The sequence below is a fragment of the Nerophis ophidion genome, linkage group LG22, assembly GCF_033978795.1.
Source record: "Nerophis ophidion isolate RoL-2023_Sa linkage group LG22, RoL_Noph_v1.0, whole genome shotgun sequence".
Classification (NCBI taxonomy): domain Eukaryota; kingdom Metazoa; phylum Chordata; class Actinopteri; order Syngnathiformes; family Syngnathidae; genus Nerophis; species Nerophis ophidion.
In genome coordinates this window covers 17,777,746-18,066,103 of record NC_084632.1, presented here as the reverse complement: position 1 = coordinate 18,066,103, position 288,358 = coordinate 17,777,746, and the positions used below count along the sequence as shown (strand labels likewise).

Genomic DNA, 288,358 nt, shown 5'->3' with positions numbered 1-288,358 from the left:
ATTTATATCCTAGCCTTGTCTAGCGTCTTTAGTTAACATTTTGTTTCTTTGTTTTACTTCGTGTTTTGAAGTAAGTTATCCTAGTTTCGTCTAGCGTTTTCTGTTCAATTGTTGATTGTTTGATATAGTTATTTATTCATGGTGTGTTTTGTATTTCCACCATCGCTTTTTGTTTTGGCTACGTTCCACTTCCACCTTAATAAAGGAAGAATTTAACTATATCATACTACGTCTCTGCATCCTTGGGATCCACTCTCCAATTTTCGTAACAGAAAAGTTCCGGAACCCGCAGAGACCGACCCCTGGAAAAGGGCTTTTCAAGGCCAGGCCCAACGCATCAGTCAGCAGGGGGACCAGCTAGACCACCTGGGCCGGGGCCTACAGAGTCTGTCGGAGCGGCAAGACGCCATGTTGGAGCGAATGAACGAACTACTAGCCGCCGTCGTTCCCACTTCGACCACCAGACAAGACCCGGCACCCGCTCAGCCCATGCCACCCGCTACAACCACCAATATGCGGCTATCCCGTCCTGAACGTTTTTTCGGAGATGGGGATGACGTAAGACACTTCCTGACACAATGCGTACTACACTTTGAGCTTAACTCTTCCGCTTTCACTTCTGAGCGAGTTTAAGTTGCTTTTGTCATCACTCACCTGTCTGGCCAGGCGGGCACCTGGGCTACTGCTGAGTGGAGCCGTCAGACCACCACCATTTCCTCATACGCAAGCTTCTCCAAAACTTTGAAACAAATATTCCAACAACGGCTCCCAGGCAGAGAAGCAGCGAGATCCCTCTTCCGGCTGCAGCAGGGTTCACGACGGGTCGCGGAGTACGCGATCGAGTTCCGAATTTTGGCCGCCGATTGTGACTGGGGTCCTTCGGCGCTGTTAGACGCTTTCTTCATGGGGCTTGCGGACGAAATTCGGCATTCATTAATCCCGATGAAACGTCCACCAGAGGTCGCCGTTCTCCTCCATTGGCCGCAGGCAGAATGCAACTAAAAGGTACTTTGTATTGGTCTAACCAACAAATAGACATTTCTGCTCTTATTGACTCTGGGGCAGATGACAATTTTTTGGACTTTGAATTTATGAAACGTCATTTGATTCCTGTTATAAAATTGCATGAACCCAAAGAGGTGTATTCTCTCGATGGGCGCCTGTTAGCCAGTATTACCCACCAGACCCACCCACTCGACTAGCACTTGTCTGGTAATCATAGTGAAAAAATTATTTTTTATATTGTGCCTTCACGGTCCGCGCCCGTCATTTTGGGAATAACCTGGCTACAGAAACACAATCCGCACATAGACTGGTCTCGTGCTGCTATTATTAATTGGAGTGTTACTTGCCACACACATTGCCTCCGTTCTGCCACAGGTTCTCACACACCGCCACCTATCGCTATCATAGAGAAAATAGACCTGACAAACGTGCCTAAGAACTATCATGACTTGAGAGCGGTGTTTAGATAGGATAGTGCACTTTCACTTCCCCCCAACCGACCATACGATTGTGGCATGGATTTGCTAGCCGGTGCGGCGCTACCATCAACCCGCTTATACCAAGTATCGAACACTGAACGTAAAGCGTTGGAGGAGTACATCAATACGTCTATTGCCGCGGGTCTCATTCGTCCTTCGACCTCACCTGTTGCCGCGGGGTTTTTCTTTGTCGAAAAGAAGGATAAGTCCCTACGGCCGTGCATTGACTACCGCGCCCTTAATCAAATTACAATCAAGAATAAATACCCTCTTCCACTTCTTGATTCGGCCCTTACTCCCTTACAGACTGCTAGATTTTTTACTAAACTTGATTTCCGTAGCGCTTACCATCTCGTTCGCATCCGAGAGGGGGATGAATGGAAGACCGCATTCAACACTCCACTCGGACATTTTGAGTATCTTGTCATGCCTTTTGGACTCACTAATGCTCCCGGCGTGTTTCAGGGTCTTATTAATTACATTTTTCGGGACATGACAGGTCAGTTTCTTTTCGTTTACCTGGACGATATATTAATTCATTCATCTACTTTTGACGAACATGTGCAGCAGGTGCGGTTGGTTCTTCAAAGATTACTTGAGAATAAATTGTTCGTCAAAGCGGAAAAATGCGAGTTCCACTCTTCCTCCATTCCCTTCCTAGGGTTTATCATTGAGGAGGGTAGACTCAAACCTGATCCCGCTAAAATAAATGCAGTTGTTGACTGGCCCATTCCGGTGTCCAGGAAGCATCTTCAGAGATTTTTAGGATTTTCAAATTTTTATCGGCGATTTATTCGAAACATTAGTCGCGTCGCGGAGCCACTTACGAGGCTTACGTCTACTAAGGTTCCATTTGAGTGGACACCCGAAGCCAATTCCGCGTTCTTGAGGTTAAAGGGATTGTTTACCTCGGCTCCCGTTCTCTGTTACCCTGACCGTTCTCTCCAGTTTTTTGTTGAAGTAGAAGCTTCTGATTCAGGTGTAGGGGCCGTACTCTCCCAGCAATCTGTCCTCGACCAGAAGGTGCATCCCTGTGCTTTCTTTTCTCGTCGCCTATCCCCTGCTGAGAGGAACTATGACATTGGCAACAGAGAGCTTCTGGCGGTCATCCTGGCTCTTCAAGAGTGAAGACACTGGCTGGAGGGGGCGGAGCTTCCATTCATGATCTACACGGACCACAAGAACTTGGCCTACTTAAGGACCGCACAAAGACTGAACCCACGCCAAGCCAGGTGGTCACTATTCCTGAACCGTTTTAATTTTGTCATCACTTTCCGACCTGGTTCTCAGAATGGGAAACCTGACGCCTTGTCCCGTCTATACTCTTCGTCATCTGAGAACTCCTCACCTCAACCTATCATCCCACAGAGACACATCATCGGGGGACTTCAGTGGAACATCGAGCAGCAAGTCCTAGAGGCCCTAAGGTCGGACACATCACCTCGGGGCTGTCCACAAGGTCGACTATTTGTGGTTCCTCGGCTCCGCCCCAGCGTTCTGGATTGGGCACATGGGTCCAAGATTGCTTGCCACCCAGGTATTCGTCGCACTGGCTTCGTCCTCTCCCAGCGCTTTTGGTGGCCATCCATTTTTGGCGGACACTAAGGCTTTTGTGGCAGCATGTCGGATCTGCGCCCGGAACAAAGCATCCCACCAGGCCCCGGCAGGACTATTACATCCATTACCCATCCCTTCCCGCCCATGGTCTCACATTGCTGTGGACTTTGTCACAGGACTGCCTCCCTCTGAAGGTAACGACACCATTTTGACCATTGTGGACCGGTTCTCAAAGATGGCCCATTTTGTGGGTCTCCCCAAGCTACCTTCAGCCCTCGAAACAGCCCAACTATTAGTACTTCATGCTTTCCGGCTGCACGGCATCCCCTCTGATGTGGTATCTGACAGAGGGCCACAGTTTTCCTCGGCCGTCTGGAAGGCCTTCTGTGAATCACTGGGGGCCTCTCCTAGCCTATCCTGCGGCTACCACCCACAGAGCAATGGTCAGACTGAACGGACCAACCAAGACCTGGAGGCGGCAATCCGGTGTACCTGTCATCAACAACCCTCAACTTGGTCTGAGACTCTTCCATGGATTGAATACGCTCACAATTCCCTCATCAGTTCTGCCACAGGCTTGTCGCCATTTCACGTCACCTACGGTTTCCAACCACCTCTTTTTCCTTCTAACCAGTCTAAGGCCGACGTTCCATCCGTTACGGCACACCTGCGTCGAGCTCACCAGGCTTGGCGCAACACCAGGGCAGCACTACAGAAGACATCAGCCAGGAACCAACTTTTAGCCAACCGACATCGCACTCCAGCCCCAAACTACCAGCTGGGACAGGAGGTCTGGCTATCATCTCGGGACTTACCACTTGCCACCGACTCTAGGAAACTGGCTCCCAGGTTCGTTGGACCATATCAAATTGTCAAGATTATTAACCGTGTTGCAGTCAAGCTCCGCCTCCCAAGGTCTCTCAAGTGCCATCCAGTGTTTCACGTTTCCCGCATCAAGCCTGTCTCATCCAGCCCGCTCAGTCCTTCCGAGATACCACCCCCTCCACCCAGGTTGATCGAGGGTCACCCAGCTTTCACAGTTAACACCATCTTGGATGTGAAAAGAAGAGGTAGAGGTTTCCAATACCTAGTAGACTGGGAGGGGTACGGTCCAGAGGAACGGTCATGGATTTCAAAGTCTCTTATTTTAGATAAAGATTTGATTAAGGATTTTTATATTCGATTTCCAGACAAGCCAGGTAGGCCGCCAGGTGGCGTCCGTTGAGGGGAGGGGTACTGTGGTAAACTGAATTTTTCATGTTTTTCTGTGTTTGTTTGCACATCATGTTTTACTCTCGCTCTCTCCCACAGTCTGGAGTGCAGCTGACGCTGGGCAATCGTGCACACCTGAAAGCTGATTAGGTGGTCTATTTAGTCTGGGTGCTGACGGCCTGTCAGTGCCGGAACTTTGTATTCCACTGCAAGTTCTATCGGATGTGTCTTGGCCTCCTACAAACTTACAGTCTTTCTAGTCTGTCTTGTGCTCCTCTCAGGTTTGCTTATTTATATCCTAGCCTTGTCTAGCGTCTTTAGTTAACATTTTGTTTCTTTGTTTTACTTCGTGTTTTGAAGTAAGTTATCCTAGTTTCGTCTAGCGTTTTCTGTTCAATTGTTGATTGTTTGAAATAGTTATTTATTCATGGTGTGTTTTGTATTTCCACCATCGCTTTTTGTTTTGGCTACGTTCCACTTCCATCTAATAAAGGAAGAATTTAACTATATCATACTACGTCTCTGCATCCTTGGGATCCACTCTCCAATTTTCGTAACAGAAAGTATTGTACTTATTAAACACCAGTTGTTTGATTGTGACATGCATCCTATTTGTAGTTTTCACTACCATATGTGGAGGTGTTGAAATTACCATGTAAAAACATTAATACTAATCAGTATTATGTAGTAGTATTTAGCATTTTGAAAAGCCGATCTTTACTTTTAAGTGCCTTCTGTCAGGCATACTTTAAGGTGGGTAGCAACGTGTTACATTTTTTGCTCCGTTACATTTGATTCAGTAACTCTGTCTTTAAATTGTAATTTTCGGAGTAATTTTAATGCAACATGTTTTTTACTTTTACTGAAGTATTTTTGTAAAGAAGAAACTCTATTTTTCCTCCAGTACACTGAGTTTCATTTCATTCGCTATATCTACGGTATATAAAAATATTTATTTCTAATATATTGATTACTCCTTGCAAAGACGAATGCTCTTTTGGTATGCACATCTCTTTTTTTGGTTCTCACCTTACATATCTGTGATGCGAAAAGTAACATCCTCCTGATGTTGATGCTGGGTCTGTTGTTTTGTAGATACCCAATAAGACTTCCATGGGGTAAGTATTCCATTACCAAGCTCATATCGAGCCGACCTGTGAAAATATTTTGCTCTCTTATACTTTGAAGGTGCAAATAAGTGCTATACTTGGTTACAGTATTGGCAAAGGACTAGAAAATACTGAGCAATTCAAAGAAATCTGTGTTGAATAACTTGCTACATTTGTATTACCCGTGCTGTAGCAGACCCCTCTGTACTTGACCACATAGTCGCAGTTCAACATGCTTAGGGTTCTGATCTCCTTGCGAAAGTCTTCCAGGGTTGAATGCTTATTGGGCTGCAGCTTCTTGACAGCAACCATCTCACCTGTGTCATCTCCCAGTGGGTCGTAACGACACAGCTCAACACTCCCAAAGTTTCCCTGGTGTAACACAGTCACAGTCAGATTTATAAGATGCCGGTTATGAAATAAATGAAACCAATAACTTCATGTTCGGTTTTTGGAATAATGTTCAAAAACATGAGATGACGTCGCACATTACTTCTGACACAAACTGAAAAGCTCTGTTTTGCGTTATGGCCCACTATACAAATTGGATGTTAGTCATATGCATCTATCGAGCCACACCTAAACTCGTCGTTAGGACAGCTACGGCTTGCACAGGTGTCTCCTCCATTTGTAATAAATCACAAATTGGGTTTTATCTGTGCTATTTATTATAGAGGTGTCCCAATACATCTTTTTCATTTTGGATACGATACCGATATTGTAGCCTTGAGTATTGTCTTATTGCGACATTAATAACAGAACATGACCTAAAGATTTTATTTGTTTTGATAAATGTTAGAAAACAGGGCTTCAAATATTTCGGTACCACACGATTCAATTTTAATTTTGGGGGGTAAAGATTTGTTTTAGAATTGATTCACGGCGGCATAGCTCGGTTGGTAGAGCGGCCGTTCCAGCAATTTGAGGGTTGCGGGTTCGATTCCCGCTTCCGCCATCCTAGTCACTGCCGTTGTGTCCTTGGGCAAGACACTTTACCCACCTGCTCCCAGTGCCACCCACACTGGTTTAAATGTAACTTAGGTAATGGGTTTCACTATGTAAAGCGCTTTGAGTCACTAGAGAAAAGCGCTATATAAATATAAATCACTTCACGATTAAAAATCATTTATTTTTTAATAACATTGAGTGCCAGTTCTATGATTAACTACATTAGAATAAAGAACAGCTCTAATACATTTCTATATTACTTAAAACTTTGTTTAATAAAATGCTACCCAAACACTTGATACAGTAAATACAAATAAGGCAACAAGAGAACTATCCAACACTTCTCTTTTCGAAAGTAAATCTGTACAGCAGATATGGGCCTCTTTATCAACAACATGATTTTCTTGAGTGGCTGGACAGAACAGGGAAGAAACAAGATTTTAGATTTTTTAAAATCTATTAAGCATCGTTACAGAAAAATAATTGCAATTCATTCGAAAAATTTTTTTTTTTTTTTTTGGGCACCCCTACTAAAAAAGGCTTGATAAAGTGAAATTACTCAATCAGCGAACTATGGTCGCTATTCAAAATACTGACCTATTTAACGCCAACCAACTGGAATGGATTTATGCAGTCTTTTAATTTGAGTGAAGTGGTAATCGTGGTATTTTATCTTAAGTTAAACTCATGAAGTAAGTTGAACGATGTGCATACGCTTGTTACTGGAGTTTTGCAGGACTGCTTGTTTCGGAGATTCTAGATGCAAGCCAATATTTGTAACTTACTGATATCAGACCGATATCCGTATCAGATTGTGACAAACCCAGTTTATAACATTGCTGTTGTAAGATACATTTTAAGTTAGAATTAAAAAAAAAAAAGCATTGTCTTGCTTAAATTATTCTTCCTCCATTTTCCCGAAAAAAAACAGTGGAGTCATGCCTACCTTTCCCAGTATTGAAATGAAACGTAGATGCCGCTCCTCAAATAATGTCTGGTTGTGCAGGGATGAGCTAGAAGTTTGACACACCGGACTCAATTTGACAGGCTCAGTGGCGTGAAGTATGACATAGTCTGTCGTGAAACCGGAAACACCATCACATTATGGGTTGTTCATAAATTTGTGCCATGGGATGGCAAGGTGTGTTAAGTAGGTTGACTTCAACAGACTAAGACTATGCATCAATACCTGACGTGATGAGACCGTTGAGGTCACGGATGAGACTGCGACATGAAGGTCTGAAGGCTGCTTTGTAATTCATACACTGGCTGATCAGCTCAGCCAGTTCTGTCCATTGAGACGGCGCCAGCTGCTGGAAGTCCTTATAAAACAGCTGCTTCTACAGAAAGTACATTTTTGCTTTTAGATTGTGGAAATTTGTGTGTTCCGTTATCTGCTTTAAGCAAAGCTACTTTGTTAGTCCTGGGCTCTGGCGCCACCCGGTGTATGTTGTTTAAAATTGTGCTCATCAATTTTTTACAGCCATCCATCCATCCATATTTTCTACCGGTTGTCCCTTTTGGGGTCGCAGGGGGTGCTGGAGCCATCTCAACCATTATAATTATTGATTGGGCTGTATCATAAGCATACCTGTTGAAGGTCCCAGTCATGCAGCGGAGCATTGCCGCCGTTAAAGATTTCCCACACAGTGGCACCAAAGCTCCACTTATCACACTCCAGGGTCAGGTTGTCTGGGGCCTCCAGTACCTCGGGTGCCACCCAGGGAATTCTGTCCAGGATTACTCAATACCACAAAAACGTGCTTGTGTAACTATGCATTGATAGCAAAATTAGAATGTGCTGACATTGTGTCATCTTTACCATCTCTGCTTATCATTGCAACGCTGATACCAGGGTCGCTAAGCTTAATGAAAGGAGAGCTGCTGTCTCCTTCTCTGGCCAGTAGCAGGTTTTTTGCACAGATATTTCCATGTACAATGTTCTTCTCTTCCTGAAAGATTGTTTCTTTCAGAAACATTTGTCATCATGATCTACATCGCAAAATATTTTCCCACCAGGAAGTTGAGAGCACATGCAAGCTGTTTGGCCACATCAAGTTTCCAGCTCACAGACACGACTCTCCCCCTCTTTAGGTAAAGGTCAAGGGCCCCATACTTCACAAACTCTTGGACCATTATGTCTGGAAAGAGCAGTGAAGTTTGCACTCTTGAGTAAGCAGAGAGTCATCTGAGGGGAAGCTTGCAGAACAAGAATGCATGCATTTTTGCAGATGTGTAGGACTAAAGCAGACCAACCCAAGGCTAACCATTAATGTAACATCTTTCTTAAAGGCCTACTGAAATGAGATGTTCTTATTTAAACGGGGATACCAGGTCCATTCTATGAGTCATACTTGATCATTTCGCGATATTGCCATATTTTTGCTGAAAGGATTTAGAGAACATCCATGATAAAGTTTGCAACTTTTGGTCGCTAATAAAAAAGCCTTGCCTTTACCGGAAGTAGCAAACGATGATGTCACTGGTGGGAGGGCTCCTCACATCCTCACATTGTTTATAATGGGAGCCTCCAACAGCAAGAGCTATTCGGACGGAGAAAACGACAATCACCCCATTAATTTGAGTGAGGATGAAAGATTCGTGTCTGAGGATATTGATAGCAAAGGACTAGAAAAAAAAAAGGCAATTGCATTGGGAGCGATTCAGATGTTTTTAGACACATTTACTAGGATAATTCTGGGAAATCCCTTATCTTTCTATTGTGTTGCTAGTGTTTTTGTGAGTTAAATAGTACCTGATAGTCGGAGGGGTGTGTTGACGCCAGTGTCTGAGGGAAGTCACGGCAGCTGCATGGACCGCGCAAGCTCCGCAGATCTCCGGTTAGAGGTGACCTTTTACCACAAATTTCTCACCAAAACCTGCTGGTTGACAAGTGGTCGGGATCCATGTTCGCTTGACCGCTCTGATCCTTAGTAAAGCTTCACATCCGGGAATTTTAAACCAAGAAACACCATGTGTTTGTGTGGCTAAAGGCTAAAGCTTTCCACCTCCATCTTTCTACTTTGACATACCCATTATTAATTGAACAAATTGCAAAAGATTCCGCAACACAGATGTCCAGAATACTGTGTAATTGCGCGATGAAAAGAGACGACTTTTAGCCGGAAGTGGTGCTGCGCTAATCATCATTCAGCGACGTTTTCAACAAGAAACTGCGGGAAATTTAAATTGTAATTTAGTAAACTAAAAAAGGCCATATTGTCATGTGTTGCAATGTTAATATTTCATCATTGATATATAAACTATCAGACTGGGTGGTAGGTAGTAGTGGGTTTCAGTAGGCCTTTAATATCATACAATCTTCAAAAATGTGGGTTCTCATGTGCAAAAGAAAAACCTGCCTTACTTTTTGTTCCATGGACACTGATGCCATAAACCAAGAGCAGGTGCTTGTGAGAGATTTGACTCATCATGCTGGCTGCTTCAAAAAATGACTGTGTGACATAAAATACAAGTTTATAATGAAAAAATAATAACATGTTGCAATATTTGGATGAGATTAAACTCACTTCCCAGCAGTTCTTGTGAACACCATGAAGTTCTTTCAATAAAACATCCGTCACATGTTTCTCCCCGTCACGAATGTCTGTTTTGGAGCCTTTAAAAACTCGAGTAAAGGATCCCTGTCCAAGGCTTTCACCCTTACAGGAGGAATAAGGAATTGTTGTGAAAATTATTATTTTTTCGTTATTTTATTACTGCAGAAGAGCACTGGTGAAAGAGGTCATTACCATTGATGTGGGAAAATAATGTATAAAATATATATATATATATATATATATATATATATATATATATATATATATATATATATATATATATGTATGTATGTATATACAGTATATGTATATGTATGTATTGATTGTGCTGTATCATAAGCATACCTGTTGAAGGTCCCAGTCATGCAGCGGAGCATTGCCACTGTTAAAGATTTCCCACTCAGTGGCACTAATAACAAATAGCCTACCACACATTGAACATAGACTATTCCTAAAAAAAAAATATATCAAAAGTAGAATGTATATATATGTAAATATATATATTTGTATATATGTATATATGTATACAAATGTATATATACATACATATATACATATATACAGTATATATACATATATATATGTATATACAGTATATATACACATATATATATATATATATATATACACATTCCACTTTAAAAAAAACTTTTTTAGGAATAGTCTATGTTCAATGTGTGGTAGGCTATTTGTTATTAGCTTGCTAATAAGTTCTGCATTTTTAAGCCTTGATATTTGCAATAAATGCCATTTGGGGTTGGTTTTCACATATTTTCATACATACTAAACACGGAGGGCATCCCTAAATATGTATTTACTGTTCATGTTGCTTTCTTATTTTGTGTTATGTATTTAACTTTTTATAAACTTGTTGATGCAATGCAGTATTGGTTGGTTATCACAATGTGTCAATCAGTTGTTGTCAGTTTTTGATCTTTTATGACCACTTTGTTACAACAGATTAGATTACAAGCCAACACTTTAAGATTAAAATTAATGTAGGAATGACTATCAAAATATGTTTTGATCATGAACAATTCACATTAGAGTAAAACATTTGATCACTAACCTCATTCTTTTCTACTTTTAGTAGCACATGCTAGTTCATAACTTACCCATTTTAGGTCTTCGTACTTGATCATGTGGAACTGGATATGACAAAAAAAATTTCTCTCAGGTGTTTGGGACCCTTGAGCCTCTACAGAGATGCTGTTGCGTATGACGATGAGGTTCGTAAACTCTATGGAGGAATTTGGAAACTTTGTTCTCAAGTTTTCTTTTCTGCTTTTGATATGTAGCATACAGTGATACCTCAATTTACATACTCAATCCGTTCCATAACCAAGCTCTTGACTCAAAACACTTGTATCTCACATTTTTAATCAGTGCTTGGCCCCCAAGACTACCACAATTTTAACATGTAACAGTTCAGTTCAGTTTTAGTTTATTTCGAACATGCATACGATGCAATGTAAAGCATCACACATTTCCAGTTGTTTCATTACAGCACGTCCGAAAGGAGTAGGAAGAAGCAGAGCTGATTTAATCCTACCCTTTTTCATACAATAGCAATGTTATCCAATGTCCTTGTTCTCTGTAACAGAACAATGAACAAATAAATAATAGATAAATAATATACCATAGTAACAAAAAAAAATGTTAAGTACATAAATAATCTTTGTCTCAATAAAAAAAAGGGTTCAAGATGTTCATCATAATTCTTGTTCTGTGTACTTTGTGAACACTTTTATATTGAACAGTCTCTTAAAGGCCTACTGAAATGCCCATCCATCCAACCATTTTCTACCGCTTATTCCCTTTTGGGGTTGCGGGGGGCGCTGGCGCCTATCTCAGCTACAATCGGGCGGAAGGAGGGGTACACCCTGGACAAGTCGCCATCTCATCGCAGGGCCAACACAGATAGACAGACAACATTCACACTCACATTCACACACTAGGGCCAATTTAGTGTTGCCAATCAACCTATCCCCAGGTGCATGTCTTTGGAGGTGGGAGGAAGCCGGAGTACCCGGTGGGAACCCACGCATTCACGGGGAGAACATGCAAACTCCACACAGAAAGCTCCCGAGCCTGGGATTGATCTCAGGACTGCAGGACCTTCGTATTGTGAGGCAGACACACTAACCCCTCTTCCACCGTGAAGCCCCCTACTGAAATGCAATTTTCTTATTCAAACGGGGATAGCAGGTCCATTCTATGTGTCACACTTGATCATTTCGCGATATTGCCATATTTTTGCTGAAAGGATTTAATAGAGAACATCGACGATAAAGTTCGCAACTTTTGGTGCTGATAAAAAAGCCTTGCCTTTACCGGAAGTAGCAGACGATATGCGCGTGACGTCAGGGGTTGTGGAGCTCCTCACATCTGAACATTATTTACAATCATGGCCACCAGTAGCAAGAGCGATTCGGACCGAGAAAGCGACGATTTCCCCATTAAATTGAGCGAGGATGAAAGATTCGTGGATGAGGAAAGTGAGAGTGAAGGACTAGAAAAAAAAAGACTAGAGTGCAGTGGGACCGATTCAGATAGGGAAGATGCTGTGAGAGGCGCCATGGCAGCCGTGGGGGTGGCAGGACCACTCGGCCAGGCCCAACCGCAACAAGGGATAGAGCCATACCGCTTTGAACCCGACGCTGACGGTGACTGTAAGGAGGACGCTGCTGATATTGATGCTGGAGTAGCACACGACATAGATCGCCTTCAGAATTCAGAATGGTAAAATGATCGCTGCGTAATACACTGTACTTTGTGTATGTGGGCCAATCCAACCGGGTTCGCTTGACATCTCTGTTCCATAGTTAAGCTTGACTGTCATCTTTCGGGATTGTAAACAATGTGTTCGTGTTGCTAAAGCCGGCTGCAATTCACCGCTTCCCACTTACAGCTCTCTTCTTTGATGTATCCATTGTTCATTGAACAAATTGCAAAAGATTAACCTACACAGATGTCCAAAATACTGTGGAATTTTGCGATGAAAACAGACTACTTAATAGCTGGGCACGATGCTGGCACAAAATGTCCTCTACAATCCGTGACGTCACGCACAGGCGTCATCATACCGAGACGTTTTCAGCAGGATTTTTCGGCGCGAAATTTAAAATTGCACTTTAGTAAACTAACCCGTATTGGCATGTGTTGCAATGTTAATATTTCATCATTGATATATAAACTATCAGACTGCATGGTCGGTAGTAGTGGGTTTCAGTAGGCCTTTAAACTAAGTCATATTGGTGCTTTGTTTGATTTCTTTATTTAATCCATTCCATAATTTAATTCCACTTACAGATATGCTAAAGGTTTTATGTGTTGTACGAGCATACAAATGTTTTAAATTAGATTTTCCTCTAATGTTATATTTCTCCTCTTTTGTTGAACTGTTGTACAGTCTTGGGTAGCTGGTTATAGTTTGCTTTATACATCATTTTAGTTGTTTGTAAATGCACCAAATTGTTGGATTTCAATAATTGTGATGTAATGAATAAAGGGTTTGTATGTTCTCTATATCCAACAGTATGTATTATTCTACACAATCCTTTTTAGAACAGTTAGTGAAAGAAGCTCACATTTGTAGTTGGTTCCCCATATTTCTACACAGTAACTCAGATATGCTAACAGATATGTGAGCAGTAAAGAATATAAAGTGATTTTTGGTCTAGAACAGGGGTGCCCACACTTTTTCTGCAGGCGAGCTACTTTTCAATTGACCAACTCGAGGGGATCTACCTCATTTATATATATCATTTATATTTATTTATTTATGAAAGAGACCTTTTTGTAAACAAGTTAAATGTGTTTAATGATAATACAAGCATGTGTAACACATATAGATGTCTTTCTTTCACAAAGAAAAGAATATAAGTTGGTGTATTACCTGATTCTGATGACTTGCATTGATTGGAACCAGACAGTAATGATGATAACGCCCACATTTTCAAATGGAGGAGAAAAAAAGTTGTCCTTTCTGTACAATACCACATGAAAGTGGTTGGTTTTTGGCATCTAATTCATCCAGCTTCCATACACTTTACAAGAAAAACATTGGCGGCAAATTCCGTAGCTTGCTTGATTGACATTCACGGCACCCGAGGTTCTTGTGAGATGACGCTGGCTGCTGCCAGTTCATTATTATGAAAAAATGACAGAGAGGAAGGCGAGAAACACTTTTTATTTCAACAGACTTTTGCGCCGTCCCTTCCGTCAAAACTCTAAAGGCCGACTGCACATTTCCTATCTTTACAATAAAAGCCCTGCTTCAGGCTGCCTGCGCTAACAAAATAAGAGTCTCGGAAAGCTGGCGTGCACAAGTGATGTGCACGCCAGCTTTCTGAGGGATCGCTTGTGCACGCCAGTTTTCCGAGACTCTGTATTCAGTTAGCGCAGGCAGCATGAAGCAGGGCTTTTATTGTGAAGATAGGAAATGTGCAGTCGGCCTTTAGAGTTTTGACGGAAGGTACGGCGCGAGAGTCTGTTGAAATAAAAAGTGTTTCTCGCCTTCCTCTCGGTCATATTTTCACAATAATGATCTTGCAGCAGCCAGCGTCATCTCACAAGACCCTCCGGTACCGTGAATGTCATTTAAGTGACGTCTTGGTGAAGATTGATGATCACTAATTTTTAGGTCTATTTTTTTTTAAAAGCCTGGCTGGAGATCGACTGACACACCCCCCGCGGTCGACTGGTAGCTCGCGATCGACGTAATGGGCACCCCTGGTCTAGAACATCTGTTTTTGTCAAACCATCTTTTTAATTTGTTCATTTCTTCTGTCATTATATGTATTATCTTCTGTCTTCTCTCCTGAACAAAATGCTGTTGTGTCATCTGCAAATAATACTAACTTTAGGTCCTTAGTAACTTTATAAATGTAATTTAGGTCCTTTGTAACTTTATAAATGTAATTTATGTAGAGATTGAAAAATGTTGGTCTGAGTATTGATCCCCTAGGTGCGCCACAAAATATTTTCAGCTCTATGGAAGTGTGTTCGCCTATCTTCATATATTGCTTTCTGTTGGATAAGTAGCTTCTTACCCAGTTCAAGACCAACCCTCTAATGCCATACGGTTCTAATTTGTTTGTTAAGATGCTGTGATTATGTGTGTCAAATGCTTTTGTTAAATTGATAAACACAGCAGCAACACATTTTTTACTATATATTGCATTTGTGATCTCTTCCGTTATTTTGATTAATGCCATTGATGTTGAAATGTTGGCTCAGTATCCGTATTGGTTGTCTGTGAGTGTTTCATTTTTTATTTATGAATTTGTGTAATCTGTTGTTAAACAGTTTTTCAAAGATTTTAGAAAATTGTGGAAGTACAGAAACAGGTCTGTAGTTTGTAAACTGGTGTTTGTCTCCAGTCTTTATAAATCGGTACGATTTTTGATTTTTTAATTTTATTTGGGAATTTGCCTGTTTGAAAGGGACAAGCGGTAAAAATGGATGGATGGAAATGATAGGTTGATGATATTAGTCAAAGTTTCTGAAATCTCTTCAATAACCTTTTTTATCATATCAATTTCGTTGCTATAAGTTGAGGTCTTGGATTTACCTTTTTTTTTCACAATATTGAATATTTCCTCTTTTGTCACTCCTTCTAGGAACATAGAGTTTGGGTTTCTATTAATGGTTTCTATCAATAACATGCATTTTAAAAAGAACAACAACTTTTAGATATATTTTTTTGAAAAACAAACCAATAGTACTACACACAACTAGAGTAGTCTAACCAATGTGATAACAATTCAAGGCATTTGCCTTTTCCATTACACTAAAGAGGACTTCAAAATACTTTTTCGTTCGATTTGATTGGCGTCTTCCCGTCGTATTATGTCCAACATGTTCAATGAGCCTGATTACCGAAGAGTTGGTTGGTCAATAAAGCTGGGATAACAGCAAGTTAGCAATGTGACGTCATAAAAGTCTTTTGAACGACTCTTTTAAGTGAACGATGAGAATTGATTTCCAGTTAATAGTTGTGTAGATGGCGAAACATTTTAAAACATTTTATTTAAAAAAAGTAGTTCTTAAAGTAGTTTTAAACATACATAAATGTCATTCCTATTCATACAGTACATACAGTATTTTCCTGTATTGTTACATTTTAGTATTCTGTAACTTGCATAGCTATTATTGTTCCAGAAAGTTTTTTTAGGTAAGGGAAAATAAGAAATAGTTATTTAATTATCCAAGCATGGCGAAATGACAACAAGGCAAATTTGATACTGATTTCCACCTATGTAATTAATCTTGATGAAATATAATTTTTAATTATTCTATTACAAATATCATTATGGCTACAAGGGACATAGTTTTCTTGATACGTAACAAAATGTAAAAACGAGCCAGTCTTTTAAGCGGCTCTTTGACAGGAATGCTCTTTAAGATCCAGCTCCCTTCATCAATCCCATCCCTACCAAGTAGTGGTGCTGAAAATAGGAATATTTCTAGGTATGCTATCTCCCACTATCAGTGTAGTTGAGAAGAGTGGATGACTTTCAGGAGATGTGCTGAGAGGGTTACTATCACATGAGGCTGGGCAGCAGCAAGACCGAAGACCGCGTCGGTTATTAGCGCGTCTGAGTGAAGGACTGCCCTGGACACCTGTAGCAGCTTCAGACGTGTGCAGGAAGCCGAGCTGTGGGTGGAGACGCAACCTTCAACATGAGGACGATGTTGGCGTAAAGGCTGTGAAAGCTGGACCGCTGCTAAATATTTGGTTTCCAATGGCTGTAAAACTAAGTTATTCCGATTTCGATCAGTAAGGTCATGCCAGCAAATAAGACTGAATGTTTTTGAGCTGAACTATCAACATTCACTGTGGCATTTGCTACGCCACCTAGTGCTGGGTAGGTTTATAAATCAAATTATAATTGCAATTTAAAATCAGAGAGATCTCGCATATCGCAAAATACTCATAAATTGAGGCATCACTGTATTTAGAAATCATTTGAAAACCTTCACCATGACATGGAAGTAACAGCATACCTTTAGGTCGCGGTGGACAGCAATGGACGAGTTTGGCTGGAATATTATCCAGCAGCAGTTTGTGTTGTTGGTAAAAACTGGTGAGCTCTCTCAAACTGGAAAAGGACTGCTGAACACCAGGAAGACGGTAACAGTCGTTCCTAATGATGAGACAGTCTTTATAATCGAGTCCAAGGGATGTCTGAAGACACAAAAAGTCCACATAGTCACAATATTGTGGTTGGTAGGTAGGAAAGGAAGATTGTCATAGAAGGAAAATTTACCTGAATACAGACTGTGAGGAAGAAATTATCAAAGATGTTGGGACTCTGCCGGAGTAAGAATGTTCCACCTTTACCTCCGGATTTTTTCAACTTGTCGACTGCAAACTCTGATCTAATCAAATATATACTGTATAGTCATTCAAAGTTTCTGTTGGAGTTGTCAAAATCATTATTTTTCAAAATAACTCACGTGATTGGACCATGGCAATGATTTTTGATACCTTCCAGAATACTTTCGGGGGCTGCGTCCTGGCAGAAGTAGTGGCTGGAATCTGTGGTCAGTCTGAAGTAACCATCAACAAGTGACACAAATGATAGCGCTTCTCTCAGACTTTGAAAGTTGGCTTCCTTTGGAGCAAAATCAAACATGAAAACAAAGGTTTGGTTTATTTCGAAATAGAGGGTAGAACTGCAAGGCTAATGTTTTACCAGGCATCGGTCGTCATGACGACAAATGGTCACCATCCTGCTGTCGTGGGGAACCTGCTCATGGGATATTCTCTTGATGCTAATGGAAACAATGTCCTGAAAATCACAGAAGGCTTGCCACACCTAGAAAAAAAAAAAAATTATTTCTTATCAGTTAAGTGTTCAATTATATTCAATATTTCAAATGATCATTAAAGACACAAATAAGAAAAATAAACATTTCTTAATGTTGGTCTCACCAGGAAACCATCAGGCTGAGAACCTCCACTGGTTTGAATGCCAGTGTCCCCGCTGACCCTCACGTGAGTGAAAGTTCCATTGGAATGGGAAGAACCAGCGCTCACACAGTAGACTTCATTCCCTAAGGTTGGAACGATGCCAGCCAGTTCGACCAGGTATTTCAGTTTCAAGCTGCACTCGTCCACTGAGCAGTTTCCAAGTTTCTTGAGAAAACGCTTGAGGGTGTTTTTTATTCGATAGCGGTCCAAGCGGTTCCGTTTCTGAATGTCGTGGCGGTGTGACTTAGGAAGGCAGGATTTGTAGCTAAAGAGAAAAAGTATATAGAATAAGAACGTGAATCTTACAACAACTAACGACTCACTGTGATTCTGAATTTTGGGGTCATATGCGATGTGGTGATGACTTGTGCAGGGTGTAACCTGCCTTCTGCACAAAAGCAGCTGGGACAGGCTCCAGGACCCCCGTGAGCCCGATAGGGACAAGCGGTAGAAAATGCATGAATGGATGGATTCAATTCAGAATTGATTCTCGATTCAACACAATTTTCTATTCAAACTAATTCTTGCAATATTTGGTTTACATACAGTATTCTAATAAAACTTTTTCAAAACAGATTATAGGTTACAAAAGCTCCTCTTGACTGCTGACATATGATATATATCTGCAGTGAGTAAGCAACAAAATGGCCTAAAAACTTTGAAAATCTCAAATAGATTGCCATTCAAATGTGATTTGATTTTTTTCTGTAACCTCTAATACACAATTTAAAAGTGCTTTTTTTCCAATGAAAGCTAATTGGCCCTGCACTCTTCAGCATCTACATGCTGCCGCTGGGTGACGTCATACGCAAATACGGTATTAGCTTTCACTGCTATGCTGATGACACCCAACTCTACATGCCCCTAAAGCTGACCAACACGCCGGACTGTAGTCAGTTGGAAGCGTGTCTTAATGAAATTAAACAATGGATGTCCGCTAACTTTTTGCAACTCAACGCCAAAAAAACGGAAATGCTGATTATCGGTCCTGCTAGACACCGAACTCTATTTAATAATACAACTCTAACATTTGACGACCAAACAATTAAACAAGGCGACACGGTAAAGAATCTGGGTATTATCTTCGACCCAACTCTCTCCTTTGAGGCACACATTAAAAGCGTTACTAAAACGGCCTTCTTTCATCTCCGTAATATCGCTAAAATTCGCTCCATTCTGTCCACTAAAGACGCTGAGATCATTATCCATGCGTTTGTTACGTCTCGTCTCGATTACTGTAACGTATTATTTTCGGGTCTCCCCATGTCTAGCATTAAAAGATTACAGTTGGTACAAAATGCGGCTGCTAGACTTTTGACAAGAACAAGAAAGTTTGATCATATTACGCCTGTACTGGCTCACCTGCACTGGCTTCCTGTGCACTTAAGATGTGACTTTAAGGTTTTACTAATTACGTATAAAATACTACAGGGTCTAGCTCCAGCCTATCTTGCCGATTGTATTGTACCATATGTCCCGGCAAGAAATCTGCGTTCAAAAGACTCCGGCTTATTAGTGATTCCTAGAGCCCAAAAAAAGTCTGCGGGCTATAGAGCGTTTTCCGTTCGGGCTCCAGTACTCTGGAATGCCCTCCCGGTAACAGTTCGAGATGCTACCTCAGTAGAAGCACTTAAGTCTCACCTTAAAACTCATCTGTATACTCTAGCCTTTAAATAGACCTCCTTTTTAGACCAGTTGACCTGCCGCTTCTTTTCTTTTTTCTCCTATGTCCCCCCCTCCCTTGTGGAGGGGGTCCGGTCCAATGACCATGGATGAAGTACTGGCTGTCCAGAGTCGAGACCCAGGATGGACCGCTCTTCGGGACCCAGGATGGACCGCTCGCCTGTGTATCGGTTGGGGACATCTCTACGCTGCTGATCCGCCTCCGCTTGGGATGGTTTCCTGTGGACGGGACTCCCGCTGCTGTCTTGGATCCACTTGAACTGAACTCTCGCGACTGTGTTGGAGCCGCTATGGATTGAACTTTCACAGTTTCATGTTAGACCCGCTCGACATCCATTGCTTTCGGTCCCCTAGAGGGGTTTGGGGGGTTGCCCACATCTGAGGTCCTCTCCAAGGTTTCTCATAGTCAGCATTGTCACTGGCGTCCCACTGGATGTGAATTCTCCCTGCCCACTGGGTGTGAGTTTTCCTTGCCCTTTTGTGGGTTCTTCCGAGGATGTTGTAGTCGTAATGATTTGTGCAGTCCTTTGAGACATTTGTGATTTGGGGCTATATAAATAAATATTGATTGATTAAAGAAAATAATTTTTATTGCTTAGAAAATGTAGTCAAGTCACAAGCTATTTTACATCAAATGTAGCTAAGCTAAGCTAAAATAAAATGACAAAGATAGCCTAAGTACATCAAAGCTGTTTTTATCAAACTTATTTCCAACACCTGGCAAAAATTATGGAATCATCAATCTTGGAGGACGTTCATTCAGTTGTTTAATGTTGTAGAAAAAAGCAGATAAGAGACATGACACAATTATATAGTTATTTCAAGTGTCAACTTTTTGGCTTTGAGAACCACTGAAAGACACCAAGACAAACATTTGTGGTGGTCGGCAAACAGTTTAATTTTTAGACAAGAAGCAGACTGAAAATTATGAAATTACTTAATTATTAGTAGAATTAGGGAATCATAAAAACAAACAAAAAACACTCCAACACATAACTAGTACTTCGTTGCACCACCTCTAGCTTTTATAATAGCTTGCAATCTCTGAGATGTGAATTTAACGAGTGACAAACAGTACTCTGCATTAATCTTGCTCCAACTTTCTGTAATTGGTGTTGTCCGATCAGCTTTACAGGTTGGAGTCTTGTCATCATACTTGCCAACCTTGAGACCTCCGATTTTGGGAGGTGGGGGGCGTGGTTGGGAGAGGGGCGGGACTTGGTTAAGAGGTGAGTATATTTACCCTTAGATTCATAGATTCACCAAGTCAAGTATTACATACGTATATATATATATATATATATATATATATATATATATATAGATAGATAGATAGATAGATCTATCTATATATATATATAGGTAGATATATCTATATATATATATATATATGTATGTATGTATGTATGTATGTATGTATGTATATATATATATGTATGTATGTATATATATATGTATATATAATAAGACTTGAATTTCAGTGTTCATTTATTTACACACACATAACACTCATCTACTCATTGTTGAGTTGAGGGTTGAATATTCCATCCTTGTTTTTCTAACCATATGCATGTACACTAGATGGCAGTATTGTCCTGTTTAAGAGTGTCACAACACATTGCTGTTGACAGACGAACTGCTTTAGGTAGACGAATTCGGACTGTTGTTGTTGTTGTGTGTTGTTTTACCGCGCTGGGAGGACGATAATGAAACTGCCTAACAATAAACCCACATAAGAAACCAAGAACTCGCCCTCGATCATTCTACAGTTATAACGTCATTGGGCAGACACACTCTTTGTACATGTCACTCAGGTCCGCATTGAGCTGGAGGAGGCGTGGCCTCCAGCTTCGCCTGAATTTCGGGAGATTTTCGGGAGAAAATTTGTCCCGGGAAGTTTTCGGGAGAGGCGCTTAATTTCGGAAGTCTCACGGAAAATCCGGGAGGGCTGGCAAGTATGCTTGTCATTGACCATTTTCTTCAATTTCCACCACACATTTTAAATTGCAGTGATATCCGGACTATTTGCAGGCCTAGACATTGACCTTAATTGAACCTTTCTTTAACCAAGAAAAAAGTCCCATTGAGATTAAAAGCCTCTTTTTCAAGGGAGTCCTGGCCAAAAGGCAGCAAAGTTACACATAAAATTACATTCACATTACACATTAAAATGACAGGATGGACATCAAGTAAAACAGTTACAGATAACTGAGGTTCCTTCAAATGCTCTGTTTAGTTTTAAAAGCATTTAAGGATAACAATTCTGTCAGTTTCCAGACTCTTTGTAACATGTTCCAAGCGCAAGAAGCTGCATGGACAAAAGCTTTTTTCCCTAGCTCAGTGAAAGCAAAAGGGACAGAGAGCAACAGCTGATCTTTGGATTTCAGTGCATAAGAGTTGGTACTTCTCTGTGTAATCAATGTACAAATGTAATCGGGCAACCGCCCCAGAAGAGCATTGTAAATAAATGTGTGCCAATGACACTCTCTCCGAGTGGACAGAGAAGGCCATCCCACCCAGGAGTACAAGTCACAGTGGTGTGTCATCGCTCTACAGTTTGTGAGGATTCTCAAAGAATCATGGTAAACAGGGTCGACCATCTGAAGACAGGAATGAATAGCATTCATATAAAAAAGATCACCATAATCTAGCACAGATAAAAATGTTGCAGAGACAAGATTCTATTTTACACCAAAAGAAAAACATCTCTCTTATTACGGAAGAAAAACCCCAATTTAAGTTTTAGTTCCTTCACCAACCGATAGGAGGCCACGGGGAAGACCCAGGACACGTTGGGAAGACTATGTCTCCCGGCTGGCCTGGGATCGCCTCGGGATCCCCCGGGAAGAGCTAGACGAAGTGGCTGGGGAGAGGGAAGTCTGGGTTTCCCTGCTTAGGCTGTTGCCCCCGAGAACCGACCTCGGATAAGCGGAAGATGATGGATGATGGATGGATGGTTCCTTCACCGATTGATAAATAAAAGGTTTGAAGGTGAGAGAGTCATCAATTAAAACAATAAGGTATTTATATTCACCCCTTCTATGACATTTCCTTCAAGAGTGGACACTACCGGGGGAGTTTGAGGCATCTTCCTATGTTAGGAAAACAGCATAAGTTTTGTCTTGTCAGCATTGAGAACCAGTTTTAAGTCAATAAGTGAATTCTGCACAGCGACAAAAGCTTTCTGCAGGGAATTAACAGCCTGTTCAACAGATGATCCAGAACAATAAATAATTATATCGTCAGCATAAAAATGCATATTAGCATCAGAGAAATGTTGTTTGTGATCATTTATGTATAAAATGAAAAAGAGAGGCCTCAATACAGATCCCTGTGGCACCCCTTTATGAGCAGGGACAAATTCTGAACAAATGCCCTTGTATTTAGTACACTGGGTCCTGTTTTCGAAATAATTTGAAAACCAAGCGACCATATGTTCTGACAGTCCAATGATAAACAGCCTGTGTTTTAAAATAGTGTGGACTACTGCGCCAAACACTTTGGAGAGATCAATAATAAGTAAGGCACAGTACTGCTTTTTTATCAAGCGCTACAATGATTTCATTTACCACCTTCATTGTAGCAGTGATGGTGCTGTGCTGTTTCCTGAATCCTGATTGATATTAACAAATAATTTTATTTGGAGAGCAACTCTTTCAACTGATCCCTAACAAGAGATTCCAGAATTTTTGATTAGACACAAAATTTGATATTGGCTTGTATATAATTAGAAAGAACTGCTGGATCACCTCATTTTGACAAAGGGAGAAAAAAAAGTTGATTTCCAAACTGATGGAATGTCTTTGTTTTTAACTGACTGATTAAAAAGAATTAAAAGTGGCTCAGCTAAAAATCCACTGCCAGGTCTAAAGTCTTTGGGGATTTATGCACTTCAAGACAAGTAAATGTAAAAGGATCTCCAGAAAACATGGGAGAGTCTCTACAAGGATTCCCTATGGTTGTCCCTTTTAAGTATAATAGAGCAGTGGTTCTCAAATAGGGGTACGCGTACCCCTGGGGGTACTTGAAGGTATACCAAGGGGTACGTGAGATTTTTCAAAAATAGCAACAATTCAAAAATCCTTTATAAATATATTTATTGAATAATACTTCAACAAAATATGAATGGAAGTTCATAAACTGTGAAAAGAAATGCAACAATGCAATATTCAGTGTTAATGGCTAGATTGTTTGGTGACATGTTCCATAAATATTGATGTTAAAGATGTATTTTTTTGTGAAGAAATCTTCAGAATTAAGTTCATGAATCCAGATGGATCTCTGTTACAATCCCCAAAGAGGGCACTTTAAGTTCATGATTACTTATAAATGATAAATGGGTTGTACTTGTATAGCGCTTTTCTACCTTCGAGGTACTCAAAGCGCTTTGACACTACTTCCACATTTACCCATTCACACACACATTCACACACTGATGGAGGGAGCTGCCATGCAAGGCGCTAACCAGCACCCATCAGGAGCAAGGGTGAAGTGTCTTGCTCAGGACACAACGGACGTGACGAGGTTGGTTCCAGGTGGGATCTGAACCAGTGACCCCTGGGTTGCGCACGGCCACTCTACCACTGCGCCACGCCGTCCTTCTATGTGTGGACATTTTTATTTATAATTGAATCACTTGTTTATTTTTCAAGAAGTTTTTAGTTATTTTTATATATTTTTTTCCAAATAGTTCAAGAAAGACCACTTCAAGTGAGCAATATTTTGCACTGTTATACAATTTAATAAATCAGAAACTGATGATATAGTGCTGTATTTTACTTCTCTATCTCTTTTTTTTCTACCAAAAATTCTTAGCTCTGATTAGGGGGTACTTGAATTAAAAAAATGTTCACAGGGGGTACATCACTAAAGAGAACCAGACGATAAAAAATGCTGGTCTAAACAATTTGAGACTTCAGTTCGATTATAAACTGGCACTGCTTCTTGAAATACAAATGTGGGAAAAGTTGCTGTTTTTTTATTCACAAACAGAGATTTGATCACTTTCCAAAATTTCTGTTAGTTGTTGAGGTTCTCAGTGGTGACCGACAAATAAATATTCTTATTTGGCCTTTTTGATAAGGGAAGTACATTGATTTCAAAGCTGTCTAAAATATGACCAATCAGTGGCAGAGTTACTTTGTCTTGCCTTATTCCATGCCTTAATATGCTCATTAATGATATCTGCCTGTTCCGGAGAAAACCAGGGTTTTTCTCGTCCCTTCACTCTGTTTTTTTAAAAGGTGCATGTTTATTGATAATTTGCATGAAAATGTCTTTGAAAATTCCTTTGAAAAATATCCAAGCTAGCTCTACATAGATTTACACACTATATTGCCAAAAGTATTTGGTCACCCATCCAAATGATGAGAATCAGGTGTCCTAATGCAGTCCTTTGAGACATTTGTGATTTGGGGCTATATAAATAAATATTGATTGATTGATTGATAATCACAGGTGTATAAAATGAAGCACTTGAGCATAAAGACTGTTTCTACAAACATTTGTGAAAGAATGATCTGTTCTCAGGAGCTCAGTGATTTTCAGCGTGAAACTGTCATAGGATGCCACCTCTTAAAAAAAAATCTAGTAATGAAATTTCCTTGCTCCTAAATATTCTAAAGTCCAAATGTAGGTTATATTATAAGAAAATTGAAAAGTTTGAGAACAACAGCAAGTCAGCCACCATGTGGTAGGCCACGTAAACTGCCATGCAGTGGTATAAAGCACGTCACCACTGGATTCTAGAGCAGTGGAGATGAATCACATTTTTCCATCTGGGGATCTGATGGACGAATCTGGGTTTGATGGTTGCCAGGAGCATGGTACATTTTGGACTGCATTGTGCCAAGTCTGAAATTTGGTGTAGGAGGAATTATGGTGTGTGGTTGTTTTTCAGGAGTTGGACTTGGCCCCTTAGTTCTAGTGAAAGGAACTTTGAATGCTCCAGGATAGCAAAACATTTTAGACGATTCCATGCTCCCAACCTTGTGGGAACAGTTTGGAGCAGGTCCTTCCTCTTCCAACATGACTGAACCAGTGTACAAAGCAAGGTCCATAGAGACATGGATGACAGAGTCTGGTGTGGATGAACTTGACTGGCTTGCACAGAGTCCTGACCTGAACCCGATAGAACACCTTTGGAATTAATTAGAACGGAGACTGAGAGCCGACATCATATTGACCCCTATGGGATTGCACTTCAAGTTCATATGTGAGTCAAGGCAGGTGGCAAAATACTTTTGGCAATATAGCATATGTTCCCAGCCCACCTTATACAAATCATGATGAAAAGCTTGTTTTTTGACATTTTTAAGATTCCTTCTACAAAAAATATGCGGTTTTCACTTTGGAATCCTAGTATTTCTACATGCAGCAATAATACAATGATCACTGAAGTTATTATAGAATATACCCAAGGAAGATAACTTTTGAGGAACATTAGTTAAAATCAAATCAATGAAAGTATATTTATCTGGAATTTTGGGATTAGGCCTGGTCGGAAAGTTGACCAACTGGGTGAGAGTAACAGAATCAAAAAAAACTTTTTAAATAAATCAAAAACTGCATTTAACCAGTCCCAGTTAAAATCTCCTGATTTAAGTAATTCAGTGTAATTTAACTTATCTAAAAGCCGTTTGAATGACTCTCGCACCTCCCTTGAAGCAGATGGAGGCCTGTAACACCCAACCACAGTAATATGTAATGATTTTACTATTTCCACATACAGAGCCAAAAATTACATTTGTTTACTGATTTAGCTGAGATAGGCTCCATTGCCCCCCGCAATCCCAAAGGGAATAAGCGGTAGAAAATGGATGGATGGATGATTGGGAAAGAACAATTGAAACATTAAACCTGGATTTTACATAAATAGCTACACCCCCACTTTTTTTTGACCTATCGGTGAGGTAAACATTATACCCATTAATATTAATGTCTTTATTTGTAATCTACTTAGTAAGCCAAGTTCCCAAAATCAAAATGTCTGCCCACGTTAAATCCACCCAAATTCTGACCATGTCCATCTTTAGTAGTTATCATTCAGATGAAATGAAATACAGTAATTTAAAATCAGAGGGTGTCTGGTAACACTGAAGCTCAGATCCAGGATTTGGTTACACATTTCCGGGCAAAAGTACAAGTAAAGCAATCAATAACCTCTGCTTAGCAATAGTTTTACTTTTAATTGTTTGGCATGCTGAAGTCCCTCCATTTTATGGATCGGAGAGATACTTATATAAAGTAAATAAACATTAGAGTTTTGTTAGGTCTCTGGGCAGAGCTGGAGACAGATTTATGTCATTTTCCAATGTATTGGATGTTGCCCTGGATATAGAGAAGCTATAGGGCAGTGGTTCTCAACCTTTTTTGTGAACATTTTTTTAATTCAAGTATCCCCTAATCAGAGCAAAGCATTTTTGGTTGAAAAAAAAAGAGATAAAGAAGTAAAATACAGCACTATATCATCAGTTTCTGATTTATTAAATTGTATAACAGTGCAAAATATTGCTCACTTGAAGTGGTCTTTCTTGAACTATTTGGAAAAAAAGATATAAAAATAACCAAAAACTTGTTGAAAAATAAACAAGTGACTCAATTATAAATAAAGATTTCTACACATAGAAGTAATCATCAACTTAAAGTGCCCTCTTGGGGAATTGTAATAGAGATCCATCTGGATTCATGAACTTAAATCTAAACATTTCTTCACAAAAAAAATTAATCTTTACCATCAATATTTATGGAACATGTCCACAAAAAAAATTTAGCCATCAACACTAAATATTGCATTGTTGCATTTCTTTTCACAGTTTATGAACTTACATTCATATTTTGTTGAAGTATTATTCAATAAATATATTTATAAAGGATTTTTGAATTGTTGCTATTTTTGAAAAATCTCACGTACCCCTTGGCATACCTTCAAGTACCCCCAGGGGTACGCGTACCCCTATTTGAGAACCGCTGCTATAGGGCTTGTGCCAAAACTTTTCACATTTAGGTGATTGTTGTTCAAGTGTCCATAGCTCTTGTAATGGGTGCAGCAAAGCCAAAAAGAGGAGAATAGTTCCTGAATGAGGCATACTGAGTCCAATTTATCACAAGAAAGGAATATCAGAGTTTGTTTTTTTTGGTCCCTGCATTAGACAATGACGTTGCGTGACGTCACGTGTAAAAAGGAACTGAGGCCCGACAAGGCAACATAAAGAAGAAAATACGACAAACAAGAAAGACCAGCCTTGGTCTCAGGCAAAAGGAAAAACTATTCCCGGCACCAGTCTTCCTTACTTCCCTGTCCAGGCAGCATGCGGCGGTCTCTACCAGGTATGACGTGAAGAATGTGAAGTCTAACAACAGGCGACGGCAGACAGACCAGGACCAGGAACAGGAACAGGAACGCCACAACAGCCGTCGGCACCGGACTTCCCGGTCCAGGCAGATAAGTCGATGCCACCCAAAAGATACAACGTGAGCAGGAGCGCAGGACAGTAAGCCACGACGCCGGACAGTTTAGGATCTAGGAGTCTTGGATGCTACACCAGCGACTGCCTTAAGCTTCCCGGCCCAGGCAGATCGACCTGACGACCTCCAACAGAAACGCAGAAGCAGACTTTGTCAGAGCAGTAGGCAACAACGCCATACAGGTCACCAGTATTCAGGAGTCGATGGACAGGCCCCAGACGCCAGCCGCATGCTGTAGAAGCCCCGGTGAGCTTCATTCCTGTTACGTCACGTCCTGTTTCCTGTTTGGAGTTAGCGCCTGTCTGATGGATGCAAGGATGTCTTTAACGATCACTTCGTGCAAAACCAGCACATCTTTTCTGTACGTTTTTAGCTTCACTGTGTCACTGTGCCGTGACACTTTGTAGTTTGTGTCGATTGGTGCTGCGAACTAGCACACCGAAGCCGGCTAGCATTAGAAGCCTGAGACACAGAGGTGTGATTTTCTTCTGTTGCTGGATGCTTCGGCATATAGACCACCAGAATACCTCCACCAAGGAAAAGCCTGACATCGGAGGAGTTCGAGGAGATGAAGCTCACACTCCACTCCCTGTGCAGCGATGTGACTTCTGTCAGAATGCAGCAGGAACAGCTTCTGGGGCTACTGGAGGAGGTGAAACAGCTAACCGAGCGGTATAGCTCGGTTGGTAGAGTCGTCGTGCCAGCAACTTGAGGGTTGCAGGTTCGATTCCCGCTTCCGCCATCCTAGTCACTGCCGTTGTGTCCTTGGGCAAGACACTTTACCCATGTGCTCCCAGTGCCACCCACACTGGTTTAAATGTAACTTAGATATTGGGTTTCACTATGTAAAGCGCTTTGAGGCACTAGAGAAAAGTGCTATATAAATACAATTCACTTCACTACTCCTCCAGAACGTGGAAAAAGACCGGCGCATTGTTGACCTGGAGCGGCGAGTGGACGAGCTGGAGCAATACACACGCATGAATGATGTGGTCATCACCAGCATCAAGATCAAGCCGTGCTCCTACGCGCGTGCAGTGTCCATGGACAGCGGGGAGCCCAGCGAACAGGAGACACAGTTGGTGGAGCAGCAGGTAACTTCCTATCTCCAGAGCAGGGTGATTAGAGATGGACCTGGAGTACATCAAGGCTTGTCACCCAATGCCCATGAGGAACCAGAGACCACCAGCTTCACAAACAGGAGAAAGAAAATGGCACTATTGAAGCAAGGACGCAAACTGAAAGGTACAGATATTTTCATGAATGAACACTTGACGAAGAAAAATGCTGACATCGCAAGGATTGCACGACAACTTAAAAGGCAAAGAAAGATTCAACAAACCTGGGTAACGAACTGTAAGATCTTCATCAAACTAAATGGGACGTCAGAGGAAGCAAAAGTCTTGGTGGTGAGGAAAATATAAGATCTTGATAAGTATTGACATTGATGCAGTACTTGGTATCAATGTAGCTTTGTGACTTTTACATCATCTCAATGCTACCCACACCAGGAACACAGACCACACCAAGTATTGATATGGACATGTTACAGAAGATCCTACAACATCAACAAAACTGGAAATGTATGAGTATCAAGAGCACACCACAACAAAGACTGATATGGCGATAGACCCTGATAATAATTTTTTCTCTGCGATTGTAAAAAACTGTAATTGTTTTACTCGTGAACAATATGAAAACAGTGTAAAATCAGAAGATAGTCTGTCAATAATACATTTCAATAGTCCAAGCATGTACACTAACTTTGAGGCTATCAAGAACTACTTGAAAGAATTTAGTCATCCATTTACCATTATTGCAATTACTTAAACCTGGTTCAACGATGCTAAAGGTATTGATTTTAATCTGAATAAATATGATTTAAGATACATAAACAGAATAAATAAAATAGGAGGAGGGGTCGCATTGTACATTCATACATCTGTTACATTTAGAGTTTTTGAATGTTTAACAGCTCCTAAATGACAAAAATACAAATATCTTCATGAGTTGTGTATACCGGACACTTGGTTCAAGCATAGAAACTTTCAATGAGTGGATGGTTAAACGTTTTTCCTCTGTGAACCATCAAACCATATTAATCCATGGTGATTTTAACTATGATTTGTTAAACTCAAGAAGGCAAAAACATGTTGACTTCATTGACACGATATACAGCTTGTCTCTATATCCAACCATAACCAAGCCAAGCAGAATAACAACACTTAGTGCCACAATCATCGACAACATTTTTACTAACATTATGGGTAATCAAATCACCAGTGATATCACTGACCATTTACCTGTTTTTACTTTGTATGACTCATCTCAAGAAAACCAAAGACACTGGCAAAAATCTCTAAACGAATAACAACTGAAGAAACAATCTGTGCCCTACACAATAGTTAAGCAGATCAGGATTGGACTTCAGTATATAGAGAACCAAATGTGGACAGTGCTTATTGTAATCTTTTAGACAGCTTTACTTCCCTGCATAATAAATATTGCACTGTGAAATAATATTTTATAAAAGGAAAAAATAAAAACAGCCCTGGGATCAGAAAAGGAATAATTAATGCCTGTAAAAAGAAAAACAATCTCTACAAACTTTTCAGCAAAATAAAAACAAAAGAAGTCAAATAACGATACAAGAAGTACAAAAGTAAATTAACTGATATTATTAGAACAAGTAAACGGTTATATTATTAAAAAAAACGATATGAAAACGTTGCGGAATGATGACGCGTATGATGACGTGTGTTTGTGACGTTATTGTTTGGAGGGGACATATTAGCCCAGCACCACTTACGGCTAAAAGTCGTCTCTTTTCATCGCATAGTTACACAGTAATTTGGACATCTGTGTTGCTGAATCTTTTGCAGTTTGTTCAATTAATAATGGAGACTATAAAGAACAATGCTGTTGGTGGAAATCGGTGTATTTCAGCTGTCTTTAGCACCGAGACACAGCCGGTGTTTCTTTGTTTGTTGTGAAGCTTTAACACAGAGCGGTCAAGCGAACATGTTTCTCTACGTCAACCAGCATGTTGTGATATATATCTTACCGGAGACATCAGTGGATTATGCGTCCTCCTGCAGTAGCTGTCAAAAAGGCAACTGTGAGCTCGGCTTCTCTCTGAGACACTGGCGTGTTCACCGCAGCCATCTGACTTTGAGGTATGTCTTTACAATCTCACTAAAACACTATTAAAACAATAAGCAGATAAGGGATCTTCCAGAATTATCCTAGTAAATGTGTCTAATTACATCTGAAACGCTCACACTGCCACCGCCCGGAGCCGTCGCTTTTTAATTAATTAATTATTTATTTTTTCTAGTCCTTCACTATCAATATCCTCATCCACAAATCTATCATCCTCGCTCAAATTAATGGGGAAATTGTCGCTTTCTCGGTCCAAATTGCTCTTACTGCTGGTGGCTCACATTATAAACAATGTGAGGATGTGAGGAGCCCTCACACCGGTGACGTCACGCACACATACTTCTGGTAAAGGCAAAGCTTTTTTATTAGCGACCAAAAGTTGTAAACTTTATCGTCTATGTTCTCTACTAAATCCTTTCAGCTAAAATATGGCAACATCGCAAAATTATCAAGTATGGACCTCCATTCCCCGTTTAAATAAGAAAATCTCATTTCAGTAGGCCTTTAAATATGTTGGAACTTCTCAATAAATGACATGAACTTGTTTAAATACGTCCAGGGTTTAGACATCTGTGAAATCTCTGCCTTTGTTTCCAACTGCGCGCTACTGCTGCATTAGATTATTTGTGGGCATCTTTTTAAACACATCAATATTGGTAAATTACGTAATACAGGAGAAAAGTTTTTAAAGTTTAAAATGCTTTAAAAAATGTAGCTTTTGTGCACAAAAATGCTTTACTTGTGCATGAAAGTAGCTTTAGCACTGAAAAGCTATTTGATGTAGAAAACAGCGATGCTGTAACTATTCTATCGAGAACTGTAGTTGAACTACTAACAATATCGCGCAGCACTGTGTTTATGCTCCCATAGAAACAATTACATCTGTTATTCAAATAATAATGTCGCATCATTCAAGGTACAAGGACAAAACCGGGGATTGAATCTGAAACTTTCCAGTTGTGAAACTGTTGCAAGCTGCCTTCAAACATATGAAATGATACCAGTGTCTATATAAATACCTGACTGTCTTGCAGAGATCCCTTACACTCTGATGCTGCTCCTTTGCAATCCTCCACAAGTCCAGTACTGCAAGGCCCAGGCATTCTTCTTGAGCACTCAGAGGCGGAGCAACTCCTGCCTCACCGCTGATAAAGTCACTTCGTACCTATACCACCAAAGAAATCAGTCGTAGAAATGAACATGACTGTGAATATTCTCATTAATTCAGGCAATTTTATTCTAATCGCGACCGGACTGTTTAGTGCAGGGTCGTCCCAATACCAATATTTTGGTACTGGTGCCAAAATGTATTTCGATACTTTTCGAAATGAAGGGGACCACAAACATGATTTTTTTTTTTGGCTTAATTTTAACAAAATAATCTTACAATACGTTAAACATATGGTTCTTATTGCGCCCAAAGAACAATTTTAGAAGATTGAAATGAAAATTAAAAGACATTAAACACATTGGGCTTTTCTTTACAATATGATTTATAGTCTGCCATAATCTGGGATTACGTTAGAATAAATCTAAAGCTTTGTTGACATTATGCTTTTTGATCTACAGTTGCCACTCTAAAGCCGGGCTTTAAAAGACAAATACAATCATTAGTAAATACTAAAACAATACTTTGGCTGAAACGACACAGATAAAAACAAGAAGCAAGTAAAACACACATTAAGGTTTAAATGCAAATTGTATCAATTTGTTACAAAATGTAGTTATTTCACTTACATTAGTTTACGCTACTTATGCAGTTTTAACACCCCTAATATTTGGCATGAAGCTTAGCAGCTATGTGCCTGTCAATGTAACTGTATGTGCACAACAGAGGAGCTAATTAATTATCTGACTGCTTGGTAATTAATCAATTAGCTACGTTTAAAGCAAAGGTGGTTATACTTCAATCATTCCACCTTTGCGAGGCATGTTTTGAAGCAGTGCTTGCAGCTTGGCGCTCCCATGTTTAAAACATCATCTTTATCGGTAGTTTTGAATTCCAAACACCTCTATGTTGCACTTCACGCACCCTCTTTATTAACCAGTAGAATTTACTTTATTTGCCTTTTTCCCACAGCATGCGGATGAAAACAAATACCAGTATTTTTTAAAAGGCAGTATAGTATCGTTTTTTTTCAATCCATTAGTACCGCTGTACTTAATCAGTGCCGGTATACTGTACAACCTTAGTTTAGTGTACATTTTTTGCCCGCATTTTGTTCAAGCAGGCTTTATCAGTTTACAAACCCCGTTTCCACATGAGTTGGGAAATTGTGTTGGATGTAAATATAAACGGAATACAATGATTTGCAAATCCTTTTCAACCCATATTCAATTGAATGCACTACAAAGACAACATATTTGATGTTCAAACTCATAAACTTTTTTTTTTTTTTCGCAAATAATAATTAACTTGGAATTTCATGGCTGCAACACTTGCCAAAGTAGTTGGGAAAGGGCATGTTCACCACTGTGTTACATCACCTTTTCTTATAGCAACACTCAATAAACGTTTGGGAACTGAGGAAACTAATTGTTGAAGCTTTGAAAATTTAATTATTCCCCATTTTTGTTTTATGTAAGGCTACAGTCGTTCAACAGTCCGGAGTCTCTGCTGTCGTATTTTACCTTTCATAATGCGCCACACCTTTTCGATGGGAGACATGTCTGGACTGCAGGCGGACCAGGAAAGCACCCACACTCTTTTTTTTACGAAGCCACGATGTTGTAAGACGCGCTGAATGTGGCTTGGCATTGTCTTGCTGAAATAAGCAGGGGTGTCCATGAAAAAGACGGCGCTTGGATGGCAGCATATGTTGTTCCAAAACCTGTATGTACCTTTCAGCATTTATGGTGCCTTCACAGATGTGTAAGTTACCCATGCCTTGGGCACTAATGCACCCCCATACCATCACAGATGCTGGCTTTTGAACTTTGCGTCGATAACAGTCTGGTTGGTTCGCTTGCCCTTTGGTCCGGATGACACGATGTCTAATATTTCCAAAAACAACTTGAAATGTGGACTCGTCAGACCACAGAACATTTTTCCACTTTGCATCAGTCCATCTTAGATGATCTCAGGCCCAGAGAAGCCGGCGGCGTTCCTTGGTGTTGTTGATAAATGGCTTTCGCTTTGCATAGTAAAGCTTTAACTTGCACTTACAGATGTAGCGACAAACTGTATTTGGTGACAGTGGTTTTCTGAAGTGATCCTGAACCCATGTGGTGATATCATGTAGAGATTGATGTTGGTTTTTGATACAGTGCCGTCTGAGGGATCGAAGGTCACGGTCATTTGATGTTGGTTTCCGGCCATGCAGCTTATGTGGAGTGATTTCTCCAGATTCTCTGAACCTTTTGATGATATTATGGACCGTAGATGTTGAAATCCCTAAATTTCTTGCAATTGCACTTTGAGAAACATTCTTAAACTGTTGGACTATTTTCCCACGCAGTTGTGGACAAAGTGTACCTCGCTCCATCCTTTCTTGTGATAGACTGAGCATTTTCTGGGAAGCTGTTTTTATACCCAATCATGGCACCCACCTGTTCCCAATTAGCCTGCACACATGTGGGATGTTCCAAATAAGTGTTTGATGAGCATTCCTCAACTTTATCAGTATTTATTGCCACCTTTTGCAACTTCTTTGTCACGTGTTGCTGGCATCAAATTCTAAAGTTAATGATTATTTGCAAAAAAAAAAGTTTATTTGTTTGAACATCAAATATGTTGTCTTTGTAGCATATTCAACTGAATATGGGTTGAAAATAATTTGCAAGTCATTGTATTCCGTTTTTATTTACATCTAACACAATTTCCCAACCCAGATGGAAAGGGGGTTGTACAATTAAAGACCAGCTGTGACATTTCTGAGAGGATGCCGTTTGATCCAAAAGAGATGCCCCAGCGTGACAATGTTTTTGTTTGGGAATGTTTGGGGCCACCATAACCAACACCATCCTGTCTAACTAGAGCTGCCCTATTAAGTTTTAGAGCAGGAACTGACAAAGACTGCTTGGATGAGCCGTTTGGAATTTGCTCTGTCCTGTGACATTTTTTGCCCTATCTCTTCAACTGATATCTCCATATATGTTAAAGTTTTACCCAGAGATCTTAGCGCAAGTCTGCCATTGTAGTCCGCGCTGTAATCGATAAGATCCATCTTTTTCTCTATTTTCTTGTTGTGTCGTACATGCACATTCATCCTCCTCTGTTGCAATTTTTTTATACAAATTAGCGTATAGTTCAAACTTGTATCTGTTAGTAGACTAACGTTTAAAACTACAACAAAAATGGTGGGAAGAAGAAACAATCGAAGTGGAGCCGCGCGAATAAGACCGCCCACAAAACAGCGCACCCTGAAGAGACGGTCAGAAAGCAGCTTGAAGGTGGATTGTAAAACATCCATCCATCCATCCATCATCTTCCGCTTATCCGAGGTCGGGTCGCGGGGGCAACAGCCTAAGCAGGGAAACCCAGACTTCCCTCTCCCCAGCCACTTCGTCTAGCTCTTCCCGGGGGATCCCGAGGCGTTCCCAGGCCAGCCGGGAGACATAGTCTTCCCAACGTGTCCTAGGTCTTCCCCGTGGCCTCCTACCGGTTGGACGTGCCCTATGTAAAACATAATCTATGCAAAATTTTTACCAAAGAACCACCATTACTTATGTAAACCACAAGGAAGTGTTTTAAATGTAGAAAAAAAATCATAGTATGACCCATTTAAGCGCAAAAATAGGATAAACATAGTGAAACTGCATTTTCTTTCATTTGCACTTAAATTGTAATGACAGCTTGATTAGGAAACATATTCAGTGTTAATTTGGTTTATTTTAGCACAACGTAATTGGAGGCATATTTATTTTTTGTCAGTTATTTATGAGTCCCTTCTTATGCAGTTGGTTAATTCTTTTTTTCTAATAAGTCTGACCAAAGCCTAAGGTTTATGTGATAAATAAATGATAGTATTTGTGATTAACACATGGTTTCATTACATTTAATTAGGTTGTAAGCTACAAGTAGGTGAGATATGATTATTGAAAACAAATAAAAAGAAAGATTACTAATTCAGTGGTATTATTGGAGTGGGCTCTGGGTCCCTATGTAGTAGGAAAATTGGGCCTCAGATTTAAAAAACCCTGTTCTAAAGTAATCCAAACAGTCCAGTTGCGATTAAATAAAGATTAAAAAAGAACAATATATGCAAATATATTCAAAACATTAAAGCACAAGGATATCAGGATAAAATGTGATTCAACTTGAAAGTAGCAATACATTATAAACTGGATTCATAGTACGACACTTATTTTTACACACTAAAGGAATGTCAACAATGTAATTGGAAATTTAAACCACAGCTAAGCATATTTGTGCATATACTTGTAAATAACACTTTTGCTTTACCTGGGCAAAGAGATAGTCAATGACTGAGTAGTCAAGTACAGGACTGATTTTGTCTCTGGTCAGAGTGTAGCGGTACGACATTCTTGGTCCCTGTCCGTACCAGTTTCCAAAGAAATACCTATGTACATATTAGAAACAAAGTCATTGAGATATCGACATGCAGATTTTTGTTTTTTCTCCACAGGTATTTACTTCATGAGAGCTCCAACTTGTCCAAGAGGACCATTATTAAGGTAATAAAACATATTTCTTTAGTGGTACATTGTCAGAAAACAATGGTTATTATTATGACATTTACAGTAGTGTATGTTGTCGCCGACTGATTGTTGGTTATTTGCTAATTTAACAGGCACCTGACTCTGAAGTGAACCTGTACGTTTTCTTCCATTTTGAACATGTGCGATGGAGGATACCAGAATGAGAGGTCACCAGACGCCAAACCAAAAAGACTTTGGTAAACTGGTAAAATTCCTGGATAGATCAAACATAAGATTATAGGGAAAAAATACAAAAAGTTCCTGCAGCAAGCTTTTGAGAGAATACATATTTGAACTTCTTACCACATTTTTTGGCTGCTTGGATGCAGACATTTTCAGCAGAGACTCGGCCACCTGTTATGTTTATTGTTAATGCATCCTTTGTGGGAGGAAAGAAGTAGATATGTACTTGCAAACTGGGACCAGTGCTTGAACTGGACCTCTGGCTTCCTCCACGATCTCTGAATATCAATGGAGTAAACTCCTCCTCACTGAGATCCATGGATGCTTCTAAGGATTTAAATAATTCAACATTGTTCATTTTACTTAGTGCAGTTTTAACCAGTTTTCACCATTTAGTAGAGATTAACCTATTTAGTTTTTTATGTGAATACGGGATTTTTCATAACTTCTGTTACTTAGCTTTGTTCCAGTTCATGTACAGAGACATCCAGGATAAAAAAACAATACTCCCCACCCGATCAGATGAAGCTTAAAAGGTGTAAACTGCCCCAAAACAGGTGTGCTAAGCTTGTGTCATTGTATTCAATGAGACCTAAGGTAGGGCTCGGCAACCCAAAACGTTGAAAGAGCCATATTCGACCAAAAATACAAAAACAAATCCGTCTGGAGCCGCCAAAAAATTAAAAGCCATATTACATATAGATAGTGTGTCATGAGATATAAATTGAATTATGAAGACTTAAAGGAAACTAAATGAGCTCAAATATACCTACAAATGAGGCATAATGATGCAATATGTACATACAGCTAGCCTAAATAACATGTTTGCATCGATTAGCTTGCAGTCATGCAGTGACCAAATATGTCGGATTAGCACGCCACTTAAGTCAATAACATCAACAAAACTCACCTTTGTGCATTCATGCACAACGGTAAAAATGAGACAGAAAAAGAAGTGGCATAAAACACGTCTTAGAAAGTCGGAAAAAGTTAGACATGTAAAAAAACTACAGTAAGTTCAAGGATCGCTAAAATTTGTAGGACAAAACGGCGCTTGCCAAATACTCGAATGGGTGAAACATGTTTAATATAAACAGTGTGCTTTATAACAATCAGCGAGATTTGTGCCATGTTTGTCCTCCTACAGAAACCATATTTAAAAAAAATAGATAAAAATTCCCTTCACCTTTTTCCATTTTTCATATATTTTTGAAAAAGCTCCAGAGAGCCACTAGGGCGGCGCCAAAGAGCCACATGCCGCTCCAGAGCCGCGGTTTGCCGACCCCTGAGCTAAGGGTATAATTGCTGCCAAAGGTCCATCAACAAAGTATTGAGCAAGTGCTGTGAATACTTATGAACTTGTGTTTTGCAAAATTAAAAATAACACACAACTTTTCACATAATTATTATGGGGTATTGTCTGTAAAATCTTGAGGACAAAAAAATATTTATTTTTTGGAATAAAGTCATATTATAAGAAAATGTGTAAAAATGTATGCGCTGTGAACATTTTCCGGATACACTGCATGTCAGCAGTAAAGTTGCATCTCCTAAATGCAAACCAACCTGATGGCTAAACTGATTAGTGCTCTCGTTTACAAGCCATCCCCGTAATCTGTCATATCTCATTCAGTGTATAGCGATGGGATGGTGTCTGTATGTGTTCTACATGATATTGTTCACAAAAGAAGGAAATAATTGTGGTAGTTTAACATTGTATTATATTCATAGCAGACACACAGTAATTTCAGACTAAACGAATGTCGCTGTATCTGCTTCATTGTGCGTCTCCAGAAAAGAGGGGATCTCCCACTGCAAGGCATACCTACCTTTTATTGTTCACGATACACTTAAAGTAGTCTGAACAAGTTTTGTAGATTTGCTTTTACTTTCAACCAAATTCGACACAAATTTATTAGCGACAAAGAAACCTGTGGAACCTGTATTTTTAATCTCTGCGCACATTCTTCGCACTTGAGGAAAACGGTTTCATGTTAAAAGCTTTGCTTCATCTGTATAAAAGTATGGTTCCAAAATCAGTTAGTGATTCAAACAGTTGTAACATTGCAAGTATTTGCATAAATCATGTTTTGATCGTCTATGACCCAGATTATACTCTATGTTTTAGCATAAATTGATTCACTTACGTGCAGAAGTCGACCTCTGATCTTCCTGGAAAAGAGAAGCTACAGGCTGCTGCGGTTTCCCTCTTCGGTGTACAAGTTCTTTGCAGTTTCCTGTCACTGTAAAAAAAAAAAAAAAAAAAGACATGGCCTGAACGACAAACATGGTGGTTGCATTCAGACTTTTCACATTTGTATTCTTAGGCTGTAGTTCTTTCCGTTTTCTTTGTTAAAATATTGGCATATGATTTACTATACAAGGCTTTTAAAGGGTCATAGACCAGCTACTCCTGACCTAAGATTAAAAGTCGCATTCAAAAGCCATAGTTAAAGTTATAGTTGAAGTGGAGTGAATTATATTTATATAGCGCTTTTCTCCAGTGACTCAAAGCGCTTTACATAGTGAAACCCATTATCTAAATTACATTTAAACCAGTGTGGGCGGGCACTGAGAGCAGGTGGGTAAAGTGTCTTGCCCATGGACACAAAGACAGTGACTAGGATGGCAGAAGCGGAGATCGAACCCGCAACCCTCAAGTTGCTGGCACAGCCGCTGTACAAACCAAGCCACGCCGCCCCAAAGTACCCATGATTTTCACACACACTAAGTGTGGCGAAATTATTCTCTGCATTTGACTCATCACCCTTGATCACCTCCTGGGAGGTGAGGTGAGGGGAGCAGTGAGCAGCAGCAGTTGGCGCGCCCGGGAATCATTTTTGGTGCTACAACCCCCAATTCCAACCCTTGATGCTGAGATTCAAGCAGGGAGGTAATAGGTCCCATTTTTATAGTCTTTGGTGTGACTTGGCCAGGGTTTGAACTCACAAGGATTCTTGCTTTGACTTCAATAACATTCAGAATTTTGACCAACAACTATTTGGTTTTTACAGACAAAGAAGATCCCTGAAGGTCTTATTGGTTACAATTCTGTACAGTGCATCTATTTGAATCAACTTCTGGTTGCGGGGGATTCAGGTTATAACATGCTGGAAGTTACAATATCCTGACAGAGTACTGCATTTTAGGTATGTTCCCATTAATTGCACAAAAATTAATGAATATATCTGTTGTCGAGGCAGGTTGGATGGATGTGAGTGTGTATGAATGTGCGTTATACACCTTATATACACTGTGTACAGCCCATACAAACATGAACAAATGCTGAGTAGGCAGCTGAAAGGTTGTTACGTAGGTAATGGGGTTCTACAGGCATTAGCAGGTCAGCTCAATGTAAAAGCTAATGAAACCGTACGTGCACGTACTCATTTACTAAGAGCTAATAGGCTGAATTGGGAGTGGTGCTTCAAATAGCAGCATGTGAAACCAATGGCAAAAAGCAAAATGACAATAACACACCTTTTCTGAATCTCTGTTTGTGTTTCAGACATTCCTATTTCTTGACTACAAAAAATGATGGCCGTTAGCGTAGAAAATTACATAAGTGAGCTGCACCGTTTTATAAGACGTAGGGTTCAAAGCGTAGGAATAAAGGAGCGGCGTATAGTCTGGAAAATACGATAAGCAGTTTATTGAGGTTTGCTAAAGGGTCACACAACATACCGAGTGCATGGTGGTCTTTGTAGGTGTCTGACTAAGAGTATCTTTACTACTGGAACTCTTGTAACTCCACATGCAAGCGAATTACATCAGTAACCCCGACAATAGAAGCCATGTGTTAGAGTGTTTCAAAAGTGATCAAATAAGTGCACGTACTCATTTACTAAGAGCTAATAGGCTGAATTGGGAGTGGTGCTTCAAATAGCAGCATGTGAAACCAATGGCAAAATTGAAACCAATGGCAAAAAGCAAAATGACAATAACACACCTTTTCTGAATCTCTGTTTGTGTTTCAGACATTCCTATTTCTTGACTACAAAAAATTATGGCCGTTAGCGTAGAAAATTACATAAGTGAGCTGCACCGTTTTATAAGACGTAGGGTTCAAAGCGTAGGAAGAAAGTAGCGGCGTATAGTCTGGAAAATACGATAAGCAGTTTATTGAGGTTTGCTAAAGGGTCACACAACATACAGAGTGCATGGTGGTCTTTGTAGGTGTCTGACTAAGAGTATCTTTACTACTGGAACTCTTGTAACTCCACATGCAAGCGAATTACATCAGTAACCCCGACAATAGAAGCCATGTGTTAGGGTGTTTCAAAAGTGATCAAATAAGTGCTTTTAGAAAAGTATTGAAAATAAAAATAAACTAAGAAATCCCATGTACACAGTCTTTGCTTAATACTTTGTAAATACACTTTTGGCAGAAATGACAGCCTCAAGTCTTATTGAACACAATGCCACAAGCTAGGCACACCTATCTTTGAACAGTTTCACCCATTCCTTTTAGCAGCAACTCTCACACTCCATCAGGTTGGATGGGAAGTGCACAGCCATTTTCAGATCTCTCCAGAGATGTTCAATCGGGTTCAAGTCTGGGTTCTGACTGGTTAACACAAGGACATTTACAGAGTTGTCCTAAACCATTCCTTTGATATCTTGGCAGTGTGCTTAGGGGTGGTGTCCTGCTGAAAGATAAACAGTTGCCACAGTCTAAATTCAAGATCAATCAATCCATCAATGTTTACTTATATAGCCCTAAATCACTAGTGTCTCAAAGGGCTGCACAAACCACTACGACATCCTCGGTAGGCCCACATAAGGGCAAGGAAAACTCACACCCAGTGGGACATCGGTGACAATAATGACCCAGTGGGACGTCGGTGACAATGATGACTATGAGAACCTTGGAGAGGAGGAAAGCAATGGATGTCGAGCGGGTCCAACATGATACTGTGAAAGTTCAATCCATAATGGATCCAACACAGTCGTGAGAGTCCAGTCCAAAGCGGATCCAACACAGCAGCGAGAGTCCCGTTCACAGCGGAGCCAGCAGGAAACCATCCCAAGCGGTGGCGGATCAGCAGCGCAGAGATGTCCCCAGCCGATACACAGGCAAGCAGTACATGGCCACCGGATCGGACAGGACCCCCTCCACAAGGGAGAGTGGGACATAGAAGAAAAAGAAAAGAAACGGCAGATCAACTGGTCTAAAAAGGGAGGGAATCACTAATAAGCCGGAGTCCTTTGAACGCAGATTTCTTGCCGGGACATATGGTACAATACAATCGGCAAGATAGGATGGAGCTAGACCGTGTAGTATTTTATACGTAAGTAGTAAAACCTTAAAGTCACATCTTAAGTTCACAGGAAGCCAGTGCAGAGTGCTCTGGGGCAGGTTTTCATCCAGCATGTCTCTCTACATCGCTGCAATCATCTTCCTTCTAACCTGACTAGTCTCCCATTTCCTGCTGCAAACATCCCCACAGCATGATGCTGCCACCCCCATGCTTTACTGTAGGGTGGCATTGGCCTGGTAATAAGCAGTCCATGGTATCCTCCAAACGTGATGCCTGGCATTTATGCCAAAGAGTTCAATCTCTGTTTAATCAGACCAGATAATTTTGGATTCTTTGATCACTGAATGCAAATGACGAGACTCAGGGGACAGGGTGTGAGAACAAGGCCTAAGCCAGTCATGCCTTTAGACTTAGACAAACTTTAATGATCCACAAAGGAAATTGTTCCACACAGTAGCTCAGTTACAAATGATGGAAAAGATGGAAAGGACAATGCAGGTATAAAATAGACCAAAAGCAATATAAAATATAACATATATACGTAATATTTACATAATATATGTACAGTATAGGATATATACTGATATATTATATGTTTATATCATATATACCAGCGGCCCCCAACCACCGGGCCGCAGAATAATTTTTTATTAAAAAAAAATATATATATATATATTTTTTTGTTTTTATTAAATCAACATAAAAAACACAATATACACTTACAATTAGTGCACCAACCACAAAAACCTCCCTTTTCATGACAAAAACGTCCCTTTTTCATGACAAAGAAGAAAAAAATACATATATAAAAAAAGGACCCCCCCACCCGGGCCGCGGGACAAATTATTAAGCGTTGACCGGTCTGCGGAGACAAAAATGTTGGGAACCACTGCTCTAACCCATGGGTGTCAAACTCTGGCCCGCCGTGTAATTTATACATGCGATTAATCGAAAAGTTCACCGCTGATTCTTATCGATTGAGGTGGCTGCTACCGACGCAGTTGAGTCGCTCGCTTGTCAAACCGGATATCCGTGAGCATTCGTTTATCACTAAGAACCCCATTACCTGCTAAAATGGAACGATTAAACAATATATAGATTTATATTCCTAAAATACTATGTCGATCTGTGCTCGGCCATTTGGCCTTCGGGAAGATAGGTATCGATCCAGCATCGTTTTAACAGGCAATAGATCGATTTTATCAATATTAGAAAAAAAAAAACCATTGGATTTAAGAATGGCAGACTATATATGAAGTTTAGCACTTTTAAGGGCTGTGGGGCACAACTCTTCTCAGCCCTACTCTGGCACACTTGCCAACCCTCCCGAATTTTCCGGGGGACTCCCGAATTTCAGTGCCCCTCCCGAAAATCTCCCGGGACAACCATTCTCACGAATTTCTGCCGATTTCCAGCCGGACCTGAGTAAGGACAGCCTGTCGTCACGTCTGCTTTTCCTCCTTATAAACACCTTGCCTCCCCAGTCACGTTATAACAGCTACGGCTTTTGGAGCTCAGTGAGCAACTGCACTCACAACAAGAAAGAGACTATTATATATGTCTCCGTTATCCATATGTTTATCTACAACCCATAAAGTAGGCAGGCACGAAGCTATTTCTCAGCGTGTGTTTATTCCAGCCGGCACGTTAATACACTGACAAACAACATCCAGAATCCCAACATGCATTGCTTCAAAACTACGGCTAGTATTAATGTCCAAAAACATAACAGAGACGAAGCAGATGAACGAAGAAGAGACAGTCATGGCGACGACAAGTAAGAAGAAGTTCGCTTGCAAGTGTCCTGCAAATTAAATTTCACCAGATGCTGCCTATACCTATGCTCCTTCAAAGGCTGTGCTACTGGCTGCAAAGCATCCATCCATCCATTTTCTACCACTTATTCCCTTCGGGGTCAAGGGGGGACGCCGGAGCCTATTCTTAGCTACAATCGGGTGGAAGGCGGCGTACACCCTGGACAAGTCGCCACCTCATCGCATTGCACTTCAAATACAACAATGAGTAGAGAAGTGTTATGTGTGTGTATGTGTAAATAAATGAACACTGAAATTCAAGTATTTATTTTATATATATATATATATATAGAGCGTTTTCCGTTCGGGCTCCATCCATCCATCCCATCCATTTTCTACCGCTTATTCCCTTTCGGGGTCGCGGGGGGCGCCAGTACTCTGGAATGCCCTCCCGGTAACAGTTTGAGATGCTACCTCAGTAGAAGCATTTAAGTCTCACCTTAAAACTCATCTGTATACTTTAGCCTTTAAATAGACCTCCTTTTTAGACCAGTTGATCTGCCGCTTCTTTTATTTCTCCTATGTCCCCCCCTCCCTTGTGGGGGGGGGTCCGGTCCGATGACCATGGATGAAGTACTGGCTGTCCAGAGTCGAGACCCAGGATAGACCGCTCGTCGGGACCCAGGATGGACCGCTCGCCTTTATCGGTTGGGGACATCTCTACGCTGCTGATCCGCCCTCCGTTTGAGATGGTCTCCTGTGGACGAGACTCTCGCTGCTGTCTTGGATCCGCTTGAACTGAACTCTCGCGGCTGTGTTGGAGCCACTATGGATTGAACTTTCACAGTATCATGTTAGACCCGCTCGACATCCATTGCTTTCGGTCCCCTAGAGGGGGTTGGGGGGTTGCCCACATCTGAGGTCCTCTCCAAGGTTTCTCATAGTCAGCATTGTCACTGGCGTCCCACTGGATGTGAATTCTCCCTGCCCACTGGGTGTGAGTTTTCCTTGCCCTTTTGTTGGTTCTTCCGAGGATGTTGTAGTCGTAATGATTTGTGCAGTCCTTTGAGACATTTGTGATTTGGGGCTATATAAATAAACATTGATTGATTGATTGATATCCATCCATATGCGGTATAGCTCGGTTGGTAGAGTGGCCGTGCCAGCAACTTGGGGGTTGCAGGTTCGATTCCCACTTCCGCCACCCTAGTCACTGCCGTTGTGTCCTTGAGCAAGACACTTTACCCACCTGCTCCCAGTCCCACAAACACTGGTTTAAATGTAGCTTAGATATTGGGTTTCACTATGTAAAGCGCTTTGAGTCACTAGAGAAAAGCGCTATATAAATATAGATCACTTCACTTCACATCCATCCATTTTCTACCGCTTATTCCCTTTTGGGGTCGCGGGGGGCGCTGGCGCCTATCTCAGCTACAATCGGGCGGAAGGCGGGGTACACCCTGGACAAGTCAATATATATATGAAATACTTGAATTTCAGTGAATTCTAGCTATAAATATAAAACATAGTACAACCCGACCCTGCCCACCTCAACATCCGAATTCTGAGGTCTCAAGGTTGGCAAGTATGTACTCTTGCCATTTCAGGCATAAGCCTTTAAACGCCCTTCGCTGCCTGGCCTCAAGAAGGTGTGCGATGCAAAACCAGGCGTGGGCAAAACCTGTGGTTTTAGTTCACAGTGACCTTCTACTAGTTGAGTTGCATAACATGGCTATGAGCCCCACCTGCCCAAGCTATTTACCAATAGTTGGGGCAATGGTTGAGGGGCTCAAGGGCGTGTCCACACACCAGTGGGCCTGCACACCTTCCTTCCCTCTAGAACCCACTGCAGCTCCGAGATCCCCTGAAGTTTAGGATGGCACTGTGGGGGACCCAGTTGATGTGTGTGGCCACGAGGATGCACTTCAGAGGTCTCGGCGGTGAGAAGGCCATATACCAAAAGAAGGAGAGACCTACACACTCTGCTCCTTCTTTCACTCGTGTCAGTGGCTGTTGTTGAAAGCAGAAAGTAGCATCATGCACTCTTTCTACAACTGTAACACACACACACACACACACCTACTGGTTATCATTTGGAACGGGGACCACGATTTTGATCATCTCTTGTGGGGACCACCCCTTTCCACAGGTTGTGGAGACCCATCCATCCATCCATCCATCATCTTCCGCTTATCCGAGGTCGGGTCGCGGGGGCAGCAGCCTAAGCAGGGAAGCCCAGACTTCCCTCTCCCCAGCTACTTCGTCTAGCTCTTCCCGGGGGATCCCGAGGTGTTCCCAGGCCAGCCGGGAGACATAGTCTTCCCAACGTGTCCTGGGTCTTCGTGGCCTCCAACCGGCTGGACATGCCCTAAACACCTCCCTAGGGAGGCGTTCGGGTGGCATCCTGACCAGATGCCCGAACCACCTCAACTGGCTCCTCTCGATGTGGAGGAGCAGCGGCTTTACTTTGAGTTCCTCCCGGATGGCAGAGCTTCTCACCCTATCTCTAAGGGAGAGCCCCGCCACCCGGCGGAGGAAACTCATTTCGGCCGCTTGTACCCGTGATCTTATCCTTTCGGTCATGACCCAAAGCTCATGACCATAGGTGAGGATGGGAACGTAGATCGACCGGTAAATTGAGAGCTTTGCCTTCCGGCTCAGCTCCTTCTTCACCACAACGGATCGATACAACGTCCGCATTACTGAAGACGCCGCACCGATCCGCCTGTCGATCTCACGATCCACTCTTCCCCCACTCGTGAACAAGACTCCTAGGTACTTGAACTCCTCCACTTGGGGCAGGGTCTCCTCCCCAACCGGGAGATGGCACTCCACCCTTTTCCGGGCGAGAACCATGGACTCGGACTTGGAGGTGCTGATTCTCATTCCGGTCGCTTCACACTCGGCTGCGAACCGATCCAGTGAGACCTGAAGATCCCGGCCAGATGAAGCCATCAGGACCACATCATCTGGTTGTGGAGACATAAAAAAATAGGTAAAATGGCCACTGCCCAGTTAGGTCATGCACGTCTTTAAATCTCTGGATTGATGAAGTAATGTGCTGATCATACTTACTGGGGACCCTGGGGAAAAACAGTTAATATGGTTCATGGGAACCAAATCTAAATGATTTTGCATAATTCACACAAAATTGTACCTGACAACTGAGGACCATTAAAAAAAAAAAAAAAAAAGTTCTAATTAAATATGTCATGATCCTCAGAATACAATATTACAGCTTTCCTCTTATAGGAAATTTCACCACTTAAAATTACCAGCTACAGCCCGGTGAGGGGGCTGTTATGCAAATGTCTCACACTCAAACTAACCAGTAAACATGTTTTATCGGCCAAAGCTTAAAAAAATCACTTAGGAATCTTCAGAATGGATCCGACTATCATTTAAAAAGGTTTTTTGTCCCAATACCGTCAGAGGTCCCCGAAAGGTGACTGTGTAAACAGAGAGAAGTCCCCATTAAGTAAGTATTGCCAGAACACACACACACACACACACACACACACACACACACACACACACACACACACACACACACACACACATCCAATGACCGTGGAAATCTTCTTTAGGCAGCCATCTGCATAAATCTCACTGAAATGACACCAAACAAAGGTCTTACCATCATCACCTTGCCCAATGCAGAGTCACTAAATATGACTTTGATCCAGTTATCCTTAGTCCATGATAGCTTTTCCTTAGCTCATCGTAACCTTTTTTTTTTTTTTTTTACTATTTAAGTATCGATGGCTTTCATTTAGCTTTTCTGGATTGAAATCCCATTTCCATTAGACGGTTTCTAAAAATCTAGTGAGAGACTATCATTAATCATATGTGCAGATTAATACGAAAATATCGAAACCGCCGATACCTGATCTTTACTTGTTTAATATCAATTCTCGCTTCAAAGACATACACCTGGAGATTGGTTGATTGGCAACACTAAATTGGCCCGAGTGTGTGAATGTGAGTGTCAATGTTGTTTATCTATAGGACAAAAATACAACAAAATACAAAACTTAGTTCTTTAGCACGTTTTAAGTTCACGCCAACAGATATTGTCTGACCATGTTTTTTTTTTTTAAATTTAATTTTACTTGGCGAAATGCTCTTTTAACATGGTTATGAATTATTCACTACAAACAGAGTTGGGAAAAGGGGAGGAGTGGTAGCACTTTTTGTCAATCGAGTTTTAAACTATAGGACGATTAATAGTAAATCAACTGAAATTGTTGGAGTCTTTGAATGTTTAACTGTAGAAATTGAAGTAGAAAAATCCCAAAAAATAAATGTAAGTTGGATCATGTCTAGAAACAGTCAATAAAAAAATAGCTTATTTTTTTAATAAGTCAAACAAGCTCCATATTGTGTGTGGTGATTTTAATATAAATCTTTTGAACCCCTTGGACAGTACCGAAACAACAGATTTTATAACAGTAGACTTTGCCACACTAATAGATAACATTTTCAACAATCAGCTGGAGAATCAAATAACAGCAGGATTACTACTCAATGACATAAGTCATCATCTACCTGTATTCAGCAATTTTCACAATTTCTTTAAAAAGAAATGAAGAAAAAGACAGATCAATATGTCAGACACTAAACACCAGAACACTATGGCAACATTCAAGTCTGAGTTATTTGCTGATGACTGGGGGGAGGTTTATACCTCCACAAACCCAGGGATGAGGCATATGAAACTTTCCTTAACATGTTCTTAAAACTGTACAATAAGCACTGTCCAATTCGAAAACATTACATTAAAGACAGCACTGGTAAGGAGAAACCGTGGATCACAAGGGGGATACTGAAGTCCTGCAAAAAGAATAAAATATCTGTACAGGAAACGTTTAAAGCACAGAACCAAAGAAATCGAACACAAATATAAAACGTATAAAAATAAATTAATACAAATAATAAAGTAAGGCAAAAGACCACATTTTTGTAACCTATTAGCACAACATAAAATAGCATACAGGCTACGTGGAAAGTTTTAAATGGTATCATTAAAAACAACATGACAAATAAGGAACATCCAAACTATTTCATAGAAAATAATCAAACCATAAATAACCCTAAAGGAATAATGGATGCATTCAACACCTTCTTTGTGAATGTTGGACCCAATTTAGCAAATGGAAATGAACAACCAAAAAACATTGTCAAATTTAATGAACATTATTCAAAACATCCTAGAATCGTTTTTCATTTCTACTGTTCATGAACGTGAAATCACAGAAGTTGTAAATTCTTTGAAAAACAAGAAGTCAACAGACTGCTGTGACTTATAGACATTTCTCTGGTCAAATAAATTGTTGATTATATAGCTGTTCCCTTCACTTATATATGTAATATTTATTTTATACAAGGTGTCTTTCCAATGAAAATGAAAATGGCAAAAGTCATTCCCATCTTTAAAAGTGGAGATGAGCATCAGTGTACCAACTCTAGGCCTATTTATTTACTCTCACAATTTTATTGATAAGCACCACTTGCAGAGTGAAAAACAATACGGTTTTCAATGAAACAGGTCCACTTCCATGGCAGTGATGTAATTAGTTGAGGAGGTAACCGATGATTAGAAAGAGTTCACTGTTGGTGTTTTTATTGACCTGAGCAAGACCTTTGACACAATATTGATCACACATTACCTTTGAACAAAATGCTGAGGTATAGTGTTGGAGGTTTTGCTCATGATTGGATGAAAAGTTACCTTGGTTTGACTATTTGCTCAAACAAATAGTCAAACAGTTTAAAAACAACGTTTCTCAAAGTGCAATTGCAAGAAATTTAGGGATTTCAACATCTACGGTCCATAATATCATCAAAAGGTTCAGAGAATCTGGAGAAAATCACTCCACGTAAGCGGCATGGCCGGAAACCAACATTGAATGACCGTGACCGTCGATGCCTCAGACGGCACTGTATCAAAAACCAACATCAATCTCTAAAGGATATCACCACATGGGCTCAGGAACACTTCAGAAAACCACTGTCACTAAATACATCTAAGATGGACTGATGCAAAGTGGAAAAGTGTTCTGTGGTCTGACGAGTCCACATTTCAAATTGTTTTTGGAAATATTTGACATCGTGTCATCTGGACCAAAGGGGAAGCAAACCATCCAGACTGTTATTGACTCAATGTTCAAAAGTCAGCATCTGTGATGGTATGGGGGTGCAATAGTGCCCAAGGCATGGTTGACTTACACGTCTGTGAAGGCACCATTACTGCTGAAAGGTAGATACAGGTTTTGGAACAACATATGCTGCCATCTAAGCGCCGTCTTTTTCATGGACGCCCCTGCTTATTTCAGCAAGACAATGCCAAGCCGCATTCAGCACGTGTTACAACAGCATGGCTTTGTAAAAAAAGAGTCCGGGTACTTTCCTGTCCCGCCTGCAGTCCAGACGTGTCTCCCATCGAAAATGGGAGGCGCATTATGACGCGTAAAATACCACAGCGGAGACCCCGGACTGTTGAACGACTGAAGCTCTACATAAAACAAGAATGGGAAAGAATTCCACTTTCAAAGCTTCAACAATTAAATTCCTCAGTTCCCAAACATCTATTGAGTGTTGTTAAAAGAAAAGGTGATGTAACACAGTGGTGAACATGCCCTTTCCCAACTACTTCGGCACATGTTGCAGCCATGACATTTTAAGTTAATTATTATTTGCAAAAAAAAATTAAAGTTTATGAGTTTGAACATCAAATATCTTGTGTTTGTAGTGCATTCAAATGAATATGGGTTGAAAAGGATTTGCAAATCATTGTATTCTGTTTATATTTACATCTAACACAATTTCCCAACTCATATGGAAACAGGGTTTGTATTTGTTTGATCTAAAAATGAAACCGTCCGACTACCACATATTTTACACAATTTAACATGATTTATGTTAGTGTTTCTTAAAGCCACAAAGTTCCCATTTCAAATGACTATAGTTGTGTGTCATGTTTGGATCTGCTCCTGATTTTCATAATTGTTGCCGGGGGTTGTATGCTTTCCTGTATAACTTAGCATAATGAGATGAGGTAAGCAAAGGTAAATACCAAAGTGTCCCTTCCATTCTTCAATAAAACATGAATATTCCCACCCTAATACATGTGTTTTAGTCGTTACAGTCTTCCCATTAGGCTCAAACTGTAAATCTTTGACTGAATCACATAACTGTTGAGTGAGTTGATCACCTCAGACTGCAAGAGGGTTGCTCTTCAGACTATCACCACATTCCTAATGACAAAGTCAAACAGGACCAGCATAAGAGTGGTGAGCGTTTACAATTAGTTTCATTCAACTATCAACAGTTGTGCAATGAAAGCCATTAATTTAAATGTCATCTTTTGTATTCGCAGGTCTGTAGGATTAAGGATTAGTTCTTCACTTTTCATAAGCACACACGGTGAGTACCTGGAACTCATTAGGTTTATCTTATATTTTTAGGAATGTACAGTAACTAGACTACATAATTAGTAGTTTTAATGTTTGTTTTTTTTGGCTGATTAACTACAACATAATTAGTCTTTAGAATGGTAGAAAAACGCATTGAAAGAAATTTAAATTGTTATCCTTGTATCATGTTTACCTGGGATGTAATGTAGACTTAAGAGAAGGTAATACATGTATAAACTGTTGCATAAAGTAAAACTTGACCTTATCCTAATGAGTAATTATTTTGAAAGGATTGAGAGTAACAATATAAATGGCAGTTTTGTAATGTCTTGAAAGATGACATGCTGTGACCATCATTGATGTCTTTTGATTTTTTTTTCTTTTTCACTTTAAATTCATATGCTCTAAACACGGTTAACACAGGTTCATTAAGATGATAAAAAAACGACGGAATCATTCACTTTCATTGTATTGTTGTTATCAAATAATCCTTAGTCCCATTTATTCACCTTAAAGGGAACCTAGTAAAGTTAAAGTTAAAGTGCCAATGATTGTCACACACACACAATGTGTGGCGAAATTATTCCCTGCATTTGACCCATCACCCTTGATCACCCCCTGGGAGGTGAGGGGAGCAGTGAGCAGCAGCGGTGGCCGCGCCCGGGAATCATTTTTCGTTATTTAACCCCCAATTCCAACCCTTGATGCTGAGTGCCAAGCAGGGAAGTAATGGGTCCCATTTTTATAGTCTTTGGTAGGACTCGGCCGGGGTTTGAACTCACGACCTACCGATCTCAGGGCGGACACTCTAACCCATGGGTGTCAAACTCTGGCCCGCGGGCAAAATTTGGCCCGGCGTGTAATTTCATTTGGCCCTTGAGGCAATGATAAATTAACATTAGAGCTGGCCCGCCGGTATTATACAGTGGCTGTGCCGCTGTATCACTGCAATCAATGCTAATTCTCATACTTGCCAAACCTCCCGATTATTCCAGGAGAATCCCGAATTTCAGTGCCCCCGCCCCGAAAATCTCCCGGGGCAACCATTCTCCCGAATTTCCACCCGGACAACAATATTGGGGGCGTGCCTTAAAGGTACTGCTTTGAGCATCCTCTACAACCTGTCGTCACGTCCGCTTTTCCTCCATACAAACAGCGTGCCGGCCCAGTCACGTAATATATGCGGCTTCTACACACACACAAGTGAATGCAAGGCACACTTGGTCAACCACCATACAGGTCACACTGAGGGCGGCCGTATAAACAACTTTACATCACACTGTGAACCCACACGAAACAAGAATGACAAACACATTTCGGGAGAACATCCGCACCGTAACACAAAATAAACAGAACAAATACCCAGAACCCCTTGCAGCACTAACTCTTCCGGCACGCTACAATATACACCCCCCGCTACCAACAAAACTTGATTTTGCATGTCACTATAAAGTTATATGAGCCTTGCTTGTTCAATATTCAATGCAAAACTTGTTTGGGTCCCTATTAAAAGGTTAAGTTGTTCAACTTTGGCCCGCGGCTTTGTTCAGTTTAGAATTTTGGCCCACTCTGTATTTGAGTTTGACACCCCTGCTCTAACCGATGAGGATTTTCGTCTTTTCTGACTTATACATGTTGTCACAATGTCGGGTATTGTGTTAAACAATGCCAAAGCGTCAAATTATAAGGTTCGTGCATGTTGGTGTGAATTTCCACGCAGTTTTGGATGTCTTTTTTTCGCTGATAACCTGGGCTACGTTGTGATGTTACCGCAACGTACTAATTTGACCATTACGTAAAGCTTTCAGCCAGGGTGCTTCAGGCTATGAGTAAACACAAAAAATATCAAATAAAGTTTTATTTATATCTAATAAGGTCATGCACATGATAATATTGTCGTGCGACATGCAGTGACATTTTTAATTGATTTGCAAGTGTTCTGGTGTACCTTATTTTGTGACCGGATGAATCTATATAAACTTTTTTAAGTTTATTTTTGATTGTGTCTGGAAATAATCAAAAAAAAAATACGGTGATGACTCCAAAATATATACTTAGAAAGGTTACATTTTCAAAAGGTACTTTATGTTACTTTTGGAGAGAGTGGGGCGTGGTTTCATTTGCATTCTGGAAACACTTTCAGAAATGAGCGTCTTACAGGCAGACTCAAAAGACGGGTTATAAAAGTGACTTTGGAGCAAAATTATTGCAAACTTTATGCCAAAGCATATGCAATACATATCATCTTGACCATCGTTGGGCTGCTAAAAAATATTGGTTTCTCACCTTTGGTCCCTATGGCAGTGGTTCTCAACCTTTTTTCAGTGATGTACCCCCTGTGAACATTTTTTTTAATTCAAGTACCCCTTAATCAGAGCAAAGCATTTTTGGTTGAGAAAAAAAGATAAAGAAGTAAAATACAGCACTATGTCATCTGTTTCTGATTCATTAAATTGTATAACAGTGCAAAATATTGCTCATTTTTAGTGGTCTTTCTTGTACTATTTGGAAAAAAAGATATAAAAATAACTAAAAACTGGTTGATAAATAAACAAGTGATTCAATTATAAATAAAGATTTCTACACATAGAAGTAATCATCAACTTAAAGTGCCCTCTTTGGGGATTGTAATAGAGATCCATCTGGATTCATGAACTTAATTCTAAACATTTCGTCACAAAATAAGAAATCCTTATCATCAATATTTATGGAACATGTCCACAAAAATCTATCTGTCAACACTGAATATTGCATTGTTGCATTTTTTCACAGTTTATGAACTTTAATTCATATTTTGTTGAAGTATCACTCAATAAATATATTTCTAACGGATTTTTGCATTGTCGCTATTTTTAGAATATTTTTAAAAAATCTCACGTACCCTTTGGCATACCTTCAAGTACCCCCAGGGGTACGCGTACCCCTATTTGAGAACCACTGCCCTATGTACTGCAGTGGTATTTAATAGTAATACACTTTTCCACCACTTGTGGCAGTAAAGACGATCCCAATGCGGAAGAAGTCTGGAGCTAAAGTCATGAGAAGTTTCTCAGGCGCAAAAATTATAACTAAAAAGGTGAAGTTGTATGTTCAGTTGCACTTTAATTGTATTGACAATTTATTTAAGACACATTTTTACTGTGTATTTAGTTTATTTATTTTAGTACAACATATTTGTTCATACATCTTTGTCATTCATACATATATTTTTGTCATCTAAAGCCTAGGGTTTATGTTAGTAACAAATCATATTTGATGTCAAACACGTGGTTTTACATCATTGGACAAGATTGTTAACCTGTTAAAGTGTAAATATGGTAGATAGAATATTTGAATATGATTAAAATAAATATAAGATGAGTAATTCAATGCTAATATTTGAGTAGGTCCTGGAGCCCTGGGGCTCAAAAGTCTAAAAGGTTAAGAACCTTTGACCTTGACCACAAGTGAGTGTTATGAGTAGATAAAAAATAATTTAAGTATATTTTTTATAAAATTAAAAACATTTTATTTGTATCTGATATGAAATACATGCACCTATCATTCTCTAGGAAAACTTATGTTAAAGTACCTTCTCTTTTATCTGTTTTTGGGCTTGGATATGAAATCCTCCAAATTGGCAGCTACATCCATCCATTTTCCTTTTCAGGGTTGCGGGGGGTGCTGGACAATTTTTCATTATTTCAGCAGAACATTAAAAACATTGTTCTTGCATCTAACCTATTGTTAAAAACAAAACTCTGGCTTCCTCTCTGGAAGTGGCAACATGCACTTGCTAACCCATGTACGCTTCCCTCCGTCATGGTGACTCACAGTGTGGTAATCCAGAGTACTCCAGCGCCTCTTAGTGGGATTTTTTCTGAATTTATAGTCCGATTATCAGGAATAATGATATCACACATACATTAAATATATTACATAGGCTGTAGATTCTACAGAGCAGAAAATAATGAAGTCATAAATGAACAGCCAGTCAGCCATGCCCTCAACTCAGCCTTAACTAAGTGCTGCCTGCTAAGGGCACTCAGATAAGCACACTAAATCAGAGAGGAAATACTCGCCACTGCCTATCCTGGTTTCTACTCTTAAATTCCAGAAAAAATTCCAGAGAAAACTATACTTGTCACTTCTTGTTCCGGTTTCTACTCTGAATTCCACCTGTGTAATCAAGACTTAAACTGCTAAGTTTGTTTAGTTCTCCTATATAAATTTTCCCGTTCATGCTGAAGTGTTTTGTTTTTTTAACGTGTTTAAAGTTATGCACTTTTCTCTTACTATTCGTATTCTCCCACTTGGCGTAAATTTGACAAAGGTGCTTAAGTTGTGAGTGAAGGCTAGGTTAAAGGCCTACTGAAATGAGATGTTCTTATTCAAACGGGGATAGCAGGTCCATTCTATGTGTCATACTTGATCATTTTGCGATTTTGCCACATTTTTGCTGAAAGGATTTAGTAGAGAACATTGACGATAAAGTTCGCAACTTTTGGTCGCTAATAGAAAAGCCCTGCCTTTGCCGGAAGTATGTGCGCGTGACGTCACGAGTTTTAGGGCTCCACACATATTCACATTGTTTATAATGGGAGCCACCAGCAGTAAGAGCAATTGGGACCGAGATAGCGACAATTTCCCCATTAGTTTGAGCGAGGATAGTGAAGGACTAGAATGAAGAAAAAAAAAGGCAACGGCTTTGGGCGGCGGCAGTGTGAGCGTTTCACATGTAATAGACACATTTACTAGAATAGTTCTGGAAGATCCCTTATCTGCTTATTGTTTTAATAGTGTTTTAGTGAGATTTTAAAGCTTGTAAAGACATACCTCGAGGTCGGATGGCTGCGCTGAACACGCAGTGTCTCAGAGAGAAGCCGAGGAGCCAAGCTCACAGCTGCCTTTTAAACAGCTACTGCAGGACGACGAATAATCCACTGATGTCTCCGGTAAGATGTATATCACAATTTCCCCATCCAAAAACATGCTGGTTGACGTAGAGAAAACATGTTCGCTTGACCCTTCTGCTTCACAACAAACAAAGAAACACCGGCTGTGTCTCGGTGCTAAAGACAGCTGCAATCCACCGCTCTCCACCAACAGCATTGTTCTTTATAGTCTCCATTATTAAATGAACAAATTGCAAAAGATTAAGCAACACAGATGTCCAAAATACTGTGTAATTATGCGGTTAAAGCAGACGACTTTTAGCCGCGAGTGGTGCAGCGCTATTTCCTGACAGTCCGTGACGTCACGCCTACGCGTCATCATTCCGCGACGTTTTCAACAAGAAACTCGCGGGGAATTTTAAATTGCAATTTAGTAAACTAGGGCTTCACGGTGGCAGAGGGGTTAGTGCGTCTGCCTCACAATACGAAGTTCCTGCAGTCCTGGGTTCAAATCCAGGCTCGGGATCTTTCTGTGTGGAGTTTGCATGTTCTCCCCGTGAATGCGTGGGTTCCCTCCGGGTGCTCCGGCTTCCTCCCACTTCCAAAGACATGCACCTGGGGATAGGTTGATTGGCAACACTAAATTGGCCCTAGTGTGTGAATGTGAGTGTGAATGTTGTCTGTCTATCTGTGTTAGCCCTGCGATGAGGTGGCGACTTGTCCAGGGTGTACCCTGCCTTCCGCCCGATTGTAGCTGAGATAGGCGCCAGCGCCCCCCGTGACCCCGAAAGGGAATAAGCGGTAGAAAATGGATGGAATTTAGTAAACTAAAAAGGCCGTATTGGCATGTGTTGCATTGTTAATATTTCATCATTGATATATAAACCATCAGACTGCGTGGTCGGTAGTAGTGGGTTTCAGTAGGCCTTTAATACTAGTGTGGCAGGTTTTTCCATGACGCCTTTTTTGCTGTGTGGAACATGGAGTTTTACTAACGCTTGTAATTGTCGTTGAAAGATTACTATTTAAATTTAAAAAGGGCGATCCAATCCAGGCTGCGCTAGATGCTGTATAATGTGTCGTTATGGTGACGTATGCACGTTACAACAGCTTCTTCTTTCTGGTTTCATGTACATGATAATCTGTAGCTGTACTTATTATTATAAACACTCTGATGTTATTGTGATGTTAAGATATCTTTTTGGTTTGTAAAGACGTGGCATGTAAGAGCTTGCATTGACTGCTGTTTGTTTGTGTGTGTGTGTGTGTGTGTGTGTGTGTGTGTGTGTGCGTGTGTGTGTGTGTGTGCGTGTGTGTGTGTGTGTGTCTGTGTGTGTGTGTGTTGAAGAATTGACAGTTGACAGATTGTCATTAGCTGTAATAAATTAATTGATTAAGTTTGATCAAATGTTTCCGTTGCTACGTTATTTACGAACTGTTCAGCGAAACAATTGTCGATGAGCACATTGTGTCCTTATTATAGCGTTTCATAGACAATATAGTACTGTATTAATGTTTTCTGTTAAATAGTCGCATACTTCAATGTTGACCTCACGATAGGGCTAGGCGATATGGCCTTTTATTAATATGTTAATATTTTCGGGCCATGTCACGATACATATCTCGATATTTTGCCTTAGCCTTGAATTAACAATGCATTTAATCACAGCAGTATGATGATTCTATGTGTCTACATTAAAACATTCTTCTTCATACTGCATTAATATATGCTCATGTTAAACTTTCATGCAGAGAGGGAAATCACAACTAAGTCAATTTACCAAAACTGTATTTATTAAACAGTTATTAAGCAGTGGCACAAACATTCATGTCATTTCCAAAACAGAAAGTGCTAGATTGTCAGAGACATTTTAAAACAAGCTACGGGTGCACTTTTGTGCACGATGTCACTTAGATGACATATCAAAACAACACTAAATCAAAGTGCACTTTTTGTACAGAACGCCACTACAATAGTTTAAAACAAATAAAGTGCACTTTTGTGCATGATGTCACACAAGATATTCCAATAACTGCCAAATAAAAATGAGCTACATATTAGGAAATCAAATAGTGTATGTCCTTCGCTATGTGGTAGTTTACTGCAGACGTTACCTCCTTCTGTTGTTGACTACTTTTTTCATACGGTGTTGATCTGGAATCGGTTGCTTGATCCTTTTGTTGGTGTGGCACCGAACGGAGATGTTGACATGCGGAGTTTCAAGCATTCCTCATTCTCTCGCGGGTGACTTTTCAAAAGCTACAAATTAGCAGTGCTGCTACTTTTTTTAGCAACGCTTTTACTGCATACTTGACATATTACGGTTGTCTGTTCGACATCTTCCCGTTTGAAGCCAACCCACCGCCAGACGATGGATCCCATGCTGTTTTTCTTGGGAATTAATTCTTCCTTAATTTGTTAACAGATTCGCACCTTCTTTCTCTTGTATTACCACTCGCACAGCTCCGCCAGCACCTCAGCTAACGTTATCCATTGTCGATACCTCTCTGCTCTGCGAGGGTCTATGACGTTGCACACGCGACAGAAAGTGACGTATGTAAGAAGGTGCACTTGTTTTATGTCTCTGTGAGAAGGAGAAACTAGAAAGAGTGAGAAGAACCTGTAGTGTAATGCCCGCAGCTAAAAGCAACTGCGTGAGAACGTATACTCGAATATCACAATATAGTCATTTTTTATATCGCACAGAGACAAACCCGTGATATATCGAGTATATCGATCAGCCCTTACCTCACAATCAGGCCGAAATGTATTAAAGGGAAAATGCACTTTTTTTTTTTTCTTCCTATCTTCAAAATCATTATGAGAGACAAGAACACACAATTGCTGCTGGAAGTCGGAAGTGCGTTGCTATGGGAACGGAAATCAATGCGCTATGGAAACAAGTTCCAGTAACAAATAAAATTACCCCCAAAAAATTGTGAATATTTTACATATTAACGATGTATGTTATAAATGTGTCTGTTACTACTTTATATGTATACTTCCAGTGTGTATATAAAACATTGATGGAGTGTTTTTAAGTGGTTTCACAGGGTTTAAAAGGCTACAATGGTGACTCCCATTAGCCGCATCTTGGATGTGTGTTTTTTTTCTTTAGAATCCTAAAAAAAAAAAAGACGTGTTCTTTTAAATGGGTTAAATGATAAATGGGTTGTACTTGTATAGCGCTTTTCTACCTTCAAGGTACTCAAAGCGCTTTGACACTATTTCCACATTTACCCATTCACACACACATTCACACACTGATGGAGGGAGCTGCCATGCAAGGTGCCAACCAGCACCCATCAGGAGCAAGGGTGAAGTGTCTTACTCAGGACACAACGGACGTGACGAGGTTGGTACTAGCTGGGGATTGAACCAGGGACCCTCGGGTTGCGCACGGCCACTCTTCCACTGCGCCACGCCGTCCTTTTCTATCGTAGGATTGTGAATGAGAGGCAAAATTCCAAAATAAGTGCAGTTCCCCTTTAAGACCACAGGTTTTTTTCTATTTAGTAAATGTTTTTGTTGTATTTTGTTTTCCATCCATCCATCGATTTCCTACCGCTTGACCCTTTCGTGGTCGTGGGGGGTGATGGAGCCTATCTCAGCTGCATTTTCAAGCGGAAGGCGGTGTACACCCTGGACAAGTTTCCACCTCATAGCTGGGCCAACACAGATATACAGGCAACATTCACACTCACACCATCCATCCATCCATTTTCTACCGCTTATTCCCTTTCGGGGTCGCGGGGGCGCTGGCGCCTATCTCAGCTACAATCGGGCGGAAGGCGGTGTACACCCTGGACAAGTCGCCACCTCATCGCAGGGCCAACACACTCACATTCACACACTAGGGCCAATTTAGTGTCGCCAATCAACCTATCCCCAGGTGCATGTCTTTGGAGGTGGGAGGAAGCCGGAGTAGCCGGAGGGTAGAACATGCAAACTCCACACAGAAAGATCAAACTCAGGAACTTTGTATTGTGCACCCTGTGTCACCGTGCTGCCCGCATTTTGTTTTGGGTCTGTTTAAATACATATTAAATATGTATTGCGAGTAGGGGTGTAACGGTACGTGTATTTGTATCGAATCGGTTCGGCACGTGGGCGTATCGAACGAGTTCGGAAGCAGAAGTCTTCAAAAGCCCATCCATTTTCTACCGCTTATTCCCTTTCGGGGTCGCGGGGGGCGCTGGCGCCTATCTCAGCTACAATCGGGCGGAAGGCGGGGTACACCCTGGACAAGTCGCCACCTCATCGCAGGGCCAACACAGATAGACAGACAACATTCACACTCACACACTAGGGCCAATTTAGTGTTGCCAATCAACCTATCCCCAGGTGCATGTCTTTGGAAGTGGGAGGAAGCCGGAGTACCCGGAGGGAACCCACGCATTCACGGGGAGAACATGCAAACTCCACACAGAAAGATCCCGAGCCTGGATTTGAACCCAGGACTGCAGGACCTTCGTATTGTGAGGCAGACGCACTAACCCCTCTGCCACCAATAAGCGGTAGAAAATGGATGGAAGTCTTCAAAAGCTGCTCTGCTTTCTGCCTCTGTCTCTGCCTCATTGTCCCGCCCACACAACCATCTGATTGGTTACACACAAAGCCAATCAGCAGTGCGTATTCAGAGCGATGTAACAGCCAATCAGCAGTGCGTATTCAGACTTTTTTTTTTTTTTTTTTAAAGGTTTATTTATAAATTTCAACAATTACAAACAGTAAGACAAACAACAATATACAACATTATAAAACATTATGAAAACAGTACAAAACAGCGCCAGGGGGTTGTAAGTTCAAAATAATAAAAAAAGAATACAAACATATATATATAAATAATAAACAAAATGCAAAGCCGTAGGCTTATTCAGATTCATCAAACAACTTAAATTTGGAACACAGCATCATAGTTTTCACAGCTTTTTTGTTGTTAGAGGTAGAGAGCGTTTTAATGTAAAGTTCCAGATCTTTTTTAAAGGCACAAAAGATAGGACGGGTATTAAGAAACTTACATTTATGAATATAAAACTTAGCCAATAAAATAATGAGGTTGCAAAGGTAGAATTCCTTTTCAAATGTTTGTTCATACAGTGTAAAACCAAAAAATCACATCTTTAAAGTAAAGCACAAATTTGTCATAAATATTGTCCAGGATGAAGCGACAGATGCCCTGCCATAGTGATCGAGTGTTTTCACAAGTCCAAAACAAGTGGTTAACAGTCTCTGGGTGCATGTTACAAAAGGTGCAGGTAACATCAATGTCCTTTTTGTATCTAACCATCACAGTCTTTACAGGGTAATAGCGGTGGATGATTTTAAATGATATCTCTTTGACTTTGTTGGTAAGTAAATACCTGTTAGGAAGGGACCACGTTTTGGTCCAACAGATGTCATTTACAACATTATTCCATAAGGAAATTACATAGGAGACAGACACACAATCATTTTGGAATAAGCTGCGGATTTTTCTGTTATTTTTTTGATCAAAGCAAAGTTTCCCCACGGGAGTGTCAAGTGGATCATTCAGAATTTTTACAGCAGAAAGAGGAGGTGTGTAAGCCCTGTACAGACTTCAGAGCGATGTAGTCAATGCTTTAGCGTCGAGCAGAGATATTTGTTTAGCAGGGGAGGAGCGGACTCAAATTATACTAAACACTTCCAAGTCACAACTATTACAAACATCACTATGAACCCGTTGACCTTCTAGAAACTTAAACTGCAGCTCAGCAGCTCAGCTCGCTCACAGTATAGGCTTGAGATGAAGGCTAATTAGCTTTTAGCGTAACGTTAGCTCATTTTGCTGTGTGTGTGTGTATGTTGTCTGTCTATCTGTGTTGGCCCTGCGATGAGGTGGCGACTTGTCCAGGGTGTACCCCGCCTTCCGCCCGATTGTAGCTGAGATAGGCGCCAGCGCCCCCCGCGACCCCGAAAGGGAATAAGCGGTAGAAAATGGATGGATGGATGGATGGATGTGTGTATGTGTGTGTGTGTGTGTGTGTGTGTGTGTGTGTGTGTGTGTGTGTGTGTGTGTGTGTGCGTGCGTGCGTGCGTGCGTGCGTGTGTGTGTGTGTTAGGAGCAGCAAAGCCCTGTCTGTCTGTTATTTCATTGAATTCTATTGTGTTTAGGGATGAATAGTCTCTCCTATTGCAATTGTACTATTTTTCAGCTATAGTTACATGAATCATTAGTAATGTAGCAGCCCAGTTTTGAATAGCAGTTTCCCTGCTATCACATGTTGATAAAAATACAACATTTACATAATAAAAGTCAACTACAGGCTTCCCAAACGCTGTAATAAATTACGCATGATGAGTTGACATGAAGAGTTTCAATGGAAACTGTTTAATGTTGCACTTTTTATATGTAGAAGAAAGGTTTTGTCATTTTATTTAATCAAAGCAACAACTTGAGGCAGTTTAATGTGGATTAACGTGGGCAGAATTATTATAGTGTTCCCAATGTTAATAGGATAAAGCCATTGTTTACAAATTTGGTAAATAAATAACCAAAAAATGTATATTTTGTTGTTTTCTTATTGTACCGAAAATGAACCGAACCGTGACCTCTAAACCGAGGTACGTACCAAACCGAAATTTTTGTGTACCGTCACACCCCTAATTGCGAGAATGAGATGTTTTAAGTGTTCTTTCTTAATCCATAGTCATGTTTAAAGACGCTAGTATTTTCCAATGTAGTGCGTCTCATCGTGATCTCCTTGCTTTTATCTTATGTCCACTGGTAAACTCTTTGTTTTGTCTCAAGGGCTCCTGTTGATCGGCGCACAGAGCTGTTTTGGCAAGTTGTTATCTGATTTGAAGGCCTTAGCTGGGTTCCTTTTTGGGCGAGAGGGGAAGTTTCGCCCCACAAAAACCGAATCCTTTTGTTTGGATTTAGACCTCTTCTTGCTGAGGCTATTGTCACATTGTAAGGGCTGCTCTCCTGAAGCTTTAGTTAGACTTGGTAGTGTACCATTCTGTCTCTGGGGTCCTTTTTACTCAACATATATGTCATCCAAAAGATCTTGGGATCAACCAGTGTGTTTTTTCCCCTGAGAGGAAGACTGGTCGCGCGCAGCCATTTGGGGGCTCCGTGAGGATTGGACGTTTCTTGCACTCTTTTGGACAGACTCACAAGGCCGAAACAGAAATCAAGGTAAGCAGAGCCTTTTGTAAAATCTGCATTAGGAGTCTGTCCTGCAGTCTTTAAGTCAAACATTGTTTTGGACCACATGGACAGAATTGTAGTATTATAGGAATTTTGAGTGTATTTTTGACCTTACCCGCCTCTTCATAATAGTGGTAAATAGCGGTCTAGACTACCGTGACGGGCTGCTTCACTGACCAGTAAGCAAATAGGCTACCCTGGGTCGTCGGTCTTAGCCTAAAAGAGCAACGGGTTGGAGTCAGTTCGTATGATACGATAAATTCTGCGGTTGGAGGCCATTTGTGAAAGTACAATAAAGATTATTTGGTTCCCTATGGCACTAAAGCAGTGGTTCTTAACCTGGGTTCGATCGAACCCTAGGGGTTCGGTGAGTCGGCCTCAGGGGTTCGGTGGAGCCTCTGCCGCGGAGGTCACCTTCATTGTCCATTTTTTATGGTGACTTTACATACTCTGGACTTAGACCAGTGGTTCTTGACCTGGCTTCGATCGAACCCTAGGGCATCGGTTCTCAAATGGGGGTACGCGTACCCCTGGGGGTACTTGAAGGTATGCCAAAGGGTACGTGAGATTTTTCAAAAATATTCCAAAAATAGCAACAATTCAAAAATCCTTTATAAATATATATATTGAATAATACTTCAAGAAAATATGAGTGGAAGTTCATAAACTGTGAAAAGAAATGCCACAATGCAATATTCAGTGTTGACAGGTAGATTTTTTGTGGACATAATCCATAAATATTGATGTTAAAGATTTTTTTTTTTTTTGTGAAGAAATGTTTAGAATGAAGTTGATGAATCCAGATGGATCTCTATTACAATCCCCAAAGAGGGCACTTTAAGTTGATGATTACTTCTATGTGTAGAAATCTTTATTTATAATTGAATCACTTGTTTATTTTTCAACAAGTTTTTAGTTATTTTTATATATTTTTTTCCAAATAGTTCAAGAAAGACCACTACAAATGAGCAATATTTTGCACTGTTATACAATTTAATAAATCAGAAACTGATGACACAGTACTGTATTTTACTTCTTTATCTCTTTTCTTCAACCAAAATGCTTTGCTCTGATCAGGGGGTACTTGAATTAAAAACATGTTCACAGGGGGTACATCACTGAAAAAAGATTGAGAACCACTGCCCTAGGGGTTTGGTGGGTCGGCCTCAGGCATTCGGCGGAGCCTCTACCGCGGAGGTCAAGACACACCCGACTGATCGTGTAATAAAAACTTCTCCCTATAGAGTATTATGGATACCCCCAAACAACGTTCCCTCTAATTTTCCATCTGATTTGCAGGTGTTTAATTTGTTGTGAGTTCATGCACCGTGTTGGTTTTGTTCTTTGAACAAAGTGATGTTCATGCACGGTTCATTTTGTGCCCCAGTAAAAAAAACATATAACTTTGACTTGGGGCAGCACGGTGGGGGAGGGGTTAGTGGGTCTTGCTTCACAATACGAAGGTCCCGAGTAGTCCTGGGTTCAATCCCGGGCTCGGAATTTGCATGATCTCCCCGTGACTGCGTGGGTTCCGTTCGGGTAATCCGGCTTCCTCCCACTTTCAAAGACATGCACCTGGGGATAGGTTGATTGGCAACACTAAATTGGCCCTAGTGTGTGAATGTGAGTGTGAATGTTGTCTTTCTATCTGTGTTGGCCCTGTGATGAGGTGGCGACTTGTCCAGGGTGTACCCTGCCTTCCGCCCGTTTGTAGCTGAGATAGGGTCCAGCTCACCCCGCAACCCCAAAGGAAATAAGCGGTGGAATATGGATGGATAGAACTTTGACTTGAATTTGAAAAAATATATATATATATTTTTTTTTCACTAAAGAAGGTTTTGGTGAGTGCGCATATGAAACTGGTGGGGTTCGGTACCTCCAACAAGGTTAAGAACCACTGCATTAAAGTGACACAATGGACGGGGGGAAAAATGTGATGACTGGTTACCATTTAATGATCAATTAAATGTGTTGTTGGCGACGATGGAATTAGCAGGTAGAGATAAAAAGGAAAATAGAAATGTTCTAAAGAAATGACCCGCGCCCTCAGCGAGGAGTCCGAAGGGTTAAAGGCCTACTGAAACCCACTACTACCGACGACACAGTCTGATAGTTTATATATCAATGATGAAATATTAACAATGCAACACATGCCAATACGGCCGGGTTAGTTTACTAAATTGCAATTTCAAATTTCCCGCAAAGTATCCTGTTGAAAACGCCGCGGAATGATGACGCGTATGATGACGCGTGCGCGTGACTTCACGGATTGTAGCGGACATTTTCTTGCAGCACCGATCACAGCTAAAAGTCGTCTGCTTTAATTGCAGAATTACACAGTATTCTGGACATCTGCGCTGCTGAATCTTTTGCAATTTGTTCAATTAATGATGGAGATGTCAAAGAAGAAAGCTGTTGGTGGAAAGCGGTGTATTGCGGCCGGCTGTAGCAACACAAACATAGCCGGTGTTTCTTTGTTTACATTCCCTAAAGATGACGGTGAAGCTTTACCATGGAACAGAGCGGTCAAGGGAACATGGTTCCCTACCACATGTCAACCGGCAGGTTTCAGTGAGAAAATGGTGGTAATATGTCGGCTCTTACCGTAGACATGAGCAGATAGCTTGCGTCTTTTCTCGTGCACCTGTCAAAGAAGCAGCTGTGGACTCTCTTACCTCCTCCGACCGGCCTCCTCCGAACGTGGGATGCTTCCATCGCGGAGGAGGGGGGAAAAAAGATCAGCCTGGCCCCAACGGCTGCCTTAGCCTCGTCGAGAAACGTGGCTTCCCTCAGAGACACTGGCGGTCACCACACCCCTCCGACTTTTAGGTACCATATAATCTCACTAAAACACTAGTAACACAATAAGCAGATGAGGGATTTTCCAGAATTATCCTAATAAATGTGTCTAATAACATCTGAATTGCTCCCACTGCCCTCGCCTTTTTTTTCTCTCTACCCCTTCACTCTAACTTTCCTCATCCACAAATCTTTCATCTTCGCTCAAATTAAAGGGGAAATCGTCGCTTTCTCGGTCCGAATCGCTCTCGCTGCTGGTGGCCATGATTGTAAACAATGTTCAGATGTGAGAAGCCCTACAACCCGTGACATCACGCGTACATCGTCTGTTACTTCCGGTACAGGCAAAGATTTTTTTATTAGCGACCAAAAGTTGCGAACTTTATCGTCGATGTTCTCTACTATATCCTTTCATCAAAAATATGGCAATATCGCGAAATGATCAAGTATGACACATAGAATGGACCTGCTATACCCGTTTAAATAAGTAAATCTCTTTTCAGTAGGCCTTTAAAGGGGAGTTAACAAAACTCCCCTTGTGAAGTTGTGAACTCAAACGTTTGGTGATTGAGAAAAGTAAGTGGAAGATATGGAGAAGTGAAGTGCAGGGAATGAACCTTGGTACGCCTCGCTCCTGGAATGTGTGCACTTGTGAATGTGTTATATGTTGATAGAATCTTCCAGCCAATGTAGTCTTTAACATAAGAACTCACCCTGACAATACACACTCTAGTACAGTAGGTGGCAGTCTGCACCTAATAATGCTGGTTGCGATCCACCGTAAAACGAAGAAGAAGAATAGTCATTGACATCATCACTGATATAGAGCACCTGGGAAGGACAGGAGGGAAGAATGTCCAGTCAGTCAAGCAAAAAAACTTAATCCAAATGTAATTGTGTGCTTAATCATGGTTAATCCAAATGTAATAGTGTGTTTAATCATGGTTAATCCAAATGTAATAGTGTGCTTAATCATGGTTGGTCCAAATGTAATTGTGTGCTTAATCATGGTTAATCCAAATGTAATAGTGTGCTAAATCATGGTTAATCCAAATGTAATTGTGTGCTTAATCATGGTTAATCCAAATGTAATAGTGTGCTTAATCATGGTTAATCCAAATGTAATAGTGTGCTTAATCACGGTTGGTCCAAATGTAATTGTGTGCTTAATCATGGTTAATCCAAATGTAATAGTGTGCTTAATCATGGTTAGTCCAAATGTAATTGTGTGCTTAATCATGGTTAATCCAAATGTAATAGTGTGCTTAATCATGGTTAGTCCAAATGTAATTGTGTGCTTAATCATGGTTGGTCCAAATGTAATTGTGTGCTTAATCATGGTTAATCCAAATGTAATAGTGTGCTTAATCATGGTTAGTCCAAATGTAATTGTGTGCTTAATCATGGTTAATCCAAATGTAATAGTGTGCTTAATCATGGTTAGTCCAAATGTAATTGTGTGCTTAATCATGGTTAATCCAAATGTAATAGTGTGCTTAATCATGGTTAATCCAAATGTAATAGTGTGCTTAATCATGGTTAATCCAAATGTAATAGTGTGCTAAATCATGGTTAATCCAAATGTAATTGTGTGCTTAATCATGGTTAATCCAAATGTAATAGTGTGCTTAATCATGGTTAATCCAAATGTAATAGTGTGCTTAATCACGGTTGGTCCAAATGTAATTGTGTGCTTAATCATGGTTAATCCAAATGTAATAGTGTGCTTAATCATGGTTAGTCCAAATGTAATTGTGTGCTTAATCATGGTTAATCCAAATGTAATAGTGTGCTTAATCATGGTTAGTCCAAATGTAATTGTGTGCTTAATCATGGTTAATCCAAATGTAATAGTGTGCTTAATCATGGTTAATCCAAATGTAATAGTGTGCTTAATCATGGTTAGTCCAAATGTAATTGTGTGCTTAATCATGGTTAATCCAAATGTAATTGTGTGCTTAATCATGGTTAATCCAAATGTAATAGTGTGCTTAATCATGGTTGGTCCAAATGTAATTGTGTGCTTAATCATGGTTAATCCAAATGTAATAGTGTGCTTAATCATGGTTAGTCCAAATGTAATTGTGTGCTTACTCATGGTTAGTCCAAATGTAATAGTGTGCTTAATCATGGTTAGTCCAAATGAAATTGTGTGCTTAATCATGGTTAATCCAAATGTAATAGTGTGCTTAATCATGGTTAGTCCAAATGTAATTGTGTGCTTAATCATGGTTAATCCAAATGTAATAGTGTGCTTAATCATGGTTAATCCAAATGTAATAGTGTGCTTAATCATGGTTAGTCCAAATGTAATTGTGTGCTTAATCATGGTTAATCCAAATGTAATAGTGTGCTTAATCATGGTTGGTCCAAATGTAATTGTGTGCTTAATCATGGTTAATCCAAATGTAATTGTGTGCTTAATCATGGTTGGTCCAAATGTAATTGCGTGCTTAATCATGGTTAATCCAAATGTAGTAGTATGCTTAATCATGATTAATCAGAATGTATGAGTGTGATTAATCATGGTTAATCCAAATGTCATAGTGTGCTTAATCATGGTTAATCCAAATGAAATAATGCGCTTAATCATGGTTAATCCAAATGTAATAGTGTGCTTAATCATGGTTAATCTAAATTTAATAGTGTGCTTAACCATGGTTAATCCAAATGTAATAATGTGCTTAATCATGGTTAATCCAAATTTAATATGGTGTTTAATTATGGTTAATCCAAATTTATTAGTGTTCCTAATCATGGTTAATCCAAAAGTAATAGTGTGAGTAATCATGGTTAATGTAATTTTAATAGTGTGCTTAATCATGGTTAATCCAAATGTAATAATGTGCCTAATCATGGTTAATCAAAATGTAATAGTGTGCTTAATCATGGTTAATCCAAATGTCATAGTGTGCTTTATCATGGTTATTCCAAATTTGATAGTGTGCTTAATCATGGTTAATCGAAATGTAATAGTGTGCTTAATAATGGTTAATCCAAATGTAATAATGTGCTTAATCATGGTTAATCCAAATTTAATATGGTGTTTAATTATGGTTAATCCAAATTTATTAGTGTTCCTAATCATGGTTAATCCAAAAGTAATAGTGTGAGTAATCATGGTTAATGTAATTTTAATAGTGTGCTTAATCATGGTTAATCCAAATGTAATAATGTGCCTAATCATGGTTAATCAAAATGTAATAGTGTGCTTAATCATGGTTAATCCAAATGTCATAGTGTGCTTTATCATGGTTATTCCAAATTTAATAGGGTGCTTAATTATGGTTAATCCAAATTTATTAGCGTTCCTAATCATGGTTAATCCAAAAGTAATAGTGTGAGTAATAATGGTTAATGTAATTTTAATAGTGTGCTTAATCATGGTTCGTCTAAATTTAATAGAGTGCTTAATCATGGTTAATCCGAATTTATTAGTGTGCTTAATCATGGTTAATCCAAATGTAATAGTGTGATTAACAATGGTTAATCCAAATGTAATAGTGTGCTTAATCATGGTTAATCCGAATGTAATAGTGTGCTTAATCATGGTTAATCCAAATGTAATAGTGTACTTAATCATGGTTAATCCAAATGTAATAGTGTGCTTAATCATGGTTAATCCAAATGTAATTGTGTGCTTAATCATGGTTAATCCAAATGTAATTGTGTGCTTAATCATGGTTAATCCAAATGTAGTAGTGTGCTTAATCATGGTTAATCCAAATGTAATAGTGTGTTTAATAATTGTTAATCCAAATGTACGTGTGCTTAATCGTGAATAATCCAAATTTAAAAGTGTTGTTAATTGGAATTAATAAAGAATTTAAATGTGATTAATCCGATTAAAATACTTCATTTGACAGTCCTAGTTTGTATACATCATGTCATGACAGGTGAGGCTGTGGAGATACAGTACAACTGTGAAAAGTGAAAAGATAAGAGATGAGACAATGAGTTTTCTTTCTGTCAAATAGAATGATGACAACACAATCAACCAGCGATCCATCCTCACAAAGCTTTGTCACAGCGGACTATGTGGTCTTTGCTGCAATGCCCATGATCTCCATGGCCATAGGACTCTATCAGGCCCTGAAGAAGCAGCCAGACAGTGCAAACACTGACGACTTCTTCACCGGCGGTCGCAGTTTGCCAGCGGTGCCCGTCGGACTCTCCCTCTGCGCCAGCTTTATGTCGGCCGTCCAGGTTTTGGGAGTTCCATCAGAAGCTTTTCGCTTTGGCTTCAAATTCCTCTACATGTGCCTCGGCCAGAGCATCAACTCTCTGCTGACAGCCTACCTGTTCCTGCCCGTTTTCTTCCGCCTTCGTATAAAAAGCACCAATCAGGTAATAATCAACTTTCCTCATAATCAAACTTAAGCGCCATGTTTTCCGGACTTTAACTTTTTCCAACGATTTGATCCCTGCAGCTTATAAAATGGTGCAGCTAATTAATTAATTCTTCTTCACTAACAGCCATAGTTCGAGTTCGCTTACTTCACGTGCTACAGGTAGAAAATGTAGTTCTTGTTTCATGCCTTCAACCGGAAGCAAAACCGTCCATAGCGTTTCTGCTTGAAAGGCGTATTTATTCATCATACCAAGCAACATTTGTAAGTTTTACAATATAACTACAAACCCCGTTTCCATATGAGTTGGGAAATTGTGTTGGATGTAAATGTAAACGGAATACAATGATTTGTAAATCCTTTTCAACCCATATTCAATTGAATGCACTACAAAGACAAGATATTTGATGTTCTAACTCATAAACTTTATTTTTTTTTTGCAAATAATAATTAACTTAGAATTTTATGGCTGCAACACGTGCTAAAGTAGTTGGGAAAGGGCATGTTCAGCAGTGTGTTACATCAACTTTTCTTTTAACAACACTCAATAAACGTTTGGGAACTGAGGAAACTAATTGTTGAAGCTTTGAAAGTGGAATTCTTTCCCATTCTTGTTTTATGTAGAGCTTCAGTCATTCAACAGTCCGGGGTCTCCGCTGTCATATTTCACGCTTCATAATGCACCACACATTTTCGATGGGAGACAGGTCTGGACTGCAGACAGGCCAGGAAAGTATCCGCACTCTTTTTGAATGAAACCACGCTGTTGTAACACGTGCTGAATGTGGCTTGGCATTGTCTTGCTGAAATAAGCAGGGGCGTCCATGAAAAAGACGGCGCTTAGATTGCAGCATATGTTGTTCCAAAACCTGTATGTATCTTTCAGCATTAAGGGTTATCAGTTTGAACATCAAATATGTTGTCTTTGTAGCATATTCAACTGAATATGGGTTGAAAATGATTTGCAAATCATTGTATTTAGTTTATATTTACATCTAACACAATTTCCCAACTCATATGGAAACAGGGTTTGTAAAACAATTCATACTTACTAAACCGTCCCGTTTGTGGTGTTTGCAGGAGTGTTTTCATGCGTATTTGTATGTGCTATTGTAATGTAATCAAGCTAGTTTTGTTAGCATTAGCAAACATCCGAAAACGTTTACCAGTTTCTGTGTTAGTATTATTAACTTACAATGGCATTCTTTTTGTATTGTTTCAGTTTTGTAAATTCACGAAAATGTCACCGTGGAGTTATTTTAGTCTGTTTCGCTGATTGGAGAGCTAGCTTCCGCAGCTAGAGGGTCCATGACGATGACTTCTGTTTTGTTTGATCAGCTGATTTACTGCCCTGTGACAGGCACCGTTTGTAAACAATTAAGGTATGTAAATAAATATTTACATAGTGTTTCCTACCGGTTTGAAGTCCTACTGAAATGAGATTTTCTTATTCAAACGGGGATAGCAGGTCCATTCTATGTGTCATACTTGATCATTTCGCGATATTGCTATATTTTTGCTGAAAGGATTTAGTAGAGAACATCGACGATAAAGTTTGCAACTTTTGGTCGCTAATAAAAAAGCCTTGCCTGTACCGGAAGTAGCAGACGGTGTGCGCGTGTCGTCACCGGTGTAAGGTTTCCTCACATCCTCACATTGTTTATAATGTGAGCCACCAGTAGCAAGAGCAATTCGGACAGAGAAAGCGACGATTTCCCCATGAATTTGAGCGAGGATGAAAGATTCGTGGATGAGGAAAATTAGAGTGAAGCACAAAAAAAAAAAGGCGTCGGCAGTGGGAGCGTTTTCCAGATGTAATTAGACACATTTATTAGGATAATTCTGGAAAATCCCTTATCTGCTTATTGTGTTAATAGTATTTTAGTGAGATTATAAAGTCGGATGGCTGCGGTGAACGCCAGTGTCTCTGAGAGAAGCCGAGGAGCCAAGATCACAGCTTCCTTTTTGAACTGCAGGATGAGGTCGCGTAATCCACTCAAGTCTCTGGTAAGAGCCGACTTACTATCACAATTTTCCCATCCAAAAACTTGCTGGTTGATGTAGAGAAACATGTTCGCTTGACCGCTCTGTGTTTAAGCTTCACAACAAACAAAGAAACACCTGCTGTCTTTCGGTTGCTAAAGGCAGCTGCAATACACAGCTTTCCACCGACAGCATTCTTATTTGACGTCTCCATTATTAATTGAACAAATTGCAAACGATTCAGCGACACAGATGTCCACAAAACTGTGTAATTATGCGATGAAAATAGATTACTTTTAGCTGTGTGTGGTGATGGGCTAATATGTCCCCTCCAACCAATAAGGTCACAAACACGCATCATCATTCCGCGACGTTTTCAACAGGAAACTCCCGGGAAATTTATAATTGCAATTTAGTAAACTGAACTGGCCGTATTGGCATGTGTTGCAATGTTAATATTTCATCATTGATATATAAACTATCAGACTGCGTGGTCGGTAGTAGTGGGTTTCAGTAGGCCTTTAAATCTGCAGCTTATTTTCCGGTGCGGCTAGTATACGGAAAAAAAAAAAATTCTTCAAAAATTTGGTGGGTGCGGCCTAAATACCGGTGTGATCCATAGCTCGGAAAATACAGCACATTTGTTCTTATGGTGGATAATCAGTTCAAAAATGGCCGTATGATAATTGAATATTCCGCATGAGAAGTAATGTTAATTAACTCAATAACTTGACCAAATCGTTGAAAGGTCCCGAGTGGTGATCAAAGGTAGTAAATATAAGAGGTGAAGAATGATACGTTAGGAATGTGTGTGTAGATTTTTATGCCGTCTACTAAGTGCAGGTGTCTGCTTGTCACAGTATCTGAAGATTAGGTTTGGAAGAGGGATGCAGCTGCTCGGCAGTGTCCAGTTTCTCGTGGCCACAGTAAGACACTTTGTTTTACTCTTTGATGTGAAATCAGTAGTATGCTACTTTTTTGTTCTTTTCAACTGTGTCATATTTGGACATTTCATTTATTGATGTAAGTAAATTGTTATACCGGGCAGGCTGTTAGAACAAATATGAATTCATTAACATAAACACATTAAAGGGGTTGTTTGCAATATTTACACAGATGCCTAGGGCAGTGTTTTTCAACCTCTTATGAGCCAAGGCCCATTTATTGTCATTGAAAAAAAAACACCATCAGTAGAAAACATTTAAAAAATGAAACTCAGCAGCTGATATTGACAGTAAAAAGTTGTTCTCGCAATTGTTGGATATGAATTTAAATCATAACCAACCATGCATCACTATAGCTCTTGTCTCAAAGTAGGTGTACTGCAGAGGTGGGTAGTAACGCGCTACATTTACTCCGTTATATCTACTTGAGTAACTTCTGGGATAAATTGTACGTCTAAGAGTAGTTTTAATGCAACATACTTTACTTTTACTTGAGTATATTTATAGAGAACAAACGCTACTTTTACTCCGCTCCATTTATCTACGTTCAGCTCGCTACTCTGTTAATGCACGCTTTGTTTGTTTTGGTTTGTCAGACAGACCTTCAAAGTAGGATCTATCACATGACTCCGTTTCACCAATCAAATGCAGTCCCTGGTGACATTTGACTCCGTTTCACCAATCAGACGGTCACATGATTAACTGCACATTTAAAAAAAAAATTTTTTTATAAACCTTTATTTATAAATTTAAACATTTACCAACAGTCAATCAATCAATCAATGTTTATTTGTAGAGCCCTAAATCACAAATGTCTCAAAGGACTGTACAAACCACTACGACATCCTCGGAAGAACCCACATAAGGGCAAGGAAAACTCACACCCAGTGGGACGCCAGTGACAATGATGACTATGAGAAACCTTGGAGAGGACCTCAAATGTGGGCAACACCCACCCTCTAGGGGACCGAAAGCAATGGATGTCGAGCGGGTCTAACATGATACTGTGAAAGTTCAATCCATAGTGGCTCCAACACAGCCGCGAGAGTTCAGTTCAAAGTGGATCCAAGACAGAGGCGAGAGTCCCATCCACAGGAAACTATCCCAAGCGGAGGCGGATCAGCAGCGTAGAGATGTCCCCAACCGATACACAGGCGAGCGATCCATCCTGGGTCCCGACGAGTGGTCCATCCTGGTTCTCGACTCTGGACAGTCAGTACTTCATCCATGGTCATCGGACCGGACCCCCTCCACAAGGGAGGTAGGGACAGAGGAGAAAAAGAAAAGAAGCGGCAGATCAAGCGGCAGATCAAAAGGAGGTCTATTTAAAGGCTAGAGTATACAAATGAGTTTTAAGGTGAGACTTAAATGCTTCTACTGAGGTGGCATCTCGAACTGTTACCGGGAGGGCATTCCAGAGTACTGGAGCCCGAACGGAAAACGCTCTATAGCCCGCAGACTTTTTTTGGGCTTTAGGAATCACTAATAAGCCAGAGTCTTTTGAACGCAGATTTCTTGCCGGGACATATGGTACAATACAATCGGCAAGATAGGATGGAGCTAGACAGTGTAGGATTTTATACGTAAGTAGTAAAACCTTAAAGTCATATCTTAAGTGCACAGGAAGCCAGTGCAGGTGAGCCAGTATAGGCGTGTTGTGATCAAACTTTTTTGTTCTTGTCAAAAGTCTAGCAGCCACATTTTGTACCAACTGTAATCGTTTAATGCTAGACATGGGGAGACCCGAAAATAATACGTTACAGTAATCGAGACGATACGTAACAAACAGTTGAAAATAATAATCAAAGTAAGTACAAAAACAGTATAAAAAACGTACAAAACAGCGCCAGGGTGTTGTAAATTCAAAGTAACTAAAATAGAATACAAAATATATATATATGTAAAATAAACAAAATGCAAAGCCATAGGCTCACTCAGTGACGTGGTGTCAGGGGAGGCAAGTGAGGCAGTGCCTCACCTGCCACCAGGTGGCTTGAACATAAGATGTTCCAAAACAAAGTAATAAAATAAAATAAGTTTTTATATTTCTCTTTTGGTTTATGCTTTCTATGTGATTTTGGTGTGGTTCCTGGTGTGATACCTCCAAACCATTGTCGTCGTCCCCGACATTTACAAAGCAATTATCTACCTGCTGCCACTTACAGAAATGGAAGAGTATTACACGGTTACTCTGCCGAGCTCTAGACAGCACAGACACTCAACAACGGCACATTTGCGGATTATAATTAGTGGTTTGCAAAAAAGTATTTTAACCCAATTAGGAGAAATTACATAATCTCCCACGGCACACCAAAATATATCTTACAGTGCACTTGTGTGCCGCGGCACAGTGGTTGAAAAACACTGGCCTAGAAGGCTCCCCTTCCTATGTATTTTAAGCGTAAATATTCCGTACTCTTATGACTTCTAGACGCAATGACATAACTACACATGTACGTAACACGTGAACGCGCGGGTGTCATTAGCTAATAATAGCGATTTGGATGGTTACTGTGCGCTGTCGTTATCTATCATAACAACAACATGACTGCGAATTAGATGTTGCTTCTCTTGGACTGTTTTTTGTATGTTTGCACTCGCTCCCTGTGTGTACTTGCTAATGAGACAAATCTTTTTTATTACCTGACTTATTAATAAAAACAATTTAAAAACAATTGTGTTCTGTCGAACCACTAATGGTAACATAAACTAGCTGGTGGCAGGGACGGCTCCAGGATTTTTTCTCCCTGGGCACTAAGGGGGGGCTTGACTGATTCGTGGGGCGGGGGCTAAGAAAATAAGGTATTTTCATGACTTCAGTTCTCAATTTTTTCAATAAAATCAGCTATGATACACAGCACAAGCATGTTCGATATAAAATAAGTTATTATTGAATTTGACCAAAGAACATTTTAACAAAATAATTAAACCGAACACAAGCAACGATGGCAAAAATGCGACAGCTAATAATCAGACATTACATCCAAAATGCCAAAGCAAGGGTCTTTAGTTATATGCATGAATAATGAAAACAGACAACAATTCATTGTCACAACATAATAACGAAATAAATTGTTAATAGTGAAATTAATATTAGGCCTACAGGCCATAAAGTTATTTGCCGCTACAAGAAGTACAAACAACTCAGTTTACAAATGATTGCTCTGAAGGACCGGGCCAAAAAAATTTGCATTCACGCTGTGATCGGGCAGCCAAAAGATGGAATCGGGCATTTGATAGGCGTTTGGAAAGCTGGACCCGCTTGTGTAATTGGCCATAGAAAATGGACTCAACGCAGTGATAGGCTTAGAGATGATGGAATCGCAGAAATTATATATATATATACATATGTACATGTATGTATGTATGTATGTATATGTACATATATGTATGTATGTATGTATATGTATATATGTATGTATATATATATGTACATATACGTATGTATGTATGTATATGTATATATGTGTGCATATGTATACATATATATATATGTGTGTGTGTGCATATGTATACATATATATATGTGTGTGTGTGTGTGTTTTTATATATATATATATATATATATATATATACACACACCCCGTTTTCATATGAGTTGGAAAGTTGTGTTAGATGTAAATACAAACGAAATACAATGATTTGAAAATCCTTTTCAACCCATATTCAGTTGAATATGCTACAAAGACAACATATTTGATGTTCAAACTGATAAACTTTTTTTTTTTGCAAATAATCATTAACTTTAGAATTTGATGCCAGGAACACGTGACAAACAAGTAGGGAAAGGTGGCAATAAATACTGATAAAGTTGAGGAATGCTCATCAAACACTTATTTGGAACATCCCACAGGTGTGCAGGCTAATTGGGAACAGGTAGGTGTCATGATTGGGTATAAAAACACCCCTTTGTCCACAACTGCTTGAGCAAATAGTCAAACAGTTTAAGAACAACGTTTCTCAAAGTGCAATTGCAAGAAATTTAGGGATTTCAACATCTACGGTCCATAATATCATCAAAAGGTTCTGGAAAATCTAAAAAAAATTAAGATTTGTCTTTTTTAGAAATAGAGCTTGGTCCAATTTGTTATATATTCTAAAAAAGTGCAGATTGGATTGTAACCTATTTAAAACATGTCATCAAAATTCTAAAATGAATCTTAATCAGGAAAAATGACTAATGATGTTCCATGAATTCTTTTTTTAATTTTTTCAAAAAGATTCGAATCAGCTAATTTTTCTTTTCTTTTTTTTCGGTTGAATTTTGAATTTTAAAGAGTCGAAATTGAAGATAAACTATGTTTCAAAATTAAATTTTCAATTTTTTCGTGGTTTCTCCTCTTTTAAATCGTTCAATTAAGTGTTTTTTTTCATCATTTATTCTCTACAAAAAACCTTCCGTAAAAGGAAAACAAAAGTATGATGGAATGATAGACAGAAATACCCATTTTTTTTATATATATATAGATTTATTTATTAAAGGTAAATTGAGAAAATTGGCTATTACTGGCAATTTATTTAAGTGTGTATCAATCAAACTGGTAGCCCTTCGCATTAATCAGTACCCAAGAAGTAGCTCTTGGTTTCAAAAAGGTTGGTGACCCCTGATGTAAATAATCATGAAATTAAAGAAAACCCGTTGAAATTAGGTGTGTCCAAACTTTTGGCCTGTACTGCACTAATACCATGAGTACATTTGCTGAAACCTTACAACAAAGCTGTTAACCGTTTTTTTATTACAATTATATCATAAATATTTGTGGATTATTACACACTAAATTGCCATTACTGCAAACCGTTACATTGTAATACCAAATTGTTTAATGTTAATTTATTTCAATACACATACAGCGGTTAGCAGCGGTGGGTAGAGTAACCAGATATTGTACTCAAGTAAGAGTACTGTTGCTTTAGAGTAATATTACTCAAGTAAAAGTAAAGAGTAGTCACCCAAATATTTACTTGAGTGAAAGTAAAAGGTATGTTGTGAAAAAACTACTCAAGTACTCAGTAACTGATGAGTAACCTGTTCGTTTAATGGTGACGGCAACAAGTAATGCACAAAAACATAAAAATAGCAATGAACAAATTCAGAGCCAGGAATATCTCTTAAGCAACTAAAACAATAATATACATTAAATAATATATATTTGGTTTGACACTGTATTGAAAAACAATTTGAAAATGAATTTTACCTTTGCAACCTCATTATACTATTGGCTAGTTTTATATTTATAAATATAAGTTTCTCAATACCCAACCTGTTTTTGTTCCTTTAAAAAACATTTAGAACTCTACATTAAAACACTCTACCTCTAACAACCAAAAATCTGTGAAAACGATGATGCTGTGTTCCAAATATGAGTTATTTACTGAGATTGAGTGAGCCTATGAATGAATGAATGAATGAAATAAGTTTATTTCGGTCATATAATCAATCAAATCATTCAACCATTTTGTGTGATCAGTTTTACAGTATATGTTATATGTATACAATTATGCACATTTACACACGAAAGAAAAGAAAAAGAATGACAAAAAAAGGAATAGGCTGAAGCCAAAGCTTATATTTGCCTATCCTATACCTTCACTGAAGCTTAGATTGCCTGGAACATCAACGTTAAAAAAAAAATAAAAAAATCAATGGGATGAAAGTAATTGTTTTATAATTTATAATTTTCAATTATTTCACCTTTCAATGTTTTCTTAAACCTTACCAAAGAAGTGCATGTCTTCAGCTCATCACTGAGCTTGTTCCACCATTTTACTCCTAAAACTGTAATACATTTGTATTTTATATTTGTTCTTGTTTTACCTATTTCAAAAATCGATATCCCCCGTAAATTTTGTTTTTTACTCTTAAATGAAATAGCCTGAGAATACAAGCTGGAAGGCTGTTGTTCTTTACTCGAAACATAATTTCCATTGATTTTAAAAACACAATGTCTGAAAATTTTAATACATTTGAACTCATAAATAATGGATTGGTATGTTCATAGTAGCAGGCTTTGTGTATTATTCTAATGACCCTTTTTTGAAGTTTTATTATTGGGTCTATGTTTGTTTTATAAACATTTCCCCAAATTACAACACAATACGTTAAATATGGAAAAATAAAAGAATAATAAAACATATGCAGGCCTGTCTTATTCAGCATGTGTCTTACTTTATAAAGAATAGCAATAGATTTGGATATTTTTCCCTTAATATATTGAATATGCGGTTTCCAACACAGTTTATGATTAATTATAATTCCCAAGAATTTATTGCTTTGCACTTTGTTTATTATATATATATATATGTATATATATATATATATATATATATATATATATTGCATTCTATTTTAGTTACTTTGAATTTACAACCCCCTGGTGCTGTTTTGTAAGGTATTTATACAGTTTTGTACTGTTTTTGTACTTACTTTGATCATTATTTTCAACTGCTTGTATATGTTGAAATTTATAAATAAAGGTTTATTAAAAAAAAAAGTCTGCAGTTAATCATGTGACCACCTGGCTCTGTTTGATTGGTGAAACGGGGTTTAACGTCACCAGTGACTGTATTTGATTGGTGAAACGCAGGCATGTGATAGATCCTACATTGAAGGTCTGTCTGACAAAACAAAACAAACAAAGCGTGCATTAACAGATCGATAAAAATCAGTAGCGAGTAGCGAGTTGAATGTAGATAAATGGAGCGGAGTAAAAGTAGTGTTTCTTCTCTATTAATATACTCAAGTAAAAATAAAAGTACGTTACATTTAAAATACTCTTAGAAGTACAATTTATCCCAAGAGTTACTGAAGTAGATGTGACGTAGTAAATGTAGCGCGTTACTACCCACCTCTGGCGGTTACTTTGTGATAGAATAATCTTGTCTTTTGGGTGATATAGGACAGCTATATCTAGCATTGTCAGTGGGTTTGACACCTTCAAGTTTTTTTTATCTGGTTCCTGTCCCCAGGTGCTTTACACAGGCGTTGTCATCTATGCACCAGCACTGATCCTCAAACAAGGGAGGTTACGTGACTTAACATGACCATACACAAATTTTACAGGCTGTGTGAAGCATTTTTTTTTACTTCAATGCATATTCACTTCCAGCTACTGGACTCAATTTGTGGCTGTCTATTTTCTCGACTGGAATCATCTGCACCCTGTACACAACACTGGTAAAAATCAAGAAAACGTGTCCGCTAACGTAAGCTAGATTTACCAGCAACTGTGTTAATTTTTCCTCTCCTATGTCTGCAATAGGGGGGCATAAAAGCTGTGATCTGGACCGATGTGTTCCAGATCATTGTCATGCTTTCAGGCTTTGTGGCCATTTTCGTCCACGGCACACTTCTTGTTGGTGGTCCCGGAGTGGTACTGGAAATTGCCAACAACGGATCGCGGCTTAATTTTAACGAGTAAGTAGAGACACTCCCATCAGTGAAGATGAAACAGACTGATAGGATAGTGTTTTACATCCAGTTTAGAATGATCTTTGATGTTATCTCGGAATTATTCGAACAGTTTTGACTTCGATCCACGACGACGTTACACCTTCTGGAGCTTGTCTGTGGGGGGTGCACTTGTTTGGCTGTCCATGTATGGAGTGAACCAAGCTCAAGTGCAGCGTTACATCTCCTGTCGAACGGAGAAAGACGCCCAGTGGTGAGTTGACGAGATTCCTGTTTTTTTTAAAGTACCACACAAGTCATTTGGCCTGGTAAGTAGTTATTTCCAGCACAGGTGTCAAACTCCAGGCCCAAAGGCCACATTCGGCCCACAAAACGCTAGAATTTACTTGTTCTTACTATATGTATTCGATTTTTATTTTTTTTTGACAGAAAAAAATACATGCACTGCATGCAATCGCATAATTCTTAAACTGAAGTACTATTTAAAAATGCAACAAAGATATAATCATACATTCCACAAAATGTATTACAATTTAAACAAATATTTAAACATTTAACTTATTGTGCAATTTGATGGAAAACATGACAATTGATTATACGGTAAAAAAAAAAAATCGGCAGCTGAGTCGTCAGAATTTACCATTAAGAAAACAGTGATGCTGTAAAAAAAAAAAAAGAAAACGCTGCATTTTATGGTAACATTCTGACAATATAAGTCTCGTTTTTTACCGCAAATGGTACAATATTTTTTTTTTTACAGCGTGCATAAAAAAATATATAATAAAACGCATAAGCAATAGTTTAAGAATGCAGCTCCTCATACATTTATATTTAAGTACTGTTCGATTACATATGGCCCTCTGAGGGCCACCATAATTGCGATGAGGCCCTCAATGAAAACGAGTTTGACACCCCTGATTTACAGTACTTTGAAAATGATGTAAGTCCGTCACTTCTTAAATAAAATAAATAGGGCTTTGAAAAATTATTTAACTCACAAATATATACAAACTCCGTTTCCATATGAGTTGGGAAATTGTGTTAGATGTAAATAGAAACGGAATACAATGATTTGCAAATAATTTTCAACCCACATTCAATTGAATATGCTACAAAGACAACATATTTGATGTTCAAACTGATAAACTTTTTTTTTTTTTTGCAAATAATCATTAATTTTAGAATTTGATGCCAGCAACATGTGACAAAGAAGTTGGAAAAGTTGAGAAATGCTCATCAAACACTTATTTGGAACATCCAACAGGTGTGCAGGCTAATTGGGAACAGGTGGCTGCCATGATTGGGTATAAAAACAGCTTCCCAAAAAATGCTCAAGTGTTTCACAAGAATGGATGGGGCAAGGTACACCCCTTTGTCCACAACTGCTCGAGCAAATGGTCAAACAGTTTAAGCTGGAGAAATCACTCCACGTAAGCGGCATGGCTGGAAACCAACGTTGAAAGACCGTGACCGTCCATCCCTCAGACAGCACTGTATCAAAAACCGACATCAATCTCTAAAGGATATCACCACATGGCCTCAGGAACACTTCAGAAATCCACTGTCACTAAATACAGTTGGTCGCTGCACCTGTAAGTGCAAGTTAAAGCTCTACTATGCAAAGCGAAAGCCATTCATCAACAACATCCAGAAACGCCGGCAGCTTCTCTGGGCCCGAGATCATCTAAGATGGACTGATGCAAAGTGGAAAAGTGTTCTGTGGTCTGACAAGTCCACATTTCAAATTGTTTTTGGAAGCAAACCATCCAGACTGTTATCGACGCAAAGTTCAAAAGCCAGCATCTGTGATGGTATAGGGGTGCATTAGTGCCTAAGGCATGGGTAACTTACACATCTGTGAAGGCACCATTAATGCTGAAACGTACATACAGGCTTTGGAACAACATATGCTGCCATCTAAGCGCCGTCTTTTTCAGGGACGCCCCTGCTTATTTCAGCAAGACAATGCCAAGCCACATTCAGCACGTGTTACAACAGCGTGGCTTCGTAAAAAAAAGAGTGCGGGTACTTTCCTTGCCCGCCTGCAGTCCAGACCTGTCTCCCATCGAAAATGTGTGGCGCAATATGAAGCATAAAATACGACAGCGGAGACCCCGGACTGTTGAACGACTGAAGCTCTACATAAAACAAGAATGGGAAAGAATTCCACGTTCAAAGCTTCAACAATTAGTTTCCTCAGTTCCCAAATGTTTATTGAGTGTTGTTAAAAGAAAAGGTGATGTAACATAGTGGTGAACATGTCCTTTCCCAACTACTATGGCACGTACTGCAGCCATGAAATTGTAAGTTAATTATTATTTGCAAAAAAATAAAAAATAAAGCTCATGAGTTTGAACATCAAATATCTTGTCTTTGTAGTGCATTCAACTCAATATGGGTTGAAAATGATTTGCAAATCATTGTATTCTGTTCATATTTACATCCAACACAATTTCCCAACTCATATGGAAACGGGGTTTGTATACAGTATGAGTGTGTGTGTGTGTGTGTGTGTGTGTGTGTGTGTGTGTGTGTGTGTGTGTGTGTGTGTGTGTGTGTGTGTGTGTGTGTGTGCGTGTGCGTCCGTGTGCATGTGTGTGCGTGTGTGTGTATACAGTCGCGATCAAAAGTTTACATACACCTGCAAAGAACATAATGTCATGGCTGTCTTGAGTTACCAATAATTTCTACAACTCTTATTTTTTTGTGATAGAGTGATTGGAGCACATACTTGTTGGTCACAAAAAACATTCATGGAGTTTGGTTGTTTTATGAATTTAATATCTATTCACCTGACATCACATGGACAAAGATAAGACCTTCCGGAAGAAAGTTCTGCGGTCAAATAAAACAAAAAATTAGCTGTTTGGCCACAATACCCAGCAATATGTTTGGAGGAGAAAAGGTGAGGCCTTTAATCCCAAGCACACCATTGCTGCCGTCAAGCATGGTGGTGGTAGTATTATGCTCTGGGCCTGTTTTGCTGCCAATGGAACTGGTGGATTAAATAGGACAATGAAAAAGGAGGATTACCTCCAAATTCTTCAGGACAATCTAAAATAATAAGCCCGAAAGTTGAGTCTTGGGCGCAGTTGGGTGTTCCAACAGGACAATGACCCCAAACACATGTCAAAAGTGGTAATGGAATGGCTAAATCAGGCTAGAATTAAGGTTTTGGAATGGCCTTCCCAAAGTCCTGACTTAAACGTGTGGACAATGCTGAAGAAACAAGTCCATGTCAGAAAAACAACACATTTAGCTGAACTGCACCAATTATGGCATGAGGTGTGGTCAAAAATTCAACCAGAAGCTTGCCAAAAGCTTGTGGATGGCTACCAAAAGCGCCTTATTGCAGTGAAACTTGCCAAGGGACATGTAACCAAATATTAACATTGCTGTATGTATACTTTTGACCCAGCAGATTTGGTCACATTTTCAGTATACTCATAATAAATTCTTTAAAAAAAAAAAAACTTCATGAATGTTTTTTGTGACCAACAAGTATGTGCTCCGATCACTCTATCACAAAAAGACAAGAGTTGTAGAAAGTATTGGAAACTCAAGACAGCCATGACTTTATGTTCTTTACAAGTGTATGAAAACTTTTGATTGCGACTGTATGTATGTTTATGTGTATGTGTGTGTATATATATATGTATATGTACATGTATATATATATATATATATATATATATATATATATATATATATTTTTTTTTTTTTTGTTTTGTTTTGTTTTGTTTTTTATTTACATTATATACTTAGGTAAATTTCACTACAAAATACATCTTGACGGGATTTTACAAAATGTTACCAAGTATTGAGCAAAAAAATGACGTGCATACAAGTGAAAAATAACACAAAGGTGGTGTATGACATTCTGACACTACAATTGCATTAATTGCATTAATCTGATTTTTCTAAAATAATAATTTCACGGCAATACAAATAAAACAAAAGATTAGAATACAAAAATGGATACATGTTTTGCATCCCTTTCACTTAGTATGTGTAAATACATAGTGTAAACACAAAAGTGCAAATATTATGATGACACTTTTTATGATGGGAAAATGTGCAAATATGACTCTTTGGAAAGGGCAATTATTGCTCTGGGGTCGGAACAAGACCAAGATGTTAGCGTTTCAAACAGTTCATCAGTGTCATGAATCCCTCAGGTTGGTATGGGCTTGGACATGGTGTGTAGTGTATAACATCTGAGGAAGTCTCTTCTCCTGATAGTTGGTAACCACTGATGCCGGCCGGTAGCGCGTTACTTAGTAACGCGTTTGTCAAATATGACGTCTTTTTTCATTGATAACAAATCTAACGCGTTACTATTTCCAAACCAGTAGTCAGATTAAAGTTTATTTAATCCAAGTCACTGTGCGTTACTATTTTTAATTTTTTTAATTTTCCCTTGTAAAAAGAAATTGTATTTCTTCTTGCCGTCTTGGAAAATGACCTCACGTAAGCGACAAGCCACGATTTTAGTAGAGATGTCCGATAATAGCGAGTGATATCTCCAGATTCTCTGAAACTTTTGATAATATTATGGACCGTAGATGTTGAAATCCCAAAATTTCTTGCAATTGCACTTTGAGAAACGTTGTTCTTAAACTGTTTGACCATTTTCTATCGCAGTTGTGGACAAAGAGGTGTACCTCGCCCCATTCTTTCTTGTGAAAGACTGAGCATTTTTTGGGAAGCTGTTTTTATACCCAATTATGGCACCCACCTGTTCCCAATTAGCCTGCACACCTGTGGGATGTTCCAAATAAGTGTTTGATGAGCATTCCTCAACTTTATCAGTATTTACTACCACCTTTCCCAACTTCTTTATCACGTGTTGCTGGCATCAAATTCTAAAGTTAATGATTATTTGCAAAAAAAATTGTTTATCAGTTTGAATATCAAATATGTTGTCTTTGTAGCATATTCAATTGAATATGGGTTGAAAATGATTTGCAAATCATTGTATTCCGTTTATATTTACATTTAAAACAATTTCCCAACTCATATGGAAATGGGGTTTGCAGATTCCCTGGGAGGAAGAACTGGTGTGACGCAACAGGGTCCACGTTAATGAATTCATGGTAAGACGAAAAGGATGTTCTGTGAGGCAAGTCCACGTTGATCATAGCGAGGATCTTGTTTATTATGGCAAGAAACGAGGGCGAGTCAACTGTGCTTAAGGGCAGCATTTCCTTGACAACATACTGCCCGACCAACTTCTTTAACTCCAAATAATGACTGTATTTCCAACTTCCTCATGCTAAAAACTAGAGATGTCCGATAATATCGGCAGCCCGATAGTATCGGACATCTCTCGTTTTGGCCGATAAATGCTTTAAAATGTAATATCGGAAATTATCGGTATCGTTTTCAAAAAATAAAATGTAGAACTTTTTAAAACGCTGCTGTACGGAGTGGTACACGTATGTAGGGAGAAGTACAGAGCGCCAATAAACCTTAAAGCCACTGCCTTTGCGTGCCGGTCCAATCACATAATACCTATGGCTTTTCACACACACAAATGAATGTAACGCATACTTGGTCAACAGCCATACAGGTCACACTGAGGGTGGCCATATAAACAACTTTAACACTGTTACAAATATGCGCCACAGTGTGAACCCACACCAAACAAGAATCACAAACACATTTCGGGAGAAGATCCGCACCGTAACACAACATAAACACAACAGAAAAAATACCCAGAACCCCTTGCAGCACTAACTCTTCCGGGACGCTACAATATACACCCACCGCTACCTCCTACACCCCCCCCCCGCACCACCTGAACCCCAGTTCCCCCACCCCCAACCCCGCCCACCTCAACCTCCTCATGCTTTCTCAGGGTAAGCATGTCCCAAATTCCAAGCTGCTGTTTTGAGGCAGGTTAAAAAAAGTAATGCACTTTGTGACTTCATTAATAAATATTGCAGTGCCATGTTGGCATTTATTTCCATAACTTGAGTTGATTTATTTTGGAAAACCTTGCTACATTGTTTAATGCATCCAGCGGGGCATCACAACAAAATTAGGCATAATAATGTGGTAATTCCACGACTGTATACATCGGTATCAGTTGATATCGGAATCGGTAATTAAGAGTTAGACCATATCGGATATCGGCAAAAAAGCTGTTATTGGACATCTCTAATATAAATTTTTATTTAAACTATAAAAATGTTGACTGGCTTGATCCATTTGATACTAAAAATTGAATTAAATAAACTTAATAAATAATAATAGATTAAAATGATTCAGCAACATTAACTCAATAGCACCGCATATAAAACACATTATTTTACAAAAACAAAATGAATAAAAATTTTACTGATTAAAATAAAAAATCGAAATGAGGAAGTCGGGATTATTTGCTGCAATGAGCACGTTTTGTAGTGTACAGCTTTTCAAAGCGAGGTTTGAAGCATGGTTCTGCATGATACTGGTAAAACTTGTTTCCTGGGGTCACACCTAGTGTGTGTGTGACTATTGTACGGACTTTAACTTTACTGTCAGACAACGACAGTCATCAAAGCGTGATTTCCCCACGTTAGCATTGAGGTATTGTGTGGAAAAACGATTGCTGTGGATAAACTACTTGGCTTAAAAGACGTTTCGCCTCTCATTGAAGTAGGCTTCATCAATTCATTCTCATAGACTTAGATTAGTCGGATCTAGTTGAGTGGCTGGTGCTCATACCTCAGAATAAATATTGGGGGTTTTGGTACCAGCCGGTGGACTAGTTCAGAACAATTTAAGTCTAAGACTAGATTTTCCAAGAAAAACAAAACAGTCCAGCTGAGATCGATTGAATGCTCTGAGATTACGATTACCTGGATGAATGAGAACATTCATAAACATGTTTCTAAGCATTGTGGGTCGGATACCCTAAAAATGGTGCGGCAATATGAAAGGTTGGCTTGTAAGGTTGCAGACCACCGCAACCCTTCTCACGTTTAACCTGAGATGTGGACAATATGGCCTCATACCCGCAAGCCTAGGCCTTCGGTCCACCATGAAAAGCCACAAGACAGACACAATCCTGCTGAAAGCACAAAAACAACTCTTGAAGGAGAGAGTAAGGCAAGTCCATTTTACATTTGAAAGCATTGGAGTAAAATCTGATGAAATACTCCTCAAATTGCATAATATCTTGCCTGACGAGTTCTGTGAAAAGGTAATGAATTTCACAATCAAAGCCCAACTTACACAACAGACCCAAAGTGAGACAAACAAAAGTTTCAGAAATTACAACTTAATAACACCTCCACACCGCAAACACTCATTTGGAGGCAAACAACTGGGAACTCAACTGATTATGAATCACATAATAGATGGATGAAGAATTTGTCCAGCAGAAATCTTACCCAACCAGAAAAACAATATTATCTAAGAAAAATATATGTCAATACTATACTTGGTAACAGATTTGTATTAAATGTTTTTTCACATGTTTGGCCTTTTTAAAGAATATATGCATCATAGCAAATAATGCGATGATGTCATATCAACCACGCCCATAACCACGCCCCCACAGGTATTTTGGCAATTTAGGGGAAACCCTGACATTAACAAAATAAAGATGTCTTACAGTACGATCATGCTTTGTCAGAGATGTTTTGTAATGTCATTCTGTGATATTTGCACATAAAGAAATGCTCGTACATCAGTTTAGGAATACGGGGTGATTTTTCTGGCCGGTTGAAACATTGTGTAAATACTTTTATAACATGTTTTGCTCAATTGCAGAATGATTAGCAGTCTCAATATTACATTTTATTAATTAATAGGGAAGGTTAAAAAATTGTCTTAAAGCAGTATGAAGCCACCCTGTTCTGGTTTACTAAGGGGAGATGACGGCAGACTGACACCAGAGGAGATAAAGTACTATTTATTATATATACAGTCCATGTATATATAATAATACCAAACAATACTGCTAAATAAACTAAGGAAATGGAGTGTATCAAACCCAAGTGTGTATGTGTGTTACTATGTGTGTAGATTAACTGAAGTGTGTGTCACCAAATGTTGACGAGAGCGAAAGAACGAGGCAGTCCATGGGGCAGGCAGGATCACGGGTGAGAGAGAGGCATCAGAGTCCAGGGGCGAGCGAGGAGTCGAGGAACGAGGGAGGCAGTCAGAGGACAGAAAGAGATCCGGGAAAAAGTGAGACGCACAGCTCACTAACCAGGTGACGGAGGGTACTGCGGGGACACGGGAGAAGACAAGGGGACAAGTCAAGCCACGGAGTGGAAACAAAAATAGAGCATAAAGCAGTCGCTTATGGCAGTGGTTCTCAAATGGGGTATACGTACCCCTGGGGGTACTTGAAGGTATGCCAAGGGGTACGTGAGATTTTTTTTAAATATTCTAAAAATAGCAACAATTCAAAAATCCTTTATAAATATATTTATTGAATAATACTTCAACCAAATATGAATGTAAGTTCATAAACTGTGAAAATAAATGCAACAATGCAATATTCAGTGTTGACAGCTAGATTTTTTTGTGGACATGTTCCATAAATATTGATGTTTAAGATTTTTTTTTTGTGAAGAAATATTTAGAATTAAGTTCATGAATCCAGATAGATCTCTATTACAATCCCCAAAGAGGGCACTTTAAGTTGATGATTACTTCTATCTGTAGAAATCTTGATTTACTATAATTGAATCACTTGTTTATTTTTCAACAAGTTTTGAGTTATTTTTATATCTTTTTTCCAAATAGTTCAAGAAAGACCACAACAAATGAGCAATATTTTGCACTGTTATACAATTTAATAAATCAGAAACTGATGACACAGTGCTGTATTTTACTTATTTATCTCTTTTTGTCAACCAAAAATGCTTTGCTCTGATTAGGGGGTACTTGAATTAAAAAAATGTTCACATGGCGTACATCACTGAAAAAAGGTTGAGAACCACTGGCTTACGGTACACCATGTAAACTAAGTTCCCGCGCCAATCCTTGGGTCCACTGGTCTCTTTATTCAGCTCGCCCTCATCAGTCACAGGTGTGCAGATTGACTGATCATGTGCAGGCTTGTAGCTGCGTGGGCGTGCTGCGCTCAGCGTGAGCGGGGACATGTCCAAGCACGCTGTCAGCGGATCCTCCGGGTGGACCCGCAAAGGAGAAAGACGCAGACACCCCCCCTGAAAATTACCTGTCTCGGGTACACTTATCAATGACGAAAATGTATACCTATCTGTGATAATTGCGATTAATTTTGAGTTAACTATGAACAAAATGCAATTAATCGCGATTACTATTTTTTTAGCTTGACAGCCTAAGTATTAATTAAATTTTGAGTTTTTTCCACAGGGCAATATTTGTCAACCAGTTGGGCCTTTACCTAATTGTGAGCAGTGCAGTAGCCTGCGGCATCGTCATGTTTGCTTATTATATCAACTGCGATCCACTGAAGTCCGGCATATTGTCTTCACCTGATCTAGTAAGTTCAGCTCTGCATTCTTCAGCATTGCCAACAAAGCACAAACATTACTTTCTTTTCATTGCTCTGTGAATATTACCTATGTTTGGGTGTCTCTGATTCATACTATGTGGTGTCAGACTCATAATGTCAATTTCCAATGTTAAAAGCATTAAACATTTTTTTTTCTGCAGTACGTGCCATACTTCGTGTTGGATATATTCAGGAACTATCCTGGCTTTCCGGGTCTTTTCCTGGCCTGCGCATACAGCGGCACGTTGAGGTATTTAAACCGTCTTTTTGGATAATGCAAAAATAAACACCATTTTAATTTTGGGGCGTACAGGTACAGCAAGCTAAAGTATGAATGTTAAAATTCAATCACATTTTTCCAACTGATGTACTTTGAATATTGAGTTCCCTTTTCTCCCATTTAAATTACATTTCTCCCATTTAGGTCATTTTTTTCCACTTTGAGCTAAATTTTCATCACATTTGATGTATAAATTAATTAGTGAATTCAAATGTTTAAACTGAATATTACATCTAAATTAGAGATGTCCGATAATTATCGGCCGATAAATGCTTTAAAAATGTAATATCGGAAATTATCGGTGTCTGTTTCAAAGTTATCAGTATCGGTTTCAAAAAGTAAAATATATGACTTTTTATAACGCCGCTGTGTACACAGACGTAGGGAGAAGTACAGAGCGCCAATAAACCTTAAAGGCACTACCTTTGCGTGCCGGCCCAATCACATAATATTTACGGCTTTTCACTAACACAAGTGAATGCAAGGCATACTTGGTCAACAACCATACAAATCACACTGAGGGTGGGCGTATAAACAACTTTAACACTGTTACAAATATGCGCCACACTGTGAACCCACACCAAACAAAAAAATGACAAACACATTTTGGGAGAACATCCACACTGTAACACAACATAAACACAACAGAACAAATACCCAGAACCCTTTGCAGCACTAACTCTTCCGGCACGCTAAAATATACACCCCCCGCCAGCCCCTAACCCCCCCTCACCTCAACCTCCCAAATTCCAAGCTGCTGTTTTGAGGCATGTTAAAAAAAATAATGCACTTTGTGACTTCAATAATAAATATGGCAGTGCCATGTTGGCATTTTTTTCCATATCTTGAGTTGATTTATTTTGGAAAACCTTGTTACATTGTTTAATGCATCCAGAGGGGTATCACAACAAAATTAGGCATAATAATGTATTGATTACACGAATGTATATATCGGTATCGGTTGATATCGGAATCGGTAATTAAGAGTTGGACAATATCGGACTATCGGATATCGGCAAAAAAGCCATTATTGGACATCTCTAATATAATGTTAAATCTAAAAAGTAAATAGAAACGTTAAATATAGATATTGAATGTACATGTTAAATATAGATATTGAATATAAATGTTATGCAAAGTAATGTGGGCGTGTCTGCGTGCTGAGAAGTGTGAAAACAGGATATTTGCATATATTTTTTTTATATTTTGCTTTACATTTTTGAGACATTTAAATTTAACATTTACATTTGATATCTATATAAAACATTTAGATACATTTATTTTTTTAGATTTATCATATAAAATTAGATATAACACACAGATTTAGATTAAAGTTAAAAGTAAAGTTAAAGTACCAATTATTGTATAAAACACACTTGGAGTGGCGAAATTTGAACGATCACCCTTGATCACCCCCTGGGAGGTGAGGGGAGCAGTGAGCAGCAGCGGTGGCCGCGCCTGGGAAGGCAGCTGGGGTTTGAACTCACAACCTAACGATCTCAGGGCGGACACTCTAACCACTAGCTCACAGAGTGGGTTAAACATATTTAGATTTAAAATATATAATTAGATATTCAATTTTAACACATATTTTTATAAATCATTTGGATATAACATTTAGATTTAACATGTAACATAGAAATTTAGATTTGACATTTATATGATAACATTTACTTTTATATTTAACATTTGAATTTAACATTGAGATGTGTAATTTATACCTCAAAAGTGAAGAAAATGAGTTAAATGTGGAAAGAAGTGAGCTAAATATTCAGCTGGAAAAGTGTCATAGGATTTACATTTGGCACCCCAGATTATTTCGACCACATACCGTAAAGGAATTTGAATTTCCCGTATCTGTCTTTGACAGCACAGTTTCCACGAGTATCAACGCGATGGCTGCGGTGACAATGGAGGACGTCTTACTACCTCATCTGCTCCACATGAACCAGAAGAAGCAGATCCTTCTTTCCAAAGGACTATGTAGGATGTTCCTCTTTACCGCGGTCGCTCTTTTGTTAAAAAAGCACAAAGCTCTGGATAAGAAGCATGATGATTACCTTATTTTTCGGAGTATAAGTCGCTCCGGAGTATAGGTCGCACCTGCCGAAAATGCATAATAAAGAAAGAAAAAATATATATAAATCGCACTGGAGTATAAGTCGCATTTTTTGGGGAATTTTTTTTTATAAAACTAGGGCTGGGCAACGATTAAAATTTTTAATCGAAGTTAATCGTACTATTTCTCCGATTAATCGCGATTAACTGCAATGTATACGCAAAGCCCAATAATGAATTCAAAAGTAGTGTGTAGTGCACCTTTATTGGAATATTCTCCCACATGAACAAAAGCGCCAAAACATTTGTTGTGCAAACACAATTTAAATCAGTCCTTGTTAAACAGTAGCAGTTAAATAGCATATTTTATGAAAATCAACTCAAAAAAATGTAAATACAAACATTTAAGCTTATTGCCACTGCCAGGGTATTTAAGCTATCCTGTTTGTTATGGAAAATAAATCTACATACAAATCTCTGAGCCACAATCATAACATCCGAACAGGCAATTTCTGAGGTAACAGCAGAAACATTTTTTTTTATCAGGGATCTTATGTTTAAAAAAAACTATATTATAGGTAGTGGGCTGTTTTAGGGAATTTTTGATCAAATTATCCGTAGTAGCAATATTAATATTGTTGTGTTTATTCTGCGTAGTGCACTTAAAATAATTATGACCATATCTAGGAATTGATATGATGGGAATTTTCCGATTGTTTGCTTGGTGCTTTGATAAACTGAACGCATATACATGGTACTATATTGTCATATTATGAGCCAGGGAAAAAAAGAACGACCCTACCCAGCATGCAACAGGAGTGACGAGCGGTATAGGTTGTGTCGCCATGACGGCATCTTGTATGTTGTGATATGCACGCTCTGAAAGTAAACATTAAGAACTCATCCAACACTCCTCGTCTGCATTATTCATAAATAGACAGACAACACATATACTCCGCTGCTTCACAGGCTGCTGGATGTAGCCGGCAAAGTATTCCCATGCTAGCTAGCCGGTCTAGCAAGCACGCGTCATTCAGTCCAAAACGGCCCGATCTATCCACATCCAGAATTGTCTGGCGGTCGTAAGTGATCCCGGAGTGACCACGCTGTAAGCCAGCCATGAAATTTGCAGAATTGTCCGGTATTTTTGCCAAATGTTCCATCTTTTCCAAGAGCCCCTTGACGCCGAAAAAAATCCGGGCGACGCCATCTTGTTAAGAAAAGGCGTTAACAAAATAAAAGCATGTAAACAACATACGCAAATGTGCGATAAAATAATTGTCGGCGTTAATAGATTGATGAGTTAACTCGTAATTAACACGTTAATTTGCCCACCTCTAGATAAAACCCAACACCAAGAATAGACATTTGAAAGGCAATTTAAAATGAATAAAGAATAAGTGTACGTTATATGAATAACCAACTGAGAAGGTGCCTGGTATGTTAACGCAGTGGTCCCCAACCACCGGCCCGCAGAATAATTTTTTATTAATTTTTTATTTTTTTTTATTAAATCAAAATAAAAAAACCAAGATACACTTACAATTAGTGCACCAACCCAAAATAACTCCCTTTTTCATGACAAAAAAAAACAGAATTCACCCGCTCCCTCCTCCACCAAATTTCACACTCGGCACAATGCAGTTCGAAATGAAGCGTTCTCCTGGCAACCTCGAAACCCAGACTGGTCCATCAGATTGCCAGATGGAAAACCTTGACTCATCAGTCCAGAGAATGCGTCTCCACTGCTCTAGAGTCCAGTGGCGACGTGCTTTACACCACTGCATCCCACGCTTTGCATTGGACTTGGTGATTTATGGCTTATATGCAGGTGCTCGGCCATGGAAACCCATTCCTTGAAGCTGTCTGCGTATTGTACGTGGGCTAATTGGAAGATCACATGAAGTTTGGAGCTCTGTAGCAACTGACTGTGCAGAAAGTCTGCGACCTCTTTGCACTATGCACTTCAGCATCCGCTGTCAGTTGAGCTCTGTCAGTTTACGTGGCCTACTACTTGTCAAACTGCGGACTTTGGGGTTTGGATTTTTTTTCATAGGCAAAGGAAAGTTGGCACGAGCAAGACGTTAGTGTAAGTACATATTTATTTTTAATACTATAACTAAAAAAATGCAAACAAAAGGCGCGCACAATGGCGGAGAACAAACTTGACTAATGAAAACAAAAACTAGCACAAAGGCATGACTATGGACAAAAAAACAAAACTCAATAACTGTGACATAAAAAAAACAAAAAAACTTATGTGGCATGGAGAGAATGATTAAACAGGCATGGCATGGCATGAAAGAAGTATAGGAAAAGTTGCCAGGCTGACCACCTGGCAACTACAGGTTTAAATAATGCAGGTGAATGAACAGGTGCGTGGCATGACAGGTGAAACTTATTCGTTGGCATGGTAACAAAGCAAACAAGGAAGTGTAGGGACAAGAACTGATTGTCCAAAAAACAAAACCGAACATGACCAAAATAAAACATGATCCCATAGACGAGACACCACTTGGTGGCTGAGTTGCTTTTGCTCCCAAACATTTTCTTACAATAAAGCCCGCAGTTGACTTTGGAATATTTAGGAGCGAGGAAATTTCACGACTGGATTTGTTGCACAGGTGGCATCCTATGACAGTTCCACGCTGGAAATCACTGAGAGCGGCCCATTCTTTCGCATATGTCAGTAGAAACACTCTCCATGACTAAGTGCTTGATTTTATACACCTGTGGCCAGACCAAATGATCAGGATCATTTGGATGGGTGGCCAAATAATTTTGGCAATATAGTGTATGTCCTTTAAAATAACGTTGTAATATAGTTGTATTTGTAAATTAAGTTGTTAATGTCCAACGTTGAATCCACGATGTGGTTTGCAAATGACCAAATTTCAACGGTCTAATAAATGTTGCAACCTGACATTGAATAAATGTGAAAAAGTACTTGGTTTTAACGTATTTGTGTTGGAGAATATTGGTTGGGGAAAAGAACCAATTTGGTCTAATCCACGTCAGAACCCAACATTGATTGAACGTCCTCAAAAAGTGTGTCGTTCTAACGTTAGGTTTAAGTTGCTCAACGTCAGAACCTAAGTGAACAAGTTCTCAGCGTTGTTTTAATGTTTTGTGCTTGCTGGGCACGGATTAGTTCCATATTTGCTTGCTGCGCGATTCCTGACAAAAAAACGCTGGGATACGAGTGCAGTTGAGGTTGGTTTTAATCAAGTTGTTTGAGAAGTATGCAGATGTTTGTAAATGTTATGATTGAAAAAAATGCGTATAGCAAAGCGCATATTAAACGTATATTAAAGCGGTCAGCAAAAGTATGTCAAGTCGATTCCTTCCTTTCTCCTATTTCCTCCTTCCTTTCCATGACAGGTGATTGAACGCTGCCTAAATACTTCCTGAATTATAGGCTGTACCAGCCTAGCCCGGACACATCCGCACACACACACACACACACAGTGAGTGAATTATATTTGTATAGCGCTTTTCTCTAGTGACTCAAAGTGCTTTACATAGGGAAACCCAATATCGAAGTTACATTTAAACCAGTGTGAGTGGCACTGGGAGCAGGTGGGCAAAGTGCCTTGCCCAAGGACACAACGACAGTGACTAGGATGGCGGAAGCGGGGAATCGAACCTGCAACCCTCAAGTTGCTGGCACGGCCACTCTACCAACCGAGCTATGCCGCCCCACACACACTCCTACACTTATAGCAGATGTTTTAGATACAAGTCGATATAATCCCATACCTTTTTTTTAAAGCTCCATTCGATATCAGATATAAAAAAATTAATTTGGACACCCATAAAATTGTATTGAATAACACATTGACTTTTTCTTGTTTTCTTTCAAGCCCTCATCTATGGAGCTGCATGCATACTTATAGCCGCGCTATCCTCTCTGCTGGACTGGGGAGTTCTTCAGGTAAAGGTAGCAATATGGTGCACAATAGAGATGGGATTTATGGCTCTTTGAAGGGAGCCGGGTCATGAGGAGCCACTCTTTTGAAGGAACTTATTCAAAAGACTGGATCGTTCATTATAGGTTTTTAAAAACATTTTACATTTTCTTTAATCAAGGAAACAATCACTGGTGCAGTTGTAAGTGAAATTTTAACAAATATTACAGCTGGTGGAAATTGTTCTGATATATTGACGGTAATTTTATTTAGTTTTTATTGTAAATATTTAAAGTAGCACATACATCCCCATGCTGTTTTTTTTTGTTTATTTTTTAGCTATACACAAAAAATCTTATTGGTTGTCAGAGGCTGTCACGTGGAAGGCAACAGTTGTAGCCAAAACCGTCAGGTATGGAAATAAACATACAGGTCTGGCTTTAAGAATTACAAAATTGCATTACTTGGAGGGAGTATGGCTGAGTGCACCCTGAGTGCTGCTTACGTGATTGTATCCTTGAGCCAGTGTTTAGTCTGCAAACTTTTTTTTTTTGCAAATAATAATTAACTTAAAATGTCATGGCTGCAACACGTGCCAAAGTAGTTGGGAAAGGGCATGTTCACCACTGTGTTACATCACCTTTTCTTTTAACAACACTCAATAAACATTTGGTAACTGAGGAAACTAATTGTTGAAGCTTTGAAAGTGGAATTCTTTCCCATTCTTGTTTTATGTAGAGCTTCAGTCGTTCAACAGTCCGGGGTCTCCACTGTCGTATTTTACTCTTCATAATGCGCCACACATTTTCGATGGGCGACAGGTCTGGACTGCAGGCGGGCCAGGAAAGCACCCACACTCTTTTTTTTACGAAGCCACGCTGTTGTAACACATGCTGAATGTGGCTTGGCATTGTCTTGCTGAAATAAGCAGGGGCGTCTATGAAAATGACGGTGCTTAGATGGCAGCATTTGTTGTTCCAAAACCTGTATGTACCTTTCAGCATTAATGGTGCCTTCACAGATAAATAAATAAATAAATGGGTTGTACTTGTATAGCGCTTTTCTACCTTCAAGGTACTCAAAGCGCTTTGACACTACTTCCACATTTACCCATTCACACACACATTCACACACTGATGGAGGGAGCTGCCATCCAAGGCGCCAACCTTGCTCAGGACACAACGGACGTGACGAGGTTGGTACTAGGTGGGAATTGAACCAGGGACCCTTGGGTTGCGCACAGCCACTCTTCCACTGCGCCACGCCGTCCCTAAGTGTGTAAGTTACCCATACCTTAGGCACTAATGCACCCCCATACCATCACAGATGCTGGCTTTTGAACTTTGCATCGATAACAGTCTGGATGGTTCGCTTCCCCTTTGGTCCGAAAGACACGATGTCGAATATTTCCAAAAACAATTTGAAATGTGGACTCGTCAGACCACGGAACAATTTTCCACTTTAAATCAGTCCATCTTAGATGATCTTGGGCCCAGAGAAGCCGGCGGCATTTCCGGGTGTTGTTTATAAATGGTTTTCGCTTTGCATAGTAGAGCTTTAACTTGCACTTACAGATGTAGCAACAAACTGTATTTAGTGACAGTGGTTTTCTGAATTGTTCCTGAGCCCATGTGGTGATATCCTTCAGAGATTGATGTCGGTTTTTGATACAGTGGTCATGGTCATTCAATGTTGGTTTCCGGCCATGCCGCTTACGTGGAGTGATTTCTTCAGATTCTCTGAACCTTTTGATGATATTATGGAGCGTAGATGCTGAAATCCCTAATTTTCTTGCAATTGCACTTTGAGAAATGTTGTTCTTAAACTGTTTGACTATTTGCTCACGCAGTTGTGGACAAAGGGGTGTACCTCGCCCCATCCTTTCTTGTGAAAGACTGAGCATTTTTTGGGAAGCTGTTTTTATACCCAATAATGGCACCCACCTGTTCCCAATTAGCCTGCACACCTGTGGTATGTTCCAAATAAGTGTTTGAAGAGCATTCCTCAACTTTATCAGTATTTATTGCCACCTTTCCCAACTTCTTTGTCATGTGTTGCTGGCATCAAATTCTAAAGTTAATGATTATTTGCAAAAAAAAATTTTTTATCAGTTTGAACATGAAATATGTTGTCCTTGTAGCATATTCAACTTAATATTGGTTAAAAATGATTTGCTAATAATTGTATTCTGTTTGTATTTACATCTAACACAATTTCCCAACTCATATGGAAACAGGGTTTGTATATATGTGTGTGTGTGTGTGTGTGTGAATATATATATATATATATATATATTTGTGTGTGTGTGTATATAGATATATATATGTGTATATATACATATATGTGTGTGTGTGTGTATATAGATATATATATGTGTATATATATACATATGTGTGTTTGTGTAAGCGTATATATATATATATATATATATATATATATATATAATGTACGTATGTATCATTGTTCCGAACCGTTTTTATGCTTTATAAATGGCACTCATTGGCGAGTGTGAATTGTGTAAAGATGCTACATTTGGTTAGTTAGTTTGCAGGACAATGGAAAAATAACAAAGTTGATTATCGGTTATTGACTATTAATTATATGATTGAGTGTTGGAGGCAGAGACAAACAAATGAAAATGCAATAACGCAGGAATGCATTTATTCCCGGAGGAATAAATATCACACGTTAGTTGAAAGGGATGACAGTAACACACACAAGACAACTAGATACAAATTTTAGTTTTTCTGTCCTTAACTCTTGTACAATTTGAAAGCAGTGATTGTGCTCTCTCTCCTCAGGGGTCTTTTACTGTCATGACTGTAATCAGTGGTCCATTACTGGGCGTGTTCATCTTGGGGATGTTTGTTCCTGCAACAAACAGACTGGTGAGTTTTATCATTTCTCTCGGATCATTTTGCATTTTTATGTGCAGATGGAATATTAGTATTACGTCATTGATAGTAGGGGTGTCCCGATATAACAGTTTCACTTCCAATACGATGCCGATATTAGAGCCTCGAGTATGGGGCGATAATGATGTTAATCAAATACGGTATCGGCAAGAATTATTTTGTAGGGTGGAATGTTAGAAGAGGTTTGATCATGTGAAATGGTAGGTATCAAAAACACTACCCATTTTTTGAATACATGCTTTTGAAGTGGAGTGTTAATTTTTTTGGCGACGCCTAGTGGTCACAATAATTCATTACACAGGAAGGAGAATGATCCAAACACTTTTGTTACTGGACATTTTCTAATTGTTGTAGAGATAAGTAATATGCAAATTGTTTATATCGACAAATGTGACGGCAATATTTACACTGCAATATTGCTCAATTAAAGATATGTATGTCTACCTTGTTTGCAAGTGTGTGCTTAGCTGTCGTGTAGCATCCAGAATAACCTACCACATTTACCTTTTGTAAATGACAACTCAAATATGACAAAAAAAATTAAAAACCTTTCGGGTTTATGAACATTTTAATCACATTTTGAATTGTACATTTGGACCTTGTTTGTTTCAGGGGGCATTCTCAGGATTATTATTGGGTTTCTGTGCATCTCTGTGGCTGGCTGTTGGTTCTATTCTCTACCCGCCCAGCGAGGCGACCATGGGTGTGCTGCCAAGTTACGTGGACCAGTGTGAACCTGGAATCCTGAATGACACTCAACATCATCTGCACTCCATCTCAACACCACTTCTCCCCAACAACCCCAGGTCAGTGACATCCAGAAGTGTTTCTATGGAATTAAATGACATATCCGTTATATTAAAGATATCAATAAAGTAAGGATATTTATTCTGTTGTTATATCTAGGGGCCTGCATGATTTCTACGCCATATCCTATCTCTATTTTGGTGTCGTGGGAACAAGTGTGGCTGTCCTGGTTGGGATATTTGTGAGCTTTGCATCAGGTGAGTAGACAAAGACGCCGAGACACGTTCATTCATGAATCATTTTCTCCTTGAGCAACGGGGGCCCCAAAGGCAGGCCTCGTGTTACGTTTCATTGTCAGGCCGTTGCGGGGTCATGTGCACACTCTCAGAATTAATAATACCGTACAAAAGACAACAAGAGCTTGTTATGTAGGAGAAGATTATGTACATAAAGTCATACATTGTTACACTGGTCAGTGTGTTTTTGGTCGTTGAATTTCCCTTTCATGAATGGTAATTGGATAAAAAAGAAAAACACTGGTTTATCTGAATTTTATTTTGAAATACAAAAAATGTTACGCAATAAACCAAGTGTTTCTTTTTCCGTGTTGAAGAGGAATAACCACTTCCAAAAAAAGGATTGGATTTTAGTAAGCCAAAGAGGTTCATTGGGTCTTCAAAAATACATGAAATTATTTTTGTGTGTTTACTTTCGTACATGACGGTTTCTGGTACAACTGTTGCCTTCCTCAGTGCTTGTCACGTGATGTCACCTTCTTTGGCGCCCCAGCACCCAATGCGGCGTCTACTCATATATATGATGTCCATGCTGAGAGCAAGCCTGGGGCCCATATGCTAATAAAGCTAAACTATATAGCTGGCTTGAAATAACACCAATAAGCAGAGGTGGGTAGAGTAGCCAGAAATTGTACTCAAGTAAGAGTACTGTTACTTTAGAGATTTATTACTCAAGTAAAAGTAAGAAGTAGTCACCCAAATATTTACTTGAGTAAAAGTAAAAAGTATGTTGGGAAAAAACTACTCAAGTACTGAGTAACTGATGAGTAACCTGTTTGTTTAATGATTACGGCAACAAATAATGCACAAAAACATAAAAATAGCAATGAGCAAATTCACAGCCAGGAATATCTCTTAAGCAACTAAAACAATATTATATATTAAATAATAATACATTAAAATAAAATAAAAATTAAGGCAAATTGAGCCACAATAACTTAACAGCACCATAGGCTCAGTAGGCATTGATTGATTGATTGATTGATTGAAACTTGTATTAGTAGATTGCACAGTACAGTACATATTCCCTACATCCATCCATCCATCCATTTCCTACCGCTTATTCCCTTTCGGGGTCGCGGGAGGCGCTGGCGCCTATCTCAGCTACAATCGGGCGGAAGGCAGGGTACACCCTGGACAAGTCGCCACCTCATCACAGGGCCAACACAGATAGACAGACCACATTCACACTCACATTCACACACTAGGGCCAATTTAGTGTTGCCAATCAACCTATCCCCAGGTGCATGTCTTTCCCTACAATTGACCACTAAATGTTAACACCCCAATAAGTTTTTTAACGTTAATCAATTACTTAATAAATGACCAAGTCGAGGTGATCTACCTCATATATACATATACATACACACATATCATATACATACATACATGCCTTTATACATACAGTATATAATTTATATTTATTTATTTTGCCGTTTTTGTTCACATGTTAAAGGTGTTTTAGTGAATATACATGCATGTTTAACATATAGATTCCTATCTTTAATGAAGACAAAAATATAAGTTGGTGTATTACCTGACAGTAGTGCTGATAACGTCCCGGTTTTCAAATGGAGGAGAAAAAAAGTTCCTCCTTCCTGTCTAATACATCATGAAAGTCGTTGGTTTTTGGCATCTTATTTGTTCAGCTTCCATATTCGTTTTTATACACTTTACAAGAAATACATTGGCGGCAAACTCCGTAGCTTGCTGGCTCGTTTGCTCTGGCTTTCGGAGACTCTTATTTTGTTGGCGCAGGCGCGATGGAGGGGCACTTTTATTGTGAAGACAGGAACTGTGCGATCAGTTTTTGCCTTAGGGTTGGAAGTACGGTTGAAATAAAAAGTGTCTTTTTTCGTTTACACTTTTGATTGATTCATTGATAGATTGAAACTTTTATTAGTAGATTGCACAGTACAGTACATATTCCGTACAGTTGATCACTAAATGGTAACACCCCAATAAGTTTTTCAACATGTCGGGTTCTTCGTGTGACGGTCACGTGACCACCTGGCTCTGTTTGATTGGTCCAACGTCACCAGTGACTGCATGTGATTGGTAAAACGCAGGCATGCGTTGTTCCTACTTTGAATGCGTGTCTGACAAAATCAAAACAAACAAAGCGTGCATTTACAGATCGATAAAAAAAAAAGTAGCGAGTAGCGACCTGATTGCAGATAAATGGAGCAGAGTAAAAGTAGCGTTTCTTCTCTATAAATATACTCAAGTAAAAGTAAAAGTATGTTGCATAAAAACTACTCTTAGAAGTACAATTTATCCCAAAAGTTACTCAAGTAGATGTAACGGAGTAAATGTACGTTACTACCCACCTCTGCCAATAAGTTATAGTGTGTCTATATATACATATATATATATATATATATATATATATATATATATATATATATATATATACTGTACATATACATGTATATATACACAGATACTGTACATGTATATACAGGGGTATATAAGGGACGGCGTGGCGCAGTGGAAGAGTGGCCGTGCGCAACCCGAGGGTCCCTGTTTCAAATCCCACCTAGTACCAACCTCGTCACGTCCGTTGTGTCCTGAGCAAGACACTTCACCCTTGCTCCTGATGGGTGCTGGTTGGCGCCTTGCATGGCAGCTCCTTCCGTCAGTGTGTGAATGTGTGTGTGAATGGGTAAATGTGGAAGTAGTGTCGAAGCGCTTTGAGTACCTTGAAGGTAGAAAAGCGCTATACAAGTACAACCCATTTATTTATATATATATATATATATATATATATATGCTGTATATATAGACACACACGTATGTGTGTATATACATTATATATATATATACACATGTATGTGTATATATATATGTATATATACATATATATATATATACATGCATGTGTATATCTACAGTATGTATATATACAGTATGTATATATACATATATGCATGTATGTATATATATGTATATACCCCTGTATATACATGTATGTGTGTATATATACATGTATATGTACAGTATATATATATATATATATATATATATATATATATATATTCATACATACATACATACGTGTGTGTGTGTATATATATATATATATACACATACGTGTGTGTGTGTCTATATATATATATATATATATATATATATATATATATGCTGTATATATAGACACACACGTATGTGTGTATATACATTATATATATATATACACATGTATGTGTATATATGTATATATACATATATATACATGTATGTGTATATCTACAGTATGTATATATACATATATATATATACAGTATGTATATATACAGTATGTATATATACATATATACATGTATGTATATATATGTATATACCCCTGTATATACATGTATGTGTGTATATACATGTATATGCACAGTATATATGTATATATATATATATTCATACATACATACATACATGTGTGTATATATATATATATATATATATATATATATACACATACGTGTGTGTGTGTGTCTATATATATATATATATATATATATATATATATATATATATATATATATATATGTATACACATACGTGTGTGTGTGTCTATATATATATATATATATATATACATATATATATATATATATATATATATACATGTATGTATGTGTGTATAAATGTGTCACCGACGTCCCACTGGGTGTGAGTTTTCCTTTCCCTTATGTGGGCCTACCGAGGATTTCGTAGTGGTTTGTGTTGTGGTTTGTGCAGCCCTTTGAGACACTAGTAATTTAGGGCTATATAAGTCAACATTGATTGATTGATTGATATGTATGTATATATATATACATATATATATATATACACATATATATATGTACAGGTCACACTGAGGGTGGCCTTATAAACAACTTTAACACTGTTACAAATATGCGCCACACTGTGAACCCAAACCAAACAAGAATGACATCCACATTTCGGAACACAACAGAACAAATACCCAGAATCCCTTGCAGCACTAACTCCTCCGGGAGCTACAATATACACCCCCCGCCCACCTCAACCTTCTCATGCTTTCTCAGGGTGAGCATGTCCCAAATTCCAAGCTGCTGTTTTCACTTTTTGACTTCAATAATAAATATGGCAGTACCATGTTGGCATTTCTTTCCATAACTTGAGTTGATTTATTTTGGAAAACCTTGTTACATTGTTTAATGCATCCAGCGGGGCATCGCAACAAAATGAAGCATAATAATGTGTTAATTCCACGACTGTATATATCGGTATCGGTTGATATCGGTATAGGTAATTAAGAGTTGGACAATATCGGAATATCGGATATCGGCAAAAAAAAGTCATTATCGGACATCTCTAGTGACAATGGACAATGGACCACAATGGAAACAAGCCTTTTGGCTTTTTGTGCCATCCATTTGCCTTTTTAAAGCATTACATGAATTCAATTATTTAAGATGTCAATAAACTTCTCAATCAATCAATCAAACACAAAATGTCAACTGTAGAGGACCCTTGTTCTCCAAAATATACAAAATAAGGCTTAATAGTGAAGGGAGAAGTCTGGTCCCCTGGTTCATAGCTTGCTGGAAATGTGGGCCCCAAAACAATTTAGTTGAATATCCCTGACTTACAGTATTAACACCTTTTAGGGCGCAACATAAAAAGACACCATTAACTTTACACTACTGCCATCTAACGTCTTGGACTTGGATGGCATACAGGGGCGGTATACTGTAGCTCGGTGGGTATAGTGGCCGTGCCAGCAACTTGAGGGTTCCAGGTTCGATCCCCGCTTCCACCATCCAGGTCACTGCCGTTGTGTCCTTGAGCAAGACACTTTACCCACCAGCTCCAAGAGACACCCACGCTGGTTTAAATTTAACTTAGATATTGTGTTTCACTATGTAAAAGCGCTTTGAGTCACTAAAGAAAAGGCGCTATATAAATATAATTAACTTCAGTTGCAACTGAAATTGCAACTTAATATTATACTTGCTAATGATAATATCATGATGATGTAACAACTGGAGAGCAATTATCATATTATGCTCATTTCTAAATGTTGCAATAAAAAATTTATTTTTAAATCTCAAACAATTCATATTCATCCACACACAAAAAAGTACACAGAATTGGTACCGTTAAGTACCAGTATCGGTACCCTGGTACCAGACATTTGTGCCGTATCAGTTCAAATGTGAATGTAGGGGAGTAAACTTTTGAATTCACATTTACTGTAAATATTGTGTTTCATTTAGAGTTTGTATACAAATAATTTTATATTTGTTCAAATTTTAGGCTATATTTTTTTATTTGTTTTGTTGATGAAATTAAATGTATAGTAAAGCTGATTCACATAAAGTTTTTATGTAGCCTGTGTACTTTTTATCGTGCCATAACTTACGGAATATTTACAGTGAAAACTGATTACATTTATAATATTCTAAACTTGACTTTTTGTCATGTGTATATCACGCTACTAGAACAATTTTTACACAAAATAACTAAGGAATTGCAACAAAATACATTGTTACAATACAATACAATGACTGCAGCATGGAAAAAGATTACAACTACATTTTCTGAATTACCATGATTTGATTAATGTGGACCCCGACTAAAACAAGTTGAAAAACATATTATTGTGTTACCATTTAGTGGTCATTTGTACGGAATATGTACTGTACTTTGCAATCTACTAATACATTTCTCTATTAATCAATCAATCTTTGAATATTTACCACCTATAGAGTAAGAATTGATTAACTTTGGAACTACTCCGATCCAAAACAACCAAAAAGGAATATTTTCCTTGATAAAATCTCATGTAAATGATAACTTTCAATTAAAGTGGTGATTTACTATCACATTGTAGTCAAGCAAAGCTAAACATTTTTCTCAACATGCAGGACCAACAAAGAGAGCTGATCTTAAAGATGGTTTATTGTGGTGGGACCTGGGTAAAAAGCAGGAGGACCCCCCGGCAGAATGCAAGGTACGTGGACACATGACGCCGAGTGCACCACAGTACACATACCGTCATTATCTTTGGTATTTGACATGCCTTGTGAAGTGTATTTACAGTCATGACTCAATGCCTACATGTACTTGTAGGTTTGTTTTTAAGACCGGAATACATTAGAACCTGCTTACCGTATTTCCTTGAATTGCCGCCGGGTATACAGCATAGTATGCGTCTGCCTAGAGTTACTGCCGGGTCAAATTCGTTCCGCAAAATAATTAGCACATGCTTAGCATTACCGCCGGCTCAGGATTAACGCAGCGTCAAACTCATTTCGCAAAATATTATTTTTATTAGCGCATGTCTAGAACTTCCGCCGGGTCAAACTCGTTTCGCAAAATAATTAGCATATGCCTAGAACTTCCGTGTCACTCGTCACGTCACGAGTGACACTTCACCTGTCATCATTTTCAAAACGGAGGAGGCTGATTTCAATAATTTGAAATCGCATAAAGGGAAGAAGATCAAGAGCTATTCAGTAGGATTCAAGGTCCAAGCTATTGAATATGCTAAAAAGAACAGTAAGCAGCTATTTTTTATTAATATAACGTAGCTGCGTGTGTCAAATATGAGTCATTAAATGACTCCCGCCTCCTGGTGGTAGAGGGCGCTAGTGATACTTGTTGCGACTACTCGGCTGCAGAAGAAGTGACAACAAGCAGCAAGAGTGAGCAGCGGTCGTTTATTTTTTGCTCTCGCTTGCACTTTTAACATGGAGGATTACATATCTTAAAAAAAAAAACAGTTTTGTAAACTGGACTTTCAATCGAAGCAGGAGAAGGAAGATCTCCATCCAGACAGAGAGACTTCTATAAACAAGTTATCGATGCTTTTGATCAAAAGGAGCTGCACATGGACTTAATTTATAAGTAAAGGTAAGACCATAATAACGTTTTTTTTTTTTCATATTAAATGTGCTTTTCATGATGTTATCCTTTCATCACACTCAAATTTATAAGCGCAGGCCTAAATATACCGCATGCCTTTGGTAAGCGTCGGAGTGAGAAGAGGTTTTAAAATAATTAGCGCATGCTTGCCTTTACTGCATACCTTTGGTAAACGGCGGAGTGAGAAGAGGTTTTAAATTAATTAGCGCCCCGGTGGCAATTCAAGGAAATACGGTATGTCCACGACTCATCTATTGCGAACAACATATGTATAAAGCCTCGGTCCACCGTGTTATCATTAAAAAGTGCCCATGCAATTTTAGAACCAAGTTTGTAATTTCTATGAACTTTTCCTGTATATGTGTAACTACTGTGTGCCCGTCCCACCAAGAACCCACAGGAATTTCACTCAAATAATCAAAGTATTTCTTATACCCGTTACATAAGTCATGTGCTAAAATAACCACTGTCTTACAATAGTTTTCAATTTTGTTTTTGTAGACAACTAGGGGTGTTCCGATAAATACTTTTTTACTTCTCATAGGATACATATATTGTTCCGATACAAAAGCAGTATGAATCATAGTACATCCTTTTTTTTGTTAAAACACTAACCCTATGACCGACTTGGGCAGGCTATAAGTTGAAGTGGAGTGGTAATTGGGTTATTGGCAACACCAAGTGGCCAGAATAACTATTTTTTTATTCTGTACAATAAAAAAAATTAATGTACTTGAAAATTGATTTAAATTCTCAGGAAAGAAGAGGAAGGAATTTAAAAGGTAAAGGGTACATGTGTTTAAAAATCCTAAAATAATTTTTAAGGTTGTATTTTTTCTCTAAAATTGTCTTTCTAAAAGTTATAAGAAGCAAAGTAAAAAAAAATAAATGAATTTATTTAAACAAGTGAAGACCAAGTCTTTAAAATATTTTCTTGGATTTTCTAATTCTATTTGAGTTTTGTCTCTCTTAGAATTAAAAATGTCGAGCAAAGCGAGACCATCTTGCTAGTAAATAAAAAAATAAATAATAAATAGAGGCAGCTCACTGGTAAGTGCTGCTATTTGAGCTATTTTTAGAACAGGCCAACGGGCTACTCATCTGGTCCTTACGGGCTACCTGGTGCCCGCGGGTTCCGCGTTGGTGACCCCTGCTCTACTGTAAAGTTCAAATTTGAATGACAATAAAAAGGAAGTCTAAGTCTAATATCTTATCTAGAAAATTTAGGACCAAAACCCTTAAAACAAGTAAAAGACTCTAACATAAAATCTGCTTAGTGAGAAAAAATATCTTATCAGACTGAAAATACGCAAATATCCCCCTTATTTCACATATTTAATCTTAGATTTCAGTTTTTGCAGTGCATGTATTTGAGATTGATTCTGATTATATCTGCCTTTTTACATGCAAGCCAATGTAATCCGTATTCTGCGTTCACATATTCTGCGCTTGTTTTTGAGTTTTGTCTTGTGTTTCCAGGGTCCACAAAGTCTACAGCTTGTGCCTTTGAACGAAGCGGCACACGCATGATGAAAATGATGCATAACCAAGTTGAAAAAGGTTTGGAATATTAAGGCCCCGATCTCCAACTGTAGCAAGATATGTTGTTCCAAGTAAAGTTCTTATTTATCATGTGAGTTTCTTTAACAGGCCAGTTCTACAAAATATAGTTATCAGAAAAAAATGTTGATTTTATTACAACTGAATAATAAAAGATTTTGTGTCTGTTATCCGCCACATGTTGAAAAATTCATTCCATCCATCCATTTTCTATTGCTTGTCCGTTTTGGGGTCGCGTGGGGGTGCTGTAGCCTATCTCAGCTGCATTCATACACGGGGAGAACATGCAAACTCTACACAGAAAGATCCCGAGCCAGTATAACGGCTAAAAATACCACAAAAGACGACGGAAAGCTCAAAAAGTTGTAATACCAAATTATGCCTGTAGGAGCCGCAAGATCAAAATGACATATGGACTACAACTAAAATGGCGGACTGTGGAGGTTAATTTGTGTCTTTATTACAAAAGCTTTTTTGACACAGAATTTTTATAACTGAAATATGTGATATTAAATTTCATTGTGTATGATAGAACATTTAAAACAAGATATTCTATCCTGAATGTATCATCCTAATTAATAGAACATGTGCATTGAAAGAACTCTCCTGAAGGAATCAATAAAGTACTATCCATCTATCTATCTATCTATCTATCTATCTATCTATCTATCTATCAATCTATCTCTCTCTGATAAAAAAATGAAAACTCCACCTCCTTTTCAATTTTGACATATTTCCTGTGACATGTATTGAAGTACAATTGTCTCACATCAACTTAAAATATAAATATATATCAGGGGTCTGCAACCCGGGGCTCTGGAGCCACATGCGGCTCTTTAGCGCCACCCAAGTGGCCTTCTGGAGCTTTTTCAAAAATATATGAAAAATGGAAATGAGGAGGGGAAAAAAAAAAAAAAAAATTTTAATTTGGTTTCGGTAGGATGAAAAACATGACACAAACCTCCCTAATTGCTATAAAGCACACTGTTTATATTAAACATGCGTCACTGATTCGAGTATTTGGCGAGCACCGTTTTGTCCTACTAATTTTGGCGGTCCTTGAACTCACCATAGTTTGTTTACATGTATAACTTTCTCCGACTTTCTAATACGTGATTTATGCCACTTCTTTTTCCGTCTCATTTTGTCCACTAAACTTATAACGTTGTGCATGAATACACAAAGGTGAGTTTTGTTGATGTTATTGACTTATGTGGAGTGTGCTAATCAGACATATTTGGTCACTGCATGACTGTAAGCTAATCGATGCTAACATGCTATTTAGGCTAGCTATATGTACATATTGCATCATTATGCCTCATTTAAAGACCTCATTTAGTTTCCTTTAAGTCCTCATATTTCAATTTATATATCATGACACTATCTGTATGTAATATGGCTTTTAATTTTTTGCGGCTCCAGACAGATTTGTTTTTGTATTTTTGATTGCCGACCCCTGATATATATATATATATATATATATATATATATATATATATATATATTGTATTTTTGATTGCCGACCCCTGATATATATATATATATATCAGGGGTCGGTAATCAAAGATACAAAAACAAATCTGTCTGGAGCCGCAAAAAATCATATATATATATATATATATATATATATATAAACAAATGTGGTATACAAATAAATACATTTGTATAAATAAACACGTATTTGTAAATATATTTTTGAGATTTGAAAATATATACAAATAAAAATGTATTAATATAAAAATGTGACATACAAATAAATCAAGAATTTGTATTAATGTGTATTTGTAAATATATTTTGAGTTTTGAATATACATATGCTTGATTTTGTATTTGTACTGAATTTGCATATGTGGATCGCTTTTTTGCTTTCGTGTCGATGAGACATTCCTACCACAAACCAGATGCACAAATAAATGTGACCTACACACTCCCCTGAACAACCAGCAGAGGGCACTGCAGCCAGAGCAGTCTGGGTCACACAGCATTATATGCAAAATAGCCGGAGTTCTCTGCACAAAAACAATCCAATTCTTTAAAGAGAGAACGCACAATGGACCTGAGCTAACTAACGTTAGCTTTGTATCAGCTAATGCTAATTTATCCAGTTAATCTGAAAGACCGTGCTAGCTACTTATTTTATTGTATCAATGCCGTTTAATGACCATGTCCCGATGTAGATACTGATCTCTTATCACTGCAATGTGTGTCAAATCACCCTAAAAGTCATGACATAATATGACCCTCTCTAGTGTGCCTCTGATTGGCTCGCCAGTATCTGACCATGTCTGTGACCCAGACCACTCTAGCTGCAGTGCCCTCTGCTGGTTGTTCAGTGGAGTGTGTAAGTCACATTTATTTGTGCAACTGGTTCGTGGGAGGAATGTCTCATCGACACAAAACCAAAAAAGCAATCCACATATGCAAATTTAATAAAAATACAAAATCAAGCATATTTATATTCAAATCTCAAAAATATATTTACAAATATATGTTAATTTATACAAATTCTTCATTTATTTGTATGTGACATTTTTATTTTTCGAAATTGTATTTGTATATATTTTCAAACATCAAAGATATATTTACAAATACGTGTTTATTTATACAAATTATTTATTTGTATTTGTATTTGAAGTACCTTGGAGTGGAGGAGTTCAAGTACCTCGTGAGATCGACAGGCGGATCGGTGCAGCGTCTACAGTAATGCGGACGCTGTATCGATCCGTTGTGGTGAAGAAGGAGCTGAGCCGGAACGCAAAGCTCTCAATTTACCGGTCGATCTATGTTCCCATCATCACCTATGGTCATGAGCTTTGGGTCATGACCGAAAGGACAAGATCTCGGGTACAAGTTTCCTCCGCCGGATGGCGTGGCTCTCCCTTTAGAGATAGGGTGAGAAGCTTTGCCATCCGGGAGGAGCTCAAAATAAGCCACTGCTTCTCCACATCGAGAGGAACCAGATGAGGTGGTTTGGGCATCTGGTCAGGATGCCACCCGAACGCCTCCCTTGGGAGCTGTTCAGGGAACCTCCGACTGGTAGGAGTCCACGAGGAAGACCCAGGACACGTTGGGAAGACTATGTCTCCCGACTGGCTTGGAAACGCGTCGGGATCCCCCGGAAAGAGCTGGACGAAGTGGCTGGAAAGAGGGAAGTCTGGGCTTCCCTGCTTAGGCTGCTGCCCCCGCGACCCAACCTCGTCAGTCTATAAAATCCACTACACCTCCCTGATACCGAAGTACATGTCAAACTACTTCCTTAATGACCGCCATAACCACAACACCTGGGGGAGCTCCACAAACCACATTAAGCCCAGATTCCGATCTAACCAAGGTCTTAACTCAATTCTCTTTCTATGCCACATCAATGTGGAATGCACTCCCAACAGGTATAAAAGTAAGTGCATCTCTGTATTCCTTCAAAACCGCTCTAAAACAACACCTCCAGGCAACTTCAACCCTTTACTAATACCCTCCTCCATTCACATCCCATCTCCCCGGATTATAAACGACCTAATGTAAATAATCAAATGTACTTCTAATGGGTATACTTGTTCTTATGCTATCTGAACTCACTATGTTCTCTGCTGGCTGTACATATCCTACTAAGTAAGACCTACACTGTTTCAATGTCCACATTTCTCTGTTGATGCAATTGTTGATGACTGAAGTACTGATATCAACTAAAGCTCCTCATCCCACCCCCCAGATTGTAAATAATGTAAATAATGTACATACTATGATGATTAACCTGTGTGATGACTGTATTAGGCTGATAGTATATATTTGTACCATGAATTGATTAACGTGGATCCCGACTTAAACAAGTTGAAAAACTTATTGCGGTCATTTAGTGGTCAATTGTACGGAATATGTACTGAACTGTGCAATTTACTAATAAAAGTATCAATCAATCAATCAAAGGATAAGCGGAAGAAGATGGATGGATTTGTATTTGTGGATTCATTAATATGTGTTAATATAATATTGATGTATATAAATTGATGTGAGAAAATTCTACTTCCATAGACGTGTCGCCTTGAACTTTAATCATGCTGGTTGGGATGCTAATGATGTACGCAATTCTGCTCATGACTAAAAAGTCAATATTTAAATAACTTCAAAAAATGTTATAAATGGGTTGTACTTGTATAGCGCTTTTCTACCTTCAAGGTAATCAAAGCGCTTTGACACTACTTCCACATTTACCCATTCACACACACATTCACACACTGATGGAGGGAGCTGCCATGCAAGGCGCCAACCAGCACCCATCAGGAGCAAGGGTGAAGTGTCTTGCTCAGGACACAACGGACGTGACGAGGTTGGTTCTAGGTGGGATTTGAACCAGTGACCCTCGGGTTGCGCACGGCCACTCTTCCACTGCGTTGACAAAAGACTTTGAATGTTAAGATCGCCTCCAAATATGCCTTTGTGTCCCATATAACTTTTGCATGATTTATATTCTGAAATTCATTAGGAAAATAGATGTATTTTTTTTATATGAAATAAGACAACTAATGCATAATAAGAGCATAATGCATGGTTTTTATATTTAACCAGTGTCCGTTTACAATAGTAATGACAAAGTAGTTAGAAAGTGGTGCAGTGTCTCCATGCATTGTTCCTGGCAGCGCCTCTTCCGCCCGGCTTCATGCCCTGCTGACTTCTTCCGCCCGGCTTCATGCCCCGCTGAGTCACCACTCTTCAGCGGCCCTGTTGGAGTCCTCGTCGGCCACATCGCAGTCGAGCCGCTCCACCCCAGGAAGAGCCAGGTCCCTTTCGTTCAGCTTCTCCAGGAACGAAGAAAGCAGTCGTTTGTTTAAATGGTCCGTCAGGGTCCTCTCCTCCTCCACACGCACCTTCGCCACCTCCGTGTCTTCCGCGCCGGTGCCGGTGTCGTGCGAGTCGGGCTGCGGGCAGTGCGGGGGTGCGGCGCGGTGCTGGCTCAAAGACAAGCCGTTAAGATGCAGTTCCGGGTGCTCGGTCGGGCTCCCGGCGTCCGCGCTGGATTCGGCCTCCATTCGCGATATCAACGTCGTCTGCAGGGCGACATTTTCCAGTTCTTTCAGGCGTTTGCTGTCCAGGCCGCGGGCCGTAGAGTCATTTCCTGTCGGATAGTTGTTGTGAGGAGGCTCGCCGCTCTGCTCCATGGTGCTGTGCGTCAGGGTTGCGGAAGGAAGGAAGGAAGAAATACAACGCACTTCTTGGGTTCCTATTTTTTTTTCTATTGCGCCCTCTTGTGGCCGATTTGCTTGAAGTTTATTTAAAGGCCTACTGCAGTGGTGTCAAACTAATACAGAGTGGGCCAACATTTTAAACTGAACAAAGCCGCGGGCCAAGGTTGAACAAATTAACCTTTTAATTGGGACACAGACAAGTTTTGCAATGAATATTGAACATAGGGCAGCACAGTGTTACAGGGGTTAGTGCATCTGCCTCACAATACGAAGGTCCTGAGTAATCCTGGGTTCAATCCCGGGCATGGGATCTTTCTGTGTGGAGTTTGCATGTTCTCCCCGTGACTGCGTGGGTTCCCTCTGGGTACTTCGGCTTCCTCCCATGGAACAGGCAGAGCTTATATAACGTCGATCCATCCATATTCTACCGCTTATTCCCTTTTGGGGTCGCGGGTGGCGCTGGCGCCTATCTCATCTACAGTCGGGCGGAAGTTCAAAATCAACTTTCAAAAAACAAATGAAAAAACATCAGTGCTATATTAAATTAAATTTAATTTAAAAAATAATAAGGGGTGGACGAGATCCGCCCGGAGTTCCTTAAGGCTCTGGATGCTGTGGGGCTGTCTTGGTTGACAAGACTTTGCAGCATCGCGTGGACATCGGGGGCGGTACCTCTGGATTGGCAGACCGGGGTGGTGGTTCTTCTCTTTAAGAAGGGGGACCGGAGAGTGTGTTCCAACTATCGTGGGATCACACTCCTCAGCCTTCCCGGTAAGGTTTATTCAGGTGGACTGGAGAGGAGGCTACGCCGGATAGTCGAACCTCGGATTCAGGAGGAACAGTGTGGTTTTCGTCCTGGTCGTGGAACTGTGGACCAGCTCTATACTCTCGGCAGGGTTCTTGAGGGTGCATGGGAGTTTGCCCAACCAGTCTACATGTGCTTTGTGGACTTGGAGAAGGCATTCGACCGTGTCCCTCGGGAAGTCCAGTGGGGAGTGCTCAGAGAGTATGGGGTATCGGACTGTCTTATTGTGGCGGTCCGTTCCCTGTGCGATCAGTGCCAGAGCTTGGTCCACATTGCCGGCAGTAAGTCGAACACATTTCCAGTGAGGGTTGGACTCCGCCAAGGCTGTCCTTTGTCACCGATTCTGTTCATAACTTTTTTAGACAGAATTTCTAGGCGCAGTCAAGGCGTTGAGGGGTTCCGGTTTAGTGGCCGCAGGATTAGGTCTCTGCTTTTTGCAGATGATGTGGTCCTGATGGCTTCATCTGGCCGGGATCTTCAGCTCTCGCTGGATCGGTTCGCAGCCGAGTGTGAAGCGACCGGAATGAGAATCAGCACCTCCAAGTCCGAGTCCATGGTTCTCGCCCGGAAAAGGGTGGAAAGCCATCTCCGGGCTGGGGAGGAGACCCTGCCCCAAGTGGAGGAGTTCAAGTACCTCGGAGTCTTGTTCACGAGTGGGGGAAGAGTGGATCGTGAGATCGACAGGCGGATTGGTGCGGCGTCTTGAGTAATGCGGACGTTGCACCGATCCGTTGTGGTGAAGAAGGAGCTTAGCCGGAAGGCAAAGCTCTCAATTTACCGGTCGATCTACATTCCCATCCTCACCTATGGTCATGAGCTTTGGGTCATGACCAAAAGGATAAGATCCCGGGTACAAGCGGCCGAAATGAGTTTCCTCCGCCGTGTGGCGGGGCTCTCCCTTAGAGATAGGGTGAGAAGCTCTGCCATCCGGGAGGAACTCAAAGTAAAGCCGCTGCTCCTTCACATCGAGAGGAGCCAGATGAGGTGGTTCGGGCATCTGGCCAGGATGCCACCCCGAACGCCTCCCTAGGGAGGTGTTTAGGGCACGTCCAACCGGTAGGAGGCCACGGGGAAGACCCAGGACACGTTGGGAAGACTATGTCTTCCGGCTGGCCTGGGAACGCCTCGGGATCCCCCGGGTTAGATGAAGTGGCTGGGGAGAGGGAAGTCTGGGTTTCCCTGCTTAGGCTGTTGCCCCCGCGACCCGACCTCGGATAAGCGGAAGATGATGGATGGATAAAAAAATAATGCCTCTTTTCGATTTGCAGCCTTCTGAGGTAAATATCAACATTAACTTTTCCACAGGCTAATAAATTCGAAAATAAAATAAAAAAGGTCTGCGGGGTTTGGTGGTAGCGGGGGGGGGGGTGTATTTTGTAGCGTTCCGGAAGAGTTAGTGCTGCAAGGGACCCTGGGTATTTGTTCTGTTGTGTTTATGTTGTGTTACGGTCCCGAAATGTGTTTTGTCATTCTTGTTTGGTGTGGGTTCACAGTGTGGCGCATATTTGTAACAGTGTTGAAGTTGTTTATATGGCCACCCTCAGTGTGACCTGTATGGCTGTTGACCAAGTATGCATGGCATTTGCATATGTGTGTGTGAAAGCCGCATATATTATGTGACTTGGCCAGCACGCTGTTTATATGGAGGAAAAGAGGACGTGACAAAATGTTGTAGAGGACGCTAAAGGCAGTGCCTTTAAGGCACGCTCCCAATATTGTTGTCCGGGTGGAAATCGGGAGAATGGTTACCCAGGGAGATTTTCGGCAAGGGCACTAAACTTCGGGAGGGTTGGCAAGTATGAGTATTAGTGGTGAATTTGGTGATACCGGCGGGCCAGCTCTAATGTTAATTTGATATTGCCTCAGGGGCCAAGTGAAATTAAAGGGCAGGCCAAATTTGGCCCGCGGGCCAGAGTTTGACACCCATGGCCTACTGAAATGAGACTTTATTTAAACGGGGATAGCAGGTCCATTCTATGTGTCATACTTGATCATTTCGCTATATTGCCATTTTTTTGCTGAAAGGATTTAATAGAGAATATCGACGATAAAGTTCGCAACTTTTGGTCGCTAATAAAAAAAGCCTTGCCTGTACCAGAAGTAGCAGACGATGTGCGCGTGACGTCACTGGTTGTAGGGCTCCTCACATCCTCACATTGTTTATAATCATAGCCAGCAGCAGCTAGAACTATTCGGACCGAGGAAGCGACAATTCCCCCATTAATTTGAGCGAGGATGAAAGATTTGTGGATGAGGAAATTTAGAGTGAAGGACTAGAAGAAAAAAAAGTTAAAAAAAAAAAAAGAAAATTGCAGTGGGAGTGATTCAGATGTTTTTAGACACATTTACTAGGATAATTCTGGGACATCCCTTATCTGCCTATTGTGTTGCTAGTGTTTTAGTGAGTTAAATAGTACCTGAAAGTTGGAGGGGTGTGTTGACGCCAGTCTCTCTGAGGGAAATCACGGCAGCTGCAGGAGGACACTGCCTCCGCTGATCTCCGGTAAGAGCCGACTTATTACCGTAATTTTCCCACCAAAAACTGCCGGTTGACATGTAGTCAGGATCCATGTTCGCTTGACTGCTATGATCCATAGTAAAGCTTCACCTCCGGGAATTTTAAACAAGGAAACACCGTGTGTTTGTGTGGCTAAAGGCTAAAAGCTTCCCACCTCCATCTTTCTACTTTGACTTCTCTGTTATTAATTGAACAAATTGCAAAAGATTCAGCAACACAGATGTCCAGAATAATGTTTAATTATGCAATTAAAGCAGACTACTTATAGCTTGGATTGGGCTGGAAAAAAATGTCCGCTACAACCCGAGACGTCAAACGCACGCGTCATCATCCGAGTCATCATACCGCGACGTTTTCAACACGACACTTTGCGGGAAATTTAAAATTGCAATTTAGTGAAGTAAAAAGGCCGTATTGGCATGTGTTGCAATGTTAATATTTCATCATTGATATATAAACTATCAGACTGCCTGGTCCGTAGTAGTGGGTTTCAGTAGGCCTTTAAATTTGATTTTCCTACTGTTTTGGTTAGACTCTAACCAAAACAGTAGGAAACCACTCTGCCGCGGCACACTAGTGTGCCGTGAGACGCAGTCTGGTGTGCCGTGGGAGATTATCTAATTTCACTTATTTGGGTTAAAAATATTTTTTTGCCAACCAGTAATTATAGTCGGCAAATGATGTGTGGTTGAGTGGTCGGTGCTGTCTAGAGCTCGGGAGAGTAACCATGTAATACTCTTCCATATCAGTAGGTGGCAGCACTATGTAAAGCGCTTTGAGTCACTTGAGAAAAGTGCTGTATGAATAGAATACACTTCACTAATATAATAATAATAATAATAATAATAAATAAAACTCATTTAACACAATCACTTAAAATTATTTTAGAATTAATTCTTTATTTAAATTGTTCCCTTACATACAGTCAGGTTTTTTCCCCCCAGATTAAAATGTTATTTTCTACAGTTAAATCTTTTTCAGATTCACTTCCTTTTTTTGAAGTCAATTTTTTTTCCGGATTTTGACTTTTTTTACACAGAGCGCATGCTTCAATTCAAAACATTTTACCCTGATTTAGCTCCATATGCTTCTCGAATATTTTATTTTACGAGGGTTGGCGCCTATATCTCAGCTGCATATACATGATATATTTTGTCTTTTAAAAATTGTTATAAGTACACCTCTGCATTAAACTATTAAAAAAATGTTGAACGGCTTCAGCTATTTGATATCGAAAAATAAATTATTCAATAATGAATTCAAAGTGATCAGCAACATTAACTCAGGAGCAGAATACACAACATGCTTTAACCTACAAAACAAAAAGGAATAGAATAATTTAAGCTAATGAATGTATTTTTTTAAATGAGGAAATTGGGATTAATGGCTACAATGTTTTTTTAATGCACAGCCTTTGGAAGCATGGTTTGAAGCATGATACTGATAAAGCACGTTGCCCAAAGTCACACGAGCCACCCGTAGCATCGCACTGCGACCCCTCAAGGGGGCCCACCCACTATTTGAGAACGACTGCGTTAGAGGAACGTAATATTCAAACTCAAAATATAATTACAACATATAACCGAATTGCTCCCATTGCCTATACTTCTATACACTTTTTATTACATATGAATATTGAACAAAATTGCTTTGCTGGGTCTCTGGAGATGCAGACTACACAGAGTTGAATGGTTTTACATTAGCAGCACCTAATAAGGGTTTTAAAGGGGGAGTCTATATGCCTGAACATGTCAAAACTATTCGAGTACAAATAAACTCTGTTTCTTCCTACTCCTTTTCATATGAAATTAAATGCATTACAACTATACGAGTGCTACAGAAGTCAATGGACAACTATAAGACTTAGTTTCTTCAATATATGGCGGCAGTATAGCTCGGTCGGTACAGTGGCCGTGTCAACAACTTCAGGATTGCAGGTTCGATCCCCGCTTCTGCCATCCTCGTCACTGCCATTGTGTCCTTGGGCCAGACACTTTACCCACCCGCTCCCAGTGCCACCCACACTGGTTTAAAAATGTAACTTTGATATTGGGTTTCACTGTGTAAAGCGCTTTGAGTCACTAGAGAAAAGCGCTATATAAATATAATTCACTTCACATATGCTCCAAAACCACGACAAATGCAAAATAACTTTAAATTGTGTTTTCTCAGTGGCCTAATGCAGCGGACCGGTCAACGGGGGGGAATTTGTATTATTATTATTATTATTATTATTTGGTCATGAAAAGCGATTTTTTTTGGTTGGTGCACTAATTATTAGTGTATATTGTGTTTTTTATGTTGATTTAATAAAAAAAACGAATTCTTCTGCGGCCTGGTACCAATCGAGCCGCGGCCCGGTGGTTGGGGACCACTGGCCTATTGGTTTGCGTGTCCGCCCTGATATCGGTAGGTTGTGAGTTCAAACCCCGGCCGAGTCATACCAAAGACTATGAAAACGGGACCCATTACCTCCCTGCTCGGCACTCAGCATCAAGGGTTGGCATTGGGGGTTAAATCACCAAAAAAACATTCCCGGGCGTGGCACTGCTGCTGCTGCTCACTGCTCCCCTCACCTCCCAGGGGGTGAACAAGGTGATGGGTCAAATGCAGAGAACAATTTCACCACACCTAGTGTGTGTGTGACAACCATTGGTACTTTAACTTTAATTTGCATGGACAAATAGATATTCAGCCCTGCGATGAGGTAACGACTTGTCCAGGGTGTACACCGCCTTCCTCCCGATTGTTGCTGAGATAGGAGCCAGCGCCCCCCGCGACCCCAAAAGGGAATAAGCGGTAGAAAATGGATGGATGGAAATAAATATTCAATATTTAAAAATGCACCTTTTTTTTGCAAGTTTCATAAAAAATTTACAATTTTTTTTGTCTACTGTTTTATCAGTTACATTATTAAAAAAAGTACACAAAAAGTCTGAAACGTTTTGACTGTTTTTCTTTTCACCCTAACCCATTGGTTCTTAACCTGGGTTCGATCGAACCCTAGGGGTTCGGTGAGTCCGCCTCAAGTGTTCGGCGGAGCCAGTCAAGACACACCTGACTCATCCATACTTGCCAGCCTTGAGACCTCAGAATTCGGGAGATGGGGGGAGTGGGGGTGGAGGGGTGCAGGCGTGGTTGAGGTGGGCGGGGTTTGGTGGAAGCGGGGGTGTATATTGTAGGTCCCGGAAGAGTTAGTGCTGCAAGGGCTCCTGGGTATTTGTTACGTTATGTTATGGTGCGGATGTTCTCCCCAAATGTGTTTGTCATACTTGTTTGGTGTGGGTTCACAGTGTGGCGCATATTTGTAACAGTGTTAAAGGCCTACTGAAATGAGATTTTCTTATTTAAACGGGGATAGCAGGTCCATTCTATGTGTCATACTTGATCATTTCGCGATATTGCCATATTTTTGCTGAAAGGATTTAGTAGAGAACATCCACGATAAAGTTTGCAACTTTCGATGCTAAGAGAAAAGCCCTGCCTCTACCGGAAGTCGCAGACGATGACGTCACATGTTTGATGGCTCCTCACATCCTCACATTGTTTTTAATGGGAGCCTCCAACAAAAAGTGCTATTCGGATCGAGAAAACGACAATTTCCCCGTTAATTTGAGCGAGGATGAAAGATTCGTGTTTGAGGATATTGATAGCGACGGACTAGAAAAAAAAAACAAAAAAAAAACGTGATTGCATTGGGACGGATTCCGATGTTTTTAGACACATTTACTCGGATAATTCTGGGAAATTCCTTATCTTTCTATTGTGTTGCTAGTGTTTTAGTGAGTTTAATAGTACCTGATAGTCGGAAGGGTGTCTCCACCCGTGTCTTGACGAGTGGAGACACCCTTCAGGGGAGTCGACGGCAGCTATGGACGGCACAAGCTCAGCTTTTCTCCGGTAAGAACTTACTTTTTAACCACAATTTTCTCAGCGAAACCTGCTGGTTGAAATGTGGTCGGGATCCATGTTCTCTTGACCGCGCTGTGATCCATAGGAAAGTTTCACCTCCAGGAATTTTAAACAAGGAATCACCGTGTGTTTTTGTGGTTAAAGCCTAGAGCTTCCCAACTCCATCTTTCTACTGTGACTCCTCCAATATTAATTGAACAAATTGCAAAAGATTCAGCAACACAGATGTCCAAAAAACTGTATAATTATGCCGTTAAAGCAGACGCCATTTAGCTGTGTGTGTGCGCACCGCTCATAATTCCTAAAAACCTGTGATGTCTTGCGTACACGTCATTACACGACGTTTCGAAGACAAAACTCCCGGGAAATTTACAATTGTAATTTAGTAAACTAAAAACGCCGTATTGGCATGTGTTGCAATGTTAATATTTTATTATTGATATATAAACTATCAGACTGCGTGGTTGGTAGTAGTGGGTTTCAGTAAGCCTTTAAAGTTGTTTCTATGGCCACCCTCAGTGTGACCTGTATGGCTGTTGACCAAGTATGCCTTGCATTCACTTATGTGTGTGTAAAAGCCTCAGAAATGATGTGAATGCGCCGACTCGCCGTTTGTATAGAGGAAAATTAGACGTGACGACAGGTTGTAGAGGACGCTAAAGGAGTATGGTTGCCCCGGGAGATTTTCAGGAAGGGCACTGGAATTCGGGATTCCCCCGGAAAAATCGGGAGGGTTGGCAAGTATGGACTCATCGTGTAAATAAAAACTTCTCCATATGGGCGTATCGTGGATACGGCAACAGCAGAAGTCACAGGTGCGTAATTTGTTGTGAGTTCATGCACTGTTGGTTTTGTTCTTTGAACAAGGTGATGTTCATGCACGGTTCATTTTGTACACCATGAAGAAATAAACCATATAACTTTGTCTTGAATTTGAAAAAAAACCCAAAACATTTTTTTTTCACAAAAGAAGGGTTCGGTGAATGCGCGTATGAAACTGGTGGGGTTCGGAACCTCCAACGAGGTTAAGAACCACTGCCCTAACCTTTTGGGCGCTCTGGTGCAATGCTTGTGTATAGCAGCCACATTGGAACGGTAGGGGTAGGGAACCTATGGCTCTAGAGCCAGATGCGGTTCTTTTGATGACTGCATCTGGCTCTCAGATAAATCATAGCTGATATTGCTTAACACGATAAGTAATGAATAATTCAGCTGGTAATCAGGATGTTAAAAATAGCGTTCAAAATATAAACCATTTTCATGCATTTTAATCCATCCATCTGTTTTCTACCGCACCTGTTCAAGTAATAACAATTTTATTAAAAATAATTAAATACTTTTTACACTCTAAAAATGTTGGTCTTACTTAAAAATGCACGCATTTAGATGTATTCAATGTTAAAAAATATGATATGGCTCTCACGGAAATACATTTTAAAATATTTGGCTTTCATGGCTCTCAGCCAAAAAGGTTCCCGACCCCTCTTCTGTAACCTATAGTCTGCAATTCACAAATAAATGACCTAGTTCCTAAAACATCATGTAATTTATGATAATAACGACTTCGTCGGGAACAAAAACCACACATTGATGTTCCAAACACGATCAATTTAGTATTATTTTTTTCGCTCAGGCACTGCCATTGGCGCCTCTTTCAATATCCTCGTCTCTCATTGGATGCCCTTTTGAGCATAGCGAGACAGGATTGGTCAAACGGCAGTAGCGTTTCCTACCTCGCAGCAACACATCTTCGGGGAGCGACCGCTCGACCGGCTGGTGAACAGGTAACCATTGGAAACTCTTGTAAACATGAAATACTATCTATTTCCCAAGATATCCTAAAAACGTGAATGTAGTTTATGAAAAAAAATCAGGTATAGCTTGTGTAACAACCACAGCGGCGCGCTAAGCATTGTAGTTGGCTTACTACTCCGTGTCACTAACACAGCTGGGCACAAACACCGCAACTTAAAACACAAATTACAGCTAAATACAACGAAGAAAATAAGTATTTGAACACCCTGCTATTTTGCAAGTTTTCCCACTTACAAATCATGGAGGGGTCTGAAATGTTCACGTTAGGTGCATGTCCACTGTAAGAGAAATAACCTAAAACAAAATCCAGAAATCACAATCTATGATTCTATGATTCTTTAACAATTTATTCGTGTGATACAGCTGAAAATAAGTATTTGAACACCTGTCTATCAGCTAGAATTCTGACCCTCAAAGACCTGTTAGTCCGCCTTTAAAAGTCCTCCTCCACTCCACTGTATTATGCTGAATCAGATGCACCTGTGTGAGGTCGTTAGCTGCATAAAGACACATGTCCACCCCATACAATCAGTAAGACCCAAACATTCAACATGGCTAAGAGCAAACAGCTGTCCAAAGACACCAGAGACAAAATTGTACAACTCCACAAGGATGGCAAAGGCTACGGAGAAATTGCCAAACAGCTTGGTGAAAAAAGGTCCAGTGTTGGAGCAATCGATAGAAAATGGAAGAAGCTAAACAAGACTGTCAATCTCAAGCGAAGTGGAGCCCCATGCAAGATACCACCTCGTGGGGTCTCAATGATGCTAAGAAAGGTGAGGAATCAGCCCAGGACTACACGACAGGACTTGGTCAATGACCTGAAAAGAGCTGGGACCACTGTTTACATGGTCACTGTTGGTAATACACTAAGACGTCATGGTTTGAAATCATGCATGCCACGGAAGGTTCCCCTGCTTAAACCAGCACATGTTAAGGCCCGTCTTAAGTTTGCCAATGACCATTTGGATGATCCAGAGAAGTCCTGGGAGGAAGTTTTGTGGACAGATGAGACCAAATTTGACCTTTTTGGTCAGAATTCCACTGTGTGTTTGGACGAAGAAGAATGATGTGTACCATCCAAAGAACACCATCCCTACTGTGAAGCATGGGGGTGGTAGCATCATGCTTTGGGGGTGTTTTTCTGCTCATGGGACAAGAAGACTGTGCTGTATTAAGGAGAGGGTGACTGCAGCCATGTATTGTGAGATTTCGGCCAAAAACCTCCTTCCCTCAGTCCGATCATTGAAGATGAGTCGTGGCTGGATCTTCCAACATGACAATGACCCAAAGCACACAGCCAGGAAAACCAAGAAGTGGCTTCGTAAGGACCATATCAAGGTTCTGGAGTGGCCTAGCCATTCTCCAGACCTAAATCCAATTGAACATCTTTGTAGGGAGCTGAAAGTCTGTGTTACTCAGCGACAGCCCAGAAACCTGACTGATCTCGAGAAGATCTGTGTGGAGGAGTGGGCGAAAATCCCTCCTGCAAACTTGGTGAAGAACTACAGGAAATGTTTGACTCTGTAATTGCAAACAAAGGCTACTCTACCAAATATTAATGTTGGTGTTCAAATACTTATTTTCAGCTTTATCAAACAAAGCGTTAAAAAATCATAGATTGTGATTTCTGGATTTTTCTTTTTAGGTTATCTCTCATACAGTGGACATGCACCTACTGTGAAAATTTCAGACCCCTCCATGATTTCTAATTGGGAGAACTTGCAAAATAGCAGGGTGTTCAAATTCTTATTTTCTTCACTGTACATATTTGAACATATTAGCACCTTCATTCATACACTTATATAGTTATTTCACATTATTGCGTGAATATTAGAACCTTTATTGTTGTGCTTTTGACAGGCATGTGAAAGAAACCAGTGGAGACTGCAGTACTGGCAATAATGTCCTTCAGAGATTTGAGAAGTAAGGCGTCATCACAACAGCATCAAGTTTAAAACACATTTCCACTAAATACCCGTGTGTGGGTTTTTTGTGTGCAATTTTCTTACTGGTAGATTTTACAGAAATGATGAGGGCGTTGGGCTATCCTCGCTTGATATCGATGGAGAACTTCAGGACACCTAACTTCAATCTGGTGGCAGAAATCATGATATGGCTGGTTAAAAGGTAGTAATATCTATACGTTCATCTATTTAACATATACACATACTGTACATGGGCTTCACGGCTGCAGAGGGGTTAGTGCGTCTGCCTCACAATACGAAGGTCCTGAGTAGTCAGGGTTCAATCCTGGGCTCGGGATCTTTCTGTGTGGAGTTTGCATGTTCTCCCCGAGATTGCGTGGGTTCCCTCCGGGTACTACGGCTTCCTCCCACTTCCAAAGACATGCACCTGAGGATAGGTTGATTGGCAACACTAAATTGGCCCTAGTGTGTGAATGTTGTCTGTCAATCTGTGTTGGCCATGCGATGAGGTGGCGACTTGTTCAGGGTGTAGTCGCCTTCCCCCGATTGGAGCTGAGAAAGGCACCAGCGCCCCCCGCGACCCCAGAGGGAATAAGCGGTAGAAAATTAATGGATGGACATACTGTACATATACATTTACTGTACAAACATTCATATACACATTCTGGACATCCATCCGTCCATTTCTACCGCTTGTCCCATTTGGGGGGCGGGAGGTCGCTGGTGCCTATCTCAGCTGCATTCAGGCGGTAGGCGGGGTACACCCTGGACAAGTTGCCATCTCATCGCAGGGCCAACACAGTTAGACAGACAACATTCACACCCACATTCACACACTAGGGCAAATTTAGTGTTGCCAATCAACCTATCCCCAGCTGCATGTCTTTGGAAGTGGGAGGAAGCCGGAGTACCCGGAGGGAACCCACGCAGTCACGGGAAGGACATACAAACTCCACACAGAAAGATCCCGAGCCCGGGATTGAACCCAGGACTGCTTGGAGCTTTGTATCGTGAGGCAGATGCACTAACCCCTCTACCACCGTGCTGCCCCATTCTGGACATATACAAGTGCATATACATGCATACACTCATGCACATAATCACATTTCATCAAACATATATCAACGTTGTTGCCCTAGGGTAAACTGGGTAACACACGGCACACTGACAAAGCTTAACCGATTGTTACTATAACAATCTACAAGATTAATATAGGTTGCCTCTCTCTCTTCCCCTTCATCTTTCGGTATTCCTTTTTTTAATCTCTTGCCATCATTATGTATATGTATTGTTGCATTTGAACAACTGCATTGTTTATAATAGAGGTTTGTTATTGTTCATTCGATAGCGCTTTTTCTAATGGTATTTGTATTGCTCCAGTTGTAGTGTAAAAATGCTCATTGTCATTTATATGTTAGTATTTATTTCGCTAACTGCTTCTTTGCTATCACTTTTATAATCATTTGTACATATTGTATGTGCTGGTGTTGTTCTATTTTTGTTGTTGTTATTGTGTTTGCTGTTGTTTTTGTCTCTCTGTCTAATCCCTCTCTTATCTCCACAATTTCCCCCTCTGTCTTCCTTTTTTTTCTCTTTCTATCCCCTTCTGCTCCTGCCCGGCTGCAGCAAAAGATAATAAAAATACATTGAATAAAGTCAAATTCAAATAAGGCAACAAGAGAAGTATCCTGCACTCCTCTTTTGTAAAGTAAATCTGAACAGCCAATATGAGCATCTACATCAACTGTATGATTTGCCTGAGATTCTGGACAGGACAAAAAAAAAAGTTAATCTATTCAGCCATCATAAATAATTGTGTCTTTTGTCCTATGATGTAGATATGAGCCTCAAATGGATATTCCCGGGGACGTGGACACGGAGTCGGACAGAGTATTCTTTATAAAAGCCGTGGCTCAGTTTATGGTATAGTGAGTCGTCTTAATTGTAAAACCATACATCTATGAGTTCATAGATCTAGTATGTTTGTGTCCTTTTCTTAAGGCGACGAAAGCTCACATCAAGCTAAACACCAAGCGCCTCTATCAAGCTGATGGTTACGCAGTGAAAGAGATGTTGAAGATCACCTCGGTGCTCTACAGCGCCATGATGACCAAGCAGATGGGCCTGGAGGACAGTGTGGAGGACAGCAGCAAGTTCAAATTTGACATAAGCTCACGGGTATGATGACAAATATTCCCTTACATTGTCAACTGCTCTTATCTTTATTTTCATATTAGTCGTCTGTCATCGCTCCAGATTTCCGAGCTCAAAGAAGCTCGACAGCTGGCGTCCGAGGTCACGTCAAAAGGAGCGTCTCTGTATGATTTACTGGGCCAGGAGGTGGAACTTAGGGTGAGTTGGTTTGTTGAAGTTTATTTCGTACACAAACGCAGATCATACATCACATATTTTACATTTCTCTTTACAACATGCTCGAAAGGAGTAGGAAGAAGCAACGCTTATTTAATCCCACCACTTGTCCAGTTCATCGCAGTTTCTTACACATACATGTTCACGTCCTGTTTTCAATTTGGAGCACAGTTACATCAATTAGAGATGTCCGATAATGGCTTTTTTGCCGATATCCCGATATTGTCCAACTCTTAATTATCGATTCCTATAACAACTGGTACCTATATATACAGTCGTGGAATTAACACATTATTATGCCTAATTTTGTTGTGATGGCCCGCTGGATGCATTAAACAATGTAACAAGGTTTTCCAAAATAAATCAACTCAAGTTATAGAAAAAATGCCAACATGGCACTGCCGTATTTGTTATTGAAGTCACAAAGTGTATTCTTTTATTAACATGCCTCAACACAGCAGCTTGGAATTTGGGACAAGCTCTCCTTGAGAGAGCATGAGGATGTTGAGGTGGGCGGGGTTGAGGTGGTGGGAGGGTAGCTGGGGGTGTATATTGTAGCGTCCCAGAAGAGTTAGAGCTGCAAGGGGTTCTGGGTATTCGTTCTGTTTTGTTTGTTTTGTTACGGTGCGCCTGTTCTCCAAGAAATGTTTGTCATTCTTGTTTGGTGTGGGTTCACAGTGTGGTGGATATTTGCAACAGTGTTATAGTTGTTTATACGGCCACCCTCAGTGTGACCTGTATGGCAGTTGACCAAGTATGAAGGCATTCACTTGTGTGTGTTTGAAAAGCCGTAGATATGTGATTGGGCCGGCACGCCAAGGCAGTGCCTTTAAGGTTTGTTGGCGCTCTGTACATCTCCCTACGTCCGTGTACCACTCTGTACAACGGCGTTTTAAAAAGTCATAAATTTTACTTTTTGAAACCGATACCGATAATTTCCGATATTACAATTTAAAGCATTTATCGGACGCCTCCTAATATCAATGTTTTTTTTCTAAATACAACAGTTCTCTTCATAAATAGTTAAGTCAGTTAAGACCCACTTAAAGAGATGAATCATATGTTATGTACAATATAGTTGTTCTTCTTCCTTCTACATTGTAAACACTTTGTGTTTTAACAACCTCTTAAACTGCATAAGGTTAATACTTTGACTCTTTTGCTTACACTCCATAATTTAATTCCACACGCTGATACACTAAAGGTCTGAAGGGTTGTATGTGCATGGATATGCTTTCAATTACATTTTTCTCTAGGGGTTATATTTATCCTCCTTTTGTTGAGAAGAATGTTTGTACATCCTAGGGTAGCAGTTTATAATTTGCTTTGTACATAATTTTAGCTGTTTGCAAATGCACCAAATCATTGAATTTCAATATTTTTGATTCAATAAATAAAGAGTTTGTATGCTCTCTATATCCAACATGATGTATAATTCTAACTGTTTTTGTAACACTGTTAGGGAATGAACTGTACTTTTGTAGTTATTTCCCCATATTTCTGCACAATAACTATGATATGGTAACACTAGCAAGCAGGAGACAATATGTTTGCTTTTTTCTTTATTGAAATAGTTGTTGCCACCTTGTGGAGGACGGTGGTTCTCTGGAATGTACAAAATAAGGCTAATAGTTAAGGCAGAAGTCCACTTCCCAGTGTTCAGCTTTCTGGAAATTTAGTTGAATATACCTAATGTATGTTTAGGAAAAGAGAACAGCGGCCATTGCCAGACCCCTTGAGATCGACGGGACTGAAAGGGCTCTCAGAGCTGCCATCAAAGAAGCCTTGGTAAAGTATTTCTCTTCAATAATGTTTTTCTTTGAAATTAATACATTCTTACCTACGTATTACTTCCGATTAAGGAAACCACGGAAAAGACCAAAGAAATGTTGAATAATATTGTTTCTGACGAGGCCAGTCTGGATGCCAAGATAGAAAAGAAAAAACAGGACCTGGAGAGAAGTCGGAAGAGACTTCAGACACTGCAAAGTGTGCGGTGAGTTGATGGTGTTCCCACAATAACCAATGATTGACTGTTGATCAGTTATAATTTTGTATTCAGAACGAATGGTTATGAATTGTCTATATTTAAAATAGAACTGCTTTTTTTGGGTGTTATGTCTATCATTCACGATCCCTATGTTGGACCATAACACATGTTTTTCCTATTTTTATGCATTCCAATTCGTAAATAAATGCTAGTAAAAGTCAGCTAACAATGGAGCCAATAGTAGTTGCTCTGTTCCAGCTAAAGGCATTCTAAAAACATCCAAAAGCCTCCATCAATGTTTTATTTAAATGCTGTAAGTACAGACCCGGTTTCGATATGAGTTGGGAAATTGTGTTACATTTAAATATAAACGGAATACAATGATTTGCAAATCCTTTTCAACCCATATTCAATTCAATGCACTACAAAGACAAGATATTTGATGTTCAAACTTAGAATTTTTTTTTTTTTTCCCAAATAATAATTAACTTAGAATTTCATGGCTGCAACACGTGCCAAAGTAGTTGGGAAAGGGCATGTTTACCACTGTGTTACATTCCATTTTCTTTTAACAACACTCAATAAACGTTTGGGAACTGAAGAAACTAATTGTTGAAGCTTTGAAGGTGGAATTATTTACCATTCTTGCTTGATGTACAGCTTAAGTTGTTCAACAGTCTTGTTGTTGTATTTTACGCTTAATAATGCGCCACACATTTTTGATGGGAGACAGGTCTGGACTGCAGGCAAGGAAAGTACCCGCACTCTTTTACTACAAAGCCACGTTGTTGTAACACTTGGCTTGGCATTGTCTTGATGATAACTTTTCTTGGATGACAACATATGTTGCTCCAAAACCTGTATGGACCATTCAGCATTAATGGTGCCTTCACAGATGTGTAAGTTACCCATGCCTTGGGTACTAATTCACCCCCATACCATCACAGATGCTGGCTTTTGAACTTTGCGGCTATAACAATCCGGATCGTTATTTCCTCTTTGTTCCGGAGGACACCACTTCCACAGTTTCCAAATATAATTTGAAATGTGGACTTGTCAGACCACAGAACGCTTTTCCACTTTGCATCAGTCCATCAGCGAAGCCGGCGGCGTTCCTGGCCGTTGTTGATAAATGGCTTTTGTCATTGTTGTTCCTGAGCCCATGTGGTGATATCTTTGACACACTGATGTCGGTTTTTGATGCAGTACCGCCTGAGGGATCGAAGGTCCATAATATCATCGCTTACGTGCAGTGATTTTTCCAGATTCTCTGAACCTTTTGATGATTTTACGGACCGTAGATGGTAAAAATCCCTAAATTCCTTGCAATTGCACTTTGAGAAATGTTGTTCTAAAACTGTTCGAAAATTTGCTTCCAAATTGGTGACCCTCGCCCCATACCTGTTTCCAATTAGCGTGCACAACTGTGGGATCTTCCAAATAAGTGTTTGATGAGCATTCCTCAACTTTATCAGTATTTATTGCCACCTTTCCCAACTTCTTTGTCACATGTTGCTGGCATCAAATTCTAAAGTTAATGATTATTTGCAAAAAAAAAAAAAAATGTTTATCAGTTTGAGCATAAAATATGTTGTCTTTGTGGCATATTTGTGCAGCCCTTTGAGACACTAGTGATTTAGGGCTATATAAGTAAACATTGATTGATTGATTGATATTCAACTGTATATGGGTTGAAAATGATTTGCAAATAATTGTATTCCATTTATATTGACATCTAACACAATTTCCCAACTCATGGAAACGGGGTTTATATATATGTAATTTAGTAACATGCACATTCTTAATCAGATGTAATATTTACAAATTTTGCTTATTTTAAGCATATGGCAGCGTATTCATTTCAGAGATGGATCACAGCGTTCGCTTTTCCCTTCAACAACAACAGTACTACTGATGGCAGACTTTATGAGACGACAGTGATTACTATGGGACAAATCATGGACCTTAACTTAATTTTTATTAGCCTGAATATTAGGAGGATGAGCTACACGTTTTAGAAGCTGTTTTTGATTGATTGATTGATTGAGAAGTATATTTACATCTTAAATAATTTAATCCACGTAATGCTTTAAAAATAGAAAGTCTGTGTGCTAAACAGATCCAGCTTTATTGAAACACTAAGCATCATGCAGCAGTATAGCTAAGTGCTAAACAAGAAATACAAAGTAGGAACATAATGAAACAATCACTTACTGTACAATGTCTGCTCCCACTGGGATGCCGACTGATGGGATGTTTATATCTTCCCTAATAGATGAATAATAATTTATAATTCTCACGCAAATAGTAAAGAAAAAGTAATGTCTTTGTCGCCATCTCCTAGTATGAATTGAATGTCAATGTTGACCAACTTCTTGGTTTATGACCACAATCTTCTATTATACAAGTGAAAATCATTATTTATGATTTACAATTAATTTTTAGCAACTCTGAGGCGATTCAGTAGCTCACTGGCTCAATATGTCAAGACTGTAGCGGCATATACTAGTTAGCTGTCTGTAATCATGGCGGCACTAATTATAATAAGAATATCCTTAGTACTTGGGTAATATTCAGGTCACAGATGTAAATTAAGTATTTTTTGGCATTGTTGTTTATGGGCCGAATAGTGTACTCTCATTAGCTGTATATTGATAGCCGCCTCGTACAGGCTGTATTTTACGACTTACAATGCATAAAAAAATAAGAAAAGCATATGTGTTTTTATCTCAAAACGCAATTGTGAATGATAAAACATACCGTCTTCTTTTTTAGTAGAGTGAAACCACGGTTTTGTAAGCCCCACTTTTTGTATTAAAGCGTTTTTTTGCCACATTTTTGTAAACCTCTTCAGCTATCGTAAGGCCAAACATTGCATGTAACAATATCAATATGATGTAATCGTATAATTTGGAGAATTGACTGAGGCATGTATTTTCTTTAAAATATAGGCAAAAAAATGTCCTCAAAATATCAAAAGAAAAATCTGTCTTGTATCAACATTGTTCTTGTTACATAACATAATATTGTTTTGCTGTATTTTTTAATTGTTGCTGCTTATTTTATTACTACAATCTAACACAGGCTACACTTTGTACACCCCTGGTTTATTAATTTACATTTGATATTCTTCCCTGACGGAATGTTAAAAATTAGTTTGATGAGTAGGTAATCAGTCATTTAAATTAGAGATGTGTTTATAACTTTGTTGTGGAGCAAGTCATTAAAAATCCTTGAGTAGTTTTTTATTTTAAACACCAACGTATATAATTTAAGAAATGCACATTTCCAAAACATCAGTGTTTTTTTTTTTTTTTTTAATAGGCTTTTTAAGGTTATCTCTATTCACGTTGGAATAAAGAAAATGCATAAACGAGCATTAAAGTTGTCTTTCTTCCTGTGTCACTGTGTTAGACCAGCATTCATGGATGAATATGAGAAGATCGAAGAAGAACTTCAGAAGCAGTATGAGATCTACGTGGCAAAGTTAAAAAACCTTTGTTTCCTAGAGTCTCAGCTGGAAGATTACCATCAGCTGGAGCAGGAGAGGTTTGAGGTAGGTTAACATGATGTTTAAGATCATTATCATTAGTATATCACTTTAGATCGGGGGTGTCAAACTCATTTTAGCTCAGGACGGGTCGCCTGGAGGAAAATCTATTCCCATGTGGTAAAATCATGGGATAATCATTTAAAAAAAAATACCACTTCAAATTTGTTTAATTTGCCTTACTTTGACCAAAATTAGAAGGAGCACATTCTGGAGTGTTTTTCCACAACTGCCACAACACATTAATTTATCATCATTCGTATGTTAAAAATTATAATATAATCAAAACAATGGTCAAATGGCCGAATTAAAGATGGCATAACTACAAATGTAACCAATGTGAATAGGAGATTTAAGCATAAAATAAAATATAACAAATGTAGAAACACACTTTTTACAATGGAGTTCACAGTGCACATTGTGCCGTCAACAAATTGCGAGCGTTGCTCAGAATTTTTACTACAAAGACGATGGTCATGCTGACTTAAGTCTTTGCATCATACCGTTTTGTTATTTTGTCTGTTGAGTAAATACTTGATTATAATTGTTGAGTAAATAATTTATTAAAAAAAGGTATGGTGTGTCGGCACAGCATTCGTCTGCTGCCAGCCACAACAGGAACAGCTAATTGGAGTAGCGGCAGCCAATCAGGGGGCGCTTAAAGTTAGCTGACACGTCATCTTAAACAGTGTAATGTGGGTTACATTGGAATTGCTATTGCAACATCCAGTGGACACATTTAGAACAGCAGTTTATTTCATTTAAAAAGATTGCAGCTCATTTTACTACTTAGCAAACTCATTTTCCGGGCAGGTCTAAACCTGTTCGCGGGCCTGATACGGTCCACAGGCCGTACCTTTGACTTCCCTGCTTTAGATAAAGTTAGTTTGTGAGGTGAATTTACCTGACATGTATTAACATCTGAAACATGGTTCAGTTTACCGTAGCTGAGTCAATATGCTAACTCAAGATTCTCCTGTTTGCTTCACCTCGCTCTCTCGTCTTCTCTGTGTTGCCCATGCAGGAGGTGGAGAACACTCTCCGGATGATGCAGCAAAATCTGAAAGAGGAAGACAGAGATCTTATGAGGAGCTCATGTGAGACCAACGCAGAAAACAAAGCAGATCGTGGCTCATCTTTATGTGATGTAACGTATGTCTTGCAGTGAAAGATGTGGACTCTGACATGGACGTCCTTGAGGACGACGCTGAGACTGACAGTGACTTGGAAGAGTCTCGACCCTCGAATCCACGGCCCACTCGAAACGGCATGATGGATGCTACACGGACCAGCGATTTGTTCCGTATGTCAGCTTTTTGTTTCGTGAACTCTTTTAGTGTAATGTCTGAATCAGGACTGCAACGATTAATCAATTAACTCGATTAGAGAAAAAGCTTTGGATTTATATTATGTTGCTTAGAATACTTGTGTATCCCTTGAGCAAATCTTAGGATCCAAAAAGGACCTGCTCATTAACGTGTCATGAGTCGGCAATAAATTAATATCTATTTTTACTTTAAACGCTTGAATTATTTTAACAATAAAATGTTTTATTATAAGTTGCCGAGTGGAATATTTAAGGTTGGGTGTTAGTTACAGCCTTGACTATGTCAATAATATGAAAATGTACTCATTAAGCTCATCAAAACTGCCATCTTAAGCCATCTTGTGGTTAAGGAGCACAATTCCACCAAAACAGCATTTTCTTGTTTTTCAGTCAGTAAGAATGAGATTAGCTCGGCTTTCATGGAAAAAGCATAGTCTCATACCAGGATTACAGTCTGTTTAAAAATACTAGTTATAATGGGAGTCAATAGGACCAAAATAATTCTTAAGAGAATAAGTGTATACTTTATTTCAATATCCTATTAACAACATTGCAATCAAATCAAACTTTATTTATAGAGCACTTTTCATACACATGCAAGCGGCAAACAAACTACTGTATAAAAAAATAAATACAAAAAATAATAGGGAAGAAAGCATACCTACACACACACACACACAGCACTATTGACGATAACACAACAAAAACAAAACATGGAATGGCACTGAGGATTGGAGGACAAATGGCACCTTTTGAGACGTCTACACAGGAGAATAACTAAAATCACAATGCAATTTTATGAACAATAATGCTAACCTTCAAACTGATCAATCATATTACATAAGCATACATGTAATATCCTTTTTGGGCACTAGAACGCACGAGAGGTAATGAGTGCACCCTAACTTTAGATACGTGGACAGAGTTACTCTATTGCTAGATGACAATGGAGGTGTGCAAGTGCGTGACATGTGTTTTTTATTTTTATTTATGCACTTATGTTAAAAGTGCAATTTCAATGACGATATTTATTTGTTAGAAAAAAATAATGAAAATTATTGGAATTTGAAAAATCATTGTTTCAATGATTTTCCCCTAAAATACACATTGTGTTGTATCCAATTAATTAAACAAGCTAATAGATAGCTTCCTTGATTATTAAGATATTTGATTGCTGCCGCCTTAACTTGGATAGATACATTTGCCTGTGCAAGAAGGGACAAAATAGATATTTTATTAGCAAGAGTTGCCAACCCCTTGTTTAGATCTAAACAAATTATAACTGAAATGTTATGTGTGGTAGTAGTTTGAGCAGTGTTGTAGAACATGTTTAGCCTTATTTATCGACATGAAAATTGCAGATTAGAAATTAATCTTGTCATCCTAACAAAAGTTGAATATGTGATGCATCCATCTCCTGTCAAGTACATATAAGATTAATTTCAATCAATACTACCATTAATACATAAAACTTTTCCCTTCCAGGAAGAGGGACACGATTCATCGGGAACATGCAAGGTGGTGAGAGTGATGAGGTAAAGATAACTGTACAGATGATTGGACATTTCCTGATCTCATCCATTTCTCTGCACTCACTTGTTTATTTCTAGCCAACATTAGCTGTTTCCGCACGGCTAAAACAGAAAGGAAAGGTTTGTGACAGGGATTTGTGTAGTTAACTGTGTATTATTGTGTATTCAAATTAGCATAATCTATCCTGACATTCGACTTCAAGTACTTTCCTGCAATAGATATTATACTCATACGTACACATTGTAGTCTGTGTCCTCCATCTTGCGGCAGTCATGGCCACTCGGTCAACTGGTGCACGTTAATATGACAGCCATGTGGATACATGACGTAATTACTCTTACATGGCTATCAAAAATTGTAGTACTTATAGATTTGGCGTTATCAATGTAGCACACTTACGGTGGCAATCTTTTAGGGGAAATATATATTTTGTTTTTATTAAATTGTGATACTGTAGCATAAAGTTTGCATTTGGAGTAGTTTCATAATGTATTTCATGTCAGAAATATTGAAATGAATTTTTTTAAATAAGTTGTTTTGCGTACAGTAACACGGAATTGGTGCTGAAGTCCTGGCAAATGACTGCCGCAAGACAGCAGACAGCTTGACATGATCCGGCCAATCCGTGAGGCATTTAGTGTTTAGAGCAGAGGTGTCCAAAGTGCGACCAGGGGGCAATTTACGGTCTGCAGCTAATTTTTTAACAGCTGGTGGCACATTCTAAAAATACCACTACAAAAAAACCCATAAAACTACATTCTGTGCAATTCCAGTATCACATAAGTTGTTGAATTTGGGGTAAACGGTTGCGAAATTATTTTAAAAAGTTAGCTTGTGTATCATACCAAGCTAGGTTGATTGGCTACACTAAATTGGCCCTAGTGTGTGAATGTGAGTGTGAATGTTGTCTGTCTATTTGTGTTTGCCCTGCGATGAGGTGGCGACTTGTCCAGGGTGTACCTCGCTTTCCGCCCAATTGTAGCTGAGATAGGCACCAGCGCCCCCCGCGACCCCGAAGGGAATAAGCGGTAGGAAATGGATGGATGGATGGATCATACTAAGTTATTTGACTTTGGGGTAAAAGGTTGCAAAAGTAGCTGAAAAACATTTTGCATGTGTCACAAACCCAGTTATATGACTCTCCGGTAAACAGTTGCAAAAAAAGTTAGCATGCTAATGTTAGCTTGTATGCATGCTGAAAAAGGGAAGATTTTTTAGGAACACGTGGAAATCCTGGTAATTTGGGATATTTCAGAAAACAATTCAATGTTAGCAACGGTGTCCTGGCCAGGCACTTGAACGGTTCCGATCGGATGAAAATTACTCACTTTTTTCATGTTGAAAAGTTCCTGGTAATCAGGGAAATTTGACTTGAATGTCCAGGTTGAGTCAAATATGTGGCTTGTGGAACAGTTTGAATCGGGTGAGAAAAGTGGGAATAGTGCAAGTTTGAAAAATACCCCATTCATTTTTTTAAGAATTCCTGGTAATCTGGGAGTTTTAGGAAGAAAAGAAATAGACACTTTCGTGTCTGAATTGAGATGAATGTTTCTATACTTCAACAGTTCCGATTGGACGAAAACTGTGGGAGAAAAAGTTTTTCAAAAAACTGAAGAATTTCCAGAAAAATCCGGAATTCCTGGTAATCTGGGATATTTGGGAAGACAAACCAACGTGAGCACAATCGAGCCGAACGTTCTTGATATGGTTCCGATCGGAGGAAAACTGTGGGCCCTGGAGCGCGCCAAAAATCTTGCGGAATAAAAAGAATAACTATATTAATGATAAATTTATAAATTTTCTGATAAAAAGAGCAAACGGGTGAAATGCAACGAGGAAAAAGTTGCAATATTGACAAATTAAACACAAAGCTGCCACGCAGGCTATTTTTTCTTTCACATTGCAATTGCTCAAAAATAATAATGAATCAAAATAAATGTTATGAATTATTTAACTATTAAAAGCGGCAATAACGTCACATCAAATATTACACTTTGAAATATTTTTTGAGAAAACATTGCATATTTTGTTTGCCATAAAAACGTTTTCTATAGCATAACGGCATAAAACAAAAAAATAATGAAAACGTCTAATGGATGGATAAGTTTAGAGATTTAGGCGTTGAAAATAATAATGTATGACATTTTTAACACTTTCATGAGTCTTTGTATCCTTGAGAATTTGAATGGGATTTTGTTTTTAAAACTGTTATTTCTCAAGAAATAATAATGCATCAAAAGCAATGTTAAAACTTGACCTATTTAAGGCTTCAATTACTTCACATCAAGTATTCCACTTTTAAAAAATTGTGGGGAAATATTGCCTATTTCTTTTGCCATTAAATACAATGTTTTCTTGAACAAAAAGGGCATCAAACATTTTTAACCTTTACTTATATCGACCGATAGATAAGTTGATTTAAGCGTAGAGAGAAAAAAATATATATATACATTGCTAAAAGTATTTGGCCACCTGCCTTGACTCACATATGAACTTGAAGTGCCATCCCATTCCTAACTCATAGGGTTTAAAATGATGTCAGTCCATGTTTTGCAGCTATTACAGCTTCACTCTTCTGGGAAGGCTGTCCACAAGGTTGCGGAGTGTGTTTATAGGAATTTTCGACCATTCTTTCCAAAGCGCATTTTTGACCATCTTCCCAGGGCGCACACTGATATTGGTCGAGCAGGCCTGGCTCTCAGACTCCGTTCTAATTAATCCCAAAGGTGTTTTATCGGGTTCAGGTCAGGACTTTGTGCAGGCCAGTCAAGTTCATCCACACCAGACTCTGTCATCCATGTATTTATGGACCTTGCTTTGTGCACTGGTGCACAGTCATGTTGGAAGAGGCAGGGGTCCGCTCCAAACTTTACCGACAAGGTTGGGACCATGGAATTGTCCAAAATGTTTTGATATCCTGGAGCATTCAAAGTTCCTGTTCACCGAACCCAAGGGGCCAAGCCCAATTCCTGAAAAACAACCCCACACCATACTCCCTCTTACACCAAATTTCACACTCGGCACAATGCAGTCCGAAATGTACTGTTCTCTTGGCAACCTCCAAACCCAGACGAATCCATCAGATTGCCAGATGGAAGAGCGTGATTCATCACTCTAGAGAAGGCGTCTCCACTGCTCTAGAGTCCAGTGGCAACGTGTTTACACCACTGCATTGGACTGGGTGATGTACGACTTCGATACAGATGCTCGGCCATGGAAACCCATTCCATGAAGCTCTCTGCGTACTGTAGGTGGGCTAATTGGATTGGAGCAACTAACTGTGCAGAAAGTCGGCGACCTCATTGCACTATTCGCTTCAGCATCCGCTGTCAGTCGATTTCTGTCAGTTTACGTAGCCTACCATTGGTGGATGAATTGCTGTTGTTCCCGCACACTTTCAATTTCTTACAATTGACCATGGAATATTTAGGAGCGAGGAAATTTTCTCGACTGGATTTGTTGCACAGGTGGCATCCTATGACAGTTCCAGTTTATTTCACAAATGTTAGCAGAAGCAGTCTCCATGCCTAGGTGCTTGATTTGATATACATTTTATACACCTCAAACTTTTGGCAATATAGCGTATGTATGACTTGTTTTCAAAATTTTTATGACTGAGACCCTTCTGGGTCCCCGGGACCAAACTTGAGGAGAACCTAAAGGCTTAAAAAAAGTATTCATATTTAATTGGTTTTGAAAATGAAAAATATCAAAATGGGAATCGTATGCTTTGATTTTTAGTGTGCGGCCTTAAATGGAAAAGTTTGGACACCTCTGGTCTATGGGTTTGCTCACTGTTGTGCAGTACGATGTATGTATGGCAAGAAACAAAGCATTGTTATAGTCAATTTACTGTTATGGATGGATTACATACCCTTTTTCTAGCTATAGATTTGTAGTACTTTCTAGTACTTGGTGTAAATATACAATTGCGATTTCAACAATTCTTGATGGCTTTTCTGCCTGTTTTAGTCTGAAGAGAGTGAGATTGAGGTGGACGAAGATGATGAAGAGGAAGACGAGGACGTGAGCAAAGCATTGGACGATGACAGTTTGGAAGATCCCGTGTTGAGGCCAACTCGCTCCGCCAGGGGCCGCGTGAGACCTCCTCTGTCTGATGAGAGCGACGACTTCTGATTTATTAACAACCTTTTTCCATATTCCAGCCCATCATATATGTTCCATTGTAAACTTGTATAATACTGAATATAGTGCTACTAATCCTTTGTGTAACACAGAGCATCCATATAGAGCAGGCCTGGGCAACTATTTTGACTCGGGGGCCACATTTAGAGAAACAAATGTCTGGGGGGGCCGGTATTGCTATTTTTATGAACACTAATACAAAACCTCACAATAATGTCTGATTGAATGCTAAAAACGTTATGACAGACCGCCTTGAAAAACAATGGAATTTTAAATTTTTCTATGAAGGATAAAGCACGGAATATTGACAAAATATGAACTTAACACCCCCTTTCGATTGAGACATTTTACAATCAAGTGGAACGCAACAAAAATGCAAAAAACAGTGAAATTTGAACGCGAGGGGTACAAAATAAACCCACCTACATAATCTGATATATCACTCAATTTTAGAGGCCTACTGAAATTAGATTTTATTATTTAAACGGGGATAGCAGGTCCATTCTATGTGTCATAATTCATCATTTCGCGATTTTGCCATATGTTTGCTGAAAGGATTTGGTAGAGAACATCGACGATAAAGTTTGCAACTTTTGGTCGCTAATAAAAAAGCCTTGCCTTAACCAGAAGTAGCAGACAATGTGCGTGGGACGTCACTGGTTGTAGAGCTCCTCACATCCTCACATTGTTTACAATCATGGCCACCAGCAGCTAGAGCGATCCGGTCCGAGAAAGCGACAATTACCCCATTAATTTGAGCGAGGATGAAAGATTCGTGGATGAGGATAGTGAGAGTGAAGGACTAGAAAAAATAAATAAAAAGGCGAGGGCAGTGAGAGCGATACAGATGTTATTCGACACATTTACTAGGATACTTCTGGAAAATCCCGTATCTGCTTATTGTGTTACTAGTGTTTTAGTGAGATTATATGGGACCTGAAAGTCGGAGGGGTGTGGCCACGGGTGTAGTGACCGCCAGTGTCTCCGGTGGGAGGAGGTAATAGTCCGCAGCTGCAGGAGGACGCAAGCTCCGCTCATAACTACGGTAAGAGCTGACTTATTACCACAATTTTCTCACCGAAACCTGCCGGTTGACATGTGGTAAGGAACCATGTTCGCTTGACTGCTCTGTTCCATAGTAAAGTTTCACCTTCGGGAATTTTAAACATCTTTCTACTTTGACTCCTCCATTATTAATTGAACAAATTGCAAAAGATTCAGCAACACAGATGTCCAGAATACTGTGTAATTATGCGATTAAAGCAGACTACTTATAGCTTGGATCGGGCTGGAAAAAAATGTCCGCTACGACCGGTGATGTCAAACGCGCGCGCCATCATACCGTGACGTTTTCAACAGGACACTTTGCGGGAAATTTAAAATTACGATTTAGTAAATTAAAAAGGGCGTATTGGCGTGTGTTGCAATGTTAATATTTCATCATTGATATATAAACTATCAGACTGCGTGGTCGGTAGTAGTGGGTTTCAGTAGGCCTTTAGAGCTTTGTTGCGAAAATCTCCTTCCGCGTCTGTGATAACACTTCCTGCCCACACTGCTTGGTGACTCGTCTGAGCTGCTGTGACGTAGATAACCATAGTAACTTATTAGAAGAGCATAGTAACTAATTAGATGACCATAGTAACTGGTATATCATCCATAAGCGCATATTGCAACCAGTGATAGACTTTGTATAGTTGAAGACTTACGGTCATTAGAAAACATGAGTGCACATCATAATGGCAGCTACACTTTCCATCTTAAAGATTTAAAAAAAAATATTTGGGAATGTCCAGCGGGCCAGATTGAAAAGCTTAACGGGCCGCATGTGGCCCCCGGGCCTAATTTGCCCAGGTCTGATATAAGAGTATACCTTTATGTTTCAATATTTGTGTATTTTTGTAATAAAATATTTTTTGTTGAAGGCACCTTATTGAAAAGCAAATGTCAAAGCAATATCAAAGTATTTTTACTATGGGTGCTTTGAAGTAAAAGCCAGTAAAATTCCTTTGAAAATGTAAGTACTTCCGTATGCAGTGCGCTGCCAGTACCCAGATGTTGCACTTAAACAGCCCTAAATAGTGCCAACTATAAAAGAGAGACTCGTGTGAGTGGTCGTAATTTGCATTTGAAAAAGCTCATACTGCATCGCAATCAGAATCAGAAATACTTAATTAATCCCCGAGAGGAAATTACAATGTTCAAACGTCATTTATGCTGAGTACTCAACGACAGTAATCGATTTGAAACCGCACTAAAACTCTTAAGTGCGCGAATTAAAAACAGCCACCAAATTGCTGACAATTAATTTTCGAAAACAATAAAAATTTAAGCTGCAAGCAGCGTTGGTTGAGCCCGCTTTGGCTGCTGCAATCGCGACCTAAACCCAGATAAGCGTTAGAAGATGCATGGATAGTAGCTACTATTAGCAAACAGATGGACTTACCAACTCGGCGTAATATTTTAACATTGACACACTGGCAAAAATGACATTTTTTAGGAAAATGTTATTTTGAAGGGGTTTTTGCCAACTTCCTGTTGATTTTTGCTGAAGGAAGTGAGTGTATGAAATGTAGGTGTAAGTCATAACTTGTTTCATGTCTCTACGACATTCCTAACAAAAGTAGTTTTGCCTGTGTTTTTTACTAGGGGGCGCTAGAGTGCAATTTTGATTTTTGGGGTTTGGTTTTTAATTAGATGGCAATTTTGGCCAGTCCTGTTGTGTGTGTAAAATTTGGTGAGTTTTGAAGCATGTTAAGGGGGTCAAATTACAGCTCGACGTTTCTGGATGTTGTTGATAAATGGCTTTCGCTATGCATTGTCGAGCTTTAACTTGCACTTTGAAGCAATTTAAAGGGGTCAAATTACAGGTCAAAGAGGCAAAAATTACATATTTAAGGAAAATTTGCGCAGGGCTTATTTGAAGGCGCGTAAAATGAAAACCGGAGCAGAAATCAAAACTCTTTCAGTAACTTTTAATCAGAAGGGTTCAATCGCTCTCCTGTACGAGTTTGAAGCCGACACGACAAACGCGCTCAGAGGAAATAATGTTTGAAAAAAGGTGACAGGTTTTTACAAAACTTTTATTTTGAAGGGGTCATTTTTAACCTCCTGTAGATTTTTGCTGAAGGATGTCAATTATTAAAATGTAAGTCTAAGTGAGACCTACATAAAGGTTTTTGTTTCATGTCTCTCCAGCATTCCTACTGGAAGTTACAAGCAGTTTTGTCTGTGTTTTCTTCCTAGGAGCAGTTTTTTCTGTGTTTTATTCAAAAATTGCACTACAGCGCAATTTTGAGTTTTGGGGGTTGTTTTTTTTTATTAGATCGCAAATTTCGCCAGTCCTAGTTTAATGAGTTTTGAAACGTTTTAAAGGTGTCATATTACAGCGCAAAGAGGCAGAAATTGCATTTTTTAGGCAAATTTTGATGTTTGCCCTAGAACAGTGATACTCAAATGGGGGTACGCGTACCCCTGGGGGTACTTGAAGGTATGCCAAAGGGTACATTAGATTTTTTTTTAAATATTCTAAAAATAGCAACAATTCAAAAATCCTTTATAAAGATATTTAAGTGAAGTGAATTATATTTATATAGCGCTTTTTCTCTAGTGACTCAAAGTGCTTTACATAGTGAAACACAATATCTAAGTTACATTCAAACCAGTGTGGGTGGCACTGGGAGCAGGTGGGTAAAGTGTCTTGCCCAAGGACACAACGGCAGTGACTAACATGGCGTAAGCGGGAATCGAACCTGCAACCCTCAAGTTGCTGGCATGGCCACTCTACCAACCGAGCTGAAAAGAAATGCCACAATGCAATATCAGTGTTGACAGCTAGATTTTTTGTGGACATGTCCCATAAATATTGATGTTAAAGATTTTTCTTTTTTTGTGTAGAAATGTTTTGAATTAAGCTCATGAATCCAGATGGATCTCTATTACAATCCGCAAAGAGGGCACTTTAAGTTGATAACTTCTATGTGTAGAAATCTTTATAATTGAATCACTTGTTTATTTTTCAACAAGTTTTTAGTTATTTTTATATATATATTTTTCAAAATAGTTTAAGAAAGACCACTACAAATGAGCAATATTTTTGCACTGTTATACAATTTAATAAATCAGAAACTGATGACATTATTTTACTTCTTTATCTTTTTTTTTTCAAACAAAAAAGATTTGCTCTGATTAGGGGGTACTTGAATTAAAAAAATGTTCACAGGGGGTACATCACTGAAAAAAGGTTGAGAACCACTGCCCTAGAAGGTAGATTTATGAAATCTAGGTCTAAGTCAGCCCTACATAGAGGTCTGTGTTTCATGTCTCTACGACATTGCTAACCAAAGTTACAAGCAGTCTGTTTGTTTTTCCTAGGGGGCGGTAAAGCGCAATTTAGATTTTTGGGTTGTTTTTTTTTAATTAGATGGCAATTTTCGCCAGTTTTGATGTGTGTGTGAAATTTGGTGAGTTTTGAAGCATGTTCAAGGGGTCAAATTACAGCTCAAAGAGGCGGCGGAAAGAAATAATAATAAAACGGACGAAACACAATAGGGTCCTCTGTCCCATTGTAAAAAGACTCCCGTTGGGATTCCTTTTACAATAGGCCTTGCGGGCCCTAAAAACACGATTTGGCATAGGTGTGTACAATCAATGTTGAACTGTTAAAATTAGATTTTGTATAAAATATTTATGTCAACAATTATGTGTAGCGATGTAAATAGCGAACTACCTTCATGTGTTGCTGGCGGTTGCCAAGGTCTGAGGAGACGATAAACTTCCAACATTAATGTCTCTGATCATCACATACGTCACACATGTAGTCGCTATCTTTGACGCTTATTCTATGCGCCTGTTTATCGCCATATTAAAATGGAGCTGCATATATTTTTGTAACCTCTACTAATAAACGAGGTTAAATTGCTCTTTCTTTGTTCTAAATTGCTCTAAAAGGGACAAACAAACCTCTGACGTCATCAGAGTGGGCTGCTACTCGAAAGGAGGAGGCAGATGCATCTTCGAAACAACAGACCACTGTCGTCTCGCTACGACCTCAATTTCGTCTGAAACTGGTATTATATGAATTAATTTCTACAACATATGTGTTTAAATATTCCCGTGGACCGAAAGGGTGAAGCACGGACGGTTTGGTTAATAAAATAAAAAGCCAATGTTCATTTGGCTAACATCCGCTCGCCGTTGCGCCCTAAACATATCCATGCGACCTGAGGGTTCGTTATACTACAACATATTAGCGATCCACGCCCTTCTGAAGGCGTTTTAACACAATATATTGATATATTCATGTTTTCTAACGCAGTGTTTTTCAACCACTGTGCCGCGGCACACTGTGTGCCGTGAGACGCAGTCTGGTGTGCCGTGGGAGATTATCTAATTTCACCTATTCAGGTTAAAAATAATTTTTTGCCAACCAGTAATTATAGTCTGCAAATGACGTGTTGTTGTGGAGTGGTCGGTGCTGCCTAGAGCTCGGGAGAGTAACCATGTAATACTCTTCCATATCAGTAGGTGGCGGCAGATAGATACCGCAATTCCTTGCATTGCCGCCGTGGTGCTAATTCATTTAAAACCTCTTCTCACTCCTGTGCTTACCAAAGGCATGCGGTAAAAGTAAGCATTCGCTAATTTTTTTAAAGGCCTACCGAAACCCACTACTACCCACCACGCAGTCTGATAGTTTATATATCAATGCACTTCTCCATCATTAATTGAACAAATTGCAAAAGATTCAGCAACACAGATGTCCAAAATACTGTGTAATTATGCGATTAAAGCAGACTACTTATAGCTTGGATTGGGCTGGAAAAAAATGTCCGCTACAACCCGAGACGTCAAACGCACGCGTCATCATACCGCGACGTTTTGATCAGGACACTTCGCGGGAAATTTAAAATTGCAATTTAGTAAACTAAAAAGGCTGTATTGGCATGTGTTGCAATGTTAATATTTCATCATTCATATATAAACTATCAGACTGCGCGGTTGGTAGTAGTGGGTTTCAGTAGGCCTTTAATGTAAATATTGGAAGAGATGTCGCTTGCTAATGTGGGCTGTGCGATACACTAAAGGGCAAATGATAACAGTTAGGGCTGGTCGGTATGGCCCTTCAATACTATCTCGATATTTTTAGGCCATGTCACGATACACGATATATATCTCAATATTTTGCCTTAGCCTTGAATGAACACTTGATGCATATATTCACAGCAGTATGATGATTCTATGTGTCTACATTAAAACATTCTTGTTCATACTGCATTAATATATGCTCATGATAAACTTTCATGCAGAGAGGGAAATCACAACTAAGTCGATTTACCAAAACTGTGTTTATTAAACAGTTATTAAGCAGTGGCACAAACGTTCATGTCATTACAAAACAGAAAGTGCAAGATTGTCAGAGACATTTTAAAACAAACTATGAGTGCACTTTAGTGCATGATGTCACTTAGATGACATATCAAAACAACACTAAACTAAAGTGCACTTTTGATACAGAATGGCACTACAATTGTTTAAAACAAATAAAGTGCACTTTTGTGAATGATGTCAGTCAAGATATTTCAATAACTGTCAAAAAATGAGCTGTGTAACAGGAAATCAAATAATGTATGTCCTATGTTATGTGGTAGGTTATTACTGACGTTATTAAATTCCGTTGTCGACTATTTTTTTCATACAATCTGGAAATGGTTGCTTTGGCATTTTGTGGGTATGGCACCGGCCGGAGATGTTGACATGCAGTTTCATGTACTCTTCATTCTCTAGCGGGGGACTTTTCAGATGATGCTACAAATTAGCAGTAGGTGCTACTTTTTGGAGCAACTTTTTTTGATGGATACTTGTTCAACATTTCCTGTTTGAAGCCAAACCACCGCCAGACGATCGACCCCGTGATTTTTTTCTTGGGAATTAAATCTTCATTTGTTTCCAGATTGGCACCTTCTTTCTCTCGTATTACCACTCGCACCACTCCGCTAGCATCACAGCTAATGTTACCCATGCTGCTACCTCTCATGCGAGGGCGTATGACGCTACAGTATGTGACGTATGTAAGAAGGTGCACTTGTCTGTGAAAAGGAGAGACAGGAAAGAGTGAGAAGAGCCTGTAGTGTAATGCCCGCAGCTAAAAGCAACTGCGTGAAAACGTATACTCGAATATCACAATATAGTCATTTTCTATATTGCACAGAGACAAACCCGCAATATATCAAGTATCTCAATATATCGCTTGTTTTATCTCTCTGTGAGAAAGAGAGACAAGAAAGAGTGAGAAGAGCCTGTAGTGTAATGCCCGCAGCTAAAAGCAACTGCGTGAGAATGTATAGTAGAATACTCATGACATAATCATTTTCTACATCAAACAGAGACAAACCCGCGATATCCATTCATCCATCCATCTTCTTCTGCTTATCCGAGGTCGGGTCGCGGGGGCAGCAGCCTAAGCAGGGAAGCCCAGACTTCCCTCTCCCCAGCCACTTCGTCCAGCTCTTCCCGGGGGATCCCGTGGCGTTCCCAGGCCAGCCGGGAGACATAGTCTTCCCAACGTGTCCTGGGTCTTCCCCGTGGCCTCCTACCGGTTGGACGTGCCCTAAACACCTCCCTAGGGATGCGTTCGGGTGGCATCCTGACAAATTGCCCGAACCAACTCATCTGGCTCTTCTCGATGTGGAGGAGCAGCGGCTTTACTTTGAGCTCCTCCCAGATGGCCGAGCTTCTCACCCTATCTCTAAGGGAGAGCCCCGCCACCCGGTGAAGGAAACTCATTTCGGCCGCTTGTACCCGTGATCTTGTCCTTTCAGTCATGACCCAAAGCTCATGACCATAGGTGAGGATGGGAACGTAGATCGACCGGTAAATTGAGAGCTTTGCCTTCCGGCTTAGCTCCTTCTTCACCACAACGGATCGATACAGCGTCCGCATTACTGAAGACGCCGCACCGAACTGCCTGTCGATCTCACGATCCACTCTTCCCTCTCTCGTGAACAAGATTCCGAGGTACTTGAACTCCTCCACTTGGGGCAGGGTGTATATCAAGTATATTCAATATATCGCCCAGCCTTAAAAACAGTATGCAGAGAAAATAAATGTTTACCACAACATATTGAATAATCATAACTAATATTTGTGATTTCTATATTGATCAAAATAATCGCGATTATTTTGGTCATAATTGTGCAGCCCTAGAGTGAACCCTCTTTCATCCCGTTTGAAAGGGAGAGACGAAGAAACCAAACGTAATGGCAATTCATCGATGACGGAAAATTTATTGAGTTAATTTTATTCAAACGGCCCGGGCCTGAGATCATATCTACGATGCAAAAGCAAGTTTAGGGAAAAAAAAGTTTTAAGCTGATTATGTCAATCCAGGAGGACAAAGTTCTACACTGTCTAATAATGTGCTTGTGTTGTCAGCAGCACAGCGGCTGCTGGGATGCCACAGAAGTTCCAGGGTGAGAACTCCAAGGCGCAGGCCAAGGCAGTGGCTGGCGACCGAAAGAAGGTGGGCGAGGCGCTCTGGCAGGAAACCGACAAAAATGTACTCAAAAAAGAGCACAGAAAGGTAGGCTGTTGTAGTGTTTAATTAATTAATTTGTGTATGTCCTGGCACATGATTATCATCATTTCATGACCAAAGCAAAATACTTTTTACACTTTTATAATGGAATAAATACACCTACAACTTATTAAATAAACATAGAAAAAAAACTACCGGCAGCGGTAAAGTTTAGATCCATGAAGAAAGTGAATGACTGAATAAATTTACATATGCATAAAAATTTGTTTTCTTTCCTATTTTTTTTTTTTAATTAATTAAAGGCCTACTGAAACCCACTACTATTGACCACGCAGTCTGATAGTTTATATATCAATGATGAAATATTAAAATTACAACACATGCCAATATGGCCTTTTTAGTTTACTAAATTGCCATTTTAAATTTCCCGGGAGTTTCTACTTTAAAACGTTGCGTAATGATGACGTGTATGCGTGACGTCACGGACTGTTAGGAAATATGAGCGTTGCACCCACACAGCTAAAAGTCGTCTGCTTTAACCGCATAATTACACAGTATTTTGGAAATCTGCGTTGCTGAATCTTTTGCAATTTGTTCAATTAATATTGGAGAAGTCAAAGTAGAAAGATGGAATTGGGAAGCTTTAGCTTTTAGCCACACAAACACACGGTGATTCCTTGTTTAAAATTCCTGGAGGTAAAACTTTACTACGGATCACAGCGGTCAAGCGAACATGGATCCCGACGGAAGGTCAACTAGCAGGTTTCGGTGAGAAAATTGTGGTAAAAAGTCGCTTCTTACCGGAGATCAGCTGAGCTTGCGCCGTCCATAAAGCTGCCGTCGACTTCCCTGAGACTATGGCGTCAAGACACGCGTGGACACACACCTCCGACTATCAGGTACTGTTAAACTCACTAAAACACTAGCAACACAATAGAAGTGAAGTGAATTATATTTATATAGCGCTTTTCTCAAGTGACTCAAAGCGCTTTACATAGTGAAACCCAATATCTAAGTTACATTTAAACCAGTGTGGGTGGCACTGGGAGCAGGTGGGTAAAGTGTCTTGCCCAAGGACACAACGGCAGTAACTAGGATGGCACAAGCGGGAATCGAACCTGCAACCCTCAAGTTGCTAACACGGCCACTCTACCAACCGAGCTATGGGATTTCCCAGAAGTATCCTAGTAAATGTGTCCAAAAACATCTGAATCCGTCCCAATACAATCGTGTTTTTTTTTTGTTTAACTTGTTTTTTTTCTTAGTTTTTTTGTTCTCTAGTCTGTCGCTATCAATATCCTCAAACACAAATCTTTCATCCTCGCTCAAATTAATGGGGAAATTATCGTTTTCTCGGTACGAGTAGCTGTTTTTGTTGGAGGCTCCCATTAAAAACAATGTGAGGATGTGAGGAGCCATCAACGGGTGACGTCATCGTCTGCGACTTCCGGTAAAGGCAAGGCTTTTCTATTAGCGACTAAAAGTTGCAAACTTTATCGTGGATGTTCTCTACTAAATCCTTTTGCCAAAAATATGGCAATATCGCGAAATGATCAAGTATGACACATAGAATGGACCTGCTATCCCCGTTTAAATGAGAAAATCTCATTTCAGTAGGCCTTTAAGTCATGTTTATGAAAACCTTTTTTCCAAAACACAATATAAAATGTGGGATATAACAGGGTAATGCATACATTTATCATTTGTTTTCAAAACGTTTACAAAAAAGAGGGACCCCAAAAATGTACTGCGGACCCCTTTTTTTTTACTTGATGGGGTCCCTGGGACCCCATTTGGAAAATTCCTAGCACCAACACCGGAAGCGTTCGTACACAAAGACATGATTCACACACGAGGCATTTTTGGCTCGATCCAAAAGTTTGTGAGTTAAAAAGTTCACAAATATAGGGGTTTGTAAATCAAGTGTCTGGTCACCGGTAATCTCTGTTTTTGGTCTATATCTTTAGTCAGCGGTGTACATTTCAGAGAAAATATAGTTCTGTTAAGCAAAACACAAACACTGGTTCTCAGGAAGTCACTTTAAAGAAAAGGTATTTGTAGGTCTGAAGGCTGTTACTTTTAACAGGACGTCAAGGAGAAGATGGACCCGTTGGAAAGGAACAAGGAAACGCATCCACTTCTGGACCAGGAGAACGCCAAACTGAAAAGCAAACCCCTGAAGGATAGCGGAAGTGGTGTAAAAGTGACTCGGGCCCAGATCGGCGAGGCCATTCAGAACGCAAAGCAGCCTCTGGAGCTCAAGGCACAAAAGCGTAAGCCGCAAGACGACGTCATTGTTAAAGTTCTAGACGACACAGACTTCATTAACCTCTCCAACGAGGAGAGCGAAGAAGAGTACGAGCCGCCCATCAAAAAGAGGATCCCCCAACCCGAAGCGTGGTTTAGGAAATTTGGGGCCATGCACATGCCAGAGATGGTCGACTGCAGCCATGCTGAGAGGTGCCGGAACCAAGGGTGCAAAAGCAAGACGTACATGCGGTGCATCAGCTGCAGGATGTTCCTCTGCATTACAAAGAAGAGAAACTGCTTCCTGGAGTACCATAGATAAGAACTGAACAAATGAAGAACAGCAATAGAAGGGGAAGGAGTTAACGTAATTAAAACTATACTACCTAGTAGGGGTGTGGGGAAAAAAATCGATTCATATTTGAATCGCGATTCTTACGTTGTGCGATTCAGAATCGATTCTCATTTTTAAAAAATCAATTTTTTAATTTTTTTTATCAATTCAACAAAACAATACACAGCAATACCATAACAATGCAATCCAATTCCAAAACCAAACCTGACCCAGCAACACTCAGAACTGCAATAAACAGAGCAATTGAGAGAGGACACAAACACGACATAGAACAAACCAAAAGTAGTGAAACAAAAATGAATATTATCAACAACAGTATCAATATTAGTTAGAATTTCAACATAGCAGTGATTAAAAATCCCTCATTGACATTATCAGTAGACATTTATAAAAATAAAAGGAACAATAGTGTCACAGTGGCTTACACTTGCATCGCATCTCATAAGCTTTTCACAAAGATAAAATAGGTCATATTTTTGGTTCGTTTGATAGTTAAAACAAATTTACATCATTGCAATCAGTTGATAAAACATTGTCCTTTACAATTATAAAAGCTTTTTACAAAAATCTACTACTCTGCGATGAGGTGGCGACTTGTCCAGGGTGTACCCCGCCTTCCGCCCAATTGTAGCTGAGATAGGCGCCAGCGCCCCCCGCGACCCCGTAAGGGACAAGCGGTAGAAAATGGATGGATGGATGGATACTACTCTGCTTGCATGTCAGCAGACTGGGGTAGATCCAGCTGAAATTCTATGTATTGAATGAATAGAGAATCCTTTTAAATCCGGAAAAAAATTGTTTTTGAATCGAGAATCGTGTTGAATTGAAAAAAAAAATTCGATTTTGAATCGAACCGTGACAGCAAGAATCGATATTTAATCAAATCGTGGGACACCCAAAGATTCGCAGCCCTACTACCAAGGACTGTTGGTGAGGACCTGAACACCTATGACTGAAAAATGCAAACCTTTTTCCAGTACAATGATGCTAGTCTTAAAGGACAAACATATGAAGGCTTGTACGTGGTGTGTGATGTAATACCAGACCTTTTGTTCAGTAGTTTAACAAAAGACAACAGGCCAAATGTCTACAAATGGACAATTTTGTTTTTTTGTCAGCCTATTATGATTCCTTTGTGTTACAATAACATGGTTATGTTGCTCACTACAGTATACATGTACAATCTAAAAAACTTTTTTTTAAATAAAGTTCAAAATTGTGGGTTATTGTTTTAGCGCCAAATAGGCAGGACATCACTCAAAAAAATGGAAAGATACTTTTTTTTAATCAGATTGTATATACATTATATTGACAAAAGTATTTGGCCACCTGCCTTGACTCACATATTAACTTGAGGTGCCATCCTGTTCCTAACCCATAGGGTGCAATATGATGTGGGTCCACCTTTTGCAGCTATTACAGCTTCAACTCTTCTGGGAAGGCTGTCCACAAGGTTGGGGAGTGTGTTTATAGGAATTTTCGACCATTCTTCCAAAAGCGCATTGGTGTGTTCACACACTGATTTTGGTCGAGAAGGCCTGGCTCTCAGTCTCTGTTTTAATTAATGCCAAAGGTGTTCTATCGGGTGCAAGTCAGGAGTCTGTGCAGGCCAGTCAAGTTCATCCACACCAGAAGCTTGTCATCCATGTCTTTATCAACCTTGCTTTGTGCACTGGTGCACAGTCATGTTGGAAGAGGAAGGGGCCCGCTCCAAACTGTTCCCACAAGGTTGGGAGCATGGAATTCTCCAAAATGTTTTGATATACTGGAGTATTCAAAGTTCCTGGAACTAATGGGGCCAAGCCCAACTCCCGAAAAACAACCCCACCCCATAATTCCTCCTCCACCAAATTTCACACCTGACGCAATGCAGTCCGAAATGTACTGTTCTCCTGGCAACTTCCAAACACAGACTCGTCCATCAGTTTTCCAGATGGAAAAGCGTTGCCACTGGACTTTAGGGCAGTGGAGCTTTGCACCACTACAATGCTTTGCATTGGACTTGGTGATGTATGGCTTAGATGCAGCTCCTTGGCCATGGAATCCCATTCAATGTAGCTTTCTGCGTACTGTACGTGGGCTAATTGGAAGGTCCCATGAAGTTTGGCGCTGTGTAGCAACTGAGTGTGCAGAAAGATTTTGCATTATGCGCTTACCGCATCGGCTGACGCCTCTCTGTTAGTTTACGTGGCCTACTACTTGGTGGCTGAGTTGCTGTTGTTCCCAAACTCTTCCATTTTCTTACAATAAAGCCGACAGTTGACTTTGGAATATTTAGGAGCGAGGAAATTTAGGATACGTTTAGGATATGTATTAGATTTCGCATTGAGCCACATTTGACTAACTGCACTAGAGCAAGCCCGGTCACAGGCAATTACAGAGCCTGCTAGCCTGGGTATGGAGTCAGTTAAGTTAGAACTAGCCAGCGCCAGGCTGGATGATCCCTGTACACATTGCAATTTTCGTAGAATAATACACAACTCACAAAATGGTTTTTCTGCTATGACTATGACTACATCAGAGTTAGACATGCGTTCTACTGAGGTGGCAAATTATGATGCGTTCAGTTTATCGCAGCGCCAAATAGACAATCTGAAAATTCCCGTCATATCAATTCCTAGATATGGTCGTAATTATTTTAAGTACACTGTGCATAATAAACGCAACATTATTAATATTGCTACTACGGATAATTTTATCAACAACTCCTTAAAACAGCCCACTACCTATAATATGGGCTTTCTAAACATCAGATCTTTGTCTCCCAAAACGTTATTAGTTAATGAGGTCATTAGAGACAACAACCTTAACGTCATCGGTCTTAGCGAAACCTAGCTTAAACCAGATGACTTTTTTGCGATAAATGAGGCATCCCCTCCTAACTATACGAATGCGCATATTGCCTGTCCCCTTAAAAGGGGAGGGGGGTCGCACTAATATACAACGAAAACTTTAACTTTAGTCCTAACTTAAATAATAAATATAAATCGTTTGAGGTGCTTTCTATGAAGTCTGCCACACCGCTGCCTCTGTGCCTGGCCGTTATCTACCGCCCCCCAGGGCCCTATTCGGACTTTATTAGTGAAGTCTCAGAGTTTGTTGCTGATCTAGTGACGCACGCCGATAATATAATTATAATGTCGGACTTTAATATCCATATGAATACCCCATTGGACCCACCGTGCGTGGCGCTCCAGACTATAATTGATAGCTGTGGTCTTACACAAATAATAAATGAACCGACGCATCGCAGCGGTAATACGATAGACCTGGTGCTTGTCAGAGGTATCACCGTTTCCAAAGTTATGATACTCCCGTATACTAAAGTAATGTCCGATCATTACCTTATAAAATTCGAAGTTCAGACGCATGTTCGGCAAGCTAATAATAATAATAACTGCTATAGCAGCCGCAACATTAATGCTGCCACAACGACGACTTTTGCTGACCTACTGCCCTCTGTAATGGCACCGTTCCCAAAGTATGTGGGCTCTACTGATAACCTCACTAACAACTTTAACAACGCCCTGCGCGAAACCATTGATAACATAGGACCGCTGAAGTTAAAAAAGGCTCCAAAAAGGCGTACACCATGGTTTACTGAAGAAACTAGAGCTCAAAAATTATTATGTAGAAAGCTGGAACGCAAATGGCGCACGACTAAACTTGAGGTGCACCATCAAGCATGGAGTGATAGTTTAATAACTTATAAACGCATGCTTACCTTAGCTAAAACTAATTATTACTCAAATCTCATCCGCATTAATAAAAACGATCCAAAATTTTTGTTTAGTACAGTAGCATCGCTAACCCAACAAGGGACTCCTTCCAGTAGCTCCACCCATTCGGCAGATGACTTTATGAAGTTCTTTAATAAGAAAATTGAACTTATTAGAAAGGAGATTAAAGAAAATGCGTCCCAGCTACAACTGGGTTATAGTAACACAGATATGACTGTATATACGGCGGATACTGCAAATATCCAAAATAGTTTCTCTCGTTTTGATGAAATAACATTAGAAGAATTGTTACAATGTGTAAATGGAATAAAACAAACATGTTTACTTGACCCACTTCCTGGGAAACTTATCAAGGAGCTTTTTGTATTATTAGGTCCATCAGTGCTAAATATTATAAACTTATCACTTTCCTCGGGCACTGTTCCCCTAGCATTCAAAAAAGCGGTTATTCATCCTCTCCTTAAAAGACCTAACCTCGATCCTGACCTCATAGTAAACTACCGACCGGTGTCTCACCTTCCCTTTATTTCGAAAATCCTCGAAAAAATTGTTGCAGAGCAGCTAAATGAACACTTAGCGTTTAACAATCTATGTGAAACCTTTCAATCCGGTTTCAGGGCAAATCACTCGACTGAGACAGCCCTCGCAAAATTGACTATTGATCTATTGCTAACGATGGACTCTGATGCGTCATCTATGTTGCTGCTCCTCGATCTTAGCGCTGCTTTCGATACCGTCGATCATAATATTTTATTAGAGCGTATCAAAACACAAATTGGTATGTCAGACTCAGCCCTGTCTTGGTTTAACTCTTATCTTACTGATAGGATGCAGTGCGTCTCCCATAACAGTATGACCTTGGACTATGTTAAGGTAACGTGTGGAGTTCCCCAGGGTTCGGTCCTTGGCCCTGTACTCTTCAGCATCTACATGCTGACGTCATACGCAAATACGGTTTTAGCTTTCACTGTTATGCTGATGACACCCAACTCTACATGCCTCTAAAGCTGACCAACACGCCGGACTGTAGTCAGTTGGAAGCGTGTCTTAATGAAATTAAACAATGGATGTCCGCTAACTTTTTGCAACTTAACGCCAAAAAAACGGAAATGCTGATTATCGGTCCTGCTAGACACCGACCTCTATTTAATAATACAACTTTAACATTTGACAACCAAACAGTTAAACAAGGCGACACGGTAAATAATCTGGGTATTATCTTAGACCCAGCTCTCTCCTTTAAGTTACACATTAAAAGCGTTACTAAAACGGCCTTCTTTCATCTCCGTAATATCGCAAAAATTAGCTCCATTTTGTCCACCAAAGACGCCGAGATCATTATCCATGCGATTGTTACGTCTCGTCTCGATTACTGTAACATATTATTTTCGGGTCTCCCCATGTCTAGCATTAAAAGATTACAGTTGGTACAAAATGCGACTGCTAGACTTTTGACAAGAACAAGAAAGTTTGATCATATTACGCCTGTACTGGCTCACCTGCACTGGCTTCCTGTGCACTTAAGATGTGACTTTAAGGTTTTACTACTTGCGTATAAAATACTACACGGTCTAGCTCCAGCCTATCTTGCCGATTGTATTGTACCATATGTCCCGGCAAGAAATCTGCGTTCAAAAGACTCCGGCTTATTAGTGATTCCTAGAGCCCAAAAAAAGTCTGCGGGCTATAGAGCGTTTTCCGTTCGGGCTCCAGTACTCTGGAATGCCCTCCCGGTAACAGTTCGAGATGCTACCTCAGTAGAAGCATTTAAGTCTCACCTTAAAACTCATCTGTATACTCTAGCCTTTAAATAGACCTCCTTTTTAGACCAGTTGATCTGCCGCTTCTTTTCTTTCTCCTATGTCTCCCCCTCCCTTGTGGAGGGGCTCCGGTCCGATGACCATGGATGAAGTACTGGCTGTCCAGAGTCGAGACCCAGAATGGACCGCTCGTCGGGACCCAGGATGGACCGCTCGCCTGTGTATCGGTTGGGGACATCTCTACGCTGCTGATCCGCCTCCGCTTGAGATGGTTTCCTGTGGACGGGACTCTCGCTGCTGTCTTGGATCCGCTTGAACTGAACTCTCGCGGCTAGACCCGCTCGACATCCATTGCTTTCGGTCCCCTAGAGGGGGGGTGGGTTGCCCACATCTGAGGTCTTCTCCAAGGTTTCTCATAGTCAGCATTGTCACTGGCGTCCCACTGGATGTGAATTCTCCCTGCCCACTGGGTGTGAGTTTTCCTTGCCCTTTTGTGGGTTCTTCCGAGGATTTTGTAGTCGTAATGATTTGTGCAGTCCTTTGAGACATTTGTGATTTGAGGCTATATAAATAAACATTGATTGATTGATTGATGTTACACAGGCGATCCTATGACAGTTACACGCTACATTCTTTCACAAATGTTTGTAAAAACAGTCTCCATGCCTAAGTGCTTGATGTTATACACCTGTGGCCGGGCCAAATGATTAGGACACCTGATTCTCATAATTTGGATGGATGGCCAAATACTTTTGGCAATATAGTGCATGTACTGACATGGATTTAACACAACAAAAAAGTGTTGACACACGCAGGCTGACCTCTGTTATATTTGTAGTGTCTGTAATCTCTCCCTCCATCTCATACTTGTCAACCCTCCCGGATTTTCCGGGAGACTCCCAAAATTCAGCGCCTCTCCCGAAAACCTCCCAGGACAAATTTTCTCCCGAAATTCAGGCGAAGCTGGAGGGCCACGCCTCCTCCAGCTCCATGCGGACCTGAGTGACGTGTACAAAGAGCGTGTCTGCCCAATGACGTTATAAATAGAATGATTGAGGGTGAGTTCTTGGTTTCTTATGTGGGTTTATTGTTAGGTAGTTTCATTATCGTCCTCCCAGCGTGGTAAAACAACACACAACAACAGCAGTCCGAATTTGTCTACCTAAAGCAGTTTGTCCGTCAAACAGCAATGTGTTGTGACACTTAAACATAACAACACTGCCATCTAGTGTACATGCACATGGTTAGAAAACCAAGGATGGAAGATTTAACCCTCAACTCAACAATGAGTAGATGAGAGTTATGTGTGTGTAAATGTGGAAATAAATTAACACTGAAATTCAAGTATTTATATATATATATATATATATATATATATATATATGAAATACTTGACTTGGTGAATCTAGCGGTAAAAATACTCCTCACCTCTTAACCACGCTCCCAACCACGCCCCCACCTCCCGAAATCGGAGGTCTCAAGGTTGGCAAATATGCTCCATCTTCTGCTCAATGTCAACAGAAACGGCCACCACCCATTATGATCAATCTCGCGCAGCTTTAACAGAAAAAAGAAGCTCATTGAATTCGATTCAGTCCAGGGTGTACCCCGCCTTCCGCCCGATTGTAGCTGAGATAGGCACCAGCGCCCCACGCGACCCTAAAATGAATAAGCGGTAGAAAATGGATGGATGGATGAATTCGGGAGGAGACCCTCCCCCAAGTGCAAGAGTTCAAGTACCTAGGAGTCTTGTTCACGGGTGAGGGAAGAGTGGATCGACAGGTGGATTGATGCGGCGTCTTAAGTAATGCGGACGCTGTATCGAGCCGTTGTGGTGACGAAGGAGCTGAGCCGGAAGGCAAAGCTCTCAATTTACCGGACGATCTACGTTTGCCTCCTCACCTATGGTCATGAGCTTTGGGTCATGACCGAAAAGACAAGATCACGGGTACAAGCGGCCGAAATGAGTTTCCTCCGCTGGGCGGCGGGGCTCTCCTTTAGAGATAGGATGAGCAGCTCTGCCATCCGGGAGGAGCTCAAAGTAAAGCCGCTGCTCCTCCACATCGAGAGGAGCCAGATGAGGTGGTTCGGGCATCTGGTCAGGATGCCATCCAAACGCCTCCCTAGGGAGGTGTTTAGGGCACGTCTAACCTGTAGGAGGCCACGGGGAAGACCCAGGACACGTTGGGACGACTATGTCTCCCGGCTGGCTTGGGAACGCCTAGGGATCCCCTGGGAAGAGCTGGACGAAGTGGCTGGGGAGAGGGAAGTCTGGGCTTCCCTGCTTAGGCTGCTGCCCCCGCGACCTGACCTCGGATAAGCGCAAGAAGATGGATGGATGGATGGATGGATGGATGGATGGATGAATTCGATTCAAGGGTCAACTCTTAAGACCCAGATCTTTTGCGAACGACCCAGCTCTTATCTGTGACGTCAATTTTCAGCGTCCCGTGTTAAGATGATTACTATTTTATTAAGATAATGACTTTGCTGCCATGACAGGCATTATTATCAGGTTAGCGAATGACCACCGACTATACTGGAGTGGAAGCTACAGTAATTCTTGTCAAAAGTGTCATTCTAAACAAGGTAAGATGCTTACTTATTTTCTTTTACGCGCTCCTGCTTTGTCAAAAACACCATTGTATATAATTAGAATAATGAGATGTTATCCAATGTGTGTAACATTTGTAGTTAAAATGAACGAATATCAAAATGTTGAGTATTCTCACCAGGGGTGTCCAAAGAGCGGACGGGAGGCCATTTGCGGCCCGCAACTAATTGTTTAGGAACCTGCCACACAAAAAAAAGTAGAATGAGGTGAAATCTTACGGGGAAAGGGTGCAATGTTGACACAAAGCTGCCATGCAGGCTGTTTTTCTTTTCTTTTTCTTTAGTTTGCTCTTATTGCCAATGCTAAAAAAAAAAAAGTTAAAACATTTTTTAAATAATGAATTACTGAACTATTTAAGGCTCCAATTACTTCAAATATTTAACTTTATTATGTTTTTTGTGGAAAATATTATGTGCATATACTGTGTGGTTGCCATATAACAGGGGTAGGCAACACGCGGCTCCGGAGCCGCATGCGGCTCTTTGATCACTCTGGTGTGGCACAGCTGTAAACTTGCCGACCTTCCCGTATTTACCGGGAGATTTCTGATCTCAGTGCCTTTCCCTAAAATTGTTCAAGGTATGCATACTGCGATTTCCACTCAGACAGCAAAATTGAGGGCGGGCCGTGGTGGCAATACCCATAACATCTTCTGTTGCATGTAATAATGCCCGCTGTTACACAACACTATGTGCGTGCCGACCGGTCACGTATTGTGTGAAACCTCTATTACAATCCTCAAGCGATTGCAAGGCATACTTGTTCAACAGCCATACAGGTTACACTGAGGGTTGTGATATAAACAACTTTAACACTGTTACTAATATGCGCCACACTGTGAAACCACACCAAACAAGAATGACAAACACATTTCGGGAGAACATCCTCACTATAACACAACATAAACACGACAGAACAAATACCCAGAATCCCATGTTTCCCTGACTCTTCCGGGCTACATTATACACCCCCGCCCCCCCAACCCTGCCCACCTCAACGGACGCAGGAGGGGTTGGGGGTGGGGGGTGGTAGCGGAGTGTATAATGTAGCCTGGAAGAGTCAGGGATACATTGGATTCTGGGTATTTGTTATGTTGTGTTACAGGGCGGATGTTTTCCCGAAATGGGTTGTCATTCTTGTTTGGTGTGGGTTCACAGTGTGGCGCATATTTGTAACAGTGTTAAAATTGTTTAAACTGGTACCCTCAGTGTGACCTGTATGGCTGTTGAACAAGAATTCCTTGCAGTCGCATACGTGCGTCTGCATGAGCCAAATACAACATGTGACCTGAATGGTAAGCTGTTCGTACAAGTTGTGGAGGGCACTAAAGACAGTGCCATCGTAGCACGCCCTTATTTTTGTTGATTGGGAATTACTCAGCAGACGTCCGACGGAATAGTCACTCTGTAACCCGCGAGTCTCCCGGACGAATCGGGAGGGTTTGTATGCGTGATGCTAATGAGGGGCATTCATATAAAACTCACTGGCCGCACTAACATCAAATCTTTATATTTAATTGCGGGCCGCGTGTCTGAGACCCCTGGTTTATACATAGCACAAAGCAAAAAAAAAAACTCTGTATGCAGTGTTATTTCATTATAAATTTCAAGAGTCTTGTGGCTCCCATTATTTTCTTTATTTTGTGAAACGGGTCAAAATGGCTCTTTGAGTGGTAAAGGTTGCCGACCCCTGCCAGATAAAAACAGTGTTTTTTTTTGACAAAAGAGCATAAAACCAATAAAGTAATAGTTCAAACGTAAAATCGACAGATATATCTGAAGTTGATCTCGTAACTTAAGTTTTGAAAGTAAAACAGATAATAATAAAAATGTATCACTTTATGAGTGGATGACCTTTTGGATCCCAAATATATTTAGCGGGATTTTATCTTATTTTTTTTACTGTGATTACTCAGGAATAATAATACATTCAAATCAATAGTGTCCTGCATTATTGATCTTTTTAGGGCTCCAATTACTTCAGATCAAACATTGCTTTCTTAATGTTTTGGGCAATGGGGGAAATACTGCATATTTCAGTTTTACTATAAAAAAACAAAGTTGTCTTTGACTGAAAAGGCATAAAACATTTATTTATTTATTTATTTTTTTAACTTTATATCAACCTGAAGTTGATATAGAAATTTACTATAAGCGTTACATAAAAAATGAAAATTTTTTGTGGACATGTTCCATAAATATTGATGTTAAAGATTTCATGAATTGATTAACGTGAACCTCCACTTAAACAAGTTGAAAAACTCTTTCGGGTGTTACCATTTAGTGATCAATTGTATGGAATATGTACTGAACTCTGCAATCTACTAATAAACGTTTCAATCAATCAATTAATTCTTTTTTTGGTAAGAAATTTTTAAAATTAAGTTCATGAATCTGGATGGATATCTATTACAATCCCCAAAGAGGGCACTTTAAGTTGATGATTACTTCTATGTGTAGAAATCTTTATTTATAACTGAATCACTTGTTTATTTTTCAACAAGTTTTTTGTTATTTTTATATCTTTTTTCCCCCAAATAGTTCAAGAAAGACCACAACAAATTGGCAGTATTTTGCACTGTTATACAATTTAATAAGTCAGAAACTTATGACATGGTGCTGTATTTTTGGGCGGTAGAGCTTGGTTAGTAAAGTGGCCGTGCCAGCAACTTGAGGGTTCCAGGTTCGATCCCCGCTTCCGCCATCCGAATCACTGCCGTTGTGTCCTTGGGCAAGACACTTTACCCACCTGCTCCCAGTGCCACCCACACTGGTTTAAATGGAACTTAGATATTGGGTTTCACTATGTAAAGCGCTTTGACTCACTAGAGAAAAAGCACTATATAAATATAATTCACTTCGCCTTTTTTACTTCTTTATCTCTTTTTTTCAACCAAAAATGCTTTGCTCTTATTAGGGGGTACTTGAATTAAAAACATTTTCACATGGGGTACATCACTGAAAAAAGGTTGAGAACCACTGCACTATTGTCCCTGGGAGCCCTAAAGGTAAAAAAAAAATACATATATTTTGTTATGGTTTGAAAATGAAAAATATCTAAACGGCCCCCGCATGTTTTAATTTTTCCGTGTGTGGCCCTCAGTGGAAAAAGTTTGGACACCCCTGTCATACGCGATTCAAATATTTAATAGAATGACAGGTTAAATAGAGCAGGGTGGTTCTGACGTCATCCGAGTGCGCCACTACTTGAAAGAAGGCGGTGTCAGGGTGCTGCCGTCTATTTACCACCTGAATTTCTTCTAAAACTGGTATTTATACAATACTGCCTCCTAAATTCTATTTATGTCAGTATTTTCAAAATAGAGAGGGACCTACAACTAATTGGATGGACAGTTTTTACTTAATGTGCAACGAGTCATATTTATTTGGCTAGCACCCGCTAGCCGGAGCTAGTCCATGAAACCATGTATTTATATTTAAATTTTACTCGTAAGCTTATTTGTTTGTTAATTTGTACGTATGATGGCTATATTGTGGAACTATGTACTAATATAGTTTTATGTTTCTTTGCCCACCCTATTGGTACATTTGACCATTTAACCACTGTCAAATGTTGGAAATAATCTGTATTGTTGTATGTATACACTATCCATCCAATCCTACCGCTTATTCAGCTACAATCGGGCGGAAGGTGGGGTACACCCTGGACAATTTGCCACCTCATCACAGGGCCAACACAGATATTACATTTTAAAGCATTTATCGGCCGATGTTATCGGACATCTCTAAACTTAACTATTCAATACGTTTAGCAAAACTTGCTGTTTTCTGACAAGGCACTGAATGGTAGTAGTTTACAATGCAAAATTGCTCAAGATGCAAGAACAGACAAAGAAAAATTAGTTTGAAAAACATGATTTTGTGGTTTCATCAATCTGGGCGAAGATGTCCCACTGTATCTACTGATGAAGTTATTTCCCTTGTCTTGTCAGCGGAACAGCGGCTGCTGGGATGCCAAAGAAGTTCCAGGGTGAGAACTCCAAGGCGGTAACAGCCAGAGCCCGCAAGGCGGAGGCCAAGGCAGTTGCTGACGCCCGCAAGAAGCAGGAGGAAGATGATGCCCTGTGGCAGGAAACTGACAAACATGTACTCAAAAAAGAGCAGAGAAAGGTAGGCACCGTCTATCAATTGTTCTATCTTCGCTTCAATGAAACTCCATGGATCAGTTGTACTTAATAATGAACTACAAAACCCCAAAACCAGCGAAGTTGGTATGTTGTGTAAATGGTAAATAAAAAGAGAATACAATGATTTGCAAATCCTTTTCGACTTATATTTAATTGAATAGACTGTAAAGACAAGATATTTAATGTTTGAACAGAGAAACTACATTTTTTTTTTGCAAATGATCATTAACTTCAAATATAATGGTAGCAACACATTGTGAAAAAGTTGGCACAGGGGCATTTTTACCACTGTCTTAAATTGCCTTTCCTTTTGACAACACTTGGTAAACGTTTGGGAACTGAGGAAAATAATTGTTGAAGCTTTGAAAGTGGAATTCTTTACCATTCTTGCTTGATGTACAGCTCAAGTTGTTCAACAGTCCGGGGTCTCCGTTGGCTTATTTTACGCTTCATAATGCGCCACATATTTTCAATGAGAAACGGCTCTGGACTACAGGCAGGCCAGTCTAGTACCCGCACTCTTTTACTACGAAACCGTGCTGTTGTAACACGTGCATAATGTGGCTTGGCGTTGTCTTGCTGAAATAAGCAGGGGCGTCCATGAAAAAGACGTTGCTTGGATGGCAACATGTGTCTCTCCAAAACTTTTATGTACCTTTCAGCATTAATGGTGCCTTCACAGATGTGTAAGTTACCCATGGCTTGTGCACTAATACACCCCCATACTATCACAGATGTTGGCTTTTGAACTTTGCGCCTATAACAGACTAAATGGTTCTTGTCTTCTTTGATCCGGAAGACACAACGTCCACAGTTTCCAAAAACAATTTGAAATGTGGACTCGTCAGACCACAGAACACTTTTCCACACTGCATCAGTCTATCTTCGATGAGATCGGGCCAAGCGAAGCCGGCGGCGTTTCCGGGTGTTGTTGATAAATGGCTTTGGCTTTGCATAGTACAGTTTTAATTTGCACTTGGAGATGTAGCGACTAACTGTTGTTACTGACAGTGGTCTTGTGATGTGTTGCTGAGCCCATGTGGTGATAACCTTTACACAGTGATGTCGGTGTTTGATGCAGTACCGCCAGATTCTCTGAACCTTTTAATGATATTACGGACCATAGATGGTGAAGTCCCTAAATTTCTTGCAATAGCTTGTTGAGAAATGTTGTTATAGCGTATTTGTTCACAAAGTGGTGACCCTCGCCCCATCCTTGTTAGTGAATGACTGAGCATTTAATAGAAGCTGCTTTTCTGGCACCCACTTGTTCCCAATTAGCCTGTTCACCTGTGGGATGTTCCATACAAGTGTTTGATGAGCATTCCTCAGTCTTTTTTGACACGTGCTAGCTTTTTTGAAACATGTTTCAGGCTTTAAGTTCCCAATGAGCTAATATTTGCAAAACATAACAAAGTTTACCAGTTCGAAGGTGTTAGGTATCTTATCTTTGTAATTTATAGAATTGAATATAGGTTGAAAAGGATTTGCAAATAATTGCAAATTGTGTATTCTGTTTTTATTTAGGATTTACACAACATGGTTTTGGGTTTTGTATAAACATCTCAACATTTCATGAGAAATAAATAAAATGGAGAGACTTGCAGAGCACTTATAGCTGAAAAGAGCCCCAGTAACACGGCTTTAAGTGTCTGACCCAATCCGCTTCTTTACTTGATTGTATTTAATGCAGAGTAGTAAATTATAAATGATGTGTGAAAATGTATTGGAACACATATTTCCTAAACAGGATTTGTACACCGAAAATAGTTTTTTTTTTAGTCCACAGCGAATCCGTCCTTCTTTCCAAGCTGGTTTGTTGGACCCATGTTGAGCTAGCAAAATAGACAAAAGTAGGTAAATGGGGGAGAAAATATACACACGTTGCAGCACTGACAGTGACTAGCGCAGACCTGGGCATTTTTTTTGACTCTGGGGCCACATTGAGATAAAATAATGTGCCATTTGCCCAAGTCTGGACTAGCGAGTGCTTCTTGTGCAGCAAGTGACGTGTAAGGCTGCGCCTCCTCCTCATTACTGCGTCCAGCTTTTTGCCTGCAGGCGTTATAGAAATGAATGACTGAATGAAGCATTTATACACAGAGACATGATTCGCACATGGAGGCAAATTTAGCTCATCTAAAAGTTTGTCATTTGAAAAGTTCAGGGGCTTGTAAATTGGTTCAACTGTGTACTTCTCTCATGATCAGTGCAATGCTGCTTTTTCAGTAGTTTTGTATGTTTCTGTTTGAGTTTCTGTTCTTCTCAGCCGTTCCTTCCCTCGAACCACATTGCCAAATACTTTACACAGTGTCTGTATTGTGTAAATGGTTAAATAAAACACTTTAAAGGAGCAGTACCAGTGAGTTAGAAGTCTTCTACCTTTTCAAGGACGACAAGGAGAAGAGGAGGATGGAGATGTTAGAAAGAAAGAAGGAAACTCAGCGACTTCTGGATGAGGAAAATGCCAGAATTAAAGGCAAAGCCCAGAAGGAGGGCGGAAGTACAGGTGGAAAAGTGACTCGAGCCCAGATTGAGGAGTCCATTCATAATGTGCCGCAGCCTCGGGAGCTTAAACCACAAGGTAAGCACCAAGACGACGTTGTTATTAAAGTCAGATATGATACACACTTTAATAACCAAACAATTTCAAATGATTCGGTACTTCCAGAGAAGAGCCATCTAGAGACTCCGCTGGAAGAAAATGTGAACAGAATTGTGTTAGAGGAAGGAACGGCAGAAGCAAGAACGATAGAGGATGCCATTGCAGTGCTCAGGTACCAATCATTCCCTCCAATTTCTTATTGATCAGTGGATGTAAACAGCATTAGAGATTACTGCAACATTGTCATTTGATTAATAACTTCAATAATCGTCTAGATCAGGGGTCGGCAACCCGTGTCTCTGGACCCGCATGTGGCTCTTTAGCACCGCCCTAGTGGCTCTCTGGAGCGTTTTCAAAAATATAGGAAAAATGAAAATGATGAGGGGAAAAAAACATATATTTTGTTTTAATTTGGCTCTGTAGGAGGACAGACATGACACAAACCTCCCTAATTGCTATAAAGCACACTGTTTATATTAAACATGCTTCACTGATTCGAGTATTTGGCGAGCGCCGTTTTGTCCTACTAAGTTTGGCGGTCCTTGAACTCACCGTAGTTTATTTACATGCATAACTTTCTCTGACTTTCTCAGATGTGATTTATGCCACTTCTTTTTCTGTCTTTTTGTCCACCAAACTTTTAACGTTGTGCATGAATGCACAAAGGTGAGTTTTGTTGATGTTATTGACTTATGTGGAGTGTGCTAATCAGACATATTTGGTCACTGCATGACTGCAAGCTAATCGATGCTAACATACTATTTAGGCTAGCTGTATGTACAAATTGCATCATTATGGTTCATTTATAGCTATATTTGAGCTCATTTAGTTTCCTTTAAGTCCTCATAATTCAATTTATATCTCATGACACACTATCTGTATGTAATATGGCTTTTAATTTTTTGTGGCTCCAGACAGATTTGTTTTTGTATTTTTGGTCCAATATTTGGTTCAACATATTGGGTTCCCGACCCCTGGTCTAGATAATAGCTTTAAAATGTTACTGTTTACTACCTCTGTCACATAGTAATAATAAGACTTTTGTATGACAACATATTTTTCGGGTCCAAAATTAATGGCTTTATTTGTCAGTTTGAGCAGATTGAGGTCACTCTCAGTTCAACTGAGTCATTTGTACGATTGTGTACCAACATGCGTCACAGCAAGCCTTGTCACATTACTCTCTTCTCCAATTGGTCAGTGGTGGCGGCAAGAATGTTAACAGGAAGAAGGTGGGCGTTGTGAATGAAATAGCACTGAAACACAACCCAAAAATAGTTGCTTGTTGATAATGTGAATAGTAATTTACATCTGTAAAAAACTCCTGTGGATGGTATTGTGCTGGGGGTGGGAGTACATCTAAGAAGGACAGCTCCAGACTGGAGAAACTGATCAGGCGGGCCGGTTCTAAGATCGGAATAAATCTGGACTCACTGGTGACGGTGGCAGGGAAGAGGACTGTGTAAAAACTAGTGAGCATCCGGGATGATGCCAGTCACCCTCTGCATAGCGTTATCAATAGCCAGAGGAGCCTGTTCAGTGCGAGACTGCTTTATCCCAAGTGCAGGACTAATAGACTCAAAAACTCCTTTGTCCCACACGCCGTTAGACTGTACAGCTCCTCTCTGGGGGGAGGGGGGTTACTCGGATGGCAGGGGATGCAAAACAATAACAGTGCAATACTTTTTTCTAACCAAGTTTATAGCCGAGTTTCTCTTGTTATATTCTTATTTTACTGTAATATTTTTATTCTCATTGTTGTTTTTTATTTTTATTGTAATATTTTTCTGTTTTGTTTCCATTTATACCCCCATTATTTAATTTTTACTTTTTAAATTCGATCTCAATTCTGTACACTGCTGCTGGAAATTTAAATTTCCTTAGGGAACTCTCCTGAAGGAATCAATGAAGTACTATCTATGTAATGGAAAAGACAGTCTAGCAAACAAGAGTACACCAGGAACTAGACAAGCATGCTGAAAAGATGTGCTGCTTGAGCATGAATGAAGTGGCACACAATCAACAGTTTAGAGTCTTGCCTACTAAGTTCATTTGTCAGTTGGAGTGGATAGAGAGTGGATTGCTTTTATACCACAAGGGAACTGCGCTAACATTCTTTCGAATTGTTCCGAGATCAGTGCTGTACAAAATGAAGTGCTGCCAAACCCCTCTGTCCTATTTTCTTTCTCTAGTTACTCGCTATTCATGCGTTTTTTAGTAAAAAGACAAACGCAATAGACCACGACTTAAAGTGATCCTTGAAATACTTTCGACCAGTGATTCTCAAGATATGGTATGCTATGCCAAATAATGACTTAATCAAATATTGTAATGATGTGAATCTAGCCGTTATCAAAGGTTCATTAGACAGAACGGAAGTCGTTACAATGCGACTACTTTTGGCCATAGTCGATGCCAAAATAACCAATTAAGACACTAACTTACGTCATCATTTCTATCACTCAACCCAACTCTATTTTAGTATTTATTTAAGTACAATGTTTATTTACCTTTTATGTGCAATTAATTTTATTTGATTAATTATTTAAGTACAGTGTTTTATTTATCTCAAATTTGATGTCAACCCAAGCGGGCGACCAAGGGTTACCCCTTAATGTAATTAATGGTAAATGGGTGATACTTGTATAGCGCTTTTCTACCTTCAAGGTACTCAAAGCGCTTTTGACACTATTTCCACATTCACTCATTCAAACACACATTCACACACTGATGGCGCGAGCTGCCATGCAAGTCCCTAACCATGACTCATCAGGAGCAAGGATAAAGTGTCGTGCTCAAGGATACAACTGACGTGAAGATTTTGGTAGAAAGTGGGGATTGAACCAGGAACCCTCAGGTTGCTGGCACGGCCACTCTTCCAACTGCGCCACGCCGTCCCCCATTGAATGTGGTGCTTCACCACAGCTTTTTTATGACCACCACCTTGAAGAGATGTTTTGTAGTCCCCAAAAGAAATGACACAAAGTTCAACGCTATATTTAATTTGTATTATCAATCTTATAATAACAAACGGTACCGTTCCGACAGGTTTGACCTCCCGTGCAAACACTTTCGTGTTTGTTCGTGCGCACTTCCCCGTGCACACAACAGCAAATCTTCATTTTCTGCCAATCACCTTTCCTGCATCGTGTGTTTGCAAATTTGGGGAAAAACTGACCTCAAATCCAAAACAAACAAATATTAAACATTACCCCACCAGCACATCAGCTGGTCGTTACAGTATGAATTTATATATATATATATATATATATATATATATATATATGGCCTATTATTTGTGATAAATACCGAAAAAATACTTTGATTACCGAAAAACATGCTGCCGAACCCGAATGTAAACAAAACGCACACCATTATCTGGAGTGTTGTCAGCATTTCTGCAATGTTGGCGTCATTTTAACATATCACAGATATACCCGCGCACAGCCATCTACAAAAAGTGCAAATATTAAGGCCCACGCTGTTTGTTTACATGCTTTTTTTATTTCTGTATGCTATTTGGGCTTATTTGACCGTAAGGGTATTAGCGGTAGAATATGAATGGATGGATGACCGTAATTAGAATAAAAACTATTCATAATAATACTTAAAGCATGCATTTCTTAGTCACAAGAGAAATGCAGTGGACCAGGACTTGATAAGTTTATTGATATACTGTAGCCTTTTTTTGAAGAACAAGGTGAACTGGGACTTGATGACTCTTTTTATATATACCGTCAACGTAAACAAAACATTCTTTCACAGAAATAACCCCAATTTGGTCTCAAATTTTATGCCAACACAAGCGAGGGAGCATGTGTCAATGTCGACTCAAAGTGGGCAGTTTTTTGTGTTAAGAAGAAACTTAAGGGACTGAGACTGAGACATAAATGGGACATTTTTTTTAAACTCCCTTGGGTCTTATAAAAATTCTCGACACAATCGGGGGCGACTGTGTATGTTGATGTTAACTTAAAAATGGACATTGTTTAGTGAAAGAAAAAGCATGGTGCACAGGGACTTGATGGGTTTGTTGGTATTTTGAAGACTGTCATAAAGGGGACGTTTTTTCTTGGAAATAACTCCCTCTGGTGTTAATTTTTGTCAACACAAGCGGTTGACTACATACAGTATGTTGATGTCTTCTTTGACAGTGCACTTCTTAGTCACAAGAAAAATGCGGTGGACCAGGACCTGATGCGTAAATTCATATACTGCAGACATTTTGTAGACCTAAACAAAATGCTGTGTCTCAAATTTTTGTTGACTCAAGCGGTCGACTATGCTTGTGTATGTCGACTTAAAGCGTTCATTTTTCATTTGAAAGAAGAACAAGGTGGGATGGGACTAGTTGACCTTGTTGATATACTGTCGACATAAATGGAATATTCTTTCTTAAAAATAACCCCATTTAGGTCTCAAATGTTGTCAACACAAGCGGGCGACTATGTGTGTTAACATCAACTTAAAGTGGGCAGTTTTTATTATTTAGGAATAAACATGGTGTACTGCAACTTGAAGAGTTTATTCTTTTGGAGCCAGTCGACATAAATGGGACGTGATTCAACCACCGCGGGTCTAAAAATGTTTGACAACACAAGTGGTCGACTATGTATGTTTCTCTTTTAAACATTTGTTTTTTGAACTTTTTGACACACACTTAACGGAAATATAATACAGTACAAATCAAATGTTCTTTTTTCCCGAGAGAAAAAAAAATCAGTCAAAAATGCACATGAAAATATTGATTAAAAGCCACAGACACAGACAACTGCCCTTTTTAATGCCCACAACATGGTGCAGCAGTGCACAAAAGCAAACAAAAGGTTCATCAATCATCCACAATTTTACCACATCTCAAGTCGGGCCAAACTGGGGATTTCCTTTACATATTTTAAGAAAGCATGTTTGAGTGATTGAAACTTTTATTACTAGATTGCACATTACAGTACATATTCCATACAATTGACCACTAAATGGTAACACCCGAATAAGTTTTTCAACTTCTTTAAGTCGGGGTCCACGTAAATCAATTTATGTTCCACTGCTCCTGTCTTTCAGCGTGCTGCCTGAGGACCTGGACCGCCATCCTGAGCGCAGGTTGAAAGCCGCTTTCACTGCCTACGAGGAAGCCAACATGCCTCGATTAAAGATGGAAAACCCCAACATGAGATTGTCTCAGCTGAAGCAGCAGCTGAAGAAAGAGTGGACAAAGGCTCCCGAAAACCCCCTGAATCAAAAGTTTGCCGTTTACAACTCCAAGTGAAGGCACCACCTTACTTTTAGATTCTATTGAAAACTGTCTCTCGCACATTGGAGTCCTCATTCATCCTAAATTGTGTTGCTACAGGGAACATCATAATAATTGTTTCTTCTAGAGGACTCTGTTCCCTAACAGGGCATATCTTCATCTGACACGCTAAACAACGTCATTGTTGGACACAGTTGGATTTCAGATGTTTCCATACTAACTTATTAAATTTAGGCATGCGACGAGAATTCCCCATTCTAAGTTCTTCATTCAGTTTAAAGGTGAGGTCCTTTTGTTTTAAGCATATTTCAGACACACGGTCATTCTTGAGTTCTTGACCATGTGTCAGAGTGGCTGAATTTAGCTTATCTCCTCCAACAGACTGTGTGGCCATTGGTGATTAGTTTGCCGTGATTTTTAGTTTTATTCTTATTGTCCTTAGAAATTAGGAGACAAGTGGATGGGGACATTTGAGGTGCTGCGGACACCCTGCCTTAGCTACCAATGATTTAATCTCTCATTAAATGGAATATGTAATGGTGCAAGCTAACTTGATTGAAAAATTGTATTTTTTTCATGTTCCCTTTGTAGCCAACCTTTAATATATACAGTTGTGCTCATAAGTTTACATACCCTGGGAGAATTTAAGGAGGCACTTCAAGAAAAATGGGCTGCATGGTCAAGTGGTCAAAAAGTTCAATTTTGGTCTCATCACTTCAAATTACTTTGTTCCAGAAGTTTTGAGGTTTGTCTCTGTGCTGCTTGGAGTAATGTATACTTTGTGACACTTGCGCAGAAATGACTTTCTTCTGGCGACTCGACCATGCAGCCCATTTTTCTTCAAGTGCCTCCTTATTGTGCATCTTGAAACAGCCAACCCCAATTTTTCCGAGAGTCCTGTATTTCAGCTGAAGTTATTTGTGGATTTTATTTTGCATCTCGAACAATGTTCCTGGCAGTTGTGGCTGAAATCCCCTCATTTTCCACTTCTTAATCAGCGTTTGAACACTGCTTATTGACATTCTCAATTCCTCTGATATCTTTTTATAACCCTTTCCTGTTTTATGCAGTTCAATTACCTTTTCTCGCAGATCCTTTGACAATTATTTTGCCTTCCCCCTGACTCAGAATCCAGAAACATCTGTGCAGCACTGGATAAAAGATGCAATGGTCTGTCAGAAGCCCAGAAACTCCCTGACCTTTTATACACACAGATTAATTACAAACAAACAGGTCACAGGTGAGGATTGGAACCTTGATTAGCCGTTCAAACCTGTTTGTCTCAACTTTTGTGCATGTTATCAGATCAAAGTCACTGGGGTATGTACGCTTTTAATCAGGGTCATTCTTGTACTTTCTTTTGTCATTTTGATTTAAAAAGAGTAAACACAGTTGTTTGCCAATCAATAGCTTCACAGAACCATTAAGCATGAGTGGAAGAAAGGTTTTTGTGTTATCATTCATATTCTCTGAAGAATGGCCAATAAATCCTTTATTCTCCCAGGGTATGTAAACTTATGAGCACAACTATATATATTTAAATGAAATGTTTTTTTTTTTCCTGAAAGTGTTTTATTTCATCCGTTCCACAGCAGTGTTGCTGCTGCTCACATTTTTATTATTGTTTTGTTTTTCTACAGCACAGCAACATTAACTCAAGGCTGTTGAGGCAGCAGACTTTCAGGCTTTGTTGCTTTGCTTCATGCCAAGTGGTTGACAGTGAGTACTGCTAAGCTGGCTAAAGACATTATTAGACAAAGAAAATGGTTGAATTTATGCTATAAGCTTAATGAGAACCTTCATAGGTAAGCTTAACAAAGTTACATTGACTTATTACATTTTTTCAGTTGGCTACTTCAATGTTGGGCCAATTTACTTACCATGTTTTCAAATAATCTCCCAACAGAACAATAAAATATATATATATATTTTTTTTATTGCGAGCATTTTAGCAAAGCCTATGTATTGTTCTGTCAGCAGATTATTATGCTTGTTTCAAGTTACATTGTTTTTATCCAAGAAACAATAATATCCATTCATTTCCTACCGCTTGTCCCTTTCGTGGTCTGTCTTGTTTATTTCAGATATTTTTGTTTTCCATACATTCATTTATTTATGTTGGACAGCCACTAATAGACTTGCCGCTATTTGTTAAACTCCTTGCTCATGAACACATTATAACTGTCTGGGAATGGAGCTTGCGTGGTCGATCTGGCTGACCCTTTACGTGCACCTCCAAAAAATTATAGCCTCTCATCACCGGTGACGCGAAGCTGTGATTGGTTGGTTTTTTTCGTACATCATTCCTGAGTTTTCTTGTTCGGCCTCGACTCCTTTGGGGGTCGCACAGCGTTTTCTCCTCCAATTTCGTAATAGAATATACAATATAAGATGACCATTGTTTTAAAATAATTAGTTCCACCGATTGTAGCTGAGATAGGCTCCAGCGACTCCGAAAGGGATAAGCGGTGAAAAATGGATGGATGGAGTTCCAGATCTAACAGAAATTTTGATGTCACTTCAGTCTTTGATTGATTGATTGAAACTTTTATTAGTAGATTGCAGAGTACAGTACATATTCCGTACACTTGACCACTAAATGGTAACACCCGAATAAGTTTTTCAACTTGTTTAATTCCGGGTCCATGTAAATCAATTCATGGTATTGTTTCTTCACCATTTTTTACTACAACTACTACACACAGGAAGCTAATAGCTAGCAAACAAGAGTTGTGGTTGCTCACTCAGGAAAACACTGCCTCTATAAACCAATAAAGGCGACGTCAACGGGATGCAAGTTACTGTACGTGATGCATGAGCGTATTTCAGCCTTTACTCTGTACAGTAGATGTTATCGTAACTCTGCTTCCTAACATGCGCCTTGTCTGCCAGAGAATAAGAAGACATAGCAGGATGGATCAGTGTTGCTAACTTAGTACTATATTTGTCAATTATTCAGCACTCTTAAAAGTTAATTTGCTTTTCATGTTTTTAGTTGTTATTGTCGTTTGTCAAAAGGAAACAAAATGAAAACATCTAGTGTCAGTTTTATTCAGGGATTTATTTATGCTCCAACATTTTTTTGTTATTTTTAAGACATCTAAAGAGACCTTGTGCTCACTGGCCTGATTTATTCGAAGCCGATATAACATTGGACACTTTGGTGCAGCCGTGCTCTTGTGTCGGAGCAGATAAGAGGCCTTTTGAACCGCGAAGCATCAATAACAAAGCGCAACTGATCTTTTATTTGCCCCGTTTTACATTGAAAGCAAGCGGGTCTTCTGTGGGGATCAGTGGATCCAGTCCTGGCGGATATCTGTGATCTTGTTCTTCCACTGTCTGATGTGTCACGCCGTTGTTTGCATCCTAACCTGTCGCCTGCTCCACCCCACTGCCACCTATTTGCATGACCAAGCCAGCTGCCAAGCCCCCACCCCCCCTTCCTTTTCTTCAGACTGAATTCTAATCACTACTTTCAAAGGAGAGCATCTCCAAAGTACCTTTTATCAAGTCTGCAGACAGGAGGAAGCACCCACTCCCTCGCCTCTTCTTGGCACTCTGCTTCTGGTGTACCTTCATGCGGGAACCTTCTTCTACAACTCTCGAGTAAAAGACCAAATAGACGGTAAGGATCACCTGTGGATTTTTCATTTTGATGGATTTCAAAAACTGAACTATAAATATAGATGTACCCTCAGTTGTGAAACTTGGGTTTTATTGCAACTATTTAAAGCCGGTGTATACTTTTTAATATCAATTTATAGGCAAGGTGGCTATATTTATTCATTGTGAGGTCTGTCAAAGTTAATTAGAATATGTCCTATAATAAATCATTCTATATTTATTTTTGTGTAATAAAATAAACTGATGGACCTGTACTATTATTATGTCAGCCTTCTTTGATTTCTGTGTTTAGTGTACAAACAAAATTAAAGGGGTCACATCTGCTTTTGTCAAAATGTTTTAACACCCTGCTCGGCAAGATGAGTGCCTTAAATAACGATTTGCTACACATTTATTATTTGCACTTTACAAAAGCGTACTTTGAAGTTTAAATTTTTTTTTCAATTTCAGTTTTGCTTCAGGAAATAAATTATGTATTACTTTTATTTATTTAAAACAGTGCTTCTCAAATAGTGGAACAAGTATACAATAAGTAGGGATATGCGAAACGATACTGAAATATCGATACCAGGTCTTTATGCTCTAATAACGTTTCTTAAATCCAAAATGCTTTAGTTCAGAGGTGTCCAAACTTTTTTCACCAAGGGCCGCAAACTAAAAAGTCAAAGTATGCAAGGGCCGTATTGAGATAGAGATATCATTTTTTAAATGCGAAAAACCCATTAAAGACAGGACTTTGTCAGCTCTGTATTATTTGTGACTAAGTATATTATTAATTGTTAGAACGTTTTAGCCCTTTCTCATTACGTACCAAGTTCTTGTCCTCTTTTTTTTTTCCCTTACATTTTTAAAGTTAAAAAGTTAAAGTATCAATGATTGTCACACACATACTTATTCTCTGCATTTGACCCATCACCCTTGATCACCCCCTGGGAGGTGAGGGGAGCAGTGGGCAGCAATGGTGCCGCGCCCGGGAATCATTTATGGTGATTTAACCCCCAATTCCAACCCTTAATGCTGAGTGCCAAGCAGGGAGGTAATGGGTCCCATTTTTATATTCTTTGGTATCACTCGGCCGGGATTTGAACTCACGACCTACCGATCTCAGGGCGGACACTCTAACCTCAAGTTTTTGTCCTCTTTTTTTTTTTTTTCTTACATTTTTACTGTTATTTTCCAATGTAAGAACAGAAAAAAAATAATACTAATAATATGATTGTGTAACTGCATAGTGTCAAAAATTATGTCCACACAACAATATTAATGTTAGTCAGTGGTTATTATAGTTGTTGTAATTTTTCAAATTAATTAATAAGATAGTGTTATTGTATTTTTTAACTACCTAAACTTTGTTTAAATAATTGTATTTTTATTTTGAGAGATTCTAATAATTTAGATCAGGGGTTTCTAAACTTTTTCCACCAAGGATCGCATCCTAAAGTCAAGTATGTGGGGGCTATTTTGATATTTTATTATTTTTCTAAAATTGCTATTAACTGTTATATATTTAAAGACAAAACATTGTGTCATAGGTGACTAAGTATATTAGTATTTAGATAGGTATATTATTATTTGCAAACACACAACTTTTTTAATTTTGGCAGACATATTAGGTATAGTTTCACAAAGTATGGGACCGGTATTGCAGTCTGAATTTACCCAGTATCGGATGGGAAAGAAAATCCGTGGTATTACAGGTCACGAACGATAAGGTGTTGTAGGGGCATGAAAAAACATTACAAAAGTCTTCAGCTCGTTGGTATGTTGGTGCTGGTGCCAGCAACTGAAAAAAGGAGTAGGTTTGTACGGATAAATACATAAATAATATCAGATTCTCAATCATTTTCAATTTGTAGGGGCAGGGAGGGTTAAAAAAAATGTCCCCAGAGGGGGCATGACCAAAAGGCGTGGTTTGAAGCATGATACTGCATGACACTGATAAAGTGTGTTCCCTGGTTTTACACCCACTCCACTGCCATTGCTAATATTTATGAAGAACTGGATTAATCTAAATTTTAAAATGTGATAAATCTGATTTTAAAAATTAAATGTTGAAGAGCACTAATATATATAGCCTACAATTATTAAAAACTATGATATAAATATAAAGGTTATAACTATATATCAAAATATGATACAAATAAAGTTTATAATAACTATAGATCAATTTATATCCTGTCAATTATTTATTCTAAATCTGATTAATCGCACTTTGAAATTTAGGTTAATCATGATTGATTTCAGATTATTACACGCCCGCATGAATTAAATCAACTTTAAAAAGACTTCAATATTTGAACACAAATGCAATTTTGTTGTCATAATGTCATACAGGAACATTTTTTAAAATGTTTTATTTGAATGCTCGTCATTTACTGCTCAAAATTTGGTATGAGTTTTATCAGGGTGTATTTTGGAGTGAATTTTGCCAGCGAGCACACTATTCAGCCGATTCACTCATTTTTAGTAATATGAATAAATATATTAATTTTTGTGTATTATATATATGTATATATATATATATATATAAAAAAATTTTTTCATTATTATTGTTATTATTATTATCTTTTATTTCAGATCATTCACTTCATCTGTCATTTTAGATCCCATTTGTTTCGTATTAAAAAAAGGCTCATTGTGGAGTTTGTGTGAGTTCTCAGGAAAAATGTGCCTGTTGGATGACTTGCGTTTTGACCTTTTTGATTTATGGATATTTGATGGGATTTTTTTGCATGCTGTGATGGGTTAAAGGCGCTACTAGAATGTGAAAAAAAACGTGCTATTGTGTTTCAGCTGTGCAGGGATGCCATGAGGTTGATTTTGGTTAAACCCACCAATGCCACCCGCCGCCTGGACAGCACAGGTCAGTTGTTCCGTGATGGCGACCGTGAGCGTTGCTCTTCAAGAGGTCCGTCGCCCCCGACCAAAAGTCCAGAGAGGGTGTGTGAAAGATACTCGGGAAGCCTCATGGAAGCAACGTCGCCAACGCAGGAGACAAGTCTGTGCTGTGCTCCTTCAGCACCCCATGAAACATCCAATGGCGTCATTCCGTCCCCAAAAGTTTGTGGTGAGATGATGTCCCAGCTGCAGACTGACAACATGACCATATCACAGCTGAGTAATCAAGACTGGCTGCTGCTTTGTGGCCAGGTTAACAACGAAGGGGGTGATTCATCAAGTGGCGTCACAGGACATCCAAACATCAATGACACATGTGCTTGTTCCTGTCCCGATCAATCGGGAGCGTCAATCTTTCAACCACAGTCAAATCACACTTCAGGCCATGGCTGTCTCTCGCACAAAACAAGCATTTCCCCTGTACCCAAGTCGCAGTTCTTCTCCGCAAGCAGCCAAGTTTTCCCGCATGATAGAAATCAAAGCTTCAATGTTACCCAAAACCTTTCACACGGGAGCTTTTTGGCACAACAAGCTTGCAATCATCTCAAAGACACCAATTCCAACTTGTTCAACATCCCGCTGTACACCAGTGATAGTTCTGAGACGCTACCCCAACACTCGCAGACTGCCATCATTGGACAGCCCACCTGGAGAGACGCCACCAAGCATCGGGAAAAGCAACACACACGCAATTCTGTCAGCGGCACTGAGACCTTGAGGTCGCATGGAGATTCGTCCTCCATTTTCAAGTGTCGCCATCTCTCATCCATCTATCCTACCAGGACGGTACGCGTCAAGAGGTCGTCTACGCCAGCTGCTAACCACACTGTCCAGTCGTCCTCTACCGGTCAATATACCTCACTGGACCACCACGATTTAGCGGAGGAGGCAACAAGACCACGACAAAGTCAGGTAAAGTATGTTTTGATATGTAAGTTTGAAAGTTGTTTGGCCCAAAATCCACACACGTCAGGCATAATAAATAGGTCTGTCAAATGTAACCAGTGATTAATCACAAAAAAGTATCGCATTAATCATCTATAAACGCAGATTAACCAATGTTATCCTACTCTACCAATGTTGGTAGAGTAGGATACAACATTAAAGTACACACACTTACTCTTAAGAAATCTTTCGGTCCCATTGACTCCCATTATAACTACTATTTTTAACAAACTGTAATCCTGGTATATTACTATGCTTTTTCCGTTAACATCAAATTAATCTCATTCTTTGTTGATCAAAAAACACATTGAGAACAGGAAGTGAACAAAAAATTTAGCAACTGTTATGTAAAAGAAAAGGGGTAGGATTAAATTAGCTCTGCTTCTTCCTACTCCTTTTCAAACATGTTGAAAAGAGAAACTGGAAATTGTGATGTATCATGTTGTATGCTTGCATGTTCGAAATAAACTTAAACTCCAAAAAAAATAAAAAAAGAACATTTAGTAGTTGATGTACCGTATTTTTCGGAGTATAAATCGCTCCGGAGTATAAGTCGCACCTGCCGAAAGTGCATAATAAAGATGGAAAAAAACATATACTGTATAAGTCGCACTGGAGTATAAGTTGCATTTTTGGGGGAAATGTATTTGTTTAAACTCAACACCAAGTATAGACATTTGAAAGGCAATTTAAAATGAATAAAGAATAGTGAACAACAGGCTGAATAAGTGTACGTTATATGACGCATAAATAACCAACTTAGAAGGTGCCTGGTATGTTAACGTAACATATTATGGTAAGAGTCATTCAAATAACTATAACATATAGAACATGCTATACGTTTACCAAACAATCTGTCACTCCTAACCACTAAATCCCATGAAATCTTATACGTCTAGTCTCTTACGTGAATGAGCTAAATAATATTATTTGATATTTTACGGTAATGCGTTGATAATTTCACACATAAGTCGCTCCTTAGTATAAGTCGCACCCCCGGCCAAACTATGAATAAAACTGCGACTTATAGTCCGAAAAATACGGTAATTGCGCGATTTAACTACCAGATGGCACCAGAAAAACTTGAGCATAATTGTCAGAGCCTTGATGAGCATAAATGAGTTAAACTTCCATTAAACCGCCAAAATGCAATGAAAATGATCTCGGGCAATTATATATAACATGGCAGATATTAAAAGACTTGTGTGAACTTGACCACCACGACTTAGCAAAGGAGGGAACGAGACCATGACAAAGTCAGGTACAGTAAATTATATTTAAATTAGACTTTTGTTGGGATTTTATGCTTAATAGGCCCAAAATCAACACGCTTCTGGCTTAAAAATTAGGGCTGGCAAAAGTAAAAGTTTAACTGGTGATTATTCACAAGCAATACATGCATTAATCAGGTACACTTGTACAGTTATACACAGTTTAACTCTTGTTTGTGTACCCCTTGGGGCAAAAACGGTCATTGCATGTGTTCCCTATGTGATATGGTTGTTTTGTTTGAAGGTTAGCAGGCTGTAATTTATTTATATATATATATATATATATATATATATATATATATACATACATACAGGCCAAAAAGTTTGGACACACCTCCTCATTCAATGGTTTTCTTAATTTTCACGACTATTTACATTGTAGATTGTCACTGAAGGCATCAAAACTATGAATGAACACATGTGGAGTTATGTACGTAACAAAAAAGGTCAAATAACTGAAAACATGTTTTGTATTCTAGTTTCTTCAAAATAACCACCCTTTGCTCTTGATTACTCCTTTACACACTCTTGCCATTCTCTCGATGAACTTCAAGCACACCTGTGAAGTGAAAACCATTTCAGTTGACTACCTCTTGAAACACATCGAGAGAATGCCTAGAGTGTGCGAAAAAGTATTAACAGCAATGGGTGGCTATTTAACTAACAAACGAATGGACAAACAAATAATGCACTCCTAAAATGTTTATTTTTTATTTTTTGAATGATTTATCCTTGCTGGAGGCATACACTCTATTAAGTTACATTCCAATTCATCTATATTAATGTGTTGTTTATGTATTGCATAAAAAATATACATTTTTTAAAATGTTTTTAACAATTAAATAACGTTGAAAAAATATTTTTTTCAAATAAAGAGCTTTGCATCACACATTAGGCTATATTAAACATAGTTAGTCTCAGTTTTTCTATTTTATTCCCCACAATATTACAGCAGTGTCCTGTTATGTCTGTCCTCTCTTTTGCAGACAAACACTCATCAGCATCTCATTGGATCCAAACACTGCTCTCCTAAAATCACCACGCCCTCTGAGGTCAGAGGAAGTGGCGTCCTAGGCAACGGGGACGCGGCGAGATCCGTGGCCAGCCATGACACTTTAAGATCCAGTTACGAAGAACTCCAGCCAGGCCAGCAGCTTCATCACAGCGCCCTCCTGGAGGATGCCTTCTCCAAAGTCATCAGGGAGGATTCAAGCAAGGCCAACAGTGAGAACATACCGAGGGAGGAAGGTAACGTACCACAAAAGAAGGACATCAGCTTCAGGCTGGGTCAGCGCAGAGCTCTTTTTGGCAAGCGTAAACAGCTGAGTGACTACGCCTTGGTCTGTGGGATGTTCGGCATCGTCGTCATGGTGATTGAGACTGAGCTGTCCAGAGGATTCTACAGCAAGGTATACAGTATTTCTTTTTTAAAACATTTGTGCAACGATCTATGGAACGCCCACTTTATCCATACTTTTGCCCTTTTTACAGGACTCCACGTACTCTTATGTGCTGAAAGGCCTTATTAGTGTTTCTACTGCTATCCTACTGGGTCTCATTGTAATGTACCATGCCAGGGAAATACAAGTAAGTAGTTAGACACATTTACTGTAAATTTTTATGCTTTAAACTTATTTTTCACACTTTATTTATGTAAAACAATTATTATACAGTACTTTTTGACTCAAACTTGAATTGGATTTTATGCATGTTTGTTACTACACTGTAAAAAAATAGAATAAAACGCGTAGTCCAAAGTCCATTTGCGGCCCGCAGCTCTAGTTTTGTTGGCCTGCACCAAATTCTGGGGAGAAGAAAAGAACAGTAAAAATGTAAGAAAAAATGGGTAAAAGATATATTGCGATGAGAAAAAAAGAAAATGTTGATACCGTATTTCCTTGAATTGCCGCCGGGGCGCTAATTAATTTAAAACCTCTTCTCACTCCTGCGCTTACCCAAAGCATGCGGTAGAAATTTGAGTGTGAGGTAAGATTGGACCTTAAATCCTACTGAATAGCTCTTAATCTTCTTACCTTTATGCCATTTCAAATTAAAATCAGCCTCCTCCATTTTGAAAATGATGACAGCGGATGGGTGACTTGTGACGTCACGAGTTTGACCAGGCGGTAATACTAAGCATGCGCTAATCATTTTGGGAAGCGAGTTTGACCCGGCAGTAATTCAAGACAGGCGCATACTATATGCCCTGCGGCAATTCAAGGAAATACGGTTCTAACAATTAGAGATGTCCGATAAATGCTTTAAAATGTACTATCGAAAATTATAGGTATCTGTTTCAAAATTATCTGTATCTGTTTCAAAAAGTACAATTTATGACTTTTTAAAACGCCGCTGCGTACACGGACGTAGGGAGAAGTACAGAGCGGCAATAAACCTTAAAGGCACTGCATTTGCGTGCCGGCCCAGTCAAATAATATCTTTGTTTTTTCACACACACAAGTGAATGCAAAGCCTACTTGGTCAACAGCCATACAGGTCACACTGAGGGTGGCCGTATAAACAACTTTAACACTGTTACAATATGCGCCACACTGTAAACCCACACCAAACAAGAATGACAAACACATTTCGGGAGAACATCCGCACCGTAACACAACATAAACACCACAGAACAAATACTCAGAAACCCTTGCAGCACTAACTCTTCCGGGACGCTACAATATGCTACCCCCAAACCCCACCCACCACAACCTCCTCATGCTCTCTCAGGGAGAGCATATCCCAAATTTCAAGCTGCTGTTTTGAGGCATGTTAAAAAAAATAATGCACCTTGTGACTTCAATAATAAATATGGCAGTGCCATGTTGGCATTTTTTTCCATAACGTAAGTTGATTTATTTTGGAAAACCGTGTTACTTTGTTTAATGCATCCAGCGGGACACCACAACAAAATTAGGCATAATAATGTATTAATTCCAGACTGTATATATCGGTATCGGTTGATATTGGAATCGGTAATTAAGAGTTGGACAATATCGGAAGATCGGATATCGGCAAAAAAGCCATTATCGGACATCTCCACTAACATTAACAACATACATTGTCATTTATACAACAAAGATGACACAAAGTTTTGTCTTTCAAGATATACAATAGGAGAGCCATCAAACCCTTATTCATCGCTGTTAATTGGTTCCGAGTGACGGTGGTTAATGAATTTCAGTGAAGTTGGAGTCCCTCCATTCACCTTTGCACTCGTTCAGCCAATCAATGGCCTATAGCCATAATACTGAATGGCGCACTGTGATTGGTTTGGTCTCATACTGTATATTGTAATCAGAAGTATGTTTTAACACAAAAATAATTTGACTTGGTACTTTTGCTCTCATTGCTCAATGCAAGATACAAAGAAAAACTTTGCGGGAGCACAATAGAGGCCAATACAAAATACGTGGACGATGCTTTAAAAAATATTTGAACCATGATGTGGTGAGGCATTACTGTACAAAGTAAACATTAGGGGTGTGAATCTTTTGGGCACCAAATGATTCAATCCGATTCCTGGGGTGATTATTCGATTCAGAATAGATTCTTGTCTCATCTTTTTATAAACAGGTTGCAGGTTAGAAAAGCAATTTCTGGTTGCATGTAGAAGGCCTAAAAACATATTTTTAATATTAGTTTCTATTTTAAAAAAACAAACAAAAAAAGTTTTTTTTCCTCCATTAAATCATTTTTTTTTATTATGGCTTATTTAGCATCGGGAATTAATAAGAATCGTGATTGTGATGTAAATATCTCTCCCCCATATAGTAAATATGATTTCACTGATGCTCAAATTGTCTGGTTTTGTCTTGAAATTATTATTATTATTTTTTTTTAAACAAAAAAAAAATTACTGTTGTCTTCCTCACTATGAAATCATCCTTGCCCAGGCACACCCTCCTGGTGTTGGAGTATAAATATTTGGCATTTTGGCACCAGCCGCAAGAATAGATCTGACCAATGTAAGTCTAGGACTAGATCTGACCAATGTAAGTCTAGGACTAGATCTGACCAATGTAATTTTAGGACGAGATCTGACCAATGTAAGTCTATGACTAGATTTGACCAATGTAAGTCTATGAGCATGAACTGATAAGCCTACTTGGAAGAGAGGCGAAACGAAACGTCTTCTAAGACAAACCAAACAGTTAAAATTCCGATTGATTGAATGCCATGAGAAAAAAATCTGTCTTGAAAAAGAGAGGTTGTCTTATGTTCGGGTCAATATGATATAGGGCTTGGCGATATTTCCTTTTTTCAATATCTCAATATTTTTAGGCCATGTCACGATATGATATATATCTCGAAATTTTGCCTTAGCCTTGAATGAATCACAGAAGTATGATGATTCTATGTGTCTACATTAAAACATTCTCGTTCATACTGCATCAATATATGCTCATATTAAACTTTCATGCAGAGAGGGAAATCACAACTAAGTCAATTGACCAAAACTGTAGTTTTAAACAGTTATAACATTCATGTCATTTTAAAACAGAAAGTGCAAGATTGTCAGACATTTTAAAACAAGCTATGAGTGCACTTTTGTGCATGATGTCACTAAGATGACATCAAAACAACGCTAAATTAAAGTGCACTTTTTGTACAGAACGCCACTACAATAGTTTAAAACCAATAAAGTGCACTTTTGTGCATGATGTCACACAAGATATTTCAATAAGTGTCAAATACAAATGAGTTGCATAATAGGAAATCAAATAGTGTATGTCCTTCCCTATGTGCTAGGTTCCTGCGGACGTTATCTTCTGTTGTTGACTAGTTTTTTCATACGGTGTTGATGTGAAAATGGTTGCCTCTGCATTTTGTTGGTGTGGCACTGAACAGAGATGTTGACATCCGGAGTTTCAAATACTCTTCATTCTCTAGCGGGTGACTTTTCAAATTATTCTACATATTGGCAGTGATGCTACTTTTTGTAGTAATGCTTTTGCCCCAGACTTGACAAATTACGGTTGTCTGTTCAACATCTTCCTACTTGAAGCCAAACCACCGCCAAACGATAGACCCCGTGCTGTTTTTCTTGGGAATTAATTCTTCCTTCATTTGTTACCAGATTCGCACCTTCTCTCTCTCTCGTATTACCGCTCGCACCACAGCCAAAGTTACCCATGCCACTACCGCTCTGCTCCACGAGGGCGTATACAAATGTGACGTATGTAAAAAAAAAAGTGTGCTTGTTTAATGTCTGTGAGAAGGAGAGACAACAAAGAGTGAGAAACGCCTGTAGTGTAATGCCCGCAGCTAAAAGCAACTGTGTGAGAACGTATACTCGAATATCACGATATAGTCATTTTCTATATTGCACAGAGACAAACAAACGATATATCGACTATAGTAATAAATCGCCCAGCCCTAATACGATATTTAAGTATGTACTTTCTTCTTTTGGTATCCATGCTCTATTGAGGAACTAAAGGACTGACTGTCCTTTCCTCAGCTGTTCATGGTGGACAACGGTGCAGACGACTGGAGGATCGCTGTCACATTTGAGCGGGTTCTCTTGGTGTTGTTGGAGCTCTTCGTCTGCGCCATCCATCCCATCCCGGGACAGTATGTGTTCAGCTGGACTGCTCGCCTGGCCTTCAGCTACGCCACGTCGGTAGCGGACGCCGACGTGGACATCATCCTGTCCGTCCCCATGTTCCTGCGCCTCTACCTGATCGGCCGAGTCATGCTGCTCCACAGCAAGCTCTTCACCGACGCTTCGTCCCGCAGCATCGGGGCGCTCAACAAGATTAGTTTTGACACCCGTTTTGTCATGAAGACCCTGATGACCATCTGCCCCGGCACTGTCCTGCTGGTGTTCAGTGTGTCCTGTTGGATCATCGCAGCATGGACAGTGCGCATATGTGAGAGGTATCAGCACTACTTCTTTTTCATGCGGCTTCCGTCGACAAAAGGGATGGGTGATGATGCAAATGTTAGTATCAACTAGGGCTGTCGAAAAAATTATCACACTAATCATGTATATACACGGATTGATCACAAAATGTGTTACCCGAAAGGTAGCGCGGGTTGTTATACGGTCAGTGATAAGGGTCAATCTATACACCAGTGAGAAGACACCGATTGTGGCAAATTTACCTTCCAAATACACCCTGGCAGGACTTTAAACCACATTTTTACAAAGTTTTGAGCAAATAAATGACATGATTTTAATAAAATAATATACACAATGTTTGTGTGACATTTTGAAAATACAATTGCATTTGTATCAAAGTATTAGGGTATTTGTAAAGCTAATTTGTATTATGAAAGCAAGGGATTTACTGCGATTAATTGCAATAATCAACATTCAAAAGTGTGATCAATCTGGTTTTAAGATGTACAGTATCGTTTGAGAGCGTTAGGATTAAGTCTCCAGGATTAGGATGCTGACACTGATACTTTTTACTATAACTTTTTTTAACTTTGCCTTTCATTTGCTGGTCATGATTTGATGTTATATCTGAACTACCGGTGTCCCGATCTGATGTTGATATCGGTCCGATATAGGATCTAAAATCTCCGATACAAGCAGTCCTGCGGTTAGAAACTAAATGTTCTTGAATAAGCAAATAAATTTGGTCTTTTCTTGTATTTTAGTTTTTTTTTTTTTTACAAAGGGCTAGCAGCTACGCAACAGCTAAGCATGTGAAAAATGTTTTACTTAATTTAACAATATTGATGTCTAAATCTCAACACATGTCATTATAACCAAGTATCAAATAATTAAAGTACCCAGTAGCAAACGTGTCCGCATCATTCATCTTACTGTGTCATAAGTTTAAACTAATTATTTTTGTGACCACTAGTGTCAACAAAAAAACAATTAGCTCTCCACTTCAATTTAATGACATCATAAATCCATTCCAGATTATTAATATTAGAGAAGTTAGTGTTTTTCATACCAACCAGTGTTCTTTGTTCAACTAATTTCCCTTGGTCGAACCTTTTTGTAACATTCCACACTGCATAATGATAAAAGTATTTATGATTCGGTCTGGTATCGTGTGGAATCAATATCGGTATCAGCCAATGCTGAAGGCTCCTATCAGTAAAACATTTGAAAAATATGGAGACTCCTATTTAAAACATAAAATACACAGGACAAAGACAAAATGCTGTACATATATCAGATTTTTGAATATTTAAACAAATATAATACAAGGAATTTAACTAAATAATAAAATTATTCCCCTTTATTTCGTACAATTTAGCAAAAATAAAGTCAATAGTTTGAAATAATTACACAAAAAAGCAAAAAAGACTATTGGCTCGTAACTCAACTAATAAAATTATTCCATTTTATTTCATACAATTTAGCAAAATAAAGTCAATAGTTTAAAATAATTACACAAAAGCAAAAAATACTATTGGCTCGTGACTCAAATCTTTTGTTTTTTTGCCCACAAACCCTGAATTTGTAAATTTATATAGCCAGGGATTCTCAAACTGTGGTACATGGGCTTCCTCTAGTGGTACGCCAAATAATCACTTGATTAAGGTACAGTGTTTCGTTGTCCTATAATTAAACGCAGTGTTGCTGTTTTAAACTGTGTTTAACATTACATTAATAAAAGAAAATAAAAAATAAAACCTCTGCCTTGATTTAATGAATACCTAGGCCTACTACGCTATTGTATTTTAAAGTTAGTCATTATGGTGGGACTTGGAGAGCCAAGTTTTTTCTGAAATGGTACTTGGTTGAAAAAAAAAAAGTTTGAGAATCACTTAATACAACGATATGAACAACATACAAACTATCGGTATCTTCACCCTTGGTATTGACACTATCCATATTTATATCGACCCCAAACCCCTTCTCCTCCTCCTCCATAATGTACCTGTGTTCTACAGTATAAAACTGACAAGGTGGTGTTGTGTTTCAAAAGGTATCACGATGCACAGGAGGTGACCAGCACCTTTCTGGGAGCCATGTGGCTGATCTCCATCACCTTCCTGTCCATTGGCTATGGCGACATGGTGCCTCACACTTACTGTGGAAAGGGAGTTTGCTTGTTAACAGGAATCATGGTAAGGCACATTCAAATTGTACACTTGACTTTTGGCCGATACCTATGTGAAATTCAAACAATATCAGCACCAATCTTAGCACACACTTTTATTATTTTGTAGTGTGGAATGTTACAAAAGGCTTGATAAAATTGAATCATAATAACATTGGGTGGTAGGTATGTAAACACTAACCTTTTGTCTCATGTTTTTGAAGTGGAGTGTTAGTTTTTGGCGACATCTAGTGGCCACAATAATTCATATAAGTAAGTGTATGACGCAGTAAATTGAATCATTTTATATATATATATATATATATATATATATATATATATCCATCCATCCATTTTCTACCGCTTATTCCCTTTTGGGGTCGCGGGGGTGCTGGCGCCTATCTCAGCTACAATCGGGCGGAAGGCGGGGTACACCCTGGACAAGTCGCCACCTCATCGCAGCGTCAACACAAATAGACAGACAACATTCACACACTAGGGCCAATTTAGTGTTGCCAATCAACCTATCCCCAGGTGCATGTCTTTGGAAGGTCCTGCAGTCCTGGGTTCAAATCCAGGCTCGGGATCTTTCTGTGTGGAGTTTGCATGTTCTCCCCGTGAAAGAGTGGGTTCCCTCCGGGTACTCCGGCTTCCTCCCACTTCCAAAGACATATATATATATGTATATATATATATATATTAAAAATTGTTAAAGACGCCACGCGCCTAGTCCATTACTTCTGGTTGACGTTAATACTTGGGGAACATTTGAGCGGCTGGCGGCACACTTTCGATGGCGGCACACCTGTCGAAGTGGCCATGCAGTCTTACCGAAGCAGGAGTTGATGAAGAAAGAATACAATTAACCGCAACATAATGTTGTCTGTCTATCTGTGTTGGCCCTGCGATGAGGTCCCAGGGTGTGCCCCGCCTTCCACCCGATTGTAGCTGAGATAGGCTCCAGCTCCCCCCGCGACCCCGAAGGGAATAAGCAGTAGAAGATGGATGGATATATATATGTCCGCATGTCCTCCTAACTTTACACATGCGCATATTGCCCGTCCGCTTAAAAGGGGTGGGGGGGTCGCACTAATATACAACGAAAACTTTAACCTTAGTCCTAACATAAATAATAAATATAAATCGTTTGAGGTGCTTACTATGAGGTCTGTCACACCGCTGCCTCTACACCTGGCTGTTATCTACCGCCCCCCAGGGCCCTATTCGGACTTTATCAATGAATTCTCAGAGTTCGTTGCTGATCTACTGACACACGCCGATAATATAATCATAATGGGGGACTTTAATATCCATATTAAAGTGGCGCAGTGGGGAGAGTGGCTGTGCGCAACCCGAGCGTCCCTGGTTCAATTCCCACCTAGTACCAACCTCGTCACGTCCGTTGTGTCCTGAGCAAGACACTTCACCCTTGCTCCTGATGGGTGCTGGTTGGCGCCTTGCATGGCAGCTTCCTCCATCAGTGTGTGAATGTGTGTGTGAATGGGTAAATGTGGAAGTAGTGTCAAAGCGCTTTGAGTACCTTGAAGGTAGAAAAGCGCTATACAAGTACAACCCATTATATGAATACCCCATTGGACCCACCGTGCGTAGCGCTCCAGACTATAATTGATAGCTGTGGTCTCACACAAATAATAAATGAACCCACGCATCGCAACGGTAATACGATAGACCTAGTGCTTGTCAGGGGTATCACCGCTTCCAAAGTTACGATACTCCCGTATACTAAAGCATTGTCCGATCATTACCTTATAAAATTCGAGGTTCAGACGCATGTTCGTCAAACTAATAATAATAATAACTGCTATAGTAGCCGCAACATTATTCCGGCCACAACGACAACTCTTGCTGACCTACTGCCCTCGGTAATGGCACCATTCCCAAAATATGTGGGCTCTATTGATAACCTCACTAACAACTTTAACGACGCCCTGCGCGAAACCATTGATAACATAGCACCGCTAAAGTTAAAAAAGGCTCCAAAAAAGCGCACCCCGTGGTTTACAGAAGAAATTAGAGCTCAGAAATTATTATGCAGAAAGCTGGAACGCAAATCCCGCACGACTAAACTTGAGGTGCACCATCAAGCATGGAGTGATGGTTTAATAACTTACAAACGCATGCTTAACTTAGCTAAAGCATAATTATTACTCAAATCTCATCCACCGTAATAAAAACGATCCTAAATTTTTGTTTAGTACGGTAGCATCGCTAACCCAACAAGGGACTCCTTCCAGTAGCTCCACCCACTCAGCTGATGACTTTATGCAATTCTTTAGTAAGAAAATTGAAGTCATTAGAAAGGAGATTAAAGACAATGCGTCCCAGCTACAACGGGGTTCTATTAACAGATACGATTGTATATACGGCGGGTACTGCCCTCCAAAATAGTTTCTCTCGTTTTGAGGAAATAACATTAGAGGAATTGTTACAACGTGTAAATGGAATAAAACAAACAACATGTTTACTTGACCCTCTTCCTGGGAAACTGATCAAGGAGCTCTTTGTATTATTAGGTCCATCAGTGCTAAATATTATAAACTTATCACTTTCCTCGGGCACTGTTCCCCTAGCATTCAAAAAAGCGGTTATTCATCCTCTTCTTAAAAGACCTAACCTCGATCCTGACCTCATGGTAAACTACCGACCGGTGTCTCACCTTCCCTTTATTTAAAAAATCCTCGAAAAAATTGTTGCGGAGCAGTTAAATGAACACTTAGCGTCTAACAATCTATGTGAAACCTTTCAATCCGGTTTCAGGGCAAATCACTCAACGGAGACAGCCCTCGCAAAAATGACTAATGATCTATTGCTAACGATGGACTCTGATGCGTCATCTATGTTGCTGCTCCTCGATCTTAGCGCTGCTTTCGATACTGTCGATCATAATATTTTATTAGAACGTATCAAAACACGAATTGGTATGTCAGACTTAGCCCTGTCTTGGTTTAACTCTTATCTTACTGATAGGATGCAGTGTGTCTCCCATAACAATGTGACCTCGGACTACGTTAAGGTAACGTGTGGAGTTCCCCAGGGTTCGGTCCTTGGCCCTGCACTCTTCAGCATCTACATGCTGCCGCTAGGTGACATCATACGCAAATACGGTGTTAGCTTTCACTGTTATGCTGATGACACCAAACTCTACATGCCCCTAAAGCTGACCAACATGCCGGATTGTAGTCAGCTGGAGGCGTGTCTTAATGAAATTAAACAATGGATGTCCGCTAACTTTTTGCAACTCAACGCCAAAAAAACGGAAATGCTGATTATCGGTCCTGCTAGACACCGAACTCTATTTAATAATACAACTCTAACATTTGACAACCAAACAATTAAACAAGGCGACACGGTAAAGAATCTGGGTATTATCTTCGACCCAACTCTCTCCTTTGAGGCACACATTAAAAGCGTTACTAAAACGGCCTTCTTTCATCTCCGCAATATCGCTAAAATTCGCTCCATTCTGTCCACTAAAGACGCTGAGATCATTATCCATGCGTTTGTTACGTCTCCCCTCGACTACTGTAACGTATTATTTTCGGGTCTCCCCATATCTAGCATTAAAAGATTACAGTTGGTACAAAATGCGGCTGCTAGACTTTTGACAAGAACAAGAAAGTTTGATCACATTACGCCTGTACTGGCTCACCTGCACTGGCTTCCTGTGCACTTAAGATGTGACTTTAAGGTTTTACTACTTACGTATAAAATACTACACGGTCTAGCTCCATCCTATCTTGCCGATTGTATTGTACCATATGTCCCGGCAAGAAATCTGCGTTCAAAGGACTCCGGCTTATTAGTGATCCCCAAAGCCCAAAAAAAGTCTGCGGGCTGTAGAGCTTTTTCATTTCGGGCTCCAGTACTCTGGAATGCCCTCCCGGTAACAGTTCGAGATGCCACCTCAGTAGAAGCATTTAAGTCTCACCTTAAAACTCATTTGTCTACTCTAGCCTTTAAATAGACTCCCTTTTTAGACCAGTTGATCTGCCGTTTCTTTTCTTTTTCTTCTATGTCCCACTCTCCTTTGTGGAGGGAGTCCGGTCCGATCCGGTGGCCGTGTACTGCTCGCCTGTGTATCGGCTGGGGACATCTCTGCGCTGCTGATCAGCCTCCGCTTGGGATGGTTTCCTGCTGGCTCCGCTGTGAACGGGACTCTCGCTGCTGTGTTGGATCCGCTTTGGACTGGACTCTCGCGACTGTGTTGGATCCATTATGGATTGATCTTTCACAGTATCATGTTCTCATATGTTCTCATAGTCATCAGTATCATCAGTATCACAGTATCATGTTCTCATAGTCATCATTGTCACCGACGTCCCACTGGGTCATTATCGTCACCGGTGTCCCACTGGGTGTGAGTTTTCCTTGCCCTTATGTGGGCCTACCGAGGATGTCGTAGTGGTTTGTGCAGCCCTTTGAGACACTAGTGATTTAGGGCTATATAAGTAAACATTGATTGATTGATTGATATATATATATATATATATATATATATATATATATATATATATATATATATATATATATATATATACATATACACACACACACACACACACAGCACAGGCCAAAAGTTTCAACACACCTTCTGCTCATTCAATGTGTTTTCTTTATTTTCATGACTATTTACATTGTAGATTGTCACTGAAGGCATCAAAACTATGAATGAACACATGTGGAGTTATGTGCTTAACAAAAAAAAAGTGAAATAACTGAAAACATGTTTTGTATTCTAGTTTCTTCAAAACACCCAGCCTTTGCTCTGAATACTGCTTTGCACACTCTTGGCATTCTCTGGACCAGCTTCAAGCACACCTGTGAAGTGAAAATCATTTCAGGTGGCTACCTCTTGAAGCTCATCGAGAGAATGCCAAGAGTGTGCAAAGCAGTAATCAGAGCAAAGGGTGGATTTTTTGAAGAAACTACAATATAAAACTAGGTTTCAGTTATTTTACCTTTTTTTCTTAAGGACATAACTCCACATGTGTTCATTCATAGTTTTAAATAATTTTGTACTTAAACTTGGGACGACCCGGGGGCCAGAATGTGGACACTGGTGGGCCAGATTCTGCTAGTGGACCGTATTTTGGGGACCCCTTCTGTAGAGTCATCACCAAGGGCACGTTGCAGGAATATACACAAAATAAAAGGATTGATAGTACAAACTTAAACAAAATGCCTTGCTCCTTTTTATATGAATCTGTGTGAGCTAAATAAAATCCCCCATTTGTTTATTCTAACAACTTTCATGGTGTACTCATACCCACATTGTCACAGAGCCTGGTGTAATTACTGTGTTTACTGCTTCTGCCCTCAGGGAGCAGGCTGTACAGCGTTGGTGGTTGCTGTGGTGGCAAGGAAGTCCGAACTCACCCGAGCTGAGAAGCACGTCCATAACTTCATGATGGATACGCAGCTCTATAAAAAGGTCCGACATGTATTTTGTTTTGTTTTATTGATATCCAAACAAGGATGTATCTTCTTGTTTTGGCTCTCAGATAAAAAACACAGCAGCCAATGTGTTGAGAGAGACGTGGCTGATCTACAAGCACACCAAGCTGGTGAAGAAAGTGGATCGTGCACGAGTGCGCCACCATCAGCGGAAATTCCTGCAAGCCATCCATCAGTGCGTATGCATTTGTCGTGTTACACATTCTAAAGTCATTCATCACTGTGACTTTCAATAACCTTGCTTATATTAAATTAGTCCCTCCAAATGTTGCCATTGTGCCAATTCATGCAAATTTAACAAATCCCTGTGAATGATGTGCAGCCTTTCAACTCTGTGTATTGTTCACAACTTCCCATATTTGCCAAAACACAATCAAATTTGTCTAAACTATCTAATCCTTATGTGTCAAAGTCAAGACCAGCGGGCCAGATCCAGCCCACAAATGAATGATCTATGGCCCCTGGGATGATATTTGATTAGTATCAGAACCGGCCCGCAGGCCACAGCCGCCTTTTGCTGTTTTGCACGCACCAATACTCCATCAGTGTTGGTGCTAAGAATTTTCAGAATGGAGTTCCAGGGACCCCATCAAGTCATAAAAATGGGCTCTCACAATAAATGTTTGGGTTCCCACTTTTTTGTAACCATTTTGAATACAAACTTTACATGTAAGCATTAACCTGTTATATCTCACATTTTATATTGTGTTTTGGAAAAAGGTTGTAATAAACATTCCTTAATTTATTAAAAAAAAATAATACAAAAGAAAACACATTTTTATGCATGTGTAAATTTGTTCAGTTATAAACATTCATTCACTTTCTTATTTCCTTCATGGATCTAAACTTTGCTGGGGCCGGTATTTTTTTCTATATTTTTTATTGTAATATCTTCAAAATGTTTTTTGTTCTTTTTTCGGCTGAAGAAAGACAAAGACAACAATCTGAAGTTGTCTTTACTTTGTAGTTTTAATTCCATGATTTTATTAGTCAGGCCCGCGTGTGCACAGATTTTCCTCCATGCGGCCCATGAGCTAAAATGAGTTTGACACCCCTGGTCTAATCCAATGGTTCTCAAAGTTTTTCACCCGGTAACAAGTAAACACTTGGCTCTCCAAGTACCACCATAATGACCGGCATTAAAATGACAGTAGCGTAGTTGGCCTAAATATTCATTAAAAACAATGCAGATGTTTTATTTAACAAGTATATTTATTATTTTGGCCACTGTAACATTACAGTGTTTGAACGGTAACACTGTCTTTAAATATAGGACAATAAAACACTGTACATAAATAATAGATAGATAGATGGATACTTTATTGATTCCTTAAAGAGAGTTCCCACAGGAAAATTTAAATTCCAGCAGCAGTGTAGAATTGAGATCAAATTTAAAAAGTAAAAAGCAAATAATGGGGGTATAAATGGAAACAAAATACAAACATTTTACAATAAGAATAAAAATAAAAAGCAACAATGAATTAATTTAATTTAATGAATTAAATATTTGGTGTACCACAGTTTGAGAATCATTGGTCTAATCCAAACTTGTGTTTACTGCTTGTGCGGATGTGAAACAAGATATGAACTCTTTATTGTTTAAACTGCACAATTGTTGTCCTTCCACATACTGTAGCTCAGACTTAGTTTTGGTTCATGTCTATGCTGCTAAGACTTATATAGTATACAAGCATGTAGAAACATGCTGGCGTCATGACTTTTATATGTTTATATATTTATTAAAACATTATTTATCCAGGGTAAGGCTATTAAAAACACATTTTCATTTGCAACGATGACCTAGCAAAGAGGCAGCATATACATGTTAGAGAAATTGATGTGTGATGATAAGCTCTCATTTAAAAACAGAAATGACCTCTGTAGCTTACTCAATAGTTCACCAATGTTCTTAAAATTTGGGCTTTGGAAGACTGTTTGCTTTTCTTTTTATAATTACAATTACCATTATTACTAGTGTTAGGTTCAAACACTGATGACATCTATTAATCAGACAAGAAGCAAGGAATCATGCAGAGACAGAGTTCAATTTAGCTCATGAGGAGAACGCATGGAGCTGCACACTTAAGTCACACTCTCACCCTACACTCTAAGGTACAGCACCCGCGTCTCTCAATTTATTCAGGAGTTCCCCAGTCAACATCACTGAGGCCACCTCTAAAAGGAGTGGTCACATATATCATGAAAAGCAGGTCCAGTGCGCACAATACGTGTCGGAATGTGCTGGGGGCATTGTGATTTCGCCTTGTCTTTGCTTTGTCTGCGTGCTGTCGTCTTATCTGCATTGAGGTCCTTGGGGTCATTAGCTGTTAGCGGGCTAAAAAAGAGATAACATCTGCGGCTGAGGCCACCCCTCAGACAAGAAGTTTTGTCCTTGCACAGATTGGAAAAATACAGCTTGAACACAATAGCTAATAGCTATAGCAACGGACTTTAAGCATACTAAAGTTGTGTGATAATATATATACATGATTATTCTAACAACTAGTTTTAGTGAAAACTGTAAGTCATATTGCTGTTAGTTGGTTCCAATCCCGATTTGACATTGCACTCTGGATATATGCTTATATTTTCATCTCAGGTCTATTTATAAGTCTGTGCCGTATAAAACGATGTTTTGAAGTACAGGTTGCAATGAACACTTAAAACACTTATGACAAATTCATAAAATCACAAGTTCAATGTCGTCGGAAAAAAATAAGTCTCAAAACATTGCCACGTTTTTAAAAAGCTGCCGCAAATTTAGGCTTTAAGCCGCAGCAATCACAAAAAAAAAAAAAAAAAGACTGCGGAATCCTGGAGGGGCTGATAAACATTCATTTTTGCATTGACATTTTTTGAGCGAAAATGAAGCTACTGTCTGTCTTAAGTTGTTTGTCCTGACTAAAATGTACGTAACTTTGTTTTGTTTAAGACTGCGCAAAGTTAAAATGGAGCAAAGGAAGCTAACTGACCAAGCCAACACCATTGCGGATCTTGCAAAGGTAGGTACAAAATATAGCTTTCACTTTTTCAAATCAAAAATATTCAGCAATAATCTGTCAAAATTTGGTGAAAGCTGTTGATTTAGTTCATTGGCTGATCTCAGAAGCCCTTTTATATATGTGAGTATATGTGAATATTAACATAATAGAATAGCCTCGTTACACACATACTAATAATAATAAGGGATTAGATTTATATAGCTGTGTGTGTGAATGTTGTCTGTCTGTGTTGGCCCTGCGATGAGGTAGCGACTTGTCCAGGGTGTACCGTGCCTTCCGCCCTATTGTAGCTGAGATAGGCACCAGCGCCCCCCGCGACCCCAAAGGGAATAAGCGGTAGAAAATGGATGGATGGATAGCGCTTTTCTAGACACTCAAAGCGCTTCACAGAGAAGTGCGAACCCATCATTCGTAGCCACAGCTGCCCTGGGGTAGACTGACGGAAGCGTGGCTGCCAGTTTGCGCCTACGGCCCCTCCAACCAATAATACTATGTAACATTTTATAATATGCTACATATTATATGTTTTACAAACGGAGCGATGGATAACATGCTCTGAAATCGTAAGTCCAAGTGAACAGCAGGAATTTAAGAGGAAAAAAATGCTTGCAACATCTTGTTGCATGTTTAGGTTAATGTTAAAATATATAACATATGCGATACGTCAAATTCAAAAGAACAAATACATTTAACCAGAAGGGGTTTTATTACGCTCGGCCTTTCATAGGCCATATAAATGATGTGGCGCGCCATGGTAAATGACTTGGCCGACCACGTTAATTACTGTGTCGGGCCAGATGTTGCCCTTGCTTAAATTTAACCTGTCTGGAATGTATAAAATATGTATTGAATACAGTTGTTTTTCATTCATTGCTGTTAGTTGGTTCCAATCCCGATTGTGATAAGTGAATTTCCACAAAGGGCAGCATAAAAAATGTAAATGGTAAATGGGTTGTACTTGTATAGCGCTTTTCTACCTTCAAGGTACTCAAAGCGCTTTGACACTACTTCCACATTCACCCATTCACACACACATTCACACACTGACGGAGGGAGCTGCAATGCAGGGCGCTAACCAGCACCCATCAGGAGCAAGGGTGACGTGTCTTGCTCAAGGACACAACGGACGTGACGAAGTTGGTACTAGGTGGGGATTGAACCAGGGGTCCTCAGGTTGCGCACGGCCACTTTCTCAACTGCGCCACGCCGTCCCAATGTGTTAACAATCTTCTAAAAACATTTTTTTGTTATTTATTAATTAATTATATAGACCTTTTGTACAGTAAGTAATGCATATGATATAAATAAGATATTGCAGGGATATTCAACTGAAGTATTTTGAGGGCCACATTTCTAGAAAGTTAAGGACCGGGGTGCCGTACTTCTCATTCCACTGTAAGTCATATTTTGTATATTCCGTTGAACCGGTGTCCTCTACAGTAGACATTTTATGTTGGACTATTTATTTTGTCAGAGGGACAGGAACGCTCTGCTGTTTTTGAGGACTTTCTGCAAAAAAATCTCATCAAAAATCACCTCTATGACAGCACTTAGATATTTAGTAGCAAATTGTTTAAAACACCTGAGTCTCTTACAAATTTTTTTTTTCAACTGAACTGGCGGGCCACCAGTTGAATAGCCCAAATGATGAAAAAGAGAGGACTTAAAACGGAACCTTGAGGAACACCTCTAGTATAAAAGTAAAGGAGTTGAACAAATGACTACTGACTTCATCTGAAGTAAACAAGCAACACTTTACTTACATCAATCCCATTCTGAAAAATAATTGGCAAAAAGGAGAGGACCTAAAGGGGTGCTTTGAGGCTTAATTTAAGCCAGGCCTGGGCAATTATTTTCACTCAGGGGCCACATTTAGAGAAAAAAATGTGTTTGGGTGGCCAGGATATCTATTTTTAGAGACACTAATACAAAAATTCACAATAATGTTTAATTGAATGCTAAAAACGTTATGACAGACCGCCTTAAAAAATGTAATGACATTTTTAAATTTTTCTATTAACGATAAAACACTGAATATTGACAAAATATGAATATCACACCCCCTTTCGATCGACATATTCTACAATCAAATGAAACGCAACAAAAATTCAACAAACGGTGAAATATGAACGCGAAGGGTACAAAATAAACCCATCCACAATCTGATGTATCTGATATATCACTAAGCTTTAGAACTTTGTTGTGAAAAGCTCCTTCCTTGTCTGTGGAAACGTTTCCCGCCCACACTGCTTGGTGCCTCGTCTGAGCTGCTGTGAAGTAGATGACCATAGTAGGAAATTAGATTACCATAGTAACATATAAAAGCAATCCAATGTTGGTCAGGATATGCTAAGTTTAAATACTCAATGGTATGTTTTATTGTTTAATTGTACTCTTCGAATATGCAGAGGTCCAACTTCTTATTTTTTTTCCACATTTCTCCCGTCTTATTACTCCGCAGACTCAGAACATGATGTACGATCTGGTGTCGGACCTGCAGCATCGCAGCGAGGAGCTGGACCGCAGGATTGCGGCCCTGGAGAACAAACTGGACTTCATGCTGGCCAACATGCACTCGCTGCCTGATGTGCTCTCTCAAGCAATAACTAAGATTCAAAAAGACTTCCTGGATGACTTGGCCTGTCGCGTCCACTTCCTGTCCTCCTCCCTGAGCTCAGAGTGCTGCTCTGTTCCCGCCGGGCTGCTCGGTCCTGCGGGACCCGCCTCATCGCAGATGCCATACAGCTGATCAGCTTCAAACTTTTCACGTAAAACTGGTTGTTTTGGCAACTTTTATGCAATGTGTACATTTTGAGTACAGAGCAGCTCCAAATAATAGGACTGCGGGAAGGGCAGCTCATTATTTTTCCAGTTATTACTCACAAATTTAAGTACTTTAACGTTATGAAGATTTTCTTTTGATTTTCTTTTGATTTTCTTTATTCTCCCTGTCTTTATTGTGTATTATTTTGTGTGAATCAAGCATAGACTGTATTAAAATGTGTTTAAACTAAGAAGGGGTTTGGAAACATTGTGGTTAGCTATTTTGAACATAATATAACCTAAGTAGACTATAATCAACCTCAAAACAAGTTGGCAGGTAAATTATTCTTCCACAATAATGTTTTTCCAAATATTTTGTGCTTTTTGAGTCCCCTGCTTTAACTATGATGTCTTTATATGACTTAAGCACATAAAAAAATATTTTTTCTTGTGTTCGCTTTGGCTGTAAATGGATTTAGATAGATAGATAGATAGATAGATAGTACTTTATTAATTCCTTCTGGGGAGAGCTCCCTCAGGAAAAATAATGCTCATGAATTACATCCAATTCAAGCAAGTGCTTAGTGAAAATATGATTGTGGTTACAAATTTATTGTGACTCTTCAAATATTTAAGCATTTATGGGCTTTGTTGCTATTGGTTTAACATTTTAAAAGTTGCATTTTTCAAATAACATATCTTTCTAAGAAAAAAAACTGTTAAAAAATTACAAATAAAGAGCAAAGAATTTGAATGTAACTAGTAATGTCATCTATAACACAGTTTTGTCTTCAAATATATATATGTTTTTGAGAAAAACATTTTTTATTAAAAAATATATCCAAACGACCCCCCCATTCTTGACTTTTCAGTATGCATTCCCTTGTTGAAAAAAGTTTAGACCTTTTGATCTAAAATACTAGAGACTTTCCAAATAAAAATACTTTCAATATAATCAAAGTTAAGTTAATTAATTAAAAAATAAAACACTAACTTATGAATTCATTAATTTGAAAAATTACAATAACAAACACTTAAATTTGTCACTGAACATCACGTATACTATTTGTTTTAAGTTAACCAAATCATTGGAAGAAGACAATATAATTGTTGTCAAAGACTGAACAAATAATCAATCAATCAATGTTTATTTATATAGCCCTAAATCACAAGTGCCTCAGGGCTGCACAAACCATAACGACATCCTAGGTAGGGCCCACATAAGGGCAAGGAAAAACTCACCCCAGTGGGACGTCGACAATGATGACTATGAGAAACCTTGGAGAGGACCGTATATGTTACCCCCCCAGGGGACCGAAAGCAATGGATGAATCATCTCGACTTCCAAGGGGAAAAAAATTACACGACTTAAAAAGATTTGACACATTTTAAATGAACTACAACTTTACAATTATAATATGAATTAAGTTAGACTTATAAAGCAGCACATGTCATCCAGTTATTCTTTCATTGGATCCACGTTAATATTTACATATTTATCTTTATTGTTTTTTATTCAATTGTCTTTAATGTCTCTACTTTTTCAAACTGATATATTTTTATTTTGTGTTTAATTTCATTTAATGATTTATTTATCCATTCATTTCCTACCGCTTGTCCCTTTCGGGGTTAAATTAATTTGTATTGTATTTTATTATTTTTTTATTTAACGTGTAATCATTTGTCTTACTCATTAAATGTCTAATTTAATTTGTATGCTTTTAATACATGTATTTTCCTTAACACTGCACAAACTATATGTTTATGATTGTTTACATTTGCGTTTTGCTATTTTCCTTTTTTCCTTCTTTACTCAGGAAATGCCATCCATCCATTTCCTACCGCTTGTCCCGTCCTGGGTCTACCCCACCTAACGCCCGAACGTAGCGACTAAATTAAAAGAGCATTTAATAAAACCAAATATTGTAAGTGTTAACATTTTAAAATATACGGATAATAGTTAGATTTGCGTGTTTAAATACCAGTAGAAAGATTAAAGGTACTTAAATCACGTCTGGCAACCCAACATTTTTTGGGGGTAGTTTTTCGTAATAAATTTGTATCATCTGTGTAATAGCACGGCGATTGGAAACTGCAATGATTTGTCTGTGTTAGTTTGTGTAAATAGCAAAAAAAAACATTCTTACAAATAGTAAAGTACCAGTAGGTCGAAAATGTTGTTGACTGTACAGTACTCAGGTATCTGCCATCTGTCCGGGTTCGAGATTAACGCCATTGCATAATCTCGCGATGAATGGTTGGAAGTGAGCTGCACCCACGAGAAGTGTCGTTTCGCGCGCTGAAACTGAGCGCCATTTACACTCCAGAGTGATGGCTCTGCGAACCAATAAAATCCAGCTAGTGGGAGCGCAGCAGCCAATAGCGACGCGGGGTTGGGAAATTGGGCGGGATACCCCAAGTCTTGAAGAATTACTCATTGAAAAGAAGCCAACAGGCATCCGAGCTGGACCGTGGAGAAGTTACCGGTACTCAAACCAACAACTCCGTTAATTTCCGTTTTTTTTTCTTGCGTGGACGAACAAACAGGTACAGTCTTTGGTTATAATATTTGGTTTAAATCCTGGTGTTTACAGCCAGTGCCTAGCATAGTTAGCTCACTTGTCCTGCCTCGTTTTCTCGCCTGCTTGCCACAAAGACTCACCCAGGCGGACGCACTGCAAACTTTTCCAACTCTTATTTTACTATCAAGCGGCGAGCAAACCGACTTTAACTTCCCCATTTTTTTTGTTTTACAGTTAATTCTGGTAGTAAGTCCGAGGTGAACCTTGCTTAGCTCCCTTGTGTGACTGAGAAGAATATGTTACATTTCCTGCAGCAGTCTTCGCCGCTTTAAAGTGAAACCAATCGTCCTTTTTAATCCCATGCGCGTCATTTTTCCCCCAAAACGATAAACACAACACAATAAGTCATAATAATTATATTGTTACGTTTTTCCTGTATTTTGTCCTCTTGTGTTGGTGTTTTTCGATCAACGCGTATATGCACGCCATAAAGCGCTTTGCAAGCTTTAGGACGCCCCGTGGTGCGCTTATGCGCACAATCGATGACTTTATTGTTGTTTTAGTCAGCTCAGAAAGGGAATATTTGGGCATGTTCCATAGTCATATTGTTTGCTAGCGCTCCCTCGCGTCCGGATGTGCTTGGTTTTAAAAGAACTGGGCGTGGCCTGTGGCAGTTTCCCGCACTGTATTTAAATGAGCTTCTTCCCTCCCTTTCTGCTGTTCAAATGGCGAGCTCCCCCCCCTCACAGCATCACAATACAATGTCCAGTCAGTGCTCCAGCTGCAGCATGTCTGAGTATGAGGAAAGGCCTCAGCATTCTTTTAAAATCCAATTAAAGGCCTACTGAAATGAGATTTTCTTATTTAAAAGGGGATAGCAAGTCCATTCTATTTGTCATACTTGATCATTTTGCGATATTGCCACATTTTTGCTGAAAGGATTTAGTAGAGAACATCCACGATAAAGTTCGCAACTGGAGAAAAGCCCTGCCACTACCGGAAGTCGCAGACGATGACGTCGCAAGTGCGGGGGCTCCTCACATATTCACATTGATTTTAATGGGAGCCTCCAACAAAAAGTGCTATTCGGACAAAGAAAACGACAAATTCCCCATCAATTTGAGCAAGGATGAACGATTCGTGTTTGAGGATATTGATAACGACGGACTAGAAAAAAAAACGCGATTGCATTGGGACCAGAGGTGGGTAGAGTAGCCAGAAATTGTACTCAAGTAAGAGTACTGTTACTTTAGAGATTTATTACTCAAGTAAAAGTAAGGAGTAGTCACCCAAATATTTACTTGAGTAAAAGTAAAAAGTATGTTGTGAAAAAACTACTCAAGTACTGAGTAACTGATGAGTAACCTGATTACGGCAACAAATAATGCACAAAAACATAAAAATAGCAATGAGCAAATTCAGAGCCATGAATATCTCTTAAGCAACTAAAACAATAATATATTTAAAATAATAGTACATTAAAATAAAAAAAATTAAGGCACATTGAGCCACAATAACTTAACAGCACCATAGGCTCAGTAGGCATTTATTGATTGATTGATTGATTGAAAGTTGTATTAGTAGATTGCACAGTACAGTACATACTCCGTACAATTGACCACTAAATGGTAACACCCGAATAAGTTTTTTAACGTTAATCAATTACTTAATAAATGACCAAGTCGAGGTGATCTACCTCATATATATACATACACATACATATATATATATATATACATGCATTTATATATACAGTATATAATTTATATTTATTTATTTTGCCGTTATTGTTGACATGTTAAAGGTGTTTTAATGAATATATATGCATGTTTAACATATAGATTCCTATCTTTCATGAAGACAAGAATATAAGTTGGTGTATTACCTGATTCTGATGACTTGCATTTTAGTGCTGATAACGTCCACTTTTTCAAATGGAGGGGGAAAAAGTTCCTCCTTTCTGTTTAATACCACATGAAAGTCGTTGGTTTTTGGCATCTTATTTGTCCAGCTTCCATATTCGTTTTTATACACTCTACCAGAAATACATTGGCGGCAAACTTCATAGCTTGCTAGCTTGTTTGCGCTGGCTTTCGAAGATTCTTATTTTGTTAGCGCAGGCGCGATGGAGCTGCACTTTTATTGTGAAGACAGGAACTGTGCGATCAGTCTTTAGGCTTTTGACGGGAAGTATGGTTGAAATAAAAAGTGTCTTTTTTCCTTTACACTTTTGATTGATTGATTGAAACTTTTATTAGTAAATTGCACAGTACAGCACATATTCCGTACAATTGACCACTAAATGGTAACACCCCAATATGTTTTTCAACTTGTTTAAGTCAGGTCATATGACCGCCTGGCTCTGTTTGATTGGTCCAACGTCACCAGAGACTGCATGTGATTGGTGAAACTCAGGCATGCGCAGATCCTACTTTAAAGCTCTGTCATAAACCAAAACATACATTAACAGATTGATTAAAAAAAAAAGGAGCGAGTAGCGAGCTGAATGTAGATAAATGGAGCGGAGTAAAAGTAGCGTTTCTTCTCTATAAATATACTCAAGTAAAGGTAAAAGTATGTTGCATAAAAACTACTCGTAGAAGTACAATTTATCCCAAAAGTTACTCAAGTAAATGTAACGGAGTAAATGTAGCGCGTTACTACCCACCTCTGATTGGGACGGATTCCGATGTTTTTAGACACATTCAGTAGGATAATTGTGGGAAATCCCTTATCTTTCTGTTGTGTTGCTAGTGTTTTAGTGAGTGAAATAGTACCTGATAGTGGGAGGTGTACGTCCACAGGTGTCTTGACGCGCACTGTCTCAGGGGAGTCGACGGCAGCTATGGACTGGGCAATCTCAGCTTTTCTCCGGTAAGAAGCGACTTTTTAACCACAATTTTCTCACCGAAACCTGCTGGTTGACAAGTGGTCGGGATCCATTTCCGCTATGATTCATACTAAAGTTTCACCTCCGTGAATTTTAAACAAGGAATCATCATGTGTTTGTGTGGATAAACGCTAAAGCTTCCCAACTCCGTCTTTCTACTTTGACTCCTCCAATATTAAATGAACAAATTGCAAAAGATTCAGCAACACAGATGTCCAAAATACTGTGTAATTATGCCGTTAAAGCAGCCGACTTTTAGCTGTGTGGGTGCGCAGCGTTCATATTCATAACAGCCTGTGACGTCACGCGTACACGTCATCATTAAGCGACGTTTTCAAGTAGAAAATGGATGGAAAAAAGTCCCGGGAAATTTAAAATTGCAATTTAGTAAACTAAAAAGGCCGTATTGGCATGTATTGCAATGTTCATATTTCATCATTGATATATAAACTATCAGACTGCGTGGTGGGTAGTAGTGGGTTTCAGTAGGCCTTTAAATGAGCTTCTTCCCTCCCTTTCTGCTGTTCAAATGACGACCCCCCCACGCCCCCTTCACAACATCACAATACAATGTCCGGTCAGTGCTCCAGCTGCAGCATGTCTGAGTATAAGGAAAGGCATCAGCATTCTTTTAAAATCCAATTAAAGGCCTACTGAAACCCACTACTACCCACCACGCAGTCTGATAGTTTATACATCAATGATGAAATATTAACATTGCAACACATGCCAATACGGCCTTTTTAGTTTACCAGATTACAATTTAAAATTTCCCGGGAGTTTCGTCTTGGAAACGTCGTGTAATGATGACGTTTTCGCAGGACGTCACGCGTTTTTAGGAAGTATGAGCGCTACGCACACACACAGGCAAAAGTCGTCTGCTTTAACGGCATAATTACACAGTATTTTGGAGATTTGTGTTGCTGGATCTTTTGCAATTTGTTCAATTAATATTGGAGAAGTCAAAGTAGAAAGACAGAGTTGGGAAGCTTTAGCCTTTAGCCACACAAACACACAGTGATACCTTGTTTAAAATTCACGGAGCTGAAACTTTACTATGGATCAGAGCGGGGTCAAGCAGACATGGATCCCAACCGAATGTCAACCAGCAGGTTTCGGTGAAAAATTGTGGTTAAAAAGTCGCCACTTACCGGATATCAGCTGAGCTTGTGTCGTCTGTACAGCTGCCGTCGACATCCGTGAGACATTGACGTCAACACACCCGTGGACAAACCCCTCCGACTATCAGGTAATATTAAACTCACTAAAATACTGGCAACACAATAGAAAGATAAGGGATTTCTCAGAATTATCCTAGTAAATGTGTTTAAAAACATCGGAATATGTCCCAATGCTATCGCATTTTTTTTTTTTGACTTTTTTTTTTTTTTTTTTTTTTTCTAGTCGTCGCTATCAATATCTTCAAACACGAATCTTTCATCCTCGCTCAAATTAATGGAGAAATTGTCGTTTTCTCGGTCCGAATAACTGTTTTTGTTGGAGGCTCCCATTAAAATCAATGTGAATATGTGAGGAGCCCCCACACTTGCGACGTCATCTGCAACTTCCGGTAAAGGCGAGGCTTTTTCAGGAAGTACCAAAAGTGGCAAACTTTATTGTCGATTTTATCTACTAAATCCTTTCTGCAAAAATATGGCAATATCGTAAAATGATCAAGTATGACACATAGAATGGACCTGCTATTCCCGTTTGAATAAGAAAATCTCATTTCAGTAGGCCTACTGAAACCCACTACTACCGACCACGCAGTCTGATAGTTTATATATCAATGATGAAATCTTAAGATTGCAACACATGCCAGTACGCCCTTTTTAGTTTACTAAATTGCAGTTTTAAAAGCCTACTGAAATTAGATTTTCTTATTTAAAAGTGGATAGCAGTTACATTCTATGTGTCATACTTGATCATTTCGCGATATTGCCATGTTTTTGCTGAAAGGATTTAGTAGAGAACATCCAAGATAAAGTTCGCAACTGGAGAAAAGCCGTGCCTCTACCGGAAGTCGCAGAAGATGGCGTCACATGTTGAGGGCTCCTCATATTCACATTGATTTTAATGGGAGCCTCCAACAAAAACAGCTATTCAGATCGAGAAAACGACAATTTCCCCATTAATCTGAACGAGGATGAAAGATTCGTGTTTGAGGATTTTGATAGCGACGGACTAGAGAAAAAAAAAAAACGCGATTGCAATCGCGTTGCATTGAGACGGATTCAGATGTTTTTAGAGACATTTACTAGGATAATTCTGGGAAATCCCTTATCTTTCTATTGTGTTGCTAGTGTTTTAGTGAGTTTAACAGTACCTGATAGTCGAAGTGTACGTCCACGTGTTGACGCGCAGTGTCTCGGGGAAGTCAACGGCAGCTGTAGGGGAGGCACAAGGTCAGCTGATATCCGGTAAGAGGCGACTTTTTAACCACAATTTTCTCACCGAAACCTGCTGGTTGACATTCGGTTGGGATCCATGTTCGCTGTGATCCATAGTAAAGTTTCACATCCGTGAATTTCAACAAAGAATCCCCGTGTGTTTGTGTGGCTACAGGCTAAAGCTTCCCAACTCTGTCTTTCTACTTTGACTTCTCCAATATTAATTGAACAAATTGCAAAAGATTCAGCAACACATATGTCCAAAATACTGTGTAATTATGCCGTTAAAGCCAACGACTTTTAGTTGTGTGTGTGTGCGCAGCGCTCATATTTATAACAGCCCCTGACATCACGCGTACACGTCATCATTACGCGACATTTTCAAGAAAAAAGTCCCGGGAAATTAAGAATTGCAATTTTGTAAACTAAAAAGGCCGTATTGGCATGTGTTGCAATGTTAATATTTCATCATTGATATATAAACTATCAGACTGCGTGGTGAGTAGTAGTGGGTTTCAGTAGGCCTTGGATTTTTGCGCTAAGTAAGTTTTTTTTATTTTTTTTAAATTTTATTTATTTATTTTTTTCCTATTCCTTCACTCTGACTTTCATCATTCACAAATCTTTCATCCTCGCTCAAATTGATGGGGAAATTGTCGCTTTCTCGGTCCGAATCGCTCTCGCTGCTGGTGGCCATGATTGTAAACAATGTGCGGATGTGAGAAGCTCCACAAACCGTCTTCTACTTTCGGTACAGGCAAGGCTATTTTATTAGTGACCAAAAGTTGCGAACTTTATCGTCGATGTTCTCTACTAAATCCTTTCAGCAAAAATATGGCAATATCGTGAAATGATCAAGTATGACACATAGAATGGACCTGCTATCTCCGTTTAAATAAGAAAATCTCATTTCAGTAGGCCTTTGATATACAATCTTTTCCCACAAAGTGCCAAATTGTCCATTTTGTCGTGCACAGGGTTCATATGTGTGCTTAAAAACTTTGAAAATGTTTTGCTTTCAATGTTGTGTTTTCAAGGTTTGAAAAATGCTTGAATTTTGGGTGAAACGCTTGGAAATGTTCATCATATTCAGTGTTTCCCCCAGAAAATGTGTTAGTTAAGATGGTGACTCTTCAGGGGGAGGGGACCGGTGAAGGAGGTTATATTAATCGGTGTAACTCGGCCTGTTGCCATCACGTCTCCATCTCGTCGCTGCCACCACAGCCTGGGGGGGCAATAGACTACAGACTGTGGTGACGTAGGCCGGCTTTGTCGCGTGAAGAAGCCTTTCAACTATTGGTTGTGTTTTCCGCTCCATTTGCTGAATGGCGATATGATATACATCTAGGTACTTTTTCCGTAAAGTAAAAAAAAACAGTCCTAGTTACCTGAGATACTAAAATAATGACTTACAAAGTCAAATTAATGACTAAGTAAGCGTTTGAAAAATATAGTTAAAAGTGGGGCCACATGCTGACATGCTCAACTCATTATGCTTAATGTATTACAGCATTTGGGAAGCCTGAAATGTATTTTTATTATGTAAATGTTATATTTTTAGCAAGTTGTGATAGCAGGGACCCTGCCGTTCAAAACTAGGCTACTACATTACGAATGATTAATGTAACTATAGCTGAAAAAATAGTGCAATAGGAGAGACTATTCATCCTTGAACACCATGCAGTTCATGTAAGCTTTATAATGCAGTTACATCATTATATCAAATATAAGACAGCTTCAGGAAACTCTTCATTTGGGGGTGGGGCGGCATAGCTCGGTTGGTAGAGCGGCCGTGCCAGCAACTTGAGGGTTGCAGGTTCGATTCCCGCCCCCACCATCCTAGTCACTGCCGTTGTGTCCTTGGGCAAGACGCTTTACCCACCAGCTCCCAGTGCCACCCACACTGGTTTAAATGTAACTTACATATTGGGTTTCACTATGTAAAGCGCTTTGAGTCACTTGAGAAAAGCGCTAAATAAATACAATTCACTTCACTTCACTTCATTTAACATAATGTCCTTTTTTGTGGCTTCAACACAGCTCAATCAAAACAGACAAAGGTAAAGTTAAATAATTTAGTTGTTAACTGTAGGTCAATAACGCTTGTCTTTCTCTCAGACAGACATGGCTTTGCTGTCCGTAACACACACACACAACGCACAGTGAGCTAACGTTACGCTAAAAGCTAATTAGCCTTCACCTCAAAGACTGCGAGCGAGCTGAGCTCCCGCTTATGTTTCTAGAATGTCAACGGGCTCATAGTGATGTTACTAGTAGTTGACTTGGAGGTGTTTATTATAATTTGGGGAGAGTCCGCTGCCTTATGCTAACCTTTTTGCTCAATACACTGAAGGAGCACTGACTCCATGCGTTCTGCATACGCACTGCTGATTGGCTGTTACATGCGCTCTGAATACGCACTGCTGATTGGCTGTTACCGCTTTGCGTGTAACCAATTAGATGGTTTTGTGGGAGGGGGCAATGCTGGGTGGTGCAAAGACTGACAGGCAGAACTAAGCGGAGTAGCTTGTTAAGACTAGGCGGTGGCTCTTTGTTGTTAAGTCGGCCGCCTTAACAACAAAGTGCTGCGGGAATCTCTAATATTTCTCGGCAATCTGATTCAATAAGCAAGTTATAAAATGGAAAAAAATGAAATCAGCTTCCTTAAAAATGAAAGCTATGCGCTTGATCTGTTGGCTTTGCACGAGCCCTTACATTATGTTGTCATGCCAGAGCTTTGTGTCGCCCCCAAAAGGACAGGGGTGCATCGGTCCATCATGCCGGGAGGTTGTTGTTTTAATGAACACTGGGTGGAAATTATTAGTCCATTATTGGACTTGTTTGTTCTGTGAAGGTCATGTAATGTATAATTTGTAACCTTGTTCACGACTTAGAGCTGAGTTTACATAAATGATTTTGTAGACTTTTTTCACAACATGGTTGTATGCATTTCTTGCTCTATTATTTTTGTTGTCTACTTAACTTGTCTGGCTACCTCGGCGAAAGCAAAAAAAGTTAACTTTTGTCTTTTTGTTAATTTCTTATCAAACCACAGTTATAAGGCTAGATATGCTTAATGAAAGGTGACTGAGTTGTTGTGAAACAAACAAAATATTTTCCTTTCATTTATTATCCTTATATTAATGTGGAACAGTTGTGTTAATAAATGAGTGAAATTGAAATTTTGAGGGTGCGTGTGTTTCTATAACGGTATGCAGTTTACAAGCACAAACATGCTGTGAATCAATCTGTGCTGTTCGATGTCATTGAGAGCTGTAAGTAAGAAATATGTGTCAGAATAAGAGCTTGTTTTTAGTGCATGTGAACATACAGGACATAACAGCATGTATATGAGTTCACCTGGAGGTAATCTCATCACAGGGCAGCTGCAATGTGGATTCAGGTGCGTACAATGGATGGGAAAGAAACCCACCAGGTGGACGCGTTATCCAAGCTCACCAAGGTGGACGAGCTACGACTGAAGATCTCGGAGCTCTTCAAAGTGGAGCCTGAGAAGCAGAGGCTGTTCTACCGCGGCAAGCAGGTAAATCCAAATACCTTTTATTCAAAGATGAAGTAATACTTTGATTGCTGTTTTTTCCAGGCTATAGAACGTACCAGTATTTGAGCCGCAGCCACCAAATTTTGAAAATAAATTAAGGTTTACATATATTAACCGCACCAGACTATAAGATGCATATATTTACCAGTATGGAAGATTTTGTAAATGTTTATTTACATATCCTAATTGTTTCCAAACGGTGCCTATCACACGGCAGTAAAACGGCTGGCCAAACAAAACAAAACAGAAGTAATCAACATGGACTCACTAGCTGTAGAAGCTGGCTTTCCAATCAGCTCAACAGACTTCATAACTTCACAGTGACATTTTAGTCAACTTACGTAACTGAAACAATACAGCAAGAATGCCATTGTAAGTTAATAATACTACAGACACTTGTAAACATTGTGGAATATTAGCTAATGCTAACAACGCTAGCTTGATTACATTACGATAGCACATACACATATGCATAAAAATAGTCCTACTGACATCATACACGGGACAATTTAATAAGCATGGATTGTTTGTTGCATTGTTGTTTGGAGTGGTAAATGAAGAATCCATACGAGCAGAATTGCAATGGACGTGTATTCTTCCCGTTCAAGGAACGAAACTGGTGGTATGTTTACAACCCGCAGCACCTGCAGCGAGTGACATCGTCTTAAAGATGGCGCCATAGCAAAAACAATAACACAAAAGTATTTGTTGAATACAAATCATTATGGCCGGTAACAAAGAAAAAAAAAACTGCACCGTGTTATAAACCGCAGGGTGCAAATCATAGTAAAAAGTGGCTGCTTATAGTCTAGAAATACAGTAAATGTTTTGATGATTGATACTTTGAAAGTCTTTACTTGTTTATTGTGAGCACAGTATTATTCTGTTGTTATTTCTTTTCTCTGACAGATGGAGGACGGCCACACCATATTCGACTATAACGTGGGCCTGAATGACATCGTGCAGTTGCTTATTAGACAGAACGCGCCCCCTGCTGAAGCTGCCAAAAACAAGGACAAAGAAGCCGAGCTCTCGGACTCGGACTCTGGCTGTGGCTCAACCCAGAGTGAGTCTGACAAGAACTCAACTCATGGTGAGACAGAGGTTCAGGCCGCCGGTACTTCTGCCCAAACAAACACAACAGAGCTGACTGATCCTGGCTTCGGACATTACAAGGTATTTTTAAGTTCGGCATGAAATACATTCAATTGATGGTATTCTGTTGGTTTTGTACACATGTTTTTGAAAACGTAGTTGTGTATTGCCCCGAACAATATTTGAAGATTGAGACTTTAAATCATCTGCTATAGAATTAAAGTAACCGTGTTTTTTCAGGACTGCAATGTATTTGCGGCATTGGGGTTTGGGGGTGTCGATGACCTCAACTTCAAATTTAGTTAATTAGCCATGGGGGTGAGCAAAAAAAACACAAGTTTATTAATACAAAAACTTTATTTTTCAGAATAGTAATACATGCTCATAGTAGTCACCGATAAGACCAGGTAAAAGTAACATAATTGGCAATTGATTATTTTAGTATCCAATCGATTAGTTCGTCCTATAGTCAAGTATTGTAGTAAAACACTATAGGCTTAATGTGTATTTTAGTGGAAATCGTTGCTTGCCATAACCTTCCATCTTTTTTCCCTAATAAATGCACATTGTCAATATTGATATTCCACTTTTAATATGTGTGCATTAATAAAGATCAAAAATTCAAAATATCCACCTGTTTGCCACCACACAGATTACTGTACCACCGCATGCAGGTATGCTCTTTTAAAGGTCCACGTACTTAAAGTTCTGAGCACTCCCCGTGGTTCCGTGTTTGATACATTTTTATAAGTAACACTTATCTAAACGATTAATCAAAAGAACAGAATCTAATTTGGACGTTTTTTTTAAACTGATTAATCATTGCAGCCCTAATTTGAATACATGCAAAATATAGCAACACATTCACTATTTTAGCAACCCTGGTCCCTCTTGCTATCTCTTCTTATTCTCTGGCAGCTTCATTTTATAAATGATATTTCATGCAAAAACATTGCATCCACAGGGTATAAAATGTGACTTTTGCTTTTCATATCGACTTCAGTGAATTGTTTTATAGTAAGAAACAGAACATAAATTAATCTGCAGCACACCTGCTGAATCATTCACCTTTTAACTGTCAATCAACTGAATAAAAATGTGAATTTCATTGACGACATGTTGCGACCGCCATGGTTTGTCCTATGCAATGGCTGAGCATCAGTGCTCAAAGTTGCGTTTCTGAAATGTGTAGAACTGATATGGTGCACATGATGTTCTATTCATTAGAACCACAATGCTCCCTTTCTGAAAACATTTGTTTTTATGGACGTGCCAATCGATTATCCACCGATTTTATTTGGACAATTTTCATGTAAAAGTTTGTGATCGGACATTGCTGTTTAGCCTTTTTGATGCCGATCCTCTTTGGTTGACATTTTATTTTTAGTCCCCCAGCTTAATCATGTGACTCCACACGGAATGTGGAGCTGCTCCCCTAATTTAATAATAATCCCCGCCAAGATGGCAAATAAACTGCATTTTATCGTCATCAATTGATGACAGGGCTAAACGTTTTACACACCGGGATTAGACAAGCCAATAGCTAAGCTAGCTAATGAACTAGCTTGAAATTACACAATAGTAAACTTTTTAAGAAGTCTAGATGAAACCACGTTAAATCAGAAAGTTGGCAGTCAACAGGAAATTCTCAGACCTGACATTGGCTGCAGGCTACTGGGCAGCTTAAGACGAGTCGAGTCTCTGGGTTGCTTTGTTGGGCCTTTTCCTGTTTCTGGCTGTGGACCCCCGCCCCAATAGACAATGGCGTGTAGGACTGCAGAGGCCACCGTGATGTGCAGTGTGTGGATGTTGAAATGGTGTTTTTGTTTTGTTGTTTTTCTGTGTTTTATGCAATCGTAAGTGCATAATATGTCTATCGCTATTTTGTTGTTGTTTTACTTTACGCTGTATGTAAGATTACCCCCAAAGGGAATAAGCGGTAGTAAATAGATGGATGGATGTATGTAAGAAGGGCATATGGTGGCATCAGCTCTGCTCTTTGAATGTCCTTTTTTTTCCTTGATGTTTCCCTGTTGTTTTCCTGTTTTTTACATGTTTTTGTGAACTTGTATCTGCACTTCAACCACATAATTTCCCTGTTTTGGGATAGTCTATTTCTCTCCTATTGTAAATTAACACACAGATTAATAAGAGACAAAAGAGGATAATATAACTGTTGGAGTATAAGCCAGGGCTGAGCCGTTAAATTATTTCAATATATGGCGATATATGAAAAATGTATTTGATAAGACATTCGATATACATGTTTTTTTTCTGGTTTGAAGAAACTGGAAAGAATGAAGCATGATTGGTTGCATGAACAAATGTGCTCGTGCCCTGGTAACCTAGCAAAACAAGAAGTGGTCAGCGGGCAAAGTGAGGGACGCGCTAAACAGCCAATTGTGTAACAGTATCAACTATCACGTTTGTTGTACCATCTAGTTGTCTGGCTATTGATTCTCTGCATGGAGTGAGAATATGAATTTAAAAATGAGTGCTACAGAGAGCGAATTAATTGTTGATAAAACAGGAAAAGTCACCTTGACAGTATGGCAGTTTTTTTAAAACAGACCATAGTCTTTTGCCGCACTCCTCTTTTCTTTTCAACCCACGTCTGTTCCCTATTCGAATGTATGCAAACAGGACTATATAATAACATACATAATAAAATAAGAAAAATGTGCTACTTTAAAAAAAGATGAGTCTAATATTATTTAAATAATTACTACATATCATAAATTACTTTCCATACTGACCAAATTTAATGTTACATTGACCACATAACTTCCCTTTTACTCAACTTGCAAAAAATTGTTCTTCTCAGGTTTCTTTGTTTGAATTTACACATTGCCCTATTTTGTAAGGCTTAATCAAGCATTTCTTACAAATCTCTTATTTTTTGCATTTTCATTTAAACAGGTTAAGTGTGATTTTAGAATATTGTTTACATTGAATGTTTTCCATGGTTGTGTTCACCTTTCCTTTCTGCCTTGATAGCTGATGGGATTCGATTCAGAGGAAGGTTCCTATTGAAATGAAAATGTTAACATTTAACTTTTTTCCTGGTACATATATTTAAAAAAATAAAAATAATAATTATGGATATCGACCAATGTAAAAAACTATAAAAGCCATATTTCCAAGCCATGGTGTCAGCATTGTCGCAGTTAAGACACAACATGTAAGTGCAGGGCAGATTGATCCGTAAATCGGTGGTATTGTTACCAAGGGTAGTATCAGTGTATGATTGATACGAGAGTGGTGTTTTTATTTTCTCAAAATCTTTTTTTTGTTGTTGGTGTTAAAGCAATCCCTATTTATTCACTTAGCCCTTAATCACATCTTACACAACTCTTGGCCTCAAAGGGCTTCACCCACCACAACAACATCCTCTGAACTGAGCCCATATGTTTATATTATAATAATTATTTTGACAGAGAAAAACACTATTTAAATTGGTCGATAGTAGTTTTTTATTTTAATTGTGTAATGTCGATTTTGTTCTACTCAATTGTATGTAATATATGAGAATAAGAAACTGGTTTAAATATTGTGCTGATATTGTTTAACTGTCAATAGCACTCACCTTAAATATATTAATACTTGTGATGGGTATCGGTTGATCTTATTCTTGGATGATCTGTATCAGAATTTGCAGCATGGAACCCTGATCAGAAGATCCCTACGTGTTAGTCTTTGATTTTCAGTAAGCAAGAAATGTTTTTTTTTTTTTAGTATTTGGTTGAACAGGCCTCATATCTTATTGGGTGTCTGGCTTCCCATCTTTAACCCAACAAGAAACCGATTTTAAACTTTATTTTCTTTTGTTTTCCCTCTTCATTAAGATCAATGAAATGGTGGATGCAAGAGACTTGAATATGGGGGCGTGGTTTGAGGCCCAGATTGTGAATGTCACCAAGTCCGCCAAGACCCCTAAAGTAGAAGTGGCCGAAGGGGAGACTGCAGAAGAGGAGATACTGTACCATATTAAATATGATGAGTAAGCCACCCTCATTTATAATGCTTGGCAATCCTCATTATGGTGTTTTCAGATGTATTTATTTTTTTGGAGTATATCCCACAACTTGTCACCTGTTGGAGCAATTTTGTGTTTCAGTGGGGTGTCATCATTCAAACGTGTATGACAAACATTACTGCAATACTCACACCCATGTCACATTTACTGATGCAGCTACCCAGAGAACGGAGTGGTTCAGTTTCTGGGCAAAGATATTCGCCCAAGGGCCCGCACCGTGTTCCAGTGGGAGCAGTTGGAGCCTGGTATGATCGTTATGATCAACTACAACACAGACGATCCCCAGGAGCGTGGCTTCTGGTATGATGCCGAGATCCAGAGGAAGAGGGAGACGCGCACTGTGAGAGAGGTTTATGCCAAAATTCTTCTCGGGTAAGTTGAATTTTGCGTGAAAAGTTCTGTTTTTCTGCTCAATGATTGGCCGTTACTTATACTGTATCTAATGTTGCTTGGAATATTATAGATATAATTAAATGGGACCTAAGATGACTGGAATATATATATAAACACTTAATTGAGGTCTATATACAATGTATTTGATATGCCTTGGTGTAAATTGTGTGTACATTTTACCCCACAGTCACTTTTATAACCATTTTTTGGGTCTGTGAGATATTCGATTCTAGAAGCGTTCCCAAATTGCAAATAAAACCACACCCCACCCTCTCCAAGTATTATCATTTATCTTTTGTAAATATGCACAGTTTTAATTAAGTCGTCCTCGCTATTTTTTTCTTCTCCCAGACAGTCGAAAAAAAATCTTCATTAAAATTATATAGATTCACCCGGTAATAACATCAGGTACACCTGCACACTCGATCAATTCAGACCAAAAAAAGGTTCTTTTACCAGCATTTCTCACCGCCTGTTGTACGTCTGTGTCTATATGCGCATGGCATGACTATATAGAAATAATACCTTATCTTACTTTTGTATTTCTCTGTCTAAATGCTCCAAAGTGCTTCAAATCTGATCTTTTGGCATCAGAACAATTTCCCTTGTGGATCATTAAAGTTTGTCAAAGTCTAAGATGCAGGCCACACCAGGAGGTAGTCCTGAATCTGATTGGAACCTGATCTTTTTAAATGTGACTTTAGTCTAAATGCAATGCGATCCGTATGTGGCTTTTTCGTCAGCTTTGGGCGTGTTACGTCACTCGTGTGCGTGAGGATAAGAGGCAGTCGCCAACCGAAGTGAATTTCATCACGACATCCGGTTTTGGTCCGCAAAATCTATATAAGAAGACCAAATTTTCAGTCAACCACTTGTCAATAGTGCGCAAATAATAGGCCATATGTAATATATGAATATATATTTTGATTCCTAAGAAACAGCAATGGTTGAAAGACTGCAATTGACGCTTTGGCGCATTTGCTTACATGTGAGTTGAACAATAATGCTCACATAGATCTACGCTGATGTCTGTGTCTCCTCTACTTAACAGCCATTAAAAGATTAGAATCCTCACAAATATATTACACTATATACATCCATTTATAAATACTATTACTTTATTTTCATGTAAAAAACGCTAATTTAAGGTGTGGCGACTTTTATTTTATTTTGTAGTAGTAGTAGTAGCGGTGAGTTCCTACTAGTCAACTTCCTTTGTTTTCACTTGATCCCACTGTGCATACAAGTGACGTTGAGGCTACATGGGGGCCACATTTGCGTTTACACTGGAGTCTGATAAAAATCTAATTTTCCTTGCAGTCAGCTGGAAAAAATAAGATAAAAAAAAAAAACAACACAAAAAAAAATGATTTGGGCCACTTTGGCCTGCATTTTAAACGTAATCTTAATGTCCAAATAAGTACATCCATGCCCCTGGTATTATGATATAGCCATACTGTGAAACCCTGTGAACGGAGGCATCCAAAACTGCTTCCAAGCTCACGGCAAAATGCATAAACTATGATTTGACGTTTTAACACAAGTATCAAACATTGCAACAGCACTTAAGTCAAAATAATGGAATTTGTCATTGGTATTCTTTTTAAACTGCTGGCGTTTTGTGCTGCAAAATGTCAGTATAATGTTGGCGATTTAAGATTACAATTTAGTTTTGCTTTGCAGAGATGCAGGTGATTCTCTCAATGACTGCCGCATTATGTTTGTGAATGAAATCTACAAAATAGAGGAGCCTGGTTCTAAAAATGACACCCCTGCTGGATCTGAGAGTCCTCTGAAAAGTAAGACTCACTTCTGTTGCCATTTGGACCTTGTAACTTTTTTGTATTTTTAATTCTAAATATTGCTAAGTAACAAAATATCTGTTTCTTCCAGGATCAAATGGTCCCGAGTGCAAGCGCTGCAAGGACGATCCCGATAAAAATTGCCGCTTGTGTAACTGTAGCATTTGTGGCATTAAGCAGGATCCAGACAAACAACTTCTGTGTGATGAATGCGACATGGCTTATCACACATACTGCTTGAACCCACCCATCACCACCATCCCAGATGACGAGGACTGGTCAGTACAATTGGCTGTCAAGAAATCAGTACGCTATATTAATGAATCCAGGCACCCAAATCTATTAAGTATTGTACATCCTGTACAGCAGTGTTTCTTAACCATAGAGCCTTGTTGGGCTGCGAGGGCCCCTCCAAAAAATATCTTATTCAGCTGTGGTTGTTATGGTTGCAGCCATACTCAGTTGTAATACACTTTTCCACCACTTGTGGCAATAATGACAATATCATTCAAACAAGTCTGGAGCTAAAGTCATAGAAGTTTCTAAAGCGCAAAAATTATGAATAAAGTGGTTGAGTTGTATTTTCATTTTCACTTTAATTTTATTGATGGTTTAGCTCAGAGCCATATTCATCATCAAATTAATTTGTTAGCCCAACATAATTGTATATATAAAAAAAGTGACAGTTATTAATGAGACCTTTCTCTATGCTGTATATTTGATTAAGTTTTTTTTTCTAATCAGCCTGCCCTAAACCTAAAGTTTGTGTTAACTAATATTCTTTGTGATTAACACTTGGTTTCATATCATTTGACAAGGTGTTAAACTGGAGGTAGATTAAAAATGTAATTATTGAATATGGTTCAAATCAAGAGTAAGGTTACTAATTCAGTATTATTATTTGAGTAGGCCACTAGTCTGTCTGTGGAAAAAATAGGGCCTCGAGGTTAAAAAGAACCCCTGCTGTACAGTAGACTGACATTTGACTTTCAAAATTTGGCTGATGAGTGTCATTCTAATATGCATCTAGCCAATAACTAATTAAGAAAACATCTCCATTCATATAGCCTTGCAAAATAATCTGCTTGGGCTTTTATTGTGACAGTCTTCTGGATGTTGTTTGACAAAACCAGTCTCCTTTAAAAACGTTTCCGCCGTGCTGTATGACTTTATTCTAGGTATTGCCCAAATTGCCGCCGTGACACAAACGAGGTTGTGCTAGCTGGAGAGAAGCTGAAAGAGAGTAAGAAGAAAGCTAAAATGGCCTCTGCCAGCTCATCAAGCCAGAGGGACTGGGGCAAGGTGAGTGCTTGACGTGTAATCCATGTTTCTAGGACATGTAAATCCATCCACTTTAGGCTGGGCAATTAAAGGATAACATTATACTTGGTGTATATTGCACATTAACGTTTCCTCAATAGAAAACCAAATTATCTCTTTAGTTGGCTCGGTGAGTGGGTTTACAGCAGTGCTTTTCAACTGGCGGCCTGGGGGCCAAATCCATCACTGACACCAGTTCGGTTCAAAACTTTGATTTGAACATTTTTGCACTTAGTTCCTAAAAGCACTAGAGCGCCCCAGTTGTATAAAGGAACTTGGACCAGTGTAAACACATTGGCAGATCCTTATATTGACATTTAAATTTGTTATTCACAAACATTTGTCATGCTATGTGCTGACTTCAGGGATGTGAAATGTCAGCGAAAACGTGGAAATCTATGTTTTTAAACTTTTTAAATGTTTGCGTCAAAATGTCACTTCCATGTTTTTTAATAAAATGTCAAAAAGACACAATTTGTTGAATGCTCGCCTCAGCCGCGGGTTATCGATGTTCCTCTTGCTGAAACGGCGCTTTAAGTTGCAGGACGGGAAAACGATCTCATGAGCAATGAAACAAGCTCGCTAGTTAGCTAACCGTCTCGCCAGCTTGCTTGTTGTCGCCTCCTTTCGCTCTCCGAGCCACAATGTTGACGGCTGTTTACTTTGCTGCTAATTGTATTTGGATGTTTACAATCCAAACACTGTTCCGAACCAGTTATGGTTCTAGAGTGTTTAATTAGTAGCCAAATAGAAGGCATATTTTTGACGTAATGGAGATAAACAGGTCACAACAGCTGGATTATATTACACGAGGGGGCGTGGCTACAGGAAAGAATTGCCAAATGGGAAACGTTTTTCTCTGCATGCATGTTTTATAAATATACATTAAATTTTCAATTATAATATATTGTTTAATTATAGACTAAAAAATAAAAACATTTTGTGGTACATTACATGGAACATGGACAAAGGTTGGAATTGAGAGTTAAATCACCAAGATGATTCCCGAGCGTGGCCACCGCTGCTGCTCACTGCTCCCCTAACCTCCCAGGGGGTGGCACAGGGGGATGGGTAGAATGTAGAGGTTAATTCTGTGTGTGTGTGTGTGTGTGTGTGTGTGTGTGTGTGTGTGTGTGTGTGCGCGCGCGCACGTGCGTGCGCGCATGTGGGCGTGTGCGAGTATCAGTGGTACTTAAACAATAACTTTCTCGTTTTTCATCAGTTTTCCTTTTTTTCTATCCTGAAAGTGTGCTCACATGCCTGTCAGGTTCAGGCACTGGACAATATTTGAAACAGCAACACCTCCCACCAGATACACACACTGTGTCCACATTTGGGGTCAGCAGCCTTAGAGTTGCACATTTGTTGGCAGCTGACGGCATCATGTTGCGCAAAGGCTGTCACTAAGACTCCTAAAATGCAGCCAACAAATATGTGCTGCTACTCTATTTAATAGAAATATGCATTGAGACAGTCCTACTGGTTTTTAGCTGTCCATAACCCACTTCCGCCTTTATTCCCAAACCCCAGCACATGTCAAAGTTCACACAGGCCCCCAAATAGCAATCTAAGGCTGTGCATGTAACGCTGATGTCTATGTTCTCTTTGAAAACATGAAAGCATTGGCTTGGTCATACTTAAACTAAAAACATTTATGGTTTAAATATGTGCATCCACTTTATTTACCTGAATTGGTTATAAGTTGTATCATATTCTTCAGTACATTTGTCCTGTTCAACCCCTGACAGAAAATGAGTATTGAAATCAAAAATAACCTTTTGTCTTCACATATCACTTGTTAGCAGATTTTATTTATACATATTGAAGTTTACTCACATAGGGGGGAAAATGTTGTTTCTTTCCCTTTTTGATATCGCCTAGTTCTAGATCCACGACTTTTGCAGAGTTTTTGTTCTGAGATTTGCCCGCTAAAAATAGACGCACCCAGAGTAATCTCTATTTTAGTCACGCTAAGCCCTACAATATGCATCACATGTTCATTAAAATATTTTTTTGTGTGAAAGGTGTAAGTACTCACCACTAATTAATAATAATTAAAGATTATAAAATTGGTCACGTCTAACATTGCTGGTGTATAATAAAGTTGACTATTGGAAGCTAGTGCTGCCACTCCGACACAAAGTGCCGTTATCTTACATGTCACCCTTTTGCGGGCATGTATGCTGTTTTCTGCTAATTGTCACATATTTACAAATTACCAACTTGGGTTTTCTGATAAAAAAAAAAAATAATAATAATAAATGAAAGCCTACATATATGGGTTTTCCCAGAAATTTTTTTTTTTTTTTTTAAATCACAAATACATGAATATGCATGCTTTAAAATTCTAAACCGTAAATAGGCAGGAATCCACTGTACAAATTAAATATTGTTCTCAAAATGTTGAATTCAACTCGAATTTTGCAAGACAGTAGAACTTTGTTATTAAATGATTTGCTATTTTTTGTGTTCTACACGCCAGGTGCATACTATCTTTGTCTTTAGACATAATGTTCATGGCTGTATTCTCTGCGCAGGGAATGGCTTGTGTTGGTCGAACAAAGCAGTGTACCATCGTCCCATCAAACCACTATGGGCCAATCCCTGGGGTCCCTGTTGGCTCCCTATGGAAGTTCAGAGTCCAGGTTGGTCCAGCAGAATTCAGTCGATCATTTCCATGCATGGAGTATTTACAATTACAATGCTGTGACTAAGAAGTGTACATTTCCAGTCCTTACCGTACTTGTCAAATGTCTGTGGTCATTTGTCTCAGTAGCTATATATTTTGTTCATTATAGGTCAGTGAGTCTGGTGTCCACAGGCCACATGTAGCTGGGATACACGGCAGGAGCAACGACGGTGCCTTTTCTCTCGTCTTGGCAGGAGGCTATGAGGATGATGTGGTATGTTTTATCTGAACAATATCATTTTAGAGTTAAAACTTTTCTATTTTTAAGTATGACACTTTTATATGGAGCACGGCACATAATTATCTGGTTAATACTATGAATTATGACTTCACCGATAATCTGATAAAATTAAGAAAAAAACTGCGATATCCGATTTTTTAAAAACAAAACAGAAAAAACTCTGTAGGTGGGTTAGAGGTGAACAAATGAATTGCTCCCACCTTGTAAGAAGTTCCAAACTGCCTGTAGCGGTCATCCTGTTTCCCTTTTAGTTGCCTTTTGTGCGGGGGATCCAGCCGTAACACACTTGATGTAAATGTCCAACCATGAATTGATTAACGTGGACCCCAACTTAAAGAAGTTGAAAAACTTATTTGGGTGTTACCATTTAGTGATCAATTGTACGGAATATGTACTGAACTGTGCAATCTACTAATAAAAGTATCAATCAATCAAACCAGAATGATGCGTTTGGGATCTGGTCCAATTTATTGTACATTAAGTTAGATATATAAAATGTCATTTAGATGGACATTCTTTGGTGGCAAGTTGAATAACTTCCTGATTCTTAAAACCAACAATAAATTATTTATATCAAATGTTTTAAAATGTAGATTTGACTGTAGTTTATGCACACCTGGCGGAAAGAAAGAGTCAAACAAAGGTGGATTTGATTAACTGTACCTGCAGATTTGTCCTAACTAAAGAGGACATAACTACTATGGTATCGCTAACATCACATCTATACATCTTATGTCCTGAATAGGGATTGGTGTTTACATTTTACCAATACCGTTACCTGAAATATTGAAAACTTGGAAATGTTTGTATTTAAAAAAATAAATATGTTTTTTTAATTTTTTTTTTATCGAATTTCGTGACATTCAAGCTGAACAGCCTAGTCATTTAAATACTTCAGTTAACAGTTTGAAAATGATTTATTGTGCATCCCTAATATGGATGTGAATGACTCATTGTGCCTCTTTTGCATGCAACTTACCATCTGTATAGATTCCCTCTTGATGTCTTGTTGTTTCATTGTAGGATGATGGAAATGAGTTCACTTACACTGGTTCTGGAGGGCGAGATCTGTCTGGGAACAAAAGGACTGCTGAGCAATCATGTGACCAGACGCTCACCCACATGAATCGGTAGGATGCTAACAAAAAAATGATTGAACAAAAAACGAAACATTATCACCATTTGTTTTGCGAACGTTGTTTTTGCTCTGGTGTTTCGCAGTGCCCTTGCCATCAACTGCAATGTCCCGGTTAATGTCAAGAATGGTGCCCAGGCAAAGAACTGGAGGGATGGCAAGCCAGTCAGGGTGATTCGCAGCTGCAAGGGTCGCAAACACAGTAAATACTCTCCTGAAGAAGGAAACCGATATGATGGCATATACAAGGTAAGAGGGGTGTTTTCAGTGTTCATAACATTTTTCTATATCCTACAAAGGAGCAGCTGCACTGATTTCATTATTATTATTTTTGTTGTTGTTCTTGCCGCAGGTGGTGAAGTACTGGCCAGACAAAGGCAAGTCTGGCTTTTTAGTATGGCGCTACCTTCTTAGGCGTGATGACGAGGAACCGGCGCCATGGACCAGAGATGGCAAGGAACGCGTCAAGAAGCTTGGTCTTGTCATGCAGGTAATATTCGCCTCACTCTCAACCTTAACGCTTTTAGCGTCATTCTATTTCTACTAAATGTACTTTTTTCCACAGTATCCTGCAGGCTATCAGAAGGAGCAAGAGAACAAAAGTGAAGTGGAAGAGGAGGAGACACCCAGCAAGGCAAAGAGGAAGAGAAAGTCTCAAAACAGCGGTAAGTTCATAGCTGAAGTAGCTTAAATGCATTTTGTTTAAAATCACATCGACTGCAATAACACCACTAACCAACCTTTTGACATTCCAATTATTTTTTGGTCTTTGGTATGCAATGATAACATCTTAACAGTTTGACATCTGTTGTGAGGAATTGTAACACTTCATTATTATCTCTTTCAGAATCCACCAAAAGCTCACCAGCCAAGAGTCCCAAGAAAATGAAGGTTGAGGTTTACAAGCTTTCTGGAGAACAGAAGTCTATCATCAAGAATGATACGCTAAATAAAAAAGTGTGGGATGAAGCAATGGAGTCTCTGTCACTTGGCCCGGTGAGTTTTTTTTTTTTTTTTTTTTATCCCCAAGGCTGATATTTTGAATTAATAAATCAACCACTCATTTAATAATACAAATAAGAATATTGCAAGTCTATCCTTTCAAATGCAATAAACTTGTACTTTTTGTATAGTCTGTTTTTGCACTTGAATAAAAATATACCTATCTATGAGAAAAGTGCTATATAAAATGTAATTCACACTTCACTACCAAAAGCAATATAAAAGGTTATGTCTCTGTGGAGAACCCCCAAATATACCCAACCAAAACAATAAATAAAATGGCTCAATAAAGTTATTGTGACCAAAATGATCATGGTTATCATTATTGTGGTATTAAGTGCTCAAAAAGTACTTGTCTACACACACACACAAATATTATAACCAAGTTGTATTTTTTTTTTCAAAATGACTAAAGTAGACACACAATATTCTTGAGTTCCTTTCACTTAATGTGTGACGTCACGCATACCGGAAGTTCACTTCCTGATGGATGTCTGTTTCAAGTCGACTGTGTTGAATTTACATTGATCACTTTGTGCAAGGACTGCTCAGCCTTTATGTTAAATTCCAATTGATTATCTTAATTGTTTAGACAGTGATGTGTTTATACAAGATTAGATGACATATGACGTTTCTTCTTGGGATAAAGACGTTAATGTTGCTTGTTATGTTGGCATTGAAGCTAGCTAGCATGCTAACGCTAGTCCTTCATTAAGTTTTTCATAGTGCGTTTGTCAATCACGATATTTCGATAATTTTAATATAATACGGTAATACTAACAGTCGGGAGTTTTATAGTGCTTATCATTATTACGTTTATGTGCATGTAGTACAAACACCTGCAGCTGCTGCATCCATTGCAAAAGAGTAACCGTTTCATGCATACTTCATTTTCACTTATCGTTTTGTTAATTGACTTATCGAATACAAATTGTGCGTTTGATTTAATTTGAACAGTTTAATTGGTCTGTTGTGACAAAACTAAATTTATTGCCGACATGTGAAGTTTGTGAACCCGGAAAAAAAGATAAATTAGTCGCAGCATTGTATAAGGTGCAGGGTTCAAAGTGTGGGGGAAATAAGTAGCAGCTTATTTTCCGTAAATGATGTACAGTGTAGAAGTGTAAAGCATCAAGGTAGTTGTTGCAATTTCTGAAAATAAAATAAGATGGAAAACGTTTTTATATGGTATGGTTTATATGGTTGACATGACCAGTTAAAGGGGTCATATTATGTTTTTTTTTTTCTACATTTAAAACACTTACTTTGGTCTACATAACATGTAATAGCAACTCTTTTGGTAAAAATTTTGCGTCGATTTTGTTTTACAGACTGTCTTAAAGCCGCTTTCTGACCGTTTCTTCCGAATATACCGTACTGTGGGCGGTCTTATTTGTCGCCTTCTACTGCGTCTTCACCCCCATCATTCATGTTTTAATTTTTAGTGCTTCCATATAGTGTCCCCTAAACTATCTGATACTTTTTATTAGAAATGGCAGCAGTAAAGGATTTTAGCGTACATGTACAAGAACTGTTTGCCCCGCAGCGGGAGGATAGTGGAAAAAATAGGGGACTTATTTACTACAACTGAATAAAAATGGTGGAGTTCTGCAAAGCTTTTCAAGTAAACCGTTCCCATATATATTGCGATATTCTGCAGATGCCAAAGCAAAATACATCACTAAAGTCTTCAATACCAAAGGGTTTGTTCGGAAGAAACCAATATTGTTTTATAAATATCTCTGCCATGACTCAATGGTTTGATTTCACATTTTCGGGATTTGTGTGGATCCTAAATACACAAAAAACAATAACAGGTAAAAAGAACCCTTTTTAAGGTTGGCTGAAATTTTGTTTATTGTTAGAAATTGAAAATTATGATCTTTTGCCTGCAGAGATTCCTGAACAAAGTTGAAGAAGTATTCCTCTGCATTTGCTGCCAAGAAGTGGTCTATCAACCTGTCACCACCGAGTGCCAACACAATGTCTGCAAGGCAAGAAATGGCCCATTAATCTTTTGTTTTCTTTTTTAGAAATGTTATGACTTACTGTAAGCAATGTGCAACATAGAAACACTTGTTTTTTCTTTTTAATGCAGGAATGCCTTCAGCGGTCCTTCAAAGCAGAGGTGTACACCTGCCCGGCCTGCAGACACGACTTGGGCAAAAACTACTCCATGACTGTCAACAAACCGCTGCAGGAGATCTTAAATCAGTTTTTCCCAGGTTACAGCAGTGGCCGATGATCACCAGCAGCTCCTCCGACTCAGCAATACAAAGTGTAAGGGCAATTTTCAGTCAGAGGCAATAAAGAATCTGTTTTTCTTAATATATTTTTATGATTTATAAATTGACCGTTTTTGTGGACTTCACTGCAACCATTTTCCCATGATGGTTGTTCCTTGATGTGTAGTTAAAGACAAATTGAAAATTCCCTTTCTTACTTACTGCCTGTACCATTACGCCATTGTTACCCTAAAATGTGATTTTTTTTTTTTTTGTATTATTATTTTAACCGTTTTTGTTTCCAATAACCTCATAATACCCGCAGAGTAAATCAGTCGGACAGGTTAATCCGTTTTTAAACTTGTGCTGCCAGAAGTGGTTAAGATATCTTCCCAATTGTCCACAGTTGAGTCCGTTTTGTTGTGGCAGCTTTTATTTGACGTTGGCTTTGGCAAATCAGTTTTGGTGCAATCTATTTTTTTAAATCTGTAAGCCATCTCTTTTACATGTATATTTTTCCTCTGTGCGCCTCTTAATGCCCTATTAACAGAAACCGTTTCCGGCATTTGCCAGCTACCCTGTCAGACTATAAACATGCTAACTTGCTTTTACATAATTCGGTAACTGAAACTGCACTATAGGAAATCTATGCAAGTATCTACCCAGATCTGTTTTGGTTTTCTAAATACAGTACTTTCAAGTATGGTATCTTCAAGCTTGTGGGTTTTGTACCAATTACTTTTTAGGTTTCCACTGCATTAATGTGTTAAGTATAACTGTAATGGATTTGGATCCGTAGAAAAGGTTGATTCCAAAGAATGTGTCTAAAGAGTCATGTAGAACTCCATATTTAGCATGCTCTTTCACTGTTAATTGTAGAAATCTCACATGTTTTTTCCCTTTTTTTTTTTAATTAATGCATTGCTATTCAGTCACATGTCTCCATTTTAGGGACCTGACCTTGTTTAAAACTACTAAAATTGCATTTAGGAGGTGGTAAATTGTTTTTGGAAGATACCACCGTTCTTTTGAAATGGAATCTTGAATGGTTGATATTTTTGTATTTGTTATGTTTTATAATTGGCCATTTTCAGTGTGAATAGTCACCACTCACAGAATGGTAAATATTTTTCTGAAATTGTATGTCCATTTTACTTTTGATATATGGTTTTAGAACTGCTTGCACATGTTGCAATTTTTGTCAATACATTATTCAATAAAATAATAAAATACTATTGTTTTCTGTACTGGCTTTTACAAACTGTTTGAGCTCTCTGATATATACATATATATATTTTTATACATATATATATTTTTTCCAAGATGGTGCTGCTGTAGTGGCTGCTCTTGGTAGGAGCTCTGTGCTCTTATGTCATCCTTTTGTGTTTCCCTCTTGTTTTCATGTGGTGGGTTCCCTCCGGGTACTCCGGCTTCCTCCCACTTCCAAAAACATGCACCTGGGGATAGGTTGATTGGCAACATTAAATTGGCCTTAGTGTGTGAATGTGAGTGTGGGTGTTGTCTGTCTATCTGTGTTGGCCCTGCGGTGAGGTGGAGACTTGTCCAGGGTGTACACGCCTTCTGCCCGATTGTAGCTGAGATAGGCGCCAGCGACCCCAAAAGGGAATAAGCAGTAGAAATGGATGGATGGTTATGTGTGTGTGTGTGTGTGTATATATATATATATATTTATTTATTTATTTTTTCGGGCCTTTTGGTCCGGGACTCTTTGGGACTGGTGACAAGGGGTGGCACTTTTGTGACCTCTGCGGTGCATTTTTTGTGGACTTCTGTATCTGCCTCCCGGGAGCCTTTTGGCCATGGAGACCAGCTGCTGGGTGTCAACCACACCAGAGTCCGTTTGGAGGGGCTAGGGGAGATGCGGATGAGGAGACATGGCTGCGGGGCTGGCGCTGGGCGCCGGGATGGATAAGCTTCACGGTGTCTTGGCTGGGTGTGCAGGTATCGAACACCTCAGTCTCCTTGGATGTATCCTCGCTCATCCATGCGGGCTGGACGCGGTTGGTTTGTTGGGTCTGCTCCTGTCTCTGGCCATACTCTCTCCACCCCAGCGGACGACGGTGTGGACCACCGCAGAGGCCACCACAGTGTATATGTTTCTTTTACTTTTTATTCATAGCTGTATGTTGAAGTGGCTGGTTGCATCAGCTCTGCTACTTTAATGTATTTCATGTCCTTTGCCATGTTTGATGTTTCCCTCTTACACACACGTGAGAGGGATGTGTACTATGAGTTGTTTTTTTTTCCTTTTGGCCTCAGTCTGGACCCCCTCTCCAGGGGCCCAGGCTTAGACCGATTTTTTTTTAATTTCACAGTGGCAGAGGGGTAAGTGCGTCTGCCTCACAATACCAAGGTCCTGAGTAGTCCTGGGTTCAATCTCGGGCTTGGGATATTTCTGTGTGGAGTTTGCATGTCCCCCCCCCGTGACTGCGTGGGTTCCCTCCGGGTACTCCGGTTTCCGCCCACCTCCAAAGACATGTACCTGGAGATAGGTTGATTGGCAACACCAAATTGGCCCTAGTGTGTGAATGTGAATGTTGTCTGTGTTGGCCCTGCGATGAGGTGGCGCCTTGTCCAGGGTGTACGCCGCCTTTCCGCACGATTGTAGCTGAGATAGGCACCAGCAACCCCAAAGGGAATAAGCGGTAGAAAAAGGATGGATGGATGAATATTTTATTTTAACCTTTTATTTTTTTCTCCCATTCCCCCCACTTGTTTACATGTATCGCACCTTTTTTTTGCAAGGGGCGCAGGAAGTTGGCAGACTCGTCAGCGATCCTGTTCTGTCTCCCTGTAATGTTTGTCTGATCTTGAATGGGATTGTGCTGAAAATTTTAATTTCCCTTCGGGGATTAATAAAGTATGTCTCAAATATGTATGATGTGTTTTTGGTGGATTCCAGAGAACACCGACTACAACTATGCGCGGTGTGTACGTGCGTGGCATAATCATCTGCTAAATACGTGCACGTTAGAAGTAGTAAAACATCGGCGGTTTTCATTGGCTTATACATTTGTCTGTCAAAAGAATGGCCCAATCACATCATCGACATCGTGCGTAAGCGTTCCGTCATAGCCAATTGTAAATCGTGGATTCCGGAGTAGGCGTGACCCCAAAATAGCTCTAGCTGGCTAATGCAGGAGGAAGCCCGATCCACAGAATTTTGCTGCAAACGACATTAAAACCGACGAAAGAAATACGGATATAGGCGATAAGACGCGGCAGGAGGTAATGTTTCAACAAATAGAGCCATCCTATTTGGTCACAAAGACTACATTATCAATCAATCGCCATGTAATCGTCGCGGTGTTTTTGTTTTTTCCTCCCCCTTTACTGCATAGCTAAGCGAAGATAGCCCGTGCAAGCTAATGGTGCGGCAATGTAAGGACACGGTGAAACGTCGTCTTAATACCGTCGTTGCTTATAAAAACACACAACGCAGCAACACTTACCATCTTAAATCATGTTTTTTTTAACTACACGGTGAAATAAGAGACGTTTCTGTCAAGTTTTCTTTCTTGTCTCGGACCTTATGCTAGCTAGCCGTGGCACTACTATAAGGTTTTGTACGACTTAGTGCTGCTTGCTGCCTTAAATACTCGCCTTGTAAAGTAAGTCACGGGATTACTATTACATCATTAACATCAAAGTATTTAATTACGGACGAAAAGAGGCAACTCGCTATTGTATCGAAATCGTTTTTTAGGCCTAGTTGTAAATTAAAGGGCCCTCATTTGTAATATATTTGTGCATTTGCCTTCGCTCCTTTTAAAACCAAGTGTCGTGATACGTTTATGTGAGAAAGTAAACGTAAGCTACCGAAAATCGGTAATATTGCAACTCAGTGACTTTTTGTGTAGTTTATTTTACACGCCCCGTAAAAAGGAGGCTCATTAACGCGATCTGTGTTGTCATGCTAACTACTGCTCCCTATAATACTCGGATGTTGCTTTGTTGCCTGTAGTTAATTTGACTTGGTACGGATTAAAAAAAAATGTGTGCATGAAGAAGGCGATTGCTCTTTGAAGATGTTTGTCTATTTAAGTTGCTCACTTCTATTCTAAACTGCACCAGAATCTGATTTTAAAGATAATGTATACACCATTACGCCTGGGCAATAAACATTTTGCTCAACAATATGTTTACCTCCAAAGTATTGCTGTTGTCATGCTAACTACTGCTTCCTATATTACTCGGATGTTGCTTTGTTGCATGTAGTTTTTTTTTTGTTATGGTACGGATAAAAAAAAATGTGTGCATGAAAAAGGTGATTGGTGTTTGATATTGGCATTCTGAGATAAATAGTTTTCTGTGAATGAACATCTTGTTTTGATCTTTGAGGGACATTTTTCTACCTAGTTTTGTAGTAACAAGTGGCTGTTTATATTTCTTACTTCTGTTATAAGCTGCACCAGAATCTGATTTTTAAGGATAATGTACACACCGTTACGCCTGGGCCGATAACACCTTTTGCTCAACAATATGTTTACCTCCAAAGTATTGTTGTTGTCATGCTAACTATGGCTTCCTATATTACTCGGATGTTGCTTTGTTGCCTGTAGTTTTTTTTTGTTATGGTACGGATAAAAAAAAAATGTGTGCATGAAAAAGGTGATTGGGGTTTGATATTGGCATTCTGAGAGAAATAGTAGTTTTCTGTGAATTAACATCTTGTTTTGATCTTTGAGAGACGTTTTTCTACCTTGTTTTGTACTAACAAGTGGCTGTTTAAGTTGCTCACTTCTGTTCTAAACTTCACCAGAATCTGATTTTGAAGATAATGTACACACTATTACGCCTGGGCCTATAACACATTTGGCTCAACAATATGTTTACCTCCAAAGTATTGCTGTTGTCATGCTAACTACTGCTTCTTATATTAATAGGATGTTGCTTTGTTGCCTGTAGTTAATTTGACTTGGTACGGATCAAAAAAAAAAAAAGTGTGCATAAAGAAGGCGATTGCTCTTTGAAAATGTTTTCCTGCCTAGTTTTGTAGTAACAAGTGGCTGTTTAATTTGCTCACTTCTATTCTAAACTGCACCAGAATGTGATTTTAAAGATAATGTACACACCATTATGCCTATAACACATTTTGTTCAACAATATGTTTACATCCAAAGTATTGCTTTTGTCATGCTAACTACTGCTGCGATGAGGTGGCGACTTGTCCAGGGTGTACACCTGCCTTCCACCCGATGGTAGCTGAGATAAGCACCAGCGCCCCCCGCAACCCCAAAGGGAATAAGTGGTAGTAAATGGATGTATGGATGGTTGCTAACTACTGTTTCTATATTACTCGGATGTTGCTTTGTTGCCTGTAGTTTTTTTTTGTTATGGTACGGATAAAAAAAAATGTGTGCATGAAGAAGGTGATTGCTGTTTGATATTGCATTTTGCTCTTTGAAAGATGTTTTCCTGCCTAGTTTTGTAATAACAAGTGGCTGTTTAAGTTGCTCACTTCTATTCTAAACTGCACCAGAATCTGATTTTAAAGATAATGTACACACCATTACGCCTGGGCCATAACAATTTTCCTCAACCATATGTTCACCTCCAAAGTAGTGCTGTTGTCATGCTAACTTTCCATCCATCCATCCATTTTATACCGCTTATTCCCTTTGGGGTCGCGGGGGCGCTGGTGCTGCTTCTTATATTACTCAGATGTTGCTTTGTTGCCTGTAGTTTTTTGTTATTATGGTATGGATAAAAAAAATGGGTGCATGAAGAAGGTGATTGGTGTTTGATATTGGCATTTTGAGAGAAATACTAGTTTTTTGTAAATAAACATCTTGTTTTGATCTTTGAGCGATGTTCTTCTACCTAGTTTTGTAGTAACAAGTGGCTGTTTTAATTGCTTACTTCTGTTCCAAGCTGCACCAGAATCTGATTTTAAAGATAATGTACACACCATTACGCCTGGGCCGATAAGACATTTTGCCCAACAATGTGTTTACCTCTAGTTTGCTGTTGTCATGCTAACTACTGCTTCCTATATTACTCGGATATTGCCTGTAGTTAATTTGACTTGGTACGGATTAAACAAAAATGTGTGCATGAAAGAAGGCCATTGCTGCTTGATATTGCATCTTGCTCTTTGAAGATGATTTCCTGCCTAGTTTTGTAGTAACAAGTGGCTGTTTAAATTGCTCACTTCTATTCTAAACTGCACCAGAATCTGATTTTAAAGATAATGTACACACCATTACGCCTGGGCCATAACGCATTTTGCTCAACAATATGTTTACCTCCAAAGTATTGCTGTTGTCATGCTAACTACTGCTTCCTATATTACTGGGATGTTGCTCGGTTGCCTGTAGTTAATTTGACTTGGTACGGATTAAAAAAAATGTGTGCATGAAGAGAAGGCAATTGCTGTTTGATATTAGCATTTCGAGAGAAAAACTAGTTTTCTGTAAATAAATGTCTTTTGTTTTGCTCTTGGGGAGAAGTTTTTCTGCCTAATTTTGTTGTAACAAATGGCTATTTAAGTTGCTCACTTCCGTTCTAAACTGCACCAGAATCTTATTTAAAAAAATAATGTACTCACCATTATGCCTTGAACACATTTTGCTCAACAATATGTTTACCTCTAAAGTATTGCTGTTGTCATGCTAACTACTGCTTCCTCTATTACTCGAATGTTCTTTTGTTGCCTGTAGTAAATTTGACTTGGTACGAATAAAAAAAAATGTGTGCATGAAGAAGGTGATTGCTGTATGACATTGGCATTCTGAGAGAAATAGTAGTTTTCTGTAAATACATGTCTTTTGTTTTGCTTTTTGAAATATGTTTTTCTGTCTAGTTTTGTAGTATCAAGTGGCTATTTGTGTTGCTCACTTCTGTTCTAAACTGCACCAGAATCTGATTATTACTCGTATGATTATATGCATTACCATTAATTACGCTTGGGCCGATAATACATTTTGCTCAACAATATGTTTACCTCCAAAGTGTTGCCGATAAACCAGGGCTGGGAAATAAAGCCGAAAACTGTATCAGGATAGGTTTTTTTTATATACTTTTATATAATTATTGATATCGGCCAATATAAAAAAAAGATTTTATGTTGGTCGATACCAATAACTTTTGATATTTTTCATGACCTATGTAAAATATGCACCAGGGGAGTATGTCAAAATATTAGGATTTTAATTTCAAATGTAACCTTCCTCTGATTATAATCTCCTCTGCCAACAAGGCAGCAAGGAAAGGAAATTTCAACACAACCATGGAAAACGCTCGCTCAATATAAACACAATTCCAAAATCACATTACACACTTAACAATAACCTCTTTGAATTAAGGAGCGAAAATAAAGAATATGTGAGAAATGCTTACTAAAGAGTAACAAAATAGGTCAAAGTGTGAAAATGTAAACGCAGAGAAACCTGAGAAAAACAGATTTTTTGCAGGTTTACTGCCAGGAAGTTGTGTGGTCTGTGTAACCTTTATTTGGTCTGTTATTCTTCTTTAAGTATGGAAATTATTTATTTTATGCTACAAATATTTAAATATAATTAGACCAAATTATTATTATTTAAAAGTAGCCCATCCATGGGTTGTACTTGTATAGCGCTTTTCTACCTTCAAGGTACTCAAAGCGCTTTGACACTACTTCCACATTTACCCATTCACACACTGATGGAGGGAGCTGCCATGCAAGGCGCCAACCAGCACCCATCAGGAGCAAGGGTGAAGTGTCTTGCTCAGGACACAACGGACGTGACGAAGTTGGTACTAGGTGGGATTTGAACCAGGGACCCTCGGGTTGCGCACGGCCACTGCGCCACGCCGTCCCATCCATTTTCTACGGCTTGTCTCTTCCAGGGTCGTATTTTGTTATTTTATTTATACAGTCCTGCACTTTAGTTCCTATTTGTTTTTCCATACATTTGAATAGGTAACAGACGAGTGTTGAAAAGATGAGCGTGGCAAAGGACTGCAGTTGGTTTGAAAAATTCCAAAAAACTGCCATACAGTCGAGGTATTTTTTCCTGTTTTATCCACAATTTCTTCGCTCTCCACAGCACTCATTTTTAGTTTCTCTTTTTACTCCATGCAGAGAATAACGATACGACAGCAAGATGGGCAACCAAACGTGATAGTTAATACGCGATATGTTTTTAAGAGTGTCCCTCCCATTGGTCACTGAACACTTCTTGTATTGCTTGGTTACCAGACCGGGAGAGCCTTTGTTCTTGCAACCAACCTTGCTTCATTCTTTCCACCAACCCCCCCAAAAATAAATGTGTGTATGTATATAGACAGACAATCGATATCAATAAAAAGTGCATTTGATAAAACGGTCAATATAATTATTTATTTTTATACTTTTTGATTACGTGTCTATCGCGATATATATTGTTGTTTTATTCTGTCTCCAAGATCTTTTATGTTTTGCTCTTTGAGAGATCTTCTTTTGCTTAGTTTTGTTGTAACAGGTGTCTGTTTGAGATGCTCTTCTGTTGCTCCGTTTAGCTTTTAACGACACCATAATCTGATTAAAAGACAATGTACACTCAATATCGACCGTTTTTGTTGTTTTTGTTTTCAGGGCCGGTAGCGATACCAATTATTAGTAGTGAAGAAGGCCAATAACCAATATTTGGAGTAGATATTCACTTGCAGTAAAAATTATCTAAATAAAAGTAGTATACGTCAGTTAACATTGGACAAAGTTATAGGAGGTTTTTCTTTGGCAAAAAATTTTCCGGAATCGCCGGACTAGTAGCTCCATAGGGCCAGATTTACCAATATTCAAATACCACACGCTAAACAGCGTTTGCAATCTATAAAATGGCTTGTACTCAGCGTTGGCGTTAATGCAGTTTTTGTGTCTTTTTACGCAGTGAAATCAGAAAGGACGCAAAATCCCGGAAGTCCAAGCGTCTCCAGGACGAGGTTTTTTTTTTTATCTATGAATTTTTACCAACCATTGCTTTCCGCCGACGTTTTGTTTACCATTTTTTCCGGGCTATAAAGTTTAGCTAACCCACCTCAAAGCTTTTGATGCATTGGTGGGGGTGAAAATGGCCTTAAATTGAAGATGACAGTTAATTTTGTATTTTCATAGCCAATTTTAATGAACATTTTGATTTAGGATATCCAATGTAAAAATAAATAAAGGGCATTCTTAGTCAAAAGCCATACATGTCACACTTAGGGTGTCCATATAAACAACGCTAACACTGTCATAAATGTGTGCCATATTGTGAAACCTTACTAAACAACAATGACAAACACATTTAGGGAGAATGTTTGCAACGCAACATAACATAAACACAGCAGAACAAATACCCAGAATTCCCTGCAGTACCAGCTATTCTGGGGCGCTACACTATTTTATTTGGTACAGGGTGTAGATAAATGTGTGACCAGTAGATGGCAGTCAAACATAAGAGATAAGTCTCTAGTGAACACCCAACATTTTAAATGTCCCATTGAAAATATAGAATATTACACACAGCACTGTGTAGCCCTCTGCTACACAGTGCTGTGCTAAGTAGCCCTCAGCTGAGTAGCTGAGGGCTACTTCGCTGAAGTAGCCCTCAGCTAAGTAGCAGAGGGCTACTTAGCACAGTGTGTGCTTTCGATCCACAGCTAAAAAAAATAGTTTGTCTGCGCTAGCACTTATAATAACAACATTGCCGATATTTGGAAGATATTATATATGTTAATGGATACAATGAAATGCAATTAAGCATATGAAGTCAACTTGTTTTTCCACTGTACTGGTACTTTAATGACAGAACATTACGTTACCGCTGCTTGAAATTAAGAGTTCGCATAAGTCAAAACTTCATGTTCTGTTTAAATTAGGCTGAGAAACAGGAAATCGTGTCGCAAATGTCCTATGAGATTAACATAAAAGCAGCGTTTTTATCCACCAAAACACAAACATCGAAGGCTTTAAGTATATCAAAAAGCGTCAAGCAATAAGCGTCATCATTATTCACCAGAAAAAATAGGTAACAACGGAGCTGAAAACAGGTGAAAATAATGTTTTAGGGACTCGTGTGAAAGTTTTACTACGTCTCCTCTCCTGTCTTCGATTGCTCGCCCAAAGACACACTCTTCAAGTAGCCATCGAAGCAAAATATTCTGTAAAACTGCCAGAGAAAACATACTTATTCTCTCCCTTGGCTCTACCTTCACTTAACTTTGTGTATTTGCCTCTTGTTGATTATGATTGTCATAAAGCACAGGACACATACATGTATGCAACTAAAATGTTTCTTATTAACTAAATAAAACAACATAGTTTATTCTTCTTCTTCGGTTAATGGTCAACAAAATATAAAGACAAAACATAAGACAATGTAACTATAAAAATACTATTTTTTACTTTTTGTTCCACTAGTTAAGGAAAAAAGTCAGTTGTACAGCAAAAAACAAAAACAATAAAAGCACACTAATTCTAAAAAAAACCATGGCCTGCTCTTAGTGTTGACTCTCAGCTCTAGCAGGCAGAGCAAAGAAGGGGGATGGGCGGTGTGTGCGGAAATGAGCAGCCGAGAGAGGTGCCCTGTTTGCTGGGAATAGGAGACACAGACACATTGAAAAACTACAAGTATTGATCCATACATCCATTTTCTGAAGCTTGTACACCAATAGTAATCTTGGTATTGATATGCCCACCATTACATCGTGTGCCTTGCACTAATCACAGAAGAAGAAACAAACAAAAGTGCTGCAATGGGGGGAACATTGGGGATGAAGTAAACTAAAAGATGCGCCAAGACTTACCTTGGCTTTTACAGTATGGATGGGAGTGGGACAAAGCTGGATAAGACTTTGCAGTATGTAAGAATAGTCCAAATGAAAATACAATGCAGTTTGCACACATGACGAACATGCATTGTCGGAACCCTCGTAAAGTTAAAATACCAATGACACACACACTAGGGGTGGTGAAATTAACCTCTGCATTTGACCAATCCCCTTGATTCAAGATTTAAGATTCAAGATTGTTTATTGTCATATGCACAGTTAAACAGACAGTTTGCCGTACAATGAAAATCTTACTTTGCTAGTCCACCCTTCAACAAGTCACACGGTACTTAGCTAAAAATAAAAACGTATATACATGGCACAGTAAGTAACATAACATTATTGCACATTCTGATTGACAGTCAACAGTATGAATATGGAGGTGACCTTGGGTCACAGCAGCAGTTAAAGTGTCTTAAGTGATCAAAGGTGAAAAGTGTCTACAATGATGGTTCACAGTTCGGGGGTGGTCAAAGTAGCTGTCTTTTGTTCAAAAAGACAAAAATAAAGACGGGGGGTGGGAGCTAGCACCCTTGTTCACCCCCTGGGAGGTGAGAGGAGCAGTGAGCAGCAGCTGTGGCCGCGCCCGGGAATCATTTTGGTGATTTAACCCCCAATTCCAAGCCAAGCGGAGGTAAATCGTCCCATTTTTATAGTCTTTGGTATGACTTGGTCGGGGTTTGAACTCACGATTTATCGATCTCAGGGCAGACACTCTAACCACCAGGCAACTGAGCAGGTTTTGCTCTTTTGCTGTTTGTACTGTAATAAAATTATGCTGTAAACTATGAAATGTATTTGTTTTAATGAATTTCTATATAGCTATGTCGAAATATTATTGTATTGGGAGGTATCCTGAGATTCCCGGCCCAAGAAATATTAGGAGTATGTTAATAATGAAAAAAAAATATTTCCAAGGAACTGTACACTTATTTACAAATTCCAGTAACCCGAGCAACATTTATGCCATTTAAACTGCATATGAGACAATTATACATTAATTCTCATTTATCGCAGTTCGTTCGTTCCGGATATGCCCGTGATGAATACATTTCGGCATATTCATAATTATTAATTCTAAAATTAATATTTTCATAGCCAGAGCGTAAACAACTGTTTAGAACCTTCAGATATAATTTACAACATTGTGAGCGTCCTGCGAGACATGAAATGACACTTTAGTTACCTTTTAACTCTTTTAATCCATTATAGTAATGCTGCTTGGGGCTAAGCCAATCAGAGGCCACAATACTAAACACTACACTCTGGTTTGGTATCGAGTGGCTAATAGTACATTAGTACTAATATTTTTAGTTAATTTAGCCATTTTTATGATTGAAAATGCATAATTTAGGGCAAAAAATTTGAATGTTTCACAAAACTAAATAAAAATAATCGGTGACAAGGGGAAACTGCAATATTTGAAGTGCTGTGTGGCAGGGGAAGACTTCACACACAATGCAATTATCTCAAGTCTTTGTAACAGGTTTTTGTAACAAATACAAGAGTTCTGCCCCGCTTCTGAAAACATTGTACTGAATTGGTAATTTTTTTTATGGTTGATTTAACATGGAGTACACCGCTTTCAACAATAGGTCTTACTGCCTCAGATAAATTTAAGTCCTGTGGAAAAAACTCAAGCGTGAACGCAATAAATATTGGTTACGGACAAGAATATCCGACAGTGACACACATGTCAAGTAGATTTGTTCACATCTGATCTTACAGCAAGGATATCTTGGAAAGTTGCAAATGAAAAATTGAACGTCCTCTTTTTTTTGTCCTCCCCAGGTTTACCTGCGCCCCTTAGAAGTCTTCGCAATGGCGACGGACATACTAATGGACGTGATGCCGCCTTCCCGGCCTGTCCTAGCCTCACCACCTGTATCCCAGGATCTAATTCCTAGCCAGGTGCCTGTGTTGGCTGATCAACCTGACACAGAAATGTCCTTGGATCCAAGTCCTGCCACACAGCTTCAGCCTACAGACCTAGATGTTGCCAATGGCATGCCCAGCCATGTTCCTGGCCTGCCTCCCGGTTTCGAGCTGCCCCAGGTTGATCTTCCACCTCCAACACCGCTGTCTTGCACTAAGAACCCCAACTGCAAGATCATGACCTTTCGTCCTACCATGGAGGAATTTAAAGATTTTGCCAAGTACATTGTCTACATGGAGAGTCAAGGAGCTCATCGTGCTGGTTTGGCCAAGGTAAATATAACCCATGCATATGAGCATACTTATGTTGCTCAAGGTTTTCCCATTGGTACAAATGAGATGTGTGCCATTTCCTGCAGGATTGGTTCACTTGAATTTAATGAAAACTAAAGACAATCATTTTAATATGAAAGTTAATCATCATTACTGTTTTTTAATCTGCTGAAAATGTTGGGCTTATCTTCCTTTCTATTTTCTTAAAACCTTTATTAAAATTTTATTAATGGACCGCCATTGCTGTTTATATACTTCTGTGGCCATCTACTTCTTTTTTAAACAGTTTTAATGACAATATATGGTTGTAAGATACTGAATACTTGTCTCTATCTAGGTGATTCCGCCAGAGGGTTGGAAACCACGAAAATGCTACGATAGCATTGAGGAAATGGTGATCCCGGCTCCCATCATGCAAGTGGTTACTGGTCAGTCAGGCCTTTTTACCCAGTACAACATCCAGAAGAAGTCTATGACTGTGAGCGAGTACCGCAAGCTGGCCAACAGCAAAAAGTAAGTTAACAACAAAAATATATTTTTTGCTGGGTTTAAATCGCATCTAGTACTAAGGATGGGACTCCAAAAAACGGTTCTCCCAGTGTTTCAATTCCTCAGAATTATTGTTGCTAACGATTCACTTATAGATCCCTGTGGGCATGCATGACGTAACCATGCACGGCGCAGATCGTGGCACAAACGCTGTAGAGTAATTCACGGTAAAACCAGGTATTCACTGTAAACATGAAATTAGAGCTTCTCATACATTACATGATTAGACCGAGTCTGATTGGTTTGGAGCAGCGCTTCTCAATTATTTTCTGTTATGTCCCCTTAAGAAGAAGAAACTATTTTGTGACCAAAAACACCCACTCTCCACCACGACTACAAATGGCATCAAGTGTCCATAAAATTGTTAAAAAAGTATACCTCTGCATATCCTTGTTTCCTTATAAAGAAAACAACACACCAGTCTTTCCTCGTATCCCACCGTAGTCACAGTAAAGTCAAGGGCTACATACCCTTCGTTATATTCTAGTATGGCAAAAAAAAAAGTTCCCCGACGTCACACGTGCCCCCCTCCGGCATTGTACTGACACCCTACTTTTTGAGAAGGACTTGTTCAGGTACTGCACACCTCCTCTCCATTTAAAAACTGTCTCCACTGTGGCGACACTGTCATTTGTCAGAAAAATTGCGTGTCCTTCCTGGAAAAAAAAAATATGCTTATTTTTCTGCAAAATAATGGGCGCATTTTGTAGTTGATGGTTGGACTTGGTGGTCACCTCATTATTATTATTTTTAAATAATTGTATTTCTATTAGAAACATTTTCAACATGTTACTGAATATTCTCGTGTAATTGTCAAACAAAAATTAATGATGTATTTTGTTTATTTCTACAGTATAATATAAATGTTATAATAGTTATTAAAAAAAAGGGGGGGATTCTGACTATTTTGGACTGGTAGTAGTCTATCTACAGCCACACAATAAAACAGTGCTAACGAGGGGAAATTACACTTCCCACTGTCGTTGACTTTGACAATAGTATTGCTTGTTTGCATCAAAACAGTTGTTTTCCTCACTATGATAGGGCGAAACCATCCTTACCCAGGAATGCCCTCCTAGTTTTGGAGTACCGTATTTTCCACGATACAAGCCGCACCTAAAAACCACAAATTTTCTCAAATGCTGACAGTGCGGCTTATAACCCGGTGCGCCTTATACATGGATTAATATAAATATTTATTTTCATAAAGTTTAGGTCTCGCAACTACGGTAAACAGCCGCCCTCTTTTTTCCCCATAGAAGAGGAAGCGCTTCTTCTTCTACGGTAAGCAACTGCCAAGGTAAGCACCCGCCCCCGTAGAAGAAGAAGCACGCAGCTAATACGATTCATTTCATTTGTGTGTTTCTGTAAAGACGAGCACAAAATGGCTCCTACTAAGAGACACGCGAGCAACGCAGAATTCAAACTCAAGGCAATAAGTCACGCAAAAGAACACGGAAATAGAGCAGCAGTGAGAGAATTGAACATAAATGAATCAGGAAGAATCAACAAGATGACCTGTTCCAAGTAAAGAAGACAAAACAGAGTTTCCGAGGGAACAAAGCAAGATGGCAACAGTTGGAGGACAAACTCGAACAGTGGGTTGTTGAGCAGAGAGCTGCAAGCAGAAGTGTCAGTACCATCACTATTCAAATCAAGGCAACAGCGCTAGCAAGCGAACTTCACTTGGATGATTTTAAATTTGGTGCTTCTTGGTGTTTCTGGTTCATGAAAAGACGTAATCTCTCCATCCGCACACGGACTACTATTTCACAGCAACTGCCAAAAGACTTTCAAGAAAAGCTGGTTACTTTTCGCGCATTTTGTAAAAACAAGATAGCTGAAAAAAAGATCTGGCCAGAGCACATTATCAACATGGACGAGGTTCCACTGACTTTTGATATTCCTGTGAACCGCACTGTGGATAAAACGGGAGCACGTACGGTAAATATTCGCACCATGTTTTTTTGACATTCCCTTTAGCGCAGCGTAGGCACGGCTTATGACACGGTGCGGTTTATAGGTGAACAAAGTTTTTAAATATGCCATTCATTGAAGGTGCTGCTTATAACCCGGAGCGGCTTATAGCGCGGAAAATACGGTATAAATATTTGTTTTTTCGGCATCTGCCGCTAGACTAGATCCGCCCAATATAAGTCTATGAGCACAAACTGTTGAAACATACTCGAATGAGCGGCGAAACATCTTCCAAGACAAACCAAACAGTCCAATTGCGATCGATTGAATGCCCTGAGATTACAGCGACCTGGATGAATGAGAACATTCATAGACAATCACAGATGATGTATGCATATATATGTATGTTTCTTGCAGGAGAATATTTTATTAAGCAGGACTGAATTATGTTTATTTTGTTACTTTTATTTCTTGTTGTTGGTAAGTATGTTGTTTGCTCCTAAATTAAATTGTGTACGTTGCAACTGTAATTGTTCTAATTATATTGTATATGGATTCTATTGAACCTGTTTGAATTGCATTCTATCTAATGCAATTTCAGTGCTACTCGCACTTAAAATGAAAACTTAAAATACTCAACTTTTACACAAAGTTATATTTGGCATTATTAGTTTTAGGGTTAATTGTTTCATCCTGCCTTGCTTTGTTTCAGGTACTGCACACCTCGCCACAAAGACTTTGATGATCTAGAGAGGAAGTACTGGAAGAACCTGACTTTTGTTTCACCCATTTACGGAGCAGATGTTAGTGGTTCTATCTATGATGAGGTAAGTGTTGGATATTTGTGGTCCTGTCACATACAGAATGTGAAGACTTTCTCAGGGGAATAGAATATCTAGACCTGCATATATACACATGTACAAAAGCCCAAATGTTTGGCGTATTCATTGCAATGTTAATCTTACTTTACGCTGGGTAATTAAGTAAGAACATGATTAAGTAAACAAAATATCAAACAGTTTTTTTGATTTATCCAGGGCAATAATGTAACTTAATATGTACAATAGTACCTCAATTTACGAGCTTAATTGGTTCTCTGGTGGAGCTCTTAACTCAAAACTCTTGTATCAACATCACAAATTGAAATCAATTTGATTCGTGATTGCACCACCCAAACAACATAATTTTAACATGTGACATGCCATAAAAACAGCTTTTGGATTAGAAATACTGTATACAACAGTACAATAGAATGTATTACAAACAAGTACAGTAGCTGTAATTATAATGTACTGGAAGTAGACTTCTACGGTATCTCTTTCCAGCTACTTCTCCGCCAATTATACTATCAGCAGCTTTTCCGTATTTTCATGGATACATGTTCGCCATTTACATATCATTTTAACATATCATTTTAACATTATTGGCTGGCTTGATAAACACTAGCGATGCTACGCTCGAATTGCATTGCCAAGTTGGGGACACGCTCTGTCATGTTTTTGATGTCTTTCTTTATTTCAGTGAATATCAACCACTTGTTCTCAGCACTGTCCTTCACACTCACGTTCTTCCTTCTCATGGTTGGAAAAGTATCGACATTTCTATATATACGTAGTTCACTGTGGCATTTACTATTTCAGCTACTGGTGAAGATTGATGTGACTAAAATATTTGCTCATAACCTAAAGCATAACAATTAGCCAAAGGACAGTTTTAAGTTGGTGCACTTTTAAATTGAGGTGCCACTGTAATAGGCTTCCTTGTATGGGTTGTACACTAAAAATATGTCCATTGTAGAGCAGGAGATGAATGCCTTCATCGCTGATAAGTCTTTAACACTGACAAGAAGAAAACAAGGCATTTTTTAATAACTTGAGGTCTGAATATGAATATGGGTTTTTGTACCGGTACACTCACAGCAGTCAGATGTACTGTTGTGTTGCATGTACAGATATGTGACCATCCAAGAATATGCCTCACAAACCCTCTGTCATCCACTCAACAACTCAAGGGTCAACTTGTAATAGCTGTTATTTTCTGGTGAATGAAGATGCTACTGTGTAATATCAAGGTGGCGACTTGTCCAGGATGTACCCCGCCTTCCGCCCGATTGTAGCTGAGATAGGCGCCAGCGCCCCCCGCGACCCCGAAAGGGAATAAGCGGTAGAAAATGGATGGATGGATGGATAATTGCAGAATACAATGTTTCCACTTAGGAGATTGAAATATTTTTTTTTAATAATGAGACAAAGCCTTTAATGGAAATTGTTCTATAAATGTACTGTAATTTACAGTGCCATCAAGTAAAGACCATAGCACCATCTGGTGGTGGAACTATTAACAGGGTTTGAAGACAATGAAAACGTGTTCGTTATTTTATTTTGAAAGTATGACACAAATGTGCTACTCTTTTTGCAGGAAATTACAGAGTGGAACATTGGCCACCTGAACACACTACTCGATATGGTGGAGCAGGAGTGTGGAATTGTCATAGAGGGTGTCAACACTCCCTACCTATACTTTGGGATGTGGAAGACCACCTTTGCCTGGCACACTGAGGACATGGATCTCTACAGCATTAACTACCTGCATTTTGGGCAGTCCAAGTCTTGGTTAGTCTCTTTCCTTTTTTAAATTTTAATTTTAGAATTATTTTGTGGGTGTGACATGGGCACAAAAAACAAAAATGCTTGAGCATCTTTCTTAAATGTTGAACTATGGATAGTGAATAGGTTTAAATTCAGGATGAGTTATTGTTTGTTGTTGTCTTAATTATTTACCCTAGCAAATACCAAATCAGTATACAATGGTCCTAAAAAATCTGATACTCAAAATGCTCTGAGAATGTTAATGCGTAAAAAAAGTCAGTGGATTTACGATATGGACTGAAGTTATCAAAGGGTAATAGTCAGAATATATCCATTTCATCATTAACCTTCATTTGGAGATTCATCATTTTCAAGAGTATTTTGGCCTGGTGACAGCAGTGTGACAGTTTTATACCGTCCCAGATACAACAATTTATTTAAAAATGTGCGTGGGCATAATAATTTTCAAATACTGGTGCAACAATTCATCAACAATAAAATTTGTTGTCGACAATCGTCTGTGACTGCATGACTAGTGTTTTTCTGGAAGGAAGCAAATCATGACGACCACTCATAACAAGATCGCAGGTGAAAACATATCAATTGTGGGAATATTTGATCCTAATCTTGTTAATGACGAATACCTTGCTCATTTTGCAAAGCGGACCTTGTTTTTTATGGCAGTAAATTCACAATAAAGGAGCATTTAAAGCGGCGGCATGATGTTGGACACACACGTCAATCCCACAAGTGCTCACATGAACATGAACACTACGGCACTGATATCATAAAATAATAAATATACAATCCATTAGATAGCTAAAATGTTCAGAATAAAACAAAATGATTAGATTGGTAAATATGCCAAAAATCAATAGTATACCTCACCTTTGAGCAACTCTTTAAGCACATCGTCACAAACTGCTTGTTTCTATTTGAGGAAGTTAGATAGCTTTGATCTTTGCTGTTTATTTGTATTGTTGCTATTTTTACTTTTTCTTTATTTTCATAAAAATAATACTTGATTTTTCAGCACCGGACCAGTTCCTTTTATTAAATGGACAAAAGTTTAATAGATTTTTTGTAACAGCCTATTGAGCAGCACCATTACAGTATAAATAAATATTTCTGAATTAGTCATCTTTGTTAGTTAGCATATGTCTAAAATATTTTAGGATTAATTTAAAAGCAAATTGCTAAATTAGAGCCGTTAAATATGTATATGTATATGTAATGTTATATGTATGTGTGTGTATATATTCATATGCATGCAGATATGCATCTGTGTGGATATATATACATATACATAGGTACATCTGTCACCTCTATCTTTTTTTTTACTATTTATACTACCATATTGTAAATGCACCTTAGGAGGATCTGCTCCAATTTCGTTGTTCTTTGAACCTGTTCATTGCAATAATGACAATAAAACTATATTCTATTCTATTCTATTCTATTCTATTCATTGGGCTGGGCGATACGGCCTTTTATTAACATCTCAATATTTTTAGGCCATGTCACGATACATGATATATATCTCAATATTTTGCCTTAGCCTTGTATTAACAGTTCCCATTCATCCATTTTCTACCGCTTGTCCCTTTTGGGATTGCGGGGGGTGCCGGAGCCTATCTCAGCTGCATTTGGGCGGAAGGCCGCGTACACCCTGGACAAGTCGCCACTTCATCACAGGGCCAACACAGATAGACAACATTCACACTCACATTCATACGCTAAGGCTAATTTAGTGTTGCCAATCAACCTATCCCCAGGTGCATGTCTTTGTATTTTTTCAATATAGTCATTTTCTATATCGCACAGAGACAAACCCGCTATATCGAGTATATTTGATATATCGCCCAGCCGTTATGTTTCATAATTCCATTACTGACTAATCGTTAAGATTATCGATGAATGGTTGACTATCAAAATTGTTGTAAGTTGCAGTCTTATTCTTACTAATTTTGAAACATACTGGCCGGTTGTAATTCTAATAACGATTGATGATCTTAAATTATCTTGTGTTCACATTGCTGCATGTTGTAATGCCCCCATTCTGCACTGACATTAGTTCTTTATTTACATTGTGCATATAAAAATAATCTATTCATGTACATTTTACCCTATTTGTCGACTTGTTTCTGAGAGACCCTCAAAAAACATTATTGGCCAAACATCTGCAATTTTGCAGGGTCAAAAATGCGGAAGGCCCTGTGATGAGGTGGCGACTTGTCCAGGGTGTACCCTGCCTTCCGCTTGATTGTAGCTGATAGGCGCCAGCGACCCCCAAAAAAAGGGAATAAGCGGTAGAAATGGATGGATGGAAAAATGCGGAAGTATAAAAATGCTGGAATCCACTGTAATTTTCTTTACAATTTGTCAGCCAGGGCAGTCTAGCATGTTTCATAAATAAAACCATTTTATCCTCTGAGTGCTAATAATATTGATAATGATGCATTATTTGAAGGTGAAGATCACCAAATTGTTAGCGTGTATATTCTAATGGAGAAAAAGCACCTTAGTGTTCCTTATTTATTTCTGTCATGACCCAAACTTTGCGCTCTAAAGCCACGGGGTCAAACATTCTATTGCCATAGCAGCAGTGGGCTTAGGGTAGAGATCATAAGGATGATTATTCTGTAAGATCAGTCAATCAATCAATCAATCAATCAATGTAAATTTTTCGAGCCCTAAATCACGAGTGTCTCAGATGTTTGGGATGTGGTCTTTGTTATCCTTCTATTTATTAACGGTGCAAGTTTTTGTGTACCCGTTTAAATGAAGTGATGCTGCAATCCAAGGAAATCCTGTGTCATTTTGCTACTACATAGGATCCTCATATAGTTATAGTATTAGAAATATATAAATGAACAAGTAACAAACACTATTTGATGGACCAGTTCAGGATTCGTTTAAAAGCTCTGTTGTGTTTTTTAATTGTCTGACTGTTTTATTCTATTGTACATATGTCCAAAACGAACCGCACCATTTTTAAAACATTGCTACAAAGGCAAAAACGTATGTATTAGTGAGTAATAAACCAGTGAAGATGAGGAAACCTCTCTGATCCTGTAACCATTGGCCTACAGATGGCAGTGTGCTGCCGTGTCTCAATCTCTTGACTGAAATAAAATTTTTAGGCTTTTTTTCCACCCCCGACCATATAATTTTGATTCCCCTCCCGATGCCTCATGCTGTCTGGCACTCACTTTCATCTTTGTTCTCTCTTGTCTTATTTTACACTTCACTTTCTCCCTTCATGCCAAACAACCATCATGTTTGGATGCTTATACTCAGATTGTTTTTCTCTCTCAAATTGCATTTTGTGAAGCGTTGAAAGAAAAATGGACCAAATATTTCTGCAACACTTTCTGTTACAAAAAAGGCAACAAAGTAAGTCAATAACTTCATAAATGAATTGTTTTTTCTAATAAATCCCAATTGAATTTTAATCATATATCTGAAAGCAGCATAGCAGAAGACAAGAGACTAAAGTTGACAATAAATGTTGTTAGCCTCTCAAAACATTTGACTTAGCCAAGTGTTCTCCTAAAACAATAAGTTATTTTTTCTGTCTTTGACCAGCCAGTACTGATTTTTGTCTCCTTTTTCTCTGCAGGTATGCTATCCCGCCAGAACATGGTAAGAGGCTGGAGAGACTAGCAAAAGGTGAGATGATACTTTCACTTTTCACTCTGTGAAACAGTTTAATCTCATTTAATATACTAAAAGCTTCAGCGCTTCCCACAGGAATGAAATCTTAAGTGTGGCAGTGGTGGGTTGTGGTGTGTGTTGTTACATAATGACTGAATTTGCATAATTGGTTAAGATGCATTTGCATGCAATTGTAATGTCACGCTATAGGAGAGTGGAAGAGCATGGGAGACAAACGTTAAGAAAAGTGATAAAGCTGACCGACTCTGTTCGGTCTTGTTATTCTCTGGCAGAGTAGGTGCGTAATAGGTGTTTAGAAGATGTGTTACAATATATACTGCCACCTATGTACAGTGTTGTAGCGACGAGATTTATTCACAGACAGTACTGTCATAATGTGTTTAGGAGCATGTGTGAACAGGTAGCACCAACTGTACAATAGTTGTGGTGGAAACACCACAAATTAATACATGGGAAACGCCAAGCTTAAAAAGTTGAATATATTTAAGCCTAACATGCTAATAACTTTGTTAAAAAGGCGTTACGCCCAGTTTGGCGAGTAGCTATCACAGTAAACGTAAATGTGATGCATTGGTTTTAGGCCACATTGAACACACCATTTACTTTTCTTTCCCTCAGATGAGGAAGTTTGTTTCTTCAATTTTACAACACATAGTTATTTGTCTGGCTTTGCCCAAATGTATTGAATTGAGGCAACAGAGAATCCACTAGCTCGCTGCACCCTGCTGTCTCAAGTTGTTTGTAGTCCTCAAGCACCAATATTTTGTTGTCTGACACTACCATCAAAACGAGTAATTAAAGCATTCATAAAGCGTCTTCCTTCCTGTTCAACAATTTATTAATCTTTTATTCATTCTAACTTGTTGTAGTCAAATGTCCACCTGAAAGTTGTCACACAATTTTAAAAAGGACGTAGAAAGAAACAGTCTTTGCCTTCTGTTTTTATCCACACATCAGTTTTTCTCCTTGTATGTGTGTTCCGATCTCTTGGGATTTGCTTTTCTACTGCATTTGACTCAGACATGCTGTTGTCAATTATCGGATATTGTGACTTCTGGAGTGTTTTTTTTCCATCATTAGGCCATGGCCAGACTTTGTTTTAAGTGGTCTAACTTTGGTATTGTTATCCTTCTACATTTAGGGCGTTTCTGTCCTACAGTGCATCCGGAAAGATTAATTTCTTACTCTGTGAAAAGTATTTTTTTTTATGTTGAAGAAAGAAGAGGTTTAAAGTACGCCAATTTGACTGCAAGGTTGAGTGTCAAATCAGCTTTCTATCAGTTCTATTTAAAGGCCTACTGAAATTTAGATTTTCTTATTTAAACGGGGAAAGCAGGTCCATTCTATGTGTCATACTTGATCATTTTGCGATATTGCCATATTTTTGCTGAAAAGATTTAGTAGAGAACCTCGACGATAAAGTTCCCAACTTTTGGTCGCTAATAAAAAAGCCTTACTTTTACCGGAAGTAGCAGACGATGTGCGTGACGTCACAGGTTGTAGGGCTCGTCACATCCTCACATTGTTTACAATCAAAACCAGCAGCAGTTAGAGCTATTCGGACCGAGAAAGCGACAATTTCCCCATTAATTTGAGCGAGGATGAAAGATTCGTGGATGAGGAAATTTAGAGTGAAGGACTAGAAGGAAAAAAAAAAAAGGGAAAAAAAAAGGCGATTGCAGTGGGAGCGATTCAGATGTTTTTAGACACATTTACTAGGATAATTCTGGAAAATCCCTTATCTGCCTATTGTGCTGCTAGTGTTTTAGTGAGATTAAATAGTACCTGAAAGTTGGAGGGGTGTGACCACGGGTGTGTTGACGCCAGAGTCTCTGAGGGAAGTCACGGCAGCTGCAGCAGGACGGAAGCTCCGCTGATGTCTCCGGTAAGAGACAACATATTACCACAATTTTCTCACCGAAAACTGCCGGTTGACATGTAGTCGGGATCCATTTTCGCTCGACCGCTCTGATCCCTAGTAAAGCTTCATCTTCGGGAATTTTAAACAAGGAAACACCGGCTGTGTTTTTGTGGCTGAAGGCTAAAAGCTTGCCACCTCCATCTTTCTACTTTGACTTCTCCATTATTAGTTGAAAAAATTGCAAAAGATTCAGCAACACAAATGTCCAGAATACTGTGTAATTATGCAATTAAAGCAGACTACTTATAGCTTGGATCGAGCTGGAAAATACAACAAGTGACGTCATCATACCGCGACATTTTCAACACGACACCTCCGTGGGAAATTTTAAAATTGCAATTTAGTAAACTAAAAAGGCCGTATTGGCATGTGTTGCAAGTTAATATTTCATCATTTATATATAAACTATCAGACTGCGTGGTCGGTAGTAGTGGGTTTCAGTAGGCCTTTAAGACTATTGTGATGGGCATTGGAAGACGTATGGAATATTGTAATACATGTTTTTGTCACATGGACATTTGTAAATGTATGCAAAATGAGTCCACAGAAGATCTAATAGAGCCTATAAAATGTATTTGCACGGTGACTTTATCAGTCCTGATATTGGCAGTGAGTCTTTTGGCTGAGGCCAATTGTAGCCATCTGCTTTATAAGCAGCTAGCAGTGGGTGTGCAAAGTGTCAGGAAAGAAGCACTAACATTATTTAACAAGCACCTGCTGACCTATTAAAAGCCATCGTCATCTCTGGCTGTCAAACTGATTACGAGATCTTAAAAAGACAGTTATGAGTCTCGTGGGAATACCTACTTGGGCTGTGACAATGGTCTTGTTACTTGCAAACCCTTCTTTTGACTTTTGCCACAGTGGCAGGCGTTTGTCTCCTCTCCTCCAATCCTCAAGTCAACATAGTCTCTGTTTTGGTGTTGTTTTTTTGGACACAGTTGGTGGAAATGGGGATCATAGGTGCAGAGAGAGGACACAATGGTGGAGGTTAGTTTTGACCAACAGAAAACTGGTGGTCTTTTAATTGGCTTCAATAGTCTGGCTGTCAGCCCATTATTCACCCTTGCCATCTCGAACAAGGAGGAAGCTATTGAGACAATTGAGGGACTTTTTCTTTATCCCTTGCTGCATGGTGCAAAAAAGAACAAACCCACAATCGACGCGTTGTTTGTTGGTTGCTGTCATATAAAATGTTTTTTCGGTTAGGAAGGAGCACTTCACTGAGCGTGCAAGTAGATGAAATTATAAGTGAGACATTTTAAATTCAAGTTTGTGACAGAGCTAGACAATTAATCAAATTTTGATTTCAATTATGGCTTCTCACGATCGTGAATATGTAGTAACACTGAAAAGGATGAGGAGCGAATAAGTAAAGAAAGAGCATGTCTACTAGAAGTTTGGGATTTTACCATGGTTGCTACTTATTTGGCACATAGCTAGTGTGCCTAATCAATAATCACTAAACTAAACAAAAAATTAAGGCATCTGATTTTCGTGTTGACGTAACAGCAGACGGACTCATAGAACTGGCCAATATAACGAAATCCGCTGTTAAATGCAGAATATCACAAAAATTGACATAAATGTGAGTGAAATGCTGTCAATGTGAGAGACAATCATGGCATAATAACTTAAAAATACAATCACGACAACTTCAGGTTGTTTTTTTTGTTTTACTTTGGCCCAAAATAGAACAAGCACATTCTGAAAATGTAAATATTACAAATAATCCTCTTGACAAAACACTTCAAGTTTGTTGAAAATTCTGAGGAAAAAATTGGTGCAGTTTCAAAAACACCATGAAGAACACAATGAATTTAGACTTAATCTCAGTGTCTGTATGAAGCAATTCAACATCTAGGATTGAACAAGAACAAAAACAAAATAAAGCATATAATACCCAAAATAGAACAAGCACATTCTGAAAACGAAAATATCACAAATAATCCGCTTGACAAAACACTTCGTTTGTTGAAAATTCAGAGGAAAAAATTGGTGCAGTTTCAAAAACACCATGAAGAACACAATGAATTTAGACTTAATTTCAGTGTCTCTACGAAGCAATTCAACATCTAGGATTGAACAAAAACAAAATAAAGCATTAAAAAAAAAAAAAAAAGCTTCTGTGTATCAAATACCTCATTTGTGAATTCCACTGTTCAATTTCTTTAAATTTGCAAAGAAGACAATCATTTTATGGAACCATATTAATGTGCAGTGCTCACGCAGCATTTAAAGTGGGATTACCAATTGTTTATTGGAAACCGTGTTTGTTTTACGTTGGGTTGAGAGGGAGGAGTCGCAGCCATGCTTTGGGTGTACCTCTTGCTTGGTATACTTGCTCGCCCGGTATAACCCATTTCCCTTGCTATTGCGACACCCATGGGACACATTTAAAACAGCAGTTTCCTTAAAAATGCACTTCAATTTTTCACTTGCCAAACTCATCTCGCGGGCCGGATTGAACGTGTTCGCAGGCCTGATCCGGCCCAGGGGCCACATGTTGTCCTCCTTACTCTAGCCTGAGTGAGTGGTGCAGATCATTGTTGCTATTTTTTTCAAATAATGCTGTCCTGTCATGACCAAATGGTGGCAGCATGAGACACAAGCTATACAATATCTCACAAAAGCACGGCGACTTTAATTTCCATAAGCACTCAGGGATATGATCCTCATTGAAGGATGTTAGAATATGACCACTGGGAATCTAGTTTTTATAGTTTCATGTAATTACTTGTGTTACCCTTGCAGGCTTCTTCCCTGGTAGTTCCCAGGGGTGTGATGCCTTTCTTCGCCACAAGATGACTTTGATATCCCCATCCATCCTGAAGAAATATGGCATTCCCTTTGACAAGGTGAGTAGCAACCCCCAAAACTTGATAGTGACGTTCATCATATTTATCACGTTGGGGTTTTCTGAGCGGTTTCTTTTTTCAGACGACAGTCAGTAAGTTCCCAGAGTTCTCCCTATACTTCTTCCGACTCATAGTCCGATGCTTTTATATTGAATTAGCAAAAAGGTCACTGTGCCCTCACTGTTCACAGGACATTGATCTACACACTGACGCACACACACTCACATAGACCTTCACATTTTTTCGATGTTATCACTCAGTCTCATAGGACATCATTACAGCATTGACGATGGCCTATAATATGTGTTGAAATAGAACCTTCCTGCAATCTGACAAATGCAGGAAGCTGTATTTGGATATGTGAAAACCACTATAAGCTATTTCTATATCTAAGGTCACCTTGCCTGACTTGACTTGTCTCTCAGTTGCATAGATCCAGACTTCACAGAGACGATGATCACTTACAGGTGCTGTTCATATTATTAGAATATCATGAAAAAATTTATTTATTTCAGTAATTATATTCAGAACGTGAAACTTACATATTATATCAATTCATTACACACATAGTGATATATTTGAAATGTTTATTTCTTTAAATTTTGATGATTAGTACTGACAATTACTGAAAATCCCAAATTCAGTATCTCAGAAAATTAGAATATTAGTTACGACTAGTACCAAAAAATATTTTTTAGAAATGTGGGCCAACTGAAAAGTATGAACTTGGAAAGTTTCAGCATGTACGGCAATCAATATTTAGTTGCAGCTCCTTTTGCCTGAATTGCTGCAGCAATATGGCGTGGCATGGAGTCGACCAGTCTGTTGCACTCCTCAGGTGTTATGAGAGCCCAGGTTGCTTTAATAGTGGCCTTCAGCTCTTCAGCTTTGTTGGGTCTGGCATCTCGCATCTTCCGCTTCACAATACCCCATAGGTTTTGTATGGGGTTAAGGTCAGGTGAGTTTGCAGGCCAATCAAGAACAGGGATGCCATGGTCCTTAAACCAGGTACTGGTAGATTTGGCACTGTGTGCAGGTTCCAAGTCATGTTGGAAAATCAAATCTTCACCTCCATAAAGTTGGTCCGCGGCAGGCAGCATAAAGTGTTCTAAAACTTCCTTGTAGACTGCTGCATTGACCCTAGACCTCAGGAAACACAGTGGACCAACACCAGCAGATGACATGGCACCCCAGACCATTACCGATTGTGGAAATTTGACACTGGACTTCAGGCAACGTGGATTCTGTGCCTCTCCTGTCTTCCTCCAGACTCTGGGACCTTGATTTCCAAAGGAGATACAAAATTTACTTTCACCTGAAAACATAACTTTGGACCACTCAGCAGCAGTCCAGTCTTTTTTGTCTTGAGCCCAGGCGAGACGCTTTTGACGTTGTCTCTTATTCAAGAGTGGCTTTACACAAGGAATGCGACAGCTGAAGCCCATATCTTGCATACGTCAGTGTGTGGTGGTTCTTGAAGCACTGACTCAAGCTGCAGTCCACTCTTTGTGGATCTCCCCCACATTTTTTAATCGGTTTTGTTTGACAATCCTCTCCAGGGCGCGGTTATCCCTCTTGCTTGTACACTTTTTTCTACCACATCTTTGTCTTCCCTTCGCCTCTCTATTAATGTGCTTGGACACATAGCTCTGGGAACATTCAACCTCTTTGGCAATGACCTTTTGTGTCTTGCCCTCCTTCTTTAAAGTATCAATGGTCATCTTTTGGACAGTTGTCAAGTCAGCAGTCTTGCCCATAATTGTGTGTCAAACAGAATCAAATCAAGAGCCCATTTAAAGGCTTTTCCAGGTGTTTTGAGTTAGTTAGCTAATAAGAATGTGGCACCAGGTGTCTTCAATATCTGACCTTTTCACCATATTCTAATTTTCTGAGATGTTGAATTTAGGGTTTTCATTGGTTGTCAGCTATAATCATCTCCTTTTTGGCAAAACACACTTGAAATGTATCAGTCTGTTTGGAATGAATGTGTACATTCTACAAGTTTGACTTTCTAAATGGAATTAATGAAATAAATAAACTTTTTCATGATATTCTAATAATATGACCAGCACCTGTATATAGGACCTGTGTTTTGGAGCATGGCATTATAAAGCATGTTTCAGTAGAACAGAAAAAAAATCTGAACATGCCACTCATGGGAAGAAAATGGTCATGTAAGGCAGTGGTTCTCAACCTTTTTTCAGTGATGTATCCCCTGTGAACATTTTTTTAATTCAAGTACCCCCTAATCAGAGCAAAGCATTTTTGGTTGAAATAAAGAAGTAAAATACAGCACTATGTCATCAGTTTCTGATTTGTTCAATTGTATAACAGTGCAAAATATTGCTCATTGGTAGTGGTCTTTCTTGAACTATTTGGAAAAAAAGAAATAAAAATAACTAAAGAATTGTTGAAAAATAAACAAGTGATTCAATTATAAATACAGATTTCTACACATAGAAGTAATCATCAAGTATTATTCAATAAATATATTTATAAAGGATTTTTGAATAGTTGCTATTTTTCAATAAATATATTTATAAGGGATTTTGGAATTGTTGCTATTTTTAGAATATTTAAAAAAAAAATCTCACATACCCCTTGGCATACCTTCAAGTACCTCCAGGGGTACGCGTACCCCCATTTGAGAATCACTGATGTAAGGCATAGCTACTAAACGTTTTTACTGTTTAGTTGCTATCAGTTTTTATCATGGCTGAAATAATGTGTTCATCAAAAATTGCACTATGGTAAATGGTCATTTGAGGAAACTGTTGTAATTGAATACATTTCTATTGTTCTAACAGGTTACTCAAAATGAAGGGGAATTCATGATAACCTTTCCTTATGGCTACCACGCCGGCTTCAATCATGGCTTCAACTGTGCAGAATCAACTAATTTTGCCACTCTACGCTGGGTCGACTACGGCAAAATGGCTACTCAGGTAAGTTGGTCTTTCATATCAATCATCGATTGATGCATACAGCCTCTTTTCCTTTAGGCACTAAGGCATTGAATGGACCAGGCATGGACTAAACATAATTTTTGCACTTCTTAAACTTTATTGCCAATCTTAACACTTCAAAAGCAGCTTTTAGATATTGCAGTATTGATAAATGAATGAACTCGGGCTTCAGCTATCCATTGTTTGTTGTAATTGAGGAATCTATTGAATAAATTGTTTGATTAAGTGAATAATCGACTAAAACAAACGTTTTAGCCTCAACGCATCTTTTAGAGAAAACAATTGAAATAATAATTTTTTTTAATTGACCTTTAGTCTGTTTATAAATGTACATAACATTGTAATTGCACTTTACCAATGGTAGCATAATTATTCAATACCTATATTTAAAAGAAAACTGGTAATAGATAATAAATAACCAAACTAAAAAAAAGTAATTTCTGATAAAGTATGATAAATTGAGTGACATTTTATTCAACAATTTCACACATACACATTTGAAAATGTATTAATTGGAGGACTGGTGTTTAATATTTGGACAAACAACTTGTTAACATTACCATATATGCTATGTAGATGCTAACATGTCCTCACATGGTTCCATGTGTTTAACATCGGTTATGCAAGTCAAACATAGGATAGGGTAGCTGCCAAAATATACGTTTACATCGTTTCTATGCAGGATGCTTTCTGGTAATGTGCTGCATCGATAATGTAGTGCTATTGTGAAAAGCCAGCACTTTTTGATAGTGCAAACATTTTAACACAATGTCTGTCTTTTTCAGTTCTTCTTTAGGCCCATTCCCCCTTTTTACACCTTTTTTTTTTTTTTTTTTTGAGCCATCTCTCTCAGCACTCCGCTGGTTCCGCCACACTAACACACTCGCACACCACACCACATCACCCCCAATGTGAGCTGCATTACCAATAGGTGCACTGCTCTTATGTGTGCTCAGTTAAAGCAGCCTTGCATATTGTACTCATTAAACCCCCTGTGAAGAGGTGGCGACTTGTCCAGGGTGATTCCTACCGCCCGAATGCAGCTGAGAGAGGCTCTAGCACCCCCCTTTACCCGGAAAAAGACAAGCGGTAGGAAATGGATGGATGGAAACAAATCTTTTAAGCATCAAAATACAAATCAAAGCATTTTTATTTATCAATTTATTCAATAAATGACACTGTACAATTCAGATCTACTAGAAAACTAATGGCTTTGTATTGGAATGACATACAGTAGAGTTTTAAGCTTCAAGTAATAATCCCACCAGAACCATGCATCCAAGCAGCATTACTTTCAGGAGTTTTTGATCTTAGTTTGCCTCTTACGAACACAGAAGATGATGAAATTAATGAGCTACTGTCATAATCCACTTTGTCTACATTGCATCACTTCACTATCTAGTTTCATTCCCAATAGATGTTATTTGGTCATGTTGATTATTGTGACAAAATAACACAGCACCAGGCAATAGGAAAACCAAAAAAGCAGTATTTGCTTTAAGATAAAGATAATTTTAAATCTGTCAGATGATTTGTCCTATGCGCTCTGATACAGACTTTCAGTCTAACTTCAGAAACCTGTGACTTTGCTTTGCTTTTTAATACTTTCATTACAGGAAAGGTGAAATGTGCAACAGTAATAATCAAAATCACACTTTGGAGGCTCATAAATACGTTACAGGCCAAAGGCTGCCTTTGGCACATTGAATTCCATTTATTACAAATTTGACTCAAAGCTATTTTAATTTGTAGCTTCTGAATTAAAACTTTCACTGAGATCCCCTCCAGTGAGCCATGTTGTCTTGAGGACCACATTTTTTAACATTTTCGGCTTGCTGGAGATGTGACCTTTCATTGTCACATGAAAGGTCATCCGCTGTTCATCTCAGCGGATGACTTTCCCGTTTCACAGGCTGTGATAAATGTATTGGTACCATTCAGAAAACGGCTAATTTGTTTCACAATCACATACCAATTATATTCTATAATGTCCAGTAATTTTCTTGTATTTTTATGGAAGATTATCATTGCCTTTTATGAATTTATTAAGTCAAAATAAGTGTTCTGTACATATTTTTCATTCAAATGTTAAACGTCTAGAGTGGGACAAATCATATGGAGGGTGCTTATACAGCCTTTCAAAAATGCCAACTTCTGAGTGCTGGAATACTGACATTTTTGTGTGGAGAAGAAGAAAGCTCAGAATTTTAACCTTTTTATTTTTTACTAAATGAATGTTGAACATTTTCTTTTGCCTTTTTTTATGCCTCACCACATACTGTTCTATCAGCATCTTACTTTAATGTTTGTGTCAGTCAAGTGGTGTCTAAATGCAATGTAAGTTGGACATTGTATTGCTAGAGAGAACAGGCCATTGTGTTTTCAGTAATTGAACACATAGCCCTCCACACATCTCAAGGAATGATACAACTTGAATTTAATACAACATGCCAGAAAGCAAAATATTTTCATCGAGCTCTTGTCCCCCATCTTGGTTTAATCTTATTGTCATTTCATTTTGCTGTCATTTGACTGTTCTGCCTGTTCTTCTCGCCATTGTATGCATGTTTATGTAACTGATTATTAAATGGGCTGTACTCGCAATAGGTAAGATTATAATATTAGTTTTGTACAAACCCAATATTTTTCTTCCACTACCGGCCTCATTCATAAACGTTGCTGCAGACCAAAAAGTTGGTATTTGCCTAAAAGGTTGGAATGGGACGGTTTATGAAAAAAGGTGTGCTGTCCGGATCATGGCAGCCAATAGCAGTGGGGACGGGAGGAAAGTGGGCCCCTCCGACTCATAGTGATACAGATCTCTCCGCTTTTTAAAATTAAAATCCCTCTTCTACTAGACCCTCCCCTTAGGCTGTTGCATCTAGTGTCATGGCAAAGTACTGCAAATACGCCCTTAGGCTTATGGACGTCGCTTGAGTCCCGCTACGGTATCCTCTCTCGCCGTTTTCCCGCAGTAACATAAGGCAGATGGGACTCTTTTGATTGATTGAAACTTTTATTAGTAGATTGCACAGTACAGTACATATTCCGTACAATTGACCACTAAATGGTAACACCCGAATACGTTTTTCAACTTGTGTAAATCGGGTTCCACGTAAATCAATTCATGGTAAAATGTTTGCTTACTTTGAAGATGCTGTCGCACGTGATGTTTGGCTTCACTTGTGCTCTTTTTACTTTCTTTCGCCTGTCTTTATGAAGAAGACTGTTTAGAAGACAACGTTTTTGGTGGAATATGCAACCGTTGGCGCGTCAGCTTACATGTCAAATGTTTCATCGTGTATTTGTGTTTGAAGATAATATTAACATCCAGTAGCAAAGGTTTGAAGTCTGACTAAATGAAAATCATTAATTATGCTTATTACTTGCATTCATCTGCGTGTCTGGGTTTCTGGTCTGCCGTCTTTCTCCTCCCACTCGATAGTGTAGGGAGGTCTGCAAGCTCACTTCACTTCGAGGGAGGTACGTCGCCCTCTCTCCCTACCTCTTCATTTCTCGAACGCCTCTTGATTGACGTGAACGGGCAAGACAAGTTGACAATTACAACTCAATTGACATAAACGGACAGATACAAATAGACCCCAAATGGTCTCAGTTTTTATGTTGACAAAAGCAGTCAACCATGTTTAAGCGGGTACTTTTTAGTAATAACAAGAGTGGACCATAATTGGTTGACTTCGACTGGTTGTCGAGATAAGTTGGACAAAGTTAAAAAGGGTTTCATGGTAGTACAGTACAGTCTTTTTATGTGTTCTTTGTCTTTTTTCCCTAGTGCTCTTGCCGTAAGGACATGGTCAAGATTTCTATGGATGTTTTTGTGCGCTGCCTCCAGCCGGACCGGTATAACATGTGGAAACAGGGCAAAGACCTCATAGTGTTGGACCACTGTAAGGTCACTGAGCTAAATAGCCCAGAACTGGAGGGCTGGAGACAGCATCGCATCACATTCAGAGCCAACCTGTTGCGGAAGTGAGCAAAATGTCTATTAATTTAAAAGTTTTTACACAGGAAACGTCAATTTAATGGTTCTTTCTTCACTGTCCAAGGGCCATGCAGAAAATGAAACAGTTCCGCCGTCTTAAGTTGGATGAGGTAAAGGTACTGGCGGAAGAGGGCATCGAGTTGAATGCTGTTGAGTACCAACGCCAGGTGGAAGAGCGGGAAGCCCAACGAAGGCAAGAACGAGAGGAGCGTCTCGCCAGAGAGGCTATGTTGACCCTTGAGGCCATGGAGCTCAAAGAAATGCAGGATGCAGAAGCTGCTTCAATAGCAGCTCAAACTTTAGCACTAGAGGGTAAGTAACATAGAAGGTTTAGACTTTCTTTTGAATATAGATTTTAACAAACTGTCTGTTTTTCGCCCTTATTTTGTTGACAGACCCTGAGGCACCGAACCTGACTGACAATGTGACAGAGGATGTAGAAACTAAGATGCATATAAAACCGAAGGAGATTGCCATGACTGGATTTGAAGCAGTATTTGAACAATTTGCTGCATCTTCCATGAAAAATTCAAAGTCTGCCTCGTCAGATCAAACTGAGGAGAAGAAGCCTGTCGACGTGAAACCGATAAAACCAGTTGATATCCCAACAGACAACAAACTGGAAGCAAATTGCACCATGGTATTTTACAATTTAATGAATGTATTGGTTGTCAAAATAATCCCAGGTTATTAGTAGTATAATACAATGCAATATTTTGTCACATTGAAAACAACTCTGTTCGTCAGGCAAGCTACAACAAGATGAAGATGCCAACAGAAGTTAAGAAGAGTCGTCGTCACCCCCTCACCAAGCCACCGACCCGGTCTCCTTTGTCTGTGGTAAAGCAGGATCCGACTGGTGCTATAGGTATCTCGTCTTTTTTTCTTATTCGTTAGCTGACTTTTAACACTTATAAGTGATTCCTGCTAATCCTCACATATTGCTTTCTCTTTGAATTTTTTTTGTTGCGTTTGCAAAAAAAAATTCCTTGTTGTTGCAGCCACTACACATTTTTAAATGAGGATAAATTATCTTCATTATTAATCTTGTGTGGTAAAAGCTAACTAGACTAAAGTTTCCTATGTGGCCCATTAATTCAGGTCCTGTTTTGGTTTCTTGACTGACATTTATTGATCTGGGGAATGAGGCTGCACAATTTTCAGAAAAAAACCTAATTGCGATTTTTCTCTCCGACATTGCGATTTGCGATTTTTATATTTTGTACATAACATTGAAGAAATAACGAGTAAAGGAAGACATATTACTTTCAGACTGTAAATCAACATACTCCTGTCTCAAGGTGCCACACATTACAACAATATGCAATGATCTACTTAAAATATTTGGCTTTATGCAGATTGACTCAAAGCTTTTGTCTTCATCATGCTCTTAAAGTGAAGAAATAACAATAAAACCTATACAGTGGTTATAATGTAATGCAATCGTAATATATAAATATAAGGCAAGTAACCTTAAAGGGGAACATTATCACAATTTCAAAAGGGTTAAAAACAATAAAAATCAGTTCCCAGTGGCTTGTTGTATTTTACCGGTCCTGGAATATCCCTAAAAAAGCTTTAAAGTGCCTTTTTTTCGCTCTCTGCGAAGACACTGTTCATTTTCCTGTGACGTCATACAGTGCTGCCAATGTAAACAAACAATGGCGAATACCACAGCAAGATATAGCGACATTACCTCGGATTCAGACTCGGATTTCAGCGGCTTAAGCGATTCAACAGATTACTCGTGTATTAAAACAGATGGTTGGAGTATGAAAGTATTGAAGAAGAAACTGAAGCTATTGAGCGAATAGCTATTGACGCTATTCATAGGCATAGCATGGCTGATTAGCTGCGTTAGCATCGCCGGTAAAATGTGCGGACCAAACGATCAGGACTTTCGCATCTTGTGACACTGGAGCAACTTAAATCCGTCGATTGGTAAGTGTTTTTTTCGCATTAAATGTGGGTGGAAGGAAATGTAATATAGTTGCAAATGCATCTGCAGGTTATCCATACATCTCTGTGCCATGTCTGCTTTAGCACCGCCGGTAATTAGCATGTTAGCATCGATTAGCTGGCAGTCAACATCAACAAAACTCACCTTTGTGATTTCGTTGACTATCGTTGCAAATGCATCTGCAGGTTATCCATACATCTCTGTGCCATGTCTGCTTTAGCACCGCTGGTAAATAGCATGTTAGCATCGATTAGCGTAGCATGTTAGCATCGATCAGCTAGCAGTCACGCCGCGACCAAATATATCTGATTAACACATAAGTCAACATCAACAAACTCACCTTTGTGATTTAGTTGACTTTATCGTTGCAAATGCATCTGCAGGTTATCTATACATCTCTGTGCCATGTCTGTCATCGCCGGTAAAATGTGGAGACACTTTGGTACATTCAATGGGGGTCTGGCGGCAGACACTTTCGCATCTTCGGGCCAGTGGTGCAACTTGAATCCCTCCCTGTTAGTGTTGTTACACCCTCCGACAACATACCGACGAGGCATGATGTCTCCAAGGTTCCAAAAAATAGTCGAAAAAAACGGAAAATAACAGAGCAGAGACCCAGTGTTTACAATGTGTTGAAAATGAAAATGGCGGCTGTGTTACCTCGGCAACGTCACATTCTGACGTCATCGCCTCCAGAGCGATAAACAGAAAGGCGTTTAATTCGCCAAAATTCACCCATTTAGAGTTTGGAAATCGGTTAAAAAATATATGGTCTTTTTTCTGCAACATCAAGGTATATATTGACGCTTACATAGGTCTGGTGATAATGTTCCCCTTTTTAAAAATACATACTTATCTTTCTCATTATTTTAGAATTGTTAAAAGTTAAAGTTAAAGTACCAATGATTGTCACACACACACTAAGTGTGGCAAAATTGTTATCTGCATTTAAACCATCACCCTTGATCACCTCCTGGGAGGTGAGGGGAGCAGTGAGCAGCAGCGGTGGCCGTGCCTGGGAATCATTTTTGGTGATTTAACCCCCAATTCCAACCCTTGATGCCTCTTGCCAAGCAGGGAAGTAATGGGTCCCATTTTTATAGTCTTTGGTTTGACTCGGCCGGGGTTTGAACTCACAATCTACCGATCTCAGGGCGGACACTCTAACCACTAGTTTACCATTGTACTGTAATTGGAAGGTAAATAACTTAACCCTAAATAAATATACAAACAAAAAAAATAAAATAGACTAATTTCTGTACGTAAAAATGTTATGTTCAATGAATATTGAACATCTTAAAAGTGCATTTTTTTCTTCTTCTTGCGGTTATTTATCTAATTCAAATCTCAATGTTGATTTGATGTCGATTAGTCGCTTCACGGTGGCAGAGGGGTTAGTGCGTCTGCCTCACAATACGAAGTTCCTGCAGTCCTTGGTTCAAATCCACGCCCGGGATCTTTCTGTGTGGAGTTTGCATGTTCTCCCCGTGAATGCGTGGGTTCCCTCCGGGTACTCCGGCTTCCTCCCACTTCCAAAGACATGCAGCTGGGGATAGGTTGATTGGCAACACTAAATTGGCCCTAGTGTGTGAATGTGAGTGTGAATGTTGTCTGTCTATCTCTGTTGGCCCTGCGATGAGGTGGCGACTTGTCCAGGGTGTACCCTGCCTTCCGCCCGATTGTAGCTGAGATAGGCGCCAGCGCCCCCCGCGACCCCGAAAGGGAATAAGCGGTAGAAAATGGATGGATGGATAGTCGTGCAGCCCTATTGGGGATCATGACTTCCAATTAATTACCTGCTTTCAAAGTCTCATAACCTGAGAGCGGGCAGACAACGAGAGACTTGTCTTTCCGAAAGGATGGATGGAGGACGAGGAGAATGTTAGGAGGATGGTGTGTGAAAAAGGCACGTTTAAATGAATCCTCGGGATACCTTCCCGTGTCCTGTTCAGGTGTAACAAATTGTCTGGATCACAACTCGCTTCAGGGGATTCACTGCAAAATTGATTCTCAACCTTTTAGAGATGATTGTTGAACCCTGCACTAAATGTGTCCCCCAACCAATCCTATTTGAAGAGCTGTCCTATACTCACTAACACAATGATTATCTTGCTGAACCTAGCTAAATAACACATTTTTTGACCCCCTGGCAAAAGTCTTCTATTAAAAAAAAAAGACAACCACAATTGTAACTACGTTCATATTCTGAATGTTCCCTTTAAATGCGTCTTATTTATCACCTTCAGAGGTTACCACACCCAAGGCGCTGGAAAGCAGCATGAAGAAACAGGAGCACCTGTGGCAGAATCGCTCACGCAACTTCCTGGCAGAGAAGGCCTTTAATGCCGCCGTGGCAGTACTCCAGCCACACTGTGCTGTCTGCTCCCTTTTCTGTCCCTACACAAAGGTACGACTAAACACTACAGGAGTCCACAAGTGGAATAACACCACTATTGGCTGTTACAGTAGTTACAGCAGTGTATAGTAAACAGGGACTTTTTTTTATCTAGTTTACAGTAAAACACTAAGTCATTATCTGTCCCTTTGACATTTGAGCTTAGATTAGAGACAATATTGTGGTTAGTGAAAAAGTGCTGTCATATTGTGTAACTGTGACCTCATGTTTGTCTTTCAGCCACACCACGTACCCTTGAATGCAAATGATCGCCAGCGCGTTTCTGTCCCCCGTCATGGAAATCGAACTCGTCCAATCGTCCCAGAGATGTGCTTTAGTGCCAGGGCGAGCAGCACTGAGCCTCCCCCCACTAGCCGTTACATTGGGGAAGATGGAACCAGTGTGTTAATATGCTGCTCTTCATGCAAGATGCAAGTTCATGCCAGTAAGTGTTCAAACCCCCCAACACACAAGAAAAGACACTTGTCAATTCCTGTATATGTGTGATTTTGCATTTGTGTCATAATGGAGAAAGTACAGTAGCATGCACTTTTGAGTGCTTTTAAGTGAGTCATGTGCGAGCATGTACTTAGTTCAAATGTGTCATAATTGACATTTGATTCTGAGTGGTTTATCAAATCATACCTCTTGCAATAATGTCTGTGTTGACAACAAAACCCTCTGACAACCATTTTCCCGATTGGCTGACCGGTCCTTTTATATAAAGCCAACTTCTCTTACCGGTTGGTACCTGTTTTTATGTATTTGGGATCCCCATAAGTCCTGAACATTTGAAATTAAACCATGGAGGCATGGCAGAGATATTTATAAAACAATCTTGCCTTCCAAACCAGACATCTGGAATTTGGAACTCTAGAGGCGTATTTTGCCTTACTGTCGTTACGTCAGCAGATATTCCTTACATAGTAGAAGTTTACCCGAAGAGCTTTGCACTAGTTTGCTATTTTAATCTTCCGCTATTGCCTTTTGTATTAAAAAAGTAGCGTACATTTCAGTGGTGTCAAACGTACGTCCGCGAACAGGTTTTATCTGGCCCACGGGATGAGGTTGCGAAATTTTTTTATGAAACAAACTGCTGTTCTATATGTGTCCACTAGGTGTCGCAAAAGCAATTCTTTGTATCTTTGTAGATTATGCTACAAACATATGTAAAAAAAAAAATTAAACCACATGTTAGTACACTAGTTGAGAAAAATTACAAAATTACATAAATAACATCCAAAAATGTATTTTTATTTTTTTATATTAATAGATTGAAAATTAACACCAATGAGTTGACTGATGAACACTATCACATAATTTATTCAGAATGTATAAATTACGACAAATTAAAGATAGAATATTATTAACCGCAACATGTAAGTGTAAAAAAAACATGTTTTGTATATTTTCAGAATTGGGTTATGTGTTTTTAAACAAAGAAAACAATCTGAAGATGTCTTTATTTTTAAGTTATCGTGCCGTGATTTCACCAGTCCGGTCCACTTGGGAGTTGACTTTTCTCCATGTGGCCCCCGAGCCAGAATGTGTTTGACACCCCTGGTACAGTTAAACAATTTCCCATGTAAATCATTAAAGGTTTTCTAAGTTTGTCTAAGTCTAACTTATGTCATGTCTGTCAGTAGACTTGACATGAAAGCGCTAAAAAAACTACAACATGCCTGATGGGGTTGAAACATAGGCAAAGAGGGCTTGCTTTGGATGAGGGCTTTGGCACATAAATAAGACCGCCCATAAAACAGTGCATTCTGAAGAGACAATCAGAGAGTGGCTTGAAGATAGTCTGTAAAACAAAATCATTGCAAACTTTTTACCAACGCTCCACCATTTCATGTTATGTAGACCATAGGGAAGTGTTTTAAATGTATGAAAAAAATCACAATATGACCTTTTAAGAGAAACGTGAGTGTGATGTGAATGATCTTCTTAAGGGTGGGCGATACTGCAAAATTTGGTATAGATTCGATACCAAGTAATTACCATGCCAGTGTTGCTGGTACCGATACTTTTTAATTGAAAATGCCTGATCATTGAATGCTTTTTGTACTTTTGCCTTTCAGTAATTGATTATGATAATAATAAAACACAAGACAACAATTTAAGCCAAATAAGAAAATACATATTATATTTATTAGTAATTTATGAGCATTCTTAAAAACCTTTGTTCAACCGCAGAGAGAAGATGCAAGTCCTTTGCAATCATTTCGGCAATGTTTTCAGCAATTGTGATATCCATGCCTCCTTGGTGAATCATCTAGGTGACAATTACAAGAATGACAAAAATAATCGATAACCTATTCGTTTTAAGACTAAATAGGAATACTATTATTCTTCCTTTAACCGATAAAGAAAAAGGTAATTGTTTTCTGCTATATTCATACTTCAGATTTGAGGGAGGCTGGAAATATTAATATAGAGTGTATATTTCTGAGTCCAGTCAAATAATTAGGATGTATTTCAACTGAATGAATATGGGATAATAATTTAATCTCTGTTAAATTACATCTCTGACCATCAATTAAAGTTTGAAAAACATTACGTAATGTTGGAAATAACTTATTGCTACCTGGATATTGTTTATGTTTTTGAAAGGCCTCTGTCAGTGACGTCTGCATCTGTGTCAGGGGTCCAGTTTGTGTTTAGGGAGCTCCCTCCCTCCTTTTGCTTTGCAGCTTAGCATTTACTTTTGGGTGTACATCGTTTAAAGGCTTGTGCAGGTTTGTAGTGTTACCAGGGAATCGTATAGCTTTACTACATATGTCACAGCTAGCATTTTCTCTGTCTGACAATGTAAAATACCTCTCCACAGCGCTCCTCTTCCTCTCCGACATCTCACCAATCCATCTCTGCTTACTGGCGGGCAGCGGGGAGGTGTTTAGTGGATCTTATTGAGCGAACTGAGAGGTGAAGGACCGCTGTGTATTAGGACAGAGAGACGCTGTGCTCACACACTCTGTGAAGAATTCTGAGTGATTTGCTGAATTTATAGAAGCGAAACTAGAACAAAAATATTGATCCCATCACGTTAGTATCTATCCGATACCAATACTCACCTTGGTATCGGTACTATCAATGTTTGGAATTTATCGCTCACTTGTAGATCTCATATCATTCATAAATGTAGTGTTTTAGTGGCAGGGTGACAAAGCTCACATTCAAAAATACACTTTGCCCACATTTTGGGATATACAGTTTGAATACTTTGAATACACAGTAAAACATCAGTATACGTGTGTATAGTGTTTTATTTAAAAACAGAATCAGCACAATTGTAGCACAAACATGTTGGATCAGGCAATTCCAAAAACACAACAGACAAGCCTCCTGAGCTCTTAACATCTCAAAAAAGCTGGAGTGAGGCTTTGGAAAAGACTAGGGGCCTCATTTATAAAAGTTGCTGCGCACGTAAAGGTTGCATCAGCAGGGGTGAAATGTGCTTTAGTCACTTTCACAGCAAACGGTACTTATAGGAACATTTAGTTGGGAAAGGTTCTGTATTTCTGCACTGTCTTTGGACCACGCATAGAGCTCATGCAGAGTTTTTCAAACTGAACAAGCGACGGTGGTTGGTGTCTCGACGAAATAAAGCTCATACATGAAAAGCACGTGCACTGTCAGATACATAGCAGCACATATTTAAAAATGTATAAGCGTTTCACTAATTCTGGAAATGTTATATATTTTGGTCAGAGCCTAAATATTAAAATATAGAGCTGTATTTAATGTACATGCAGTTATGTGGTGGGTCATTGAAGTATTGTTCAATTTGATCTTATCTATGTAATTTTAATTGCATATCACTGAATGTGCGTGTGAATGTTGTCTATCTGTGTTGGCCCTGCGATGAGGTGGCGACTTGTCTGGGGTGTACCCCGTCTTTCGCCCGATTGTAGCTGAGATAGGCACCTGCGACCCCAAAGGGAATAAGCGGTAGAAAATAAATGGATGGATGTATACATAGACTCTGTGTGTGGCTCCACAGTAAAACCAATGTTTTTAGGACTAAAGACCAAAAATACCAATTCCAGTACAATATTTTGTCAGATAAAATTATGTTATGGAGATAGGAAATGATATATATATATAGTATTATAGAAGACTGTATGTTTTGCATTACTTAACCAAATAAAGACAGAAAAATAATAAATTATTTGGACAAACACATAGCAAACAGAAAGCTAAAAAATGTTCTTCATTTAAGTAACCATTCTCAGTCACAGTGGAACTCACGCTATGATTGGTCAACAATTACAATTATTTTTGATGGATATGACTTCACTTTGCCATCCAAACATGTCCTTGTTATGGTGCGCTACGTAATAAGCACCCTTCTAAAAATACCATTTTCTTTTGAGTCACTATCTCTATCTTAGTTCATTTGCAGTCCAACACGTAAGCTTTATAAATCACTATTTATGAGCTAATTAGCATGACCATTTGTGGATGGAGTAGGGGTGATTTGTAATGAGAAAAGTGTGGTGTGTGTGTGCAGCATGGTTTTATAAATTGTATTGTTTTTGCGTATGTACATTCTAAGGTTTGTGCTTTAACAGTGTCTTGTATTTAAGCTTTGTCCTCTCTGAGCTGCTGTGACAATGTTCCTACCATAATGAATCCATATATAATTGGAAAGTGCAGTCCCAAGTTTCAGAAACAATTATTTCAATAGTTCAAGACTTACGGTAATTTAAAAAGTAGCATTGCAAATGATGTTACAGGTTTAAAAAAACGGAATAGTTCGACAGGCTCTAATTTGCCTTTGACTGTGCTCTATTAATGGTGTACCAACGTTTAACAGTACACCAAGTCCCATCTTGCTTTGCTTGTTTTATTCTTACTCTGCTTACCACCACACCCTTCTGTCTGACAGGTTGTTTTGGTGTCGATCCGGAGACAATTGAAGGGTCATGGACGTGCTCCAGATGTGAGGCAGGTGCCTGGACAGTGGTACGTAACTTGATACCTAGTTCAAAGGGCCCAAAGGACTTGGTTCTCTTGAGAGAGCCAATAAAACCAAGTCACATTCTGCATATTTTTTTCCTAATGTATTTCCTTGTTCAGGAGTGTTGCCTCTGCAACTTGCGGGGAGGAGCGCTGAAGATCACTGTAGACAACCGGTATGTTGTGCAGCATAAATCATTGTAAAATTATATTTTAGTAGTTGTTCCAGACCACAATGCAGAATATACCACTAATGTTATGAACATTTTCTTCCCATAATACCTGCACCCAACATATATGTTGTGATATTAGATATTTACCCAGAAAGATTTGGCAAATGCTTATTTGCTTACCTTAATTGTTTCCAAACGGTGCCTGTAACACAGCAGTAAAATGGCTGAAGAAACAAAACAGAAAAGTCTTTGTCATTGACCAACTAGCTGCAAAAGCGTGCTCTCCAATCAGCTAAACAGATTCTATAACTCCACAGTGACACTTTTGTGAATTTACTGAGGAATTTGTGAAACTGAAACAATACAAAAATGACATTGTTCGTTAATACTAACACAGACCCTTGTTATCGTTTTAGCAAATTAGCAAATACTAACGACGCTAGCTTGACTACATTACAATAGCCCGTATAAATATGCACGAAAACACTACTTTCAAACGAGACGTTTCGTAAGTATGAATTGTTTTAGTTATACTGTAAAACTTCCAATCATTGCCTAGAGTGATGAATAAAGAACAATACGAGTAGAACGCTATGGAGGACAAATAGACAGAGTGGCACTTATACTTCCGGTACCAGGCACGAAACGGAGGGAAACACTGTAGACAGTCAACTCGCAGCACCTGCAGTGAGCAAACTTATCCAAAAGATGGCGCTATAGCACAAGCAATAACGCACCTTCAGTCTTTTTGTCTGCGTTACTAGTATAAAAGTTTGTTGTATACAAAACATTATGGCTAATGGCAAAGAAAAATCCGTAGATTAGCGGCACCGTCGTATAAGCCGTGGGGTTCAAATCTTGGGGAAAAGTAGCGACCGATAGTGCGGAAAATACAGTGAGTTACTTGGAGGTCATATGCTCGCGGAAAATACAGTGAGTTACTTGGAGGTCATATGCTTGCGGAAAATACAGTGAGTTACTTGGAGGTCATATGACCAAACATGGTATTTTATGTCAACTTGCAGCACCTGGAGTGAGCAAACTTGTCCAAAAGATGGCACTATAGCACAAGCAATAAAACACATTCAGTCTTTTTGTCTGTGTTACTAGTATCACAGTTTGTTGTATACAAAAATTATGGTTGTTGGCAAAGAAAAATCTGTAAATTAGCCGTACCTTCGTGTAAGCTGTAGGGTTAAAATTTTGGGAAAAAGTAGCGAAAAATACAGTGAGTTACGTGGAGGTCATATGCGCTGTATGACCAAATATGGTATTTTCTATTCTGGAAACCAGGTGGGTCCATATTATCTGCGCCATTGCGGTGGCTGAAGCACGCTTCATCAATGCTATTGAGAGGGAGCCAGTGGATGTCAGTGCTGTTCCGGAAACGCGAAAAAATCTGGTAAGTTCATGCAGAAATGAAGCAAGGTGACATCAAAGAGGCAGTAGAAAGTGAACAGCTTGTCATCACTCGCGGTTCATTGCAGCTGTCTGATTTCCTGTCTGTAGCTTTATTCACTGTTCCATAATCTACTCTCTAATGCAGGGGAATGTACCGCACCGTATCATATTTCTTGTTCATTGACTCTGTATCCATCATTTTGTCGCTTACTCTTATGGATTAGTTGGCAATGGTTTTCAATCTGAGGGAGAGGTGTGGTGAAAAACCGATGTTCTAAGGGGTGATGTAATTAAGGTGGAGACAATTTTCCCGATTACCATTTGAAGCAACTTGTCTCCTTCCTTCCTTTCTTCTCTTTCACTCGCTCTTTCTTGAATCTCAGCATCGTGGAATCTAATCCCCCTTCGCTCATTCAATCCCACTTTATAGATGCCAGTATTGCTTGCTGGTGCATATTCACAGATCTGCAAATAATGTCACTTCTCGCCTGTCTCTACTGAGTAATCCTTTAAAGACACACTGTATGACATTTACAACAGAGTGCTGTCAAGGCAGGTTTCCCCCGAGCCAGTCTTAAAAGATCAAGAGTGAATCTCATGGTTCTAATAATTCAGAGGATGAGGCTGATCATGTGTCAATAGGGATGCAACGATTATAGAATTTAACTGTAAGATCACAGTCTGAATGATAATCACTGTTTCATGATTATTATGCATAGATTTTTTTTCAACATAAAATGTATACAATCACTATGGCATTCCTTATGGAGATTTTTTTTTAGCAGTCAAATAATATTTTAATAAAACACACAAAAAAATACTCTAAATATATTGATAATATTATTATTCGTCTGTATCCGTGTTGAACAGGGTGTATCCTGCCTTCTGGAGCTGGAATTTTTAATTTGTAAATGGTATCTATGTACCTTACTTGTTTCCAAATGGTGTCTGTAACACGGTAGTAAAACAGCTACACAAAAAACAAAAAAGTCATTGTCATGGACCCAGTAGCTGTGGAAGCTGGCTCTCAAATTAGGTAAACCGACTCAATAACTCTACAGTGATGTTTTGGTAAACTTACTGAGGAATTTGTGAAACTGAAACAATACAAAAAAATGCAGTTACTGTATATATTAATATTACTAACACACACTTGTAAACATGCTATCATTATAGCTAACGGCAACAATACTGGCTTGATTACATTACTTTGAGACTTTTATTTGTAAATTGCACAGTACAGTACATATTACGTAAAATTGACCACTAAGTGGTAACACCCAACTAACTTTTTCAACTTGTTTAAGTCAGGGTCCACGTTTATCAATTCATGGTAAAACTAATACTATATGCATTATATTACACTACTATCAAAATTTACGGTTTAATAAGTATGAATTGTTTTAATTATATTGCATGAAGTGATGAATGAAGAAACCATACGAGTAGAAATGCTTTTGGCGACTAGTAGACGGAACAGCCCTTACACTTTTGGTTCAAGGCACGAAACAGAGGAACATACTGTAGACTTTCAACCCGCAGTACTTGCAGTGAGAGCTAAATTGTCCAAAAGATGGCACCATAACGCAATCAATAACACATCTTTTTGGTCTGTCGGTGTTACTACCGTGTAAGTTTGTTATATACAGAACATTATGGCTGTTAGCGGAAAAATATCCATAGAATAGCTGCACCTTTTTTATAAGCTGGAAAAATCAAAGTTTGGGAAAATATTAGTGGCGTAGTCCACAAAATACAGTAATTGTCTTTCAACTTCACAATTGTATACCACTTTGTGTAGGTCTTTCACATAAAATTCCAATAAATTACCTTTTTTGTGGTTGTAGTGTGACAAAATATGAAAACATTAAAGGGGTATTAATACCTTTTCTAGCCACTTAAGTATAATTAAATAAATAATAATGGATAAATAAGTCAATGATCTATCTTTTATCATGCATAGTTTACTTCAGTCTGCGTGCATTTCTGGCCTTCTCTGTTGCAGTGTCACTAGTTTCCAGTGACTTGCAAAAAGTAAAACTACGAAAGAAAACAGATTAGCTCAAGCTCATTTGTTATTGTGAAGCAAGACGATATATACGTAGCGAGATAATGATTGTGAAACACACCTGAGGACACTTTGTTGTATTGAAAACATAACTCTGTATGACATTGAGAATTTCCTCTCTGCTACTTTTTTTACCCTCCGTCTTGCACCTTTCTTTCATTTTCTGGTTAACATGAATCAAGGCAGATATGAGTGCATTGAATTAGCCGAAGGATTTCTGACGATTGGAAAAGTTTAGTTTGGAATTCATTTCCATGTAGATTCAGAATGGCTGCAGTCTTATGGGGCGTTAATCATAAGTAAGTAAATTGGCAGAATGAAACTAACCAAGAGCAGGGATGGAGAATGTGATGCAAAGTAGCAGCAGGATGTTGAGGGGAAAACATAATGACTCGTTTGGATGGGAACATATTCACCAGAACATATATATTTGTCAATTTTTGTTCCTCAGGTGTGCGTGTTCTGCCATGGAAACACTGCCAATAAGAACCGCGGTGCGTGCATCCAGTGCTCCAATGAGAACTGCACAACATCTTTCCACGTTACTTGCGGCCAAATTGCTGGGGTTCACATGGCCCCAGCCGACTGGCCCTATGTGGTGTCCGTCACCTGCCACAGACACAAAAAGACTTCTAAGGTAAGTCCTTCCAGCTTGCCTTTTGACAATGTTTAGGAACTATAGTGCAGTCTTTGTGAGAAAAGCAATAAGCATGATGTTATGAGTGTGGTATTTATTAAAGTCTTGTCTTGTGTCTTTAGCCTCAGCCTCAGCCTCAGCCTCAGCGTCAGCCTCAGCCTCAGCCTCAGCCTCAGCCTCAGCCTCAGCCTCAGCCTCAGTCTCAGCCTCAGTCTCAGTCTCAGCCTCAGTCTCAGCCTCAGCCTCAGCCTCAGTCTCAGCCTCAGCCTCAGCCTCGGATGCCAGCCAAAATACCCAAAACGCAGCAGGGTCCGACCCTGGGTCAGATGGTCATTGGCCGCAACACCGACAGCTGGTATTACCATTGTAACATAATCGGCATTGCAACGCAAACATTCTACGAGGTCAACTTTAATGACGGTGCATACTGTGACAACCTGTATCCGGAAAACATCATAGTAAGTGCCCTCACCAACATGATCTTATTATCGCTATGAAGACACATTGGTCTACCATATATGCTCCAATTACCGTCTTTATTCACTTAGCCGCTGAGTCTCTATTGTCGCCGATTGCGTCTCCAAAATCTAATAACTGCTAAGGGATCTTTAATTAGGACAATGATGGACACAGGACAAAATGAATACAGACTGCAATATTGAGGAACTCTACTGACAATTTTGTGTACCGTACTGGCTCGGAACAGCGGGAGAGAGAAAGATGTTGGGTCACCAACACACTGCTTACGTACACAAAGAACAGAACAGGTGGCTGGCAAAGATGACTTATGCCTGCCTATATTTGACATTTCATGGAACTGTCTAAGAAGTGCTACATCAGGGGTGTCCCAATCCAATATCGTTACATATCGGTCCGATAAAAAGTATGTGTTGGATTATTTCGACTTGCATTTAATATCTCCAATATACCACATTTTCTGGACCTTAGAGCGCACCAGGGTATAAATTGCACCAACTAGATTTTAGAAGAAAACAATTTTCCTAATATTAGCCGCACCGCACTATAAGCCACAGATACAGTGGGTACGGAAAGTATTCAGACCCCCTTAAATTTTTCCTCTTTGTTAAATTGCAGCCATGTGCTAAAATCATTTAAGTTAATTTTTTTCCTCATCAATGTACATACAGCACCCCATATTGACAGAAAAACACAGAATTGTAGACATTTTTACAGATATATTAAAAAAGAAAAACTGAAATATCACATGGACATAAGTATTCAGACCCTTTGCTCAGTATTGAGTGGAAGCACCCTTTTGAGCTAATACAGCCGTGAGTCTTCTTGGGAATGATGCAACTAGTTTTTCACACCTGGATTTGGGGACCCTCTGCCATTCCTCCTTGCAGATCCTCTCCAGTTCTGTCAGGTTGGATGGTGAACGTTGGTGGACAGCCATTTTGAGGTCTCTCCAGGGATGCTCAATTGGGTTCAAGTCAGGGCTCTGGCTGGGCCATTCAAGAACAGTCACAGAGTTGTTCCAAAGCCACTCCTTCGTCATTTTAGCTGTGTGCTTAGGGTCATTGTCTTGTTGGAAAATGAACCGTTGGCCCGCCCAGTCTGGGGTCCATAGCACTCTGGAAAAGGTTTTCGTCCAGGATACATCTGTACTTCGCCGCATTCATCTTTCCTTCAATTGCGAGCAGTCGTCCTGTCCCTGCAGCTGCAAAACACCCCCACAGCATGATGCTCCCACCACCACACTTGACTGTAGGGATGGTGTTGGGCAGGTGATGAGCAGTGCCTGGTTTTCTCCACACATACCGCTTAGAATTAAGGCCAAAAAGTTCTACCTTTGTCTCATCAGACTAGAGAATCTTATTTATCATAGTCTGGGAGTCCTTCATGTGTTTTTTGGCAAATTCTATGCGGGCTTTCATGTGTCTTACTCTGAGGAGAGGCTTCCGTCGGGCCACTCTGCCATAAAGCCCTGACTGGTGGAGGGCTGCAAAGATGGTTGACTTTCTTGAACTTTCTCCCATCTCCTCACTGCATCTCTGGAGTTCAGCCACTGTGATCATTGGGTTCTTCTTTACCTCTCTCACCAAGGCTCTTCTCCCCAGATTGCTCAGTTTGGTTGGACGCCCAGCTCTTGGAAGAGTTCTTGTCATCCCATAAGTCTTCCATTTAAGGAGTATGGAGGCCACTGTGCTCTTGGGAACTTTAAGTGCAGCAGCAATTTTTTTGTATCCATGGCCAGATCTGTGTCTTGCCACAATTCTGTCTCTGAGCTCTTCAGGCAGTTCCTTCAACCTCATTATTCTCATCTGCTCTGACATGCACTGTGAGCTGTAAGGTCTTATATAGACAGGTGTTTGGCTTCCTTAATCAAGTCCATTCATTAGAATTAAACACAGCTGGACTCCAATGAAGGTGTAGAACCATCTCATGGATGATCAGAAGAAATGGACAGTACCTGAGGTAAATATACAAGTGTCACAGCAAAAGGTCTGAATACTTATATGTCCATGTGATATTTCAGTTTTTCTTTTTTAATAAATCTGTAACAATGTCTACAATTCTATGTTTTTCTGTCAATATGGGGTGCTGTGTGTACATTAAAAGGAAAAAAACATTAACTTAAATGATTTTAGCACATGGCTGCAATTTAACAAAGAGTAAAAAAATTAAGGGGGTCTGAATACTTTCCGTACCCACTGTACATACGTTGTAAGATGAGCTATGTACAAATAAATATTTTGTAAATGTTTATTAACATACCTTAATTGTTTCCAAATGCTGCCTGTAACATGGCAGTAAAACGTCTGATCAAACAAAACAAAAGTTAACCTACTATCTGCAGAAGCTAGCGCTCCAATCAGCTAAACAGACTCAATAAGTCAACATTGACATTTAGGGAAATTTTCCAAACTGGAAAAATACAAGAAACACAGACATTATAATTTTGTTAGCTTATTAACTAATGCGAATGACGTCATCTTCGTTACATTGCAATGTAACATACAAATATGCATGAAAACACTCCTACAATTATGCATGAAACAGTCCTACAAACACCACATGTGACAGTTTAGTAAAAATTCATTGCTTTAGTTGTATTGTGAAACTTACAAACGTTGCTTGGAGTGATGAGTGAAGAATATTTTTGGGCTGTAACATTATGGACGGTTTTATGGTTCACAGCATTGAATTAGGAAGTACATTTTCAACTCCCAACACTTGCAGTAAGTAAACTTGTCCAAAACATGGCACCAAAACAGAAACAATAACACACCTTTTCAGTCGTCTGTGTTTAATGAAAAGTATTGAACACAAAACATTATGGCCATTAGAGAAGAAAAATCCATAGAATTTTCTCACCGTTGTATAAGCCGCAGGATTGAAAGTGTAGGAGGAAAGTAGCAGCTGATAGTCCGGAGTTTATGGTAAGCTCTGATACAAGAAGTCCTGCAGGAAGTTTGCTTGTGCAAAGCTTGACATCCACTTAACATCTAAATGTCCTCCAATTAACACACAAGGTTGGTCTTTTCTTGTATTTTAGTGAAGTCATTTACTAAAAGTCAACATGGTAGGCTGTATGCGCTTAGGAACTGGCAGCTACACAACAGCTAAGCACACAATAGCACACTAGCTAGTCATACCTGATAATTGTCCTCAACTAAACAATATTGTGGTCTGAAAATGCATTTGTCAATGTAAATGTCAAAACTTCCTGCAAGAACTTACCTCTTAGCTACTAGGAAGTAAAACGAATTCCTCTAGAACTTTATTTACTGGTGTTATTTTTGGTGGAAACATTTGTATTACATGGTGGTATTTCACTTACCTGTGGTTGAAAAGGGCTTTATGTGCCGCCAAAAAACAATTAATCCATTTAATCTCAAAGTTAGCATAAATCAATTCCATGGAGTTAATAATAAATAGGTTACTATATGATTTGTACTGATATCACAGCGGTTCAATATCAGTATCAGCCAACATTCAAGGTTCCTATATCTGTATTGTACTGGAAGTGATAGTTATATGTGGGTTGGCCATATATGTCAAGGTATTGAAAGCATGGTATTAAAGTGACATTCAGAGATGTATCTTTACACTGTATTGTCCTGTTTATATTTAGCAACAATTTGTTAATTACAGTAAATATTCTTGATATCACTGGTATTACAACACTGTCTCTCTTGCTACAAAATTCTACATAAATGACCATGTGGTCAAAGACAGTTATTTTTCCTTTCCACTTTTTTGTGCACTTTAAAATGTTGTCCACATTTGAAATAGTTTATTGTACACCATAATTATTTAATTGTAAAACAGAAACAAACAAACAAAACAACCTCTCTCAAATAATCGCTTGATTCCAATTACGCTCATTCCCCTTGCAGTTTTGGTAAATAAACGCCCCAGGTTACAATTAGAGCATTTGTGCTAAGCTCAGAAATTATATTGAAAAAAAAAATAATAACATCACCTTAAGGAGCAGACTAATGCTTTGATATAACCTTGTCATGTGCAGAGATGTATGTCTATACCACGTCTCACATCTCTTCTGTTTCCCCATCAGAGTCACGACTGCTTGCGTAATGGTCCTCCACCGGCGGGGGAGTCGATCGTTGTCAGAACTCAGGATTGTCAGAACCGCAATGCTAACTTTGTCAAAGTGCACATCCACAAACTCTACCAGGTAAATAAGAATGTGCACTTAATTAGCTTCACGAGTGTTATTTACATACCTTGTCATTGAAACAGTGGTGCTGTTCTCACAATAATCTTCAATTTGATCTGCCCAGGTTGAGTTTCAGGACAAGAGTCAACAGCTGTTGAAACATTCAGAGATTCATCTAATGGAACAGGAATTGCCCAAGAGAGTCCGGACACGTCTTGTGAGTATTCCACTTGAAGTGAAGTTCTGTTTAGTTTTTTCGTCAGCCGTACAGGCCAGTGTGGTTTAAAAATGAACAGTTCTGAAATGTACTTGTAGTGTGTGGTCATCGTTTAATTTGCATAATTGTCCATAACGCAAAACGAGTGACGGGTAAAACTGAGATTTTTAGTTTGTATCGTAGCAAATGTGTGACAATATGTTATGGTTTTAAACTATATTTAAGGAGAGGATATTAAGCCATTGTCTTATGATTGTTGGTTTTACACTGAACCCTCACTTTTCAAACTTAATCGGTCCTTGAACAGGTTTCATAGATAGAAGTTTGTAAATTGAAGCAAATTTATCCTTAGGAGCCTTCGGGCAAGTCGCCACCTCATCACAGGGCTTTCATTTCAAACTAAGTGTTTTTTTTAAACTCCACACCACATTACTGTTACTACCAATGTTTTCAAATTAAAGTTACTTGTTACTGAACCCAAAAAGTAATACACCATATTTTTCGGAGTATAAGTCTCTCCGGAGAATAAGTCGCACCTGCCGAAAATGCATAATAAAGAAGGAAAAAAACATAAAAAAGTCACACTGGAGTATAAGTCACATTTTTGGGGGAAAGTTATTTGATAAAACCCAACACCAAGATTAGACATTTGAAAGGCAATTTAAAATAAATAAATAATAGTGAACAACAGGCTGAATAAGTGTACGTTATATGACGCATAAATAACCAACTGAAAAGGTGCCTGGTATGTTAACGTAATATATTATGGTAAGAGTCATTCAAATAACTATAACATATAGAACATGCTATACCAAGCAATCTGTCACTCCTTATCGCGAAATCCCATGAAATCTTATACGTCTAGTCTCTTACGTCAGTGGTTCTCAAATGGGGATATGCGTACCCATGGGGGTACTTGAAGGTATGCCAAGGGGTACGTGAGATTTTTTTTTTTATATTCTAAAAATAGCAACAATTCAAAAATCCTTTATAAATACATTTATTGAATAATACTTCAAAAAAATATAAATGTAAGTTCATAAACTGTGAAAAGAAATGCAACAATGCTGTCAACAATTCATTGTTGACAACTTGAATTTTTTTGTGGACATGTTCCATAAATATTGATGTTAAAGATTTCCTTTTTTTTTTGTGAAGAAATGTTTAGAATTAAGTTGATGAATCCTTATGGAGCTTTATTACAATCCCCAAAGAGCTATGTGTAGAAATCTTTATTTATAATTGAATCACTTGTTTATTTTTCAACACGTTATTAGTTATTTTTATATCTTCTTTTCCTAATAGTTCAAGAAAGACCACTACAAATGAGCAATATTTTGCACTGTTATACAATTTAATAAATCAGAAACTGATGACACAGTGCTGTATTTTACTTATTTATCTCTTTTTTTTCCAACTAAATATGCTTTGCTCTGATTAGGGGGTACTTGATTAAAAAAAAAATGTTCACAGGGGGTACGTCAGTGAAAAAAGGTTGAACCACTGTCTTACTTGAATGAGCTAAATAATATTATTTGATATTTTACGGTAATATGTTAATAATTTCACACATAAGTCGCTCCTGAGTATAAGTCGCACCCCCGGCCAAACTTTGAAAAAAAACTGCGACTTATAGTCCGAAAAATACGGTATATTATTTTTATGTTCGGTTTGTACTTCATAACGTTTTTGCACTCGTTTTTTTGTGTGCTTTTTGTTTGTTTTCATTATATTTGGATGTGTTTGTTAGGTTTGTAGGCTTGTGAATGTGGGCTATCCGTTAACTACTTATGTTGAAGGGGGCAGGAAATAAGATTTTCTTCATCCTGCTCCTTCTCAAGCATAGGTGTTTAAATGTGTTTTGTTGTTAGTTTAATTGTCTATTGATCAAAAATGCACATCAACATTAATAAAAAAAAAAAAATAGTCAGTTTGTCTGCTCTGACGGTTTTTCTGTTGATTCTTTTCACTCGCTTGTCTGGTTAATAAAGAGTCGTCAGAGTCACAGTGCGGCCACGACGACTGTGCGCCTGTAACAAAGGCATATCATAAGATACCGGTGTGGCGGTATTGTCTCAAATATGTACCCCTTACAAAAATAGACCTGTTATCGGAATATTACCTACGCCTAAAGATTTTTTACATCCCTAGTAAGTTGTCTGCAGAGTTTTGGGATTGACAGCTTTTTAGTTCAGGGTGTATCTTGCCCGGCTGGGGTAGACTCCAGCTTCCCAGTCACCCGTAACAGAATGAATGCATTTTACCAGCCAGCTGTCAGAACATTTGCATCCAGAAGTGTTCTGTAACAGGTACCGGTTTATTTTCAGGCAATACCAATGTCCCAGGAGAACACTTCCTCAGCAGACGGAGCTGGAGCGGCCAAACGTCGCTGCCTGCCCTCCCCCTCCACCCCACGCACGGCGGCCCCCGTGCAGACGACACCCGTCCGCCCCACCACCACCCCCATGGAGACGGCGGCCGCCATGCAGACGACACCCATCCGCCCCGCCCCCACCCCCATGGAGACGGCGGCCTCCGTGCAGACGACACCCACCCGCCCCACCCCCATGGAGACGGCGCCCGCCCCGCAGAAGCCCCCGCCACCACAACCTAACAGTATTGCCAAACTGCCAGCCTCACAGCTCCTAAGCCACCTCAGCGTGGCGTCCTCCGTGAACGGCGCCCCTACCAGCGTGATTCAGGAGCTTCTTAACGCTCCCATGGACACGAGCAGGGCCTTGCCTACCCCTCTGACGGACTCCACCGTGACCTCAGACCCCGCATTAACTCTGAATCCCATCTCTTTCCAGTGCCAGTTGAACTCCGACCCCCTTTTGTCCGCACTGTCCCCGCCGCCATCCCTGCCCCCGCGGCACATATCCGACAGCTACACGCCGAGCAGCGGCTACGTCTCCTACATGGAGACCCTCCTGCATTCTCATTTCCCCCAGGACGAGGGCCCCGGGACCCTGTTTTAGGCCGCCATGTTTTCCAGCCAGCACCAAGGGGAGGGACGCTAACGGCGGTGAGTGCTGCATTAATGGACACAAAAATGTTGCATCGTCTCTCAAAGCTCAGTGCTCCAAAAAGACATGAAAGCACTCCTTTTTAAAGCATGTTTCTTTTTTTTTTTTTTGAGTTGATGTGATTGAATTGTAGCTTTAGCCCGCTCTGAAGCACACATTTTCTATTTCTTTCCCAATATTATTGTTGTCCTTTGTATTTTTCAGCAGGTTTTATTTTGGTTCCCTGCAGTGCTTTTCTTTTCCCATCTTATTATTAATATCTCTGGGTGGTATCAACTCTGTACCTCGTTGCATTTATTCGACAACGGCACGTCTTTTGGGGGGTCAAGCAAAGCGAGTCTCTTACTGTCCCGCTGTAGAGGACATCTTTCTTTTGTAAGACAAAGCAACCAGCAACAAATAGATCTATTTTTCAGTCTAGCCACATCACACATATGTTGTCCATCTACTGTAAAGTGTTTTTTGTTAGCAGGAAATTGGGCACTGGGGTTGAAATGTATTGTGGGTATTCTCAGTATTTAAATGTCTTTGATATTTAAGGAATGGTGATAGAAGAAGCATATCCAATGCAAACATGTAGTACGAGTCCACGCCATGCATCGCATTATTGTGAAGGCTGTAGCAGGCCTCCTACGTATAGAATGGCTGTTACGCCACTCCCACTTTTCCACTTGCAAATCTTGTCTCAGGGTTCCTACATCCACAAGAACAACTTTGGAATAACTCGCTCCGCTAAGGATTGCTTGCTTTTGATCGGAGCAGGAATTGTTTGCGCCGGTTTAGATGTAACATATTTCTCCTGTTAGCTCAAACGATTGAACATAGGAACCCAGAAGTGTGAAATATTGTTAAACATTTCTCTTGTATCTTTTTCCTAGTCCATGAAGTCCACACAAACTTGGCCATTTTAAATACTAATGATTTTTTTTTTACAGGCTTACCTTGGATGATCACTCAATTTGTATCGATTATTAATCTGTATTTTTGTTTTCTATGGCCATTTTGATCTCCGACTACTGATGGACTCACTTTCTCCTTTTCACTTTGTACATAGCATCAAGTCATTAGTGTGTATCGTGATTTAAATCTCTAAATGTCAAACATAAAATCTTAACCCCCCCCCAAACCCCACCCCACCCCTCTCACCACAAATGTTGGAATAAGTGGTTTTTGTGTCTAAAGTAATAACCTTGAAAAAAAAAATGTCATAGAAAATAAAGTGGCTTGCTAGTCGCCAGATATTTTGTCTGTCTGTTCAGTAATGTTTCAGATTTTAGTTGGCCTGACAATCTGGAATTTAATTTCATTTAAAAATACAGTGGGGAAAATATGTCATGTATTTTGTGTATTAAAGGAGCCATATATTAAAATCTGGCCTGAAATGGTACTGCAATCACGGTCAAAATTCTGCAGTCCACTGCCCCCACCCCTTGACTGAAGTTGCCAGATGCGCAGCTGAATCCAACTTAATCGACGGGGCTACTCCAAGGAACTTCAAACTTCCACTACCTGTTACTAGGGGTTGATGTGCATGAAAGCTGAATAGACAAGCGTTTTGTCAATAACATATCTCTAACACACATTTTACACAGAAATTAGGCTATTTTCAGGAAGTACCGTATTTTTCGGAGTATATGTCGCCCCGGAGTATAAGTCGCACCTGCCGAAAATGCATAATAAAGAAGGAAAAAACATAAGTCGCATTTTTGGGGGAAATTTATTTGATAAAACCCAACACCAAGAATAGACATTTGAAATGCAATTTAAAATAAACAAAGAATAGTGAACAACAGGCTGAATAAGTTTTTCGTTATATGATGCATAAATAACCAAGTGAGAAGGTGCCTGGTATGTTAACGTAACATATTATGGTAAGAGTCATTCAAATAATTATAACATATAGAACATGCTATACGTTTACCAAACAATCTGTCACCCCTAATCGCTAATTCCCATGAAATCTTATACGTCTAGTATCTTACGTGAACGAGCTAAATAATATTTGATATTTTACGGTAATGTGTTAATTTCACATATAAGTTGCTCCTGAGTATAAGTCGCACCCCTGGCCAAACTATGAAAAAGAAACTGTGACTTATAGTCCGAAAAATACGGTACGTCATGCCTGTGTACAATATCTCAAAAATGTCACATCACATGTTTATTTTTATAACTATCAGAAAACAGACTAAAATAAACTACAACCAACGCTAGCAATGTTTATACTAGTGAAAATAAGCAGAGCATGTTGAGCTGCCTGGCGTATGCTTAAAACTGAAGAGGAGACATTTTACCAAGGTATGCCTATATGCCAGACCTGGGGGCCCGTTGAGTTTTTCAATCTGATCATTTTTTTAGATCTTTAAGATGTAAAGTGTATCTGCCACTCATGTTTTCTAACGACTGTAAGTCTTCAACTATACAAAGTATTTCTAAGGTTGGAATCTGCACTTATGGATGATATATTAGTTACTATGATAATCAAATTAGTTATTATGGTTATTATGGTCATATAATTAGTTGCTATGGTAATTACGTCACAGCAGCTCAGACGAGGCACCAAGCAGTTTGGGCGGGAAACGTTTTCACAGACGCGGAAGGAGATTTTCACAACAAAATTCTAAAGCTTAGTGATATATAAAATAGAATAGAATATAAAGTACTTTATTGAGACCTGGGGGAAATCCAGCAAATATCAGATTGTAGGTGGGTTTATTTTGTACCCTTCACGTTCATATTTCACTCTTTGTTGCATTTTTGCTGCGTTTCACTTGATTGTAAAATATGTCGATCGAAAGAGGGTGCGACATTCATATTTTGTCAATATTCAGTGTTTTATCGTTCATAGAAAAACGTAAAATTCCATTACATTTTTTAAAGCGATCTGACATAACGTTTTTAGCATTCAGACATTGTGAGTTTTTGTATTAATGTTCCTAAAAAATAGATACACCAGTCCCCAGACACATGTTTTTTTCTCTAAATGTGGACCCCCCCCCCCCCCCTAGTCGAAATAATTAATTGCCCAGGCCTGTTATCGGCTGTCACATATTAATGCATACTTGCCAACCCTCCCGATTTTCCCAAGACACTCTCGAATTTCAGGTCCCCTCCCAAAAATCTACCCTGACAATAATATTGTGGGCGTGCCTTAATACTGCTTTTAGCGTCCTCTCTCAACTGAAACCTTCACCCCTTAACAGCCACACACTGTACAGGCATCTGCTTTTCCTCCAAATAAACAACATACCGGCTCAGTCACATAATAATGTAGCGCTGGACGGGTTTAACAATGGTCTTTACTCGAAGATGTCTAAAGAAACGCAGAGTGAATGCAAGCATACTTGGTCAACAGCCATACAGGTCACACGGAGTGGCCGTATAAACAACTTTAACACTGTTAAAAATATGCGCCACACTGTGAACCCACACCAAACAAGAATTACAAACATTTTGGGAGAACGTCCGCACCGTAAGACAACAGAACAATACCCAGAACCCCTTGCAGCACTAACTCTTCCAGGACGCTACATCTACAGCTTTTGGAGCTCAGTGCACAACTGTACACATAACAAGAAGGAGACGAAGCAGAAGAACTAAGAAGAGACATGGTGACGACGAGTAAGAAGAAATATGCTTGCAAGTTCCAAAATGATTGGAACATTTTTTTTTTTTTTTCATCCAGGACAGCTCGAAGGGGAAGGAGTATGCTGCCTGGACCTTATCAGTTGTAAAAGTATTGGAAAAGAACATGATTTATTAATGCTTTTTGACATATCAGGGCCATTTAATGATGACTTGACATGCATTTATTACATATGGCTCCTTTAACTCATCCAGTCTCTTTTGCTCCACTTTTTAGAGCAGTTGTCCACAACCACCGGGCCGCGGCTCGATTGATACCGGGCCGCAGAAGAATTTTTTATTAATTTTTTTTAATGATTTTTTTTTATTTTTTATTAAATCAACATAAAAAACACAAGATACACTTACAATTAGTGCACCCACCCGAAAAACCTCCCTTTTTCATGACAAAAAAAAGACGTCTCCCCCCATATATTTAATGCAACATTATTATCTGTTCATTATATTTCAATACAACCTGATTTCGTAAAAATATTTCAAGACAAAATAAGAGACAAAACCAATAATATTGCACATTAGCTGGCATCATTACATAACCTCAATATTTTTCTGAAAACTTTATTTAACGATGACCATTTTTATTATTATTATTATTATTATTTTATTTTTTTTAGCAAAAACGGCTTTTGTAAAATTATTTTAGGGGGTAATCTGAGACAAAAGCATGATGAATTATCTGACATTACATATTCTCAATATTATATAAACATATTTTTTATTTAATTCACAACAACTAAGGAGTCCCGTGTTCCAAATACTTGGTACATGTGTTTATTATTATTATTTAAACTAAAGGACATTTTTGTATAAAGTTATGAGGGTGACTCATCTGCAAAACAGGACTAACAGGAGTGAGTTTTTAGTATTTATTATTACTATATATTTTTTGATGAGCAATAGAAACACTTGCTCCATTCATCGTCCAAAAACTAATAAATCACATGTAAATAATATTTTAGTTGTTTTTTATTGATAATGAAAAACAGTTGTCTTTATTGCTCATCTTCGTACTGCCTGGCATGAGTCGGTGCAATACCACCTTACGGTCACAAGATGGCAGTAAACCGCCATCAAAAAAATGCACTTTTACATTACAATGCCAAGTGGAATGTCACTGACCTTTGAGAGGAAGCTGCACTTTAAATACTAAATTAGGTTTCTGCTTCTTTTCGTGGGAGACATCACGGTCCATGTTTACATTATTTTCTGATTCGCTGCCTGCAAAAAATAAAAAGATGTAAAATTAATCTTCGGAGCAGCAGAATGTACGCTGGTCAAGAGCAACGAGCGATGTTCCTGTCTGACGTCCGCTTGCTCGAACGGGATGCATTTTGAGTCATCGGTGTTACGAGCATGTGCAGCTGGAAGACGCCCAATGAGGACATCATGGAAATGCAGAAAGCGAGGAGGAGGTCATTGACAACACACACACACACACACTCACACACTTCCCGTGCTTGTGCGTACGCCCTCTCCGGCTCAGGGTTGCCATTAACATTCTGAGGGCCCGCGGTGTCTTTGGAGAGGAGCTGGGGAAGTGCCAGCCTGGCAATTACTTTAACAACTCCTACGGTTTCATTTTTCCATTCGCTGGACCTGGACGGGAAGGAATTAATGAGGAAGACGACTCCAAAGGACAAAAGTTTATGTTGACCCGAGTAGAGATGCAGCAACAAAAAACTAGCAGTCGGGGCCCCGGCCCCTTGCATGAACACTATGCAGTTGTTTAGAAGGTATCGATTTACAAACCCCGTTTCCATATGAATTGGGAAATTGTGTTAGATGTAAATATAAATGGAATACAATGATTTGCAAATCATTTTCAACCCATATTCAGTTGAATATGCTAAAAAGACAACATATTTGATGTTAAAACATTTTTTTTTTGCAAATAATCGTTAACTTTAGAATTTGATGCCAGCAACACGTGACAAAGAAGTCGGGAAAGGTGAGGGATGCTCATCAAACACTTATTTGGAACATCCCACAGGTGTGCTGGCTAATTGGGAACAGGTGGGTACCATGATTGGGTATAAAAACAGCTTCCCAAAAAATGCTCAGTTTTCACAAGAAAGGATGGGGCGAGGTACACCCCTTTGTCCACAACTGCGTGAGCAAATAGTCAAACAGTTTAAGAACAACGTTTCTCAAAGTGCAATTGCAAGAAATTTAGGGATTTCAACATCTACGGTCCATAATATCATCAAAAGGTTCAGAGAATCTGGAGAAATCACTCCACGTAAGAGGCATGACCGGAAATCAACATTGAATGACTGTGACATTCGATCCCTCGGACGGCACTGTATCAAAAACCGACGTCAATCCCTAAAGGATATCACCACATGGGCTCAGGGACGCTTCAGAAAACCACTGACACTAAATACAGTTCGTCGCTACATCTGTAAGTGCAAGAAAAAGCTCTACTATGCAAAGCGAAAGCCATTTATCAACAACATCCAGAAACGCCGCCGGCGTCTCTGGTCCAAGATCATCTAAGATGGACTGATGCAAAGTGGAAAAGTGTTCTGTGGTCTGACGAGTCCACATTTCAAATTGTTTTTGGGAACTGTGGATATTTGTGTCCTCGGGAACAAAGAGGAAAAGAACCATCTGGATTGTTATAGGCGCAAAGTTCAAAAGCCAGCATCTGTGATGGTATGGGGGTGCATTAGTGCCCCAGGCATGGGTGACTTACACATCTGCGAAGGCACCATTGATGCTGAATGGTCCATACAGGTTTTGGAGCAACATATACTGCCATTCAAGCAACGTTATCATGGAAGCCCCTGCTTATTTCAGTAAGGCAATGTCACACCACGTGTTAAACAGCGTGGCTTCATAGTAAAAGAGTGCGGGTACTAGACTGGCCTGCCTGTAGTCCAGACCTGTCTCCCATTGAAAATTTTGAAGCCTAAAATACGACAACAGTGAGCCCGGACTGTTGAACAACTTAAGCTGTACATCAAGCAAGAATGGGAAATAATTCCACATGAAAAGCTTCAAAAATGTGTCTCCTCATTTC

General features: G+C 39.2%; 6 protein-coding genes and 2 long non-coding RNA genes across 16 annotated transcripts in view; 6 read left to right on the top strand and 2 right to left on the bottom strand.

Moving 5' to 3' along the window:
- The window catches only part of jak3 (Janus kinase 3 (a protein tyrosine kinase, leukocyte)), a 54,377-nt gene extending 8,578 nt beyond the window's left edge, over positions 1 to 45,799 (bottom strand). Inside the window, exons 1-21 of one of the 2 annotated variants that reach the window (XR_009803677.1) lie at positions 45,784 to 45,799; positions 39,154 to 39,249; positions 37,127 to 37,333; positions 36,920 to 37,037; positions 36,567 to 36,684; positions 32,182 to 32,327; positions 17,813 to 18,116; positions 17,574 to 17,696; positions 17,335 to 17,492; positions 17,145 to 17,256; positions 16,882 to 17,062; positions 10,986 to 11,110; positions 9,841 to 9,972; positions 9,678 to 9,765; positions 8,327 to 8,451; positions 8,133 to 8,262; positions 7,902 to 8,053; positions 7,500 to 7,650; positions 7,257 to 7,384; positions 5,545 to 5,734; positions 5,288 to 5,407 (exon numbers count right to left, since the gene is read on the bottom strand). Coding sequence is in view for 1 of the 2 variants with exons in the window: in XM_061883353.1 (XP_061739337.1) it covers positions 5,283 to 5,407; positions 5,545 to 5,734; positions 7,257 to 7,384; positions 7,500 to 7,650; positions 7,902 to 8,053; positions 8,133 to 8,262; positions 8,327 to 8,451; positions 9,678 to 9,765; positions 9,841 to 9,972; positions 10,986 to 11,110; positions 16,882 to 17,062; positions 17,145 to 17,256; positions 17,335 to 17,492; positions 17,574 to 17,696; positions 17,813 to 18,116; positions 32,182 to 32,327; positions 36,567 to 36,684; positions 36,920 to 37,037; positions 37,127 to 37,325 (2,805 nt within the window). In the remaining variant the exon portion in view is untranslated. Of the gene's footprint in view, positions 1 to 5,282; positions 5,408 to 5,544; positions 5,735 to 7,256; positions 7,385 to 7,499; positions 7,651 to 7,901; positions 8,054 to 8,132; positions 8,263 to 8,326; positions 8,452 to 9,677; positions 9,766 to 9,840; positions 9,973 to 10,985; positions 11,111 to 16,881; positions 17,063 to 17,144; positions 17,257 to 17,334; positions 17,493 to 17,573; positions 17,697 to 17,812; positions 18,117 to 32,181; positions 32,328 to 36,566; positions 36,685 to 36,919; positions 37,038 to 37,126; positions 37,334 to 39,153; positions 39,250 to 45,783 lie in introns of those variants that run through there. The other variant, XM_061883353.1, reaches the window with a different exon arrangement.
- Positions 27,625 to 30,149, top strand: LOC133540610 (uncharacterized). The gene is made up of 2 exons (XR_009803680.1): positions 27,625 to 28,246; positions 28,912 to 30,149. It is a non-coding gene; the product is annotated as an uncharacterized LOC133540610 (long non-coding RNA).
- Positions 45,800 to 51,186: 5,387 nt separating the features above from the next.
- slc5a5 (solute carrier family 5 member 5) lies at positions 51,187 to 109,274 on the top strand. Of its 4 annotated transcripts, XM_061883354.1 has the most exons (17): positions 51,187 to 51,313; positions 51,400 to 51,446; positions 70,262 to 70,631; positions 73,477 to 73,542; positions 80,527 to 80,578; positions 80,667 to 80,734; positions 80,820 to 80,974; positions 81,081 to 81,221; positions 90,308 to 90,437; positions 90,611 to 90,699; positions 92,600 to 92,712; positions 96,651 to 96,721; positions 99,497 to 99,583; positions 100,223 to 100,416; positions 100,517 to 100,614; positions 106,545 to 106,630; positions 109,024 to 109,274. In XM_061883354.1, the coding sequence occupies exons 3-17, from the start codon at positions 70,263 to 70,265 to the stop codon at positions 109,072 to 109,074; spliced, it is 1,770 nt and encodes a 589-aa protein (XP_061739338.1). In that variant the 5' UTR covers positions 51,187 to 51,313; positions 51,400 to 51,446; position 70,262; the 3' UTR covers positions 109,075 to 109,274. The 4 variants fall into 4 exon arrangements, 3 of the variants coding, with proteins under 3 accessions (XP_061739338.1, XP_061739340.1, XP_061739339.1); XM_061883355.1 differs by lacking the exons at positions 51,187 to 51,313; positions 51,400 to 51,446 and adding an exon at positions 63,150 to 63,473; XM_061883356.1 differs by lacking the exons at positions 51,187 to 51,313; positions 73,477 to 73,542 and having other exon boundaries at positions 51,331 to 51,446.
- LOC133540609 (uncharacterized) lies at positions 99,335 to 102,409 on the bottom strand. Its single transcript, XR_009803679.1, has 2 exons — positions 102,191 to 102,409; positions 99,335 to 99,566 (listed from the first exon to the last, which is right to left on the bottom strand). It is a non-coding gene; the product is annotated as an uncharacterized LOC133540609 (long non-coding RNA).
- Positions 109,275 to 162,604: 53,330 nt separating the features above from the next.
- Positions 162,605 to 171,980, top strand: ccdc124 (coiled-coil domain containing 124). Its single transcript, XM_061883351.1, has 5 exons — positions 162,605 to 162,695; positions 163,380 to 163,557; positions 165,966 to 166,158; positions 166,246 to 166,351; positions 171,241 to 171,980. The coding sequence occupies exons 2-5, from the start codon at positions 163,399 to 163,401 to the stop codon at positions 171,443 to 171,445; spliced, it is 663 nt and encodes a 220-aa protein (XP_061739335.1). The 5' UTR covers positions 162,605 to 162,695; positions 163,380 to 163,398; the 3' UTR covers positions 171,446 to 171,980.
- A 133-nt stretch (positions 171,981 to 172,113) lies between these two features.
- kcnn1b (potassium intermediate/small conductance calcium-activated channel, subfamily N, member 1b) lies at positions 172,114 to 200,846 on the top strand. Of its 2 annotated transcripts, none has more exons than XM_061883348.1 (10): positions 172,114 to 175,055; positions 177,848 to 178,864; positions 181,155 to 181,577; positions 181,660 to 181,755; positions 185,633 to 186,051; positions 188,070 to 188,211; positions 193,525 to 193,635; positions 193,706 to 193,833; positions 196,591 to 196,660; positions 199,122 to 200,846. In XM_061883348.1, the coding sequence occupies exons 2-10, from the start codon at positions 177,863 to 177,865 to the stop codon at positions 199,407 to 199,409; spliced, it is 2,679 nt and encodes an 892-aa protein (XP_061739332.1). In that variant the 5' UTR covers positions 172,114 to 175,055; positions 177,848 to 177,862; the 3' UTR covers positions 199,410 to 200,846. The 2 variants fall into 2 exon arrangements, with proteins under 2 accessions (XP_061739332.1, XP_061739333.1); XM_061883349.1 differs by lacking the exon at positions 172,114 to 175,055 and having other exon boundaries at positions 177,945 to 178,121; positions 178,205 to 178,864.
- A 971-nt stretch (positions 200,847 to 201,817) lies between these two features.
- uhrf1 (ubiquitin-like with PHD and ring finger domains 1) lies at positions 201,818 to 227,960 on the top strand. The gene is made up of 17 exons (XM_061883347.1): positions 201,818 to 201,970; positions 210,607 to 210,769; positions 211,697 to 211,963; positions 215,728 to 215,882; positions 216,075 to 216,290; positions 217,995 to 218,110; positions 218,205 to 218,391; positions 219,292 to 219,415; positions 221,971 to 222,078; positions 222,232 to 222,336; positions 223,387 to 223,493; positions 223,585 to 223,747; positions 223,851 to 223,988; positions 224,064 to 224,163; positions 224,346 to 224,494; positions 226,396 to 226,494; positions 226,599 to 227,960. The coding sequence occupies exons 2-17, from the start codon at positions 210,617 to 210,619 to the stop codon at positions 226,743 to 226,745; spliced, it is 2,334 nt and encodes a 777-aa protein (XP_061739331.1). The 5' UTR covers positions 201,818 to 201,970; positions 210,607 to 210,616; the 3' UTR covers positions 226,746 to 227,960.
- Positions 227,961 to 229,844: 1,884 nt separating this feature from the next.
- On the top strand, positions 229,845 to 282,932 carry kdm4b (lysine (K)-specific demethylase 4B). 4 transcript variants are annotated; one of them, XM_061883346.1, is made up of 22 exons: positions 229,845 to 229,974; positions 239,311 to 239,727; positions 240,065 to 240,240; positions 242,906 to 243,020; positions 244,612 to 244,805; positions 248,404 to 248,453; positions 253,135 to 253,238; positions 256,046 to 256,183; positions 259,998 to 260,194; positions 260,272 to 260,519; positions 260,603 to 260,847; positions 260,955 to 261,075; positions 264,414 to 264,574; positions 264,803 to 265,007; positions 269,454 to 269,530; positions 269,645 to 269,700; positions 270,991 to 271,099; positions 273,618 to 273,803; positions 273,956 to 274,261; positions 278,347 to 278,466; positions 278,573 to 278,665; positions 280,993 to 282,932. In XM_061883346.1, exons 2-22 carry the CDS (start codon positions 239,341 to 239,343, stop codon positions 281,641 to 281,643), a joined length of 3,939 nt encoding a protein of 1,312 aa, XP_061739330.1. In that variant the 5' UTR covers positions 229,845 to 229,974; positions 239,311 to 239,340; the 3' UTR covers positions 281,644 to 282,932. The 4 variants fall into 4 exon arrangements, with proteins under 4 accessions (XP_061739330.1, XP_061739329.1, XP_061739328.1 ...); XM_061883345.1 differs by having other exon boundaries at positions 273,938 to 274,261; XM_061883344.1 differs by having other exon boundaries at positions 273,932 to 274,261.
- Positions 282,933 to 288,358: the final 5,426 nt, after the last annotated feature.

What these genes read in the sequence shown, in the direction of transcription:
- kdm4b (XM_061883343.1), top strand. Translation starts at nt 239,341, where the DNA reads ATGGCGACGGACATACTAATGGACGTGATGCCGCCTTCCCGGCCTGTC. An exon ending in GCTGGAGAGACTAGCAAAAG is followed by an intron (nt 248,454 to 253,134) that starts GTGAGATGATAC and finishes TTACCCTTGCAG; the next exon opens with GCTTCTTCCCTGGTAGTTCC. An exon ending in ACGGCAAAATGGCTACTCAG is followed by an intron (nt 256,184 to 259,997) that starts GTAAGTTGGTCT and finishes TTTTTTCCCTAG; the next exon opens with TGCTCTTGCCGTAAGGACAT.
- kcnn1b (XM_061883348.1), top strand. Translation starts at nt 177,863, where the DNA reads ATGAGGTTGATTTTGGTTAAACCCACCAATGCCACCCGCCGCCTGGAC. An exon ending in ATACGCAGCTCTATAAAAAG is followed by an intron (nt 193,636 to 193,705) that starts GTCCGACATGTA and finishes TTTGGCTCTCAG; the next exon opens with ATAAAAAACACAGCAGCCAA. An exon ending in CCATTGCGGATCTTGCAAAG is followed by an intron (nt 196,661 to 199,121) that starts GTAGGTACAAAA and finishes ATTACTCCGCAG; the next exon opens with ACTCAGAACATGATGTACGA.
- ccdc124 (XM_061883351.1), top strand. Translation starts at nt 163,399, where the DNA reads ATGCCAAAGAAGTTCCAGGGTGAGAACTCCAAGGCGGTAACAGCCAGA. An exon ending in TCAAAAAAGAGCAGAGAAAG is followed by an intron (nt 163,558 to 165,965) that starts GTAGGCACCGTC and finishes TACCTTTTCAAG; the next exon opens with GACGACAAGGAGAAGAGGAG. An exon ending in GATGCCATTGCAGTGCTCAG is followed by an intron (nt 166,352 to 171,240) that starts GTACCAATCATT and finishes CCTGTCTTTCAG; the next exon opens with CGTGCTGCCTGAGGACCTGG.
- uhrf1 (XM_061883347.1), top strand. Translation starts at nt 210,617, where the DNA reads ATGTGGATTCAGGTGCGTACAATGGATGGGAAAGAAACCCACCAGGTG. An exon ending in TACCATATTAAATATGATGA is followed by an intron (nt 215,883 to 216,074) that starts GTAAGCCACCCT and finishes TTACTGATGCAG; the next exon opens with CTACCCAGAGAACGGAGTGG. An exon ending in ATCCCAGATGACGAGGACTG is followed by an intron (nt 218,392 to 219,291) that starts GTCAGTACAATT and finishes ACTTTATTCTAG; the next exon opens with GTATTGCCCAAATTGCCGCC.
- slc5a5 (XM_061883354.1), top strand. Translation starts at nt 70,263, where the DNA reads ATGATGACAACACAATCAACCAGCGATCCATCCTCACAAAGCTTTGTC. An exon ending in GTATAAAAAGCACCAATCAG is followed by an intron (nt 70,632 to 73,476) that starts GTAATAATCAAC and finishes TGCTTGTCACAG; the next exon opens with TATCTGAAGATTAGGTTTGG. An exon ending in TCCAGTTTCTCGTGGCCACA is followed by an intron (nt 73,543 to 80,526) that starts GTAAGACACTTT and finishes TCCTGTCCCCAG; the next exon opens with GTGCTTTACACAGGCGTTGT.